The sequence below is a fragment of the Candoia aspera genome, chromosome 2, assembly GCF_035149785.1.
Source record: "Candoia aspera isolate rCanAsp1 chromosome 2, rCanAsp1.hap2, whole genome shotgun sequence".
NCBI lineage: Eukaryota > Metazoa > Chordata > Lepidosauria > Squamata > Boidae > Candoia > Candoia aspera.
The window spans coordinates 5,014,547-5,300,799 of NC_086154.1; the positions used below are offsets into that span (position 1 = coordinate 5,014,547).

A 286,253-nucleotide genomic window follows, 5' to 3' on the forward strand; every position below is an offset into this window, starting at 1 on the left:
GGCCTTTTCTGATATAGAAGCCGATTGCCCTTGCCTTTTCCTGGCCTTTTTTTTTTAACTTCCTGGTCTTGCCTACCTTGATTTCCTTGTGGTCTCCCATCCAGGGCTAGCAGGACTGCGCAGCACTTCAGGTTCTAAAGCATGCAGGGGCACTTACACAGCTGCCTCATTCCCCAGGATCACATGCCCACTCTCTGTGGCTGTAGCGCTGTAGATCCTGGGATAAAGACACCTGGCTTAAGGCGCTGCAGAGAGGTGCTACCAGTTACACACACATGCCCTGAGGGAATAAAGTTGGGAAAGGTGGCTGCAGCCAGGCAGAAATATGTCTCAACCCACTTCCCTGAATCATTCATTCGCTAACCCACAATGAATCCATTGTCCGGGAAGGACCAGAGGGGAGGGGAGGAGGAGATGGGGGCTGGAACAGCGTGGGGGGCCATCCAGGAAAGAGGCTCCTTGGCGATGGTGAGCTGGGGAGGAGGAGAGACAAGGGGAAGGGAACCCTGGGGGAGAAGTGAAGACCCCCCCACCAGGAATTCCTCTCTCCAGGGAGAAGCTGTTAGTGTGGAGGGGAGTTGCCAGCCTTTCCCTCTTTGGCTGCTTCCCCTCCTGCCTGTCAGGGCTGCAGTTGGGGGGAAGAGATTGACTTCCTCCCTTTTCCCTCTTTGCAGCAGGAGGCGTCCTGTGGAGGGCAGAAACATAAAACAACGCTCATGGGAGGGGGCAAGAAAGGCAAGCAACTCCCGGCCTAATTTGAAGACCGTCCGGAGTGCGAAAAGAGGATTTCGGAGAGGCTCTTTGGATGCTGCTTCCCCGCTCACCCGCCCTGCCCTTGAGGCTATCGCCCCAAAATGCCATGCCCTTAAAAGTAGCCTAAAAGAACCCCAAAAGCCGCTACCTGCAACTCCAAAATGATCTCCAAACTAGCCTAACTGGGCCGGAAAAGGCAACCCGACAACTGGCAAGGCTGGAAACCCCCAGCCGTCTTTCATGCCTGAGGCGGGCCTGGAGCCTTAACCACCAGGTCAGACTGGCTCTTTTCCCTTGGTGGAAGTGTGCTTGCAGGCTGGCTTAGGCAGGGTGGCAAAGATCACCTTATTTTTATTTTTACCTTTATTTATATTATTTTTTATTGTATTTTATTCTGTGTCTTTTGTGGTTATTGTTTTTAATCGATTGTTGTGAACCGCCCAGAGTCCCCCGACAGGAGGAGATGGGTGGGGACAAATTAGATAGATAAATACACAAATAAATTGTGATGATTGCCCTAATCTAAATAAAACTCTCAGACTCAAAATCACAATTCAGGTTCTGGGTTTATTTAGAAAAGAGTGCAAACAGGTAAAAGGCTGAGAATGAGAAAAGCGTGCCTAAACTCAAACTAAATAGCGTCTTTGCGAACATCAGCCCACCCCCTCCCTCACGTACAGTCCACCCCACATTCCACAGGTGCTCCTAAAGAGCAGCACCCTCCCAGCCAGACACGTATCAGCACCTTGGAAAGCCAACCGTTATGATGTAGCAACACCGGAACAGTGAACATGACATAAATAAAGTTCAAGGCTTCGAACTGTTACCTTTCCAATTCACAGGAGTCCTGGGGATCAAGGGCCATTCGTCATGGAACTGCCTTACTTAGGAGTAGCAGCAGTTCTACACAGCACACCTGACCTAACCAGATACACGAAGATCCAGCCTGCCTGTGCATGGAGAGCCAGCAACGGCTCAGGCACAGGCTCAGCATTAGCCATGGGCTACTGTTTAGCTGCTTCCATGCCTCGGTGTGTACTTGCTGTGCCAGCTATTATACTTTACCCTTCCCAGGTCTGACAGGGGTCTGTAAGAGAACAATAAAACAATACAATAAAAATGATCTTCTTAATAACTAATATGCTCCAAGAGTAGATGGTAGAAAGTTCTTAATTTCCAGCGAGCGTCTTCAGGGGGCTAAGCACCCCCAGGGTTGCTTACCCCCCTTCACACCCCACGCGGGATGGCAGCGCCAGGTCCTCACCCCCTTCCAGAAGGCCCAGAGAGTGGAGGCCTGCCTCAGCCCTGGTGAAAGTGTGTTCCACAGGGCAGGGGCCATGGCAGAGAAGGCCCTCTTCCCGGGACCCGCTAGATGACATTCTTTCGGAGACGGGACCCGCAACGTGCCTTCTCTGCCTAACCAGGTGGACGGAGGGGGTGAGACGGTCCCTCAGGTCACCTGGACCCAAGCCGTGTAGGGCTTCAAAGGTGATAACCAACACCTTGAACTGGACCCAGGAGCAGACTGGCACCCAGTGCAGCGCTCGCAGCAAAGGTGTTACATGCGTCATCCTTCGGGCACCCAAAATTGCTCACACGGCCACGTTTTGAACTAATTGTAGCTTCTGGATACTCTTCAAGGGTAGACCCGTGTAGAGCGCATTGCAAGTCTATATGGCAGATGACCAGGACATGAGTGACTGACCAGAGGGCTTCCCGATCCAGGAAGGGGCGTAACTAGCACACAACATGAAGTTGGGCAAAGGCCCTCCTGGCCACACTGCCACCTCCTCCTCGAGCAGGACTTCTGAGTCCAGGAGGACCCCCAGGTTACGCACCGGGTCCCTCTGGGGCAGTGTGACCCCATCCAGACCCAAAGAGGGTAAACTCCCGGATGCAGGCGAGCCCCCAACCCACAGCCACTCCGTCTTACCAGGGTTCAGCCGAACCCTGTTGTTCCCCCATCCAGGCCCCCACAGCCTCTGGGCACCGGGAGAGGGTGGTCACGGCATCACTTACCTCACCCAGGATGTGTAGCTGAGTATCATCTGCATACTGACGATACCTCACCCGGTGATGACGGACGATCTCACCAGCGGTTTCACGTGGATGTTAAAAAGGAGCGGGGAGAGGACCAGACCCTGCGGCACCCCACAAAGGGTCACATCCCTCATTCTCTGCACAGCGTCCAAACTTCCCATTCAAGAAAGCGGAATCAGACGCAAGAGTCCAAGGAAGGGAAAGGTAACAGTTCGAAGCCTTGAACTTTATTTATGTCATGTTCACTGTTCCGGTGTTGCTACATCATAACGGTTGGCTTTCCAAGGTGCTGATACGTGTCTGGCTGGGAGGGTGCTGCTCTTTAGGAGCACCTGTGGAATGTGGGGTGGACTGTACGTGAGGGAGGGGGTGGGCTGATGTTCGCAAAGACGCTATTTAGTTTGAGTTTAGGCACGCTTTTCTCATTCTCAGCCTTTTACCTGTTTGCACTCTTTTCTAAATAAACCCAGAACCTGAATTGTGATTTTGAGTCTGAGAGTTTTATTTAGATTAGGGCAATCATCACAATTTATTTGTGTATTTATCTATCTAATTTGTCCCCACCCATCTCCTCCTGTCGGGGGACTCTGGGCGGTTCACAACAATCGATTAAAAACAATAACCACAAAAGACACAGAATAAAATACAATAAAAAATAATATAAATAAAGGTAAAAATAAAAATAAGGTGATCTTTGCCACCCTGCCTAAGCCAGCCTGCAAGCACACTTCCACCAAGGGAAAAGAGCCAGTCTGACCTGGTGGTTAAGGCTCCAGGCCCGCCTCAGGCATGAAAGACGGCTGGGGGTTTCCAGCCTTGCCAGTTGTCGGGTTGCCTTTTCCGGCCCAGTTAGGCTAGTTTGGAGATCATTTTGGAGTTGCAGGTAGCGGCTTTTGGGGTTCTTTTAGGCTACTTTTAAGGGCATGGCATTTTGGGGCGATAGCCTCAAGGGCAGGGCGGGTGAGCGGGGAAGCAGCATCCAAAGAGCCTCTCCGAAATCCTCTTTTCGCACTCCGGACGGTCTTCAAATTAGGCCGGGAGTTGCTTGCCTTTCTTGCCCCCTCCCATGAGCGTTGTTTTATGTTTCTGCCCTCCACAGGACGCCTCCTGCTGCAAAGAGGGAAAAGGGAGGAAGTCAATCTCTTCCCCCCAACTGCAGCCCTGACAGGCAGGAGGGGAAGCAGCCAAAGAGGGAAAGGCTGGCAACTCCCCTCCACACTAACAGCTTCTCCCTGGAGAGAGGAATTCCTGGTGGGGGGGTCTTCACTTCTCCCCCAGGGTTCCCTTCCCCTTGTCTCTCCTCCTCCCCAGCTCACCATCGCCAAGGAGCCTCTTTCCTGGATGGCCCCCCACGCTGTTCCAGCCCCCATCTCCTCCTCCCCTCCCCTCTGGTCCTTCCCGGACAATGGATTCATTGTGGGTTAGCGAATGAATGATTCAGGGAAGTGGGTTGAGACATATTTCTGCCTGGCTGCAGCCACCTTTCCCAACTTTATTCCCTCAGGGCATGTGTGTGTAACTGGTAGCACCTCTCTGCAGCGCCTTAAGCCAGGTGTCTTTATCCCAGGATCTACAGCGCTACAGCCACAGAGAGTGGGCATGTGTGCCTGGGGAATGAGGCAGCTGTGTAAGTGCCCCTGCATGCTTTAGAACCTGAAGTGCTGCGCAGTCCTGCTAGTCCTGGATGGGAGACCACAAGGAAATCAAGGTAGGCAAGACCAGGAAGTTAAAAAAAAAAGGCCAGGAAAAGGCAAGGGCAATCGGCTTCTATATCAGAAAAGGCCCATCAAGCCACAAAGAGCTGGGGAATGAGGCAGCTGTGTAAGTGCCCCTGCATGCTTTAGAACCTGAAGTGCTGCGCAGTCCTGCTAGTCCTGGATGGGAGACCACAAGGAAATCAAGGTAGGCAAGACCAGGAAGTTAAAAAAAAAGGCCAGGAAAAGGCAAGGGCAATCGGCGTCTATATCAGAAAAGGCCCATCAAGCCACAAAGAGCTGAGCTCAGCTACAGCTTGAAGAAGCGAGGCCGAACTGGTGCTCTTACCCCCCACCCCCACCCCGCTCCGCTTCAGTGGCACAGCCCAATTAGCCGTTGCAATAAAAGCGGCACGGAAACCGGGCCCCTCAAGGGTCCCACGTTTATTAGGGCTAGAAGCGACTACGTGGGAATCCCCCGAGCCTTCAGGAAGGGCTGGCGCTTGCAGCGAAGATCAGCGATTCGATCCACAAAGAGCTCAAGGTTTCGTTTCGTTTCGTTTCCTGGCCTGGAGTTATTTCCGCCTTTGGCGCTGGGTGTAACTTCGAGCTACCAGCGGCAGAAGTCAGAGGAAAAGGGCGGAAGGGTCTGGCAGGTGAGAAAGGGAAGATTGTTTTTGAAAAAACCCAGTGTTTACATCGTCTTAAAGAACGCCCGAGCGCAGACAACGCTTTCTGATTCCGGCAATCGAGGGCCTCCCGAGTGCGTTAGCGACCCCTCCCATCATCTCCAGGCCGCGGGGGAGATGCGGATTGTAGCCCCCGCAGGGAGCTGGGTTGGGGTCAGATCCTCACCCCGTGAAGGGGGCAGGCGGGTCTCCTCCTTTGGGCGACCAGGGGCACCGAGCTGACCCGCTCCTCGACAAATAAGGGCCGTTCGCACGACGCCTCGCCCTCCTCGGCGCGCTCCGGGCCGGGCAGACTTTGGCCAGGAAGCCACTTTCGCTTCGGTTGCTTCCCTTTCCTTGCTCTCTGCAGGCCTCCGAGGGAACTTCGGCGCGGGGACCCCGCGGATGCCGGCCCCGCCACTTTCGCTTTCCAGCGCCCACCCTCCGGGCGCCCGTGACCGCCTTTCCTTCGGCCGCAGCCTCGCCCCGCTCCTCGCCCGCCGCCGCTCCGGCGCTCCCCTGCCGCGTCTGGATCCGGATGGGGTTCCCGGCGGTGCGTCTGGGGCTCCTGTCCGCGGCGGCCGTCCTGTTGCTGCGGGGAGGGCGCGCAGGTGAGTGGCCGGCGGGGGCGGGGCGGGCCCGTTTTCCCGGGGCGGCGAACTCCGGAGGCTTCGCCCGGCTGGGGAGCCCGGCTCGAGCCCGTCCTATCGATCTGAAATAAATACACGTTGTTGAGCCTGCTTTAGGCTTTGTGCATGTTGCGTGTATTCATCTGTAGCACTGAGGGGATCCTAGAGGGCATCTAGTCCATCCTCCTGCCGGACCACCACTGCAGGACGTCTTTCCTGATATACCTCCATAGCCTCCCAAGATTTTAGGGTATTGGGGCTCTTTATATGAAGGGGGCTGGTTCCAAATCAAAAGGGGAGGGGTAAAAGTGTGCCTTTGGACACCCCTCTCCCAAATCTCCTATTCCCCCCCCCCCCCGTTTCAGGCTCCTCCTCCCATTCATTGCGTATTTTCTACGCGTTGGTGCTGAGCTCCAGCCAGGAGGAGCCCCAGTACATTGTGGTGGGGTATGTGGACGACCAGCTCGTGGCACGTTTTGACCCCCGCACGAGAAGAATGTTGCCCCAGGTCACCTGGCTCCATAAAGTAGGGGGAGAAGACCCCCATTTCTGGGACTTGACATCTCAGAGAGTGAGGACCACGGAGCGGAGGTTCAAAAGCGACCTCGCCATCTTGCACAGCTCCTACAACGTGAGCACAGGTAAGGCCTGGGGAGGGGAACCCTGGATTTTGGCCTCCCCAGGTAACAGTTCCTGTCCAGGCAGAAGCTGGGCCAGATAGGAAACCCTGGGGAAGGAAATGGGGTCTTGGGAGAGCAAAGGTGGATCTCTGGGTTGGGGTGTCCTATATCAATCTGCCCTCAAACCAAAAACAGCCCCCAAATTCAGCCCTATCCACCTGGTGACCCCTGAAGCCACCAGCCAGATGCAGCGGCTGCCAGAAGATGTTTTAAGAACCACGTGACTCCTGGTTACGAGGCAGCTGCCAGCTGTGCTGCTCACCTCTAGGGTTAGGGTTAGTTAGATCGAGGTTGAAACCCCTCTCCAGGGTGAGAGAAATTGATATGGATCTTAACTCCATTTTGGAGCTTCCTGCTATCTCTGAAGTAACCACCAGTTCTCAGCCAAACCTACCTCGCAGGGCTGTTGAGAGGAAAGTGTGGAAGAGAACAGCCGCTGCTCCTGGAACAAAACTCATTCTCAACAGCCTGCCTTGACTCCGAGATTGGATTATGAGCCATTTTAAATATCAGCTGTGCCAGAGGCATGATCGGTGGTGAAACTGTGGAACTCCCTGCCTCAGGAGGTCAGATTAGCCTCCGTTCCAATGGTTTTCCACCAACTAATTAACATCGTCCTGTTTAGAAGTTTCCTCTTTCTTCCACAGGCAGTGTAAATTTTATGATAGGATACCTTTTTTATGATCTGATACATTTTTGTTGCCTTTGCATAGTATCTATGAGCTTTTGGGTAATTTTTATTCATAATTGTACTTTTTTATTAATTGTCATATTTGCATATATAATATTTGTATCGGTGCAACTTCTGGGCACTTTTCAGAGGCAGCCCCCAGATAGAGCTCACTGCAATGGTCAGAGGAGAAGTGTGATATAAATCAAGAAATAAATAATAATCTTGCAGAAGTAGATTTCAGCTAAACATCTGGAAAACCTTCCTAACAGTGGAAGCTAGGAAGAGACCCTCCCAGGTGATGGTGAATATGCTTCAACCAGAAGCGTTCAGGCAGAACTGCAACTCCCATCCGTCGTCAGGGTCTGCCAGATGCCTCATACCCAAAGCAATCAAGATTCTCACAGTCTTCTTTAACAAGATTTATTGAGATGAGTGGAATTAGAAGAATCTCAGCAACTGAACTATTTCCCATTAGAACCAATTTATCCACTAATATATTTCCTGAAAATGACAGAAGCAACATCGTGCTCTTGGGACACATGCTGCACACCTTTCATATGCGTGTGTGATGTCACAATGAACATACAAAAGGGCTTTCATCAACACAAAAGATGCTTTCATCATCATCCTTTGCCCAATCCCGCCAACTCTCTGAGAACTCCTCTGAGGCAGAGCTTGTCTTCATCCCCTTGCCAGTTCACACGGCTTTCCTGTGAACTGGCAAGGGGATGGGTCTTTTCACTGACAACAGAGGAGGGTGCAGCTGCCTGTTTCCAAAACCATCTCTTGAATACTTCTCAATCTGTAAATGTTCAAGTACCGAAATGGGAGAAGAAACCAAAAAGGAGATCGAAGATAGGTACATGGAGCTGATCCTCCTGTGAGCGTTACACATCTGGCCTGTGCCCATTTTCTCTGCAGGGTTTCACACCTGGCAGCGCATGATTGGCTGCAAGCTCAGCCAAGATGGCCTCAAGAGGGGGTATTACCAGTACGCCTATGACGGGGAGGACTTTATCAGCTTGGATCGGGAGACCCTCACCTGGACCGCAGCCAATGTCCGCGCACAGGTGACCAAGAGGGCATGGGAAGCCGAGCCTTACATCACCCAGAGCCGGAATCGCTTCTTGGAGGAGGAATGTATTGAGCTGCTTCAGAAAACCATGGAGTTTGGAAAGGATTCTCTGTGGAGGAAAGGTGAGGGTGGAAGGAGGGAGCCGAGGGTGGGCGATGCCACAGGATAATGCTGGATCTGTGGCGCAATGTCCCCATGCTACACACGGGCAACTTTAAATTTGCCAATGTTGTGTTTTGTACAGACCCCCCGGTGGTGAAAGTAACCCGCAGGATCCACTCCAACGGCCTGGAGACCCTCGTCTGCCGAGCCCATGGCTTCTATCCGAAAGAGATGGACATCACCTGGAGGAAGGACGGGGAGGTCTGGGAGCAGGACACCTTCCGGGGAGGTGTTCTTCCAAACTCAGACGGGACCTACCATGCCTGGCTGAGCATTGAGGTCAACCCGAAGGAGAGGGAGCGCTATCGGTGCTACGTGGACCACGCTGGGCTGCCAGAGCCTCTGATTGTGGCCTGGGAGGAGCCTGGTGAGAGAAGGAGGGGCCACCAGCTGAATAGGAGCAAAGCTGTCCCTGGAGCCTCTCTTGTCTGGGTTCAGACAACATACTGAACGTGGTGTTGGAGTTTCCTCATTTACTGGGTTCACCCGGATGATAAATTGACCAAAATTGGATTCGCTCAACACGCCAGGCCAGGGGAGACCCTAACTAGGTTCAGAAGAACCCTTGACCTGGTCCAGTGTGTTTGGCAACCCAGCCCTTTGTGCAAATCCAAGCTGGTGGGTTACTCAAGGCCTTTTGAAAGAGGAGAGAGTTTAAAGCATGGCGTGTAAACTTTGGCTCCTGTGGGATGCCACAAGAAAGAACATGTATGTGCGGGGAGGGGAATGCGGGGGGGGGTGGTGGTGTTATGGCATGGAAAGGCAGCTCTATTTTTATTGAGTGTCAAAATCCGAGAGTTGGATGTGTCCCTTGAGGTCATCCGGTCCACCCCTGCTCAGTGCAGGCATCCAAGTTAGGCCATCCCAGAAAGAAGGCTGTTCAGCTCCTACTTGAACAAATCTATCATCTCTCTGGGCCAGACACTCTGCCCCTACTATTGAGAATTTTCTACAGATTTGTCCCTTGGTGAGCTCCATCTTCGCTGCCCTCTCTCCGAGGCCGGGAAACCAAAGGGCAGAGAAATCCAGGGCCTCCTCCAATCATTTTGCCCTTTCTCCCACACAGCCTTTGTGTCCAGCGTGGGGATCGTGGCCGGAGTCGTGGCCGTGGTGGCCGCAATCCTCGTCGCTGCTGGAGCGAGTGTCTACGTCAGTGAGTAGCTCTTGGGTGGGCACAGGGCGTGGCAGTTGCAAAACGTGCGGGAACTGCCGCCAGCCTCCCTTCCCCCAAACCTGGTATTTCCCAGAAGCTCCCTGATCAGAGTCACTCTGAACCTGGCCCCCAGATCTCCTGGAGGTCCTTGAGAGCTGGTTCACATGATCCCCTAAGCCATAACATTGAGGCTGGTTTGCCCTTGAGCATGTCGGGTGAACGTGTTGTTTTGGTTTGCAAACTGGGAGCTCCTCTGCCTAACTGGTAGCAGCACCAAGCAGATCTTGGCAGACTTCAAGAAACAAAGCAGAGCTGTGCTTGATTAGTGCCGGGATGGGAGACCACCAGGAAATGCAAGGGCTATAGGCTGAATTGGGAAGTCCATGAACTGGTCAGCATTGATCCTGCTTAGCTTCTTCAAGCCCACCAAGGTCAGCTCCACAATGAACACGCTGATGCCATGCATTTTGCAGCCTCCCTTTTTCTGGGATGGCTTTCCGACTTCCCAGTCTAGTCCAGAGCTTTCTGCTGCCATCGGAGGAAGGGCCGAGGCTCTGAACTTCCCACCTACCAAAGGCTGAGGGGGAAATGAGTGATCCTAAGTGGGAATGTTGTCTCTGACTTCTTGATTCTGCCCTGCAGGAAAACGTGGCAGAGATGCATACAGAACGGCATCAAGTGAGTGACTCTGGAATGTAATTTTGGTACAGGGCGCCCTTCAGGTGGAAGGGGGAGCGATGCAGATGAGCCCAAATGAAGGTGTTGCAGATTTACGGCTTTGCTGCAATGGGAAATGTGGGTTCCTGCTGCAGAGAAGGAAGTTCACAATAAAGCACAACAAAAAAAATATTGAGCTAAACATATACAGGGTATAGCAAGGGTTGGAACCCATCGGCCAACCACAACATGTTTTATTAATTTTTTTGCAGCCCTGATCAAGAGGCAAAGCTCTAGAGATAGAAAAGCGACATAAATGAAACAAATTGCCGACTGTGCATAACAGTCCAGCTGAAACCTTCCAGGAGGTCTTGTTCTGGGCAGAGGGTGGGAAGGAGCGCAGGGGCAGGGTGGCTCTGCAGGAGAGAGCGCCAACGGGAGCAAAACAACAGCCGTGGTGGGTCATTTTGCGGGAGAACCCACACGTCCGAGGCATTTGCGTAGGCAGGGACAGTGGCCATCATTTCTGCCTTTCTGCCGTGTCTTCGAAAACTGGCTACTGAAGCCAGGCTGCATTTGAGTGCATATTTTAAAAAACCGATTTCCATCAAGTCCTCGCAGAACACATGTTGAAAAACCCTGCTCTAGATGATTGTTGAGGTGAGGTGAAAGATGGTGAAAGGAAACTGTCTTGATTTTTTTAAAAAGTGTGCGTGTGGGAGATGCCTGGGACTTTGCATGTCTTGTTTCTTCTCAAATATATTGTCTGGCTGAGGGGACCCTCCACTTTGTCCTGAATATTGATTTTTCTCTTGTCTCTCTGTTACAGCCAGCAGCCCGGATTTTGAAAGTCCTCCAGGTACTTTCCAAGTAGGCAATGCAGGGCTGTAGCTTTACATATCTTTCATGAGAGGGAAAAAAGAAATTCCCAGCCCTGCAGCAAAATGTTTTAGTATTCCCCCGCCCCATCCACAGCGAGATCGCCTTACTTGGACCCTTTGTCAGCCTGACTACAGAGTGTTGTGCTGCTCTTCAGGACTGGCCCTGGGGAAAACGAGGAGGTGGGTTCCGTGGCTGAAGCCAGGTTGGAACCCGGGTCTCCCCTCTCCTAGTCCAGCACCTTTAGCACTGCCCCACCCGGCCCTCAGTGGTGACGCCTGCAGCAGCTCTCGGTTCAGCCTCGCTCTGCTGTTTTTTTCCACCATGCCCCGCCTTTGGCCTCTTCTGAATCTGGGCGGACCCTCCTTCTTCTTGACCTGTGAAGGGCAAATTTTGCTTTGCAGCTGAATACTTTTACTGAACTCCAGGGAGAGAATTAGCCTCTCGGGTCAGCTGAGCGGCCTGGGAGACTTAGCCTCAGCTTATCTCGCTGCGGGGAGGCATTTGTTCTGCAGACCGCCTTGCGTTGTGGAGGTGCTTGTGTGTCTCCCTGGAGAGCTGGTGGAGTTGCGGCTCAGGCGTCCCTGCCAGCTGTCTCTGCCCACCCAGGAAGCTCTGATGGGGAAGGCTCCCTCCGAGGCCTCTCTCTACAAGGAGAGGGTTCCACCCGAGTTCCCGTCAGCACCAACCCTGGCATTAGAAAAGCTGCCCAACCCTGGCCATTTCTGACAACCTTCGGGGAGTGATCGGAGGGCAGGTCCCCCCCTGTTGTGAGGCTCTGCGCTTGTGAGGGAGCGCGGTGTTCCACAGCAGGATGGAGGTGAAGGTTATTCTTATTTGGAGGGGGGGGTTGTATTATGCTATTGTTATTGCTATTTATTGTTTTAATCTTTTTCTGTTTTCACTGATCCGAAGTGTATGCTGCTTAGAATTACCTGTAGTTAAAGCAGCCTATAGGCCTAGGAGGGAGGGAGGGAGGGAGGGAGGGAGGGAGGGAGGGAGAGGATAGACAGACAATAAACTCTGGCAGTTTATTCGTCCACTTGCTACCACCACCGTTTGGTGATTCAACTTCATCCTCCTTTTCTCTCTCTGCTCCCTGTAACACGAGGTCCACTTGGCAGGTAAAAGCCGAGCAAAGGAGATCTCCGACGAGGACTCGCTCCGGAAGTACCAGGGGTGAAGCTCGAAGTTACTGGGGGAGCCCTAGCCCTCAGGAAGAGCCCCAGTGTCATGTTCACCGTTTCGATGTGCCTGGTACATCGTAACGCCTCGCATGCCATTTCCTGGGAGGGTTATTCTCGGGAGCGGGTGGCTGATTCCACTCTAACGAGGTGTTATCTCTTGGCTGCCACATTGGAATGTGTTTGGGTTAAGTCCTGGATTCAAGGTTGCTTTCCCAGGCTGAGGCTAACAGTTTCCAGCACCTGGGAAGGGGCGGTTGCTATGGCCGGGCGAGGGAGGGGATTTAGTTTGTATTTTCTCGCTCTTTTGCTCATTCTCAGCTTTCTCTGTATTTGCCATAATTCCCTCAATAAATCAGATTTCATTTAAGCAACTTCTTGTGAGTCTGAGTACTTGGGGTGGGCAACCATTACATAAAGCTGAGAATCATTAAACTTCAATTACCGCTGGCCCCTGTCCAGGGAAAAAAGGATCCTTTTATTACTGTGAGGGAAAGTGCTGGCGATGACCGATCCAGACGCGCTAGTCATGGAAAGCGATGAGTCGAGTGAGGGAGAGCCCGATAGAGCCCCGGTGGGAGAGCTGTCGGCGATCCAGGAGGAAGCGAGTTCGGGGTCGGAGGGCGACACTACCAGCATGAAACCTGTGCCGGAGACCACGGTCACGACCCCGGGGGAGCTGGTCACCTGGGACAAAAGTCGTGGGGACCTCTCGGAGGTGAAGGGCTCATCCTGGAGGCAGAGATACCCGCTGTCCCCAACGGTGGTCCAGGTGGCGCCGGGGGGAGACTCCCCCACCCCAGATTGAATCCGGGTTTTGGAGTCGAAGATGGACTCCCTGGAACTCATCCTGCAGAAGATGAGCATGGACTTGAGTTCACTGAGAGAAGAGCGGGAAGGGTCAAGCCCGCGGCATTCGACCCCTTCTTCCCAGCTACAGTCCCCGGAGCAGAGACGAGCTCGCCCGAGAGAGAGGGACCGGGCTCCCCGGGTGGAACTCGCGCCGCTGCCCGCCCCTGAGCGGAGGCAGCAGGGAGCTGTCACAGCCGCCGAGCCGCCCGGGAGGGGCACGGACCGTCGGGCGGAGGACTGAGAGATTTCCCTGTCAAGTTTGATGGGGACCCGACAAAGCTCTCGTTTTTCCTGACGAATGCTAAGGCTTACATGGAAGAATGGGGGTCACTTTTTCGCTCGGAAAAAGCCAGAATCATTACCATTGCCACGAAGCTCAGGGGGAGGGCAGCGGACTGGTATGTACAGATGTGCCAGTCAGAAGCCCCTGAACTGGAGAAATTCGACGAATTCCTCTGGGCCCTTCAGCACCATTTCGAAGATCCCCTAGCAAAGGAGCGGGCAAAGCGTGCCTTGAAGGAGCTCAAGCAGGGATCGAGAACCGTGGCTGATTACGAGCTGGAGTTTAAAGCGCTAGTGGGGAAGGTGGAGGACTGGTCGCAAGCGACCATAATAGAGTTGTTCAAAGATGGCTTAAGCACCGAAGTGCTGCGCTGGTCGCTGGGACGGGATGACCCTGACAGCCCGTACGGGTGGATCCAGCTCGCGGGAAAGGCTGAGCATGCCCAAGAGGTATTCGCGCAGAGACGGGCGGCGAGGTCGGGGCGAGACAGGAAACCCACCCGCCCTTCGGGCACCTCAGGGAGGCCTGGACAACATTCGTGGGAAGAGGAGAAGGAGCACTGCTACGCGAAGGGGCAGTGTCTGCGCTGCGGAAAAGAAGGGCACCAGGCGGCGTGCCCGAGGGGAAAGGGCGAGGATCAGCAGGGAAAGTCGACTGCGAAATCCCCCTCTCTACCGAGGAAGATGAAAGCTGCAGTGGCTGACAGCGAGATGGAAAGCGTGCCGTTCTACGGGGACGAGGGCGAACCTGAATTGTTGCCGCCGGCGGGAAACGCCAGCCACCTGCTCTAAAGGGCGCTGCAGGGCAGGTGGTAGAGGAGGGGCGCGAGCCTGTGCCGGTGAGTGGCAACTATCGCATTCTCACTGCAAAAGTAAGGTTGGGATCCCGCATGAAGACGATAGAAGTGTGGGCGATGATTGATTCTGGGTGCTCCCGGTGCTTAATGCATCCAGATGTGGTGGCTGCCTTGGAGCTGCCCACCTTCCCGTTGCAACGGCCCATGGTGTTCACCCAATTGGACGGATCCGTGGCAGGGGGCAAACCGGCCACACATTTCACTGGTTCGGTGGCATTGCAAATGGGGAGCCACCGGGAAGGGTTGTCATTTGTAGTGGCTCCGGTGGGGGGTCCGTTGGTGGTGTTGGGTGTTCCCTGGTTGGTCCAGCAAAATCCTCAGATAAATTGGGTCTATCGGACCGTCACCTTTAAGGATGGGTTCTATCAAGCACCGGAGGGGGATGAAATTAGCTACTCCAACTTTTTTACATTATGCTTTTAAGGCTTGTATAATGCTTGGGAAAAGTTGTTCATAAACCTAATGTCTGGCCTGTCTTTACCTCACTGGCATCAACATTCACTGGAATGGAAAGAAATCAGGAACTGTGAATTGCAAATCAGCCTCTACTATGTTTGAGTTGATGGAAAACTTCTATTATTTTATAAACAAATTAAACAAATAATTTTAATTAATTGTTTTGCAAAACATGCTGATGTGTTCAGTTCAAGGCTGAATGGATGCATTTTGCACACGTTTTGTGTATTAGTGTGTTGAGGAAAGGCTATGTTTGCCTTACACCCGCACTTGACAACGCGTGTTCTGGTTTGCACCTCTCCCTGGGTTGTGCACAAGGCCTGGCCGGAAGGCGACTGGGCTGCCTCGGATGGGAACACGGCCCCGCCCACGCAATTATCGTGACGACCACCGGGAAGCAGTGTGCCATACGCATCCTCTGGGATTTGGGGGGGGGGGAGATTCCATGGTGCGCAAACGTTTCTTCCTTGGGGAGAAATGTCGGGGTTCATCGCCTTCCTCCCGCTTCGGCATTCTCAGGGCTAAGAACTAGGGTTTACAGTCCCGGGTCCCTTAGCCGCCCGCCGCTGGACGTCCGGGTTCTGCAGCCCAGATCCGGTGGCCCCCGGCTCTGCTGCCCGGCTGGGCGTCCCCTTCCTTTCCGGCCTCGCCCCTCCTCTTCCCGGGCCCTCGAGCTCTCCTGCCTTCAAGGACACTCGACATGCGCGCACCCCTCGCCCCCTTCCCGCACGCAAAGCGCGGGGAACTCACCGGCAGCCCCGAAGCTCCTCTCCCAGGGAAGGGGCGGGGCCGAAAGGGTTCTCGTCCTCCTTAGTGGTCTCTCTAGGCATCGAGACTCGCCTTCTTTAACCCTTGGCAGGAGAGACGCCCCCCCCCCCCCCCCCCAGCCGGCTTCCCTCCGGCGCGCCTCCGGTTCTTTCTTCCCCTCGGTCCGGCCGACGCCTCCTCCCCTTCCCCCCGGCCTTGCCCTCCCTCCTCCTGTTCCAGGCGGGAGGAAAAACGGGAACAGCCTTGCAGGCTGTGGAGGATGGGAGCAGTGGTCCGCCCCATCCGCAGGAGGGCGCCGGGTCGGGGAAGGCCGCGTCCCCGCCTTTGCCAGGCTGTATCCGGGGGGCAGAGACGGGAAAGGAAGCCCCTCCTGGGTTTCCGGCCGGCTCGGGGTTAAAGGCAGCGGCGGGGGGGCTGCCCGATCCCCTCCGTGGGAAAGGCGGCCCGGATTTTCCCACGCCCGGGCTGCCCGCGATCGGAAGGGCCGGGCAGGCCCAGGGGGACCAGGCTCCCTCTCGGGCGCGGAGACGATGCCGCTGCTCCGGGCCGGGCCTGCCCCTGGAGGGGTGGAAAAGGCTGCGGAGGAGCCGGGTCAGGTGAGAGGGGGCTGCGAGGCGAGCCGCGGCTCTGCGGCCGAGAGACGGAAAGGCCCCGCGTTGCCCCCGCCTCGGATTCTTGAGCGGGTTCTCTGAAACGGGTCTCCTTGGGGTACTTTCTGCAGGGGTTCCTTTGTTGTAAGCTCTGAGTAAACGTTGAGTAGGCACCTGAGGCCCGTGCGGGTGTCCGAGGGCAGCGCCAAGCAGGGAGGGGGGGCTGCCGTCTGGCCCCCCATTTTTTTCTCGCCGCTTGATTGGTGAATTGCGACTTACCTTTTCTACCGTATATGTCATTTCTAGCGGGGTGGTGGTGGTGGTGGTTATTTAGACGACAGAAAAACCTTAGCTTCTCGGTTTAGGCGATCAGCCGTGTTTGCACCTCGTCTTAACTCTACTTTCTTCCGCCAGTGAACCCGCCCCTCTCGTCCTCTCCCCCGCTCGCTCTGCTCCTTCTTCCTAAATTACAAAGCTTAAATTTTGTCAAACTTCTTTCTAGGAATCTCTCCCCACAGCTCTGCTGGGCTTCCTTCTCTCCACCAGTTTTTAAGATGTTGTAGTAGTTTTATTTTTTTGGCACCCATAACAAGGCCTAATACAAAATAATGCACAATCAGCACATCAAGAAGTTGATATCATAGCCGGCTACAGTACCAGTTTAAGATCACAACTGTGCTCTAGAGCTTCAGGCAGCTGAATGATTCCTGAGCATTTAAAGCAATTATTAAACCCAATATCTGAATAACAAGACATTTTTGCAGAAAGAATTAATATATTAACCAGCTACACAAAGGCTGTTAGAAAATAAATGTTTTAGCATCCTTTAATATTCTGATCAGTCAAACTCTGGGCATAATTCTGAGAAGTTAGTTCCTGAGGAGAGGCACTAGAGGAAAAAGGTCTGAGATGATGAACGTGCAATCCTGACCTTACTTTCTCATCACTTGTTATTTGATCTTTTAAAATAAAGATATCCAAGATTGAAATTCAGGCTTCTACATGTGTTCCAAAGACTAAATTCCTTCCCCTTCTCAAATCTTTGCATATTCAGACATAGGTGTAGAGTTTTTAATAGCAGGCCCTTTAAAAGTAGGAAACCTGGTGGACAGTTGCTTTAGGATTTAATACAGTTTATCCAATTGCTTGTTTTGATTTTCTTTATAAGTACAGATGGGTAGAGGATGGTCTCCCCCCGCCCCCCGAGTGTGGTCCAGAGATCTATGGTTATTAACTGCCAGAATTCTCAGCAGTAGCCAAAGTGTTGGTTTAGGAATTCTGGGAATGGAAGTCCATCCAGCTGGAGGCATCCATGTTTGGGAAGGTTTGTGCAGGGCAGTCCTTCACTCATCCTAGTTGCCAAAAAACAACGCGGCAAGTAGCCCATTTCAGAAGACTCTAACCCTTTAATAGGGCCGGGTTAGCCCCAGGTGGTGATATGCAGGGGCAGTTGCTAGCCTTGATTTCCCCACTCCTGTCCCCTTCCCTACTGCTTCACTAACCCCCTGGCACTAAGCCTGAGTTCATACATTATGCTGAGCTACAGCAGACCAGGGTTAAAACAAACCACAGTTAGGTGTGACATGGACCCAACATTGCAATTTGTAAACCCTAGTTTACAGTTCCCCATGTTATCAGAAGCCGGCCAACTGCTGCTGATTTAGCACACAGGCATGAAGCAAATTGTGGCTTAGCCAATGTGTGTACCCAAATCCATGTTCCTGAAGTGTATTATGGCCCTTAAGAATGGTCAGAGGAGTTGTGGGATCGTTTCCAGCATCCATCTCCTCTGCTGTGTGATGTGGGTGAAAGCATGCAAGGGAAGGAGGAAGAAAAGGAGATACAAAAGAGCAAGGCTGCTTTGCCAAGATGGTGAGTCGCATCAGTGTGAGGGGGCCCAGATCCTCAGAGGTCATCAAGGCCACCTCCTCGATCAGTGCAGGACCTGCTTAAGCAAACCTGGATCCAGCGACTCCATGATCCTATCCCAGATGATTGAAACATCCAGGCATTGTCCTAGTGTATCCTAGTTACTTTTGTGAAGGCTGATAGGCAGTCACTTTTGGTTCTTGTTTTGGGGGGGGGAAACATCTTAGTGGCCCAGTCAAGACTGGCGCCAATGTAGACGGGCAGGGGAAAGGTTAGCCAGCACACCCTTTTTCTGTTCCCTGTTTCTCCCCCTTGTAGACCTAAAAGTGGGGAGATTGGAGGTCAGAAGAGGGAGTAAAGATAGGATACTTTGAGTGCATGTGGGAGAAGCCTAACCACTAAGCTCCAGTCACCTTGGGTTTCCCAGTTGACCTGACAGGCTGGGGCTGCCTTTGACCCAGTCCAGCTTGCTGGGCAAACGCAGCCCTGGAAGGGTTTGATCAACTGCTGGACTCTTGATTTCGGCTTGCGCCCACCTCTTTGATGAGAAAGGAGGTCTCCCTGTTTTCAGGCTCTGGCGATCTTTGAAGAAGTGGCTGTGCGTTTCACGGAAGAAGAATGGGGGTTGCTGAATGCAGACGAAAGAGATTTGCACAGGGAAGTCTTGGAGGAGATTTGGAAGACACTGGCTTCTCTGGGTAAGGACCCTTTCCTCCTTTACTTGGTCAAAGGGATCACTAATCTGGAGATTACCTTTCAAGAAAACATCCGTCGTGTATTTCACCTTTACATTCCTTGTAGAAAAATAGGATATAAATTAGGGTTGACTGCTGGCAGGATCAAAAGAGTTAAGATGGCAGCCGCAACCATGCAACGGATGAGAAAAGGGGCAGGGCTTCAATCGCCTGGCTGCGGCTGCCATCGTGACCTTTTGACCCCCTGCAAATGCCCCAATATAAAGAATGAAAAAGAAAAATTATGCATGCCAGTCAAGATTCTACAGTCACCAGTTGTTGTTTTTAATAGAACTAGATTTCCATGTGACAGTACAGTTCAGTAGACATTTACCAGATTATCTAGTTAAGCAGATTAAACAGTTTGATAGATCTTTCTTATTTGAGATGTAGCCAATTATCTCCAATAAAAACACTCATCAGATTTTCTCTCAATCCCCATGTGCCTTAGCATTAGTTTGTTCAGTTCTACCTTCATTTGCAGCCTTGTCTGGTCTGTTGCAATTTTAGCCAGGCCTAACCAGTCCATACTCCAGGAAATAAAGCCAGACTGCTCACTGGAGGGAATGATATTAAAGGCAAAACTGAAGTACTTTGGCCACATAATGAGATAACAGGACATCCTGGAGAAGATGCTGATGCTAGGGAGAGTGGAGGGCAAAAGGAAGAGGGGCCAACCAAGGGCAAGGTGGATGGATGATATTCTAGAGGTGACGGACTCGTCCCTGGGGGAGCTGGGGGTGTTGACAACCGACAGGAAGCTCTGGCGTGGGCTGGTCCATGAAGGCACGAAGAGTCAGAAGCGACTGAATGAGTAAACAACAACAAAAATAATCATAAAGTAAAGGTAAAGTTTTCCCCTGTGCAGTCATGTCCGACTCTAGGGGGCGGTGCTCATCTCTGTTTCTTAGCCGAAGAGCCAGCGCTGTCCAAAGACGCTTCCGTGGTCATGTGGCCGGCATGACAGGCACGGAACGCTGCTCCTGTCATATAATCGTACATAATTATATATAATATATATAATCATATACTCAGCTAATTTTTCTTACTGATTGGTTGATTGATTAGGTGCCATCAAGTTGTGTTGGCGACCAATCAGACTTTTTCTAGGTTGATCTATCCTCAACCTAGTTTTTGTGCTTAGCAATTTATATGCTTTATGGGTCTGAGGCTGTAAATTTACAGTATTTGATTTGTATCTTGACACACTGAGCAGGGGGTTAGACAACATGACCTCTGTGTTACTTCCAACGCTCTGTTTGTAGTGCTCCCCTTAGGTTTGTTTTGTTTTCCATTCACTGTGCATCTTGCGTTTTTAACCCTGTTTTGAGCCGATTGATTCTCTGCACAAGTTGGTTTGCTTACTTCCTCAGAATAATTTGGATTTTTTTCTGTGCCGAGGTTTATTTATTTATTTATTTATTTACTATCCCGCCTTTATTATTTTTATAAGTAACTCAAGGCGGCGAACATACCTAATGTTCACCTCCTTCCTCCAGGGCTGGTCCCAGTCGGTGTTGATAGGGGAGGAGAGATCGGCCCCACGGCCCCTTCCTTGTGGGGTGCCGCAGGGATCGGTACTCTCCCCTCTCCTTTTTAACATCTACATGAAACCGCTGGGCGAGATCATCCCTCACCATGGGATGAGGTATCACCAGTATGCTGATGATACTCAACTGTGTATCTCCATCCAGGTGAAGTAAGTGATGCGGTGACTGCCCTCTCCAGGTGCCTGGGGGCTGTGGGGGCCTGGATGGGGAACCCTGGTAAGACGGAGTGGCTGTGGGTTAACAGGAATTTACAATCTTTGGTTCTAGATGGGTTTGCACTGCCCCAGACACACCTGGTGCGTAGCTTGGGCGTTCTCTTGGACTCATGACTACTGCTCGAAGAGCAGGTGGCAGTCATGGCCAGAAGGGCCTTTGCGCAACTTTGTGTTGTGCGCCAGTTACACCCATTCCTGGAGCAAGAAGCCCTTAGAATGGTCACTCACGCCCTGGTCATCTCCCATATAGACTACTGTAATGCGCTCTACATGGGGCTACCCTTGAAGAGTATCTGGAAGCTACAGCTGGTCCAAATGCAGCTGCGTGGGTGATCTTGGGTACTCCAAGATCAGCACATATTACTCTGTTGCTGCACAAGCTGCACTGGGTACCAGTCTGCTTCCAGGTCCAATTCAAGGTGTTGGTTATCACCTTTAAAGCCCTACATGGCATGGGTCCAGGTTACCTAAGGGACCGTCTCATTCCTGTCACATCAACCCATCCCACCCAGTCATGCAGAGAGTGCATGCTACAGACCCCGTTTGCAAGAGAATTCCATCTGGTGGGGTCCAGGAGGTGGGCCTTCTCTGCAGTAGCTCCCGCCCTTTGGAACATCCTTCCCCCGGAAGTGAGGTTTGTTGGCAGAGTGCTGGAAAGCATTTGGCCCAGGAGAGATCAGAAAAGTCACGCACCAGGCATTTCTATGAAAGTAAATTTATTTACAGAAAGCACAAAAACATATTTACAGGCTTTGTGCATTCAAACACGCTGAGAGGAGAGAGATCTCTCAGAGAGCTGCTTACTGGCTGCAAGGCTAAAAGGAAACTAAGTAACAAGCAAGCTGCCCTCCCTCAGGCAATGCAACTACCTTCACCTAAAAAGAGGACAATTAAATTCAACCTCTTTACCCGGCCAGAATGATTAGTTACCATAGTAACCTTAATCTCTGTAGCAGAAAACAATATACCAACAAGGTTGGCCTCCTCTCTTCTGGACTTCAGGAAACGGCTGAAGACCTGGTTTTGTCACCATGCCTGGAGTGGGGAGAGGAAGAGCCACTCTTGGGGCTGGTTGGTTCCCTATCCTGCCGGGACCGGTTCCAGTCCCCTTTGGGTGGAATTAGATCTGCCATCACTTGGATTTTATTATATTTTATATGTATATTTATTGATATTATTCTGATTTTATCATATTTTATACTTTTTATTGTGAACCACCCAGGGTCCCCCAAGTGGGGGAGATGGGCAGTAATAAAAATATGACAAATAAATGAATAAATAAATAAAATACCTAATACTCCTTCCTCCTCCTGTTTTCCCCACAACAACAACCCTGTGAGGTGAGTTGGGCTGCAAGAGAGCGACCGGCCCATGGTCACCCAGCCGGCTTTCATGCCTAAGGTGGGATTAGAACTCACAGCCTCCTGGTTTCTAGCCCGTTGCCTTAACTGCTAGACCAAACTGGCTCTCCAACAATCAAATTCCCCTCCTTGAAGCAATTGTCCTAGTTATGGGATCGGCATCAGCATGCTTTGGTGTCCTGCGTGCCAATTCACGGGGGCCTTTTAATGTATGTGCATCCAAATGTGAGCTGATTGTAGTCACAGTCTAAACTTTAGAATTTGGGTTGAAGAAGTATTAAGTGTAGGAGGATTTTCCCAGGGGTACATTTCAACCAGAGAGCAGATCACAATCACACTGAAGCTCAAACTGCTTTAGTAGCAGATGTTGGTACCGGAGGAAGAACAAAGAAGCCTAAGTAGGGGTGGGGTTACAAGTCTTCTTTATGGACTTAATGCAAATCATTTTTAATTGATTGGTAACAGCAGAAAGCACTTGATTGGATGTAGACATCACCATAGTACTTAATAGGTGATTGATTTCATGTGCGTGATAAGGTTGACTTTGTTGATTGGGTTAATGCAGATTCTTATTAAAATGTGTGATGGGGATGCAGTAATATATCCCTTATACAATGGAACTCTTGTGTAAGTGATATTTATTTATCTAATTTATTTTCTATCCCGCCTTCATTATTTTTGTAAATAACTCAAGGCATAGCGTATAAGGCTGAAGGATTCATCTGAAGTTGTTAGTTTTACCGCAGCTGTTACCTGAAAGCTTCGATTTCCCAGATATAATAGTCACTTCCTTGCAGCTAGGCTAGCATTCTTTGCAAATAACAGTTTGGCATATCTTATTAGCTCTTGTTGCATTCTTTGTGCCTAAGAGTTATCTGCCTTTAACTGCTTTTAACTAAGCCAGCATCCCTGTTTGGGCTGGAAAATAGGTGTGGATTAAGAGCTTGATGCTGGACCCTTATTTTTTATTATATAAGCAAGTTCTTCCCATTCTCTTTCTGGGTGGAGGCAGGGATGTTTGTCCCCTTCAGCTAGAAATACATGGCACTTTTATATATGTATAGCGCTTTTTATATACATAGCAATAGGTTTCCTTTGATTTTCTTTCGAAGAGATATTTTTGGCTGTGAGTTTGGATGATATATCCCTTTTAGAAGAAAATCTTCCGGCTGAAGGTTTCAAGGAAGAAGAAGAAGAGGATTTTACAGGCAATTCGTCAGCTGGTTGGTGGGATCCTTGTGTAGGTGAATCAGGTGAGTTGGGGATGTGAGAAATTTTTGGGGAGGCCGGGAAAGGAATAGAAGAGAGAGTAGACATAAAGAATCAGGAGATGGAGCGAGTCAGTTCATAGCTTATCTCATAAACAGCAACTCAGTTTAGGTGGTGTGAAATCTGGGAAGAAACATTTCCAATCATTTGGAGAGATTCAGCCTTAGTTAACTCAGCATAAACCAGGCTGGGAGATCCTTCTTGTATTTGTCCCAAGACCGGTTTAAAGAGATCTTACTGAAATCTGTGACATTCTTGCCCAGCTGTAAGACCAATTGAAGCTCCATTCTTTGGTACATGCGGTGACCTGCAGAGGCGCACACGCCTGCCAAGTTTTATCTATCCGTGGCTTATCGGAATGCAGTTAGCAGCAACGCGCGGAACTTTTTAACATTCAGCATTTATTTATCTTTGTCCCCTGCTTGTCCTCTCTGCAATTCACACAGAATCTCTTTCTCCCTTGGCATCTTTCTCTCTTTGTTCTTCCAGGTGATGAGAAAGAGAACACTACAAATGAAGAGCAGAGCAGAGAAACTGTGCCGGGTCAGACAGGGAGAAAGGAACCCGCTTCACCCGAAAGCGTGAGCTTTGATGAATTCCGGCTGCTACAAGGAGGCTATGTGGGAAAGAGAGAAGACAAAGGCCAGGCAGGAAAGATTGGGAAGTTAACCTCTTCTTGTGGAAAACTATTGACCGAGGTCTCCAGCACTACAACGGCTAGCAAAGTCCTGGAATTAGAGAGGCCGTGCAAGTGCTCGGAATGTGGGAAGTGTTTCAAAGAGAAGATGCACCTGGTTGTACATCAGCGAATCCACACGGGAGAGAAGCCATTTCAGTGCTTAGAGTGCAGAAAGAGCTTCAGTCGGAGCCACCATCTGATTGGACACCAGAGGACCCACTCGGGGGAGAAGCCGTTTCAGTGTGCAGAGTGCGGAAAGAGCTTCATTGATAACAGTAACCTCACCAAACATAAAAGAATCCACACAGTAGAGAAGCCATTTAAATGTGCAGAGTGCGGAAAGAGCTTCAACCACAGTAGCACCCTTTCCTCCCACCGGAGGATTCACACAGGGGAGAAGCCATACACGTGCGCCGATTGTGGGAAAAGCTTCAGCCAGTGGACAAACCTTAACACGCATCAGCGGCTTCATACAGAGGAGAAACCCTATAAATGCTCCGAATGTGGAAAGAGCTTCTGTCAGAGTAGTAGTCTATCTTACCACCAGAGAACCCACGCAGGGGAAAAACCGTATAAGTGCTCTCAGTGCGAAAAGACCTTCACATGTGCCAGCACCCTTGCGTTACACCAGAGGATCCATACCGGGGAGAAGCCATTTGCCTGCTTGGAGTGTGGGAAGAGCTTCACCCAACGGATCCACCTGACTCGACACCAAAGGATCCACACCGGAGAAAAACCGTACACGTGCCCAGACTGCGGGAAAAACTTCCGGCAGTGGACGAGCCTTACTACACATCAGAAAGGGCATACGCTGGAGAAGCCATATATATGTTTGGAGTGCGGCAAGAGCTTCTCTCAGAACAGTGGTCTGTCGTATCATCAGAAATCTCATGTGGGTGACAAACCCTATAAATGCTCCGAGTGTGAAAAAAGCTTTGCTTATAGCAGTACTCTGACTTTACACCAGAGGATCCATACTGGGGAGAAGCCATTTGCTTGCTCAGAGTGTGGGAAGAGCTTCACCCAACGGATCCACCTCACTCGACATCAAAGGATCCACACAGGGGAGAAACCGTACATCTGCTCGGAGTGCGGGAAGAACTTCAGACAATGGACGCACCTTATTGCTCACCAGCGAGTTCATGCAGGAGAAAAATCGGACAAATCAGAGGGTCAACTTCTGGCCTACCAGATGCTGCTGAGTTACAACTCACAACATCCCTCCCCATTGCCTGCGATAGCTGGAGCTGTTGGCAGTTGTAATGCAGCCACAACTGCTGGGCCAGCTGTTCCCCATCCCTGAGAGCAGCAGCTGGATTTTTCATTCAAGAATTGGCACTCCGATTCCACATTCAGTTAGGTTCTGGAGCTTGGGAAATGTTCATTCAAAGCAATATTTCTCTGCCATTTTTCTAATGCTTTGGATTTTGAAAATGATAAGGAATCCATAGGATATCACACACCAGTTTGTAATGTGGCAGTTCCATTTTGCATGAACTAAAGTCTGGGTCATCTCCAAGGCTGGTCCAGCGAATAGTGTCTGTTCACAAATGTGTTTTATTTCTTCTAAAAAATGGCATGTTGCTTTCGAAACCAACTTTTTCCATGATGGCTTACAGTACATCAGAATCATCTCTAAGATATTTTGGAAGTGAACACATTAATAAAAAAGGCAGTCTCTGAAAAACGAAAGGAATATTGATTAAAAAGCAAGGCTGCGTATACATTTTAAAATGAACATGTTACTGTATTGAAAGACTAGAGGGAATAAGAAGATCTTTGCTGTTAGAACGATAAGGGAATAGGCATCTGGTACTGATCCTTGGAGAAAGCTTTTCCTAGTTTGGGGGGAAAGTGCACCTGAAAATCTGATTGATGAGTTCATTCACCATGAACCCATTCACCATATCTAAGTTTTGGGTGGCCTCCAGATTAGATCTCTGCAGCAGAACTTCAGGGTAGGGTCACAGCAGATTGGAAGAAGCATTCTGAGAGATACAGTGGTCCTGAGCCATGAAGGACTTCACAAATTAATCCCCCACCTTCAGATTGGGACTGTTTAACTGGCAGTCTGCAAAGATTGTGTGAAAGTGGCATGATCCTAAATTCACTTCTAGTTAACTTCCTGTAATTTGTATGAACGGAATTTTCCAGACAAATTTCAAGGGCAGCCTTATGGGTATCACATTTCAGTAGTCTAGAGGTGCAGTTACTAGGGCATGGAGTACCAAAGGAAAGCTATACAGTTGCCTATAATATACAGGTAGTCCTCGCTTAACAACCATTTGGACTTACAACAGTACTGGAAAACTGACTTATGACCAGTCCTCACACTTATGACCATTGCAGTGCCCCCGCGGTCACATGATCAGAATTTGGGCGCTTGGCAACAGGTTTGCATTTATGACTTGCAGTGTCACGTGGTCACAATCCCATTTTCAACCCTCCCAGCTGGCTTCTGGCAAGCAAAATCAATGGGGAACCTTGTGATTCACTTAACAACTGCTGCAAAAAAGGTTGTAAAATTGGGTTGGACTCACTTAATGACTGCTTTGCTTAACTGAGATTCTGGTCTCAATTATGGTCATTAAGTGAGGACTACCTGTAGGGCAATCTTGAATGGACAGCAGGGACATTTTATTATTTATGGTACTTACAGCATAAATTCCATCTATAATAATACAAAATAATGCTGCTCCTTGGATTACTGGATTTCACAGCAAAGTGAATTCCAACTTGGGATATGCAAATGTTCTGACTTCAAACTCCTTTGAATTCAGAATGTTCTGCTCTGACTTCGTTATGTCCTGTTTTGAGCAAAAACAGCTTATTCCGAGATTGAAAGAGACCATTTTGGAAGTATGTATTTTGCACGTGAAACAGGGCTGTTGTGACCTTGAAGCACCTTGCTTAAAATAGAGAGTAGTCCCTTTTTTACCCATGAAAGAATGATTTCATTCTTGAAATACTTCAGATTCAAGCTGGCTCAAATTTGAAACCTTTTGCATGCCCGTAGTTCCTTCCAATGCAGAGATGTCAATATGAAAAATCTAGATTGTTTCCAACCAACCTTTAAAAAAAGAATAGGATGGTCATAGTTGGTATGTGCTTAGCTTGTGTTTTACTTGTGTTTTTGTTTCATTTCTCTATTTTTGATTGTGTAGCTTTATTTTGTTTTGGACTTCTACTGTGTTTTGTCTTCGTTGTCCTGCTTGGGTGGAAGACAAGATAGCAAGGAAACAAATCTTGCATTGCAGAGAAAGGAAAGCTTACCAGTCTAGGTGTTATTTTTCACTGTCTTGGACTGTTTTCACCAGTCACCAGTGTGTGGCAGTGAGCTTTTAATTCTTCATTCATGTGTTTGCATCAGCCTGTGCTTCCTTTTACCATGATTTGGTGAAGTAGTGACAGTCTCACACCACTGTTAAACCGAACGATGTGTGACATTACAAGGGTGAGCAGCCTGCCAACTCACGTCTAAATCTCTTGCAAGCGGCTTCATTGGATGATCTGATGTTTGGAGGGAAGATGTATATGATTTTATTCGCTTTTATCCTTTCCCCACTTTAATATTTTTTAAGCTTAACTCTCTGACATTCGAGCCTGTGAAGCCACCAGATCATTTTGGTTGCCATCTCATTTTTTTTTCCCGCAATCTGGCAACCAGAACTATTCACAGTATTCCAGATGTGGAAGTATCATACATTCATAGAAAGGCATAACAGTGTTGGCAGATTTATTTTCAGTCCCTTTCCAAGGGATCCCTAGAATGAACTTGCCTTTTTCTCAGCTGCTGCACATGAACTCAACCTCTTCATTGACTCTACTACGACCCCCCAGATGTTTCCCCTGCTTAGTTACAGCAGCTCAGACCCCATCAGTGTCTATGTCAAGTGTGCGGATTTTTCTTCCAAAGCAAACTTCCCACTGGGTTGATCCTTCATCCAGTTGAAGGAGATCCTTCTGAAGCTCCCCACAATCATGTTTAGTTTTCAGTGCCCTGAATAATTTGATATCAGTAATATATTTACAAACACTGAGGCAGAAATTGAGATTGGCAGTCTGACCTACTGAATGAACTGCAACCATGTTCACAACTTCCATGGATAGGTGGGAAGTGAGAGCCTCCAGCCCGTGGGTGGTCCTCATGCTCATCTTTGTAGCTGATGGTTTTAATAGATTGTCTCCTCCTTTGGGATTATTTTAAATGAAAAAAGGAAATTTTATAAATACAATAAACAGTGTTTTATTGCAACATGTTTTATGGTATGTGCCAGTGTTGGAATAAAAAAAAGATATTTTTCTGCCTGAGAGGGAATCTACCACCAGCAGAAGATACTTTCTGGAACCTGAAATCTTGAGGGTTCCAACCAGTAGGTAATACGATGATATTTGGGCTTCATTTTTTTTAAATTTAGTGTACCATCACCTAACTATGGCTTTGCTGATGTAAGCAGCTCTTCAAATACATGTGTGCACGCTCACACTCACTTTTCTCTTTCAGTTCTGGAGACTGAAATTTTTCTAAGGCAAGGAACAAATTTAGAACTCAATCCATTTGTACTTTCTGAGTGGTGATAAGAATCAGCCGCTACTCTTTGGATTCTAATACCATATGCTTGTTGGAATTTATCCTGATAACACCGTCAATTAATTAATTAATTAATTAATTAATTAATTAAATCTTGAGAGTGACTTTGAGCTGGTTTGGATTTCCTTGTTTCTCCCCTACCGCCTGTTTTTTGCGACCTCCTGCCCAATGACACGGCCTAGAGAATATGAGAGTTTGCTGATAGTTTAGCGCTGTTTTGCCCCATCCCAGTCAAGGTTTGGTCCTTCTATGGATATTGGTTATAATAAATAAGTTGGTTTTCACTGTGCCACATACTCTCTTTTCTTTTTTTGCTTGCAAAACATTTCCAAAGGGAGTGTCAACCCTTCAGACTAGGAATCCAATGTTGTGTAGATCAGTACTACTATTGTTGTAAGGATCTAGTAACAGAATCTGGCAAGTCTGAATGCGCTTCCCCCCTCTCTCTCTGTGAGAACTAGGGAAGGCCTTGTCTGAGATGCTTACTCACATTGCATTCTTGCTCTGGACTCAGGCCTCTTTTATCTGACGGTTGTCTTGATAGTAGCTTTTCCTTCTGTCCCTCAAGACTATTCCCTCTCTCCTTTATGGGAACAAAGGTACTTTTCAGGAAAGTCCTTTTGGTCCCTTCAGCTTCTTTACTGGCCTTGAAAAGGTACCCCATCAGAGTTGAGATAAAAGTCTGTTTAGTCAGTGAGACGCCATATTGAGCCTGACTGGTGAAACTTCTAAATGTTGATATCCCAGTTACTTGAGGATGAGGGAAAAGGTGTCAGCCCTCTGAGACAGGTCAGGGATCAGCAGTCACAAGGATTACAGGAATGCTTTCTTGTTGCAGGGTATACGAACAGAATCTTGAAAGCCTGCCAGAATTTCCCTTTGCCCCCCGTACTAAAGAGAATAATGGCTTGTCGTCGTAGTATTAATTTTAGTGTAAACCGCCCAGAGTCCCTCTTTTGGGGGAGATGGGTGGTAGCAAAATTTGAAAAATAAATAAATGAGAAGCGAGGCAGGATAATCTTGATTTTCTTTCCCACGCCCTTCCCAGGGCTGAGTTGTCTTATTTTTCTGTAATGGTTCCTGCATATTTTTATCAAGATTATCTCCATTTTCCTCTGCAAAAGGATCCTTTCCTGAAACTGTGCCCCATAAAATTTTCTGGCACAGTCAAAGGCGCTTATCACTGCAACATGCAGAATCGGAGTTTCATTAATCCAGTTTAATGCTAGGAAAAAGATTTGGGTACAGAAATGGGAAACTAACTAAGCAATGCTCCGGCTTTGCTTTGTTATTAGTGAATAAGATTTGGGAAGTGTAAGCTGGGCACACCAACCACAGTTAACCCATGCACCAGCTTGTAAGCAGCTTGATTGTTGAGAGTGATTCCATCTTTCACCTGGTTAGTAAATTAATCCATTATTCTAGTTTTGCAATACACTGAACCATAAATTAACCAATATATGAAGTAATCGAGAAATCAAGCTGTGCCTATTATGCAAATGAAGCTCCTAGATGCTTAACTGGCCCAGTGAGGTATGCGAAGGGTGGGCTTTATTATGCCTAGTACCACAATAAAGGTTTTAAAACCTGCCAGTTCCTTTTTTATCCCATATAGTCTCTTTCCTCTTTCTCTGATTTTTGAGTGAGACCCAAACGTCAAAATGTTAAGAGATTAAAAGTGGACTTTACTTGTTGTCTTTTTAATAACTAGGGAAAAAATCCGTTGGGTTTCTTCTTTTCTTCAAAGAGAGAGATTCCTTCTGTGCTGTGATCCTAAGCTATGAAAAGTACGTAGGATTGTATCAGCGCAGTGAATCTGGATTGGAAATGAACTGGCAGTGAAAATAGTGTAGAACTGTTATAATATGATAACGGAGCCTAATTCCAATTAGTACATTAGCTGATATTTTGTAGTCACAGAATACTGGAAGATAGTCTACATGGGCAGCCCTGGGTATGGACCACTGTAGTAGCCTAGATGTGAAGTTATTAGGATATCAAGTAATGGATAATGGCTATTTCTGCCCAGGTAGCACTATAGCTCATGCAACAGCCTAAGATGGTTACTAATAGCATTTCCTACTACAGAGGGGGAGGCTTGTGGCTCTAATACGACAACTTTTAGAAGCTGTATGACCCCTTCCAAAACTTTTTGATTGCCGTTCACCCAAGGAAAATATTCCTTACGGGATATCTATTTTGCCCGGTTTGAACTTCTGTATTTTGGCCATCCTCCAGCACTGATCAAGAACTTCCTGTCAGACTTTTCACCAAGCACAGTGGTAAAACCATGTTACTCTGGTAGCCAAAAATGAAGGTGAGCCTGGAAGCATCTTTTCCAACTAGCCAATTTTATTTAAAGGCTTCAGCTTTTGTGTGCCGCAGCTCCCTTCGTCAGATGCATGGAGTGGCTGCATTGATGGAGGTTTTGGATTGGGATGAGGTGGAGGGAGGGAGGGAGGGAGGGAAGGCAAATCTATCTCAGTTGTAACCTGCAACTGCACAACCACCTGCCTTGCCCACTCCCCCCATCTCATCCTAATTTAAAGCCTACATCAAACTGTGCACGCAACAACTTTTCTCAATAAAGGAAACCCACAAACTGCTGTGAAAATGGTGCAAAGAAAACAAGTTGAAACAGCTGGAGAGGGTGCATCAAAGACTTGTGTGCCCCCCAAGCAGGGGGGCAATGGACCCAGGCAGGCCTGCTCTGTGGTAGCCCTTGGACCCTGCTGCCCCAGAAATGTACCTTGCCCCCCACTTCTGGCATTTCCCCAGGCTTGTCGACCCTAGCAAGGAACAAATCCTTTTTAAATATTTGGTCGGTCGGTCTGTCTGTCTGTCTATCAAATTTCTCTGCTGCCCATCTCATATACAATGACTCTTTTAAAATATTTTTTATATTACTTTGTTTTTTATATTTTTTATATTACTGTTTTTTATATTTTATATATTTTATTTAATATCTTTTATGTTTTTTATATTTTTATGTTATGTATATATATGTTTTATATATGAATGTATGTTTTATATATGTTTTATATATGTTTTTTATGCTTTTATGTTACTTTTATGTTGAGGGTATTTGGGGAGGGAGGGGGAGGCATTTTTGATACATTATCAGAAGGATGGTTTTCCTGTGCATTTTCCACAGTCACCATGATCAGGCAGTACCGAAATAATGTAACCAACTTCTTAAACAAATGATCTTTTCCTCCAGAAACCTAAGGCGGCATTCGCTGTGTTGGAAAATTCCCGTGGAATAGTTTTCCCCCAGCAGGCTCCCAGTCCTTCCCTATATCCAGATCTGAGCAAGCTCATGGGCCATCATTTCAGCTGGCAAAACTTGATGTTTATTTATTGAATTCAGTGGGAGTTGGGCAGTATACAAGTTTAAATAACAACAACATATGAACAAAACTCAGAAATAGTTAACTGGCAAAAACAAGACAAAAGGAGGGGGAGGGGGAGAGAGAGCACACTATGAACCATAGGAAAGAATTTACATCATATCTATCTGGGCATCAGAAGGCACAGAAATTCCCAGAGCCACTGCAGGTCATCTGTCCATTATTCTGTACCACAATGAAAACAGTTTAGTGGACTTTCAGAAAAACCAGATTTCAACTATTTGAAGGAGCTTCCAACCTCCAGTTGGTATGGTAAAGGACACCAATGGACATACAGTAACCAATTCAAAGGAAAATGGAAGAAGTATACCAATACCCTGTACAGCAGAGATGGCAACATCCAAGATACCTTAGAAGACATTCCCTATTTACAAGAACATCTAATACTAGAAGATGACGTTAAATCAACCAGTCATCACCAAGTCGGAAGGCTACAGGAACTGAAGGAATACCCACTGAAATTTGGCAAGCAGCAGCAGAAGAATCAGTCAAGGTTCTAACCAAGCTGTGCCAGCAAATCTGGAGAAGGACACAGTGGCCAACCAATTGGAAGAGGTCAATCTACATTCCAATACTCAAAAAAGGAGACTTAACAGAGTGTGCAAATTATTATATAATATTCTTAATTTCACATGATAGCAAAATAATGCTTAGGATCATCCAACACAGATTAGAGCCCTACATGAAAAAAAAGATGTCAAAGGTTCAATCTGGCTTTAGAAAAGGCCAAGGAACATGAGATATTATTACTGATGCATGCTGGATAACTAAGGAAGCCAGTAATGTGTGCTTCATCAATTATAGAAAGGTCTTTGATTGTGTTGGTCACATCAAGCTGTGGAAAGTACTCAGAAAAATGGGAATCTCAGAAGATCTCATTGTCCTCATAAACTGATATACAGGTCAGGAAGCCACAGTACAGACAGAACATGGCTCCAGGTTGGCAAAGGAGTGCAACAAGGCTGCATCCTTTCCCCGTATTTATTTGACCTATATGCTGAATATTGTGAGGTGCGTGGTCCTTGTAATCTTAAAATCAGTAGCTCTCAATACAAGCCATGCAGGAAATATGAAAGTTCTTTATTAAGATTGGTACCAAACGCTTGCAAAGCCACGAATGATTTTTCCTGCTCAAAGTTTCCCTAAAAAGCAATTCAGTCTCCTGCAGTTTCACCCTCTCCCCTTTGCTGTGATTTAATGTCTAGTAAAATTCCCTTTCGTTTTCAAACGCTCACTCCCCTCTCACTTCATTCCAGAAAGTGCCAGCCACCCAGCCTTGAGGTGAAATCTCGTCTAAACTTTTCTCTAATGGCCCTTATGGAATGCAAGCCTCCTCCCCCCTCCTTTGTTCTACAGTGCTTTACACTGAAAGCTTCTAATCTACACACGTGTCTAAACTCTACTTACCCCTTTTATCTAACCCATGTCCAGGTGGGGCATCCAGGCGCAATTGACTATTGCTTCTGAGTTATTAAGGAAAGATGGATTGGAAGATGAGTGTGGTTTTAAAATTGGAGGAAGGAACATCAATCACCTGTGCTATGCTGATGACACTACCCCGATAGCTGAAAAAGCAAAGGATCTGCAAGCACTGGTTTGTTGTTTATTCGTTCAGTCACTTCCGACTCTTCGTGACTTCATGGACCAGCCCACGCCAGAGCTGCCTGTCGGTCGTCAACACCCCCAGCTCCCCCAGGGACGAGTCCGTCACCTCTAGAATATCATCCATCCACCTTGCCCTTGGTCGGCCCCTCTTCCTTTTGCCCTCCACTCTCCCTAGCATCAGCATCTTCTCCAGGCTGTCCTGTCTTCTCATTATGTGGCCAAAGTATTTCAGTTTTGCCTTTAATATCATTCCCTCAAGTGAGCAGTCTGGCTTTATTTTCTGGAGGATGGACTGGTTGGATCTTCTTGCAGTCCAAGGCACTCTCAGAATTTTCCTCCAACACCACAGTTCAAAAGCATCGATCTTCCTTCGCTCAGCCTTCCTTATGGTCCAGCTCTCGCAGCCATATGTTACTACAGGGAACACCATTGCTTTAACTATGCGGGCCTTTGTTGTCAGTGTGATGTCTCTGCTCTTAACTATTTTATCAAGATTTGTCATTGCTCTTCTCCCAAGGATTAAGCGTCTTCTGATTGCCTGACTGCAGTCAGCATCTGCAGTAATCTTCGCACCTAGAAATACAAAGTCTTTAGCTGCTTCTACATTTTCTCCCTCTATTTGCCAGTTATCAATCAAGCTGGTTGCCATAATCTTGGTTTTTTTGAGGTTTAGCTGCAAGCCAGCTTTTGCACTTTCTTCTTTCACCTTCATCATAAGGCTCCTCAGTTCCTCTTCGCTTTCAGCCATCAAAGTGGTATCATTTGCATATCTGAGATTGTTAATGTTTCTTCCAGTGATTTTAACTCCAGCCTTGGCTTCCTCAAGCCCAGCACATCGCATGATGTGTTCTGCGTACAAGTTGAATAGGTAGGGTGAGAGTATACAGCCCCGCCGTACTCCTTTCCCAATCTTAAACCAGTCCGTTGTTCCGTGGTCTGTTCTTACTGTTGCTACTTTTTGGTATGGGGATATAAGTTGATTTTTTCCAGTCTGATGGCCATTCTTGTGTTTTCCAAATTTGCTGGCATATAGCATGCATTACCTTGACAGCATCATCTTGCAAGATTTTGAACAGTTCAGCTGGGATGCCGTCATCTCCTGCTGCCTTGTTATTAGTGATGCTTCTTAAGGCCCATTCAACCTCACTCTTCAGGATGTCTCACTCTAGCTCACTGACCACACCGTCAAAGCTATCCCCGTTATTGTTATCCTTCCTATACAGGTCTTCTGTATATTCTAGCCACCTCTTCTTGATCTCTTCTTCTTCTGTTAGGTCCTTGCCATCTTTGTTTTTGATCATACCCATTTTGGCCTGGAATTTACCTCCGATGTTTCTAATTTTCTGGAAGAGGTCTCTCGTCCTTCCTATTCTATTGTCTTCTTCCACTTCCGCGCATTGCTTGTTTAAAAATAATTCCTTCTCTCTTCTGGCTAACCTCTGGAATTTTGCATTTAATTGGGCATATCTCCCCCTATCACTGTTGCCTTTTGCTTTCCTTCTTTCTAGTGTCTCAGCAGACAGCCACTTTGCCTTTTTGGTTTTCTCTTTCTTTGGGATGTATTTTGTTGCCGCCTCCTGAACAATGTCCATAGTTCTTCCAGGACCCTATCTACTAAGTCCAGTCCCTTAAATCTATTCTTCACCTCCACTGCATATTCCTTAGGAATATTAGTGAGCTCATATCTAGCTGATCTGTGGGTCTTCCCTAATCTCTTTAGTCTGATCCTAAATTGTGCAAGAAGAAGTTCGTGATCGGAACTACAGTCAGCTCCAGGTCTTGTTTTTACCGACTGTATAGATGTCCGCCACCTTTGGCTGCAAAGGATGTAGTCAATCTGATTTTGGTGTTGTCCATCTGGTGAAGTCCATGTATAAAGCCGTCTCTTAGGTTGTTGGAAGAGAGTGTTTGTTATGCAGAGTGAATTGTCTTGGCAAAATTCTATCAGCCTATGTCCTGCTTCATTTTGTTCTCCCAGGCCATACTTACCTGTAATTCCATGTGTCATTTGACTGCCCACCTTAGCATTCCAGTCTCCTGTGATGAAAATAACATCTCTTTTAGGCGTGTTGCCCAGTAGGTGCTGCAGATCCTCATAGAACTGCTCTACTTCAGCTTCTTCAGCATTTGTGGTTGGGGCGTATATTTGGATCACTGTGATGTTAGATGGCTTGCCCTGAATTCGAATTGAGATCATTCTGTCGTTTTTTGGATTGTATCCAAGCACTGCTTTTGCCACTTTACTATTAATTATGAAGGCTACCCCATTTCTTCTGTGGTCCTCTTGTCCACAGTAGTAGATCTGGTGGTCATTTGATGTGAAGTGGCCCATTCCAGTCCATTTCAGTTCACTGACACCCAGAATGTCTATCTTTAATCTTGACATCTCACCAATAACCACATCCAATTTGCCCTGGCTCATAGATCTTACATTCCAGGTTCCAATGGTGTGTTGATCCTTAGAACATCGGATTCGCCGTTCACCACCAGCACCGTCGGCAGCTAGCCATCCTTTCGGCTTTGAGCTAGCTGCATCATCACATCTGGGGCTAGTTACTCATCCGCTGTTCCTCCCCAGTAGCATTTTGACCATCTTCCGACCTGGGGGTCTCATCTTCCGATGGTATACCGACATATCTCTGGTTGTACTGATCCATTTAGTTTTCATGGCAAGAATACTGGGGTGGGTTGCCATTGCCTTCCCCAGGCATTTAGTCTGACTTCTCTGTCATGACCTTCCCGTCTTGGGTGGCCCTTCATGGTTTAGCTCATGGCATCATTGAGGTTCTCAAGCTCCAGCACCACAGCAAGGTAACAATCCTTTGCTAAAGGCAGGCACTAGTACTAAAAGTTAAAGAGCACAGTGAAAAAATGGGACTAAAATTAAATATAAACCAAACTAATGACACAAGATACAGTAACCAGCCTTAGAATTGACAATGAAGATGTCAAAGTGGTGGACAGCTTCTACCTTTTAGGATCAACTATCAACAGTAAAGGAACAGTCAAGAAATACATTGCAGACTAGCACTTGGTAGAGCAGCCATGGAGGCCTTGGAAAAGATCTTCAAATGCTGTGATGTGTCTATCCCTACAGAGATCAGAATCGGGCAAGCCATGGAGTTCCTGGTGACGCCCTGTGGAAGTGAAAGTTGAACTCTGAAGAAGCAGGATAGGAAGAGTATTGACACTTTTGAACTTTGGTGTTGGAGAAGATGTTGAACTTTTGGTGTTGAGAATACTATGGGCAGCCAAGAAAACAAACCAATGGATCATCAAACAAATCAATGGAGAGTTCTCACTTATGGCATAAATGACCAGGCTTAAATGAGCCTACTTCGTATACATCATGTAAAGACCCAACTCTCTGGAAAAGCCTCTAATACTGGGAAGGGTGGAAGGAAAGAGAAGAAGATGACTGGTAGCAAGGGGGATGGACTCAGTTTCACCGACAATGGGTGCATCATTGGAAAACCTGAAAGACCATGTTACGGATAGATGGTTGTGGAAAATATCTATGTGGTCACTAGTAGTCAAAAACAACTTGATGGCACATAATCATCTGATCAATGAACATAATAGTGGGGACCATTCTTGTCTCTAGAGGTAAATTTTTGAAAGAGGGGAGCCGCCACTGAGAATACCCACCCCCATCAAACCCCTTGATAGGAGGAAGTTTTCAGCAGGAACTCTCTACTCCTCAGGTCCAGCAGACAAAATTGACTTGGGATAGGCAGTTCCTAAGGCACCCAGGTCCTGGCCCATACACAGCTTTCTAGATAATAATCAGCACCTTGAATACTGAACTCAATCCCTATTTTCTATTTCCTTTCCAGGTCCTTCTAATTTGTTTCTCAAAGGCATATCTTGATTTTCTCTCTCTGAAAAGTTTTAGCCAAGTTTGGTTAGTGAATAATTCCAGATGGTGGAGCCACAGCTAGACACTTTGGTCAACATGTTTTCTCTGGTCCTGCATGCAGTCACAGAATTCAACCTGTCCATAGGGCTGGTGTTCTTTGCTTTATAATTATCAAAATTACAGTCATTTTCTCTTCTTTAAAACAACCCTGGGGATCTTCCCAAAGATTGCCTTTGAGTGGAGCATAAGGAAGATCAGGTGATGTTTTCCATCCAAGGCTGAAAGGAGTGACTCAGAAGTGCCTCCTGTCTACTGAGACTATCAACCAAAGTCTACATTAGGGGATGGGGGGTGGGGGAGGCTGTGAGATTTCTCTATTCATATACTCTTTAGGAAAGCTATCAGACCCAAACTTTTAAGGGGACTTGGAAAGCTCCTCATCATGTTCCTAATCATTTGTGAAGAGTAGGAAATAGTTCGAAGTCTGGACTGATCACAAAAATCTGGAAGCCTTCAAAACCCCAAGAAAACTAAACCCCAAGCAAGTGAGATGGGGACAAATTTTCAGAAGGTTTAATTTCACTTTGAAATACTTGACGGGGGGAAAAAGTTTTTTAGCTGACACTTTATCTCAGTTGCCCCAGCACAACGGTCAGACAGAAGAGGTGGTGGATTCCATTATTTCCCCCTCACAATTTGGGATGGCAGTGGTCACCCGAAGCCAGAAAACTTGCAGCTTCAAAGGTAGAGAAAAGCTTACTAGATGACTTACAATTGGCATTGCAGAAAGATGAGTGGTTGCAAGAGAATAAAACTTTTTTAAATGAAAGGCAAGGACTGTGGTGGAAGGGTAGGAGGTTGTTCCAGAAACTTTGAGAAAGAAAATCCTAGAAAGATGTCATGACATGAAGTCAGCTGGACACTTTGCTTTCATAAAAACCCTACACCTGATATGAAGGCAGTTTTGGTGGCCAACTTTATGAAAGGACATAGACGACTACATAGCTAGTTGCCCAATGTGTGCAATAGCAAAATGCATTGGGGGCAAGCCTAAAGGACTGCTACAGAATGTGGGTAACCCTACCAGACCATGGAAGCAAATTGCTATGGACTTTATAGGTGAATTACCAGAGAGCAAGAAAAAGACTGTTATATGGGTGATGACAGATTTGTTTTCAAAGCAGACCCATTTTATCCCATGTACTAGTTTACCTACAGCTGGGCAGCTGCCTAAGATGTTTATACAAATTTATCACCTACACAGAGCTCCTGAAAGGGGCATCAGTGATCGAGGGGTCCAATTCACCTCTAAATTTTGGAAAGAGTTCCTAAAGCTGATTGGGGTGGAGCAAGGCTTAAGCTCCATCAATCATCCAGAGATGGACAGAGCGTTGGAATGATGGAACCAGGTACTAGAGCAATACCTGAGGTGCTATGTAAGCTCTCAGCAGGACAATTGGGCGGACTTACTTCCATTTGCAGAAGTGGCTTATAACAATGCAGTGCATCAAAGCACAGGTTTCACCCCATTTCAGGTAGCAAACAATCAAGACTTTGTGGCCATTCTTGAATTACCAAAAGAGCAGATGAAAGTTTTGACTTTGGATGAGTGGATAAAATAGATGACAAACGGCCAATTATCAAAAAGGCATTGGAAGAAGGAAAGCAGATTACAAGAAATACGCTGATCACAAAAGGTCACTGGAATGGCCAATGAAAGTGGGAGGAAAGTTTATTTGTCTACAAAGTATTTAAAGTCCACCCAGCAGTTGAAAAAGGTAGGAACTAAGTACTGTATGTCAGTCTGTTCCCAATTTCTAAAATTATCAATTATGTAACTGTACAGTTAGAATTACCAAAAAAACTTGAGGAAAATCCACCCTGTTTTCCACTGTAGCCTCTTAAAGCCTGTTCGAGATTCAGAGCGCTGGCATCTGGAGGTGCCTCTGCCAACCCACACGTTGATCAAAGGGGAGCAGCATTTTGAAGTTCAAGCCATACCGGATGCTCGGCGACACTGAGGGAGGTTGTAGTACCTGATACAATGGAAACATTTCCCAAAAACACACAGCGAGTGGGTGGACAGGCATGTATGTGTGCCTCAGGTGGTGAAGCAATTCCACACAGAACATCCAGAAAAGCCAAGATGAGGGGGATTCATTTTTTTTTTTTTGGCTTCATGTGTTTTTTTTTTCTCACTGTTCACTGTCCTTGTGTGCATATATATGTTTCTCATGAGGTTAGGGGAGGTTTCTCTTCAGGAGGGCCATATGTCAGGATGCAGCAATCCAGAAGCAATAGTTAATGGCATATGAATGCCTCACCTGAGCATGGGTTTATAATAAGAGAAAAGTAGAGTTTAGACACGTGTATAGATTAGAAACTTGTAGCTCCAGGCACAGAAGGACAGAGGAGGGGGGAGGAGGCATGCATACCATCACAGCCATTACAGAGATGTATGAAAGTGCATCTCAAGGTCAAGTGCCTGGCACCTTTTGGAGCAAGGGAAAAGCGGGTTGAGAAGCTGAAATCAAAAGAAAATTCTACAAGACAGTAAATTACAGGAAAAGGGAGGGGGAAGTAGGAGATCAACTGGAATTCTTTTAGGAGAAGTTTTAGGTGTGAAAAACTGTTCATAGCTTTGAAAGAGCTTGGAATCATATTCTAATAACTCTTCATATATCTTATATGGTGTATATTGAGAGTTCCTGCTGTTAGGCAGACCAGGACCAAGACCCTCACAAAATTATTCATGTCTCTTTGAAGAGGATATCACCAGAAGAAGGAGGGATGTGTGACTGAAGGTACAGCCGGAGCAACCAGGATCCTGAAGGAAGATTTGCAGAGCAGATTGGCTGGACAAGGACTGGATGAGGGAGAGAAAGAGCGACATTGGAAAAGGCAGCCCAGGCGTAACCAGGGGAAGAAACATGCCTGAGATGGAGACTTTCCAAAAAGGGAGCAACAAATGGGTTATTTCTTTTTCCCATTCCCACTCCAACTCTCTCTTTCAGAAAAGGATAGGAGCGAGAAAGTGAAATTCAGCAAAGGTGTTTGAGAAGGCGTTAACATAGCAAGCCTCCATGATGAAGCTTTGGGACTGTTTGGGGAAGGGAGGGAAGAAGTCAAGCAGTGAAAGAACTGCGAGAATGTGTCCTGTTTGGGTTGAGTCTTGACACAGGAAGGTGTAATTTATCTTTTATTTATCACAATTGGTGGAAGAGATTCAACCAACGAGCCCCAGAATTCGCACCTTAGCAGCAGACATGACTGGTAGCACAGCAAACTGACTTGTAACAGCGCCCTTACAACAATTCACTTGCAAGACTGGCAAGATTCACATTGGTCATGGGCAGGGCTTGGCAAGCTTATTCTGGTTACAGGGCAATCATGACAAGAATGGCATTAGATACAGATACTGCTTGACAATCACACACCGGGTACTAGGCAAATGTGGCAAGGATTGCATGGGTTACTGATGGGCCTTGACCACAACCCTGGATCAAAGGCAAGCATAACAAGGTTTACATTGATTACAGATGCAATTGACAATCTCACCCCTGGATACTAGGCAAGCATGACAAGATTTACATTGACTGCAGATGAGGTTTGACCACAACCCGGTTTGCAATGGCGATAGGTCAGACTTAATACTCCACACTAGGCACCAGACAAGATGTGGCAAGACTCACAGTGGTTACTGACAGGCAATTCAATTAAATATCTATATGGCAAACCCTGTTGGTGCCCCACCAGACTTACAACCCTCTTCCCACAGGGTACCCAGCAGGCTTTAGGACCAGCACGGAACCCAGGAGCAGAGCTTCAGAGCAGGCCATTAGCGGAAGTGGAGGCTGGAGCAGCAAGTTGGTCAGCTGCAGCGGCAGCAGTGACACAGGAGCAGCAGTGGCAGTGGTGGCAGAGGGCAGGATGCTGGTGAGCCCAGTAGTTGGTACAGAAGGATATTCCGCAGCAGCAGTGGCAGCAGGAAGGCAATCGACAGCAGAAGCAGAGGCGGCAACGTCATCAGTAGCAGCAACAACAGTGGCAGGAGCAGCAGCAGCGGCAGGAGGCAGTCCAACGGCTGGAGCGGAGGTGAGGATGGGATCGGCTGCAGGTTCTGGCACGGAGTTGAGGTCAGGCAAGATTGCGGGGACCATGGAGATCAGAAGGTGAGGTTCCATTGTTGGTTAGGGCACTGGGTTTAGAGGTGAAGTCAGGCTCCCTGTAGGACCGTTGTCGCCAACAACCCATACTGCTGGCTCTCCCCTTTTTCTCAGATATTTTTCATGCCATTTTTTTGCAGAGCCCAATCAGTCTGCTTTTTCCTGGGCATGCTTTTCTGCTGTTCATTCTCAGGTGCTCATAGGCAATGGTGAGTCCCGCCCTGAGCTGTTGCCAATGGGCAATTCATCTTCTTTTTCAGATTTCGTGCCCTGACTTTCCACCACTCTCTCCGGGTTCTTCCTCCTCCTCCCCCTCTGAATCAACCTCAAATCTCACAGAACACTAAATAAATATATCTTGGTTTGTTAAGCTAAGACCCCTGTATACCAGAACCACTAGCATGAAATATCTATTTCCCAGCCCAGTAACAATAAAAAATCACTTCAGTTCAGGAGAAGAAGATGGTATGCATATCTGAGTTCATTCCAGTCCCCTTCCCACCCTCGATCTTCCACCCAGAGGTTTTTCCTTGTATTTAAATCACATTGAAGTAGCTGCATCCTACATTCATTATTTCTGGTCCTAATTTCTGTTTAAGACTATCATACATAGGACAGTAAACCATCTTTTCCACCAGACTCCTCTTCCTGTACCATCCTTGTTCATGGTGACCCTAAAAGGCAGAAGCTGTCCACCCCGTTGATACCTACATTGCCAATTCTAAGGCTGGTTGCTGTACCTGTGTCATTAGTTTGCTCTTCTTTATACTTACTTTTAGTGTCCCCCCCCTTTTTTTGTGTGCTCCTTGATTTTCATTATTAGAGCTTAAAGCCATGCTCTTCTTCCAATGCAGTTTCCCTTAATATATATTCAGCATCTAGTTTGAATCAATAAGAGAAGAGTATACAGTCCTGTTGAACTCCTTTGTGTCATTCTCTAGATTTGCTGGCATAACATGCTCAGAACCTTCTCTGATCCTTCTTCTGTTGCTTGCCTTATTTCTCTGAATATTCCCTCAGTTCCTGTAGCCTTCCGACTTGGTAATGTCTGGACTGGTGATCTAACCTCATCTTCTAGTACTACAGGTAGAGGTTCTTATGAATACGGAGTATCTTCTAAGGTATCTGGGATGTTAACATTTCTACTGGGCAGTGTTTTGATATACTCCTTCCCTCTTTGTTTGATCACCTTTGAATCAGTTACGATCTGTCCATTGGAGTCCTTTAGCATACCGGTTTGAGGTTGGAACCTCCTTCTGAATACCGAGCTCTTTTGAAAGACTTGCTTGGTTTTTCCTGAAGCCATTTGTGGGCAGCTAGGACCACTGAATGGAGCAGAGCTTAACACAGTGGAGAAGCTGCACAGAGAAAAAAGAATATTATCTTAAAAAGCTTTAATGAGCTTGTCAGAGAAATACAGGTTATTGATCTTACACCCTCAGCCCTCCCAAGCATAAAGAAGTACACGCTTAGACAGAGTAGGTTCAAAAGTGAAGTAACAGCAGTCTTACTGACTTTTATTCTTGGTTCTGTTACATCCATTTCTGGTGGGAAAATGATGTTCCTTGTTTCTTCTGTTCTTTAACTATGCTTAGTGATCTCTTAGCCCTATAGCTGCTAAGAGCTGCACGGAAGAAAGGGCCAGGCACATGGCTTTAGGCCCAAGATGGAGAGACAAGCAAAACATGCTTCTTCTCGGATGGTGAAGGAGGAAGAGAGAGGAAGTGAGAGTGGCGACAAACAGCTTCCTCAGAAGCACGAAGAGTTGGATCCTGGGATGATCTTAATTTACATGCTAATGCACATGCTAATGAGGCATGCTGGATTTGCCAACATTTCCATCCTCCGTGTCATGACAGATGTTGTCGTAATGCTGCTGCTTGTCTCTTCTAACAGCTCTCTGACACTCTTGGTTGAGTTCCCTTCTGAGAAAATATGCCTTGAGAAGGAATTAATGTCACAAAGCTCAGTGACTGAGTTCAGATCTGTGTGGATTATGGAGGGAACAAACGGAACAGTGAAGGAACTGCAAGAAGCTCTGTAAACAAAGGTATCTTTGATGGTTAAGTGGCCAGGGTCACTGCGCACAGGATCCTGAAGAAAGAATGAATGAGAGATGCCTGAGTGATTAAGAAAACAGGTTTTACTACTCAATTTAATATACTCATACCAGGAAGATCCTTTCCTGATCTGCCACGATGGACACTGGCGGGAGAGGTCGTGGGCCATGGTCTAGGTCCATGTTTACAGGCTTTTTCACAGGCATCAGAGCAGTCGGTCAAGGAACTGTCTTACCATTCAACAAAGTATTCATGTCTCTTTGAAGAGGGGATCACCAGAGGAAGGAGGGAAGTGTGGCGGAAGGCACAGCAGGAGCAACCAGGATCCCGAAGGAAGATCTGCAGAGCAGATTGGCTGGACAAGGACTGGACGAGGGAGAGAAAGAGCGACATTGGAAAAGGCAGCCCAGGCGTAACCAGGGGAAGAAGCATGCCTGAGACGGAGACTTTCCAAAAAGGGAGCAACAAATGGGTTATTTCTTTTTCCCATTCCCACTCCAACTCTCTCTTTCAGAAAAGGATAGGAGCGAGAAAGTGAAATTCAGCAAAGGTGTCTGAGAAGGCGTTAACATAGCAAGCCTCCATGATGAAGCTTTGGGACTGTTTGGGGAAGGGAGGGAAGAAGTCAAGCAGTGGAAGAACTGCAAGAATTCTGTAGATAAATATATCTTGGTTTGTGAAGAGAAGACCCCTGTATACCAGAACCACTGGCATGAAATGTATATATCCAAGCCCCGAAACAATAAAAAGTCCCTTCAGTTCCAGAGAAGAAGATGGTGTGCGTATCTGAGTTCATTCCAGTCCCCCTCCCACCCTCCATCTTCCACCCAGAGGTTTTTCCTTGTATTTAAATCACATTAAAGTAGCTGCATCCTACGCTCATTATTTCTGGTCCTAATTTCTGTTTGAGACTATCATACATCGGACAGTGAACCATCTTTTCCACCAGCCTCCTCTTCCTGGAATAAATAAACAAATAAATAAGTAAATAAAATTGTGAGGGAGACAGAAAGAAAGACTACAAAATCCACTCACATTTCCATGCTATAAAAGGCCCTCATGACATATTACATTGATATCCCCAGTGAAACAACCAACAGGTGGTCAGGAGTCTGGCTTTTAAGATTCTGTTCTTATCTTCTATAACAGTATTCCTGAAACTGCAGTCCTAGGACCCCTGGGAGTCCCCCAAGACCCTCTCGGGGTCCTTGAAAGCAAAATTATTTGCCAGCCTATGTTGAAAAATAATACAATATCAAAATCCCATCAAACAATTGGAAGAAGCGATAGCAGCAGTGAATACATTAATTTTAATTTTTCATATGGTAAATATTGATAAATATAACCTGTAAAAACACAAGCTCTTTTGGGGTCCTCCATCATTTTTAAAAGTGAAAAGGGGTCCTGAGAGAAAAAAGTTTAAGAAACACAGCTCTAGAATAGTAAAGTAGAGTTCCAGTGGTTCCTGGGGTGTCTGTTTCCTGACCTGGCCTACCTCGGAGGGCTGACCGCAGCCCTTTCCCAAAACATTCAGTGGCTCTCTGCTCCCACCCCTTGATTCCTCCTCCTGTTGCATGCAGATTGGCCATCTCTTCCTTGCATCTCCAAGCATTCCACAGGACGTGGGCTGAATGACTTCAAACATGCTGATTTATTGGATTCATTCATTCATTCATTCCTTCATTGTTCATTTACAATGTTTATAACTGCCTCACTCCCAAGGCTTGAGACATCACACAAAACCCAAACATGCAAGGAATGAAGAAGTAAAATACATAAATCAACAATAACAAAGACCCAAATTTTATTCTATTTTTCATTCTGGAACAACCAGATTTTAACTGTCATGAGTACTGATGGTGAGCAGGAGGGGGCCCCTATCCAGGGGGGAAAACGCATGCGTAGTCCTGAGGAGTTAAGCAGAGAGACACAGATCAGACCCGCCTTAACTTTTGGGGTTTATCTGTCTGGGTTTTTCCCACACTTCTTCAGTTTGTTAGGATTTTCTGTCTAATGTAGCAGTAATAAACACTAGAGACCTACTCCTTGTTTCAGCGTGGTTCCTGGCTGTTAGGACACTAACTCTTCTACCAAAGACTGTCCAAGTGGGGCCATTGTTGCCTTGAGGGAACAACTTTTGGAAAGAGGGGAGCAGCCACTGAGAACACTCATGACCCCTCCCATCGAACCCCTGACGGAGGGAGCTTCAGCAGGGACTGGCCCATCTAGACCTTTAGAAATTGCAACTAGCACCTTGAATACTCAGATCAGCCCCTATTTTATCTATCTATCTATCAATCAATCAATCAACTTTGTCACCGCCCATCTCCTCTGACCAGAGGGTATTTCCTATTTCCTTTCCAAGCCCCTCCAAGGCATTCCTCAAAGGCACATCTTCATTTTCCCTCTTTGAAAAGTTTTAGCCAAGTGTGGATAGTGAAGCATCCCAGATGGAGAAGCCGCAGCTGGACACTTTGGTCAACATGTTTTCTCTGGCCCTGCATGCAGCCCCCGAGCAAATTCAGCCGGTCCTCAGGGCTGATGCTCTTCGCCTTACAATTAACAAAATCACGGGTCTGACAGTATGCCTCCTCTTAAAAGCAACCCCAGGGACCTTCCCAAAGATTGTCTCTGAGCTGAGCATCAGCAAGAGCAGGCAATCTTTTCCATGCACGGCTGCACAGACCAGCTCATAAATGCCTCCTGTCTGCTGAGAGCTTTGACCAAGCTCCAGGTTAGGGGAGGAAGACGCAAGGATCTTCCACTGCTATCCTCTCTGGGCAAGGCATCGAAGTCCCAGACTTTCAAGAGGACTTGGAAAGCTCCTCATCATGTTCCTCATCAGTTCTGAAGAGCAGAGAATTGGTCTCGTCATCTTGTCAAACATGCTGCTGTTTTTTTCCCTGCTTGTGCTGCTTCCAGAGGCAGCCTGTGGAACGTGGAAGGCCAAATGCTCCTTGCGGCTGGAGGGGAATGGGATTGAGCGGGTGCATCATTTCAGGCCAGGAGACTATATCCTTGGTGGAGCTGTTTCTGCAGATATGGTCATCCGCCCCTTTTACCGTTTCAACGTGCCTCCCCCTAGCGAAGAATTCATCTGGTGAGTCCGCAGGAGGTGATGGAGTGGCTGCTAGTTCACTTGCTACTCATTTCACAAACAGCACTTATCCACCTTCTCCTGGGGACTCCCTCCACGAACGGCTGCATCTTAAATCTCTGTCGTATCTGGGGAAGGCTCTGATGATCCATCAGTATTTAGAGATTTCCCTGTGGGTGAACGACAGCAGCACTATTGTTCTTCCTTAACTCTAAATTGGAATGCCATGCCCATAGGCCACCCTTAAGTCTTCTCGCCTCTTTCATGGCCTGTATTTGAGATCTGTTGGCACCATTTCTCAATGTTCTTCTTTCCTGGAGGTGACAAATCTTTTGACGTGAGGTCCACGGAGTTCATGCTTTCTCCAGCTCCTCCGCTTGCACCACAGCCTCATCTGCCGTCATCAGGAGATAACTTGCCTGCTGCTAAAAGTGCTCAATAATCTCCGGGTCACCCTCATCCATGTATTTCCCCCTGATCCAACCTTACAAAGAGACACTCAGCTCATTGTGGTCATGATGGTAGTTTAAGAGACAAACTCTCTTCTCTTTTTAGCTTTCAACCAAGCATCTAGGTAGTGCTTGGAGACATTCAGGCAGGGAAGGGCTAAAACAAGAGAAGGGCTGAAGGCAGAGGGAACTGCAAGACAAGATAGGAGGGAGGAACTAATGGGTTTAGAGGGAGGGGAAGAACACAGAGCATTGTATTCCCTAGAAAAGAAGCCGGAGCCCATTCTGACAAGCTGAAGGGAAGATGCTGGTCTGATCCCATTTCTTTTGGCAGGGGAGAAAGCGAAGATATCTGGCATCTCCTCTCCTTCTTGTCTGCCATCCAGGAGATCAACCAGAATCCTAGTCTCTTACCCAATATCACTCTGGGCTACAACCTCCATAACGTGTTTGACAGTGAGGAAATGACTTCTGAAGCCTTGCTCGACCTGCTTTCGTTTGGACAAGCCAATATTCCAAATTATATGTGTGGAGGAGAGAACCTGCTGGCAGTTCTTGATGGGACCGATTCAGACATTTCCATCCAGATCTCCACCCTCCTGGGCATCTACAAAATCCCACAGGTAAAGCTGGAAGAGGGGTAAACCTTCCCTTTCTCCCTTGGAACCACACCTGAAAATTCAGTGTGTAGCAAACCGTGTCATGATGTGCAGTTAGAAAGTAACAAGGATCTGTGGAATAATATCCTGGACTAAAGAAATTGGTCCACTTTTAGCCTTTGAGGAACCTGTTACATGCATAACGAAAAGACTCAGCAGGTTGATCCCATGTGGTCAAGCTGCAGTTTGCTCTTCAAAATGAGCTGATCTATAATGCTCTAGTATTTTGTCCATCTTTTGGCATATTTTGGTTTGCTGGTTCTGATTGTTATGCTTTTAGAAAGCAATAGGAAAAAGTATTCTTTAAAAATGAAAAGTGTGGGAATGCTGGAAGGGTTAGGGGTAGGGATAGGGAATGGTACTGCTATAAGCCAGCTGTAGCGATATCTTCCTTTCTTCTCTCATCTCTTGAATTGGTTTCTTCCCATTCCTGTGCTGTGTAGCAGTGCTTACGTGGAAAACGAAGGACATAATGGGCATGTGGATCCTACAGATGACTTGCCGTCTTAGATATGAACTGGCAGCATTTTATGTCTCCTGGGAGTTAGACAGAATTATTTTGGTCTCACTAGATATTTGGCATCCAGAAATGGAACAGAGATTTCCAGTACATTCAGTACCCTCTCAGTAATGATTTACATTCTTATTTGTGGGACCCTACACTATGTTCCCTGAGTGTATTTAGAATCACCAGCTCTTAAAGGACATAACCAAACCCTTCTTTTCCTTCCAGATATCTTACGCTTTTGCTTCTCAAGTTTTGAGCAATAAAGCTCGGTTCCCGCTTTTCTACCGGATGATGCCCGAAGAAGGAGCACAGTATTTGGGAATGGTCAGACTCCTCCTTTATTTCCGCTGGACGTCCATCGGCCTCATCGCTCCAGACACAGACAAAGGAGAGCAGTTCATGAGAACCTTGATGCTGCTCCTGGCAACAAACGGCATTTGCGTTCTTTTCTCACTAACTATCTCAGGGGTGAATCGGCATGAACCAAATATCCCTCCGGATTCCTTCCTCAAATGGGAACAAATCAATGTGTTTCTTTCGTCTGTGGAGACACGTTCTGACTTCTTTAGAATGGCTCTTATAGAAGGAGTATTCAAGAATGAAATAAAACCTAAAGAAGGGAAAATCTGGGTCATTTCGGCAATGAGGGACATCACCTTTGACCTGATGCGTGGTCTTCTGTCTTTCCAGCACACTTATGGCTTTTTTTCCTTCTACATCCAGACAAAAAAGGGGACAAAATATGATATGGTTCTCCTCTACTCTTCTATCACACAGTTTGCCTTTCAAGCATTTCAGTGCTCCTACTCCAAGCATGCCTTGTCCGTGAGTGCCTGGATAAGATGCAGAGAGAGAGAGAACCTGAGGACTTTGCCCCAGGAGCAGATGGAACAAACCCTTTCTCTCGACAGTTACCGCATCTACAACACCATCTGGGCGGTGGCCCGTGCCCTAAACGCTGCCTATTCCTCCGGACCCAAGAGGGGGAGGGGGAGGAGGAGGAAACGTGGGGAGACGTTGGGAACTCAGATGCTGCAGCCTTGGCAGGTATTTCCTTTTCCCTCTCTGGTTTCTCTGTCTCACATAGCCATCACCAAACAGCTGTAGAGAGCGAGAAGGTGACAGGAGAAACCAGGGTATCAGAGAGGAATCAGAGGGTGTTCCCTCCTGGGACAGTTGTCACTGGCCTTCTCGGAGCCTTCTGGCTACCTTGCAAACTGGCTTGTTGGCACCTTCTGGCCTTCAGTGTGACCCGGCCCTCCATCTGCCAAGCTCTACCTGTCTCCTATGATGGTGTGGTTCTGCAAAATAAAGGAGGCTTTTGGATGCTGTATGGGCTCATCTGAATACAGTTTTCCCAATGCAAAAGCCATGTTGTCTTGAACATTCCCTACCTACCCATCAGTGTGTTTTCTGGCCTAGAGAATTTGATGCCAGCGGAAGTAACTGAAATTTGTGTCATGTTGGGGTGTATTTTTAAAAGTGCAAAGGAGTTCTCTGAAAAAGACATGCAATTCCCAATTTTCCCCCTTTTTATTGAAATTGCTACTAAAGGTCAGCAAAAGCAATGTCCTTTCTTCAGCCTGAAGCCTTGCAAGGCCGATTTATAGCCCCAAATTGCCCTGCCTTTCTCCCTGAACTGATTCTTCCTCCCCTTCGGATTAGACACTCTTTCAGAAGTAAAACTGAGATAATTTTTCTCTGAGCTCCAACAAACACGTAGAAGTGTCCAGATTAGGGGTCAAACTTAACAGATTATTGTAAAGTGAAGGCGGGAGGAGGGATAATTCTTTGAACTGCTGTAAAGAAAGGCGAAGGCTGCTTCTTCAGCTAACTTTTTTCTTTTTCCTTTCCCTTTTTAACTGTATCCTTTTCTGGACTTTTTCTTTTCTCGTTTTCTTTCTTTATAAATTTCTCTCTTTGCATTTTAGCTATGTAAAAATGTTAAATAACAATTAATAGTTCATACTATCTTATGCCTCTATGCCTGGCTGAGGGCAGGAAAAGGTGGTGGTGGCAGCGCGTTCAGCTGAGGGCAGTGGCCCTGGTGGGGTGAGGGGGTTATCCATAGAGCCCTCTCGGAGTCTGGGGCTCAAAGCTGGAAATGAGCAGAGCTGAAGTGAAGAAGGTTTATCCCGCCCAGCCCCCTTCAGTGCACCTTCCCAAATTTGCCATTCCAGCTGCATCCTTTTCTGCAAAACTCCCGATTCTACAACCGGTCCATGGCCGGTGTATATCTGAACAAGAATGGAGACCTGGCAGCTGACTTTGACATCGTCTACTGGGTGAAGTTTCCCAATAAATCTGTCAATCGAGTGACCTTTGGGAGTGTGGAAAAGCAGGGATCCCTGGAGCCCAAGTTTACCATCAACGAGGATGCCATCGTGTGGCCAAAATGGCTCAACCAGGTGGGACATCCCTTACACACACACACACATACACACAGACACACACAGAAACTTCCCATCATTGCCTGCCGAGTCCTGATCTTTGTGGGTAGAGACACATCCCAGCACTACCCCAGACTGGCGCTTGCCCTCAGATACTTACAGCTTAACATTCAGCCAAGAGAAAAGAGCTGATAATGGAGGGAGGGTTGCATGAGGAAGCCATCTGCAATTACTCCAGTTGAGGAGGGTCGGTCTTGAATACAGGTTTTCACTCAAGCCAAGGTTAGTCCCCTTTCCTTACATACATGACCCCTAAGACATGTTAATTAATATCCCTTTTTGTCCATTTAGTCCATGCCACCTTCCAGGTGTGTTCAAAGCTGTCACCCCGGACGGGTCAAGCTGATTCAGGAAGGAGAGCCACTCTGCTGCTACAAGTGTGTTTCTTGTGCGTACGGGACCATCTCCACTCAGGAAGGTGTGTACTCTAGAGGGCAAGTCAGTCAGTCCTGTAACCCACCAGCCTCTGTGCATTCTCATTTCTGTGCCCAAGTGATGGTCACGTGAATGCGTGGCCCAAGGTGGCCCTGAATATGACATCCTGGGAGCATGGAGATGGAGTGTGGAGATGAAGACACTGTGGGAAGACTTGTGCAAAGTTAAGAAGGGAAAAATCATTTGTTTCCCTTTCCAAAATACCTGGCATTTGTCATTGATTGTTAGGTTGGTTGGTTATGTGCCATCTAGTCATTTTCACTTCCTAGCGACCACACAGAAAGAATTTCTCCATGACAATCTGTCTTACAGGTCTTCCAACAGTGCACTCATCGCCACACTAATGGAGTGCATGGACCTTGCTGCTGGTTGTCTGCTTCTTCTCTTTCCTTCCTCCTTTGCCAGCAGTAGAGCCTTCTCCAGAGAGCTGGGTTTTCACAGAAGGTTTCCAGAGAAGGATAATTTGAAGGTAGTCATTTGTGTCTCAAGCGAGAACTCTCCGTTTTTGTTCAAAGATCCATTTGTTAGTTTTCCGGCTATCCACAATATTCTCAGGAGTCTTCTCCAACAGCAACATTCAAAAGAGTCAATATTCTTCCTATCCTGCTTCTTTAAAGCCCAACTTTCACTTCCACAGAGTGTCACAGGGAATACCGTGGCTTGCGCAATTCTGATCTTGGTAGGCATAGACACAGCAGAGCATTTGAATATCTTTTCCAAGGCCTTCATGGCTGCTCTACCAAGGGCTAATTTGCAATGTATTTCTCGACTGTTTGTTCCTTGTTGATGGTGACCCTAAAAGGCAGAAGCTGTCCACCCCGTTGATACCTACATTGCCAATTCTAAGGCTGGTTGCTGTACCTGTTGTCATTAGTTTGCTCTTCTTTATACTTAGTTTTAGTCCCCCCCCCTTTTTTTTTTTGGTGCTCCTTGATTTTTATTATTAGAGCTTAAAGCCATGCTCATCTTCTTCCAATGCAGTTTCCCTCAATATATATTCAGCATCTAGTTTCAATCAATAAGAGAAGAGTATACAGTCTTGTTGAACTCCTTTGTGTCATTCTCTAGAATTGCTGGCATAATGTGCTCAGAACCTTCTCTGATCCTTCTTCTGTTGCTTGCCATATTTCTCTGGATATTCCTTCAGTTCCTGTAGCCTTCCGCCTTGGTAATGTCTGGACTGGTGATCTAACCTCATCTTCTAGTACTACAGGTAGAGGTTCTTATGAATACAGAGTATCTTCTAAGGTATCTGGGATGTTAACATTTCTACTGGGCAGTGTTTTGATATACTCCTTCCCTCTTTGTTTGATCACCTTTGAATCAGTTACGATCTGTCCGTTGGAGTCCTTTAGCATACCGGATTGAGGTTGGAACCTCCTTCTGAATACCGAGCTCTTTTGAAAGACTTGCTTGGTTTTTCCTGAAGCCATTTGTGGGCAGCTAGGTCCACTGAATGGAGCAGAGCTCAACACAGTGGAGAAGCTGCACAGAGAAAAAAGAATATTATCTTTAAAAGCTTTAATGAGCTTGTCAGAGAAATACAGGTTATTGATCTTACACGCTCAGCCCTCCCAAGCATAAAGAAGTACACGCTGAGACAGAGTAGGTTCAAAAGTGAAGTAACAGGAGTCTTACTGACTTTTATTCTTGGTTCTGTTACATCCATTTCTGGTGGGGAAATGATGCTCCTTGTTTCTTCTGTTCTTTAACTATGCTTAGTGATCTCTTAGCCCTATAGCTGCTAAGAGCTGCATGGAAGAAAGGGCTAGGCCCATGGCTTTAGGCCCAAGATGGAGAGAAAGGCAAAACATGCTTTTCTCGGATGGTGAAGGAGGAAGAGAGAGGAAGTGGGAGTTGCAACACACAGCTTCCTCAGAAGCACGAAGAGTTGCATCGTGGGACGATCTCAATTAACATGCTAATGCACATGCTAATGAGGCATGCTGGATTTGCCAACATTTCCATCCTCCGTGTCATGACAGATGTTGTCGTAATGCTGCTTCTTGTCTCTTCTAACAGCTCTCTGACACTCTTGGCTGAGTTTCCTTCTGAGAAGTCGGTCTTTCCTGGCTTGGGCTTCTCTTCTCCCCTTGGCAATTTCCACCGTTTGTTATTCTGGCATCCAGTTTGCTTTCTTCTCTTTCTTCACTTTGGCAGTCCCTGTTCACATTCATCCTTTATGACATCTTTAAGTCCATTTGATTTCCATATGCCCTATCCGATGACATCCATGTATAGAGAAGTTGTGTTGGTTGTTTGAAGACAGCATTAGCTATGAAAAATGCACTGGAGGGAGGAAATCAATTTGCCGGTTTCCTGCTTCATTTCTGTTTCCTAAGCCATACACTCCAACTACATTTTCCACTTTCATGTTTCCAACTTTGGCATTCCAGTCTCCAATTAAAAGCATCTTCCTTGCATTTTCTGTTGATTTCAATTTGATCATGAAACTCATCAACCTCCTCTTTTTCTGTATCGGTGATTGGAGCATAAACCCGAATGATCGTGATGTAATAAAGAATTGTCCACAAAATCTAATTAATATTATTTCGTCCTTGATTGCTTTGCAGCCACATACTCTTCTTGCTACACTCTTCCGAACTATAAAAGAAACATCCTTTCTTCATTTTTCCTGTCCTGAGTAATAAACAGTGCGATCTTCTGACTGAAAGTGTCCAATCCCAGTCCATCTCAATTCACTGATGCCTAAAGTGTCAATATGTAGTTGTTTCATTTCAGCTTTCACTGTGTTGAGCTTTCCCACCTTCTTACATTCTATTGAAAGATCCTCAGCTCTTCCTCAGTAGTGTGTGAGTGCCGTCCGACCCGAGGGGCCCACCATCTGGCACTATATCACCAATCATTTTTCATTTTCTATCCATGTGCTTTTCTTGGTAAAAATACAGACTGGTTTACCATTGCCTTCTCCCACACAGTATGAATTGACGCCTTTGCCATTGTCACTAAAGTCATCATCTGCCTTGGGCATCTTTCTATATTGCTGCTGCTCAAGAGAGGTGCCTGCTTGCTTTAGCAGCAGCTGGGATGACTTTCACGCTTTGAGCGACCCGGTTGGGAATATATACTCTGGGCATACACTCCCAATGTTCTTCACTCATCCCTCCAGGAACACCCTACCCACCATGCCACAATGAGAAAGCACAGGAGGACCGGGGGGTGGGGGGCGGCTGGCATTTGTACTCACCTGTATCACTCATAGAGATGTACATGTATTTCAGTGGAAATATATTCTAATGAATGAAAAATGAATGAATGAATGTAAAATGGTGGAATACTTTGCAGATGCAGAGCAGTGCATCAGATGTCCAAGTGATCACCATCCAAACAAAGATCAAGATCTATGTATCCCTAAGACTGCAGTATTCCTCTCTTATGGAGAAAAGTTGGGCATTATCATGGTTTCCTTTGCCTTGTTTTTATCCTTACTCACTGGCTTTGTCTTAGGAATCTTTATTAAATATTTCGACACCCCAATAGTCAAAGCCAATAACCGGGACCTTTCCTACATCATCCTCGTTGCCCTCCTGCTTTCCTTCTTCTCCACCTTTCTCTTCATTGGACGGCCAAGGAGAGTCACTTGCCTCCTCCAACAAACAGCCTTCAGCGTCATCTTCTCAGTGGCTGTCTCTTCCGTCTTGGCCAAAACCATCACAGTGGTGCTAGCCTTCCTGGCCACAAAGCCGGGGAACAGGATGAGCAGATGGCTTGTGAAGAGTTTGGCCAGCTCCATTATCCTTTCCTCTTCTGCTGTGCAAGGAATCATCTGCTCCATCTGGTTCAGTGTCTCTTCCTCTTTTCCTGACTCTGACATGCACTCCCTACCTAGAGAGATCATCCTCCAATGCAGCGCAGGCTCTGTTGCCATGTTTTATGTTGCCCTCGGCTACATGGGCTTCCTGTCTGTCGTCTGCTTCACAGTGGCTTTCCTGGCCAGGAACCTGCCTGGGGCATTCAACGAAGCCAAGCTGATCACCTTCAGCATGCTGGTCTTCTGCAGTGTTTGGGTGTCCTTCCTGCCTACCTATCTGAGCACCAAGGGCAAGTCCATGGTGGCCGTGCAGGTCTTCTCCATCTTGGCCTCCAGCACTGGTCTCCTGGCATTTATCTTCATCCCCAAGTGCTACATTATCATCTTAAGACCTGATCTGAATACAAAGGAGCACCTAACAGGAAAAAAATAAAGATGGCATCTGAATCTGAAATATTTCAGGAGTGGTTTATTTTCTCTGAAAAAGTGGTTCTCCTTGGGATGTGACCTCTGAGAGGCGCTTTTCTTTCCATCGTAGACTGATAGAAAGGCAATGGACCTTAGAGGTGATCTAGTCCAGCCCCTGTTCACTGCATGTTCCACTACATGATGCCTGATTGATGGCCATCGCTTTTGGAGCATGGCTTTCCTCATGGCGCTCAGCTCATCACTTAGAGCTCTGATGGCAGAAGCCTTTTGATGAGCACTTTGCTGAGCGGCCTTCACATGCAATCTCTATTGCTGCCTCTCCTTTTGGGGGGGCAGGCGGGGGGGAATGCTTTTGTATTAGAGATGGTGTGTTTCTGCTTCCATGTTCCCCTCCCGGTTTGGTAATCCACAATGGAAGAGCTGTTTAGGGTGGGCACTAGGCGGTTGTGGGATTGTGTGCGTCCCTTGGATATATTTTCAGAATTCATATTAAGGATGCCCAACCATATCTTTCTATCCTTCTATCTTTCTATCTTTCTATCATTTATCTATCATCAATCTGTCATGTATCATCCCTCTCTCTCTCTCTATTTATGATTTATCTCTATCTACATAGATACATTATTTATTTATATATTTGTATTGTTTATTTAAATTTATTGGTTGCCCTACTCCACTGAACTCCGACTAGCATACAAAACAAGAAAAAACATAAAAATGCCTAAGAATTTGGAATTCAACAGATAACCCAGACTAGAATTTTCTAATAAAAAACAAAACCCACAAAACAAAATGGGCCATTAAATAACACACATCAACTGCAGGCCTGGGACCAAGGCCAGGTCGTCAGAGCTTTCAGCACCATAGGAGGGCAGGCGCCGTCCTTCTCTCTGGGGGGATGCTGTTCCAGAGAGTGGGGCCACAACAGAGAAGGCAGGCTTCCTAGGCCCCACAAGATGGCAATGTTTGATGCAGGAGACCTGGAGTGCACCCCTCTGCTTGAGCAGACTAGGTGGGAGGCAGAAACAGTTGGAGACAAGCGGACCCTCAGGTATCCACAATATAAAAAAATTAATGAAAACCAAGATGGTGACCAGATGCCAGATGCCGCTCTAAGGCGGGAGATCCCTGAAGTTTTTTGGACTCTCTACCCCAATGCTGCTTGTGAGTGGTTGTGCTTGAGGGGGAGAGTAGAAGAACTGGGGAAAGAGTGGTGGAAGCCCCCTGGACAGAGCGGCGTGAACAGCACTGAAGGGCAGGAAGGAGCAGGGAACGGCAGCCCAAGCCTTGAGCCCTGGCCACATTTCAGCTGCCTGTGGCAGTGGCAGCCCCAACAGCAGCAGCCCAGCAGCCCCAACAGCAGCAGCCCAACAGCCCCACAGAACTTTTTGGGCCAGAGCTTCCCCTGGCCTCCACTGAGGACACACGGTGAGGAATCACGGGGGGAGGCAAGACCTGAATGCCATAGCAGCAAGCCCCAGCTCACCAGATGGGCCCTGTGTGGCAGGAGGCAAACCCTGGTGAATTCTGGGGGTGAAGATCAGCCCCAGTACTGGAGCAAGTACTGGATGAACCCCAGTATAGTAGACTGGCCCAACATGAGGACATGAGCTGACCCAACCCTCAGCAAGGCAGGTGGGCCCCACGCATCGCGAGAGTGAGCCCCGGCGAATTCCAGGGTGGAAGATCAACCCCAATACCGCAAAGAGTCTCTGGGGAATCCCGGCGCAATAGACAGGCCTTGCATAGCAGGGAAGTGAGTTTCGGAGGTGATGGCAGATTGACGGACCAGTGTGGGAGACGAGGGGAGTCCGTCTGGTCAAGTGTCCCCTGGGGGCGCTGCTTAGGAATCTTCAGACAGCTAGTTTTATGCAGGGACTTTTTCAGATCTCTAGCCCTCCATATCAGCATCATTGCCGTGCGGAGATGGGATGGTTGGAGGCCTTTGACTCCTAGACTGGAGAGATATTTTTGGAAGAGCAGGACACTGCAAGAGGTGAGAGGTGAACTATGGCTTTGCTTGGCTATCCCCTCCCAATCCTTCTAATTCTTTCAATAGCTAGATCCAGACAGGGCAAGGATTAACAGGGTCCCTCCAATGTGAATGTTGGATTCTCCCCCCCCCCCCCCCCCCGTGTGAGAGATGAGGGGGAGGCCAAGTGTGAATGTGGTGTGTTAGAGCACTCATCCCCTGAGTGAGAGACAGGGGTGGGGGTTAGCGGATGTGATGCCCCCTGTTGTCCAGTGATTGAGGCGCGGGGGGCATAGTGAGTCTGTGGGTGGTGGTTAGGCCTACCAGTGCCGAGAGATAGAGCTGGTGCACTGGGGGCCCACCATCCCCTTAAGGTTGTGGGTAAGTTTGCATGGGTGTGTGAAAGGATAGAGGGATTCCTATTTCAAACCAGGAACTTTAGAGGTCCAGGCCTGGAGGCAACTGGACTGGAAGATCCTGGGGGAGGTAGGGCGGGACATTTCATTGAGGTGGTGATGGGCAGGGGATGCTCTGATGGAAGCCAGAGGGTGAGTCATCATAGAGGAAGATGCCCCAGATGTTTGCTACCTGTAGCATGTTCCGACCCTCCGTGCTTAAACCTAGGCCCTGGACAGCAGTCCTGTGGGGGCCCTGGCCTCTGGCTGCTGCTCCTTAATGCCAGGCCAGTTAACAACAAGGGCCCCCTCTTATGCCATCTGATTATGGAGGAGGGGGCAGACCTGGCGGGGCCCTGAAGGAGAAGTAGCTTTGTCAGAGACGTGCCCAGTCAGGTTTCGGGTGTGGCACCAGCCGAGATGCCAGGGCAGGGGAGGAGGGGTTGCAGTTGTCATCAGAGAGTCTCTGGTGGCCTTCAGGGGCCCTGCTCCACAAGTAACTGGTTGTGAGACCCTGTTCTTCAAGTTGGGTGCCCAAGAGCAGTTGGGAGCTTTGCTGCTGTACCAGCCTCCCTGCTGCGTGGCAACCTCCCTGCCTGAGCTGCTGGAGACCATCTCAGGGTTGGCAGTGGAGTTCCCCAGGCTTATGGTTCTGGGGGAATCTGCCGCCCCTGGGGTGGGTCTCGGAGGCAGCCCGGGAGTTCATGGCCACCATGGCGGCCATGGGCTTGACTCAGATTATTCAGGACACAACTCGAAGCAGCAGACATAGTTTTCTTGTCAGAACAGTGGCAATGTGATCTGAGGGGAGAGTTACATCTTTCCCCTTTGTCATGGTCAGACCACACCCTGGTGGCCCTGAGTTTCTCTCATGCCACCCCCCTCCACAGGGAGACGGGGCCAATTCGATCGGCCCGCCCCCGGTGACTAATGGACCCAGTGCGGTTTCAGAGAGAGCTGGGGGTTATTCCCGAGGACTTGCTGCACGGTCCAGTGGAGACCCTGGCTGCCACATGGAATAGGGAGGCGGCCAGGGCCTTGGACAGGATTGCACCCGTGAGGCCTCTCTTATCCCACTGAACCTGACACTCCCTGTGGTTCACGGAGGAGCTGAGGGTTCTGAAGAGGATTAAGAGACGCCTGGAGTGCCGCTGGAGGAAGACGAAGATCGAACCCGCCCGGACACAGGCTAGAGCCGCTATTAAGGCCTACCTTGTGGCGGTAAGAGCAGCGAAACATCAGTATTTCTCTGCTCTTATTGCATCTGCAAAATGCCGCCCAGAAGCCCTGTTTAGGATGCCCCGATCCCTGTTGGGGAAAGAGGACCCAGAAAATCATCTACAGGGCCGTGCTGAGGAGTTTTCGGAGCATCTTCAGAATAAAATGGCTCGGATTCGCTATAAGTTGGACTCCATGCATGAGACCGGGTCTGTGGAGATGCCTGGGGAATGTACTTACTCAGTTATCTGGGAACAGTTTGATCCTGTTGGACCTGAGGAAGTGGACAAGATTCTCTGGACTGTAAATCCCACCACCTGTCATTTAGATCCATGTCCCTCCTGGCTGGTGAAGGCAGCTTGGGAGGTGACGTGTGGTTGGGTCCAGGCGATGGTAAATACATCCTTACAGGAGGGGGTGTTTCCGGTGCCCTTTAAGGAGGCACTGGTGTGCCCCCTCCTTAAGAAACCATCTCTGGACCCTACTATACTGGACAATTTTCATCCAGTCTTCCACCTCCCCTTTATGGGGATGGTGGTTGAGAAGGTGGTGGCTTTGCAGCTCCAGAGGATCCTGGAGGAAACGGATTATCTAGACCCTTTTCAGTCAGGATTCAGGCCCGGTTATGGGACGGAAACGGCATTGGTCGCACTTACGGATGATCTCTGGTGGGAGCGGGATGGAGGCAGTGCATCCATCCTAGGTCTCTTGATCTCTCAGTGGCTTTCAATACCATTGACCATGGTATCCTCCTGGGTTGGCTCAGGGAGCTGGGGGTGGGTGGCGTAGTCTTACGCTGGTTCACCTCCTTTCTCCAGGGCCGGTCCCAGTCAGTGTTAGTAGGGGAGGAGAAGTCAGGCCCACGGCCCCTCCTCTGTGGGGTGCTGAAGGGTTCAGTACTCTCTCCCCTCCTATTTAACATCTACATGAAACTGCCAGGTGAGATCATCCGCTCCCATGGGGTGAGGTATCATCAGTATGCTGATGATACTCAGCTATACATTTCCATCCCAGGGGAAGGAAGTGATGCTGTGGCTGCCCTTTCCAGCCTCCAGACACCAGGACAGGACATTCACAGCATCACTGGTAAACAGTTTGTTTGGTAAACAAACAAACAAATAAATAAATAATCCAGGTCCTCTGCCATGCAGGGATTTACAGGTAATAACCAGCACCTTGAATTGCACTCAGATTGCATTCACAGCATCACTTAGTTCACCAGGGACAGAGATATACAACCGGGTATCATCAGCATACTGCGTTATTTGACATAGGTACAGATATGTCAAAAACCAGCAAGAACACGATCTCATGCATCAGCTACGGTCCTAGGGACTGACCAGCTATACAAACAATGTGAAAATTCTATTGATTTCCATTGCATTTCACCTCCAGAAATAAAGGCTAGGTCCACCACACGTCTTTTCTCGTTAAGTATTATTGCCCTCTTAATGCATGGGATGTGTCAGGGCAGCCACGCTCTAAATAAAACACAGACTCACTTAGAGGGTCTAAGGATTTCTGGCTTTATTAGAACGGAGTGCATGCAAAGAAAAAGACGGGGATCCTTATGTGTTGACAGGGTGTCCTGTTTATCCTTTGTTGGCGGGCGTTGTGCTTCTCCACCCTCGAGCCAGGACCGGATGGGTGCTTGGGACTGTGATGCGTCAGCTGATGGGCGATTCCGGCAATCTCCTTTGTCTCCCTGCCTTCATCTGGACCAGGTGCGTGCCCTGGGGAAATGGCATGGCGTTCCCCCAATCCTCCGATGGGTGTTGAGTCCGGTCCGAAGGGCACTCCCATTGTGTTGGAGATTCCTCTATGGATATGGGTGCTTGAGGGATAAGTGAGTGCATCCCCTGGGGAAATGGGAAGGCGTTCCCCCTATCTCTTGATGGGTGCCAAGTCTGGTCTAGGGGCTTTTCTATTATGTTTGTGATTCCCTTCTGGATATGGGTGCTTGGGGGATATGTGAGTGATTAAGGGATTATGCTTATCCCTTCCTCTTACCTATTGTGCATGTTCCCCGTTGTGATGCACAAATGCCTTGCAACGGGGAACATGACAGGATGCTTTATAAAAGAGAAAAAGGTAAGGATCCTTAATAAATCAATGAAGTATTAAAATATCTTTAATTAGATTCTAACAGCCTGAAAAGGAATATAGAAAAAAAAGGAAGAGTTGTACCAAGCAGGTACCAGTCCTAAGATACTTTGTTTGTTTGTTTGTTTGTTTGTTTGTTTGTTTGAATGATTGATTGATTGATTATGTGCCATCCAGTTGATGTCGACTTAGTAACAATGTACTGAGACAATAGATTTTCTGCAGGATGATGTGCCCCTAACTTTCAGATCTCCCCAGTATGCACCTATCACTGGGTTAGAAACCAGGAGTCTGTGAGTTCTAGTCCTGCCTTGGGCACGAAAGCCAGCTGGGTGACCTTGGGCCAGTCACTCTCTTGCAGCCCAACCTGCCTCACAGGGTTGCTGTTGTGGGGAAAATAGGAGGAAGGAGTATTAGGTACGTTGGCCGCCTTGAGTTTTTAATAAAAATAATAAAGGTGAGATAAAAATTAATTACTTAATTACTTAATAAAATAACATGCCACAGTGGAAAAGGCAGCCCAGGTGAAACCAAGGGAAGAAGCGTGACCAAAATGCTGGCTAGGAGGAAGAAAGCAGAAATAAAGAAAATATGCCTTGGGAAGGAATGAACGTCACAAAGCTCAGTGACTGAGTTCAGATCTGTGTGGATTATGGAGGGAACAACAGAAAGAGTGAAGGAACTGCAAGAAGCTCTGTAAACAAAGGTATATCCGATGGTTAAGCGGCCAGGGTCACTGCGCACAGGATCCTGAAGAAAGAATGAACGAGAGATGCCTGAGTGACTAAAAAACAGGTTACACTACTCAATTTAATATACTCATACCAGGAAGATCCTTTCCTGATCTGCTACGATGGACACTGGTGGGAGAGGTCGTGGGCCATGGCCTAGGTCCATGTTTACAGGCTTTTTCACAGGCATCAGAGCAGTCGATCAAGGAACTGTCTTACCATTCAACAAAGTATTTGTGTCTCTTTGAAGAGGGGATCACCGGAGGAAGGAGGGAAGTGTTAAAATATGCTTATTTCTGCCTTTATTTCAAGGCACAGCAGGAGCAACCAGGATCCCGAAGGAAGATCTGCAGAGCAGATTGGCTGGACAAGGACTGGACGAGGGAGAGAAAGAGCGACATTGGAAAAGGCAGCCCAGGCGTAACCAGGGGAAGAAGCATGCCTGAGACGGAGACTTTCCAAAAAGGGAGCAACAAATGGGTTATTTCTTCTTCCCATTCCCACTCCAACTCTCTCTTTCAGGAAAGGATAGGAGCGAGAAAGTGAAATTCAGCAAAGGTGTCTGAGAAGGCGTTAACATAGCAAGCCTCCATGATGAAGCTTTGGGACTGTTTGGGGAAGGGAGGGAAGAAGTCAAGCAGTGGAAGAACTGCAAGACTTCTGTAGATAAAAACATCTAGACAGTTCTAGAATAGTAAAGTAGAGTTCCAGTGGTTCCTGGGGCGTCTGTTTCCTGACCTGGCCTACCTCGGAGGGCTGACCGCAGCCCTTTCCCAAAACATTCAGTGGCTCTTTGCTCCCACCCCTTGATTCCTCCTCCTGTTGCATGCAGATTGGCCATCTCTTCCTTGCATCTCCAAGCATTCCACAGGACATGGGCTGAAGGACTTCAAACATGCTGATTTATTGGATTCATTCATTCCTTCCTTCCTTCATTCATGCCATTGTTCATTTACAATGTTTATAACTGCCTCACTCCCAAGGCTTGAGACATCACACAAAACCCAAACATGTTGCAAGGAATGAAGAAGTAAAATGCATAAATCAATGAACAATAACAAAGATGCTGGAACCTGGAGTCCTCTCCCATATGGATTACTGTAATGTGCTCTACATGGGGCTACCCTTGAAGGATATCCAGAAGCTACAGCTGGTCCAGAATGCGGCTGTGCGGACAACCTTGGGTGTCCCAAGATTTGCACACATAACACCTTTGTTGCGTGAGCTGCACGGGGTCCCAGTTTGCTTCCAGGTCCAATTCAAGGTGTTGGCCATCACTTTTAAAGCCCTACATGGCATGGGACCAGGATATCTGAGGAACCGTCTCATCCCTATGACATGGACCCACCCCATCCGGTCTTGCAGGGAGGGCATGTTATGGACCGCATCTATCAAAGAATTCCATCTAGCGGGGTCTCGGAAGTGGGCCTTCTCTGCTGTAGCCCCCACCCTTTGGAACATCCTTCCCCCAAGGTGAGACAGGCCCCCTCCGCTCCTGGACTTTCGCAACAGATTAAAGACCTGGTTTTGTCTGCAGGCTTGGAATGGGAGGGGGACCTGGGGATGGCTAGTGCCGTAAAGTGATTCTGAGGGGCCTATTATACTCAAGGACTGATTCAGATCTTTTCGCCATGTAGATTTATAAATAAACAAACAAACAAACAAACAAATAAAATCAACAATAACAAAAAGGCAAATTTTATTCTATTTTTCATTCTGGAACAACCAGATTTTAGCTCTTCTGCCAAAGACTGTATGCGTGGGGGCCATTGTTGCCTTGAGAGATACACTTTTGGAAAGAGGGGAGCAGCCACTGAGAACACTCATCACCCCTCCCATCGAACCCCTGACGGAGGGAGCTTCAGCAGGGACTGGGCCATCTGGACCTTTAGAAATTGCAACCAGCACCTTGAATACTCAGGTCAGTCCCTAATTCCTATTCTCTTTCCAAGCCCCTCCAAGGCATTCCTCAAAGGCACATCTTCATTTTCCCTCTTTGAAAAGTTTTAGCCAAGTGTGGATAGTGAAGCATCCCAGATGGAGAAGCCGCAGCTGGACACTTTGGTCAACATGTTTTCTCTGGCCCTGCATGCAGCCCCCGAGCAAATTCAGCCGGTCCTCAGGGCTGATGCTCTTCGCCTTACAATTAACAAAATCACAGGGGTCTGACAGTATGTCTCCTCTTAAAAGCAACCCCAGGGACCTTCCCAAAGATTGTCTCTGAGCTGAGCCTCAGCAAGAGCAGGCAATCTTTTCCATGCACGGCTGCACAGACCAGCTCATAAATGCCTCCTGTCTGCTGAGAGCTTTGACCAAGCTCCAGGTTAGGGGAGGAAGACGCAAGGATCTTCCACTGCTATCCTCTCTGGGCAAGGCATCGAAGACCCAGACTTTCAAGAGGACTTGGAAAGCTCCTCATCATGTTCCTCATCAGTTCTGAAGAGCAGAGAATTGGTCTCGTCATCTCATCAAAAATGCTGCTGTGTTTTTCCCTGCTTCTGCTGCTTCCAGAGGCAGCCTGTGGAACGTGGAAGGCCAAATGCTCCTTGCGGCTGGAGGGGAATGGGATTGAGCGGGTGCATCATTTCAGGCCAGGAGACTATATCCTTGGTGGAGCTGTTTCTGCAGATATGGTCATCCGCCCCTTTTACCGTTTCAACGTGCCTCCCCCTAGCGAAGAATTCATCTGGTGAGTCCGCAGGAGGTGATGGAGTGGCTGCTAGTTCACTTGCTACTCATTTCACAAACAGCACTTATCCACCTTCTCCTGGGGACTCCCTCCACGAACGGCTGCATCTTAAATCTCTGTCGTATCTGGGGAAGGCTCTGATGATCCATCGGTATTTAGAGATTTCCCTGTGGGTGAACGACAGCAGCACTATTGTTCTTCCTTAACTCTAAATTGGAATGCCACGCCCATAAGCCACCCTTAAGGCATCTCGCCTCTTTCATGGCCTGTATTTGAGATCTGTTGGCACCATTTCTCAATGTTCTTCTTTCCTGGAGGTGACAAATCTTTTGACGTGAGGTCCATGGAGTCCATGCTTTCTCCAGCTCCTCCGCTTGCACCACAGCCTCATCTGCCGTCATCAGGAGATAACTTGCCTGCTGCTAAAACTGCTCAATAATCTCCGGGTCACCCTCAGCCATGTATTTCCCCCTGATCCAACCTTACAAAGAGACACTCAGCTCATTGTGGCCATGATGGTAGTTTAAGAGACAAACTCTCTTCTCTTTTTAGCTTTCAACCAAGCATCTAGGTAGTGCTTGGAGACATTCAGGCAGGAAAGGGCTAAAACAAGAGAAGGGCTGAAGGCAGAGGGAACTGCAAGACAAGATAGGAGGGAGGAACTAATGGGTTTAGAGGGAGGGGAAGAACGCAGAGCATTGTATTCCCTAGAAAAGAAGCCGGAGCCCATTCTGACAAGCTGAAGGGAAGATGATGGTCTGATCCCATTTCTTTTGGCAGGGGAGAAAGCGAAGATATCTGGCATCTCCTCTCCTTCTTGTTTGCCATCCAGGAGATCAACCAGAATCCCAGTCTCTTACCCAATATCACTCTGGGCTACAACCTCCATAACGTGTTTGACAGTGAGGAAATGACTTCTGAAGCCTTGCTCGACCTGCTTTCGTTTGGACAAGCCAATATTCCAAATTATATGTGTGGAGGAGAGAACCTGCTGGCAGTTCTTGATGGGACCGATTCAGACATTTCCATCCAGATCTCCACCCTCCTGGGCATCTACAAAATCCCACAGGTAAAGCTGGAAAAGGGGTAAACCTTCCCTTTCTCCCTTGGAACCACACCTGGAAACTCAGTGTGTAGCAAACCGTGTCATGATGTGCAGTTAGAAAGTAATAAGGATCTGTGGTATAATATCCTGGACTAAAGAAATTGGTCCACTTTTAGCCTTTGAGTAACCTGTTATATGCATAACGAAAAGACTCAGCAAGTTGATCCCATGTGGTCAAGCTTCAGGTTGTTCTTCAGAAATGAACTGCCCTATCGTGTTATTGTGACGGTCCCAGTACCAGGATCTTAACTTTAGAAATTCCCCAGACAGTCCATTGGGAAGCTTAAAGAATTCTTCATTAAAATTTGATGAACACAGGACAGCTGCACAGCTGTGAATAAGGTTTTGGCGCCAAAGCATTCAAAGTGATTCATTCCCTCTGATCTCATTCCTCCATCCTGTCTTACAAACAAGCTCTTTCTCACTCCTGAATCCCCCCTCCCTGCTCGTTATTTCATTAGAGTGATTTAGAGTGTCTTATCAGCAGCGGCTCGTCCTTGGCTGTAACGGCTCGTGAAGGAATGTGCCGAAGCATTCTATCTGTTTGCGAAGCTGCAAGGCTGACACGTGAAAGCTGAATGTGTTTGCAGTGCTTTATGGCAGGCTAGCAAAGAGAGCCTGACAGTTACAGTATTTTGTCCATGTTTTGACATATGTGGGTTTGCTTGTTCCATTTTGCTTTTTATGCTTTTAGAAAATAATAAGAAAAAATATTCTTTAAAAATGAAAAGTGTGGGAATGCTGGAAGGGTTAGGGGTAAAGATAGGGAATGGTACTGCTATAAGCCAGCTGTAGCTATATCTTCCTTTCTTCTCTCATCTCTTTAATTGGTTTCTTCCCATTCCTGTGCTGTGTAACATTGCTTTGTTGTTTATTCGTTTAGTCACTTCCAACTCTTCGTGACTTCATGGACCAGCCCACGCCAGAGCTGCCTGTCGGTCGTCAACACCCCCAGCTCCCCCAGGGACGAGTCCGTCACCTCTAGAATATCATCCATCCATCTTGCCCTTGGTCGGCCCCTCTTCCTTTTGCCCTCCACTCTCCCCAGCATCAGCATCTTCTCCAGGGTGTCCTGTCTTCTCATGATGTGGCCAAAGTATTTCAGTTTTGCCTTTAATATCATTCCCTCAAGTGAGCAGTCTGGCTTTATTTCCTGGAGGATGGACTGGTTGGATCTTCTTGCAGTCCAAGGCACTCTCAGAATTTTCCTCCAACACCACAGTTCAAAAGCATCTATCTTCCTTCGCTCAGCCTTCCTTATGGTCCAGCTCTCGCAGCCATATGTTACTACGGGGAACACCATTGCTTTAACTATGCGGACCTTTGTTGTCAGTGTGATGTCTCTGCTCTTAACTATTTTATCGAGATTTGTCATTGGTCTTCTCCCAAGGATTAAGCGTCTTCTGATTTCCTGACTGCAGTCAGCATCTGCAGTAATCTTTGCACCTAGGAATACAGAGTCTTTCACTGCTTCTACATTTTCTCCCTCTATTTGCCAGGTATCAATCAAGGTGGTTGCCATAATCTTGGTTTTTTTGAGGTTTAGCTGCAAGCCAGCTTTTGCACTTTCTTCTTTCACCTCCATCATAAGGCTCCTCAGTTCCTCTTCGCTTTCAGCCATCAAAGTGGTATCATCTGCATATCTGAGATTGTTAATGTTTCTTCCAGAGATTTTAACTCCAGCCTTGGATTCCTCAAGCCCAGCATGTCGCATGATGTGTTCTGCGTACAAGTTGAATAGGTAGGGTGAGAGGATACAGCCCTGCCGTACTCCTTTCCCAATCTTAAACCAGTCCGTTGTTCCGTGGTCTGTTCTTACTGTTGCTACTTGGTCGGTATACAGATTCCTCAGGAGGCATACAAAGATGACTTGGTATCCCCATACCACTAAGAACTTGCCACAATTTGTTATGGTCCACACAGTCAAAGGCTTTAGAATAGTCAATAAAACAGAAATAGATGTTTTTCTGAAACTCCCTGGCTTTTTCCATTATCCAGCGGATATTGGCAATTTGGTCCCTAGTTCCTCTGCCTTTTCTAAACCCGGCTTGTACATCTGGAAATTCTCGCTCCATGAACTGCTGAAGTCTACCTTGCAGGATCTTGAGCATTACCTTACTGGCATGTGAAATGAGTGCCACTGTTCGATAGTTTGAACATTCTTTAGTGTTCCCCTTTTTTGGTATGGGGATATAAGTTGATTTTTTCCAATCTGATGGCCATTCTTGTGTTTTCCAAATTTGCTGGCATATAGCATGCATTACCTTGACAGCATCATCTTGCAAGATTTTGAACAGTTCAGCTGGGATGCCGTCGTCTCCTGCTGCCTTGTTATTAGCAATGCTTCTTAAGGCCCACTCAACCTCACTCTTCAGGATGTCTGGCTCTAGCTCACCGACCACACCATCAAAGCTACCCACGTTATTGTTATCCTTCCTATACAGGTCTTCTGTATATTCTTGCCACCTCTTCTTGATCTCTTCTTCTTCTGTTAGGTCCTTGCCATCTTTGTTTTTGATCATACCCATTTTGGCCTGGAATTTACCTCCGATGTTTCTAATTTTCTGGAAGAGGTCTCTTGTCCTTCCTATTCTATTGTCTTCTTCCACTTCCGCACATTGCTTGTTTAAAAATAATTCCTTATCTCTTCTGGCTAACCTCTGGAATTTTGCATTTAATTGGGCATATCTCCCCCTATCACTGTTGCCTTTTGCTTTCCTTCTTTCTTGGGCTACTTCTAGTGTCTCAGCAGACAACCACTTTGCCTTCTTGGTTTTCTCTTTCTTTGGGATGTATTTTGTTGCCGCCTCCTGAACAATGCTGCCAACTTCTGTCCATAGTTCTTCCGGGACCCTATCTACTAAGTCCAGTCCCTTAAATCTATTCTTCACCTCCACTGCATATTCCTTAGGAATATTAGTGAGCTCATATCTAGCTGATCCGTGGGTCTTCCCTAAGCTCTTTAGTCTGATCCTCAATTCTGCAAGAAGAAGTTTGTGATCTGAACTACAGTCAGCTCCAGGTCTTGTTTTTCCTGACTGTACAGATGTCCACCACCTTTGGCTGCAAAGGATGTAGTCAGTCTGATTTCGGTGTTGTCCATCTGGTGAAGTCCATGTATAAAGCCGTCTCTTAGGTTGTTGGAAGAGAGTGTTTTTTATGCAGAGTGAATTGTCTTGGCAAAATTCTATCAGCCTGTGTCCTGCTTCGTTTTGTTCTCCCAGGCCATACTTACCTGTAATTCCAGGTGTCATTTGACTGCCCACCTTAGCATTCCAGTCTCCTGTGATGAAAATAACATCTCTTTTAGGTGTGTTGTCCAGTAGGTGCTGCAGATCCCCATAGAACCGCTCTACTTCAGCTTCGTCAGCATTTGTGGTTGGGGCGTATATTTGGATCACTGTGATGTTAGATGGCTTGCCCTGAATTCGAATTGAGATCATTCTGTCGTTTTTTGGATTGTATCCAAGCACTGCTTTAGCCACTTGACTATTAATTATGAAGGCTACTCCATTTCTTCTGTGGTCCTCTTGTCCACAGTAGTAGATCTGGTGGTCATTTGATGTGAAGTGGCCCATTCCAGTCCATTTCAGTTCACTGACGCCCAAAATGTCTATCTTTAATCTTGACATCTCACCAATAACCCACATCCAATTTGCCCTGGCTCATAGATCTTACATTCCAGGTTCCAATGGTGTGTTGATCCTTAGAACATCGGATTCGCTGTTCACCACCAGCACCGTCGGCTGCTAGCCGTCCTTTCAGCTTTGAGCTAGCTGCGTCATCATGTCTGGGGCTAGTTGAACTCATCCTCTGTTCCTCCCCAGTAGCATTTTGACCATCTTCCGACCTGGGGGTCTCATCTTCCGATGGTATACCGACATATCTCTGGTTGTACTGATCCATTTAGTTTTCACGGCAAGAATACTGGGGTGGGTTGCCCTTACCTTCCCCAGGGATCGCATTTAGTCTGACCTCTCTTTCATGACCTTCCCGTCTTGGGTGGCCCTTCACAGTTTAGCTCATGGCATCATTGAGGTGCTCAAGCTCCAGCACCACGACAAGGTAACGGTCCTTTGCTGAAGGTAACTTTGCTTACCTTGAAAATAAACCCTTCCTTTCCTTCCAGATATCTTACGCTTTTGTTTCTCAAGTTTTGAGCAATAAAGCTCGGTTCCCGTTTTTCTACCGGATGATGCCGGAAGAAGGAGCACAGTATTTGGGAATGGTCAGACTCCTCCTTTATTTCCGCTGGACGTCCATCGGCCTCATCGCTCCAGACACAGACAAAGGGGAGCAGTTCATGAGAACCTTGATGCCGCTCCTGGCAACAAACGGCATTTGCGTTCTTTTCTCACTAACTATCTCAGGGGTGAATCGGTATGAATCAAATATCCCTCCGGATTCCTTCCTCAAATGGGAACAAATCAATGTATTTATTTCCTCAGTGGAGACAACTTCTGACTTCTTTAGAATGGCTCTTGTAGAAGGAGTATTCAAGGATGAAATAAAACCTAAAGAAGGGAAAATCTGGGTCATTTCAGCAATGAGGGACATCACCTTTGACCTGATGCGTGGTCTTCTGTCTTTCCAGCACACTTATGGCTTTTTTTCAATCTACATCCAGACAAAAAAGGGGACAAAATATGATGGTATGGTTCTCCTCTACTCTTCTATCATGCAGTTTGCCTTTCAAGCATTTCAGTGTTCCTACTCCAAGCATGCCTTGTCCGTGAGTGCCTGGATAAGATGCAGAGAGAGAGAGAACCTGAGGACTTTGCCCCAGGAGCAGGTGGAACGAACCCTTTCTCTCGACAGTTACCGCATCTACAACACCATCTGGGCGGTGGCCCGTGCCCTAAATGCTGCCTATTCCTCCGGACCCAAGAGGGGGAGGGGGAGGAGGAGGAAACGTGGGGAGACGTTGGGAACTCAGATGTTGCAGCCTTGGCAGGTATTTCCTTTTCCCTCTCTGATTTCTCTGTCTCACATAGCCATCACCAAACAGCTGTAGAGAGCGGGAAGGTGACATGAGAAACCAGGGTATCAGAGAGGAATCAGAGGGTGTTCCCTCCTGGGACAGTTGTCACTGGCCTTCTCGGAGCCTTCTGGCTGCCTTGCAAACTGGCTTGTTGGCACCTTCTGGCCTTCAGTGTGACCCGGCCCTCCATCTGCCAAGCTCTACCTGTCTCCTATGATGGTGTGGTTCTGCAAAATAAAGGAGGCTTTTGGATGCTGTATGGGCTCATCTGAATACAGTTTTCCCAATGCAAAAGCCATGTTGTCTTGAACATTCCCTACCTACCCATCAGTGTGTTTTCTGGCCTAGAGAATTTGATGCCAGCGGAAGTAACTGAAATTTGTGTCATGTTGGGGTGTATTTTTAAAAGTGCAAAGGAGTTCTCTGAAAAAGACATGCAATTCCCAATTTTCCCCCTTTTTATTGAAATTGCTACTAAAGGTCAGCAAAAGCAATGTCCTTTCTTCAGCCTGAAGCCTTGCAAGGCCGATTTATAGCCCCAAATTGCCCTGCATTTCTCCCTGAACTGATTCTTCCTCCCCTTCGGATTAGACACTCTTTCAGAAGTAAAACTGAGATAATTTTTCTCTCAGCTCCAACAAACACGTAGAAGTGTCCAGATTAGGGGTCAAACTTAACAGATTATTGTAAAGTGAAGGCGGGAGGAGGGATAATTCTTTGAACTGCTGTAAAGAAAGGCGAAGGCTGCTTCTTCAGCTAACTTTTTTCTTTTTCCTTTCCCTTTTTAACTGTATCCTTTTCTGGAATTTTTCTTTTCTCGTTTTCTTTCTTTATATATTCCTCTCTGTGTTTTAGCTATGTAAAAAGGTTAAATAACAATTAATAGTTCATACTATCTTATGCCTCTATGCCTGGCTGAGGGCAGGAAAAGAAGGTGGTGGCAGCACGTTCAGCTGAGGGCAGCGGCCCTGGTGGGGTGAGGGGGTTATCCATAGAGCCCTCTCGGAGTCTGGGGCTCAAAGCTGGAAATGAGCAGAGCTGAAGTGAAGAAGGTTTATCCCGCCCAGCCCCCTTCAGTGCACCTTCCCAAATTTGCCATTCCAGCTCCATCCTTTTCTGCAAAACTCCCGATTCTACAACCGTTCCATGGCTGGTGTATATCTGAACAAGAATGGAGACCTGGCAGCTGACTTTGACATCGTCTACTGGGTGAAGTTTCCCAATAAATCTGTCAATCGAATGACCTTTGGGAGTGTGGAAAAACAGGGATCCCTGGAGCCCAAGTTTACCATCAACGAGGATGCCATCGTGTGGCCAAAATGGCTCAACCAGGTGGGACATCCCTTACACACACACACACATACACACACACACACACTTCCCATCATTGCCTGCCGAGTCCTGATCTTTGTGGGTAGAGACACATCCCAGCACTACCCCAGACTGGCGCTTGCCCTCAGATACTTACAGCTGAACATTCAGCCAAGAGAAAAGAGCTGATAATGGAGGGAGGGTTGCATGAGGAAGCCATCTGCAATTACTCCAGTTGAGGAGGGTCGGTCTTGAATACAGGTTTTCACTCAAGCCAAGGTTAGTCCCCTTTCCTTACATACATGACCCCTAAGACATGTTAATTAATATCCCTTTTTGTCCATTTAGTCCATGCCACCTTCCAGGTGTGTTCAAAGCTGTCACCCCGGACGGGTCAAGCTGATTCAGGAAGGAGAGCCACTCTGCTGCTACAAGCGTGTTTCTTGTGCGTACGGGACCATCTCCACTCAGGAAGGTGTGTACTCCAGAGGGCAAGTCAGTCAGTCCTGTAACCCACCAGCCTCTGTGCATTCTCATTTCTGTGCCCAAGTGATGTTCACGTGAATGCGTGGCCCAAGGTGGCCCTGAATATGACATCATGGGAGCATGGAGATAGAGTGTGGAGATGAAGACACTGTGGGAAGACTTGTGCAAAGTTAAGAAGGGAAAAATCATTTGTTTCCCTTTCCAAAATACCTGGCATTTGTCATTGATTGTTTGGTTGGTTGGTTATGTGCCATCTAGTCATTTTCACTTCCTAGCGACCACACAGAAAGAATTTCTCCATGACAATCTGTCCCTAGCCACGTCTTTCAGGTCTTCCAACAGTGCACTCATCGCCACACTAATGGAGTGCATGGACCTTGCTGCTGGTTGTCCGCTTCTTCTCTTTCCTTCCTCCTTTCCCAGCAGTAGAGCCTTCTCCAGAGAGCTGGGTTTTCACAGAAGGTTTCCAGAGAAGGATAATTTGAAGGTAGTCATTTGTGTCTCGAGCGAGAACTCTCAGTTTTTGTTCAAAGATCCATTTGTTAGTTTTCCGGCTATCCACAATATTCTCAGGAGTCTTCTCCAACAGCAACATTCAAAAGAGTCAATATTCTTCCTATCCTGCTTCTTTAAAGCCCAACTTTCACTTCCACAGAGTGTCACAGGGAATACCGTGGCTTGCGCAATTCTGATCTTGGTAGGCATAGACACAGCAGAGCATTTGAATATCTTTTCCAAGGCCTTCATGGCTGCTCTACCAAGGGCTAATTTGCAATGTATTTCTCGACTGTTTGTTCCTTGTTGATGGTGACCCTAAAAGGCAGAAGCTGTCCACCCCGTTGATACCTACATTGCCAATTCTAAGGCTGGTTGCTGTACCTGTTGTCATTAGTTTGCTCTTCTTTATACTTAGTTTTAGTCCCCCCCCTTTTTTTTTTGGTGCTCCTTGATTTTTATTATTAGAGCTTAAAGCCATGCTCATCTTCTTCCAATGCAGTTTCCCTTAATATATATTCAGCATCTAGTTTCAATCAATAAGAGAAGAGTCTTGTTGAACTCCTTTGTGTCATTCTCTAGAATTGCTGGCATAATGTGCTCAGAACCTTCTCTGATCCTTCTTCTGTTGCTTGCCATATTTCTCTGGATATTCCTTCAGTTCCTGTAGCCTTCTGCCTTGGTAATGTCTGGACTGGTGATCTAACCTCATCTTCTAGGACTACAGGTAGAGGTTCTTATGAATACAGAGTATCTTCTAAGGTATCTGGGATGTTAACATTTCTACTGGGCAGTGTTTTGATATACTCCTTCCCTCTTTGTTTGATCACCTTTGAATCAGTTACGATCTGTCCGTTGGAGTCCTTTAGCATACCGGATTGAGGTTGGAACCTCCTTCTGAGTACCAAGCTCTTTTGAAAGACTTGCTTGGTTTTTCCTGAAGCCATTTGTGGGCAGCTAGGACCACTGAATGGAGCAGAGCTCAACACAGTGGAGAAGCTGCACAGAGAAAAAAGAATATTATCTTTAAAAGCTTTAATGAGTTTGTCAGAGAAATACAGGTTATTGATCTTACACGCTCAGCCCTCCCAAGCATAAAGAAGTACACGCTGAGACAGAGTAGGTTCAAAAGTGAAGTAACAGGTGTCTTACTGACTTTTATTCTTGGTTCTGTTACATCCATTTCTGGTGGGGAAATGATGCTCCTTGTTTCTTCTGTTCTTTAACTATGCTTAGTGATCTCTTAGCCCTATAGCTGCTAAGAGCTGCATGGAAGAAAGGGCTAGGCCCATGGCTTTAGGCCCAAGATGGAGAGAAAGGCAAAACATGCTTTTCTCGGGTGGTGAAGGAGGAAGAGAGAGGAAGTGGGAGTTGCAACACACAGCTTCCTCAGAAGCACGAAGAGTTGCATCCTGGGACGATCTCAATTTACATGCTAATGCACATGCTAATGAGGCATGCTGGATTTGCCAACATTTCCATCCTCCGTGTCATGACAGATGTTGTTGTAATGCTGCTTCTTGTCTCTTCTAACAGCTCTCTGACACTCTTGGTTGAGTTTCCTTCTGAGATTTTGGTCTTTCCTGGCTTGGGCTTCTCTTCTCCCCTTGGCAATTTCCACCATTTGTTATTCTGGCATCCAGTTTGCTTTATTCTCTTTCTTCACTTTGGCAGTCCCTGTTCACATTCATCCTTTATGAGGTCTTTAAGTCCATTTGATTTCCATATGCTCTATCTGATGACGTCCATGTATAGAGAAGTTGTGTTGGTTGTTTGAAGACAGCATTAGCTATGAGAAATGCACTGGAGGGAGGAAATCAATTCGTCGGTTTCCTGCTTCATTTCTGTTTCCTAAGCCATACACTCCAACTACATTTTCCACTTTCATGTTTCCAACTTTGGCATTCCAGTCTCCAATTAAAAGCATCTTCCTTGCATTTTCTGTTGATTTCAATTTGATCATGAAACTCATCAACCTCCTCTTTTTCTGTATCGGTGATTGGAGCATAAACCCGAATGATCGTGATGTAATAAAGAATTGTCCACAAAATCTAATTAATATTATTTCGTCCTTGATTGCTTTGCAGCCACATACTGTTCTTGCTACACTCTTCCGAACTATAAAAGAAACATCCTTTCTTCATTTTCCATGTCCTGAGTAATAAACAGTGCGATCTTCTGACTGAAAGTGTCCAATCCCAGTCCATCTCAATTCACTGATGCCTAAAGTGTCAATATGTAGTTGTTTCATTTCAGCTTTCACTGTGTTGAGCTTTCCCACCTTCTTACATTCTATTGAAAGATCCTCAGCTCTTCCTCAGTAGTGTGTGAGTGCCGTCCGACCCGAGGGGCCCGCCATCTGGCACTATATCACCAATCATTTTTCATTTTCTATCCATGTGCTTTTCTTGGTAAAAATACAGAGTGGTTTACCATTGCCTTCTCCCACACAGTATGAATTGACGCCTTTGCCATTGTCACTAAAGTCATCATCTGCCTTGGGCATCTTTCTCTATTGCTGCTGCCCAAGAGAGGTGCCTGCTGGCTTTAGCAGCAGCTGGGATGACTTTCACGCTTTGAGCGACCCGGTTGGGAATATATACTCTGGGCATACACTCCCAATGTTCTTCACTCATCCCTCCAGGAACACCCTACCCACCATGCCACAATGAGAAAGCACAGGAGGACCGGGGGGTGGGGGGCGGCTGGCATTTGTACTCACCTGTATCACTCATATAGATGTACATGTATTCCAGTGGAAATATATTCTAATGAATGAAGAATGAATGATTGAATGTAAAATGGTGGAATACTTTGCAGATGCAGAGCAGTGCATCAGATGTCCAAGTGATCACCATCCAAACAAAGATCAAGATCTATGTATCCCTAAGACTGCAGTATTCCTCTCTTATGGAGAAAAGTTGGGCATTATCATGGTTTCCTTTGCCTTGTTTTTATCCTTACTCACTGGCTTTGTCTTAGGAATCTTTATTAAATATTTCGACACCCCAATAGTCAAAGCCAATAACCGGGACCTTTCCTACATCATCCTCGTTGCCCTCCTGCTTTCCTTCTTCTCCACCTTTCTCTTCATTGGACGGCCAAGGAGAGTCACTTGCCTCCTCCAACAAACAGCCTTCAGCGTCATCTTCTCAGTGGCTGTCTCTTCCGTCTTGGCCAAAACCATCACAGTGGTGCTAGCCTTCCTGGCCACAAAGCCGGGGAACAGGATGAGCAGATGGCTTGGGAAGAGTTTGGCCAGCTCCATTATCCTTTCCTCTTCTGCTGTGCAGGGAATCATCTGCTCCATCTGGCTCAGTGTCTCTCCCTCTTTTCCTGACTCTGACATGCACTCCCTACCTAGAGAGATCATCCTCCAATGCAGCGCAGGCTCTGTTGCCATGTTTTATGTTGCCCTCGGCTACATGGGCTTCCTGTCTGTCGTCTGCTTCACAGTGGCTTTCCTGGCCAGGAACCTGCCTGGGGCCTTCAACGAAGCCAAGCTGATCACCTTCAGCATGCTGGTCTTCTGCAGCGTTTGGGTGTCCTTCCTGCCTACCTATCTGAGCACCAAGGGCAAGTCCATGGTGGCCGTGCAGGTCTTCTCCATCTTGGCCTCCAGCGCTGGTCTCCTGGCATTTATCTTCATCCCCAAGTGCTACATTATCATCTTAAGACCTGATCTGAATACAAAGGAGCACCTAACAGGAAAAAAATAAAGATGGCATCTGAATCTGAAATATTTCAGGAGTGGTTTATTTTCTCTGAAAAAGTGGTTCTCCTTGGGATGTGACCTCTGAGAGGCGCTTTTCTTTCCATCGTAGACTGATAGAAAGGCAATGGACCTTAGAGGTGATCTAGTCCAGCCCCTGTTCACTGCATGTTCCACTACATGATGCCTGATTGATGGCCATCGCTTTTGGAGCATGGCTTTCCTCATGGCGCTCAGCTCATCGCTTAGAGCTCTGATGGCAGAAGCCTTTTGATGAGCACTTTGCTGAGCGGCCCTCACATGCAATCTCTATTGCTGCCTCTCCTTTTGGGGGGGCAGGCGGGGGGGAATGCTTTTGTATTAGAGATGGTGTGTTTCTGCTTCCATGTTCCCCTCCCGGTTTGGTAATCCACAATGGAAGAGCTGTTTAGGGTGGGCACTAGGCGGTTGTGGGATTGTGTGCGTCCCTTGGATATATTTTCAGAATTCATATTAAGGATCCCCAACCATATCTTTCTATCCTTCTATCTTTCCATCTTTCTATCTTTCTATCATTTATCTATCATCAATCTGTCATGTATCATATCTCTCTCTCTCTCTATTTATGATTTATCTCTATCTACATAGATACATTATTTATTTATATATTTGTATTGTTTATTTAAATTTATTGGTTGCCCTACTCCACTGAACTCTGACTAGCATACAAAACAAGAAAAAACATAAAAATGCCTAAGAATTTGGAATTCAACAGATAACCCAGACTAGAATTTTCTAATAAAAAACAAAACCCACAAAACAAAAAGGGCCATTAAATAACACACATCAACTGCAGGCCTGGGACCAAGGCCAGGTCGTCAGAGCTTTCAGCACCATAGGAGGGCAGGCGCCGTCCTTCTCTCTGGGGGGATGCTGTTCCAGAGAGTGGGGCCACAACAGAGAAGGCAGGCTTCCTAGGCCCCACAAGATGGCAATGTTTGATGGAGGAGACCTGGAGTGCACCCCTCTGCTTGAGCAGACTAGGTGGGAGGCAGAAACAGTTGGAGACAAGCGGACCCTCAGGTATCCACAATATAAAAAAATTAATGAAAACCAAGATGGTGACCAGATGCCAGATGCCGCTCTAAGGCGGGAGATCCCTGAAGTTTTTTGGACTCTCTACCCCAATGCTGCTTGTGAGTGGTTGTGCTTGAGGGGGAGAGTAGAAGAACTGGGGAAAGAGTGGTGGAAGCCCCCTGGACAGAGCGGCGTGAACGGCACTGAAGGGCAGGAAGGAGCAGGGTACGGCAGCCCAAGCCTTGAGCCCTGGCCGCATCTCAGCTGCCTGTGGCAGTGGCAGCCCCAACAGCAGCAGCCCAGCAGCCCCAACAGCAGCAGCCCAACAGCCCCACAGAACTTTTTGGGCCAGAGCTTCCCCTGGCCTCCACTGAGGACACATGGTGAGGAATCACGGGGGGAGGCAGGACCTGAATGCCATAGCAGCGAGCCCCAGCTCACCAGATGGGCCCTGTGTGGCAGGAGGCAAACCCTGGTGAATTCTGGGGGTGAAGATCAGCCCCAGTACTGGAGCAAGTACTGGATGAACCCCAGTATAGTAGACTGGCCCAACATGAGGACATGAGCTGACCCAACCCTCAGCAAGACAGGTGGGCCCCACGCATCGCGAGAGTGAGCCCCGGCGAATTCCAGGGTGGAAGATCAACCCCAATACCGCAACGAGTCTCTGGGGAATCCCGGCACAATAGACAGGCCTTGCATAGCAGGGAAGTGAGTTTCGGAGGTGATGGCAGATTGCCGGACCAGTGTGGGAGACGAGGGGAGTCCGTCTGGTCAAGTGTCCCCTGGGGGCGCTGCTTAGGAATCTTCAGACAGCTAGCTTTATGCAGGGACTTTTTCAGATCTCTAGCCCTCCATATCAGCATCATTGCCATGGGGAGATGGGATGGTTGGAGGCCTTTGACTCCTAGACTGGAGAGATATTTTTGGAAGAGCAGGACACTGCAAGACGTGAGACGTGAACTACGGCTTGGCTTGGCTATCCCCTCCCAATCCTTCTAATTCGTTCAATAGCTAGATCCAGACAGGGCAAGGATTAACAGGGTCCCTCCAATGTGAATGTTGGATTCTCCCCCCCCCCCCCGTGTGAGAGATGAGGGGGAGGCCAAGTGTGAATGTGGTGTGTTAGAGCACTCACCCCCTGAGTGAGAGACAGGGGTGGGGGTTAGCGGATGTGATGCCCCCTGTTGTCCAGTGATTGAGGCGCGGGGGGCATAGTGAGTCTGTGGGTGGTGGTTAGGCCTACCAGTGCCGAGAGATAGAGCTGGTGCACTGGGGGCCCACCATCCCCTTAAGGTTGTGGGTAAGTTTGCATGGGTGTGTGAAAGGATAGAGGGATTCCTATTTCAAACCAGGAACTTTAGAGGTCCAGGCCTGGAGGCAACTGGACTGGAAGATCCTGGGGGAGGTAGGGCGGGACATTTCATTGAGGTGGTGATGGGCAGGGGATGCTCTGATGGAAGCCAGAGGGTGAGTCATCATAGAGGAAGATGCCCCAGATGTTTGCTACCTGTAGCATGTTCCGACCCTCCGTGCTTAAACCTAGGCCCTGGACAGCAGTCCTGTGGGGGCCCTGGCCTCTGGCTGCTGCTCCTTAATGCCAGGCCAGTTAACAACAAGGGCCCCCTCTTATGCCATCTGATTATGGAGGAGGGGGCAGACCTGGCGGGGCCCTGAAGGAGAAGTAGCTTTGTCAGAGACGTGCCCAGTCAGGTTTCGGGTGTGGCACCAGCCGAGATGCCAGGGCAGGGGAGGAGGGGTTGCAGTTGTCATCAGAGAGTCTCTGGTGGCCTTCAGGGGCCCTGCTCCACAAGTAACTGGTTGTGAGACCCTGTTCTTCAAGTTGGGTGCCCAAGAGCAGTTGGGAGCTTTGCTGCTGTACCAGCCTCCCTGCTGCGTGGCAACCTCCCTGCCTGAGCTGCTGGAGACCATCTCAGGGTTGGCAGTGGAGTTCCCCAGGCTTATGGTTCTGGGGGAATCTGCCGCCCCTGGGGTGGGTCTCGGAGGCAGCCCGGGAGTTCATGGCCACCATGGCGGCCATGGGCTTGACTCAGATTATTCAGGACACAACTCGAAGCAGCAGACATAGTTTTCTTGTCAGAACAGTGGCAATGTGATCTGAGGGGAGAGTTACATCTTTCCCCTTTGTCATGGTCAGACCACACCCTGGTGGCCCTGAGTTTCTCTCATGCCACCCCCCTCCACAGGGAGACGGGGCCAATTCGATCGGCCCGCCCCCGGCGACTAATGGACCCAGTGCGGTTTCAGAGAGAGCTGGGGGTTATTCCCGAGGACTTGCTGCACGGTCCAGTGGAGACCCTGGCTGCCACATGGAATAGGGAGGCGGCCAGGGCCTTGGACAGGATTGCACCCGTGAGGCCTCTCTTATCCCACTGAACCTGACACTCCCTGTGGTTCACGGAGGAGCTGAGGGTTCTGAAGAGGATTAAGAGACGCCTGGAGTGCCGCTGGAGGAAGACGAAGATCGAACCCGACCGGACACAGGCTAGAGCCGCTATTAAGGCCTACCTTGTGGCGGTAAGAGCAGCGAAACATCAGTATTTCTCTGCTCTTATTGCATCTGCAGAATGCCGCCCAGAAGCCCTGTTTAGGATGCCCCGATCCCTGTTGGGGAAAGAGGACCCAGAAAATCATCTACAGGGCCGTGCTGAGGAGTTTTCGGAGCATCTTCAGGATAAAATGGCTCGGATTCACTATAAGTTGGACTCCATGCATGAGACCGGGTCTGTGGAGATGCCTGGGGAATGTACTTACTCAGTTATCTGGGAACAGTTTGATCCTGTTGGACCTGAGGAAGTGGACAAGATTCTCCGGACTGTAAATCCCACCACCTGTCATTTAGATCCATGTCCCTCCTGGCTGGTGAAGGCAGCTTGGGAGGTGACGTGTGGTTGGGTCCAGGCAATGGTAAATACATCCTTACAGGAGGGGGTGTTTCCGGTGCCCTTTAAGGAGGCACTGGTGTGCCCCCTCCTTAAGAAACCATCTCTGGACCCTACTATATTGGACAATTTTCATCCAGTCTTCCACCTCCCCTTTATGGGGATGGTGGTTGAGAAGGTGGTGGCATTGCAGCTCCAGAGGATCCTGGAGGAAACGAATTATCTAGACCCTTTTCAGTCAGGATTCAGGCCCGGTTATGGGACAGAAACGGCATTGGTCGCACTTATGGATGATCTCTGGTGGGAACGGGATGGAGGCAGTGCATCCATCCTAGGTCTCTTGATCTCTCAGTGGCTTTCGATACCATTGACCATGGTATCCTCCTGGGTTGGCTCAGGGAGCTGGGGGTGGGTGGCCTAGTCTTACGCTGGTTCACCTCCTTTCTCCAGGGCCGGTCCCAGTCAGTGTTAGTAGGGGAGGAGAAGTCAGGCCCACGGCCCCTCCTCTGTGGGGTGCTGAAGGGTTCAGTACTCTCTCCCCTCCTATTTAACATCTACATGAAACTGCCAGGTGAGATCATCCGCTCCCATGGGGTGAGGTATCATCAGTATGCTGATGATACTCAGCTATACATTTCCATCCCAGGGGAAGGAAGTGATGCTGTGGCTGCCCTTTCCAGCCTCCAGACACCAGGACAGGACATTCACAGCATCACTGGTAAACAGTTAGTTTGGTAAACAAACAAACAAATAAATAAATAATCCAGGTCCTCTGCCATGCAGGGATTTACAGGTAATAACCAGCACCTTGAATTGCACTCAGATTGCATTCACAGCATCACTTAGTTCACCAGGGACAGAGATATACAACCGGGTATCATCAGCATACTGCGTTATTTGACATAGGTACAGATATGTTAAAAACCAGCAAGAACACAATCTCATGCATCAGCTACGGTCCTAGGGACTGACCAGCTATACAAACAATGTGAAAATTCTATTGATTTCCATTGCATTTCACCTTCAGAAATAAAGGCTAGGTCCACCACACGTCTTTTCTCGTTAAGTATTATTGCCCTCTTAATGCATGGGATGTGTCAGGGCAGCCACGCTCTAAATAAAACACAGACTCACTTAGAGGGTCTAAGGATTTCTGGCTTTATTAGAACGGAGGGCATGCAAAAAAAAAGACGGGGATCCTTATGTGTTGACAGGGTGTCCTGTTTATCCTTTGTTGGCGGGTGTTGTGCTTCTCCACCCTCGAGCCAGGACCGGATGGGTGCTTGGGACTGTGATGCGTCAGCTGATGGGCGATTCCGGCAATCTCCTTTGTCTCCCTGCCTTCGTCCGGACCAGGTGCGTGCCCTGGGGAAATGGGATGGCGTTCCCCTGATTCTCCGATGGGTGTTGAGTCCGGTCCGAAGGGCACTCCCATTGTGTTGGAGATTCCTCTATGGATATGGGTGCTTGAGGGATAAGTGAGTGCATCCCCTGGGGAAATGGGAAGGCGTTCCCCCTATCTCTTGATGGGTGCCAAGTCTGGTCTAGGGGCTTTTCTATTATGTTTGTGATTCCCTTCTGGATATGGGTGCTTGGGGGATATGTGAGTGATTAAGGGATTATGCTTATCCCTTCCTCTTACCTAATGTGCATGTTCCCCGTTGTGATGCACAAATGCCTTGCAACGGGGAACATGACAGGATGCTTTATAAAAGAGAAAAAGGTAAGGATCCTTAATAAATCAATGAAGTATTAAAATATCTTTAATTAGATTCTAACAGCCTGAAAAGGAATATAGAAAAAAAAGGAAGAGTTGTACCAAGCAGGTACCAGTCCTAAGATACTTTGGTTGTTTGTTTGTTTGTTTGAATGATTGATTGATTGATTGATTATGTGCCATCCAGTTGATGTCGACTTAGTAACAATGTACTGAGACAATAGATTTTCTGCAGGATGATGTGCCCCTAACTTTCAGATCTCCCCAATATGCACCTATCACTGGGCTAGAAACCAGGAGTCTGTGAGTTCTAGTCCTGCCTTGGGCATGGAAGCCGGCTGGGTGACCTTGGGCCAGTCACTCTCTTGCAGCCCAACCCGCCTCACAGGGTTGCTGTTGTGGGGAAAATAGGAGGAGGAAGGAGTATTAGGTACGTTGGCCGCCTTGAGTTTTTTATAAAAATAATAAAGGTGAGATAAAAATTAATTAATTACTTAACTACTTAATAAAATAACATGCCACAGTGGAAAAGGCAGCCCAGGTGAAACCAAGGGAAGAAGCGTGACCAAAATGCTGGCTAGGAGGAAGAAAGCAGAAATAAAGAAAATATGCCTTGGGAAGGAATGAACGTCACAAAGCTCAGTGACTGAGTTCAGATCTGTGTGGATTATGGAGGGAACAACAGAAAGAGTGAAGGAACTGCAAGAAGCTCTGTAAACAAAGGTATATCCGATGGTTAAGCGGCCAGGGTCACTGCGCACAGGATCCTGAAGAAAGAATGAACGAGAGATGCCTGAGTGATTAAGAAAACAGGTTTTACTACTCAACTTAATATACTCATACCAGGAAGATCCTTTCCTGATCTGCCACAATGGACACTGGCGGGAGAGGTCGTGGGCCATGGCCTAGGTCCATGTTTACAGGCTTTTTCACAGGCATCAGAGCAGTCGATCAAGGAACTGTCTTACCATTCAACAAAGTATTCGTGTCTCTTTGAAGAGGGGATCACCGGAGGAAGGAGGGAAGTGTTAAAATATGATTATTTCTGCCTTTATTTCAAGGCACAGCAGGAGCAACCAGGATCCCAAAGGAAGATCTGCAGAGCAGATTGGCTGGACAAGGACTGGACAAGGGAGAGAAAGAGCGACATTGGAAAAGGCAGCCCAGGCGCAACCAGGGGAAGAAGCATGCCTGAGACGGAGACTTTCCAAAAAGGGAGCAACAAATGGGTTGTTTCTTCTTCCCATTCCCACTCCAACTCTCTCTTTCAGGAAAGGATAGGAGCGAGAAAGTGAAATTCAGCAAAGGTGTCTGAGAAGGCATTAACATAGCAAGCCTCCATGATGAAGCTTTGGGACTGTTTGGGGAAGGGAGGGAAGAAGTCAAGCAGTGGAAGAACTGCAAGACTTCTGTAGATAAAAACATCTAGACAGCTCTAGAATAGTAAAGTAGAGTTCCAGTGGTTCCTGGGGCGTCTGTTTCCTGACCTGGCCTACCTCGGAGGGCTGCCCGCAGCCCTTTCCCAAAACATTCCATGGCTCTCTGCTCCCACCCCTTGATTCCTCCTCCTGTTGCATGCAGATTGGCCATCTCTTCCTTGCATCTCCAAGCATTCCACAGGACATGGGCTGAAGGACTTCAAACATGCTGATTTATTGGATTCATTCATTCATTCATTCATTCATTCATTCATTCCTTCATTCCTTCATTCATGCCATTGTTCATTTACAATGTTTATAACTGCCTCACTCCCAAGGCTTGAGACATCACACAAAACTCAAACATGTTGCAAGGAATGAAGAAGTAAAATGCATAAATCAATCAACAATAACAAAGATGCTGGAACCTGGAGTCCTCTCCCATATGGATTACTGTAATGCGCTCTACATGGGGCTACCCTTGAAGGATATCCAGAAGCTACAGCTGGTCCAGAATGCGGCCGCGCGGACAATCTTGGGTGTCCCAAGATTTGCACACATAACACCTTTGTTGCGTGAGCTGCACGGGGTCCCAGTTTGCTTCCGGGTCCAATTCAAGGTGTTGGCCATCACTTTTAAAGCCCTACATGGCATGGGACCAGGATATCTGGGGGACCGTCTCATCCCTATTACATTGACCCACCCCATCCGGTCTTGCAGGGAGGGCATGTTATGGACCCCATCTATCAAAGAATTCCATCTAACGGGGTCTCGGAAGCAGGCCTTCTCTGCTGTAGCTCTCGCCCTTTGGAACATCCTTCCCCCAGAGGTGAGACAGGCCCCCTCCGCTCCTGGACTTTCGCAAAAGATTAAAGACCTGGTTTTGTCTGCAGGCTTGGAATGGGAGGGGGACCTGGGGATGGCTAGTGCCATAAAGTGATTCTGAGGGGCCTCTTATACTCAAGGACTGATTTAGATCTTTTCGCCATGTAGATTTATAAATAAATAAACAAATAACAAACAAATAAAATCAACAATAACAAAAAGGCAAATTTTATTCTATTTTTCATTCTGGAACAACCAGATTTTAGCTCTTCTGCCAAAGACTGTATGCGTGGGGGCCATTGTTGCCTTGAGAGATACACTTTTGGAAAGAGGGGAGCAGCCACAGAACACTCATCACCCCTCCCATCGAACCCCTGACGGAGGGAGCTTCAGCAGGGACTGGGCCATCTAGACCTTTAGAAATTGCAACCAGCACCTTGAATACTCAGGTCAGTCCCTAATTCCTATTCTCTTTCCAAGCCCCTCCAAGGCATTCCTCAAAGGAACATCTTCATTTTCCCTCTTTGAAAAGTTTTAGCCAAGTGTGGATAGTGAAGCATCCCAGATGGAGAAGCCGCAGCTGGACACTTTGGTCAACATGTTTTCTCTGGCCCTGCATGCAGCCCCCGAGCAAATTCAGCCGGTCCTCAGGGCTGATGCTCTTCGCCTTACAATTAACAAAATCACAGGGGTCTGACAGTATGCCTCCTCTTAAAAGCAACCCCAGGGACCTTCCCAAAGATTGTCTCTGAGCTGAGCATCAGCAAGAGCAGGCAATCTGTTCCATGCACGGCTGCACAGACCAGCTCATAAATGCCTCCTGTCTACTGAGAGCTTTGACCAAGCTCCAGGTTAGGGGAGGAAGACGCAAGGATCTTCCACTGCTATCCTCTCTGGGCAAGGCATCGAAGTCCCAGACTTTCAAGAGGACTTGGAAAGCTCCTCATCATGTTCCTCATCAGTTCTGAAGAGCAGAGAATTGGTCTCGTCATCTCATCAAAAATGCTGCTGTGTTTTTCCCTGCTTCTGCTGCTTCCAGAGGCAGCCTGTGGAACGTGGAAGGCCAAATGCTCCTTGCGGCTGGAGGGGAATGGGATTGAGCGGCTGCATCATTTCAGGCCAGGAGACTATATCCTTGGTGGAGCTGTTTCTGCAGATATGGTCATCCGCCCCTTTTACCATTTCAGCGTGCCTCCCTCTAGCGAAGAATTCATCTGGTGAGTCCGCAGGAGGTGATGGAGTGGCTGCCAGTTCACTTGCTACTCATTTCACAAACAGCACTTATCCACCTTCTCCTGGGGACTCCCTCCACGAACGGCTGCATCTTAAATCTCTGTCATATCTGGGGAAGGCTCTGATGATCCATCGGTATTTAGAGGTTTCCCTGTGGGTGAACGACAGCAGCACTATTGTCCTTCCTTAACTCTAAATTGGAATGCCATGCCCATAAGCCACCCTTAAGGCATCTCGCCTCTTTCATGGCCTGTATTTGAGATCTGTTGGCACCATTTCTCAATGTTCTTCTTTCCTGGAGGTGACAAATCTTTTGACGTGAGGTCCATGGAGTCCATGCTTTCTCCAGCTCCTCCGCTTGCACCACAGCCTCATCTGCCGTCATCAGGAGATAACTTGCCTGCTGCTAAAAGTGCTCAATAATCTCCGGGTCACCCTCATCCATGTATTTCCCCCTGATCCAACCTTACAAAGAGACACTCAGCTCATTGTGGTCATGATGGTAGTTTAAGAGACAAACTCTCTTCTCTTTTTAGCTTTCAACCAAGCATCTAGGTAGTGCTTGGAGACATTCAGGCAGGGAAGGGCTAAAACAAGAGAAGGGCTGAAGGCAGAGGGAACTGCAAGACAAGACAGGAGGGAGGAACTAATGGGTTTAGAGGGAGGGGAAGAACGCAGAGCATTGTATTCCCTAGAAAAGAAGCCGGAGCCCATTCTGACAAGCTGAAGGGAAGATGCTGGTCTGATCCCATTTCTTTTGGCAGGGGAGAAAGCGAAGATATCTGGCATCTCCTCTCCTTCTTGTCTGCCATCCAGGAGATCAACCAGAATCCCAGTCTCTTACCCAATATCACTCTGGGCTACAACCTCCATAACGTGTTTGACAGTGAGGAAATGACTTCTGAAGCCTTGCTCGACCTGCTTTCGTTTGGACAAGCCAATATTCCAAATTATATGTGTGGAGGAGAGAACCTGCTGGCAGTTCTTGATGGGACCGATTCAGACATTTCCATCCAGATCTCCACCCTCCTGGGCATATACAAAATCCCACAGGTAAAGCTGGAAGAGGGGTAAACCTTCCCTTTCTCCCTTGGAACCACACCTGAAAATTCAGTGTGTAGCAAACCGTGTCATGATGTGCAGTTAGAAAGTAACAAGGATCTGTGGAATAATATCCTGGACTAAAGAAATTGGTCCACTTTTAGCCTTTGAGGAACCTGTTACATGCATAACGAAAAGACTCAGCAGGTTGATCCCATGTGGTCAAGCTGCAGTTTGCTCTTCAAAATGAGCTGATCTATAATGCTCTAGTATTTTGTCCATCTTTTGGCATATTTTGGTTTGCTGGTTCTGATTGTTATGCTTTTAGAAAGCAATAGGAAAAAGTATTCTTTAAAAATGAAAAGTGTGGGAATGCTGGAAGGGTTAGGGGTAGGGATAGGGAATGGTACTGCTATAAGCCAGCTGTAGCGATATCTTCCTTTCTTCTCTCATCTCTTGAATTGGTTTCTTCCCATTCCTGTGCTGTGTAGCAGTGCTTACGTGGAAAACGAAGGACATAATGGGCATGTGGATCCTACAGATGACTTGCCGTCTTAGATATGAACTGGCAGCATTTTATGTCTCCTGGGAGTTAGACAGAATTATTTTGGTCTCACTAGATATTTGGCATCCAGAAATGGAACAGAGATTTCCAGTACATTCAGTACCCTCTCAGTAATGATTTACATTCTTATTTGTGGGACCCTACACTATGTTCCCTGAGTGTATTTAGAATCACCAGCTCTTAAAGGACATAACCAAACCCTTCTTTTCCTTCCAGATATCTTACGCTTTTGCTTCTCAAGTTTTGAGCAATAAAGCTCGGTTCCCGCTTTTCTACCGGATGATGCCCGAAGAAGGAGCACAGTATTTGGGAATGGTCAGACTCCTCCTTTATTTCCGCTGGACGTCCATCGGCCTCATCGCTCCAGACACAGACAAAGGGGAGCAGTTCATGAGAACCTTGATGCCGCTCCTGGCAACAAATGGCATTTGCGTTCTTTTCTCACTAACTATCTCAGGGGTGAATCGGCATGAACCAAATATCCCTCCGGATTCCTTCCTCAAATGGGAACAAATCAATGTGTTTCTTTCATCTGTGGAGACACGTTCTGACTTCTTTAGAATGGCTCTTATAGAAGGAGTATTCAAGAATGAAATAAAACCTAAAGAAGGGAAAATCTGGGTCATTTCGGCAATGAGGGACATCACCTTTGACCTGATGCGTGGTCTCCTGTCTTTCCAGCACACTTATGGCTTTTTTTCCTTCTACATCCAGACAAAAAAGGCGACAAAATATGATGATATGGTTCTCCTCTACTCTTCTATCATGCAGTTTGCCTTTCAAGCATTTCAGTGTTCCTACTCCAAGCATGCCTTGTCCGTGAGTGCCTGGATAAGATGCAGAGAGAGAGAGAACCTGAGGACTTTGCCCCAGGAGCAGATGGAACAAACCCTTTCTCTCGACAGTTACCGCATCTACAACACCATCTGGGCGGTGGCCCGTGCCCTAAACGCTGCCTATTCCTCCGGACCCAAGAGGGGGAGGGGGAGGAGGGGGAAACATGGGGAGACGTTGGGAATTCAGATGTTGCAGCCTTGGCAGGTATTTCCTTTTCCCTCTCTGATTTCTCTGTCTCACATAGCCATCACCAAACAGCTGTAGAGAGCGAGAAGGTGACAGGAGAAACCAGGGTATCAGAGAGGAATCAGAGGGTGTTCCCTCCTGGGACAGTTGTCACTGGCCTTCTCGGAGCCTTCTGGCTGCCTTGCAAACTGGCTTGTTGGCACCTTCTGGCCTTCAGTGTGACCCGGCCCTCCATCTGCCAAGCTCTACCTGTCTCCTATGATGGTGTGGTTCTGCAAAATAAAGGAGGCTTTTGGATGCTGTATGGGCTCATCTGAATACAGTTTTCCCAATGCAAAAGCCATGTTGTCTTGAACATTCCCTACCTACCCATCAGTGTGTTTTCTGGCCTAGAGAATTTGATGCCAGCGGAAGTAACTGAAATTTGTGTCATGTTGGGGTGTATTTTTAAAAGTGCAAAGGAGTTCTCTGAAAAAGACATGCAATTCCCAATTTTCCCCCTTTTTATTGAAATTGCTACTAAAGGTCAGCAAAAGCAATGTCCTTTCTTCAGCCTGAAGCCTTGCAAGGACGATTTATAGCCCCAAATTGCCCTGCCTTTCTCCCTGAACTGATTCTTCCTCCCCTTCGGATTAGACACTCTTTCAGAAGTAAAACTGAGATAATTTTTCTCTGAGCTCCAACAAACACGTAGAAGTGTCCAGATTAGGGGTCAAACTTAACAGATTATTGTAAAGTGAAGGTGGGAGGAGGGATAATTCTTTGAACTGCTGTAAAGAAAGGCGAAGGCTGCTTCTTCAGCTAACTTTTTTCTTTTTCCTTTCCCTTTTTAACTGTATCCTTTTCTGGACTTTTTCTTTTCTCGTTTTCTTTCTTTATAAATTTCTCTCTTTGCATTTTAGCTATGTAAAAATGTTAAATAACAATTAATAGTTCATACTATCTTATGCCTCTATGCCTGGCTGAGGGCAGGAAAAGGTGGTGGTGGCAGCGCGTTCAGCTGAGGGCAGTGGCCCTGGTGGGGTGAGGGGGTTATCCATAGAGCCCTCTCGGAGTCTGGGGCTCAAAGCTGGAAATGAGCAGAGCTGAAGTGAAGAAGGTTTATCCCGCCCAGCCCCCTTCAGTGCACCTTCCCAAATTTGCCATTCCAGCTGCATCCTTTTCTGCAAAACTCCCGATTCTACAACCGTTCCATGGCCGGTGTATATCTGAACAAGAATGGAGACCTGGCAGCTGACTTTGACATTGTCTACTGGGTGAAGTTTCCCAATAAATCTGTCAATCGAGTGACCTTTGGGAGTGTGGAAAAGCAGGGATCCCTGGAGCCCAAGTTTACCATCAACGAGGATGCCATCGTGTGGCCAAAATGGCTCAACCAGGTGGGACATCCCTTACACACACACACACATACACACAGACACACACAGAAACTTCCCATCATTGCCTGCCGAGTCCTGATCTTTGTGGGTAGAGACACATCCCAGCACTACCCCAGACTGGCGCTTGCCCTCAGATACTTACAGCTTAACATTCAGCCAAGAGAAAAGAGCTGATAATGGAGGGAGGGTTGCATGAGGAAGCCATCTGCAATTACTCCAGTTGAGGAGGGTCGGTCTTGAATACAGGTTTTCACTCAAGCCAAGGTTAGTCCCCTTTCCTTACATACATGACCCCTAAGACATGTTAATTAATATCCCTTTTTGTCCATTTAGTCCATGCCACCTTCCAGGTGTGTTCAAAGCTGTCACCCCGGACGGGTCAAGCTGATTCAGGAAGGAGAGCCACTCTGCTGCTACAAGTGTGTTTCTTGTGTGTACGGGACCATCTCCACTCAGGAAGGTGTGTACTCCAGAGGGCAAGTCAGTCAGTCCTGTAACCCACCAGCCTCTGTGCATTCTCATTTCTGTGCCCAAGTGATGGTCACGTGAATGCGTGGCCCAAGGTGGCCCTGAATATGACATCCTGGGAGCATGGAGATGGAGTGTGGAGATGAAGACACTGTGGGAAGACTTGTGCAAAGTTAAGAAGGGAAAAATCATTTGTTTCCCTTTCCAAAATACCTGGCATTTGTCATTGATTGTTAGGTTGGTTGGTTATGTGCCATCTAGTCATTTTCACTTCCTAGCGACCACACAGAAAGAATTTCTCCATGACAATCTGTCCTTAGCCACGTCTTACAGGTCTTCCAACAGTGCACTCATCGCCACACTAATGGAGTGCATGGACCTTGCTGCTGGTTGTCTGCTTCTTCTCTTTCCTTCCTCCTTTGCCAGCAGTAGAGCCTTCTCCAGAGAGCTGGGTTTTCACAGAAGGTTTCCAGAGAAGGATAATTTGAAGGTAGTCATTTGTGTCTCGAGCGAGAACTCTCAGTTTTTGTTCAAAGATCCATTTGTTAGTTTTCCGGCTATCCACAATATTCTCAGGAGTCTTCTCCAACAGCAACATTCAAAAGAGTCAATATTCTTCCTATCCTGCTTTTTTAAAGCCCAACTTTCACTTCCACAGAGTGTCACAGGGAATACCGTGGCTTGCGCAATTCTGATCTTGGTAGGCATAGACACAGCAGAGCATCTGAATATCTTTTCCAAGGCCTTCATGGCTGCTCTACCAAGGGCTAATTTGCAATGTATTTCTCAACTGTTTGTTCCTTGTTGATGGTGACCCTAAAAGGCAGAAGCTGTCCACCCCGTTGATACCTACATTGCCAATTCTAAGGCTGGTTGCTGTACCTGTTGTCATTAGTTTGCTCTTCTTTATACTTAGTTTTAGTCCCCCCCCTTTTTTTTTTGGTGCTCCTTGATTTTTATTATTAGAGCTTAAAGCCATGCTCATCTTCTTCCAATGCAGTTTCCCTCAATATATATTCAGCATCTAGTTTCAATCAATAAGAGAAGAGTATACAGTCTTGTTGAACTCCTTTGTGTCATTCTCTAGAATTGCTGGCATAACGTGCTCAGAACCTTCTCTGATCCTTCTTCTGTTGCTTGCCATATTTCTCTGGATATTCCTTCAGTTCCTGTAGCCTTCCACCTTGGTAATGTCTGGACTGGTGATCTAACCTCATCTTCTAGTACTACAGGTAGAGGTTCTTATGAATACAGAGTATCTTCTAAGGTATCTGGGATGTTAACATTTCTACTGGGCAGTGTTTTGATATACTCCTTCCCTCTTTGTTTGATCACCTTTGAATCAGTTACGATCTGTCCGTTGGAGTCCTTTAGCATACCGGATTGAGGTTGGAACCTCCTTCTGAGTACCGAGCTCTTTTGAAAGACTTGCTTGGTTTTTCCTGAAGCCATTTGTGGGCAGCTAGGACCACTGAATGGAGCAGAGCTCAACACAGTGGAGAAGCTGCACAGAGAAAAAAGAATATTATCTTTAAAAGCTTTAATGAGCTTGTCAGAGAAATACAGGTTATTGATCTTACACGCTCAGCCCTCCCAAGCATAAAGAAGTACACGCTTAGACAGAGTAGGCTCAAAAGTGAAGTAACAGGAGTCTTACTGACTTTTATTCTTGGTTCTGTTACATCCATTTCTGGTGGGGAAATGATGCTCCTTGTTTCTTCTGTTCTTTAACTATGCTTAGTGATCTCTTAGCCCTATAGCTGCTAAGAGCTGCATGGAAGAAAGGGCTAGGCCCATGGCTTTAGGCCCAAGATGGAGTGAAAGGCAAAACATGCTTTTCTCGGATGGTGAAGGAGGAAGAGAGAGGAAGTGGGAGTTGCAACACACAACTTCCTCAGAAGCACGAAGAGTTGCATCCTGGGACGATCTCAATTTACATGCTAATACACATGCTAATGAGGCATGCTGGATTTGCCAACATTTCCATCCTCCGTGTCATGACAGATGTTGTCGTAATGCTGCTTCTTGTCTCTTCTAACAGCTCTCTGACACTCTTGGTTGAGTTTCCTTCTGAGATGTTGGTCTTTCTTGGCTTGGGCTTCTCTTCTCCCCTTGGCAATTTCCACCATTTGTTATTCTGGCATCCAGTTTGCTTTCTTCTCTTTCTTCACTTTGGCAGTCCCTGTTCACATTCATCCTTTATGAGGTCTTTAAGTCCATTTGATTTCCATATGCTCTATCTGATGACGTCCATGTATAGAGAAGTTGTGTTGGTTGTTTGGAGACAGCATTAGCTATGAGAAATGCACTGGAGGGAGGAAATCAATTTGCCGGTTTCCTGCTTCATTTCTGTTTCCTAAGCCATACACTCCAACTACATTTTCCACTTTCATGTTTCCAACTTTGGCATTCCAGTCTCCAATTAAAAGCATCTTCCTTGCATTTTCTGTTGATTTCAATTTGATCATGAAACTCATCAACCTCCTCTTTTTCTGTATCGGTGATTGGAGCATAAACCCGAATGATCGTGATGTAATAAAGAATTGTCCACAAAATCTAATTAATATTATTTCGTCCTTGATTGCTTTGCAGCCACATACTCTTCTTGCTACACTCTTCCGAACTATAAAAGAAACATCCTTTCTTCATTTTTCCTGTCCTGAGTAATAAACAGTGCGATCTTCTGACTGAAAGTGTCCAATCCCAGTCCATCTCAATTCACTGATGCCTAAAGTGTCAATATGTAGTTGTTTCATTTCAGCTTTCACTGTGTTGAGCTTTCCCACCTTTTTCATTCTATTGAAAGATCCTCAGCTCTTCCTCAGTAGTGTGTGAGTGCCGTCCGACCCGAGGGGCCCGCCATCTGGCACTATATCACCAATCATTTTTCATTTTCTATCCATGTGCTTTTCTTGGTAAAAATACAGAGTGGTTTACCATTGCCTTCTCCCACACAGTATGAATTGACGCCTTTGCCATTGTCACTAAAGTCATCATCTGCCTTGGGCATCTTTCTCTATTGCTGCTGCCCAAGAGAGGTGCCTGCTGGCTTTAGCAGCAGCTGGGATGACTTTCACGCTTTGAGCGACCCGGTTGGGAATATATACTCTGGGCATACACTCCCAATGTTCTTCACTCATCCCTCCAGGAACACCCTACCCACCATGCCACAATGAGAAAGCACAGGAGGACCGGGGGTTGGGGGGCGGCTGGCATTTGTACTCACCTGTATCACTCATATAGATGTACATGTATTCCAGTGGAAATATATTCTAATGAATGAAGAATGAATGATTGAATGTAAAATGGTGGAATACTTTGCAGATGCAGAGCAGTGCATCAGATGTCCAAGTAATCACCATCCAAACAAAGATCAAGATCTATGTATCCCTAAGACTGCAGTATTCCTCTCTTATGGAGAAAAGTTGGGCATTATCATGGTTTCCTTTGCCTTGTCTTTATTCTTACTCACTGGCTTTGTCTTAGGAATCTTTATTAAATATTTCGACACCCCAATAGTCAAAGCCAATAACCGGGACCTTTCCTACATCATCCTCGTTGCCCTCCTGCTTTCCTTCTTCTCCACCTTTCTCTTCATTGGACGGCCAAGGAGAGTCACTTGCCTCCTCCAACAAACAGCCTTCAGCATCATCTTCTCAGTGGCTGTCTCTTCCGTCTTGGCCAAAACCATCACAGTGGTGCTAGCCTTCCTGGCCACAAAGCCGGGGAACAGGATGAGCAGATGGCTTGGGAAGAGTTTGGCCAGCTCCATTATCCTTTCCTCTTCTGCTGTGCAGGGAATCATCTGCTCCATCTGGCTCAGTGTCTCTCCCTCTTTTCCTGACTCTGACATGCACTCCCTACCTAGAGAGATCATCCTCCAATGCAGCGCAGGCTCTGTTGCCATGTTTTATGTTGCCCTCGGCTACATGGGCTTCCTGTCTGTCATCTGCTTCACAGTGGCTTTCCTGGCCAGGAACCTGCCTGGGGCCTTCAACAAAGCCAAGTTGATCACCTTCAGCATGCTGGTCTTCTGCAGCGTTTGGATGTCCTTCCTGCCTACCTATCTGAGCACCAAGGGCAAGTCCATGGTGGCCGTGCAGGTCTTCTCCATCTTGGCCTCCAGCGCTGGTCTCCTGGCATTTATCTTCATCCCCAAGTGCTACATTATCATCTTAAGACCTGATCTGAATACAAAGGAGCACCTAACAAGAAAAAAATAAAGATGGCATCTGAATCTGAAATATTTCAGGACTGGTTTATTTTCTCTGAAAAAGTGGTTCTCCTTGGGATGTGGCCTCTGAGAGGCGCTTTTCTTTCCATCGTAGACTGATAGAAAGGCAATGGACCTTAGAGGTGATCTAGTCCAGCCCCTGTTCACTGCATGATCCACTACAGGATGCCTGATTGATGGCCATCGCTTTTGGAGCATGGCTTTCCTCATGGCGCTCAGCTCATCGCTTAGAGCTCTGATGGCAGAAGCCTTTTGATGGGCGCTTTGCTGAGCGGCCTTCACATGCAATCTCTATTGCTGCCTCTCCTTTCAGGGGGGCAGGCGGGGGGGAATGCTTTTGTATTAGAGATGGTGTGTTTCTGCTTCCATGTTCCCCTCCCGATTTGGTAATCCACAATGGAAGAGCTGTGTCGGGTGGGCACTATGCGGTTGTGGGATTGTGTGCGTCCCTTGGATATATTTTCAGAATTCATATTAAGGATGCCCAACCATATCTTTCTGTCTTTCTATCTTTCTATCTTTCTATCATTTATCTATCATCAATCTGTCATGTATCATCTCTCTCTCTCTGTCTATTTATGATTTATCTCTATCTACATAGATACATTATTTATTTATATATTTGTATTGTTTATTTAAATGTATTGGTTGCCCTACTCCACTGAACTCTGGCTAGCATACAAAACAAGACAAAACATAAAAATGGCTAAGAATATGGAATTCAACAGATAACCCAGACTAGAATTTTCTAATAAACAACAAAATCCACAAAACAAAATGGGCCATTAAATAATACACATCAGCTGCAGGCCTGGGACCAAAGCCAGGTTGTCAGAGCTTTCAGCACCATAGGAAGGCAGGCGCCGTCTTCTCTCTGGGGGGATGCTGTTCCAGAGAGTGGGGCCACAACAGAGAAGGCAGGCTTCCTAGGCCCCACAAGATGGCAACATTTGACGGAGGAGACCTGGAGTGCACCCCTCTGCTGTAGCGTATGAGGTGGGGGGCAGAAACGGTTGGAGACAAGCGGACCCTCAGGTATCCACAATATAAAAACATTAATGAAAACCAAGATGGTGACCAGATGCCAGATGCCACTCTAAGGCGGGAGATCCCTGAGGTTTTTTGGACACTCTACCCCAATGATGCTTGTGAGTGGTTGTGCTTGAGGGGGAGAGTAGAAGAACTGGGGGAAGACTGGGGGAAGCCCCCTGGACAGAGCGGCGTGAATGGCACTGAAGGGCAGGAAGGAGCAGGGTACGGCAGCCCAAGCCTTGAGCCCTGGCCGCATCTCAGCTGCCTGTGGCAGTGGCAGCCCCAACAGCAGCAGCCCAGCAGCCCCAACAGCAGCAGCCCAACAGCCCCACAGAACTTTTTGGGCCAGAGCTTCCCCTGGCCTCCAGTGAGGACACATGGTGAGGACACGCAGGGGGAGGCGAGACCTGAGTGCCATAGCAGCGAACCCCAGCTCGCCAGATGGGCCCTGCACAGCACAGTGTGGCAGGAGGCAAACCCTGTGAATTCTGGGGGTGAAGATCAGCCCCAGTACTGGAGCAAGTACTGGATGAACCCCAGTATAGTAGACTGGCCCCAACATGAGGACATGAGCCAACCCAACCCTTGGCAAAGCAGGCAGGCATCGCGAGAGCGAGCCCCGGCGAATTCCAGGGTGGAAGATCAACCCCAATACCGCAACGAGTCTCTGGGGAATCCCGGCACAATAGACAGGCCTTGCATAGCAGGGAAGTGAGTTTCGGAGGTGATGGCAGATTGACGGACCAGTGTGGGAGACGAGGGGAGTCCGTCTGGTCAAGTGTCCCCTGGGGGCGCTGCTTAGGAATCTTCAGACAGCTAGCTTTATGCAGGGACTTTTTCAGATCTCTAGCCCTCCATATCAGCATCATTGCCGTGCGGAGATGGGATGGTTGGAGGCCTTTGACTCCTAGACTGGAGAGATATTTTTGGAAGAGCAGGACACTGCAAGACGTGAGACGTGAACTACGGCTTGGCTTGGCTATCCCCTCCCAATCCTTCTAATTCGTTCAATAGCTAGATCCAGACAGGGCAAGGATTAACAGGGTCCCTCCAATGTGAATGTTGGATTCTCCCCCCCCCCCCGTGTGAGAGATGAGGGGGAGGCCAAGTGTGAATGTGGTGTGTTAGAGCACTCACCCCCTGAGTGAGAGACAGGGGTGGGGGTTAGCGGATGTGATGCCCCCTGTTGTCCAGTGATTGAGGCGCGGGGGGCATAGTGAGTCTGTGGGTGGTGGTTAGGCCTACCAGTGCCGAGAGATAGAGCTGGTGCACTGGGGGCCCACCATCCCCTTAAGGTTGTGGGTAAGTTTGCATGGGTGTGTGAAAGGATAGAGGGATTCCTATTTCAAACCAGGAACTTTAGAGGTCCAGGACTGGAGGCAACTGGACTGGAAGATCCTGGGGGAGGTAGGGCGGGACATTTCATTGAGGTGGTGATGGGCAGGGGATGCTCTGATGGAAGCCAGAGGGTGAGTCATCATAGAGGAAGATGCCCCAGATGTTTGCTACCTGTAGCATGTTCCGACCCTCCGTGCTTAAACCTAGGCCCTGGACAGCAGTCCTGTGGGGGCCCTGGCCTCTGGCTGCTGCTCCTTAATGCCAGGCCAGTTAACAACAAGGGCCCCCTCTTATGCCATCTGATTATGGAGGAGGGGGCAGACCTGGCTGGGCCCTGAAGGAGAAGTAGCTTTGTCAGAGACGTGCCCAGTCAGGTTTCGGGTGTGGCACCAGCCGAGATGCCAGGGCAGGGGAGGAGGGGTTGCAGTTGTCATCAGAGGCTCTCTGGTGGCCTTCAGGGGCCCTGCTCCACAAGTAACTGGTTGTGAGACCCTGTTCTTCAAGTTGGGTGCCCAAGAGCAGTTGGGAGCTTTGCTGCTGTACCAGCCTCCCTGCTGCGTGGCAACCTCCCTGCCTGAGCTGCTGGAGACCATCTCAGGGTTGGCAGTGGAGTTCCCCAGGCTTATGGTTCTGGGGGAATCTGCCGCCCCTGGGGTGGGTCTCGGAGGCAGCCCGGGAGTTCATGGCCACCATGGCAGCCATGGGCTTGACTCAGATTATTCAGGACACAACTCGAAGCAGTGGCCTCACAGCAGACATAGTTTTCTTGTCGGAACAGTGGCAATGTGATCTGAGGGGAGAGTTACATCTTTCCCCTTTGTCATGGTCAGACCACGCCCTGGTGGCCCTGAGTTTCTCTCATGCCACCCCCCTCCACAGGGAGACGGGGCCTATTCGATCGGCCTGCCCCCGGCAACTAATGGACCCAGTGCGGTTTCAGAGAGAGCTGGGGGTTATTCCCGAGGACTTGCTGCACGGTCCAGTGGAGACCCTGGCCGCCACATGGAATAGGGAGGCGGCAAGGGCCTTGGACAGGATTGCACCCATGAGGCCTCTCTTATCCAACTGAACCCAACACTCCCCGTGGTTCATGGAGGAGCTGAGGGTTCTGAAGAGGATTAAGAGACGCCTGGAGTGCCACTGGAGGAAGACGAGGATCGAACCCGCCCGGACACAGGCTAGAGCCGCTATTAAGGCCTACCTTGTGGTGGTAAGAGCAGCGAAACATCAGTATTTCTACGCTCTTATTGCATCCGCAGAATGCCACCCAGAAGCCCTGTTTAGGATCCCCCAATCCCTGTTGGGGAAAGAGGACCCAGAAAATCATCTACAGGGCTGTGCTGAGGAGTTTTCGGAGCATCTTCAGAATAAAATGGCTCGGATTCGCTATAAGTTGGACTCCATGCATGAGACCGGGTCTGTGGAGATGCCTGGGGAATGTACTTACTCAGTTATCTGGGAACAGTTTGATCCTGTTGGACCTGAGGAAGTGGACAAGATTCTCCGGACTGTAAATCCCACCACCTGTCATTTAGATCCATGTCCCTCCTGGCTGGTGAAGGCAGCTTGGGAGGTGACGTGTGGTTGGGTCCAGGCAATGGTAAATACATCCTTACAGGAGGGGGTGTTTCCGGTGCCCTTTAAGGAGGCACTGGTGTGCCCCCTCCTTAAGAAACCATCTCTGGACCCTACTATACTGGACAATTTTCATCCAGTCTTCCACCTCCCCTTTATGGGGATGGTGGTTGAGAAGGTGGTGGCATTGCAGCTCCAGAGGATCCTGGAGGAAACGAATTATCTAGACCCTTTTCAGTCAGGATTCAGGCCCGGTTATGGGACAGAAACGGCATTGGTCGCACTTACGGATGATCTCTGGTGGGAGCGGGATGGAGGCAGTGCATCCATCCTAGGTCTCTTGATCTCTCAGTGGCTTTCGATACCATTGACCATGGTATCCTCCTGGGTTGGCTCAGGGAGCTGGGGGTGGGTGGCGTAGTCTTACGCTGGTTCACCTCCTTTCTCCAGGGCCGGTCCCAGTCAGTGTTAGTAGGGGAGGAGAAGCCAGGCCCACGGCCCCTCCTCTGTGGGGTGCTGAAGGGTTCAGTACTCTCTCCCCTCCTATTTAACATCTACATGAAACTGCCAGGTGAGATCATCCGCTCCCATGGGGTGAGGTATCATCAGTATGCTGATGATACTCGGCTATACATTTCCATCCCAGGGGAAGGAAGTGATGCTGTGGCTGCCCTTTCCAGCCTCCAGACACCAGGACAGGACATTCACAGCATCACTGGTAAACAGTTAGTTTGGTAAACAAACAAACAAATAAATAAATAATCCAGGTCCTCTGCCATGCAGGGATTTACAGGTAATAACCAGCACCTTGAATTGCACTCAGATTGCATTCACAGCATCACTTAGTTCACCAGGGACAGAGATATACAACCGGGTATCATCAGCATACTGCGTTATTTGACATAGGTACAGATATGTTAAAAACCAGCAAGAACACAATCTCATGCATCAGCTACGGTCCTAGGGACTGACCAGCTATACAAACAATGTGAAAATTCTATTGATTTCCACTGCATTTCACCTCCAGAAATAAAGGCTAGGTCCACCACACGTCTTTTCTCGTTAAGTATTATTGCCCTCTTAATGCATGGGATGTGTCAGGGCAGCCACGCTCTAAATAAAACACAGGTCTAAGGATTTCTGGCTTTATTAGAATGGAGGGCATGCAAAGAAAAAGACGGGGATCCTTATGTGTTGACAGGGTGTCCTGTTTATCCTTTGTTGGCGGGCGTTGTGCTTCTCCACCCTCGAGCCAGGACCGGATGGGTGCTTGGGACTGTGATGCGTCAGCTGATGGGCGATTCCGGCAATCTCCTTTGTCTCCCTGCCTTCGTCCGGACCAGGTGCGTGCCCTGGGGAAATGGGATGGCGTTCCCCCGATCCTCCGATGGGTGTTGAGTCCGGTCCGAAGGGCACTCCCATTGTGTTGGAGATTCCTCTATGGATATGGGTGCTTGAGGGATAAGTGAGTGCATCCCCTGAGGAAATGGGAAGGCGTTCCCCCTATCTCTTGATGGGTGCCAAGTCTGGTCTAGGGGCTTTTCTATTATGTTTGTGATTCCCTTCTGGATATGGGTGCTTGGGGGATATGTGAGTGATTAAGGGATTATGCTTATCCCTTCCTCTTACCTAATGTGCATGTTCCCCGTTGTGATGCACAAATGCCTTGCAACGGGGAACATGACAGGATGCTTTATAAAAGAGAAAAAGGTAAGGATCATCAATAAATCAATGAAGTATTAAAATATCTTTAATTAGATTCTAACAGCCTGAAAAGGAATATAGAAAAAAAAGGAAGAGTTGTACCAAGCAGGTACCAGTCCTAAGATACTTTGTTTGTTTGTTTGTTTGTTTGAATGATTGATTGATTGATTGATTATGTGCCATCCAGTTGATGTCGACTTAGTAACAATGTACTGAGACAATAGATTTTCTGCAGGATGATGTGCCCCTAACTTTCAGATCTCCCCAATATGCACCTATCACTGGGCTAGAAACCAGGAGTCTGTGAGTTCTAGTCCTGCCTTGGGCATGGAAGCCGGCTGGGTGACCTTGGGCCAGTCACTCTCTTGCAGCCCAACCCGCCTCACAGGGTTGCTGTTGTGGGGAAAATAGGAGGAGGAAGGAGTATTAGGTACGTTGGCCGCCTTGAGTTTTTTATAAAAATAATAAAGGTGAGATAAAAATTAATTAATTACTTAACTACTTAATAAAATAACATGCCACAGTGGAAAAGGCGGCCCAGGTGAAACCAAGGGAAGAAGCGTGACCAAAATGCTGGCTAGGAGGAAGAAAGCAGAAATAAAGAAAATATGCCTTGGGAAGGAATGAACGTCACAAAGCTCAGTGACTGAGTTCAGATCTGTGTGGATTATGGAGGGAACAACAGAAAGAGTGAAGGAACTGCAAGAAGCTCTGTAAACAAAGGTATATCCGATGGTTAAGCGGCCAGGGTCACTGCACACAGGATCCTGAAGAAAGAATGAACGAGAGATGCCTGAGTGATTAAGAAAACAGGTTTTACTACTCAACTTAATATACTCATACCAGGAAGATCCTTTCCTGATCTGCCACAATGGACACTGGCGGGAGAGGTCGTGGGCCATGGCCTAGGTCCATGTTTACAGGCTTTTTCACAGGCATCAGAGCAGTCGATCAAGGAACTGTCTTACCATTCAACAAAGTATTCGTGTCTCTTTGAAGAGGGGATCACCGGAGGAAGGAGGGAAGTGTTAAAATATGATTATTTCTGCCTTTATTTCAAGGCACAGCAGGAGCAACCAGGATCCCAAAGGAAGATCTGCAGAGCAGATTGGCTGGACAAGGACTGGACGAGGGAGAGAAAGAGCGACATTGGAAAAGGCAGCCCAGGCGCAACCAGGGGAAGAGGCATGCCTGAGACGGAGACTTTCCAAAAAGGGAGCAACAAATGGGTTGTTTCTTCTTCCCATTCCCACTCCAACTCTCTCTTTCAGGAAAGGATAGGAGCGAGAAAGTGAAATTCAGCAAAGGTGTCTGAGAAGGCGTTAACATAGCAAGCCTCCATGATGAAGCTTTGGGACTGTTTGGGGAAGGGAGGGAAGAAGTCAAGCAGTGGAAGAACTGCAAGACTTCTGTAGATAAAAACATCTAGACAGCTCTAGAATAGTAAAGTAGAGTTCCAGTACCAGTACCTACCCATCAGTGTGTTTTCTGGCCTAGAGAATTTGATGCCAGCGGAAGTAACTGAAATTTGTGTCATGTTGGGGTGTATTTTTAAAAGTGCAAAGGAGTTCTCTGAAAAAGACATGCAATTCCCAATTTTCCCCCTTTTTATTGAAATTGCTACTAAAGGTCAGCAAAAGCAATGTCCTTTCTTCAGCCTGAAGCCTTGCAAGGCCGAATTATAGCCCCAAATTGCCCTGCCTTTCTCCCTGAACTGATTCTTCCTCCCCTTCGGATTAGACACTCTTTCAGAAGTAAAACTGAGATAATTTTTCTCTGAGCTCCAACAAACACGTAGAAGTGTCCAGATTACGGGTCAAACTTAACAGATTATTGTAAAGTGAAGGCGGGAGGAGGGATAATTCTTTGAACTGCTGTAAAGAAAGGCGAAGGCTGCTTCTTCAGCTAACTTTTTTCTTTTTCCTTTCCCTTTTTAACTGTATCCTTTTCTGGACTTTTTCTTTTCTCGTTTTCTTTCTTTATATATTTCTCTCTTTGCATTTTAGCTATGTAAAAATGTTAAATAACAATTAATAGTTCATACTATCTTATGCCTCTATGCCTGGCTGAGGGCAGGAAAAGGTGGTGGTGGCAGCGCGTTCAGCTGAGGGCAGTGGCCCTGGTGGGGTGAGGGGGTTATCCATAGAGCCCTCTCGGAGTCTGGGGCTCAAAGCTGGAAATGAGCAGAGCTGAAGTGAAGAAGGTTTATCCCGCCCAGCCCCCTTCAGTGCACCTTCCCAAATTTGCCATTCCAGCTGCATCCTTTTCTGCAAAACTCCCAATTCTACAACCGTTCCATGGCCGGTGTATATCTGAACAAGAATGGAGACCTGGCAGCTGACTTTGACATCGTCTACTGGGTGAAGTTTCCCAATAAATCTGTCAATCGAGTGACCTTTGGGAGTGTGGAAAAGCAGGGATCCCTGGAGCCCAAGTTTACCATCAACGAGGATGCCATCGTGTGGCCAAAATGGCTCAACCAGGTGGGACATCCCTTACACACACACACACATACACACAGACACACACAGAAACTTCCCATCATTGCCTGCCGAGTCCTGATCTTTGTGGGTAGAGACACATCCCAGCACTACCCCAGACTGGCGCTTGCCCTCAGATACTTACAGCTTAACATTCAGCCAAGAGAAAAGAGCTGATAATGGAGGGAGGGTTGCATGAGGAAGCCATCTGCAATTACTCCAGTTGAGGAGGGTCGGTCTTGAATACAGGTTTTCACTCAAGCCAAGGTTAGTCCCCTTTCCTTACATACATGACCCCTAAGACATGTTAATTAATATCCCTTTTTGTCCATTTAGTCCATGCCACCTTCCAGGTGTGTTCAAAGCTGTCACCCCGGACGGGTCAAGCTGATTCAGGAAGGAGAGCCACTCTGCTGCTACAAGTGTGTTTCTTGTGCATACGGGACCATCTCCACTCAGGAAGGTGTGTACTCCAGAGGGCAAGTCAGTCAGTCCTGTAACCCACCAGCCTCTGTGCATTCTCATTTCTGTGCCCAAGTGATGGTCACGTGAATGCGTGGCCCAAGGTGGCCCTGAGTATGACATCCTGGGAGCATGGAGATGGAGTGTGGAGATGAAGACACTGTGGGAAGACTTGTGCAAAGTTAAGAAGGGAAAAATCATTTGTTTCCCTTTCCAAAATACCTGGCATTTGTCATTGATTGTTTGGTTGGTTGGTTATGTGCGATCTAGTCATTTTCACTTCCTAGCGACCACACAGAAAGAATTTCTCCATGACAATCTGTCCCTAGCCACGTCTTTCAGGTCTTCCAACAGTGCACTCATCGCCACACTAACGGAGTGCATGGACCTTGTGGCTGGTCGTCCGCTTCTTCTCTTTCCTTCCTCCTTTGCCAGCAGTAGAGCCTTCTCCAGAGAGCTGGGTTTTCACAGAAGGTTTCCGGAGAAGGATAATTTGAAGGTAGTCATTTGTGTCTCGAGCGAGAACTCTCAGTTTTTGTTCAAAGATCCATTTGTTAGTTTTCCGGCTATCCACAATATTCTCAGGAGTCTTCTCCAACAGCAACATTCAAAAGAGTCAATATTCTTCCTATCCTGCTTCTTTAAAGCCCAACTTTCACTTCCACAGAGTGTCACAGGGAATACCGTGGCTTGCGCAATTCTGATCTTGGTAGGCATAGACACAGCAGAGCATTTGAATATCTTTTCCAAGGCCTTCATGGCTGCTCTACCAAGGGCTAATTTGCAATGTATTTCTCGACTGTTTGTTCCTTGTTGATGGTGACCCTAAAAGGCAGAAGCTGTCCACCCCGTTGATACCTACATTGCCAATTCTAAGGCTGGTTGCTGTACCTGTTGTCATTAGTTTGCTCTTCTTTATACTTAGTTTTAGTCTCCCCCCCCTTTTTTTTTTGGTGCTCCTTGATTTTTATTATTAGAGCTTAAAGCCATGCTCATCTTCTTCCAATGCAGTTTCCCTTAATATATTCAGCATCTAGTTTCAATCAATAAGAGAAGAGTATACAGTCTTGTTGAACTCCTTTGTGTCATTCTCTAGAATTGCTGGCATAACATGCTCAGAACCTTCTCTGATCCTTCTTCTGTTGCTTGCCATATTTCTCTGGATATTCCTTCAGTTCCTGTAGCCTTCCGCCTTGGTAATGTCTGGACTGGTGATCTAACCTCATCTTCTAGTACTACAGGTAGAGGTTCTTATGAATACAGAGTATCTTCTAAGGTATCTGGGATGTTAACATTTCTACTGGGCAGTGTTTTGATATACTCCTTCCCTCTTTTTTGATCACCTTTGAATCAGTTACGATCTGGCCATTGGAGTCCTTTAGCATACCGGATTGAGGTTGGAACCTCCTTCTGAGTACCGAGCTCTTTTGAAAGACTTGCTTGGTTTTTCCTGAAGCCATTTGTGGGCAGCTAGGACCACTGAATGGAGCAGAGCTCAACACAGTGGAGAAGCTGCACAGAGAAAAAAGGATATTATCTTTAAAAGCTTTAATGAGCTTGTCAGAGAAATACAGGTTATTGATCTTACACGCTCAGCCCTCCCAAGCATAAAGAAGTACACGCTTAGACAGAGTAGGTTCAAAACTGAAGTAACAGGAGTCTTACTGACTATTATTCTTGGTTCTGTTACATCCATTTCTGGTGGGGAAATGATGCTCCTTGTTTCTTCTGTTCTTTAACTATGCTTAGTGATCTCTTAGCCCTATAGCTGCTAAGAGCTGCATGGAAGAAAGGGCTAGGCCCATGGCTTTAGGCCCAAGATGGAGAGAAAGGCAAAACATGCTTTTCTCGGATGGTGAAGGAGGAAGAGAGAGGAAGTGGGAGTTGCAACACACAGCTTCCTCAGAAGCACGAAGAGTTGCATCCTGGGACAATCTCAATTTACATGCTAATGCACATGCTAATGAGGCATGCTGGATTTGCCAACATTTCCATCCTCCGTGTCATGACAGATGTTGTCGTAATGCTGCTTCTTGTCTCTTCTAACAGCTCTCTGACACTCTTGGTTGAGTTTCCTTCTGAGATTTAGGTCTTTCCTGGCTTGGGCTTCTCTTCTCCTCTTGGCAATTTCCACCGTTTCTTATTCTGGCATCCAGTTTGCTTTCTTCTCTTTCTTCACTTTGGCAGTCCCTGTTCACATTCATCCTTTATGACGTCTTTAAGTCCATTTGATTTCCATATGCCCTATCCGATGACGTCCATGTATAGAGAAGTTGTGTTGGTTGTTTGAAGACAGCATTAGCTATGAGAAATGCACTGGAGGGAGGAAATCAATTTGCCGGTTTCCTGCTTCATTTCTGTTTCCTAAGCCATACACTCCAACTACATTTTCCACTTTCATGTTTCCAACTTTGGCATTCCAGTCTCCAATTAAAAGCATCTTCCTTGCATTTTCTGTTGATTTCAATTTGATCATGAAACTCATCAACCTCCTCTTTTTCTGTATCGGTGATTGGAGCATAAACCCGAATGATCGTGATGTAATAAAGAATTGTCCACAAAATCTAATTAATATTATTTCGTCCTTGATTGCTTTGCAGCCACATACTCTTCTTGCTACACTCTTCCGAACTATAAAAGAAACATCCTTTCTTCATTTTTCCTGTCCTGAGTAATAAACAGTGCGATCTTCTGACTGAAAGTGTCCAATCCCAGTCCATCTCAATTCACTGATGCCTAAAGTGTCAATATGTAGTTGTTTCATTTCAGCTTTCACTGTGTTGAGCTTTCCCACCTTCTTACATTCTATTGAAAGATCCTCAGCTCTTCCTCAGTAGTGTGTGAGTGCCGTCCGACCCGAGGGGCCCACCATCTGGCACTATATCACCAATCATTTTTCATTTTCTATCCATGTGCTTTTCTTGGTAAAAATACAGAGTGGTTTACCATTGCCTTCTCCCACACAGTATGAATTGACGCCTTTGCCATTGTCACTAAAGTCATCATCTGCCTTGGGCATCTTTCTATATTGCTGCTGCCCAAGAGAGGTGCCTGCTTGCTTTAGCAGCAGCTGGGATGACTTTCACGCTTTGAGCGACCCGGTTGGGAATATATACTCTGGGCATACACTCCCAATGTTCTTCACTCATCCCTCCAGGAACACCCTACCCACCATGCCACAATGAGAAAGCACAGGAGGACCGGGGGGTGGGGGGCGGCTGACATTTATACTCACCTGTCTCACTCATAGAGATGTACATGTATTCCAGTGGAAATATATTCTAATGAATGACGAATGAATGAATGAATGTAAAATGGTGGAATACTTTGCAGATGCAGAGCAGTGCATCAGATGTCCAAGTGATCACCATCCAAACAAAGATCAAGATCTATGTATCCCTAAGACTGCAGTATTCCTCTCTTATGGAGAAAAGTTGGGCATTATCATGGTTTCCTTTGCCTTGTTTTTATCCTTACTCACTGGCTTTGTCTTAGGAATCTTTATTAAATATTTCGACACCCCAATAGTCAAAGCCAATAACCGGGACCTTTCCTACATCATCCTCGTTGCCCTCCTGCTTTCCTTCTTCTCCACCTTTCTCTTCATTGAACGGCCAAGGAGAGTCACTTGCCTCCTCCAACAAACAGCCTTCAGCATCATCTTCTCAGTGGCTGTCTCTTCCGTCTTGGCCAAAACCATCACAGTGGTGCTAGCCTTCCTGGCCGCAAAGCCGGGGAACAGGATGAGCAGATGGCTTGGGAAGAGTTTGGCCAGCTCCATTATCCTTTCCTCTTCTGCTGTGCAGGGAATCATCTGCTCCATCTGGCTCAGTGTCTCTGTCATGTTCATCGTTCCAATGGTTTGAATACATCGTAACGTTTCACATGTCACTCTCCTGTTCCGTGTCTGTCATTTGCGGGGAGGGGAATTTCAGCCGTGCCAGGCTGTAATCTCCTTGCTGTTCTGCAGGAATGTATGTTTGGGTTATGACATGTCTTCAAGGTTACTTTCCCAGGCCGATGTGTGACGGTTGCCAACACCTGGGAGGGGGTGGTTGCTATGGTGGGGCGAGGGGCGGGATTGGGTTTGAAGCGAGGGTATTTAGTTTGTATTTGGCGCGCTTTTGCTCATTCTCAGCTTTCTCTGTATTTGCATACTATTCCTTTAATAAATCAGTTATCTTTAAGCCCGAGCTTGTGAGACTGAGTATTTGGGTTTAGGCAATCGTTACAGTCTCTCCCTCTTTTCCTGACTCTGACATGCACTCCCTACCTAGAGAGATCATCCTCCAATGCAGTGCAGGCTCTGTTGCCATGTTTTATGTTGCCCTCGGCTACATGGGCTTCCTGTCTGTCGTCTGCTTCACAGTGGCTTTCCTGGCCAGGAACCTGCCTGGGGCATTCAACGAAGCCAAGCTGATCACCTTCAGCATGCTGGTCTTCTGCAGCGTTTGGGTGTCCTTCCTGCCTACCTATCTGAGCACCAAGGGCAAGTCCATGGTGGCCGTGCAGGTCTTCTCCATCTTGGCCTCCAGCGCCGGTCTCCTGGCGTTTATCTTCATCCCCAAGTGCTACATTATCATCTTAAGACCTGATCTGAATACAAAGGAGCACCTAAAAAGAAAAAAATAAAGATGGCATCTGAATCTGAAATATTTCAGGAGTGGTTTATTTTCTCTGAAAAAGTGGTTCTCCTTGGGATGTGACCTCTGAGAGGCGCTTTTCTTTCCATCGTAAACTGATAGAAAGGCAATGGACCTTAGAGGTGATCTAGTCCAGCCCCTGTTCACTGCATGATCCACTACAGGATGCCTGATTGATGGCCATCGCTTTTGGAGCATGGCTTTCCTCATGGCGCTCAGCTCATCGCTTAGAGCTCTGATGGCAGAAGCCTTTTGATGGGCGCTTTGCTGAGCGGCCTTCACATGCAATCTCTATTGCTGCCTCTCCTTTTGGGGTGGGGGGTGGGGGGGTGGGGGGGAAGGCTTTTGTATTAAAGATGGTGTGTTTCTACTTCCATGTTCCCCTCCCAGTTTGGTAATCCACAATGGAAGAGCTGTTTAGGGTGGGCACTATGCGGTTGTGGGATTGTGTGCATCCCTTGGATATATTTTCAGAATTCATATTAAGGATGCCCAACCATATCTTTCTATTCTTCTATCCTTCTATCTTTCTATCATTTATCTATCATCAATCTGTCATGTATCATATCTCTCTCTCTCTCTATTTATGATTTATCTCTATCTACATAGATACATTATTTATTTATATATTTGTATTGTTTATTTAAATTTATTGGTTGCCCTACTCCACTGAACTCCGACTAGCATACAAAACAAGAAAAAACATAAAAATGCCTAAGAATATGGAATTCAACACATAACCCAGACTAGAATTTTCTAATAAACAACAAAATCCACAAAACAAAATGGACCATTAAATAACACACCTCAACTGCAGGCCTGTTCCAGAGGGTGGGGCCACAACAAAGAAGGCAGGCTTCCTAGGCCCCACAAGATGGCAATGTTTGATGGAGGAGACCTGGAGTGCACCCCTCTGCTTGAGCGTACTAGGTGGGGGGCAGAAACGGTTGGAGACAAGCAGACCCTCAGGTATCCACAATATAAAAAAATTAATGAAAACCAAGATGGTGACCAGATGCCAGATGCCGCTTTAAGGCGGGAGATCCCTGAAGTTTTTTGGACTCTCTACCCCAATGCTGCTTGTGAGTGGTTGTGCTTGAGGGGGAGAGTAGAAGAACTGGGGGAAGAGTGGTGGAAGCCCCCTGGACAGAGCGGTGTGAACGGCACTGAAGGGCAGGAAGGAGCACGGAACAGCAGCCCAAGCCTTGAGCCCCGGCCGCATCTCAGCTGCCTGTGGCGGTGGCAGCCCCAACAGCAGCAGCCCAACAGCCCCACAGAACTTTTTGGGCCGGAGCTTCCCCTGGCCTCCAGTGAGGACACACGGTGAGGACACGCGGGGGGAGGCAAGACCTGAATGCCATAACAGCGAGCCCCAGCTCACCAGATGGGCCCTGTGCAGCGCGGTGTGGCAGGAGGCAAACCCTGGTGAATTCTGGGGGTGAAGATCAGCCCCAGTACTGGAGCAAGTACTGGATGAACCCCAGTATAGTAGACTGGCCCAACATGAGGACATGAGCTGACCCAACCCTCAGCAAGGCAGGTGGGCCCCACGCATTGCGAGAGTGAGCCCCGGCGAATTCCAGGGTGGAAGATCAACCCCAATACCGCAACAAGTCTCTGGGGAATCCCGGTGCAATAGACAGGCCTTGCATAGCAGGGAAGTGAGTTTCGGAGGTGATGGCAGATTGACGGACCAGTGTGGGAGACGAGGGGAGTCCATCTGGTCAAGTGTCCCCTGGGGGCGCTGCTTAGGAATCTTCAGACAGCTAGTTTTATGGAGGGACTTTTTCAGATCTCTAGCCCTCCATATCAGCATCATTGCCGTGCGGAGATGGGATGGTTGGAGGCCTTTGACTCCTAGACTGGAGAGATATTTTTGGAAGAGCCGGACACTGCAAGACGTGAGACGTGAACTACGGCTTGGCTTGGCTATCCCCTCCCAATCCTTCATTACTTGAAGGGAATAAGGGAAAGAAGTCCCATTGAATGGGGTGTGCATGTGATCCCTTCATAACCTCCTGTCTTCCTTCCCTCTGCTGTGCAAAACGAGCTCCTTCAAGACGCCCAGTCACTGTCACTTGTGAACAGTTGATCAACACAAGCAGGAGGAGTTTGAGGACATGATCAAAGAAGAGAGATGAAGGAGAATGCTTGACTGTAAATAGGACTCATATAACCAAAGAGCTAGTTAGAACTTGGGGGACCCAATCTGCCGATAATATTCAGCTATGCTTTTCTATATCCTGAGAAGCCTTTGGCAAAGTACCCCTTGATATGCTGGTTAGCAAATTAATAAAGTATTATCTGGATGTCTGCCCTGTTGCCTACTCATTGGTTCCTCATCCCCACAACTTTCACAGTAAGTTAAAAAAAAAAAAAAGAGTTTGCTGGATACCCAGTTGATCCATTGATTCTAGTCAGGAAAGCCCTTTGAAAGCTCAAGGGTAGATTGAATGGGGATCCACGAATATTTGAAAATGAAGAATGAAATGAAGAAAGTTGAAGTCTCCAACATGTTGCAAAAGAAATCAAGGGATAAAAAGAAGGAGGCTGTAATTCAAGGAAATGCAAGACGGTGCCTCTCTTTCTCTCTCTCAATGACTGAGGTCATCCTTTGTGCCAGATTCCTAATTTTAATACAAATAGATCTGAATTTAATTTCTAGATTTCTATTCAAGCCAACTCTGAACCAGTATGAAAAACAAAGAAATCTCACTTTGGGGTTTTGGAATTTGGAGGATAGGAGTGATTCTTATTCCAGGCTCAATTGTTACTCACAAGAAAAAAGAGAAAGAAACACAAGAAGGTAGTGAATCTCTCCATGACTGAATGAGTCTTCTGAGCATTATTTTTTTATGATATTATCTGAAACCTTACGCATCCTGTATTACAGGACCAGGTTGTAGCTCTTCCTCTTGTTTTTCCTTCAATACCTCATGGTGGTTGAATCCAGAACAGTTTCTTCCCTTCTTCCCACAAACACAGAAGCCTTGAAGTGAGGAGTGCCTTGGTTGGTTCTGAAGAGTGAGGAAATGTCAAGAGAAGAGTAAGAATCCAATCCAGAGCATTTTATTCCCTAGAAAAGAAGCAAGGAGTCTATTATGGCAGAGAGGCTGAATGGAAGACAATAGTTTAACCTCCCTCCCTCCTTTTTTTTTTTTTTTGCAGGGGAGAAACACTGGATATCTGGCATCTCCTCTCCTTCTCGTTTACCATCCAGGAGATCAGTCAGAATCCCAGTCTCTTACCCAATATCACTCTGGACTACAACCTCCATGACATCTGTTCCAGTGAAGAAATGACTTCTGAAGCCTTGCTAGACCTGCTTTCTTTTGGACAAGCCAATATTCCAAATTATATGTGTGGAGGAGAGAAGAACCTGCTGGCAGTTCTTGATGGGACCAACTCAGACATTACCATCCAGATCTCCCCCCTCCTGGGCATCTACAAAGTCCCACAGGTAAATATAGAGAAGGAGAACCACATCTTCTCCCTTGGAACTGCACCTGAAAACTCAACATATGCCAGTGGAAAGGAAGAAGAACTTGGTGGTGCAATATCCTGGATTGAAGAAATGTCTTCTCTTTTGACCCTTGAACCGGCCTTTGAAACACACAAGAAATGATGGGCTGATGTGACTCCATGTGGTCCATTTCTTATTCAACAAATGAACTCCTTTATAATGTTACAGGATTTTGTCAGTGTTGTTACATGTTTCTAATTTTGGTGTTTTTCTTCTAATTTTTTGTCTCCTTATAGGAAATGATAAGATATATTTTAAAATGGAAGTGAGGGAGCGCTGGAAGAATTAGGGTTAGGGGATGGGGGTGATATACATGAGATATAACTGCTGTGTATTTCCTTTTCTTTTCTCATATCTTTAATTGGCTTAGCTTGCTATTGCCTCCTCTTTGGTATACCGCGTAATGTTACTTATTGTAAATGGGAATAGCAAGATGGTTTTGTAGGTATAGAAATCTTCCAGATGAAAGGACAGCATTTGTGTCTCCTGGGAAGTAGACATATTCACACTGTCATATCTACATAATTGGGATCTAGAAATCTAACCAAAATTTTCGGTTTGTGAAAGTATGTGCAGCTGGAAGAAACCTAGTATTTATACACATTTGATGCCTTCCCACTAAATTTATACTGTCATCTGTAGGAACTTATGTTCTCAGAGTGTATTTAGAGGTTCAGGTTGAAGCATCAGCTCTCAAAGGACATAACCAAACCCTTCTTTTCCTTCCAGATATCTTCCGCTTTTGTTTCTCAAGTTTTGAGCAATAAAGCTCAGTTCCTGTTTTTCTACCGGATGATGCCGGAAGAAGGAGCACAGTATTTGGGAATGGTCAAAGTCCTCCTTTATTTCAGGTGGACGTCCATTGCCTCATCACTCCAGACACAGACAAAGGGGAGCAGTTCATGAGAACCTTGATGGCGCTCCTGGCAAAAAACAGCATTTGTGTTCTCTTCTCACTAGTTGTCGCAGGGCTGAATAGGCATACACTGTCTGTCCCTCCAGATTCCTTCCTCAAATGGAAACAAAACAATGTGTTTCTTTCCTCTGTGGAGACACGTTCTGACTTCTTTAGAATGGCTCTTGTAGAAGGAGTATTCAAGGATGAAATAAAACCTAAACAAGGGAAAATCTGGGTCGTTACAGCAATGAGGGACATCACCTTTGCCTTGATGCTTGGTTCTCTGTCTTTCCAGCACACCTATGGCTTTTTTTCCTTCTACATCCAGACCAAAAAGAGGACAACATATGATGATATGGCTCTCCTCCACTCTTCTATCACATGGTTTGCCTATCAAGCATTTCAGTGTTCCTACTCCAAGCATGCCTTGTCCGTGAGTGCCTGGATAAGATGCAGAGAGAGAGAGAACCTGAGGACTTTGTCCCAGGAGCAGGTGGAAAGGACCGTTTCTCTCGACAGTTACCGCATCTACAACACCATCTGGGCGGTGGTGGGCGAAGGGAAGAAAACTGAGTTGAGAGGGATGAGGAAGGTTGTGATGGCATCATACCAAAAACAAAACAGAAAGAGAATTCGGCTTCAAAGGCTGGGAGGTTTTTGAAGAATACTTGGACTTTTCAAGGCAGGCTGTAAAATTGGAATTTGACAAAAAGAAAGTTCTGTGAATCATACCGAGATATGTAAATCCCTTGGTTTACTTTGAAGTGGGATAATTGTTTAAATGTGTTTATCAGGATGGTCACCGACAGGCAGCTCTGGCGTGGGCTGGTCCATGAAGTCACGAAGAGTCGGAAGCGACTGAACGAATAAACAACAACAATCAGGATGGTCTTTTAAAGGTTAAGATAAACATTTTTGCTGTTTGGATAACACATTTTTGGTAAAGGGGTCTTAATAAAGTTACTTTTTAAAATATATAATAGTAATAAGATGTTATTTTCTTCTAGTTTAAATGGTTTGGTTTACCTTGATAATTGTTTGAATATGTTTATCAGGATGATTTTTTAAGGGCTGAGATGGATGTTTTCATTTTTTGGATATTATTTGTATAAATAAACAATAGTAGTAAGATGTAGTTAGGTTATTTTTTGTTAGCTTAGCTGGCAGATAGGAGTAAATTATAGTGAAGAAGGATAAAGTTTGTTAGTTTAATAGGTGAAAAATTATGTTTGAAGGGGTTTCGCATGTTCTTTAACTGAGGGAAAATTGGTTTTAGAAGGGAATGCTATTTTGAGAATTGAAATGTTTTCTAAGAATAACGTTTACTATGATTTAAATCAGAGTTAGAGATCAATATTGATTTATGTATATCTTTGCTGTAGAAAGTCAGAAGTAGTAGTTTGGTTTGTATTTCCAGACGTTTTAGATTTTTTTTTCTTTTTCTTTGTAGCTTCTTTCGCTTCATCCTTTTTAGTTTTTATCGGTATGTTGAAAAAAATTAATAAACTTCTTTAAAAAAAAAACAGATCCTGCCCAGATTTGTAATGGTTAAAGCAGCTTCTCTCTCTTTTTTTTTTTTTACACTGGAAACCCCTTGAAATAATAAACCCAGGTCTCAGGGAATTTCTGCATTAAAATTATGGTATCTACCGTAGCAGGGTTATTGTTTTTTTCCCAGTCAGCCTCCCTTGCTGAACTCCTATCAACCTCCCCTGGAATGGCTGGGTTCAAGTCTTGGCCTGCACTGGGAAGATCCAGACTGTTGTCTACCCTCAGTGGTGGAAGCTCCCCAGTCCGTTTCTATCAACTCACCTCACTGCCTGGAACTGTTTGGAGTCAAGCGGTGTTAAAAAACCTACTTCAGAGGGATTGCTGTTGCGGGGAACAAGAGGAGGAAGAAGTGCTAGGTATGCCACCTTGGTCTTGAATGGAAGTCAGGGCGAGAGACAAGAAATTGGATATATGGGCAAGGGATATGGAGGGACACGGGGATGAGTCATCTGACTCAGAATCCGTGTATCAATGTATGTGTAGAAAGCAAGGGGGCATGTGTGGAGCAGGGAGGCATGTGTGATTGACCGATGAATGACCTGAACTTTGCCAGGCTAGAAGGCAGAATAGATGTTAATTGGGAAATAAGTTAGAATAGATAAGGATGTTTATTAGAAAAATAGATTAGGGTGCCTGCCAGATAAGAGGGATGCCGTTTGCCAGTTGGACAGGAAGCCCCCAGGAAATCACGGGGGTTAGGAGTTTACGTTAAGCAGGTGTATGCCTTAATCAAATAAGCGCTATCCATAATCAGGGGTTAAGAGTTCATGCTAAGCAAATGGAGGATGCATGGCACGAGGTAACCACTTTAAACTTGTATAAAAGAAGCTGCTTGTCTCATGTTCGGGGCTTCTTCTCTCTTCTGTTGCGGAGAGGAAGTCCTCCTTTATATAGACATCTAAATAAATGAGTTTGATTCTCCGACTCTGCGTAGCGATTGGCTTATTGCGCCGGGCAAATGGACAAATGGCGATTTGGGGCCAACAAGGGTGTAACTCTTAACAAACAGCTAAAGCCCTGTTCCCTCTTTTCCCTTTGCTTACTCCCTTCACCGAACTCCCCAACTTCTGTTTCTCTGTTCCCGAAGTAGTTTTCCCCTTAATGGAAGAGCAAATAATTGTCATGCGACTGACATGTGCATTTTGGGGTTATGTGGGAGCAGATGATGATGACGACGATGACGCAAGTCGCCCAACTCCATAAAGACTGCGCAGGGTACAACATCAAAAATTGTAAGACCAGGAAAAAACAAGGAAACAAAGATGTACCTCTGCAGAAGGACATTTGTACTGACAGGAAAAGATCCTGTACAGAGCTCACTGTTCACCCTAGCTCAAGGCCTTCAAAGACTTTTCAAACATCATCACGATAGAAGCCACACAGCACAGCATAGATGTATATCTGTCCTCAACCTTTTAAAGCAGCTGCATCCCTTCCCGCAACAGCAGCACGATTCTGAAGTATTTATTTGTTTGTTTGTTTGTTTGTTTGTTTAGAGTTACAGGCAGCGGTGCACCCCTGGCCACTCCAAAGCCCCTTTTGGCCTTTGAAACCGAAACACTACGTAACACTACAGAGGAGGCACAGCTTGGAACTTGCACTGACGATACTGCAACGAGAGAAAAGGGGAAGAGGATGGAAGTTGCTGCTCTTGGGTGACGTGAGGACAGCTGGGCAACTGGTTTGAAAGGGAGCCTCAATACATTCCAGGAGGAAAGGGGTAGTTAGTGACTAGCTTCACCTGGTCGAGGAGCAACAGTATGTTGAGCTTGTTTGAACTTTGTTTAGTTTGTTTAGCATGCCAGGTCAATCATCCCATTTTGGTTAGTTTACACACCAGCTCATTGGACTAGCTCACAAAGGGTCTTAGTTAGTAAGCCAGTTATGGTCAGACCTAGATTTACTGGACCTTGATGCAACAGATTTCCCATGGAATGGTCCAACAGTGCAAATTACAGAAATCAATGCACGAGTCAGAACGGGCCTCACGACGTCTTGATGCAAATGGCTTAAAGCTGCATGTGGCTCTGCTGGTGCTTTGCTGCATCTCTCCCATTCCACAGAAAGGCCTCTCCCTCCATCAGCCACCAAAATCAGGCGCCAGAAACTCCCAGCCCAACTATCTCTTTGAATTCGGCTGAGGCATCAAAAAAGAAAAAAGCTGGTGAGTGAAAATGCAACCCGCCTGTTAAACAGTGAAGTTAAACTTCAGAGAAATGTGGAGTGGACCTGTTGCACTTTTCAAGTCCCATTTTTAAATGCTTCTCTTATATGCCTGAGAATGACTGATCTTGAATAACTATGTCAGTATAGGGGTAAACATACTGTATATATGAACATATATATCTTCTGTTCCAGACCTTAACAGGCCAAATATTAATTTCATATATTCATCCATTTACTGCATTAAATATTAATCTGTACCAGATTTTTTTTCTTTGATTTGCTTTGGCTTCCTTCACCCCCACCTCTATTTTGCCCCCCTCTGTTGATTTTCCTGGTTCTCTCCAATTTTGAGGACAGTTCTTAGCACACCAGCCTCCCCTCAGCCCCGCAAATGCCTCTCATCACACCCTCAAGTTAGAGATTCACTTGAGAGACCCTGATGGAATAGAAAAACCTTGTTTTATTTCATCCAATGATGGGAGAAAGGAAAAAAAAAAATCTGTTCTGGCTCTCCTGTGGTGGTTTGCACCCCAGTCTTCTGTTGCCACAATTACTGAAAAGGTAAGTAGCAAGTCTTCTAGAAGACAGGGTAAGGCAGGCGCATGCATGTGGAGTTTTTTTTCAAAAAAAATGGTCGGGGAATCACACTTGGTTGATTCTTCCTTGGTTTTCTTCCTCGGTCTCTAGATTAACAACTTGTGGTTTGGGCTGGGGATTCTTCTTGCTTAATGGATTTTTTTGGCATCTTCTGCTATAGAAGAAAAGCATAAAAATGGTCAGAAGCTGAGATTCAGCCAAGATCCTTCCCAGCGGTTGCCTGTGCCAGTAAGAACTCTGTGGCTCTAGAGTAGGATTTTGAATGCCTGTGTGGGTGGAATTGAGCTTTGTATTATATTGGTTCCCCACCATCAGAGGAGGTGAGGTGGCCTTTACAAGGGAGAGAGATTTTTCTGTGGTGGCAGCACCCCATGTATGGAATTCCCTCCCCAGAGAGGCACGACAGATGCACACGTGGGCATCTTTCTGGCATCAGCTGAAGACCTTTTCTGTGTCGCCAACCTCTTTAATTGGCTTTTAACTTGTATTATTTTAGATTCTGAATGACAGCCATGCTGCTGCCTAATTTATATAGTGTTTTCATTTTGCATTTGATCTGATGTGATTGCGTATGTCTTTGTGGTTGCTAAGAGTTGACACTAACCTGATGGCACAGAATCAATCAATCAATTAACCATGAGAAAAATTGGAAAAAAACACTGCCAAGAGAGGACAAGGTCAAACTGAACCTAGAAAATCTGCCTTGAACACATAACTGGGCTCCGGGTTTCCAGAAAAGAGGCAGAAGAAGCTGGCCATTTGGGAAGCAGAAGCATCTGATTGGTCCCGTGAGAAACCAAAAGCTGGATTAAAGTGAGCTTTGCTTGGATCCAGCATAACTATTCTTCTTACCCGGAACAGGACGATGGGCACTTGTGGTCTCGAGAGAAGCTGCTCTCTCTTGCTCTGACAATCACTGATTTGATTTGGGGGTGCATCAACATAGCATTTTTGTAGGAAAACCACACTATCCTATGAGGCCATCTTAGCACTGTTCAGTCCTGACTTGTTCCCATGAGAAAGGCTCTGATTTCTGTACTGCAGAGTCCCAAGTGGGCTTCTGCCAGATTTTGCCCACACACAGGTTGCAAAGTGGGGTTCTACATTGTTATAACAAAATTCATATTTTTAAAAAAATAATGATCTTTCGAAGAGATTGTTTTTAACTTTGCAGAAACACAGTGAAATAGAATTATGTGTAAGTTCTTGCTCAAATAAAACAGCCCTGTAATGGTCTTAGAATAGAATTTTTCTGAGGAGGAGGAGAAAGAAAAGCCTGAAATTGGGAATTTTGGAAAGAATCGATTGCTGTCTGTACTCCACCTGTGCTGCAGGGAGCGATGTACTCTGAGATGGCTAAATCATCTGAAAACACAAACAAAAGAGGAAGAATGGTCAGAGGTGCTTCACTTAATTTGGTCAATAGGCACCAGGGTTGCTAGTCCTCATGCTACATTAGATTGTTTTCAAGAACTGTTGTCAAAACCCTTATCCCTCTGGCAACACATTTTAGTTTTGGGTAAACTTGGAAGAGGGAGATGGATTTTGAAAAATAATTAAGTGCGCTGATCAGGCTTGCCCTCACTGGATCCCTTTCTCACCAGTTTCATAATAATCGTAGACTTTCACCAATGCAGGCTTCAGACCCTGGACAGGAGTTTCCAGCTCCACCGCAAAGGAGTAACTCTGGATCAGATTGCTGACCTGGAGACCAAAAGAGATGGTGGGATCATTCAAGAGGTGGCCAGGCTCTCCACGTCTAAAGTGGTACAACCACAGGGAATTAGTGGGGACCTCACACTTGCAGGGGTATTTCCTGTCTTCTTGCAACGAGGAAGGGTCCTCCCACCACAGCTCTTGTCCACCTGCCCCACTCACCTGGTCCAAGTACAGGAGGACATGGGTGGTTTTGATTTCAGTCCGCTGGACATGAAGGAATCTTTCCAGCTGGTAAAAAAGGAGAAAAGTGGAAGTCATAATTCAAACTCTTTGGCTTGGAACAAAGGAAGGAAGGAGAGGCCTCATGGAGGTCTAACAAACCATGCCTGTGGAAGGGAGGGGGCTTTCTCTCTCTCAAAATGGAGAAATTGAGGTCGTCCCTGGAGATGAATTGCAGGACAACTCAGAACCAATGAAGTAGAACTTGGTGTTAGGTTAGGCAGGTCAATCGCCCCCACCTCAAATACATTTTCCCAGGGAAAATAAACTCTCAGCTCAATCAAGAAACACTTAAGAGACCAAAGGAATGTTAATTCAGAAGCTAAAAGAATAAAGCACTGGGAAGAACCCTTAAAAGAAAGCAATGTCCAAACTTTCTTACCCCCCTTTCACTCAAGAAAGCTTCGGTATTCACCTCAATTACCTCATCATTCTGACCTCATTAACTTGCATGTGCTGTAATCCAATCAATTAAATGCTATACTGATTAAATGTATATTGTAATTTGCATAATTCTACACAAGAGCGGTTGCATCCCTTCTCCTTTTGACATTTCATTTTGCCTCCGGTACCGTCACAGACCAATTTGTGCTTCGGTGGAGTTGTGTGCTGGTCTCTGGTTCTACATGGACGGAAAATTCTCCTTCACCAGCAGAAGGAAATCCTTTTTCGCATAGCCCTTTGTTCAGTGGAGCAACTTGCTGCCTGCCATTGCAGTAATGGCAACCAATTTGGAGAGTCCTGAGAAGGGACTGGGCACTGGAGAGCTTAGATTATGAAGTGCTCCTGATGTTCATGGCTGCAGACTCCCTCCCGAATCAGGCAACGGGCCTTCAGTGGGAAGGGGCCAGTGAAGGGAGGGCCTTGTCAGCATGCCAGATGCATCCAGTTGGCTGCTGTGGGACCCAACAGGCTGGAGCAGATGGACCCAGGGTCTAATTCAGTCTCAACTCTCCTGCTCTTCATAAGAGCAGCAGCCGTAGAGTTGCACAGTAACAACCAGCTCTCACATGGCCTCCAGAATCAATGAACAGAGCAGAAGGCCTTTAAGATGAGACAGCAGGGAAGCCCTCTGCACTTAGCAGCTAAATCCTGAGATGCCATTAACTTACTAGACTGACCTTCCCCACCTAGACTGCAACTCCCAACCTTCCCACCCAACACAGCCAACAGATATAGGGCACATATAACACCACTGCTGCGTGAGCTTCTGGGTCCAATTCAAAGTGTTGGTTATCACCTTTAAAGCCCTACATGGCATGGGGCCAGGTTACCTGAGGGACCGCCTCTTCCCCATTACATCAACCCGTCCCACCCGATCGTGCAGAGAGGGCATGCTGCGGACCCCGTCTGCAAGAGAATTCCATCTGGCGGAGTCCAGGAGGCGGGCCTTCTCTGCAGTAGCTCCCGCCCTGTGGAACATGCTGCCCCCGGAGGTGAGATTGGCCCCATCGCTCCTGGCCTTTCAGAGGAGTCTGAAGACCTGGCTCTGACGCTCGCTTGGGGTGGAGAGGGGAATAGATCTACATGGGGATGGTTGCTAAAGACCACTCCTCCCACACTTGGACTGTTTTGGATCCTTTTGCCACTTGGACTTTTTATCTTTACTTTTATTTATATTATTTATTATTGTATTTTATATTGTGATTGTTGTTTTTAACTGGTTGTTGTAAACTGCCCAGAGTCCCCTGACGGGAGGAGATGGGCAGGGACAAATTAGAGAGAGAGAGAGAGAGAGAGAGAATGGTGAGGGTTGTTTTCAGGACTGTCCCATTACCAGGGATGTTAAAAAAGTTAACCATCATGTCATCAAAATCAACCCTCCTCTTACATGCAGAATGTCTGTAGACAAGCCTGCTCAATACTTTCGGAGGATGAGAGTTTGGGTGAGTCAGAGATTCTCAAATGTTGAACTGGTGCAATCCCGCCCTCCCCACTTACCAATGGGTATGTGAACTCACATCACACCTTCCTGTTGGCTGAGCTTTTGTTTGGCTACCCTCCTCCCCCAACCCCAAAACTTTTCCATTCTGAAAATCCAGAAATTTAAAATAATGAACTTCACGAAGATCCACACTTTTAATGACTTTGGAGTGTCTTTGGACTAAAGATACATTACTGTGTGCTGTGCTGGTTGACACCAGCTAGGGCTTCCCGCTCTGCCTGTGCAAGCTGGATCAGCTTTAAAAAGAAAAGTTGCTTGTGGTCCAGTCTGAGCACCTGGGTTAGTGAATCCCGCATACTGATTTGATGCTTCAAGATACAGTGATGGCCACTAGTTTTATTGGATGTTAAAGGGCAGTTGAAGGGCAGTTCTTAACCTCTTAATGCCCACTTTTTGTTGCCAAGAAAAAAGATTCTTTGGAGGGGAGAAAAAGGTCATTACCAACTTTATGGTTGATTTTACTGGGATGTATCCGGACAGCATCTTAATCTCGATAATTGCCATGTTGGAGACCAGGCGTTGGCCAGTATAACTGGGAAACCAAGAAAAGAAAGAAGTCATGTCACATTTTTTTGAGGCAAGAAGCATACAGCTTAAGGGCACAAAGCTGCAGGCAGGTTCATAAAGGCTTGGGCGTGCTCTCAAGGCCTCCATCTGATGTTGCCACTGAATAGAACTTCTGGAATGCAGAAGAGTGGCCTTTCAGAAGGTGGAGGAGCTGAGTTGCAGCTCTGGAACCCTCAGACATTGCCCATCCCTGGAGGAGACGAAGTGGCTGATCAGCAAAGAGTGGTCCCCCTTTCCCCCATGCAGGCACCCACGTGCTCAGCATTGACCCATTACCTGACGTTGATAGCAATGTCAAAGGTCTTGTGGGCTTTAGGTCCGGTGCAAGTTTCAGGAACCGTCTGCACAAGCAACTTAAATGGTGCCTCCTCCTCATGTGGTTGGATGTTGTACCTCAAGCTGGTCTGAAAAGGAAGCAGCACACTCATGCCTACCTCCAAACAGCTGTTGTGAGTGAGATGCATGGATAGGATTTGGACTCAGAAGGGCCCGTAAAGTGGGAGAACCCATCACTTCACAGAGGCCAGGGGAACTGAGTCCAGGTACTGCTCAACCTACAACAAGCACAATCAGGATTTGTCTGAAGCTAAACCTTCTGAATTGGGTTCCCCAGAGACAGATGTTCTTCACCCACAAGGGCATCAGGTGATACAGCTTGCAACCACAAGTGTGGTGCTCACAAGGTGAAAACAGAGGTACAGCAATAGACTTTGAGATTTCCAACCAAAGGGTTGTGTCTTCAAGCTCCATTCTCCAGCTACGATTGTGGGGAAGCTGAAGGCTATCGAAATACACTCCTGTCTCCCTCCAGTCCAAGATCCCCTGTATTTAATTCCCTTACCTTATTCACATGTGTTCTTATATATCTTTTCAACCTGTTCTCACAATCTTTACTGGTAATGGAAAGCAAATTCATTCTTCAGCAGCTGGTTTGGGACTCTCACCTGCGTGAAGATGCAACCGGTCACCTCAGCCTTGTAGTCCCCTGGCACTTGGGGCAGATCCTGGCACTGGAGCAGCAGAGAGTTGGTGCTGTCTACGTGGAATTCCATCAGGGTGGCACCTCCAGAACTCAAGGCCACTCTGGCGTCAACTCCATCCTTGGAATAAGTGGCTATCCTGTACTGGCAGAGGGCCTGGAGAGCCACCACCGTGTCCTGCAAGAGAAAGCAAAGCTAGGGCATCTCCCTTGGATGACACACCTCGGCTGGGAATCCTGGGAGCTGAGGCTCAGAACATCTGGAGGGCATATCAGAAACACATCAGGTCCACCAAGTTCACCTCCAATTGGTGCAGGGAGCAATACTGCTCCTTCCCACATCCACTGAGAACTTGTGAGGAGAGAACGTACCTGGGTAGAAGAGAATCCTCCACTGGGATTCTGTTGCTTAATCAACCATCTGACAGTCAAAGCTGCTGTCATTAATTCTTCCTGGGATGGGGATGGTTTTTTCTTCAGGCAAGCAAGGAGCGCGTAGGAAGTCATCTCTACCTCAGCAGAGGGAGCCTGAGGGTAGTAGTATGGAAGATCCAATGTCTTCTTTTGCTTCCCAGGCCTCTCCCAGTGGATGGAACCATCCTCTTCAGAAAGGGAAGGAAAAGTTAGCATTGGGTTGCCAGATCCAGGCAGCACCAGAAGCCTCTGACATTGGCCAAGTGTCTTGGGCTTCTCAAAGACATTTTGTTCTACTTCTTTTTTGTGTTATCCACAGCACTTAACATAAGTACCATGTCTGAAGCTTAGCACACCATTCATTGCCTGTCCCTCCAAATTTTCTACTATCCCCACCAGGTAGATCAGACCAGGAAATCAGCTCTGCAGGAAGGCTAAAACTACTTTATCGAGACTTGCTCTGATAACAGAATCTTGCAAGTCTGATTGTGCTGGATCTCCTCCAGCACAATCACTTTTATCCAGTGAATCGGGGAAGTGTCTGCCTGAACGTTATCTTGTTGCTCTGGACTTAAAGAATGTTTCAGCCCTGTTTGCCTGGGTAATAGTTCTTGCGTATTTTCGTCAAGGTCATCCCCCACACTACCCACCCTTTCCCCCAAATCTGCTTCCTCTTAATGGAGGATCAGAGGATCTTGCTATAAGTGAAAATCAGACTAAAAATGGCTATAGATAAATAACATAAAAAAATAAATATGCAGCATGCAGGGGGGCGTAGAAGATTCCATGTGTTCATTCATTCATAATGCAAATCAGGGGTGTCCACAGGGGAAGGGTCAAAAAGTCAAGATGCATGCATAAAAAAGAGTGGGGCTTCCATCTCATGATTGTGGCCACCACCTTGACATTTTTGACCCCTTCCCTGCAGACACCCCTACTTTGCATTATCAGAGCATGAAACTTTTTCTTGGTTTTAGATAACACATTGAATCATAAACGAGCCAACGAGGCAAGTTTGCCTGACATGCTAAGTTGCAAGCACGCATGGACATGCATGCGTGTGCACAAAAACACACACACTCAAATAATGTCTCCTTCAAGATGGAGTCCATTCCTGGAGAGCTCAGGTTTATTCTGTTTTCTTGACAACAGTACCAGAAAGAGTTTATTTCATCAGGGATATTTCTTGAGTTCCAAACTAGCCTACAATCCTGGGATTTCCTTGTGTCCCATCCAAGGACTAACTCAGCCCAATGCTATTTCACTTATGAGCCCAGATCTGCTGAGGCAAATCATCTGCCATTGAAGAAACAGTAACAAAACTGTCCCACACGTGTACCAAGAGGACGCACATACATCAGTGCTCCAAATTTCAATTAGACCCCATCCAAAGGCCCCATATTGGAGACGATGCCCCATCTATCGTTCCTAAGAGTAGAAAGTAAGAAGACTAGGTTGTAGATTTATTTATATCTGTGTTTTAAAAGTTTTAACTTTTTTAACTTTTTTAATTGTTGCATTATATTTTTTAAATATTGTTTATTTGATGGTTTTATCGTACGCCACCCAGAGCCGCCTATTGTTTATTTACATTTAGGTATCATATTTATATAGCCGCCCATCTCACATAAAGTGACTCTGAGCAGTGTTACAACACATGTGTGAGATGGGCAGCTATATAAAATTCAGAAATAGCAGAGCATCAGAAGAAGCCAAACTCCACAAAAAGCCAATAGAGGCTGAAAATAAATATGAATAGATACTGATGAAGTTCCATCACCATCAAGCTTCACTCAGGATGCCCCAAGCATCACACACCCACCTTGCATCAAACACACACTTCTCACCTTCCTTCACGGCTACTTTTTGAAGGAAGTCCAACATTTCTTGCCTCTTCTCCTCTTTCCCCGCCAGAGCAAAGGCGTACGCCATCAGAGCCCGGGTGTAAACAGGGACCTCTTTCTCCTGGGCTGCCGTCTCCAGGCAGAACAAAGCATTTCGTACCAAAGTGTGCTACCGAGGGCGATAAATGTAAGGTAGGCAATAGTAGCCATTTGCCAAACCCTGATGGGTCCACAAAGGCTGGTTCTGTTTGGATAGCCCAAGCACATCCCCCTGGATCTGGGCCTTTCCCACCCCTGCCCGTAATTCCGTGGGGATTGAGTTAATTGCAGTGGTGTCCATGGGGGAAGGTCAGAAAAGTAAAGATGGTGGCCACAACCATGCTATTGAAGCCCTGCTCCTTCTTAACATGCACCTTGACTTTTTGACCCCCTTATAACACCTCCGATGAATAGATTGATTGCTCCAATTAACTTTTGATTAGTTGGTTGATTGCTCGGAGTGTTTTGGACATTCAGCTGCTCTGCTCCTTCACTTTGAAGGGGAAAAGTCACCCTCCTGAAAGCAACATAAGTCTCCCAGTTGGCCCATTTCAAAAAGGAAAGTTGTAACCCACCATTCAGAAGGGAGTTTGGTCAACCAGCATATTCACATCATTTTCTTGGCAACAAGATAGTAGTGGTTTGCCCTGAACTAACTGAGAAGATGTTTACTTACCGTGACAGGCAGATGGGTTTCCAGCAGAGCTATGGTGATGTAGGATGAAAGAGTAATCTGGTCATCAACCCCACCCTGGAGGAAAGGAGACAGAGGGATATCAGCTCCTCTGCCATCATTCTAGACCTCTTTCCAAGATCAAAATCCCATTGCATTCACACAAAAGCATGGTGTGTTTCTTCCAGCCTACGCATAATGTGGACGTTTCCATCCACTTCAGGGCATGCACGTCAACATTTCCAACCTCAACCCTCTTTCAGTCCTTTACTGCTACTTATCCTATGTCTTTCTCTCCCTTTGCTGAAGCTGCTGGAAGCAACTTCATTAGCCATCTCCATGGTCTGTGCTAGGTAGACCAGACCAAGAAGCCAACTCCACAGGAAATCTAGAACTACACTTTATTGGGATTGGCTATAACAGAAGCTTGCAGGTCTGACTGTGCTGAACCCCCACCCCCCAGTTTCAGCTTGATTCTGGCTCCTCTACAAGTCTTACATTCAGATGCACACACCACGCCTACACCCTGCTTGCTCTGTGGCCCTGAAGCGTGCTGGTAAAGGGGCTAGCAAGAATTGGAAAAACCATTCTTTTTATGCTTTCCTTACCATGAAAGTTAATTTTCGAAGGATCAGAGGAATACAACCTGATATCAGATCTGTCCATTACCAAAACAAGAGACAGATGGAAACCAGGCCTTCCACCCCAAAAAGAGGGACATCCAGCTCATTGCACAACTCTGGCACATTAACTTGAACGTTGATTTCACTTACGTAGGACTTGGGTTTGATACCCTGCAAACTTTAGAATTCTTCCATAATGGCTTCTTAGCTTTTCTACAATAAAACTACTTATTAAAAGTTCCTGGGTTATCGTTTGTCCATTTAATTGTTTCTGGTCTGGGAGAAGCCTTACACTGACCTTATTTCCATTAAAACTATACTCAGAACCATCACCCAACAAATATTCCCCCTCTGTACCTGTAGAGCATTGTTCAGGAGAGACCCTGTGCTTCGGAAGCAACCATTTTCTAACTGCATGATTGCCAGTGAAGTCTGAGCATCCGTGATATGTCTTTGTTCCACATGGATCATGGACCGTGCCTGAGCGAAAGACTTCAGCACAAAAGCTGTCAACCTACAAAATAGCCCAGAGCATAGGAGAGCTTCATTTTTCCCTTCACAGGCCTTGTATCACATCTTCTGGTGTGAAGCCTTAATTAGGGCCTCCATGGTCCTGAAAGAACTGTGTCCTTCATGCAGAATAATGAAAGCTATTCCCTGAAGTCCACCTTGGAAGTTCTGACCACTTACTGAACAAACTGAATTTCAGATACAGATCTTTTTTTATGAGCCTCAATTATGCCCCCCCTTGCCTTGGATTAATATAAGGGGAGGATCAATGATCCTCCAATCCTTTCGGGAGTTCCTTGGAAGTACCCTGATTGTAAAAACTGACAGCACCATAAAACAGCTAAGGTTAAAAAATGCATACCCCAATTTTCAACAGAAAATCCTTCTCAGTCACACAGAAGGGTGACATGGTGTCAGCCTTCCCATGTAGACCAGACAGGAAACATGACCAGATGAGCTAATTCTACTTTATTGTAAGGCTACATTAACAGAATCTTGCAAGTCTGAAAGTACCAATTGCCCACCATTTACAGCCTGAGAAGCTTCTGAGCCTCTTTCTCCACCCATTATGCAGCTGTGGGCTATGCCCTCTCTTATTGGACCGTTCCTTAATCAGCATCTCTTCCTCCTGTCTCCCAAAGCCTTTCTCACGTACCATTACACGTGGCCTCAGCCCATCTTGCAGAGTTGTCCCCTACAAATGTTAACTGGGTCTTTGAACAGTAAAACAGTGCCCACCCCAGCATTGCTGACTAGCAGAATCCCATCTCTGCTGTGTGTACCATGCTCAGAGATCAGGCTTATGGACTGCAAGTTTCCCCAGATTTCCTGAACCTACATCTTATATTGTCATAGGTTTTCTCTGTATACCACAAACATGGGATCCTTGGCAGGGAGGGATAGGACACCAGCCCCCAAATAGGGCTGCCAGCATATTTCACATTCACATTGTCATTGCCCCCCTATTCAGAATGTTTCTTCACCTATAAAAAGATTTTAAAATTTCCATGAATCGCGCTCAGCTCCTGATGACTTCACTTTTGTGTCCCATGTAACCATCTTGGCAACAATACAGGTAGTCCTTGCTTAGCAACCACTTGTTCAGTGACCTTTTGAAGTTACTATAGTGCTGAACGAGGAGACTTACAACTGGTCCTTGAAGTTGCGGCCATTGCAGCATCCACACAGTCACGTGATTGCCATTTGTGACTTTCACTGCAGGCTTCTGATAAGCAAAGTCAATGGAGATGCCAGCAGGAAGTCATAAGTCACGGTCACCTGATGTCGCGCTTAATGGCCGTGTGTGCTTTGCTTAACGACCGCAACCAGAACTGCTGTGGTAAGTCAGCCTGGTCATGTGATTTTTTGCTTCACGGCCATGTTGTTTAGTGATGGAGTTACTGGTCCCAATTATGATCATTAACTGAGGATCACCTGTATGGAAGCTATTTTGCCATTGCCTTGTTCCACAAAGGTTTTCCAACTTCCTACTTTAATCTACAGCCTTCTGATTTCCTGGTGGCCTCCCATTCCAAGTGCTACCAAAGTCCAACACTCTTAGATTTTTTTTTTTAGTAAGGAAGGGAGGGAGGGGAACAGCCAACTTCAGCATTATTTTTTCATAGAACAAAGAAATCTCACCAGGTATTCCCTGGCTTTAGGCTACTTTCTCCAAAGGTGCTGTAGGAACCATCGGAATGCTTGTAGTTCAGTTGCCTCTGATAGCCTGAAGCAGAAGATGAACATCAGTGATGGGCAGAGTGGCATGTGCAAAACCCCTTCCAAATCCAATTCAATCAGTCTGCTCAACTTTCTAAGTTAGTTTGGAAAGTCAGTTTGATTCAGAAATTGGATCAAACCAATTAGGGTTGATTGATGGCCAGAGACCCCCAAACTACAGCTTGAGCTTTAGTTGTTGTGCTTGGCTACACCTTCTCTTCCCAACAAACAGCACCTTCCTATGAGATTGCATAAGTTTTAGAACACCCAGGGGGATGCATTCCTTTCCAATGAGATCCAGTTTCCTTATACTTCTAATTTCTTCCCTGGCATCTCTCAGTTACTCCAGGATGACCCAAAGGAAAGGTATTTGGTTGCCCCTTTTTGCAGAGTAACCTTGCCCTCTTCCTCCCAACAGTTGAAGGGTTCCAAGTGTCTCAGCCAATCAAATCTGTCCTAATTTACAACCTCCTCAATCAATACCAATGACCAATCTGCAGATCAAGCCTTTGAAAGCTCTCAACTTCAGCAGGAAAACAGTGAGAGGGAAATTCTTGCGGGACTGTCCCGGGATGCTTCTCACCAGCCACTAAGTATCCGATGGCCTTGGATTTGATCTCCTCGGTCAGTTGTCCAGTCTTATTGAGATAGTTCAGGATGTAGATATTGGGGGCAAAGAGGGCCATGTTCTGTTCTCCACAGCCGTAGGGCATCTTGAGAAGCTGATGGAGGTTCTTTATTGCTCCCCCTAGAATGTCTCCTGAGATGGGGAAAGAGGTGGACAGAAGATAGGGGTGATTAGAAGAAGTTTGGAATGGGTGTGTTGCAGGTTGGGAAGCTCAAATCCAGAACCAGGAGAGACAGGATGATTCTGGGAAAAAAATGACACTGTAAAGCTATAGAAGACATTTAGGCAGACACTTCTGTGTCTCTCTGGCCATTTCCAGGGCAGATACAGTTTAAACGAGGCTGCTGACATTACTTGTGGAGGCTTGTGAAATCTGGCAAACGACATCTAAGCTTGACCCTGTGAGAGCTTGCCCATCTCTAAATTGCCAAAACTGAGAGAATGGCTTTTGACGGAATCATTGGAAGATGATTGGAAGTATTGGAAGATACTTCAGAGGTCATCAAATCCAACCCCCAACCCCTGCCCTGCTTGGTGCAGGATCTACTAAAGCATTTTGGAGAGATGACTATCCGGCTTCTATATTGAAGACTTCCACTTCATGAGGCAGCTCTTCCACTGGTTGACACCTCTTACCATCAGGAAATACCTCTTAATATCTAACCTGAGCCTACTTCCCTACCATTTCAACCAATTCACTCCAGCCTTGCCCTCTAAGATAACTGGGAACAAGCCCACTATTTGCTATATATACAAGTTTTCCATCCTCAGGTCCCTTGGGGTCTTCTGCACCTGCGACTGGTTTGTTCTGTATTTCATAGGTTTGACAAATGCTGTTAGATTTCCCATGCCACTATAAATTTAACAACCGTTTAAAGTCTGGCAGGATGCTTGGGTTGTGCTTCAAAGGATTCCTAAAGTTTTCCTTTGGAAATAGGAGGATGAGGAGGCAAAGAGAGAGAGAAAGAAAGAGAGTAAGAATTAGTTCTTACATGGTGAGAGGGAGGCACCCTGATATTTATTTATTTATTTATTTATTTACCTACCTACCTACCAAACTTTATCACTGCCCATCTCCCTCCCAAGAAGGGACTCTGGGCGGTTTACATTAAAATAGAATTAAAACCAGAACAGTTATAAATACAATAAATGCAATAAGAGTAACAATGTGATGGAATCTAGATGAGCAAGAGTTCTTTATCAGACTGTGAGTGTAGCAGGTCTATCAGAAGTCACTCTAGGGCACTAGCCATCCCCAAGTATGGCTGTTCCCCCTCCCATTCCAAGCCTGCTGGCAAAACCAGGTCTTTAGTCTTTTCTGAAAGTCCAGGAGCGAAGGGGGCCCATCTCACCTCTGGGGGAAGGATGTTCCAAAGGGCAGGAGCTACTGCAGAGAAGGCACGCTTCTGAGACCCCGCTAGATGGAATTTTTTTACAGATGGGGTCCGTAACATGCCCCCCCTGCATGACCGGGTGGGGTCGGTTGATGTTATGGGGATGAGACGGTCCCTCAGATATCCTGGTCCCATGCCATGTAGGGCTTTAAAGGTGATAACCAACACCTTGAAGTGGACCCAGAAGCAGACTGGGACCCAGTGCAGCTCACACAACAAAGGTGTTATATGTGCAAACCTTGGAACACCCAAGATTGCCCGCACGGCCGCATTCTGAATCAGCTGAAGCTTCCGGATACTCTTCAAGGGTAGCCCCATGTAAAGCACATTACAGTAGTCTATCTGGGAGATGGCCAGGGCATAAGTGACTGTTCGAAGGGCCTCTCAGTCCAGGAAAGGGTGTAACTGGTGCACAACACAAAGTTGTTCAAAGGCCCTCCTGGCCACAACTGCCACCTGCTCCTCGAGCAGGAATTGTGAGGACCCCCAAGTTATGCACCGGGTCTGTCTGGGGCAGTGCCACCCCATCCATCACTAAAGATGACAATTTCCCAGAAGCCGAGGTGCCATTAATCCACAGCCATCTTACCAGGGTTCAGTTGAAGAACCCCATCCAGACCCCCACAGCCCCCAGGCACCTGGAGAGGGTGGTCACAGCATTGCTTACTTCACCCGGGATGGAGATATATAATTGAGTATCATCCACATATTGATGATACCTCATCCCGTGGTGACAGATGATCTCACCCAGATGTTAAATAGGAGAGGAGAGAGAACCGAACCCTGCAGCACCCCACAAAGAAGGGGCCATGGGCTGGATCTCTCGCTCCCTGTCAACACCAATTGGGACTGGCCCTGGAGGAAGGAGGTGAACCAGCACAAGACTACACTGCCCACCCCCAACTCCCAGAGCTGACCCAAAAGGATACCATGGTCGATGGTATCGAAAGCCGCTGAGAGGTCAAGAGATCAAGGATGGATGCAATACCTTCATCCCGCTCCCGCCAGAGATCATCCATAAGTGCGACCAAGGCTGTTTCTGTCCCATATCTGGGCCTGAAACCTGAAAGGGGTCTAGATAATCAGTTTCATCCAGGATCCTCTGAAGCTGCAATGCCACCACTTTCTCAACTACTTTCCCCAAAAAGGGGAGGTGGGAGACAGGACAAAAATTGTCCAGCACAGTAGGGTCCAGCGATGGTTTCTTGAGGAGGGGGCACACCAGCACCTCCTTAAAGGCTGCCAGAAATACCCCCTCTCTCAAGGATGCATTTATCATCGCCTGGACCCAACCACATGTCCCTTCCTGAGCTGCCTTCACCAGCCAGGAGGGGCATGGATCTAACTGGCAAGTGGTGTCATTTACAGCCCAGAGGATCCTGTCCACTTCCTTGGGCCCAACAGAATCAAACTGTTCCCAGATAACTGGGTAAGAATGTTCCCCGGGCATCTCCACAGACCCTGCCTCGTGCTCAGAGTCCAACTTGGAACAGATCTGAGTGCTTTTATCCTGCAGATGTCCAGAAAACTCCTCAGCTCGGCCCTGTAGATGGATCTCCAACTCCCCTTTCCCTAAAAGGGACCAGGTAATCTTAAACAGGACCGCTAGGTGGCATTCCGCAGATGCAATAAGGGCGGAGAAATACTGCCGTTTCGCTGCTCTTACCACCACAAGGCAGGCCTTAATAACGGCTCTAGCCTGTGTTCGGTCAGGTTCAGTCTTTGCCTTCCTTACAGGGGCACTCTAGGCATCTCTTCATCCTCTTCAGAACCCTCAACTCCTCTGTAAACCACAGGGAGTGTCGGGTTCAATGGGGTGAAACCGCATAGGCGCGATCCTATCCAAGGCCCTGGCCACCTCCTTATTCCAGGCTGCCAGAACCTCTGCTGGACCATGCAGCAGATCCTCAGGTATAACCCCCAGCTCCCTCTGAAACCCTACCGGGTCCATTAGTCGCCGAGGGATCTGACTGTTACCAAAATGAGAGACAGGTGGAAAGCAAGTCTCCTGCTCAAAAGAGAGTGTCATTCAGCCCACAGCATGGTCTGGTGGGAGAAGGAGAAGCAAAAACTGAGCACTGAGTTCACTATATATGCATCTTGCTTTTGTTGGAATTCTTTCATAAGAGCTTCTTAACTTTTCTGCAGTCAACATGCCTTATCAAAATAGATTCTTGACTCTTGTGCACCAGTTAATTTGTTTTCAGTTCAGCCTGCTGGGAAGAAGCTTAAGAGAAAGATGGGGGGGGGAGGAGGGGGGAGACAAGAAAGAATGGCCCTGAGACCCTCAAGCCAAGGAATATCCAGTTCAGCAATCTATCAGACAGTGGCCAAAGAAACTCAGACTCTGATAACCTCTGACATTTCAATCTGCAAAGGTTCTGTCATGTTTCCCATTTCAATGTTCTGTTAACATTGTAACATTTCACATGTCAAGTTATTTTCCGTGTTCATTCGCTCATTCAGGGTTTTTCCATTCCTCCGCCCTCCGTTGTTTTGGAGCTTTGGAATGTGTGTTTGGGTTTGCAATCCTGTTCAAGGTTACTTTCCCAGGCGTGTGTAACGGTTCCTAGCACCTGGGAGGGGGTGCGTACTGACGGGTGCTTGGGGCGGGACTAGCTTGCAGGCAAAGCTTTTAAGTTTGTATTTGGTGCGCTTTTGCTCATTCTCAGCTTTCTCTGTATTTGCATACTATTCCTTTAATAAATCAGTTATCTTTAAGCCCGAGCTTGTGAGACTGAGTATTTGGGATTAGGCAACCATTACATAAAGCTGAGAATCATTTAATTACTTTCCGCTAGCCCCATCCAAAGTTGGGTAGAGAGGAGCGCTAGCGATGATCGAACCTCCGCTTCGCGAGAGTGAGGGGAGCGAAGAAGAGCCGGACTCGACGAAGACTCTGCTAGCTCCAACTTCGAGAGCGCAAAGAGCCGCACGTCGGGAGAGGCGGGATGTCCAATTGGATGATCTATTGTCGGCAGTGCAGGGTGCCACGGGGGGTGTACTCCAGCCCCAGCCCGAAGTGGGAGCAGCACAGGGGGGGGGATCTCCACAGCCGTCCTGGGAATCCGAAATCCCCTTATCCCCGAGGGTGGTGGTAACCAACAGACCCCTAGAAGAGCCGGTCACTCCTGCCCGCATGAAAGCAATAGAGGACAAAATGGATATGATAGTGACCTTCATCAAAGATGCCACTAAGAGTTCGGGGTCCCTACAGGAAGACTGGGAAGAGGAACACTCTCAGCTGTTACCCCCCCCCCCCCCGACGGAGTTCCCTGTCATTCAGGGGAAGAAGCAAGCTTCGAACTCCCCGGACCATGGGGGGAAGAGAGCCAAGGGCGTCCCGAGATCTCCAACAACAATGCACGTTGTTGTTCGTGGAGCCACCACAGCCGGTGGAGCCGGTAAGAACCTTCCCACCTTTTGGGGTAAAGTTTGATGGGGACCCTACTACCCTTTCCTTCTTCATTACCAATGCTAGACATTATATGGAAGATTGGGGCCGAAATTTCCGCTCTGAACAAGGCAAGATTAATTTCATTGCCAATAAGCTGAAGGGGAGGGCAGCTGACTGGTACATAACACTGTGCCAAGCTGAAGCCACCGAATTAGAGGACTTTGATGAGTTTTTGTGGGCGCTGAAGCAGCACTTTGAAGACCCCTTAGCCCAGGAGAGAGCAAAAAACGCCCTGAGGAAACTCTACCAAGGGACCCTCTCTGTCGCAAACTACGCTTTAGAATTTAAAGCCCTAGCAGGGAAGGTGGAAGACTGGTCCCAGTCGACTTTGGTGGAGATGTTCAAACAAGGGCTGGAGACAGAAATCTTCCGTTGGGCTTTGGGCAGGGACGATCCCAAAACATTATATGGCTGGATACAGTTGGCAGGCAGTGCAGAAAGTGCCCTACAAATGTATGCCCAGAGTAAGGAGATGAGACAGACCCGAGCCGCGAAGGGGGCTCATGCCGCTGGATTTTCGAGTCGCCCTAAGCCAAAAACTTGGGAAGAAGAGAGGGAACGACGATTGGTGAGAGGGCAGTGTTTAAGATGCGGAAAAGAGGGGCATCGCGCTACTTCGTGCCTGAGGCGCCGACCAGAAGAGCGGCCCGGGAAAGCACCAGGAAAATCGCCCTCCCTGCCACGCAAGCTGAAAGCTGCCTGTGCTGAGCTCGACCCTCCGGACCTCCCATTCGGGGATGAGGACGAGGAATTACAATTCGACAAGCCGGCGGGAAACGCCTTCCACCTGTCCTGAAGGGCGCCCTTGGACAGGTGGAGGAAACCGGGCGCGACCACGATTCGGTGAGTGGGAACTTCCCTACAATGACTGTCAAAGTGAAATTGGGCTCTAGGACTAAAACTGTCGAAGTCTGGGCCATGCTGGACTCGGGTTGTTCTCGTTCGCTGATGCATCCTGACGTCGTAGCTGCCCTAGAACTGCCCACGTTCCCTCTGCCACGGCCCATGATCTTCACGCAATTGGATGGGACCATGGCAGGGGGGGAGGCAGTCACACACTCTACTGGACTGGTGGCTTTACAGATGGGCACCCATTGGGAAAAATTGCCATTTGTCGTAGCTCCAGTAGGGGGCCCTTTGGTGATTTTGGGAATGCCTTGGTTTGTGCAACAAAACCCTTTTATCAACTGGTTACATAGAACAGTAACGTTTGCTGATGGATTTTATAAAGTACCTGAAAAGGACTTGTTAGAAGACATGGAGGGAGGTCGGGTGGCTAGCACTACAGTACAAACTCTTTCACCACTAGAAGGCTTGCCCAGTCAATATCAGGATCTAGCTGATGTGTTTGGGGAAAAGGAAGCAGATCGCTTGCCACCTCACCGAAAAACAGACTGTGCCATTGAGTTCTTACCTAATGTAAAGTTACCTCACCCAAAGATCTACCCCATGTCTCCCAAAGAGCTGGCTACGCTAAGGGAGTTCATTGACAAAAACCTGGCTAGGGGTTTCATTGAGCCTGCTAACTCCCCGGTAGGGGCTCCTGTCCTCTTTAGACCAAAAAAGGATGGCTCATTGAGGCTTTGTACCGATTTTTGCGGGCTCAATGCGGTCTCAATATTAAATAAATATTCTTTGCCCCTGATCAAAGATATGTTATCACATCTGGCCAGAGGCAAAATCTTCTCAAAACTGGATTTAAGAGAAGCCTATTTTCGCATTCGCATAAGGGAAGGGGACGAGTGGAAAACGGCGTTTAACTGTCCTCTCGGGGCTTTTCAATATAAAGTCTTACCCTTTGGTTTGTCGGGGGCACCTGGGGTTTTTATGCAACTTATCAATGAGGTCTTGCATGACCACCTGTTTAAGGGAGTACTGGTGTATTTGGATGATGTATTGATTTATACTGAAACCATGTCAGAACATATTCACTTGGTGCGTCAGGTGCTTGCTAAATTGAAAAAAGCAGAGTTGTATGCTAAACTGTCTAAATGTGCCTTCCATCAATCACAAATTGATTATCTAGGATATAGAATTTCCGCTAATGGCATTGAAATGGACCCTGCTAAAGTGGAAGCTATTGTAGCATGGGAGCCTCCACGTACCAGGAGACAATTACAAAGTTTCCTTGGATTCGCCAATTTCTATTGGGCATTTGCCCAAAATTTTGCTGAAATCGCCCTCCCCCTTACTGAACTGTTGAAAACTAAAGCGCAGGGGGATACGCGGCGTTCAAAAAACCCAGGAGCGCTCCTTAAATGGACTCCGACCTGTCAACAGGCATTCGAAGTGCTCAAACAAATCTTCACTACCGAACCAATTTTACAGCATCCAGACCCTGCCAAATCATTCGTTGTACAAGTGGATGCTTCTGATTTCTCCGTCGGAGCACTACTCCTTCAATCGGACCACTCTGGCACCTTAAAACCCTGTGCTTACCTCTCGCGCAAATTCACCGAAACAGAGAGACGGTGGCATGTTTGGGAAAAGGAGGCTTTTGCTGTAAAAACTGCTTTAGAGACTTGGCGGCACTTATTGGAAGGGACTTCAAACCCTTTTGAAGTCTGGACTGACCATAAGAACCTAGAGGCACTAAGCACCAGTCGTAAACTCAGCCCCAAACAGCTTCGCTGGGCTGAGTTTTTCAGCCATTTTGACTTCACCCTTAAATTCATACCAGGCAAGAAAAACTTTTTAGCTGATGCGCTCTCCCGCCGACCCCAAGATGCTGGCCCAGGGCCAACGGTCCAAGGTACGGTCTGGACCGAAAAGCAATTGAGTTTGGCAGCGGTGATGCGCAGTCAGGCGCGAGCGCATCAAACGCATACTCCAACCGCCCCGCCTCCTAGCCGCTCGCCGCGCTTGCCAATTCCATCGGATTTGCAACAACAGTTGCTCCTCCACCTTAAAAATGATACTTGGTTACAAACAAATCAAAACATTGTAACTTTCACTGACGGTTTTGCCTGGCGCAACGATCGTCTCTATGTGCCTGACGCTTTGCGAAAGACAATCCTCCAGCGCTGCCACGATGACAAGCTGGCTGGGCATTTCGGGTATTTAAAAACACTCCACCTCGTTCGGCGGCAATTCTGGTGGCCAACGTTGCTTAAAGACCTTAAAGCCTATGTCGCAGCATGCCCTGTTTGTGCAGCTACAAAGCGCAAAACAGGCAAGCCTCAAGGTCTCCTTCAACCCGTTGCCATCCCATCCGTCCCCTGGCAGGACATCTCCATGGACTTTATCGTTGATCTACCCCCCAGTCAACAAAAAACCGTCATTTGGGTGGTCAAAGTTTTCTCAAAACAAGCCCATTTCATTCCATGCGCTTCTATCCCCACCGCGCAACAGCTGGCACGCCTCTTCCTCGTTCACATGTACCACCTTCACGGTATCCCCGCCCATTTGGTGAGTGACAGAGGCACACAATTTACATCACAATTTTGGCGGGCATTTTTAAAACTACTTGGCACCAAGCAAGCCCTCTCCACCGCGTGGCATCCGGAGACGGACGGCTCTACAGAGGCAGTTAATTCTACTCTTGAGCAATATCTGCGAGCTTTTGTCAATTACCAACAGGACAACTGGGTCGACCTACTCCCTTTTGCAGAAGTCGCTTATAACAATGGCGTACATCAGAGCACTGGCCAAGTTCCCTTTAAGACTGTATTCGGTCAGGACTTCGTTACAATCCCTGAACTCCCGCATCCACAACCCCTACCAGCCTCACTCACTGACTGGGCTGACTCTCTCAAAGACTCATGGCTAAACATTCAGCAAGCTCTGCTCCATGCCCGAACCACTTACAAACGCCATGCTGATGCAAAACGCTCCCCTGAACCTGCTTTTGCTGTAGGGGATAAAGTCTATTTATCAACCAAATTCATCAAGTCACCACAACCTTCCAAGAAACTTGGCCCTAAGTTTGTGGGTCCTTTTCCTATTGTGGCACAAATTAACCCTGTTACTTTTAAACTCGATTTGCCCCACAACCTCAAACGTTTACATCCTGTTTTCCATTGCAGTTTGCTCAAGCCCTACCTGCCGTCGGACCGCTGGCATCCCCAACCGGTTCCACCACCTCCTCTCATGATTGATAACCAGCAACACTTTGAGGTATCAGAGGTCCTGGACTCTCGTCGCCAGCGTTCCACTTTGCAGTACCTCATTCGTTGGAAACATTTCCCTCATCCTGAATGGGTGGCTGCCCCCGATGTGCACTCGCCTCGTCTAGTTGCACGCTTTCACTCTGCCTACCCCGACAAACCCGCTCCATAGCATTGTTTGGGGGGGGCGATATGTCATGTTTCCCATTTCAATGTTCTGTTAACATTGTAACATTTCACATGTCAAGTTATTTTCCGTGTTCATTCGCTCATTCAGGGTTTTTCCATTCCTCCGCCCTCCGTTGTTTTGGAGCTTTGGAATGTGTGTTTGGGTTTGCAATCCTGTTCAAGGTTACTTTCCCAGGCGTGTGTAACGGTTCCTAGCACCTGGGAGGGGGTGCGTACTGACGGGTGCTTGGGGCGGGACTAGCTTGCAGGCAAAGCTTTTAAGTTTGTATTTGGTGCGCTTTTGCTCATTCTCAGCTTTCTCTGTATTTGCATACTATTCCTTTAATAAATCAGTTATCTTTAAGCCCGAGCTTGTGAGACTGAGTATTTGGGATTAGGCAACCATTACAGGTTCGCTCTGTAAAACACCAGGTGAAACTACAGTGGAGAAAGTTCAGCCTTGACATCAGAAGGAACTTCCTCACTGCCATACGAAGCGGTGAGTTCCTTCCCTGAGGGAGATCTTCAAAGAGAGGCTGTCGGAAATGCTGTAGGGTGACCTGCACTGAGCAGGGAGTTGCACTAAAGGACCTCTACAATCCCTTCTAATTCTACGATTTAATAGGGCAGCTGATACTTGGGAGAAGAGACAGAAGAGGTATGAAAAAAGAAATTCTGGAACACAAAAATAGGTAGATTACAGAAAAAAGAAGAGATGGGGGGTGTCGAAGAGCCGGGAGGAAGGCTCTTATACTCACCAAGCACACAAAAGGTTGCCCTGGCAGAGCCTTCCACAACTTTTTCTGGCACCTTCAAAGAAAGAGGTACCGACTCTGGGTCTCCTGCAAGAAAACAGAGCATGGATGGTGCTGGCTGTGCTCCAGGGCTTCTATCCCAGCTGGAGTGTCCAGAACAAAGAGGGACAAGGTATGGAAGGCCCGCTGTGCAATGGCATCACTGCCCAAGCCCCTCCTTCACTTGCCTGCACTGTGATGCCATTATGGGGCAGAGCTTGTGTCATGACATCATTGCCCATCCTCAGAGGGCACAGAAGCACAGCTGGTTCACAGCTTGCCAGCGAAAAGCAGGCCAGTCAGCCCTGTTGACACGTTTTCCGCGGGTAATTGCCAATTACTGGCTGGGAGCAGATCAGCTGCAATCTGCTTTCCGCTGGCAATATTCTCCTTGCAAACAATCTTGTTTTCTGCTGGCAAGGAATAATTAAAGTGTCTTTTTTTTTTTTGCCACCCTCTGCTTGACTTTTTTTTAAAAAACAGGGAATCAGATTATATTCTTTGTCTTCACTGGGTATAATGTAGACCCCTATACATTCTAGCGGGTCTCTTTCAGCATTTGAGAAGTGAGATGGGGAGAGTTCTAGAATCTCCAGGGTCTGAAAAACCACCTCAAAACCTTTAAACTCCCTAAATTAAACGTGGATTTTCCACTGCTTGTGCCCGATTGCAATCTCAAGCATTTCCTCATGCTGTCAAACACACCAAATCTTGGTTTTGTTCCACAAATGCTTCCCATCCAACAGATTCCCTTTTAGATTCTAGCTAGAATGAAATTCAGGAACATAACTATAACTATAACTAAACAACAGCTATAACTATGACTTAAACTGGTTCAAGAATTTAATCTCTGGGAATGTTAGATTCCTAACCAGGATTTCTTAGCGTTCTAGGAAACAGGAGCTAAGGGTCCTTGCATGGGAGACCACCAGAAATCCCAGAGCTGCACACTAAATTGGAACTGTTTAAAAAATCCAGAAGAAAGGCAGTGGCAAACCACTTCTTTACTCTTCCCAAGTCCTGAGTATGTTTATGAAATAAACCAAAAATCCATGATCTTTTTTTAAAGCGGGGGTATACAAGTTCCAGCCACTTGAGGATCACACTAGTCTTTGCAGATCAAGGGTTACACTCCAAAAATGGGAGAGGGGGAAGTTCTATTTTGGAAAGGAAATTCAAGAGATTAAAAAGGCAAAATGGATGCCTTAATTATTTGTAAAGTTTACAGCTCTCTTAAAGAAACTTTAAAAATCCTCCAAATTACAAGAACAGTGGCTAAGTTTTGGGTCCGTCCTGTACTTTACTTCTTTGCTCTAAAGCAAACCATCCTCATCCACTGAGTGCTGTGACAGGGGAAGGACCACGATGAAGAAGCAGCCATACCATGTGTACAGAGAAGTGAGTTGAAGACCACCTCCTTCTCGATCCCTTCAGGCTTCACCAGGAGAGACAGGAAAGAAGAAGAAAAGGGGGAGAGTTAGGGGTGAGCATTGGAAACTCTACAGAAAAGGCTGCAGAAATATTGTGGATGCAAAGAACAACAAAGGAAGGAATTAAGACTGGAGAAAACAACATGGTGAAGAGAAACTAGAGTCTAGGACAATCTTTTGATCATCCATGGTAGTTCGCTAATGAGTGTGATTCCTCTGTATCAGTGGCATGGGATAACCTTCTAAACACCCATTTCTTGAGCTCCTGTTGTAGAGAATGGAGTTCAGGCCCTGAAACAATTAAAGGAAAATCTGACTTGACCATCAAACGTCTCCTGTCAGTCCAGAAAAAATTGCAGAAATATTTGAAGTTTATAAAAATCAAATTCTGAGGTACCAGTCAGGAGCTGGAAGAGTCCCTTCTCAGGTGGGTTTTTAAAAAGAGGAGGGACCAGCTCCATGTTGCTTTTGGTCTTTCTTCTTTGTTCCCATCTCCTTCCATGGGCTGAGAGCTAAGCAAGAAAGGAGCCACAAACAATGAAAGCTGGGAAAGCTGGCTAGATGTGCTATAGATTTGATTTTATTCTATAGATTGTTTCTTTACTGCTGGGACTTTCACTGTCCGTGTGTGTGTGTATAAACATGTGTACGTTTATTCTGGGAATGTCTGACTGATTTCAACCTCCTCAGAGATAACGGTTTAATTATGATTCCTCTCTCTTTCATTCCTTTCAACTCCATCCTAGTTCTCAGACCTTGAAAGACTTGAATTCCTACTGAAACAGTGACCCTTCTTCAGGGAAAAGAGAATCAGCCTTTAGCACTGGGCCCCCAGTTGGTCAGCTACTAAAGGAAAGAAGGAGCAAAGTCCTGAGTAAACCAGAGCAGAGAAGGATTTCTCCAGAGTAAATGGGCTGGTGGCAGCATTTCTGGATCAGCTCTCCCCAGAAGTCATGGGAGGGTGCAGCAGGGATGTGGTGGAGAGTTTAAAGACCAAGAGCCCAGGAGGCTCAGTTGACAACATCCCGTGCATACATGCAGATGTGTGTCTGTTAAACCTATACAAGGCAACACTTCCTCCAGCTGGGCAGCTGAGGCAAGGACAACACAAAGATCTGTTACAATATGATGTACTGTCGAAGTCGGTTAATGTTCATTTGGGGTCGAGAAGAAACAGAAAATGATGCCTCTAGGAAAGTGCAAATCACTGAATGAAAAGATGGTTTGGTGACCCACGTTAATTTTCAGGAATGCACCAGCTAAAAATTGACCTTACTGGATTTGAAGACAAGAATATGGTTTTTGTACATTTCTTGCATGGTCTTCACCATTCCCAGTCCACAATTAAAGCATCCCACATACCTCAACTAAAAGTGTTTTGATCACAACATCTTTCTGTCCTTTGCTGGGGACCTCCACCACTTCGTTCCCACAGAGCTGATCTGAGCTCAGGGCCTCGGCACTTGCCGTGAAATTCACTTCACCTAGGACAGAAAAGTCACCCGATCACAAATTTTGCCATAATTGCAGTGATTTTTCCACCTTAAGTAACTACCCACTCCATAAACTCATAGGAGTTTACCGAAGAATCTGATAGGGTTATGTCTAGCCTTTTGAATATTGTCTCCTTGTAGATCTCTTCCTTTGGGGGTCCTCCTAAAAGATGTATTCACACAACTCTCTTACACAACTCTTACCCCTTTCTTCACCCAGCCAGCTGATAATTCAGGCAGAACTGGCAACTGGCAACACAACCATGGGTCAAGAGAAATGACCATGGATCATTTCAGGGAACTATCTAGCTTCCATCCCATCCACTTCTGCCAGTCCTACTGGTATTCCATGAGCTATTGGGCCATCAGAGGACTTTCCCTATTGGTCAGGCAGCAGCCATGGGTGTGGCTTGGGCACCCTAGCCAATCAGTGTTTGAGAGATGTTCTGGACTACCAGACCTTGGCAGTGATTTTGTTATAGAACACCTTGCATTTTTCAGCTGTTCTTCATTTCTTTGGAGGATTAAGTGAGCAGGGCAGAGTTGCTGGGTTGTTGAATTCACATAACATCCTTGAAACTTATCTGACTTTGTTAAGCGTGTTGCATGAATTTTGTCATTATCTCAAACAAGTACGTAGTCTATCCAAGAATGCCTAGTCAATCCTGATTTTATTTCACATAAGACATTAAAAACAACAACTAGAAACTGGATTGTGGTAAGCTACCACAAATCTTAACGATTCTGTGGTATACAAGTTTAAACTACAGTCATGATCATCATCACCACCACCATCCACATCATCCTCTTTCTCAGCTTTACAACAAGAAATAAGACTAAGAAGACATTAGTCACCTCTTAAAACTTCTCTTGATCCATGAATTTGGAAGATCATCTTCTATGAAAATGAAAATGGCTCTTCTTCTCTTGAATCTCCCTGACCCCAACTGGCTATTTAGGGTTACTGCTTACCTAGAAATTTGGGGGTCACCATCCAGGACACTGTTTTCCTTCCATTTGCACAGATACAGTAAGATTCTTCCTCCTTCTCTACAGGGGTCGCCTCAAAGTCAGCAGAAGGAGCCAGAGATATTGTGACCTGTCCGTGAAGACAAAGATGTCAATGAGAAAGCAATGTGGTACCCCTCAAGTGGTACCCCTCCAGGGAAGGATTCATAAAAGGAGGAGGAGGAAGAAGGTGGGGTGTTCAGTAGACAATGAGAATTAAGACTGACACACATGGAGAGTTTCTGATACAGAAAGCCTTGGTGAGTTTTGATAGGGGTTTTTTTATGAAAGGGAGAATCTTCACCTGGGTCTTCTGAAGGACAGTGGAGTCTGAAGCATCTGGATCAGCAGATGATCCACTCCAACTAATGATAGGTCTGGCCTTGGGAAGAAGCATCATCCAACCTCCCCTCTTTGGCCCAAATTTCCCTGAATTTCTGTTGCTGCACTTGGACAAAGACTACACTGTTCATGGAAAGTAACAGTAGGAAGAGGGATGAGAAGGGGGCAGAGCCAGTTCTGCTCCCCCTTCCCACATTCATGGTTAGATGGTAGAATATGCCAACAGCCACATGGAGCAGGAAAGAAACTCTGTACAATGCAAAAGAAATTAAACATACACAATGGGGAAAGTAAGATTAGGAAAATGCAGGTATGGAGGCTTACAGGAATGTGAAGCTTTCAGATACATGAGTTACAAGAAGTTTTCTGTTTTGCAAATTGGACAGGGCAGTTTTTTTAGGCAGTTTGAGAGCTTGAATGCAAGCAATGGACAGCTAGGAAATGGAGAAACAGAGAGAGTTGTGCAGAGGAAGAGGGTCAGGCAATTTCAGGCATTGGAAGGGAAGGTCCTGCAGCAACCGTTAAGTGCTCCTTACCCGGATGCAGTGCGTCAGGTAGGAGAAGACGGTGGCTTTGAGTGGGAAGGCTTCCCCTCGCACCACGGAGTATGGCATGGTGAGTTCAGTGAAGAACGGCTGGAAGGCCTTCAGAGAAATGGGCTGGGCCAGGCCAAAGCCTGTGTCTGCCGACAGACAGAAAGCTCCAGCTTTCCATTCAGTGATGGTGTCTGGGATGGTGACAGGAACAGCCATCTCTCTGGATTCTTCAGATACATCATGCTTGCTACTGGATTGATGGCGGTGGGTGTCCCCATTTTTGCCTGAATCCCTGAAGAAAAGAAGAGATCAGCAAGTGAGGAGAAGGGTTTCCAGATCCTTGGAATTCTGGAATCCCTTCTAAGCAAACCAATGCAGGGAATACTCAATTACAGGTAGTCCCCTGACTCAGGGCCACAACTGGGGGGGGGGGGGCAACCAGGGCATGTGCCCCAGGCGCCGTGCTGGGGGGGGGAGCCAAAATGAGTGCTGGGGGGGCACCAAAATGGGAGTGGAATCCATGTTTGCTCCGGGTGACACAGACCCTAGTTGCGGCCCTGCCCTGACTCCCTGGAATATAAAAAGGGAGGGAAGGGAAAATACAAGGGACTTGCAAGATTCTGTTATATAGCCTATTTCAATTTCAATTTAATTTAAATTAAATTATTAAATTTGTTATAGCTGAAGGAACCAGTTTGAGTCTCTTTCTAATGCTTTCCTGCCTCCCTGGGTTCAACATCTGCACCTGAGGTTGTCTTAATGGCTTCAGGTTGACTTTTCCAAGGTGGCCACAACACACCCAAGAAAGGGTGTGGCTTGCATCACAATATCATGATGCTGGAAAGATCCTGAAGGCTGGGGTGATACAGCTTAAAACATATGGGCTGCAGCAGATACCGGGAATATCTTCTGAGAAGTTTTATCAATGAACGGCCTGCTCTTTTGCTGCTTGACACCACCACTTACGTTATTACTACCTCAGCCCATAGCCACGTTTCGAAAAAGTTCTTTCTGACAGTCTCAGACACGGTAACAGGAAGGATGTCAGGTGAGGGAGAAAGTAAACTGTATGCCACCGGTCCTGGGGCACCTGCCATTCCTGGAGGTAACGAATCTAGAGGGAGAGAGTATGAAAGAATTTACATTTATTCCACCTTAGTAATAAAGACTGATGGCCCTTGATAGACCTGGTCTCCAGGAACTCATCTCATCTCCTTGAAAGACATACAAAGAAGGGTCCATCACCACATCTCTTCTGGAAATGAGTTCTACAGATTAATGCTGAGCTGTATGAAGAACTCCTTCTTTTATGCACTTCTTCATATAGCACATAATTACGCTGGAGACTGCGCGGCGGGGTGAGCTCCCGTTGCTAGTCCCAGCTCCTGCCAACCTAGCAGTTCGAAAACATGCAAATGTGAGTCGATTAATAGGTACCGCTTTGGCGGGCAGGTAACGGCGTTCCGTTTAGTCATGCTGGCCACATGACCACGGAGGAAGTGTCTTCGGACAAACGCCGGCTCTTCGGCTTTGAAACGGAGATGAGCACCGCCTCCTAGAGTCGGACACGACTGGACTTAATGTCAAGGGAAACCTTTACCTTTACCTTACGCTGGAGAATTTATTCTCACAAGACTTGGTGGTGGCTACAAGTCTGAGTGGCTTTAAAGTAGCTAAATTCACAGAAAAAAGGCTAACAAGGGTTATCAGTTCTGAAGATGAGTAATATGATGCACTGTTGGAGAGAGAGGTTAAAATATATTGTACTTACAACTGCTGTGAAGAATATTGGAAGCCACTTCCTTATATACTTCTTTTCTTTCTCTTCTATTTTTCTTTAACTTTTTTTCTTTTCTTGCACTTTCTGCTTTTTCTTTGATTTCCTCCTTTTCCCCTTTTCTTTCTTACTTTCTGACTTTATATTCGTTTGTATGAGTTTTTAATCTTGTTTAAAAGCTTGAATAAAAATTATTAAAATAAAAGAAACTGTTGGAATTCTAGTGCACTTTCACCATCATCACCATCCATGAATCACGAGATGAATCATCGATGACGATAATGATGAAGATGAAGATGATGAAGATGATGAAGATGATGATGATGATGATGATGATGGAATTGGAAGGAATCTTGTGATGATGACTGTTGGAAGGGACCATAGAAGTCTTCCAGTCCAACCCCTACTCAGAGTAGGGTCCAATATTATTATTATTCAAGCTGGCATATTTCTTATGCTCAGACTCAATATTGATAACACCAACAACAGTATCCCAATGTCTTTTTGAAAGGCTGTGAAAACAAATTTTCTGTCGGGCCTTTAAGAGTTAATTGTCATGTCTGTTGAGAACTGGGGTTGGTATTGATGGTTAGTTATACTCTTTTTATCAGTTTGGGATAGTGGTGATAAATAGTAACAACAACAACAGTTTGCTTGTCTTCTGGAAGCAACAAACATATTACTTGTTCCCCCAATTTTACCCTCTCAGCCACAGTCCAATCCAGAGTCATAAGCAAAGTGCGGAGAGGTTTCCAAGCAAAAATTTCAATTTGGGGAAAAGCAGAAATGAAGAGTTCCCTGATCTGGATCCTCCTAAACCCCTGATGGCTTCCTTCGGAGGCTAAAAACCTAAATTCTCTTTTTGTTGCAAGCCCCAAGGAATACCTGCACGAAGGAAAACCTTGACATTTGGCAGATCTTTTCCATGCAAGCAACCGTGATTGCTGTACATATTGGTTGGGGGTGTTCAGGGAGTGGAGGAACAAAGGGTTAATAGCAAGAGGGCAGAGTTTAAGGAAGATCTGGCAGGCCATGTTTGCACCCTGGAATCTGAGTGTCAGTCAATGAAGAGGTGATTCCTACATTCCAGGGCTGGAATTGGGGCAACAGTTGGATGTGTTTTTCAGGGGACATTATGCAGTAGGATAGCAAAAGCTACAAGAAGGACCCTTCAAAGCAGGGGCCTCTTCAGGGAAGGGGCGTGACAAAAAAGTCAAGAGGGCAGCTGCAACTGTACAGTTGAAGCCCTGCCTTTTTCTACCATCTTGAATTTTTTGACACACAACCCCCCCACCTTTGCATGTTGCTTCAAAGTACCCATTCCAAGTGGTCTTCCCAGAGCTATATATAGTTCGTCTGTAGGACCAACTGGATAAATGCAACAGCCTCAAGCACTTGCAATTTTCTTCTAGACAAAATGCTGGTGAAAGCTAATGTAAAGGGAGAAAATGCTGGTAGGAAGGCAATTACTGCTCTTTAGTCAACACACACACGCATGCACGCACACACGCACGCACACAAACACACACACAGAGTTTCCCTTTATAGCAAAGTCATGGGAGTGTTTATTTTATATTTCCAGAGCACTCATCTTACTATTTCAGCCCTTGATGGATCAAATACTTACCATAATGATAGTATCCGTAGGGCTGGATTTCTGGACAAATATTAGGCTTGCGTATTTTAGAGTTAGTAAAAACTTTTAACCCCAAGTCCTGTCAAATGAACGAAGAAGTCACAGTGAATATTTCAGAAAGTATGAATAGACCCAAATGAGCTCTTTTGAAGCTCCAAGGTGAGTGCTACAGGTAAAGTTCAAATTTTCTTAGAGCTGAACTCAAGTCTTGTGACTTTTCCAGCAACAGCATGGAAATAATTTACCACTGTCTTTTCCAGGATGTCTTTTCAACTAGCCTACAGCCCTGGGATCTCCTGGTGGTCTCTCATCCAAGCAGGTGTGACCTGGCTTAACTTTTTGATATCAGCCAAACTCAACAAGATGCTGCTACCTAACTGGGCAAAGGTAATGACTCAAATTAAACTCAACTCCTGGTGATTTTTTGGATATATCCATGTAGTGCTTTTGGAAACAATATGGAAGGAGTTTGCCATTACCTTCTTCAGGGAGGATTTCCCAGCCTAAGTTATAGTCCTGGATCTCCTGAACATCACCCATCCCAGTACTAAGCAGGCCCAACCTTTCTTTGCTTTTTGAGATCAGCCAAAGTGTTTAGTTCCTATCATCTGCTAGCCTGTCGCAACTCAGATCAAGAAACTGGGCTAGGGTGAAAATTGAAAATTTAGATTTTCTAAATCTCAGGAAAGCAGGGACTAAAGTGAACTTGAAACGAGAGTGGCCCATCTGTGCCCAGCAAAATAAGGGAATTTCACCTGCAAAAAGCAGCATGGAAGCTCACCTTGAGAATTCTGGAAACGTCATCTTCCTCATAAGAAAAAGGAACAGCACGGTAACGGATACCATCCACCTCAATTTTATTCATCCTGATGCATGGCCTCCTGTCTCTTTCGCCCCACAAGTATCCTCCATAGAAATAGTCTTGGGGCGTTGTCCCAGGGAGCAAGTTATAGATCTGAAAACAGAGACATTGCAATTCAGAAAAGCTGCCCATCCGATGTGGGTCCCTGATCCTGCTCACCCAACAATAGAAGAGGTAGGTCTTGCCATTTTTGTGCTTGTTAGGAAGGGATACATAATCCTTTCCTCCAATATTTCCCAATACTTGTGACTTTGTTTTTGTTTTTTTTTAATAGATTTTTGGGAGATCTAAAGAATGAACACAATAGTCACATGAAGGTATGGGTAGCAACTAAGCTGGAGAAAACTGTTAAGAATGCCTTGGACCACAAGAAGAACAAATAATTCAATATTAGGTGAAGGAAACCCGCTCACTGGAAGCAGTAGAGCTTATTAATTTAATACGATTTAAATATTTTAAAGGCATAATGTCAAGAGTTACTAGAGCAGCAGCAGCCTTGGGGGAGTCAAAAAAGTTAAGATGGAGGTCATCACCATGCAATCAAAGGCCCACCGCTTTGTACGGACATGCAACCTTGATGTCCAAAAGGCCCAGGGCTTCGATGGTGGGGTCACAACTACCATTTTAATGTTTCTGGTCCTCCCCTGCAGGCACCACTGCATTGGAAGACCCCAAGGCTTGCAGAAATCAAAAGTCCTTGAAGAAAGGCCAACAAGGTGGCTAGATAATTTCATGGATGATGCAGGCCAGAGCTTACTCAGAGAAACAGTTATTGGCAGATACGCCTGGTTAAAATGGGTGCCTTCAGGCCCCAGAAGTGTCTAAACAACTGAAGAACAAAAGATCATAATGTGAAGGGATGCCAGTTCTCCCTTTTCCACATTCCTTTCCCCTAAAATTAATTTGTAGACAATGTTCTGTTGTTCTCTCTGAATTGATGTCAGCCCTTCACATTGGGCCAAGTCAGGAAACAGACACCACAAGGGTTTCAGGAATGCTACTTTATTGTTGAAGGGCAGTGTTTCTCAACCTTGGCAACTTTAAGATGCGTGGACTTCAATTCCCAGAATTCCCCAGCCAGCTGGGGTATTCTGGGAGTTGAAGTCCACGCATCTTAAAGTTGCCAGGGTTGAGAAACACTGTTGTAGGGTATAATAACAGAACCTTGAAAACCTGTCAGAGTTTCTCTCTGGCCCATCTTATGCCCAACAGAGTCAAGGTGGAGTGATTTGGAGTTTCTTTCTCATACTTTCCACTTCCCCAGGACCAAGCTGCCATTCTCCTCCCTTAAACAGTTCATCCATTCCTTCCCCAAGGTCATCTCTACATTCCTGCTTGTACCTGCCCTAGCAGTTTAGGCTACTGGACTTCTCTTGGGATGAAACCAGCAGCAGGCAGGGCATATCTGGACCCCAATTCAAACACAGCTGGGACTCACCGTCTCAGGGGAGAGCTCAGCTTCAGGTTTCAAGAGAAAGACACTCTTGTCAATGGCATGGATGGCGCAGAGAGAACCAGAGGAGGCTGCAAGATGGAGTTGGGTTTTCTGGCCAGGGAGGCCTTCTTGATCTGAGAACCACAGTCTCACCTGTAAACATAAACCAGGTCTTTGAAAAAGTCACTTCCTGTGCTGAATGGAATGAATGGAAGGAGGAATGAATGGAATGAGGTCATCCTTCTTGAAGGCTGTGGAAGGACAGGCGGTCTGGGCAGATTAGAAGCCCCTGTGCTCCTCCCTTCTTGGCCCTCCCCCATCATCATGACGACCCAGCTACCAATCAATCAGCACCTGCCAATCAAACAGCAGCATTGGGCAGGAGGCAAGAAGGAGGAAGAGAAGATGGCTGACTGGGAGCAATGCCACCACAGACCACATGAGGAAGGGGCTGGATAAGCCGAGCGAAAGCCCAGGAATTAGATAAAGAGAAAAACTCAAGGATCGCAGCCCTGATGAGAAGAGGCAACGGGAAAGGAGGAAGAGCTGAGAAAACTGGGGAGAGCGAGGCGTTTTTTTCCTTCCCTCAGAGCTGCATGAGGAAACAGTTCTTCAGGCTGTTTCCCTTTCCCTCAGAGGGAGCCAAGATTGGGAAGGAGCCCAGAAGCCCAGCCAGGAACAACCAAGCAGAAAAAGCGAAGAAAAGGTCAAGACTTTGACAGAACAGAAATAGAAAACAGCAATTAAAAACGATAAAGGACAGATTGAATTCTGAGGAAAAGGAGTATAGCCCTATAGAGAGTGACAAGAGAGAGATACGGGGAATAAGACAACAGGAATATAGAAGTCACCCATAAGCAAATATGGTGGAGATATAGAATGGAAAGATATGAAGATATAGTGAAATTGGACTTTGAAGAATATAGTGTAGATAAAGAGCTAATGGAAAATAGTTAAAATAGAAAATACTTTTATTAAGATTAATTTCTGCACTAGTTGAAGGCATTCATACTTTACAATTCCTTTTTTGTTGTTGTTGTTAGCTTTCATTTTGAAAAATAAAAGTCTTCCCCCAGCCACTGAGGAGAGAGACAAAAACCCAATCAATTGTCCAAGTTTCCAGTGCTTTGTGTCTACTGAGTCTAGGTCGATCTGGTTATTGGTGGAAGGAAGGAAGGAAGGAAGGAAGGAAGGAAGGAAGGAAGGAAGGAAGGAAGGAAGGAAGGAAGGAAGGAAGGAAGGAAGGAAGGAAGGAAGGAAGGGCAAGAAAGGCATATTGTAACCTTGAGTTTTCCTCTGTGACTGACCCTAAGCCACGATTTGACTGGGTCAACTGATAAAATTGTAGGTGACCCTGAAAACCTCCACAAACCTGGTGTCCCTTTTCCCTTCAGAAGTCTGTATCATCAAGTCATACCTTTCTGTAGCCTAATCTGTAGCCTAGTAAGATGGAGTGGCTGTGGGTTAATGGCCGCTCAGCTCCTAGGAATTTGCCATCTCTAGTTCTGGATGGGGTTGCACTGCCTCACCCAGATTCAGTGCAGATCTTGGGGGTCCTCTTGGACTCACGACTCCTGCTCGAAGAGCAGGTGGCAGTCGTGGCCAGAAGGGCCTTTGCACAACTTCGTGTTGTGCGCCAGTTACGCCCCTTCCTGGAGCGAGAGGCCCTTTGAACAATCACTCATGCCCTGGTCATCTCCCAGATAGACTACTGTAATGCGCTCTACATGGGGCTACCCTTGAAGAGTATCTGGAAGCTGCAGTTGGTTCAAAATGCGGCCACGCGAACAGTGATGAGTGCTCCGAGATCAGCACACGTAACACCTCTACTGCACAAGCTGCATTGGTTGCCAGTATGCTTCCGGGTCCAATTCAAAGTGTCGGTTGTCACCTTTAAAGCCCTACATGGCATGGGTCCAGGCGACCTAAGGGACTGTTTTATCCCCATTACATCAGCCCATCCCACCCGATCGTGCAGACAGGGCATGTTGCGGACCCCGTCTGCAAGAGAACTCCATCTGGCGGGGTCCAGGAAGAGGGCCTTCTCTGCAACAGCTCCCACCCTTTGGAACATCCTTCCCCCAGAAGTGAGGTTAGCCCCCTCCCTCCTGGACTGCAGAAAACAGCTGAAGACCTGGTTTTGCTGCCTTGCCTGGAATAGGGAGGGGAAGAGCCATTCTTGGGACGGGCTGATTCCCTAGTTCTGCGGGAACCAGTTTTATGCCCTCATGGTTTGAATTAGATCCACCATGACTTGGATTTTACTGCATTTTATTCTGATTGATTAATGGCCGTATTTATGATTTTATGGAATTGTTTTTATTGTGAACTGCCCAGGGTCCCCCATGTGTGGGAGATGGGCGGCGATAAAAATTTGATAAATACATAAATAAATAAATAATCGGGGGATTCGGCTACAGAAGGATATGGCTCGATGACACTCACAGACTTCTGAAGGGAAAAGGAACACCCAACTGTCACCACCACTGCAGAGGAAACAGGATGGAGGGAGTTATTATTAGGGATGTGCAGAGTTCGAAAATGATGGGGGAGAAATGCTTCTGAGCCCACATGAGTGCAGCTGCTATTTGTTGAGGCAGACCTTTTTTTTTCCCTGCAAAAATGTGTGGCTGCTTTAAGGAGTGACCTCACAGATTCACAGACATTTAGAAGGGAGCATAAGAATCATCTAATTCATTTTCTGCAACCTGCAGTTCAACCATCTTGAGAGGTAGCTGTCCGGCCCTATCTTAAAAACCTCCAGAGATGGAGAAGCCAACACCTCCAAAGGTAGATTGCTCCACTGTTTTTCCTTATATTCAGATAAGATCAACTCATTAAACTTGATGCAGGCAAGGACACCTGAAAAAAGAAGGGCTGCTTTAAGGAATGGTAAAGAGGTGAGGTGTTCACACATGGTAGAAAGCACTGGAAACATGCATCACCCTTGTGATTACTGCCCTAACCCTGCACTGTGGCCTCAGTTGAATCAGGATTGATTGACTCCGGCTCAGGATCGACATGTCCAATCTACAGATGTGCAGACGAGTATTTTATGTACCAATAAATTGTATTCTGGATGGTCACAAAGGGTTTTTAATGGCAAGTGGCTATCTGGTCCCTGTTTGGTTTTCAGTTTTGAGTTTCAACTTTCCCTAGAATAATCAATTCAACGATATTTATTATTCAAATTTCTATTACCGCCCATCTCCCCCCAAAGAGATGGAAACTCTGTGTCGTTTGCAAATTTCTTCTTTCATGCTTCTCTTCTGTATGACTTGCCCACTGTACGCATTTTCCCCACAAATTCCTAGTAAACTGCCATTAAACTGAAATTACTCTTCTGTTCATACATCCTAGGACAAGTTCTTAAACTGTGTCCATTTAATACAGTTGCCAATTTCTGTCTACACATTTCATAAACATGCATTACTTCTCTGATCTATCACACAATAGGGTATTAGTATGGATTTTTGTTCAGATTAGTTTAGATGGATCTCAGAAATAGCATAGATTGTGAACAGTCTTTTCTGTGGGTTCAGTCCAGGTCAGAAGGGGAACCCATCTGGCATTAACCACCTGACCAATACGCTATTTCTAAAACCTGGTTAAAAGCAGACATTTTATTTCTCCACTTGTTTATTCGTTCAGTGGCTTCCGACTCTTCGTGACTTCATGGACCAGCCCACGCCAAAGCTTCCTGTCGGTCGTCAACACCCCCAGCTCCCCCAGGGACGAGTCCGTCACCTCCAGAATGTCACCCATCCATCTTGCACTTACCTTGTTGGAGAAGCACTTTTCTACGGGGAAGTCTCTTGAGTGAGCAACAAGTTCTCCACTGGGCAAAATGGTGTAGAGGAGCAAGCGAGTCAGGGGAGCAGTATCAGCATCCACCGAGAGATTCAAAAGGAAGGCCCCTTTGGCTTCTGAGGTGTGACATTCCCAGGTGGAGGGAGAAAGAGACAGAGAGACAGATTGAAAAGGGGGAGAGTTAGAAGGAATTAGCTCCAGCTGTAATACATCGGGCTCCACCAGGGTGACCGCAACAGGCCGAGAAAAGTGAGACAGAAGTGGATCATTGAAGAATCAGGAGCTGAAGGCCTTCAGCTGCCTTCCTCCTCCTCCTCCTCCTCCTCCTCCTCCTCTTCTTCATGTGGGCTCACCTTCTCCCCCAAGGTATTAGGTTTGTGGTAGCAATGGTCAAGTCAGTGACCCTCCTGTTCCAGGGATCCATGAACTGGAGCTCCAGTACTGGTGGCAGCATCTCCCACTGCACAGGAGGGCAACGGACATAGAACAGGCCCTGCGGCACGTGCCATGGAGCCCTTCAACCCTTTGCCATCCTAGAAACCCAGGATGCTGCCTCAGACCCTTGAGCCAATGCTGTTAGGGTCTCCAGAGTTCCTGCTCTCTGATCAGGGCAGGCTCTGGGTTGAACTCAGAGCCTTCTGTGTGCCGGGAGGTTGGGAACTCCACCCCTGCCCTCTCCTTCATCCTTCTGCCTTGCGTAAATCCGTTATCCTTGAAAGGAAAGGCTGCAGCTAGGAGAGGCTGAGCCCCCGAGCCTCTCTGTGGGTCTCCAAGGAGGGCCTGTCCCAGAGGAAACGGGTTGCAAGGAGACACCCCTGTGCTGCACAGCCAAAACTCAGGAGGAAGGAAGTGGCTGCAGAGATTTGGGAGAAATGGCCTGTTCTTTATCCCCCTGTCCCCACTGCTTGAGGCCATCCCTTCCCTCTGCCCAATGGCAGGGCTGGCTGGGTGTGCCTGCCTTCCCTTCCCTGCCGGTGTGAAATGGGAAACAGCAAACTCAGTTGCAAGTGGGAAAAAGAAGAGAGACTTTGCAGATGGGCCGGGGGCATCCAGCACGCAGCAAGGGAGAATTGGAGTCCCCGCAGATTGACACACCCCATCCCCAGCCCTTGGGGAGCTCTAGGAAGCTTTTTGCCAAGCATGGGAGAGAATGCAAGCGGAGGGAAGCATTTACCTTTTCCCTGCTCTGCTGGCTGCGTGTGTGTCCCTGCTCGTATGATGTCCCCCTTAGCCATCATCTGGAAATAAGAGAGAAATTCTTGCAATGCAGGTCAAAAAGAGGCAGGGGATTGATGGCATGGCTGCAGCCACCGTCTTGACTCTTTTGACCGCCTCCTGTGGACACCCCTGATCAAGATACTTTTGACACCCCCTGAAATTGGTCAGCAAGTTTTCCAATCATTTAGCAGCAAGAAACACATTGACAGTAGCATGAGCCAAAGAAGTCCTTGAACTTAATTTTAAAAAGCAATAACCCCTCTGAAATTCACTCTAAAATTACAAGGGAAGAAACTGAAGATTTGGGGTCTAAGCCCATAATGACATCCTACTCACTAGGGCTCATAGCCTCCTAAAATTGGTATGAGTGTAACCTCCAGCTTCCAAAAGGTTTCCCAGTTGAGGTTTATGCCACAACTGGGAACCGCCCAGAGTCCCCTTTTGGGAGAGATGGGCGGTGATAGAAATTTGAAGAATAAATAAAAGAATAAAATAAATGCCATTGATGAAGTCTAAGATCTGTTACTGTTCTAGCTAAGACTGAATCTTCATCAATCTATATTGACATTACCCCTAAAGTACATCCTTTCTCCAGGAAAAAAAGAAAATCATTCTTTTCCAACTTACCAAATAATAAAAGATAATTTCCTTCTCCTTCACAGCATCTCGATCCAGGATAAAATGCACTCGAACCTGCTCCGTGTGGCCACAGCTTAATGTCTTTTGCAGAGGCTCAATGTGGAGGTAACTTTGACTTGGTGAGTAAAATCGGTACACTGAGTGCGAGGCACTTTGGTGACTGGAAGTGACCCAGTTCAGATCACACCAGGTGGTTTTTTTATAAACTCCCTGGTTATAGAAAGGAAAAGAAACCACCCTGCTTAAAGAGCAAAAGCTTTATTTTCACCAACTATAGTTACTGAAAGAAGGGAAGAGCTAGACCGGTGTTTTTCAAACCTGGCAACTTTAAGATGTGTACACTTCAAGTCCCAGAATTCCCCAGTTGCCAAGTTTGGAAAAAACTGAGCTAGACCATCCTGCTCAGAATGGGAGGGTTGGAAGGGACCTTGGAGATCATCCAGGCCAACCCCTGCCCATGGCAGGAATGCACTATCGCAGCATAGTCTCCAAATCTGTAGGATTCTGTCTGAGATGCCAGGAGGGAGGCTAATGAGGGCAACTACTGGTAAATCAGTACTCACTCTTTTGGGCCAGTAGCCGAGTACAAGTTCCTACCAGGCAATCAGAGGAATAAATTATGCATTCAGGCAGGTTTGTAGCATGCCTCAGTCCCCTTCAAAATTCTAATGCAGGATTGCCGCATTTGAGTTCCTTTGCCTCATCTTGCCAGTACACCACCATTATGGGTGGGACAGAAGCTGGGAGGCAGGTAAGCTGTGGCTCTGCTCCAGTAAAGACACTGACCACACCATTGTGCAAGGAAAGAAAATGTTTAGGTAATGCAACCCTTGGAGGACTCAATCTTGTACACACAACTTTTCTACACCTACAGGTGGTCCTCAGCTAATGACCACTCATTCAGCGACCATTTGAACTTATGACGGCACTGAACAAATGGTACTTACAACCAGTCCTCAAAGTTCTGGTGATTGCAGTGCCCCCACAGTCATGTGATTGCGATTTGGGCACATGACAACCAGCTTGCATATCTGACCGTTGCAGCATCCCATGGCCATGTGATCATGATTTGCAACCTTCCCTGCCAGCTTTCCACAAGCAAAGTCAATGGGGAAGCCAGCAGGAAGTCAGAAGTCGCAAGTTGTAGTCATGTGAGGTCCTTACTTAACAACATGCAGTGATTGACTTAATGATGGTAACCAGGAACTGCCGGAACTGCCCTCACTAAGTGGCATGGTCACGTGATGTTGTGCTTTATGACTGCATTGCTTAGCGATGGAAATTCCAGTCCCAATTACCAACATTAAGCAAAGGCTACCTGTATAAAGCAAATGAAAGAAGCTGTACAAGATCGGAAATCATGGGGAGAGCTGGCTTATGGAATTGCCAAGGGTTGGATATGACTGAATGGATAATTCGATTCGATTCAACCTGTATCAACCTATAGGCCAACTTATGTAGCAAGTGTTATTAAAAAGACTTCCTTGGCATGTCTCCATAATAAGCCTGCTATATTCCCAAGCTTTCAATACTTTCACTTCTTCCTTCTTCAGTGAAGATCCTTTCTCTAGTGATGCAGGCTCTAATAACTAGACAGACTAGACAACTCAGACAGTGGTGTTGCAGGGATGTCTACAGCAAAGTGTGAGAAGGCAGACCTCCCCCCTCCTCCTTCATCGTGACATTGCTGCCTAGTAGGGCCAAGAAGACACTTTTCTTTGCTCCCTTCCCACAAGAGAAGGAGTGGTGGTGTTTCTTTAGCCTGCAGCAGAGCCCCAGGGTATACAAGAGTGACGCTTTTCTCTGTTATGTGCATTTGAAACACACATCCAGCAAAATGATCATTATGTGTTAAAGAGCAGAACTGAAACACATGCTATGAATGTGAGTGTCCGAGAAAAAAAGGAAGAAAAGGAAGCCCTCGGTGCTGTGAGAAAGTTGGAAAATGGCAAGGCTGCAGGTGTAGATGGTATAGCAGGAGAAATGTTCCAGGATGAATGTGGTTTGTTTCTGGTGTGGCTGTGCAATTTATTGAATGGATGTGTGAAGATGGCATCTGTGCCAAACAACTGGAAGAACACTGCTATTGTTCCCTGTTACAAAGGGAAGGATAACATGAGTGAATGCAAAAACCACAGGGTTCAAAATTCTTTTGTGAGCTGTCTCCAGGATGGTGCTTTAGCAGAATTTGGATTGAAAAGGGCACAAGAGGGGACTGATTTCACTCCAGAACACTCACCTGCAAATTGATGGATGCCTCTGTGAAATTAGATGTATCTATGGAAAACTGTATTTGTCCTTCCTCATTGGTTGTATAGCTGGCTTTATAGTTCACTGAAGGTCCTGTAACCTCAATGGTCTCACTGGCAATTGGCACATCAGTACCATCCACCAGTTTCATCTACATGTGGAAAAAAATCAACCAACATCCAATTGTTTTAGATCTGAACTTGCATCAGGGGTATACCTGGAGGGTCAAAAGTCAAGATGGTGGCTGTGACCACACCATCAAAGCCTTGCCTGTTTTTTATGTGTGTGCACATGTGACACTCATAAAAAAGGGCAGAGACTTTGATGGCATGGTCACAGCCACCATCTTGACTTTTTTGACTCCATGGATATCCCTTGCTCAAGGGCCATAACAGCTTTGCGAGTCTTCTTAAGGATCCCACTCTCGAGTTGAGCAGGGCCAGGACTCATGGGGGGATGTTAACATGTTTTCATGGGTGGAATAGTTGCCTTAAGCAAGTTAACCCCCCCAATCTCCCCCCAAATTTTAAAGGCCACTAAAGGAATGTGGCAGGTTCTGTGTGACCTTCAGACTATCCTTTTTGCATCCCTGCCATATTGACTGGAGAATTTAGGGGCCCTTCTGTGAACGTTGGGTGGGGAGGACAGATAGTTGCTGGGGTGGGTGAGAAATGTCATCTCCTTGGCTTCAGGCAAAGAGCAACTGGTTAAAAATCAGTGTTCAGCTCTTCCCCACCAGTAATCTCTCTTGCTGCCTTACCTGCAGGAAAAGGGGGATTCCAGGTTTGTAATGACGTTCTGCTTTTTCAAACCTCAGCTTGCTGACTGTCGAAGTGATGCTGATGGTGCTCACCCCTGTCATTTCCACACCTGTCAAAGAGAAGGCACATCAATTGCCATGCACTTGAAGCCCCACCCGTTCTTCACCCATGTCAGTCAACCTGGGCCCAGCACCCTTTTTTAATGTGGGAACTCAACTGCCGTGTTAGAGGCTTCGCTGTTCTGTGCAATCGAGATTCTGAGCTAGCCAAGTTGGATCTGAGAAACTGCTGGCTCAGCACTGGACTTTTGGTTCAGTGTACTGACACTCTGGACATGCTCTACAACACTTTTCTACCTCTGTTGTAATTCCTGGCCAATAAAACCTATCCCACAATCTCCTTAGCATTCTATTTCTACCCATATGTCCTGCCCATGTGCTTGGTGTGCCCTAAACTCCTGTAGCACCACAACTTGCATCAACCATTCTCCTGTGCTGGGATCACCCCTGTACCTATATAAAATAGCTTCCTTTTCCACAAAAATAGGCCTTTCCATCCACCTATTGTCATCTCTGGTTATAGCTTGCCTACATTTTCTCAATGTAGGGTCTTCCCTCTGTATGAGCCCTATGTCCCCTTCCCGTCTTTGCCTCTAATCTCTTCCCCTAGCCTTATCTGCTTGTCTCAGCTCTTTACTTTTCCAGGAAGGCTTGCTATCCGCAAACAGGCCAGGACGCAAAGGAAGAATTTCATGAGGTTCTTGTGTCTCTTTCTCCTTCTTCTCTGCCTGCTTAGCCTGTGCTCTTGTGAGAACTCTGGTAGTTTCTCCTTCTGCTGGCCCCATGACCTCTTTTCCAGAAACCATCCTTCCACCAAGGTGGCCCAGACCTGAATTAAGGCTTCAGTGTCTGGAAACCAGAGACTTACTGCCTCATATGGGAGTCAGTCCTGAGAGAGGGTAGACAGAGAGGCTGTGCCTCCTTCGTGGCCGGCCAGCAATGAAGTCCCCAGGAACGTGCATTGCTTTCTGGGAGGTGGACACTGAGGCTCAACCCCAGTACTGCCTTGGACTTATTTCTTTGCCAAATCAAATTTCTTTTAGCCTCACCAGGTGGACTTCTGGGAAACAGGTATTTTGTGACTGGCTTGTCATGGAAGCTATTGTGTGTGGAGCAGGGGGACACTCATAGCATGCTATCAAATGCTGAATGCGCTTACGAGCTAGAAAGTTTTGTCTGACTCATAGCAGTTTGGTTGCAGTTACATCTGACTTTGTGTGTTCTGAGAACCTGGGCAATTTGTTCAGGCAATGGGTCAACAGATTATGAGAACCCAGAAAATGGATTCATTCACCAAGCAGGTTAAACATGCTATACGAACCCAGTCACTCTCCTGTTAATTCCTTATGTGATTTGAACAAGGCAGGAGCAAAGGAACATGCTCTGTCTTTTATGCTTGATATGATCATACTAGAATCCATTCTCATGTTCAATTCAATTCTCAGTTCAATTCAGCTGATCCATTCTCATGATCGGTTAACCCAATGTGATTCATTTCTGCCTTTCCCAAGCCTCTCTGAAGACAGTGCAGCTCTCTGAAGACAGGGCAGCCTTCAGAAAGAGGAGTACCTATCCCCACTCCCTGTCATAGATCAAAAGATCCTGATCTATTGGCTCCCCTTGTTCAGACATCATGGAGGTTCTAAACCTCCACCAGAGCAGCAGCTCTCAAACATTTTGGTCCTCAGGATACCTTTACATTCTTAAAAATTATTGAGGACCCCAAAGAGTTTTGGTTTATGTGGGTTCCAATCTATTGATATTTACTGGATTAAAAGTCAAAACCGAGAAATGTCAGTGTATTTATTTATTTGAATTTCCAGACCACCTGAAAGGATCTCAGGGATCCCAGGGCCCCCAGATCACACTCTGAGAACTGCTGCACTGGAGCATCTCTGGCAGGTGACTGTGCATACTCTGTCTGAAGCCCCTCAGTGAAGGAAACCTCACTGTTTCATGTGGCAGCCTGTTCCATCAGCTCACCCAGTCAGGAAGTTCCTCCTGGCATCGAGCCCAACACCCCCTTCCCCTGCTGCTTCCTGAAAGATACCTGTGCCTTCTTCAGTGATCTTGCCTTCTGCCTTAATGTTCATGTGGAAACCCTTTTGCTTCAGATGAAACACCTTGGTTTTTACCACCTGGGAGAAACATCCGTGCCCATCTGCCTGCGTGGGAAAATAAAGAATACTAGCCGAGAAGCCAGTGGTTTTATGAACCATGTCCCCTTACTTGTGGCCTTCCTCAACCAGCTGCATTCATTGGAGTTCAAAGCCCATATACCACAGCCAGCCTGAGCAATGCAGCTAAAGGGCACTGAATCAGCAAAGGAGGCTTTACTGATTACTGGAGAGGATATTCAGACCCAGCTGGATCTCGGGAAACCACTTGCCTGCTTCAGCTCAATATTGCTTTGCTTCAGAGAATCCCAGAGTTGGAAGTGAACCGTGAGGCCATCTAGTCCAACCCCCTGCTCAGGAATTCCACTCAATTTATCCCCCACCAATAGCTCAGTGGCCCTCATTGGAATGTATCTCCATTTCTCCCATCAACCTTAGCGGCAGAAAAAGATCAGCATTCTCTTTCCCATTGCTAACAGGAGCAGAGAAGCAGGATCTTGAGAAGCAGGGTGAAACAGGACACCAGGGGTGTTATATTTTGGGGGGATGAGTGGGTGTGTGTGAGAGAGAAGGGGAGTGTCGTGCTCCCAGGACATCTGATCTGACTCGCATGCATGAATGGAATCCACACGGGTAGAGACTTGCGAGTCGGTAGAAGTGGGAGGGGGGACAAGCCAGGAGGGTGAAAGCATCTTGTTTGGACTATCTCTGGCATCCAAGGTCAACTGGCAGAGCCATTGCAGACTTCTGCACAGGACGGAACGGACTGGCACGAAAAGGGGGGCTGCATACTGAAGAAGGGGGAGGGGGTTGAGTTCATTGGACTGTTTAACTTAGGGAAAGCACGGGAACTTCTATTTGCAATTTTTTCTCTGCACCGCACACTACAATCAGTTGAAGAGATTTCTGCTTAACACGTATGGATCAGATTTAATGAGAAACTGAGTGGGTGGTCATTACATGGAAAGAGAGCAGGGAGAAAGTATGTGAGAACCCAAGAGTTTTGCAGGGGCCATTATAATCACCTTCCCAAAGTTGTAGATGTCGTAAGAGGAGAGCCGTGTTAGTTTAGAGTGGCAAAAAAATCGGGAGTCTGGTAAGTCCTTTTCTGACTAACACATTTTATTAAAAGACATAAGCTTTTGTGAGCTGCAAAAGCTTATGCCTTTTAACAAAACAGGTTAGTTGGAAAAGGTGCTACCAGACTCCTGATTTTCTTCCCAAACTTGGTCTATCTTGAATTAGCTACACACACACACACACACACACACACACACACACACCCCTACAACATTGGTTTAGAATCTAAAGAGGCAACAAGAGAAGGCTATTAATGCAAGCACAAAATAGGGGTATGGGAATACGGGGGGGTGGAGTTTTCAAAACATGGCAGGCAAGGAGCAGATGGACATTTCTGCCTGGTCTCTCAAGCGAGGCATCAGCCCATCTGTTGCCAAATCTGTAAGAAAGTCAAACTTCTCACAGAGTCACTGCCTTAAAATTCTCACTGATAAAAGAGGACTGGAGTGGGCATGGTTCAAAGGTTCTGGCATCTAATCCCTTTTTCCTGGCCTTGAAGCTGATTCATGAGACTGTGTGAATTTTGCTTCCTTGATTTGGGGCCTGACAGTAGCCTTAGTTCCTCCAGAGCAAAGGTGACCAACATCTTTGGCTGCTGAACTAACCTTCCCATCTTCCCTCCCCATTGTCCATGCTGGCTCAGACTAGCAGGAATCGGAGCTCAGGGGTTTCTGATGAACCACACATTCCTCATCCCACCTAGGACACCTTCCTTGGCCTGGAACGTACCTCTCCACTGTACTCTTCACACACACTCAACTCTTCCTTGGGACACTGGGAATAATGCTGGACATAAAGACGGCAGACGTTCATTTTCACCAGGCCAGGGACAGGTTTCCCATAGGTGTACCTGCATCCAGAACCAACTGATTAAAGAGTGGTACAAACAGATGATGAAAGCCAGAAAGACTGTCATAGAGTCACCCTAAAATGTGGGAAAGAAGAATTCAAAGGAACCAAGGAGCTGGTGTTTCCCACGTTGGACTGTTGGTTGTCTCTCCTGATGGCCGTAAAGTCTACAAAAGACTGAAGACGTTCCCAACTGGACTTAAGGACTCAACTGGGACCTGCATTTATGCTCTCATCAGTTTGTTTGGGCCCCTACCCTCACTTTATAATTTGGGTTTCCTGGAACTGAAGGGGGCACGATTGGGAATGCAGTGAGCTTATTTGGCCAACAGAATAACATTTTTTGGTCCGCCAAGCTGTTGTGGGGGGCTTGGGTTAAGAAGCAAAATAGTTGCAATACAGTTTTGCAGAGAAATGAAGGCCATTACTTTACAGCAGTTCCAGCAAAACACTTTTAAAAAGCAGAAGGAACACATCTTTGCTGCTGAATGTGGGCACTGCTCAGTGGGACCAGAAAGGACCTTCTAGATTTTCCTTAAGGCCTCATCCAGGAGAGTTGGATGGGAATTGATGGACGATTCTTGATGGTGCTTTCTAAAGACCCCAAGTCAGGGCGTCTTTTCGGGGGTGGTCAAAAAAGCCAAGATTGTGTTCATGACTGCGCAATCAAAGCCCCACCCCTTTCCAAATGCATGCCACGAGGTACCAACAATGGTCCCACCTTACAGTCTAGAATGGGAACAGTTCATCCAAGCATCTAAGAATCCTGATTAAGAGTATTGATTAAAAGGAAGGTTAACTTTGCAACAAAAGAATCCCAATGAGCAGCCTCTTCGTACTTTCCAGTGAGAAACCTATATAGGCAATCTACGGTGATAGAACTCTTACCTGTTTCCTTGTGTTTTTATGATCCAGAGGAGAAGAGGCCCGTCATTTTTGTGAAAACAAGATGGTCTGCATCTGTTCAATCTTTGGATCATTGCTATTCATTTTATCAATATGAGCAACAGCTGTCACATCCTCTTGCCAGTGATGTTGTGAAGCCATTCCCCAAACATGGGTCACTATTTTTTTCATCGTCAGGACTGGTTATGGACACTGCTGGCAATGCTCCCCCTCTCTGAGTCAGTCTTGGGCTGGCTGACTTGTGAATGGCATCTCATTGGTCTTAAATTCTCTGAGGCTGACAATGTGTCTCATCCCTATATTGTGCCTAAATAAACTACTGGAAAGGAGGCTGGAACACCGCACACATCACTGATGTGAAACAGCAGAGTGCTAGAGTTCGGAAGAGCGGGGAGGAGTCCACTGAGTTGGATACATCATCCCCATCCATCAAACTGTTTCCTGCATGGTGCAGAACAGAGGAGGGATTACCTGGTGTCCATCTCATCTCTATTCTGGTACCAGGATCTACAAAAGGTTTAAAGCTGGAATAACTAAAGGCCACTCCCTTTGGGACTCTCTGTACTAATTATGCCCAGTACTGCTTTAAGCAGCTCTGGAAAGTTCTGTGTTTTAATATATAGATGCAGATATGTAGATAATGTTAATTCTTCCCTGTTGTTCATGTTTCTCCCTGTTTTTACTTGGGTTTTATCCAGGTTTTGCCTATCGACTGTTTTTTATGTTTGCTGATTTCTAATAAATGAACACCAAGCTACATATTTTCATTAGCTGTATAGAATGTCAAGTTTACTTGCTCTGATCTGGATATAGGGAGTGACTAGGAACGTGCTGGGGGCAAACTTAATTGGAAATTACCCACATAATTTTCCAGCACGTGGGGGGGAAGGTTTCTAAAAGGTTATCATATGGTTATGGCCACCATCTTGACTTTTTGACACCGTCCCCCCCACCCCCCACCCCAAAGGAAGGTGCCTGTGATGAGACAGAAATCCATGGAGAAATTAAGTCCTCCATTCTCCTTTTTCCCCCAAAACAAAGAAGAGAAACCCAGCTAGATCTCACCTCCCACAAACGGTCACTTCAAATTCCGTGGCTAGAATTGAGATTTGCTTTGGTGCCGTCATCAAAACTTCAAATTTGGGTAAAACTAGAAAGACAGAAGTATCAACTCTAAAGGAGAACAACTTCATATGCTCTTCAAACCATGCCATTCTTTGCTAAGCCCTGCTCTGCTATTCTATCATATCAAATCCTAGCTGAAAACTCTGCATGTCTCTAAAAGCCAAGCCAGCGTCTGAATTAAGGGTACATCCTAAATAGCAAGTTGTTGAGGCTTCTCTGCCCTGGCTGGTTCTCTCCCTAAACAAAATGGAGATACACATGCTAAGGCACTGTTTCTCCATTTCAGCAACTTTAAGATGTAGGTGTTGGAGATCCTGGCAAATCCAGCATGACTCATTAGCATATGGAAGGTTGCTCTAGGATGCAACTCTTGTGCTTCTGAGGAAACTGTTTGTTGCCACTCCCACTTCCCCTCTCTCTCTTCCTCCTCCTCCTCCCACCGGGAGCTAAGCACAAGGCTGTGTGCTGCTCCATCTTTCTGGGCACCATGCAGTGTGCCTGGAATTTCCCTTTCTACATGCAGCTCTTGGCAGCTATAGGGCTGAGAATTTAGGGTGAATTAAATTTAGAAAGAACAGAAGATACAAGGAACTTCATTTTCCACTGAAGATGGATGTAACAACAAAGAATGAAGTCAGTAAGACTCTTTTTACTTATCTTTAAACCTACTATGTCTAAGCGTGTGATTCTTTATGCTTGGGAGTGCTGAGTGTGTAAGATCAATAACCTGCATTTCTCTGATGTGCTCATTAAAGCTAATTTAAAATAATATTCCTTTTCTGTGTGCAGCTTCTCTGCTGCGTTAAGCTCTGCTCCATTTCAGTGGTTCTAGCAGGCCACTGAATTGGCTTCAGTATGGACTTTAACTCACAGAATTCCCCACTCCACACATCTTAAAAGTGCTGGCTAGGGAATTCTGGAAGCTGCAGTCCACACATCTTAAAGTTGCTAAGATTGAGAAACATTGTGCTAAGGCAACACTTGGAAATCCAGCAGGCCTTGTTTAACACAATAAAAAACTGAAGTAGAAGTCCCACTCGGGGCCCCAAGTCCATTCCAAGAATGTGATGGAAGATCCTTAGATATCACCTCTATTTCATTTATGAAACTATTCATGGATTGACAAGAACACAGTCACTGCAAGCATGCATAACACCTAATTCTACTCGGGGTTCAAGTAGGCTTGGACAGTCTCACCATATTCGTCCACATCAAACTTGCGCTCAATGATATTCTCAGAGGATTCTTCTACCACCAATTTGTAGGTGCCTAAGGCGGGCTCAGAAGACAGAGGGAAAGACAGCTGGGTGATGCCCTTCTCAAGGTCAAAATTGTTCCACTGGAACAGACGGTTCCTCTTGGGGTCCTGTCGGTCACAAAGAAATTCGGAATGTGAGAGCTTTTGGTGTTGATAGCTAGCACACTTAATGCCCCATCCCAGTCTTCTGGTCAATCTTCCCAAACTTTTCAGATTCTTGGAATTAAAATTCCCAGAATCTTAAACCAGGTCACACAGAGGTCGTTCTCTCTATTGGCTGAACTAATAGATTTTCAAATTCTGTTTGGCTGCTTCCAAGCTGCTTTGTCTGGAGTTGGCTGTGTGCCAATTGGAAATATGGTGCCTCACTCAGAATGTACTGATGAAATCAGAAGAAGGGGGCTTGGTAGGAATGGTGAACAGATCACAGAAAGACTTGTTGCAGAGATAAAGGGAAAAGTCCTAGCTGGGCTTCACGGATTGCTAAGCCTTCACACAAATTGATGGCCTTGAATTTACAATTGGTTTAGATCAACTTCCCAGTCTGGTGTCCTCCAAAGACATGGGCTGAAAATGTGGGGAATCCTCACACAAGATCTTGTAAGGTCAGCTGGTTGGGAAAGATGAAGCCTTTTTAAGGCCTTGGGAACAGGACCAGCTGCAAGGCAATTGGCATGTATATCGGTGTTTCTCAACCTTGGCAACTTGAAGATGTGTGGACTTCAACTCCCAGAATTCCCTAGCCATCTGGGGAATTCTGGGAGTTGAAGTTCACATATCTTCAAGTTGCCAAGGTTGAGAAACATGAAGCTCCATAGATGAAGGCCAGGACTGCCTCTCTTGTTCCAGAGTGCAAGACATGGGATAGTGGATTTAAGTTACAGGAAGGCAGATTCTGACTGAATGTGAGAAGCATCCTATTGGTAAGAGCAGCTTAACAGGGGAGCCTATGACCCAAAGGAGTGGGGGTGGGGCCTCCCTTTCATTGGATGCACTGGAATCCCCCAATCATGGAATCCTAGTGTATGAGGGGACCGTGGAGATCATCCAGTCCACCCCCACTGCTCAATGCAAATTCAAATTATAGCATTCCAGACTGATGGCTCTCTGGCCTCTGCTTGAGCATGCCCAGTGAAGGGCAGCCTACACAGAGATGCCCCTCAAATCTGGAGGTTTTGTCAGATCGATGAAACAGACATAATGACATCACAGCAAGACTTCTGTGCCATACGTATGTGTGTGCAGTGTCAGCACGCATGTGCAAAGGAGGCAGAATTAGCACTGCAGTGTTGCTGTCCTCATCTGCTGTTCCACCCCCAAACTACGGTTATAGTCAGAAAGCCTTTGTCCAACCTTCTTATCAGGATCTGCTTCCCTGTAACATCAGTCCACAATTCCATGTTCTACTGTCTAGAGTTCCAATCCTGCCTCTTACATCACATTATGGAATACGGACCACAAAAGGCTGTTAACCCCCAGTAAATTCAGAAGAGCTGTTTTCACACAACGCACATCAATTTGCACCATCCAGCATTCCGCAACCCATGGTGCTGGTCCTTAGCCTAGGTCCTGGACACAGACGGCCCTCTGTCAGACTTGGCAGCTCCTTATGGACACCCAGGTTCTCCTTTTTTCTCCCTCTTCCAGCACCAAATCTGCGTCCCCCACAGTGGTATTCTTCACCACGTGACACTATAATGCCTATTGGGCTGTCCTATGGGCTGAGGATGATGGGAGTTGTGTTCTCACATATCTGGAGGACTCTGCAATTCAGGAACATGTGGCAAAGAGCTGAGTTCTGAACAAGGGACAGATTTCACAACACTGGGAGAAGGAGGAAGCATTTGAAAAAAAACTCTTTTTTCTGTTTGCAAATCTCCTTGGATTCAAACTGCACTGCCTTCATTGTGGCAGAATGGATTGACTGATTTTTTAAAAAAAATATGCAAACCTTTCATATCCACAAATCCCTAGCAGGAAGGCAGAGAGCATCTCTTCCCTCTGATAACCCCCTTGGCGCTTTCCTCAGTTTTCAAGCCCATTTGCAATCAGTCTTACTAGAGAACTCTGCCCGGTCAATTTCATTATCTCTTTGTTTCACAATACAGACAGAAAACAGGACTGCCCCAGTTGTAAAATGAAACATTAGGTATCTGAGGCTGATGGGGAAAAAAATCAGCTTAAAAGCAGTTGGGGAGGGGGCAACCACAGGTTTGCAGTCTTTAAAAGTATAGGTGAGTAGGGCAACCATCACACTGATGAGTGAGAAGCCATTCTTGAGAAGCTAAGGAGTAGCAGAACTGGTTAATACTTGGATGGGAGACCACCAGGAAATCCCACAGCTGTCAACTGGACTAAAAAGTCAAAAACCCATTTGGAGGGTAGGAATGGCAAACCACTTTTGCAGATGTTTCCTGGGTTGGAAGTGGTTAGTATCTTGATGGGACACTACTAGGATATCTCAGGGCTGTAAATTAGACATTCCAGGAAACCATGGCAAACCATCTCCATATTGCTGCCAAGAAAACTACCTGGACATGACCAGAGTTGGACCTGGTTAGTTTTTGGATGGAAAATCACCAGGAAATCACCGAGCTTAAAGTGGACCAGGAAATGTTTAAAAAATTCTGGAAGAAGACCATGGCAACCTACTTCTGCACTATTGCCAAGAACATTACCTAGGCAATGAGTCCATGTAATTGACAGATTTTACTTCAGATCTACTCCACGTTGGGGAACGCTATATTAAACTATTGAGCAGAATAGGGCCTACTAAAAGAGACTAGAATTTCCTTGTTCTTCTCTTTTCCACCCAGCTGGAACCCAAAGCAATGAACTGGGGCTGCCCTAGAGTTCACGGAAGCTAATCCAAATTTGAATTCTTTCTTTTGAAACCCCTTCAGTCAATCATTAACTGATGTCGAGGGTGGATTTGGAAATCCTCTTTCATACCTACAACGGAACAGTGAGGTACTCCCCCCAAAAGTAGAACTTTGTGCCAGTATCTCTTAGTAAAGAATTGAAACTGTGGTTAATATTTAAAACTTTTTTCTCCCCCCTCCCCCCCCAGTAGATCATATCAAAAACCTATTTGCTCTAGATAACTGAAGGGAACAACAGCTGACAATCTGAGCAAACTGCATTACATTACAGCTATTCATCCTGGAGAAGAAAATCAAATTCCGAAGCATCCCTAAAAAAATCTACTCATACTATAAACTATAAATTAAACTTTAATTCAAATTATAAAAATATAAATTCAATGTCTTAAAAACAAACAAAAAAACCCTCTTAGAACTGACCTGAGTTCACAACCCTTCCAGGTAAAAGTCCATCCCTGGTTATCTACTGTCCTCCCCATTGACATTGCTAAATGACTGGGTATTTTTAAATCTTCAGTCATTGAATGTTTGCCCTTCGGTCCCATTCACTGCTCTGAAGGTTCTAGAATGATAGCATGATGGGGAAAAAATCAAGGCCAGCCAAGACATTTAGATGTCCTGGAGCGAACAACGAAATGCCACCCACTATCCTTATTAACTTAAAGGCATAGCCCACTGATACAGTTCTAATGATGGGCCTGATGCAAAACTCCCAACTTGCCCATTAAGCCTACCAAATTGGTGCCTGAAATTATTGCTTTGGCATTATAACTAAGCCCCCAGAAAGTATTGTAGAGCACTTTGAAGGATTGGGATTCCAGGACAAGGACAACAGAATCATAGTCAGAGAATACCTACTACCAATAAAGTTACTGGTAGGACGTTTTCTGAAACATTGAACTGAGACTAGCCTTCTTGTAACAGAAGACAATGACTCCTTAACAGCCTTGTTCTGAAGTTCATTCTTTTGGATTTTTGAAATGGGCCGTCCTATCTCATTCAATTATTAGAGAGGCACAGGAGACAGGACTAATAAATTTGGAGTATTGTCCCTCAGAGAACATGATTGCTGACATCCTGACAAAGCCACTTGCAAAGGGTGTCTGTCAAGGCCTTCAAAGTGAATTAAATCTTGTGTAGGCATGATTCATGCAGGATTTGAGAAGGGGTGTTGGAAGTTCTGGCAAATCCAGAATGCCTCATTTGCATGTGAATTAACATGAAAATGAGGCATGCTGGATTTGCCAGAACTTCCAACAATTCTGAAGTTCATTCTTTCAGATATTTGAAATGGGCCATCCTATCTCATTCAATCACCTTTTGACAAAGCTAAATATACCATTCCCTTAATCTTTCCTTATCATCTTGAGTTTCCAGCCTCCTTCTGCCATTCTTTCCACCCCAACAGCTGGTCTGAATCTTTCTAAAAATCTAGAACTCAGAACCAGAGACAACACTCAAGAGGATGTCCAAACCATGGGGAACGATTACTCCCTATGATTTGGAAAGATTACTTTTCCTGATTAAGCCTGTGTTTGCATTCTTAAGCCATCTTGCATTGCTAACTCATATTCAGTGATTTTATTGTTATCAACTGTGCTTTCAAGAGCCTTTGCATTTTATTTCTGTTTTCCTAAGTGAAAAGTTTTGCATATGTCTGTATTAAATATCATTCTATCTATCTATGCCTCCTCCACCACAATCAAACAGATTCTCAGTATTGTATTCTCAAATACAATATAAACCCAATTCAAAATGCAAAAATAGCCTACTTCTCTCAGCTATCGGAAGCATTTGAAATTTTGTTTCTGTCTTCTACCTATCCCATCTACAAATTTGCTAAGTATTCTTTTTACCTTTTCATCCAAGTAGTTAATACAAAGGTTGTAGAGTATGAGTCCAGAGTTAAACTTTGTGGCACCCTATTCAGTATTTCTCATTATTCAGGAAACATTGATGAAAACTCAGAGTTTGGTTTTCAAGTCAGTTGTGGATCCAACCAATAGAATGTTTTCCAGCCCATATTTTATTAGCTTGTAAATCAGAACGCCATATGGTACTTTGTCAAATGTGTTGCTGAAATCAAGATATATTATATCTATTGCATTACAGCTATCAACTGAAAAAGTTACCTCATTAAAGATAAACATAGTCTGGTGAGACTTGTTGACAAATGCATGATGACTTCTGGTAAATTATTGAATTGCTTTTAAGGTGCATAAAAATCAATTTTTTAATGATCTACTCTAGAATCTTCCCAGACATGTATGTATACATATGTATTATTTTGGCTTACATACTACTCTATTTCCAGAGATTCCATTGTCAATTTTGATATCAGACTGACTGATCTGTCATTCCCTGGGTCCTCCTTTTTCCTCTTCCTGAAGAAATAGACATTTGCCCTCTTCCAATTTCTGGCAATTTACTCATTTTCCAGAATCTCTTAAAAAAAGTAGAGTACACAGGGCAGAGTCCAACTAGCTCTGGATATATCAACTTGTTCCAACTAGTAGGTGTACTGACTATAATTCTATCATGCCCAAACGGGATCCTTTTCCTTCAACATGATCCAAAACACTTGCTGGATCGCCTTCTTAAATAAATTAAAAGAAAAAAAATCTGAAAAGTTGTGGGTGGTGACAATTTGGCTTGAATTATACTGAAAATTGTGGAATTTTAATACCAGCAAATACGGTTTGGGGTAGCAGCCATCTTGTTATTATGATAAGAGAAGAACATCAAGTACTTACCTGGATGTAAATTAAAGGAATCTGATGGAGATAAAAGCAAAAAAAAAAAGGAAATCAAAGATTACAAGACTAGAGTGAATTATGATCTTATACACATGCATACACAGAGAGGAAGTATGGATATATGATTAACAACTGCCCTGTTTAGTGACCGTTCGAAGTTATAACGGTGCTGAAGAAGTAACTTTATGATCAGACCTCGGGCTTACAACTGTTGCAGTGTCCCCGCAGTCATATGATCGCCATTCAGGCACTTCACAACTGGTGGGCATTTACAATCATCACAACGTCCCATGGTTACATGATCACCATTCGCGTGCTTCACCGCCAGCTTCTGACAAGCAGAGTCAATGGAGAAACCGGCAGTAAAATTGCAAGTCGCAGTCACATGATGCCATGCTTAACTACCACGTCACTTAGCGATGGAGTTGCCTGTCCCAATTGTGGTTGTTAAGCGAGGCCTACCTGTATGCCTATCTGATTTGGGCTGCAGATTTCACCTGACCACTAGATGGCCTCAAACTGGTCTTTCAGATTTTTCCAGCCCAAAGCTGGGAACCTTAATGAACTAGACCCACATGGAGTGAGGGGTGTCTGTGTAAGTGCACATGAGTATCTGCCATGCAGGGACCGGGGGGAGGCACTCGTGTTGCATGTCTAATGATATCATGCATTTGACATGAATCACTCAAGGCCTCTGTGGCACAACAGTTGAAGTGTTGGCCTGGCAGTGAGAAGACCCGGGTTCTTGTCCCCCCTTAGCCACAGAAGCTCCCTGGTGGAGTTTGGGCCAGTCCCCCACTCTCAGCCCAGAGCCCGACTGTGGAGCAGTGGGGAAGGGGCGGGGCTAGGAGCAGGAAGCCCAGATCCTGGTCCTCCCTCAGACATGGAAAGTTCTGGAGGACTTTGGGTCAGTCTCTGTCTCTCAGCCCAACCAACCTCACAGGATTGTTGTTGGGGGGAAAGTGGGAGGAGGGAGCCACCCTGAGCTCCTGGACAAAAGGCAGGGTACAAAGCTAACAAATAATTAGTGGAAGAGGAAACACACTTAATTACAACCTGAAGGACCCAGTTTGGTGTCACTTGTGTGGCAACTTTCTGATGGACGTTACGTCCATTGTGGCTTTCACAGACTGGGAAGACCATTGTGCTTATGTGTATGTACTGTATGTGTAAGATGAGCATGCCAGAGCATTACAGTGCTGCAGATAAGGGTGTGCACGTGGGCATAAATGCCATCTTGGCTTTTCTGACCACCCCTCCTGCAGGAATGACTATGAACTTAGGAAGGATATATTTTCTTATTCTGTCAAGGTGAAGCCTCAGCGAAGGCTGTAGCCTTCCAGGGAAGGGGAGGGAGCAGCCGTTGTGCTGACTCAAAGCATACCTTCTTTTTCACAAGGCCAAAGTCCTCATTCAGAGTGACAACGCGAAACCGAACTGTGAAAGGAAGAGGGAAAACATTGGCTTTGTGGCCAGGTAGATATGTGTCTGTTGCGCAGCTCAGGCATTATAGGCAAAATAGCCCCAGATTCCACCCAGACATTCTATCACCGATTTGGAATGAATGGAGAGGTCATCTAGTCTGACCCTCTGATGGGCGCAGGATCAAGCAGAAATGGAATCTGCAGGAGAACAGGTGCCAAGCAAAGGGATTGTTTATTTATTGATTCATTTATTGCCGAACATCTATCCTCTGCTCCTTTGTAAAACTTGGGGTGGCAAACAAGCCGTTAAAGCATTCAGATTTTGAAAACCTGCACGGATCCCTCTAAAACCAAATGCCCAGTGAAATAAAAGGATCTTCAACACGCACCCACATCCCCTAAAGACTATTTATTTATTTTATTCAATTTGTATAGTCGCCCATCTCAAACTGGTGACTCCAGTTAATTGTTAGAGGGGAAAAATGGGAGGAGGGAGCCTCTGTCAGGGGGAGATGGGTGGTGGCAAAATTTGATTGATAGATAAATAGATAAATAAATAGATAAATAAATAAAATGCTTGGAGGCAATCTGGGCATCTGGGGGCAAACTGTTCCTGCATGAGGGGTCTCCATAGAGAAGGCCTCTTTTCATGCTGTTATTCCCCTCCCTTGCCAGGGGAAGGATCTGATACCTCCTAGGTTGAACAGGTTGGACAATGTCCAACCCCATGCGGCTGGCAAGACTGGGGGAGCAAGAACTCCCCAGATTTCAGTAAGGTCTCTTGAATGCCAGCCTAGGGTAAATACAGAATCTTAGAAACTGTAATAGAATTTTCCCAGCCTTACTTAGAGTGAGTTGTTTTTTTATGCTCTGAAATGCTTTGTCCCAGACCTGGGCTGAATTGTCATTGATGAGATAAGCTCCCAGTTGGCTTGGCCTCCATCTCTTGGTCCTTTATGACTGCATTCTCCGCCCTGCCTTTCCCAGCCTCTCCACCATCTCCCGCAGTCAGATTGTGTTCAGAGAGGCAGTCCCACAGGACACTGGGAGCCAAGGCATGTAGGGTTTTATGGGGCAAACCCAGCATTTTAAATTGTCCTCCAAAATCTTTTGGCAACCAGGGTGGACTTCTGGAGGAGGTATGGTGAACTGAAGACTTCTCCACACAGGGCTGCAACTGAGGGGGGGAGCAAGCGGGGCATGTGCCCCGGACGCCGCACTGGGGGGGCACCAAAATGGGTGTGGAATCCATGTTTGCCCCAGGTGACACAGACCCTAGTTGCGGGACTGTCTCCACAAAAGCAGGGCCGATGACCACAGCAAAGTCCAAGGAACTAATGAGTAGACTGGTTCCCTGGAACCTCTCCAGAAAAGAAATGGATGGGAGATCATCCACATGTGCTCTGGGTGGCTGCCTCTCGCAGGACAGCAGTTTTCTGCAGGTTTGAGCCCTGGAGACGAAGGGATCAGCCGTCTTTCTCACAACCACAACGGAGCCTTTTAAAGGACTCTAAGTTCGCACGCCTCACTTTTAATCACTTTCGGAAATTGCCTATTAACCATCTTAAAGCAACCATCGCGGCCTCTGCAAACCAGGCGCCATTCGCATTGCTGAGGGGGCTCTCTTTCACCAATAAGCAGGCAGCTGCCTTCTGAAGCGAACGGAGCTTCTGGATAACTGCCAAGGGCCACCCTGAGGACAGTACACTACAGTGGTCCAAAGTCATGTGGTTTTGCAAAGGCCTCCCACTCCAGGAGGTGTCACTCCTGCTGCAGGGGAGCGAAGGTTTCCCAGGCTTTTGTCACTCAACCAGAAGCCCTGGCTTGATGGTTGTATCTCAGGAGCCACAAGGCATCTGTATCAAGGGCATCTGCGGGTTGCCTGGGACCAAAGTCTGCCAAGTGGTGGGGAAGATGTACTAATCCAAGCTCCATCTCTTTTTTGCACAAGTACTGACCAGGCCCAATGCAAGGCTACTTAGCTTCCAGACCCAGATCAGGTTGACCAAATGTAGTCACCTGTTTAGACTCTTTTTTTTTTTGTGGTACCTTTGAGTCAGTGTTGACTCCTGGAGACTGCCTGGACTAGTGTCTGAAGTTTTCAGAAGGGGTTTGCCATTGCCTGCTTCCTAGGGCTGAGAGAGAGGGACTGCTCCAAGGTCCCCCAGCTGGCTTTGTGCCTAAGGTGGGACTAGAACTCACGGTCTCCTGGTTTCTAGCCCAGTGCCTTAACCATGACCCCAAACTGGCTCTACTGAATTTAAAATACTGCAGCAGAACAACTTGCCCTGGGAAGGGAAAGCTCATCTGTAAATGAACCAGTGAGTGGATTTATCAAAAGGATAAGAAATTTCCTATAGTTTGGAAGAGTGACACCATCTTGGCAAGGGACTACAATGTCCCCACTGGAAGGAACCTCACTTACCCTTCTGTTTTGCCTTGTAGATGGGCTTGTCTGTCTGAATAAAAATTAGGTCTTTCCGGTTCCTGACAGAGACTGTTTCTTTCTGTATCATGCTGAACTGTTGCCATTTCATTGTCACCATGACAGCAACCTTGGGAAGGTCTCTAGGACTGATTGACCATGAGGAATGGCTTGAAGAACTGTTCAACCTGGGAAGCTGGAGAAGAAACAAAGGTAGCAGCGTGAGGATTTTTCACAGTTCCTAGTGCAAGGATCCATAACCTCTTGCTCCACTTCCTGGAGTCTTGCAATCAGGGATGTCAAAAAAGTCAATATGGAGGCCACAATTATACCATAAAAGCCCCGCCACATTTTTATATGAATTGCAACACATGTAAAGCAGGGGGGGTTATTGTAGGGTTGCAGCTGTCACTTTGACTTTTTTGGCCCCCTCCCTTGCAGATATCTGTGCTAGAGGAGAAGGCTTCTCCACCAAACAGGAGGACACCAAGATTTCAGAACACAACTTGCAGTTTTTCAGAAAATGGGGTGTCTGCTTCCTGTTGGAATTATCAGGGGTCAACTCAGCATTGTCTCACAAGCATAAGGGGGTCTCTCTAGCAAACGCATCTCTATTGTGCTTGTGGGATGTCACATGGGTCACCTGATTTCCACTTCCTCCTTCTTCTTGGGCTTGGGGATTAACAATCTCCATCACCTTCTGGCACACATGCAAGCAGGAGGTGCTGCAGAAATGCAGCTCTCGTCCTCTTTCATCTCGCTTGCATGCAGACATTTCTATTCCACATAGAAATGTGTCTACAAAGAACCAGTAATGAATAAGTGCTTTCTACTATGAAGCTACTTGTACCCAGATCTACTGAATAAAAGTAAGCTACCTCTATTTTTCTTCATCCAACTACAGCGTGAAGACTGAATTTATTTCTGAACATAATTAAGCTTAATGTGCAAGCTCTCTTTTTGGTTCACACTTCTACTCTGCAAGATTGCTGTTAGCTGCTTAGAGTTCTTTTATTAACCTTTAAAAACTCCATCACTTCCAAGGTTATCTCGGGGTTGGGCCAAGACTATGGTTCCCCCAGGACATCAGATGTACCCCACCTAATTTTTTAATTGTATAACTCAAGAGTTTCCTAAAGAATGGGAATCCAGATCAAAGTTTCTCAGAGAGACAGCTGCATCTAGCCTCCATTTCGACATATACAGTGAAGGGGAGCCCACCAACTCTCCAAATCAGAAAATCAGAGATCAGAGAGTTGGAAGAGACCTTGAGGTCTTCTAGTCAGTCCCCCTGCCCAAGGCAAGAATCCTTAGTCCGTTCCAGACATATGCCTGTCCAGCCATTGTTTGAAAACCTGCAGTGAGGGAATCCCCACAACAGTTCTACTGTTCCATAGCTCCCACAGTCCGGACATTGCTCCCTTTTTTGAGTTTGGATCTCCCTCTGTAAAGCTGCCATCCAGGGAAGTAGTTAGTATTAGAAACCCAACAAGCAAGTAAGGAGATCCTACCTGGAAGGAAACACATCGGAAGACATCCTTCTCAGCCACTACATCTTCAATCAAGCATGTGTCCTGCCCCTCATATTCCATAGTGATGCTCAAGATCACTGTCTCGTTCAAATGGTTCATGTGGACACAAACATTCTCAGTGGTCTCCGTGTGGATCACAGAGGGCACCAGGACCAAGTATTGCCTGGGAGGTGGGAAAGTCAAAGGACTTATGAAGTGAGTGGCATGGATGCCCTGTGACTGGGGCAGGTTTCACTACAGGAAGTTACCACCCATGTATCTATAATAATCACCTTGATGAATTGATCAGTGGAGACAAAATGCTTATTCCCATAAGCTTACCAGCTTCTATCAGCTCAAGTTGATTTGTAAATATGGCAGTTCATCAGGAAGGAAGGCAGGCAGGCAGGCAGGCAGGCAGGCAGGCAGGCAGGCAGGCAGGCAGGCAGGCAGGCTGGCTGGCTGGCTGGCTGGCTGGCTGGCTGGCTGCCCCTTAATGGCTACATGCATTAACATTTCTTTTCCCTTGAGAGGTGCAGAGTTCAGCAGGGATGGTGCAGTCTTGCAGACTGCAAGAAGAATCACTGCTCCTTCTCTTGACACCATTGCCTCAAATAGTCAAATAGGTTTGGTGGGCTCCTATGCCCCCAAACCTGCCAAACCTGTTTAAATCAAGAAATGATAGAACAAAAGATATGAATATGTGTGCCACTTGGCTCGTAATGTCTCTTTCACAGTGACTTTCCTTTGACTCTAAAAGACATTCTTGTTCTCTTATCTAAATGGAATAAATGGAACCTCTTTGTCAAAGTGGGCATCCACTTCGCCTAATCTGAAACAACTAGCACAGGGTAATCTGTCTCCAGTTAAATGCCTAGTGGCCTGATTGAAATACTGTATGGGCTCTCCCATGAGAACATAACATGAGGAATAAAGGAATTGGGCAGGAGAGTGAAATCACATGAGACAATAGTCTTGAAATCAACTTTTGGAAGCTCTTTGTCCTGGAGCAGAAGCTGGAATCCCTGCTTCTTGGACAGAAATGCAGTTGGACTGGGTCTTTGATGAAATTTTTGCCATGCAATTGTAAGTTGATTTTTGCAAGAAAACTTCAGGATTGTGTAACTATGCTCTTTGTATGCTGGCAGAATTTTGAAACGGAAATCAGTGGAGCCAAAATGCTTATTCCCATAAGCTTACCAGCTTCTATCAGCTCAAGGAATTAGCAGATAAAATATCCTGGGCACAAACTTATAGTTAAGTTTTGGCTTCTAGGAAATGAAAGCACTTCCGAAAGTATACTTTTTGCTAAGGAGAATAAACTAGTCAGTTGATTAACCTAACTAGGCAAATGACTTCATAGGATCCTAAATTCCATAACCAAGTATGGTGGCCTTAATTGGCTGGTCAGCTTGTTAATTTCTTTAACTAGGTCAGTGAGACCTTGTGATTTTATTCACACAACCTGCTAAGCTTAGTTAGGTTTAACCTTGGTTAGGTGTCTTTGTGACTTAGCCTATTGTCAAACCCATCCTGGTTGACTGATGGTCCAACATACTGAGCAAATCCAGAAAATAGCTTGGTTGAGTATAGTAACCAGATAAACATGTTGTATGAACCCAACCACCTTGTTAATTCTTCTATGATCTCAGTGGGGAGATGTGCACATGATGAGTGAGGCATGGGAGCACATAGTTCCCTCCAGAATGAGGCCTCATTTTATTACACTAATTTAGGGGAGGGAGTCTCCATTTTTCAGGAACGTCCACTGAACTAGAGAGGAAGCTACTTGCAAACCTGCAAAGAGGAAAGAGGAAGGAGAAAGTTGCAGGAGAAGACTTGGGTTGAGGAAGAAGGAAGACGAAGACAAGAAGGTTCCAACAAGCATCTTACGGTTCAATGTTAGAAGCCAAGGAAGTCCTAGGAAGGAGAGTCACCAGCAGCAGCAGAGAGAGGCTGGGTGCCCCCCAGATCCATCCCTTCCCCATGGTGTTTGGAGGGCAGGTGGTGTGCAAAGTAAAGGCGGCTGCCTCATTCTCCCTGTTGTTGTGGCTACTTATACTGTCTCTCTGCAAACAGAGAAGATAAGCGATGGGTTGGAGTGAGGTTGCAACAGCCAATTCTATTTGCTTTAAGTGTGGGTTGCCTCAAGGGTTTTGGAGTCCGAGGCACAGGGATGGGGGGGGGGGGCGCTGTATTTGGACCTGACCTAACCCAGTGATGCAGCTGCTTGAAAAGCAAATGCTATCATGGAGTGTGTTAAGAGGAGTCTGGATCATGGGGAACCTTCTTGTCTTCGTCTTCCTTTGGGGGGAGATGGGGGGTAACAAAACTTGAGAAAGAAAGAAAGAAAGAAAGAAAGAAAGAAAGAAAGAAAGAAAGAAAGAAAGAAAGAAAGAAAGAAAGAAAGAAAGAAAATCTATTCTACTCTGCCCTGGTCAGTTCCCACTTGGCTCCTGTGCCCAGTTCTGAGCACCATAGTTGAAAAAGGACATTGAAAAATTGGAGCAAGTCCAAGAGGACTACCAAGTTCCTGAAGGATCTGGAAACCAAGCCCTTATTTACTTACTTATTTGTCAAATGCATATGGCCACCCATCTCACACAAAGTGCCTCTGGGAGGCATGTAATAAAGCCTACAATCAAAACAGTCTACAAAACCAATTAAAAGCAATAAACATGGATAAAACAAGTCACTAAGAGGGAAGATAGGAAGAACAGTGAAAGGATCTGGGTACGTTTAGCCTACGAGAGGGAAGACTAGAAGAAAGTGAGAAGAAATACGGTAGGAAGTATTTGAAGGTGGTCACACAGAGAAGGGAGTGATTCTCTGTCACCCCAGAAGGAAGGACCAGAACCAATGTCAGGACGATTTTTGTATTTTCACTTGGCCTGCGCTTATATCTAAGCATAGCACAAGACCTATTTTTCTCCGCAACAATCCTGTGAAGGCGGTTGGGCTGAAAGAGAAGGACTGGCCCCAAATCCCCTCAGGAACTGCTGTGCCTGAAGGTGAAAAAAACCTTGGTCTTCCCACGCCTAGTCCAACACCTTCACCACCACCCCACCCTGGCTCACAAAGGGGCTGAAACTCTAAGGAAGTACATAGACATGGATTAGCTACTAGGAGGGATTTTAATAATGATGAGAGCTCTCAATCAGTGGAAAAGGTGGTGACGTCCTGCAGGGCAGGTCCTTCACTGGAGGTCTGAAATGGTCCTTCACTGGGGATCCTAGATGGTAGGACTAGAAGGTCTCTGGGGCTGGTCCCAATCCTATGATTCTATGAGGAGGTATGGGTTGGGGCTAGGCTGCAACAGCAGATTTTGTGTGAATGATTCGTTGCTTTGGAATCTAGGGCAGGGCCAGACCCCACTTAGGTTCCTCAGAGCGTTCCCCCAAATAGCCACCCAACCTTTGTTGGAGAACCTGCAGTGATGGAGCCCCCGGGCTGTTCCACTGCTTCACAGGTCTCATTCCTCCTTATTTCAAGCTTGGATTTCTCTTTGAGAAGCTTCCTCCTGTTGGTTCATGTCCAACCTTCAGGAGCTATGAAGAATAAATCCACACCCTCTTCCCTCAGGCAACCCTTCAAAGATTGGGAGACCGCCATCATGTTTCCCCTCAAGCCTTCTCTTCTTCAAGTTAAACATGCTTTTCACAGGATTCAGCCTCCAAGCTCCTCACCATCTTTGTCGCTCTCCTCTGAACTCTTTCCAGTTCCTCACCACCCCTTTTGTCTTGGGGCAACTGGAACCGGACACAGCATCCCAGGTGCAGTCTGACCAGTGCAGAGAGCGGTATGGTCACTTCCCATGATCTTGACACTGTCCACTTCTATTGATGCAGCCTAAAACTGCACTGGTTCTTTTGGCTGCTGCAGCACCCTGATGTCTCACACTTCATCTGTGGTCAACCAGGACACCCCATTTCTTCTCACAAGTACTGCTGCTCAGCCAGGTACTATACCACCTATCTCATACCCGGGCATCTGGTTTTTCCTGCCTGCATGCAGAACCTTTTATTTCTCACCATTGAACAATTTGTTGGATAGGACCCAATGTTCAAGCCTATCAAGATCCTTTTGAACCATGAGCCCATCTTCTGAGAAATAGCCAGAATACTGTAGTGCCGCTTTAAAATGGCCACTCAGCTGTGTCAGGCTTGAACAGCTTCAAGGACTTTCTTCAGAAAAATCATCACAGTGTTTCTAAACTTCCTGCTCTGCAGCCGGCAAGCCACAGCGGTGACGCTCAGGGTTAGGGGAGCTGTTTTCCTTTTTTTCTTCTTAAAGGTATCCTTCTGAATCAGAGAGAACATCAGTTGCTCGATTCTTTTGGTCCTCTCCCCACAACATGCTTAACTGGGTCAACAGATGGACATTTTGGTGTTTTGGCAATACCCAAAGGGAGCTCAAAGCTGGCTCAGGATGATCCACACAACCAGCTTGCCCCAGGGGAAGTATGGGCCATTGGCCATTCCCTGAGAGCAGATATGCAGAGCATGGTCCAGCCCCTGGCCCCACCTGCACCCCATCCACCTTCTTCTGCTATGCTTTGAAAACAGTTTCTGACTTGTGCTGGATCAAGGGGTCTGCCTGGGTCGCCTGCTGTGCTTCATTTCACGGTAGGCAAAGACCCCTGCACCATTTGGCAATGGTGCACCGTGGCAGGAATGCTCCCTCCCCTCTGCTCACGATGTTTCTTTCTGCAAGTTCACTGATGGAGCAATGAAAGGATGGACTTCTCTGGTTTTTTAAGCTTGATGAAATTAGTAAGAGTTCTGCCTTTTTCCCTTTCTGGCCCAAGCCACAGAAAAATAGTAAAACACTTTCTTCTTTTTTTCCCAGTCCAGGAGGAATAAAGTAGCAGGGGAATTCACGGATCAGGAGCCTTCTGGAGAGCAAGTCGCCATTGCTGTGGCCAGAAAGGAAGAAAGGACTTAAATCTGGAAAGTGATTTCTTGAGCTGGCTTCTTTTCCAGCCAGTTTAAGTGTGGGAGACAAGCAGCTTGAGGCCCCAGTGTGGAAAAGCCCTCTGTCGTGCCCTGGGTTAGGCTAATTCCACACAGTCATGGGAATGCTGAACTGAAGTCTGTTGTCCTTTTTTCTCTCTCTAGTCCTCCAAGAAAAATTGCTGGAGAGAAAAAGAAACGGGAGCCTGTCCACAGGGCCGCAACTAGGGGGGTCAACCGGGTCATGTGCCCTGGGCGCCACACTGGTGGGGTGCCAAAATCGGCGTAGAATCCATGTTTGCCCTGGGTGACACAGACCCTAGTTGCGGCCCTGCCTGTCCATCACAGAAATCACTGCCAAGGCCTGGCAGCACAAAATACACCTCCAAGCACTGATTGGCCAGAACTGCCAAGCCAAGGCAGCCAATGGGGAAGAGGCTGAGATGTCAGGTACCTCCTTACTGGAAAGGCTGTCAAAACTCCAGGCATTTCCTGGACGAAAGGGGCAATGTCCCAGTAACTCCAAAATTAAGCTATTGGATGCGGCTAGGGTGATTGCATGCTGCCAGAGCCAGCTGGTTAATGGTTGGCGGGTGACCCAGTAGGGCTGTGCATGCTTCAAAATGGATTTGGGAGAAGCACTTTGCACCTTCAGAGTTGTCTTCCCTTTCAAACAGCACAAATTTTATTCAGGTTCGCACAGAAGTCTGAAAAAAGTCAGGGTCCGTTCGTGAAGAGCAGAGAGGGATGGTACCAGCACTTGCGTGTCGGCCAAAGCACTTTGGTCCCCCCCCCCCCGAGCTTGCACGCTCAGGCCTGTTATATACAACCCTAACTTCCCTGGAAATGAAGGGATTGATTAAAAGAAGGTTGAACTGGAGGTTTTGGGAGCAGACACCTCCCTCAAAAAGGTTTGGGGACTTTTCATAACCAACATAATAGAAGCTGGGCTAGGGTTTACATCGCGGGTCAGGAAAGGCTCCACTTTCGTTTCCAAGGGACACAAGGATGGTTCACAAGCAAACTCAGAGAAGCCCTCAGAGGCAACATACAGGGCATGCATGGGTATATCAAAAAAAGTCAAGAGAGTAGTGCAACCTTGAGATCAAAGCCCCACCCCTTTTCAATGTGCAATGCTCCTTAAAAAGGGGTAGGGCTTCAACTGCGCAGTCACAATCGCACCTTGATTTTTTGGGCCCCCTCTGTGAACACTCAAATTATATTGGGAAATGGCGGTAGAAATATATCTGAGAAGGTGCCACCCTCTTTGTATGCATTTTCAAGCCTTTCTTCTGGATTTCTTAAAAGTACCTGCAGATTCCTGGGGGCAGCATGTTTATTTTTATTTATTCATGTATTTCTTTTATAAAACATTAAATTCTATCTCCTTCCTCTTTTTCTTTTACTTTCTTTGCGTTAGCTCCACCGATTTTCCTCACTTCAGTCCAACCCTTGGTGTCTACTACTGGGGGGGGGAGGGGGGACAAGGGACAAATGTGCACTTGCAATGTCCTAACACCAGTTCTGTGACTTGGGGACATGTGTCTGACAAGAGGATGTAAGTATGAAAGGTCATCTTTGGGCTGATGTGTTGCAACTCCTGCGTGAGAGACTGTGGGCAGGCTGGGAAAGGAATGGAAGAGGACACAGACATGAAGAATCAAGAGGGGAGGCAAAGTCAGTGGGGGAGATCATCTCATCAAGGGCAGCTCTGCAAAGGTTGTAAGAAATCTGGGAAGAAGCATTTCCAGTCATCTGAAGACACTCTGACTTAATGAACACACTAGAAGTGAGAGCTGAAGTTACCCAGGACTAGCACTAATGATCCCTTCCTGAAATCTGTGTAATTTGCTGCCTTGATCTTTCCCGGCTGTGTGAGGTTTGACGGCCTATGAATCAAGCTCCTTTTTTCTTAAATTATAGCCATTTTTTGACTACTGTACAGCACACAGCAAACAACGGCAGAACACTCAGCGTGAAAAAGCTGCCCAGCATTTGTAAGTTATGGACACATTTGAGATGCATCAGTTGAACAGAAAACTACTTTTTTATTTTTAGGTAAGAAAGGATCTATTTGCTCCCGGCCTCAGGAAAAAAAATTGAAAAGGCAAAGTTTTCAGCGCTGCAGCATGCCACTTGGACTGCTGCCAGGACTGGTGGAAACACATGCTTGAGTCTCTTTTGGGAAAGAATGAACAAGGTACACAGTTGTGGGAAGAAAAGCAAGGGGGCCGCATTGATCCTGAAAGTCATGTTCCTCTTTAGCTTCCAGGAAGCTGGCTTTGTTGTTCTTTCTGAGCACATGCTATTTCAGAAAGCACTGGCTGAGTCGTTATGCTGTATAGATTTCCTTGATATCATCTGTCATGGAGGAAAAGTTATAAAAAAGAGCTGGAGGTTAAGATCAACGGGTAAAGACCAAAGAGTTTAGGGTGCATGAGGTAGAACACCCAAATGACATATCCCCCTTCCCATCTTGCACACACACACACACCCAAATGGACAGATCGTTATCCTGAAAGAAGCCAGAGAAGTAAATAGATGCTTGCCTTCTTTCAGACCTCAAATTCAACAGTTCAAAGAGGTGCTGAGATAAAGTGGGAAAGTACTCTGAAGCTGCCCCACTGTCCCCCAAGTCTGGTGACTAATTTCAATTATAAAAATGGAAATCACAGTTGGACATCAGCAAAAATGTCCTTAAGGGAAGAGCTATTTGGGAGATGATGGGCTCGCTTTCCCTGGAAGTGTTTAAACTGAGGCTGGCTGGCCACCTATCAAGGATGCTGTAGTAGAAAGGGCTTGGTCTACAGGATCTCTAGGTCCCCTTCCAACCCTTCCATTCTCTGCTTCTTTGATTCTAGACCTGATACTCAGGAGAAGCTGTTCTCCTGTGGGGCTCCAGGGCTATGCAATGCATTCCTCAAAGAGGTGTGCTGGCCCCACAGCCCTGAGATTTCAGAAAATGGCAAAAAAAAATCAACTTTTTTCCAAAATTTTAACCAAGAACTGATTCTAACAATATTGACTTTCAGTTTGATTTTAACTGTATTGATCGTACTGGCAGGCTTTATGTTTCATGTTTTATCTTCTTGTTGTAAGCTGCCTTGCGTGCTTATATAAGGAGAAAGTTGAGGTATGTGTTTGATAATAAATAAAATAAAATAAATGAGGGCTTGGACTAGGAGCAGGGAGACCCAGCTTCAAATCCACCTTCAGCCACGGAAACTCCCTGGGGGACTTTGGGGAAGACACTCTCGCTCAGCCCAACTTACCTGTACTGCAGGGGGCGCTGTACTCGGCCATAGCAAATTCATCTGAAACCCAAAAGAGGAAAGATTGTCAAGGCTGAAGTGTCTGTCCTAGACTTTGATCTCCATCATTATGCTCCATGGGTACAAAGTACAACTTTATATGTACAGAAATGGCTGCATTCACGGGATACAGCTAACCCAGTCTGTTGCTAAACCTGGGTCAATGATCCACCCAGCAATGCAGCAACAGACCAACAGCAGAACCCAAATGGAGGTTTCTGGGTTGCAACCATTATCATGACTTTTTTGACCACCTCCAGGTGCTTCTCTCCAGAGAACCTGCGGAGATGCAAATAAAAAACTCCAAGGGATAGACGGACTGCCTAGAGAAGCTCTGTGCATCCCTAGGCTCCCACTTCCATGCCCCCAGTCAGGAGCGCAGGGACATGAGGCAACCCTTGTAGATTTGGACTTAATCATGATCTGGAAATGCCTGAGCTTCTGGGTTATGAAATGCACAAGGTTGTTTATAAACAACTGAGTAAATTACAGCATGCAAACGCAGCCTGTGTGGGTTTCCAACCCCCCCCCCCAATTTTGCATGCAGTTTCAAATGTTGTGAAAGAGGTAATTTATCTGTTGCATTAAAAATCCTGAAATCTCTCCAAGAATGTGATGGATTTTCTCCACAGAGCAGTGCTTTAAGGGCCAAAGCACATGCCCACTCTCTGCAAGGCTGGAAGATACTCATTTGCCCTTTTTGAACCCTTAATCTCCCAGTGCAAAAGAAGAAACGACGTTGAGCATGTTGAAAAGCAATCAGTTAAGCAAGCTGATGGGAGCTGCCCCCGCTGGATCCCTTCTCACCAGTTTCATAGTAATCGTAGACGTTCACCAAGGCAGGCTTCAGGCCCCGGATGGGTGTCTCCTGCTCCACTGTGAAGGAGTAAGTCTGCGTTGTGTTGCTTACCTGCAGAGAAGTTGACTATGAGGTTATTTGTGGGGAGGTGCAAGCAGACACAGAGAGCTCGTGCAGACATCACAGTTGCAGGGATCTTGGAAGTACCCGGTTATATCTTGGCCATGTCCACCACAGGAGTGAGAAATTGAGCATACCACAGGTAGTCCTTGCTTAATGATCACAACTGAAACCAGAATTTCACTTGCTAAGCAAAGCTGTCATTAAACGAATCCTACTCTATTTTACAACCTTTTCTGCAGCAGTCATTAAGTGAATCACCATGGTCATTAAGCAAATCATGTGGTTGTTAAGCAAATCACGTGGTTCCCCATTGATTTTGCTTGCCAGAAGCCAGCCAGGAAGATCGAAAATGGCGGTCATGTGACCATGAGATGCTGCGACAGTCATAAATGCGAACTGGTTGCCAAGGGCCCAAATCATGATCACGTGACCACAGAGATGCTGCAATGGTCGTAAGTGTGAGCACCAGTTGTAAGTCATTTTTTTCAGCACCGTCGTAAGTCTGAACCATCACTAAACAAATGTCATTAACTGAGGACTATCTGTACAGGACATTGTTCGTGGAAGTCTCTGAAGAAAGGGACTGGCTCCAGCAATCTCCTGGGGAAGTCCCCCAGGGAGACATCCAAGCTTTTTCAGCATTCTTAGGCTGAAAGGGGAAGGCCTAAAATATACTGGCTAGGGAAGGATGGGAATTGTGGTCCAACCCATTTGGGTCCTTCAACCTCCCTTTTTCCTTGTGTCCTATAGCTGTGGGATCTCTTTTTCTCCCTTTTCTTGTTTCTCTGGAACAGACTGAAGGCACAGAACCCTGAAGCTGGAAGAGGTCTTTGAGGCAACCCAGTCCACCCTCTGCTCACTGCGGGAACCCCAATGAAAGCCATCTGAGCATCCTTACTGCCTATTAATACCTGGAGAATCCCAGTGGAAATATTTTGATATTGTGGTGGAGCTAAGCAACATCACGACAGATGAGAGAGATGCCATTTATTCATGTAGAAGAATACACTGGTTGGACTGCAATGCCTGTCCCGCAGTGCGTGTCTTTGTGTGGGGATGGGGAGCTGCCTTTAACCAGAAGTAGAGAATGTGGCAGCCACTCGAAAAAACTCATCCCAAAATAAGCTCATAACAACTTGCTTCCAATAAAAATAAGGACAAGCAAAAGGGAAGGTCTCCGATCCTGCATTTTATGCCCTTGATTCTTCAGCAGGATGATCTTGTCCCCCATTTGGGCTCTGCTCCTGATCCTCACTTACCTCCTCCAAGTATAGCAGGACATGATTGATGGTCACTTCAGTCCTCTTGATCTGATTTTGCTTTTCTAGCTTCAGGGGTGCGAACATTTGAAAGACAAAAAGAGCTTTAGTAGCATTCATAATAGTACTGTTGAACTAGATGAATCAGAGTTGGAAGTGATCTTGAGCCATAGAATCAGAGTTGGAAGTGATCTTGTAGGTCATCAAGTTTAATCCCCTGCTCAGTAAAGAATCTACTACAGCATCTCTGACAGATGATCACCCAGTACTTGAAGACCTCCAGTGAGGAAGACTTCAGCACTTTATGTAGCAGCGCGGCTGTCTGCTCATACAATCAGGAATTCCCCCTGATTCTAGCCTGAATCTGCTTCCTGGTAGTAGTAACCTACTCATTCTGGTCTTTTTCTCTGGGTCAATTGAGAATAAATCTATTCCCACTTCTGTGTGACAACCCTACAGATAGTTGAAGACTGCTATCATATCACCCCTCAGCCATCTCTTCTGTCAGCTAAACATGCTCAGATCGTTTAACTGCTCCTCATAGGCTGAACTTTGAAAAGCTAAACTAGGTTGGGCTTGGTTCGTAGATGGATGGGAGACCACCTGGAGATTCCGAGATCCCAAAATCCAGAAATTCTGCAGTGATCAATTGGTTTTTGTATTGTTGTCAAGAGAACAACACAGACGCCTCCAGGTTGTCACCAGGAGTTAAGCTTGATCCGGATGTACAGACATGCAATCACTATCCCAGCCACTGTTTCAGACCTCAAGGAATGGAACAGAGTGGGCATTAAGGCAAGGCAAAATGGGGTGTTGAGTTGCCTTTAACTCACATTCTCTACCTGTTGGGACTTCAGCTCCCAGAATTCTCAGCCAGTGGAACCAAGAGACATGTTCACTGAAGGATTCTGGGAGCTGTATTTCCAATACAGCTGCACCCAACCGGCAAAAGCTGGACTATTGGATGCTACAGGCAGGCACAACATTTCATATTACAAGAGTGGCGGCTGCTATCTTCAGGGGCAAGGCTGCTCTAGCCGTCTTAATCCCCATCTCCTGTTGTCATGAAATATGGCACTGAAGGTTTGGGGGAAAAGGGGACCTGGAAAAAAAAATACCTTTTTTACACTGGATTTCACTGGGATGTATCCAGACAGCATCTTAATCTCGATAATTGCCATGTTGGAGACGGAGCGTCGGCCAGTGTAACTGAGAAATCAAGAAAGGAAAGAAGTCATGTCCCTTTTTTTTTTTTAAGGCAAGAAGCATACAGCTTAAGGGCACAAAGCTGCAGGCAGGCTCATAAAGGCTTGGGCATGCTCTCAGGGTCTCCATCCAATGTTGCCACTGAATGGAAATTCTGGAATGCGGAAGAGTGGCCTTTCAGAAGGTGGAGCTGAGTTGCAGCCTTGAACCCTCAGATATTGCCCATCCCTGGAGAAGTACCAGTACCTACTCAGGGAAGAGAGGCTCCCCACTCCTACACTGGCTCAGCATTGATCCAAGGAAGTGATTACCTGACATTCATAGCAATGCCAAAAGTAATGTGGGCTTTGTGTCCAGCGCATGTCTCAGGAACTGTCCACACATCCAGCTTAAATGGTGCATCTTCTTGCTGAGAAGGCACATTGTATTTCAAGGTGGTCTGGAACAGAAACGTTATCATTTGGGGCTGTTCAAATCTCCCATGACCAAAGAATTGGAGAAGTGGTTTAACACAAGTGCGGACGTGTAAGCAGGCTAGAAAATTCTGGATTCAAATGCCCACACTGAGTCAGAGGATTTTAAAGATTAATATACAACTGAGACCAGAGGCTTTTCTTTGGGGATTGATGGACAAGCAGTTGGAAGAAAGTCATGGAACTTTGGACTTCCAGTGGGGGAATGGTACCTTGAGCCATGTCTTTGCAATCTCCACAGTAGACTGGTCAGCACAGATAGTCTTTCAGGCTCAGGCAGGTTTCCTTAGAGCCCAGAAGCGTTCTCCGGATGAAGGAGAACCCTGGGAGGTGGGGTTGTCATCTCTTCTTGAGCCAAGCTGAAGCCGAAAACAGACTCTAAAGCTGCCCACCCCGTTTCTAAAACACCATTTTTTTCTGTTTATTTGTTATTAAAGAGAGGCTTTTTGCAACAAAGAAATGTGGAACATCTTGAGGATTTTCATTATTTTTGGAATTTATTAATTGGGCAATTTGCTTTTTTAATATTTAAATTGTAACGTTGGGACTTAAAGAATTTTGCCTGCTCATTGCTATTTTTTTAACATTTTGAGGACTATAAAAGATTTACCTACTTTGTCGGAGCTGTGGAGCGAATTCTGATCTATCTGCTTTCACTTCCTTGTGAAAACAGCTTCTGTTTACCCTTTCTTTCATGTTTTTTGAAGAGTTCCTGAAAATTAACTGAAGGGCTTTCCCAGCCTCCTGCCTTATGCGTTCTTGAGGCACTAGAAGGCACCATAACGTTCTGTCAAGGGACATGGAAGAAATCAAAGCAATCTTTAAAGAATTCTACCTTAAGGTTACCCACGCCCTGGACCATCTCTCAGAACCTGTTGAACCCAAAGTTTACCAACAGTCTGAAGAAGATGGCAAGGGTGACAACTACTCTGAGAATAATGCTTCTTCCTTAAAGAAGAAAATGAGGATTAATGTCTTGGAGACAAAAAGTAAGGGGAAAAAATTGAATAGTAGAATGCTAACCCCAGTCTTGAAGAAGGAACATTTCTGGGTGTAAAGGGAGAGATGGAAATGGCTGCATTCCTAGAACATCATGGCCAAAAAACAGAATTAAGCTTCAAGGGCTGGAAGATTTCTGAATATTATTTGGACTTCACAAGGCAGGCTGTTAAATTTGAGATTTGTAAGGAGAAAGCCCTGTCTGTAATACTGAGACATCTAAATGCCGTAGTCTATTTGGAGGAGGGATAATAGTTTAATTGTGTTTATCAGGATGGTCTCTTGAAGATTTAGACAGATGTTTTTGTTTTGGGGATGATGACTCTATTTTTGGTAAAAGGATATTAATAAGGTTATAGTTTGAATACCTAATAGTTGCAAGATGCAATGTTTAAGTACATAAATGCTTTGGTTAATTGTATAAATGTGTTTATCAGGATGTTTTTAAGGGTTTTGATGGATGCTTTTATTTCCTTTTGAATAATATTAATCAAATTCAAACAGGCCTTATTTTTTTCTTGTTATTTTAGCAGGTAGAGAGGAATAAAATTGTAGCGAAGGATATTTGACTAGTTGTTTATTAGGTGAAAAAGGATGCTGTAAAAGGTTTTTTAATATATTTTTAAAGACAGTTTGTTTTAGAGGAGAATATTACATTAAGAATTGAAACATTATAGAGACACATTTATTTTAGCTTAAATTAAAGCGAGAGATAGATATTGAGTTAGGCATATCTTTGCTGTAGAAAGTCGGAAGTCACTACGTGGTCCCTTTGTATTTTTGCACTTTGGTTTTCTGTTTCCTTGTAGTATTTTTTCTTTCATTCTTTGTAGTTTTAACATGTATGTTGAAAAAAAAATAAAGCTTTAAAACCAAGAAAAGGAAAAAAGTCATGGATTTTTCTTTTTGTACATGATGACTGCAGCAAGATTACTGTATGCACAAAGATGGGAAGATTGGGCACTACCCACAATGGAGGAATGGTTGGTGAAGATGAAGGAACTTGCAGAGATGGCCAGATTGACTTCTTTGATCAGAGAAAAGACAGTATCTACGTCTATTGCTGACTGGGAACCCCTTATGGACTTTTGAGTAAAACAGAAAAAAAATGAATGTATGATTTATGGTTAGACAGGGTAGATTACAGAAAGAAAAGAGTTATGTTGTAACCATAGAATAAGAGGTAAATTTATGATTGTACTTATAACTGTTGTAAAGAAGACCAGAAGCTACTTCTTTGTATCTTTTTTTCTTTCTTTTCTATTTTTCTTTTACTTTTTTTCCTTTCTGGCACTTTTGGCTTTCTCTTTTATTTATTTCTTTTTCTTGTCTTTTTCTTACTTTATATTAGTTTGCATTAGTTTTTATCTTCCTTCTTAAACATATTTAACAAAAACTATATATAAAACTCTTGCAAGATGATGCTGTCAAGGCAATGCATGCTATATGCCAGAAAATTTGGAAAACACAGGAATGGCCATCAGACTGGAAAAAATCAACTTATATCCCCATACCAAAAAAGGGAAACACTAAAGAAGGTTCAAACTATCGAACAGTGGCACTCACTTCACATGCCAGGAAGGTAATGCTCAAGATCCTGCAAGGTAGACTTCAGCAATTCATGGAGCGAGAATTGCCAGATGTACAAGCTGGGTTTAGAAAAGGCAGAGGAACTAGGGACCAAATTGCCAATATCCGATGGAAAATGGAAAAGGCCAGGGAGTTTCAGAAAAACATCTATTTCTGTTTTATTGACTATTCTAAAGCCTTTGACTGTGTGGACCATAACAAATTGTGGCAAGTTCTTAGCAGTATGGGGATACCAACTCATCTTGTCTGTCTCCTGAGGAATCTGTATAACGACCAAGTAGCAACAGTAAGAACAGACCACGGAACAACGGACTGGTTTAAGATTGGGAAAGGAGTACGGCAGGGCTGTATCCTCTCACCCTACCTATTCAACTTGTACGCAGAACACATCATGCAACATGCTGGGCTTGAGGAATCCAAGGCTGGAGTTAAAATTGCTGGAAGAAACATTAACAATCTCAGATATGCAGATGATACCACTTTGATGGCTGAAAGTGAAGAGGAACTGAGGAGCCTTATGATGAAGGTGAAAGAAGAAAGTGCAAACGCTGGCTTGCAGCTACACCTCAAAGAAACCAAGATTATGGCAACCAGCTTGATTGATAACTGGCAAATAGAGGGAGAAAATGTAGAAGCAGTGAAAGACTTTGTATTCCTAGGTGCAAAGATTACTGCAGATGCTGACTGCAGTCAGGAAATCAGAAGACGCTTAATCCTTGGGAGAAGAGCAATGACAAATCTCGAGAAAATAGTTAAGAGCAGAGACATCACACTAACAACAAAGGCCCGCATAGTTAAAGCAATGGTCTTCCCCGTAGTAACATATGGCTGCGAGAGCTGGACCATAAGGAAGGCTGAGAGAAGGAAGATTGATGCTTTGGAACTGTGGTGTTGGAGGAAAATTCTGAGAGTGCCTTGGACTGCAAGAAGATCCAGCCAGTCCATCCTCCAGGAAATAAAGCCAGACTGCTCACTTGAGGGAATGATATTAAAGGCAAAACTGAAATACTTTGGCCACATAATGAGAAGACAGGACACCCTGGAGAAGATGCTGATGCTAGGGAGAGTGGAGGGCAAAAGGAAGAGGGCTGACCAGCCATGGACTCCACAGAGATGCTGGATCAGGGCTATGACACCACTCAGCCCAAGCCCAGCACAGCCAAGATGCTCCTGAATGCAAAATTGTAAACCACCTTACGATTTATATTACAATTTATATTGTAAACCGCCCAGAGTCCCTCCGGTCGGAGGAGATGGGCGGTGACAAATTTGATAAATAAATAAATAAAATAAAATAAAATCTTTGAATATGACCCTCCAGCCACTCCTGGCCCTGAACTGGCTCTTTTTGAGGAGCCATAAGACCGAATCCTTGACCCAGGGAATGAAAATGGACATTTCCAAAATACTGCAGAACACAAACAGAGGGACAGTTTTGAGGTATCAGGTAAGTATTAGCATCCTCCCATTAAACCAAGACAGTGAGAAAGAAGATCAATGGTAACGGGGGCAACCTTGTTTTAATGGACTCACCAATACATGAGAATCAAGACAGATATCTCAAGTTTCATTGCAACAAACTAACTACTCCGAATCTAATTCTTCTATCATGGGAGATCTGTTGGTTGTAAGTTGCTGTAAGGGGCTCGTCAAGCTAGTATCTTCACCTGCAAAGGCATCAGGTAGTAGTACACTGGGGTACAACTGCAAGAAGTGTGCCCTGTGAGGATTAACAGGGGGCTGATGGAATTCTGTTCGATCAAAAGGCTGTTATTTGATACTGAAAAAGGAAATCTCCTGGGAGGGGTGCTTTATTCATTTCTTCAGTCCAGGTGCCAGCCAACTCCAGAAGACCCTGGGTGGCTCTTGCTTGGCCAGTATAATCATTCCCTCCTTGTCAGATGATGGCTTCTCCAAAACACCAGACTCTGGCCACTTTTCTTCCCCAGTGCCTTCTCTCCTCCCTCCCTTCTCAGGTCTCCTTCTGTGCTTCATAACTGACATAACTCCTTCTGAACTTACATTATCTCCTTCTGAACTACGTAACTTCCATAACATGTGGAATTCATTCCCTCTGGACAGGGTGATGGTCATTAACTTGGACAGCTTCTAAAGCAGGATTGGATACAGTCATGGAAGACAGGTCTCTCAAGACGCAATGTTATTTCTGAGTTCAGAGCAGCAGGCCTCTGAGTGCCAAGTCGTGGGGGAATAATGGTTTCTATCTTCTGCTTGTGAGCAGCCCAGAGGCAACTGGCTGGCCACCATGAGAAGCAAAATGCTGGGCTTAAATGGCCTGAACCAGTATGGCTGTTTTTATGTTCTCAAAGATGTTCTCCATCCCTTACTTGGTCACTTTCTTCATGCCTTTTCTTCTCAACCTGCACTCCCATGACTCCACTGGGACCTCAAAACAGACCAGCACCAGGCATTAAAACTGGTCTCTTCTCTCACCAGGGCACTCACCTGCATAAAGATGCAACCGGTCACCTCAGCCTTGTAGTCCCCTGGCACTTGGGGCAGATCCTGGCACTGGAGCAGCAGAGAGTTGGTGCTGTCTACGTGGAATTCCGTCAGGGTGGCACCTCCAGAACTCAAGGCCACTCTGGCGTCAACTCCATCCTTGGAATAAGTGGCTATCCTGTACTGGCAGAGGGCCTGGAGAGCCACCACCGTGTCCTGCAAGAGAAAGCAAAGCTAGGGCATCTCCCTTGGATGACACACCTCGGCTGGGAATCCTGGGAGCTGAGGCTCAGAACATCTGGATGGCATATCAGAAACACATCAGGTCCACCAAGTTCACCTCCAATTGGTGCAGGGAGCAATACTGCTCCTTCCCACATCCACTGAGAACTTGTGAGGAGAGAACGTACCTGGGTAGAAGAGAATCCTCCACTGGGATTCTGTTGCTTAATCAACCATCTGACAATCAAAGCTGCTGTCGTTAATTCTTCCTGGGATGGGGATGGTTTTTTGTTCAGGCAAGCAAGGAGCACGTAGGAAGTCATCTCTACCTCAGCAGAGGGAGCACGGGAGAAGAGGACTCGAAAAATGGACCTCTCCTCTAGCTTCTCAGGCCTCTCCCAGTGGATGGAGCCATCCTCTTCAAAGAGAGAAGGAAGAGTTAACTTTGGGTTACACAGTCCAAGCACCACCAGAGATCTTTTCATATATGAAGTTTCAATTGGCATCCATGCAAAAACATTTGGCCTTCCTGGTGTCAAGCCCCATGCAGCTGGCCAATAAGAGAGGCAACCTAGACATATTTCAGGAAGAGTTCTTTAATGATTGTCTGGAGTCAACACAGAATCTTGGAAACTGCAAGGAATTTCCCAACATCATTTATTTTGCATTAATTTAGGGGAGGTCTCTTTGAATGATTTGAAATGCTTCTCCTCAGGTTTCTCACTACTTGGGCTAAGCTGTCATTTCTGAGATAAGCTCCCAACTCCCCTGCCCTCTTTCTCTCTTGATCCTTTGTGTCTGCATTCTCTGCCATTCCTCTGCCAGCCTCCCTGCAATCTCTCAGACCTCATGTGTCAAAGGTATCACTTCCCATTTCTTTTGTGTTAGCAACATTAGCAAAAATAGGTGGGAAAAGTTCAGCAGGCATAGTTTCTGCACCAGCTCTGTCTCATGCCCACAACTGAGTGAAACTGGATCACCCATAATTTAGTACTGAATATTCTATGTTATTTTCTATGCTAGAACTGATAGGATCCACGGACGGGGCCGCTAGATTAAGAAGAAGGCCTTGTTTGCAGTGGTAAAGTGCGTTATGTTCATAAGGTCTAAAGAAAAGTAAATGACAATTTATGTAATAAAAATTGCATATTGTTTATGTAATATGCCCCCAACCCAGGGAACTTCAAACCTTTGGGGTTAGTGAACATTTTTGGACTTCTGAATCAAAACATAGATGGAGCAGAGAATTGGGGGGTATCAAGAAAGAATTCTAGCAGTGTTACTGATACCCATAGGCACCATCTGATGACCCCAGTTCTACCCCCTGAGAGATGAAGTAGAACTGGGTCCCTGGGACCTATGTTAAGAGGCAAGAACAGCATGCTGTGGTTGTATAAATGGGGTATCAGAAGAAGCCAGAGCCCACAGCAATCTAAAAGAGAGATCAAGAGGGCTGATAAAGCTCCATCACTCATCAGGCTGTAGAGATATTCTGTCTATAACTCTAGACAACGTTTGTATTAAACGTTGTTGTGCTCTATATTAATGCATATTTGTTTAGCAATATTAGAATTCTCTTCAGGATGCATTCCTGAAGGGTCATATCACTTTCCTTACAAAGTCTGCATGCCTTTATAATATCCCTTTGACTTCTAAATGGTGTTGTTATTCTGAAGATCAATGATCCCAAGCCAACAGCTCACCCCATTGATAAAGGGTAGTCAGATGCTGAGTGTTAATATGATGCTAATGTGAGCAGGCCGATTCATTCCATAATGGCCACAAGGCACATCATCTCTGGGTTAAGGGACATCTGCACACTTATTTCCTTCCAGTGGTCATAAATTAATTTTTCATGGCATCAATGTATCCTCCCATCCTTAAATAATCCTGTATGGAGAACTCTTGGGGTTCTTGGCAGCTCTTCTTGGCTGGGGACCCAATGAGCACTGTATTCTTTGCATGCCAATAAACTTCATTGTGTATCTCCAATTTCTCTGGTTCCGTAAAGGTGGGTATAAATTTTCCACAACCAAGAACACTGTGAGGATTGTGGGTTCAGATATGCCAATAGTAAGAAACCTCTCTGGAACCGGTCTCACTTAAGTATTTCTTTTATTGAAAGATACAGTTCCATCTCCATCTCCATCTAAAGACTCAAGTGAATGAGATTTCCCAGTTCCCTCCTTTTACTAGCCCCAGTTTCCCGCCTTCATTTGAAATTGCATATTTACAACTGCTACTGGTTTTACAACATGATTCCCAGCAACATTCTTCACTGGCCGTCTGTTGGTAAGGAGTTAGCCACAACACTCTAGCGTCGGCTTGCTGGGTCACCCTGTGATGTCTCCGTTGCTCACACAGCAATCAAACCTCCCCCTCCCTCCTTTACAACCCATGACAGAGGAGAAGGACCAGAAGGGGTTTTATGGCTTCTGAGGCCAAACCTCTGACAAACACATTTCTCACCTTCCTTCACAGCTACTTTTAAAAGGAAGTCCAACATTTCTCGCCTCTTCTCCTCTTTCCCTGCCAGAGCAAAGGCATATGCCATCAAAGCCCGGGTATAAATGTGGATCTCTTTCTCCTGGGCCGCCGTCTCCAGGCAGAACAAAGCACTTTGCACCAAGAAGAGCTGCAGAGGACAGGAAGCTTAATGGAAATCAACATAGCAGTTTCCAAAACCTTGATGGCTCTACAAGGGTTAGCTTGGGTGGAATGACATAATCATACCCATTGCATGATGCTGTGCCTAGACCAAAGATGGCCCTTCACTCCCTTCCCCACCCCTCAGTTGGTTTGTCATCTAAGTTGGACAGGAGGAAGGTTCCTGAAAAGGTGATTGTGGAGAAACTTCAAAGATTGTTTAGATCAGTTCAGTGGCACTATTTTAGATGTTAGAATACCAGATAGATGTGTACAAGGTTCTCAGCAAAACTCTGGGGTCAAGATTGGCTATATTATTCATTCAAGCTGTTAACTTAAACGGCCTTCACAACAATACACCAACAGCAGGTTGATGGTCCAGTCCAAGCAAGCCAGTTCTTATCTTCTTCCTCCAAGGAAGAGACAGGACCCAAAAGCTCAGACTGAGTGAAGAGCACAGAAACTTCAATAACTGTTGGGCTGCTCATCTCCATACTCTTGCTGCCTGAACCACTACCAGCTACTTGCTCATCATACATGCTGCTGTGGTTTGGGAACAAGGCTCATCCAGTTCCTCGCTAGGTGAGGTCCAAGATAAGAGCTCTGGTGTGCCAGCCAGGCATGAGGAGGAAAAGCAGGGCAAATCAGGACTGATAACATAAGGATTCAGGAGACGGTTTTCTAAACACCACCTGCAAACTCCTCCATTACCTGGGAAAAGGAGCTCCTCTTTCCCAGTTCTCATGAAAGCCATTAGAAAGAAAGTCAAAAAGTCTGCACCCTGATGTACTGAAAGACAACGTGGTCCTAAAAGTCGTTCAGCTACAAGATGTTCTTGTAACCCTTTCCCTCTTCTTTCAATAAATCTTGCTAAAGAAGACTGAAAATCCTGCCTGGAAGAATTACTTTGGTGGAGCCAGCTGCCAAGAGTCAGAGAGCTGGCCTTTAGGAGCCAAATCAGAAGAAGCAGGTTCAGACAGAGTTGATTGAAGAAGAGGAGGTGTAAAAAAGAGGCAACTGGACTTATTCAGGAACAAGTTATACAATTACCATTTGGGGTTCACCAGACTACGGCATGGCTTTGCACGTGCTGTGAATCTAGTCAGATGTGGTCTATTTAACTGGCCTAAGTTACTGTGAACTCCGTGACCAAGTGGGGACTTGAACATGGTTCTCTTCAGTCCTAGTCTACCACAATCACTATTGCACTTTGCACACTTACCGTGAGAGGCAGTGGCACTTCCAGCAAAGCAATGGTGATGTAAGCCGAAAGAGTGATCTGGTCATCAGCTCCCCACTGCAGGAAGGGAAAAAGGAGATATTAGCTCCATCTATTATACTAAGGCCCCCCCCACCATCTTCTCCTCCATCATCCCTCTACTCTTTCCAAATCTAAATTCCATCTCCCTCACAAGAAATCATGGAGACTTGGGAACTGGGCAATACAGAAATGGCTGTATCAATCAGTCTATAGATTTTCTGACATCCCTGGCTAGGTTTGATTGGGAGCTTCCATTTTTGTTACCTAAGGTGTCACAAGTAGTCCTTGCTTACCAGCTGCCTTGTTTAATGACTGTTCAAAGTTACGATAGTATATAAAAAAAAAAGCTTTGCGACCAATCCTCGCATTTACCACCATCACAGCAGCCCGTGGTCATGTGATCACCATTCAGGCACTTCCCAGCCAGCTTCTGACAAGCAGAGTTAATGGAGAATGCAGAAGTAAAATCGCAAGTCATGGTCACGTGTTTTTCTTAATTAGCGTGGTGACTTGCTTAACAACCAAATGGGAAGTGACATCATCAGTCTGTCACAGTCATGTGATTTTCCACTTTGTGACCATTGCCAGCCCCAATTGTGGTCACTAAGTGAAGACTATCTGTATTAATTCTCATTTCATCCCTCTTTCTATTCTGTACTGGTTTTAGGAGGAACTGGGGCATGGGGTGCCTTCAGAGGGCTGAAAAAGTCAAGATGGCAGCTGTGAGCACATGATTGAAGCCTTGCTTGTTTTTTTACCTGCATTGCAGATTAAAAAAGGGGTGGAGCTTCCATTGTGCAGCTTCAGCTGCCATGTTGATTTTTTGCCCCTCCTGTGGACACCTCTGAATTGGGGGCACAGCCTTTGTAGGATCACTGTTACCATACCTTAACACTATCCCAATTCTTGGCACCACATCCCATTAGGTTATGAAATTCACTGCTATTAAATATGGTGATAACCCCCACCAAGTGACACGGTCTTTATGAAAAGGAGTAGAAAAATTCATGGAGGATCAATCAATCCATAACTTCTAATCCTAATAGACCCTTTTTCCTGAATCAGAACAGAGATATGCTGGGAAGAGATGGCAGAAGAAGGCTAGACTTGGGCATTCTTGCTCATCCTTTAAAAAAAATTATTTCCTGTGTAAAAAAGAAAGTACAAGGAAAGAAAACACACACACAGAGATCATATATTACCTACAGAAGATATCATTCTGTCAATCTTTTACGTAAAATGTTGTCCTGACTGCAGAATATTCATGAGTCTCTCCATTTTGTCAACATTGTACCAGTTCAAAACAGAAAGAGAGCGCCTATCTATTCTCCCAGATTGTAAATCCAGAGTAATTCCCATTCATTCTCCATATGGCTAAACCAGCTCAATCCACGTGTGTCTTCAATCCACATTCCTTCAGCACCCATGCCTTCTTGAGCTCATCGCTTTGGGCATGATCATCCCCTTGTCTCAGATGTTCCATTCCCACTGCATTCGTTACTCCCAATATACCCAAAGACATATCACAGTGTTCTGCCACCCGCCTCTGGTACCTTGAAGGCATTGTTCAAAAAAGACCCCGTGCTCTGAAAGCATCCATTCTCCCTCTGCCTGGCAGCCAGCGACTTCTGAGCATCAGTGATGTGTTTGCCATCCACGAAGATGAAGGGTCTCGCCTGGGCCAGAGTCTTCAGCACGAAAGCTGTCAGCCTATAAGACAGCCCAGAGCTCATCTTTCTTTTTCTAGTTCCCAACCTCCTATAATCTTGGCCCATCTTGGGATCAGACCATCCATTGGAGGAGGGTGTCAAAAAAAGTCAAGATGGCAGCTACAACTGTGCAATTAAAGCCCCCTTTTTTACGTGCAGTGCGGTGGTTGTGCAGTTATAGGCACTGTCTTGACTTTTTTGATCACTCCTCAGTATGCTTCTGCTTGGTATGGTTACCATGTTTCTTTTCAATACTGCACCTGTGCAGGACCCTTGGTAGGGAGGAATGAACCATTTCCCTACTGTATAAATTGCATCCTCACCTTCTTTAGAACTTTTCTCTTTTTATTAAAAAGGTAAAAATTCCCTCAAGGTGAGCTTCACTCTTGGTGACCACATGGAAATGCCCATGTAATGTTCTTGGCAGTAATACGGAACTGTCTTCCCAGTGCCTTCTTCTGGGGTGGTGTGTCATGTTCCTCCTTTTATTGGAATAGGCAATCATTACATGGTGTTTCAACTTCCAAGTTTAGCCTAAAGCCATGGGATTTCCTAGCGGTCTCCCATCCAAGCACTAAATCGATCCAACCCTGCTTAGCTTTTTGGGAGGGATGGACAGCCAAGGCCAGCTAGGTGGTGCTCCCTGCTGCCTTTCTCTCTAAGAGGTCCACCACAGCCTCCCTGTTCACCACCATTCAGCTGCTCAGAATCCATTTGCTTCCTCAATTCCCTCTTACCCTCTTTCCCCACCAGCAAGCTGGTTCCAGTGGCTGGAAATGCATTCCTTATAGTTTCCTACTAATTCTCAGAGGTTTGGCCCAGAAGCCATAAAAAACCCCTTCTGGTCCTTCTCCTCTGTCATGGGCTGTAAAGGAGGGAGGGGAAGGATTGATTGCTGTGTGATAACCAGAGACATCACTGATGCCAGAGTGCTGTGGCTAACATCGTATCAGAAAACGGACAGTGAAGAATGCTGCTGTGAATCATGTTGCAAAGCCAATAGCAGTTGTAAATAATTCAGTTTCAAATGAAGGTGGGAAACTGGGGCAAGTAAAAGGAGGGAACTGGGGAATCTTATTCACTTGAGTCTTTAGACTGAGATGAAACTGTATCTTACAATAAAGAAATACTTTACTGAGATCTGATTGGTTCCAGAGAGATTTCCTACTATTGGGATATCAGAACCCACGATCCCCACAAAAAGACTCAGGTCTACCATGGCAACTTTACGCACCGATCGATTGACCGATGAGGAAAGTTCCACCAGAGCGGCTGCTGCACTGGAGGGCTCACCCTCTCTCCAGGACTTATGAATTGTAAGTTTGCATGTGCTGTGCTAAGTGGAACTGTAACTTTACACAAGAAATAAAAAAAAAACAAATTGGAAATACAGTGATGAATATCTAAAAATTAGACCGGAGATATTCTTGCTCTTAGCCCTTTGGTGATGTCAGCCCTTCACGGTAGACCAGACTTGGAAACCAAAGTAAAGGTAAAGGTAAAGGTTTCCCTTGACGTAAAGTCCAGTCGTGTCCGACTCTAGGGGGTGGTGCTCATCTCCGTTTCAAAGCCAAAGAGCTGACGTTTGTCCATAGACACTTCCGGGTCATGTGGCCGGCATGACGACACGGAACGCTGTTACCTTCCCGCCGAAGCGGTACCTATTGATCTACTCACATTTGCATGTTTTCGAACTGCTATGTGAGCAGGAGCTGGGACTAGCCACGGGAGCTCACCCCGCCGCGTGGATTCGAACCGTCGACCTTCCGATCGGCAAGCTCAGCAGCGCAACGGTTTAACCCGCAGCGCCATACTAAAATTACTTTTATTACAGGGTTACGGTAACAGAGTCTTGCAAGTCTGAATGTGCCTCTCCTCTCCCTGCATTTATCTACAAGAGAACTAGGGAGGGTCAAGTCTGAGACGTTTTCTCAAATTACATTTCTGCTTTGGACTCAGATTTCTTTTATACGACTTCTGTCTTGGTTGCGGCTCTTCCTCCCGTCTCCCAAGGTGATTCTCACATTCCATTACATCCTCACAGAGATTTCTACCAGCATATCTATGCTAAGAGTTGTTGCCATGATATGGCCCAGGGTACATAAAATAATTCAAGCAGTAAATAAACTTTTAATTTTTGATTAAAATTATAAAAATCAGAATCATAGAATCATGGAATCATGGAATCATAGAATGGAATTTGGAGGCCTTCATTTAATTTGTAAAAGGCTTTAATTATTATCTTGTTCGCTGAAAAAGATAAACTCTGTGAGAGTTCAGTGGTGTTGAAGTAGTGTTTGTTTAATTAGCTGGCTCCTGAATTTCCTGAATGTTGATTTAGTAAGCCATCACTGTGGAAAGTTTGAGAAATACTACATTAGGAGCAAAGAAATCTTACCAGGTGTTCCCTTCCTGTGAGTTTTCTCCAAAGGTGCTGTAGGAACCATCAGAATGTTTGTACTTCAGTTGCCTCTGATAGCCTGAACAGAAGATGACCATCAGTGATGGGTTAACGGGCATGTGCACAACTGTTTCCAAATCTAATTGAATGATTCCATTCAAATTCTGATTCATTTTGGAAAGTCAGAAATTGGATTAAACTGGGTTTGAATCCCCAAATCAAAACTGGAATATTATTTGGTGTGCTTGACACCCCTACCCCACTTCCCAGAGGTTCCCTTCATGATCCGATGGGGACACAGGCCTTTGGCAACCAGGTGTGGCTGTTTAATGTTTCTAATTTTTACATGTGCCATTTATTTGTTTGTTTGTTTACAATTACACTTATAACCCTCCTTTCCCTTTGCATAAACACTGAAGGTAGCTTACAATAATTAAACTGTAATTCTTTCTAATTCTTCTCTGCTATTGCAGGATAACTGAATTGTCCAAAAGAACAGGTCACTGAGCAATATCCCTAATGCCTCTTGTTCCCAACATCTGGAAAGGTTCCAAGTGTCTCAGCCAATCAAATCTGTCCTAATTTACAACCTCCTCAATCAATACCAATGACCAATCTGCAGATCAAGCCTTTGAAAGCTCTCAACTTCAGCAGGAAAACAGTGAGAGGGAAATTCTTGTGGGACTGTCCCGGGATGCTTCTCACCAGCCACTAAGTATCCGATGGCCTTGGATTTGATCTCCTCGGTCAGTTGTCCAGTCTTATTGAGATAATTCAGGACGTAGATATTGGGGGCAAAGAGAGCCATGTTCTGTTCTCCACAGCCATAGGGCATCTTGAGAAGCTGATGGAGGTTCTTTATCGCTCCCCCTAGAATGTCTCCTGAGATGGATAAAGAGGAGGACGGAAGATAGAGATAATCTTGCCAATTTTGATCCCCCCTCAAAAGATGCCACTGCCTGAGTATCCAGACAAACCTACCTAGCTTACTCCCAGCCTTAGTCCAATATCTTAACCATCAACCACACTTACTGTCTAACACGCTGGTATCTCAGGAACATACAGGGTTGGAACAGCTTCCAGACTGACCCAGGGACCTTATGTGGGAGTGCCCAGGGACAGAATAAAATCCCAAAATGAGTAGCATAGTTTCTCACTTACCCAGCACGCAAAAGGAGGCCCTGGCTGAACCTTCCACTACATTATCCGGTAAATTCAGGGGGAATGATTTGTTCTCAAATTTTCCTATAAGACAAACAGAACTGAGTTCATGGTGTATCTGCCACTGCTGTTCTAGCTGGCCTCCTGGTGCATGCTCTGCTTAGAAGGCTGAACTAAAGGGCTTGGCACGGTAAGGATTTTAGCAGGAATCAGATTGTTCAAGAAACCACTTCCAATATTTATACCCTTCCCTCTACCTTCCTCTCACCTAGGCTGAGTTTTCATGAATGCCTGGGAATATCTCATCCTGACAGCATGAGCTGTTTCAACTATGGAACAACTGTCTTGGGAGGTGATGATCGTTCTTTGAAGGAGATATTAAAATGAAGTAAAGACATTTCAAATGAGTTAAGGCCAGCAAGTCCATGTTTAATCTCTCTACTTAATACAGCAAGCTTGTTGCTGTATTAAGTAGAGAGAATTGCAAATGTCAGTAGTCCTTTTCAAGTTGCGCCATCAACTTTCTTTTTTCGTTCTCATGTCTAAACATGGCACCTTAGGCTAACCCGCTCATTCTTCACTAAATGTTCCACTAAATCAGGGTTTGTCAAACTGTGCTCCATGGAACTCTGGAGTTCCATATGAACTTGATGGGATTCTGGGAGAGATTAAGGACAAAAATAAAAATCATTGAAACACAGTCAATTTTCCTCTTGATCCGAAATTCTGGAAATCTTTTTCTTAAACTAACAGGTTCCATGGTTCGAAAAAGTTTGAAAACCGTTGCACCAATTCATATTACTACAATAAATAGAATCAGTGGGGACAAGATTTCGTAGTGATGGTGGCAGCAGTTGGACCAGCAAGGAACTTCGGTATGGAACGTATTTCCCATTATTTCTTGTAGAATAAGCCCCAAACAACCATCTGGTCCCTGACAGTAAAGAAATAATAATAATAATAATAATAATAATAATAATAATAATAATAATAATAATACAGCAGCAGCAGCAGCAGCAGCAAAAGGGCCCCAAAGTTGTCCATTTCAAAGCACAGCCTTTGACTTGCTCAGCACAGCCCTCGAGCCGACATAAGTTCCTCAATCAATTCAAATTGATTGCATAAAAATGCATGCCCTGTCGGGACCAATGGGATCTCTTCAGCAGCCTCCACTGCCACTTCCTCTTTCCTCAGAGTGATGTAAGCAGCATTACATCACTCTGATGCCCCTGCCCCTTTGGGGGCGTGTACTTGTAGTTGCAACGCAGCTCGAAAAGGAGTAGAACGTCTGCCACAAGGCAGCAGTGTTGTTTCCATCACTCTCCCCACCGCCTTGCCCCTTGTGCAGATGCCGCTGAATGGGCATAAAGCCCAGACTTTTCAAAATAAAGAAGTTACTGCTTTGTCGCTTGATTGCTCCTTTTCTTTCTATTGCATTCTTGATGTTCTCTGAGCATTGTTTTCATGCAGTCTCCACTCTCCCTCACACTGATGTTGTTACCTAGTCTGGTAATGAAACACCCACAGAAAGACGATCAAGCTCAGAGAACACCAAGGAGCCAACAGTCCAACCCTGAGCGACATATATTCTCCACTCTTTAAAAAATTAAATAAATCTTAATTAAAATCATTTAGATGAACTGTAGGTAAGAACCTCCTGGATAGATGGCTCCTGTGAGTACCATCCTGGGGATCCCCGTCCTCAAGTGAGTTTCCTTCTTCTACTCAATGCTATAGAAGGGCAACGTACCATGTGCACAGAGAAGAGAGTTGAAGACCACTTCTTTCTCAATCCCTTCGGGCTTCACCAGAAGAGGAAGGGAAGAAAAAAGAGAGAGATGAAGATGGGTGTTAGAATCTTTAAGAAAATCACTGTAGAAATAACATCTGTGCCAAGAAGATAAACAACCGGAGGACACACAGTTGAAACAAGTAACAAAAGAGGTGAACTATCAAGGAGAGGATTTACACAACAAGAGCCAAGAAAATAGAATTCAAAGCACTGAAGAGGTCAACACAGAATTACTTTGTTTTGTTTCCTAACAAGATTATTTCTGTTTTCAGTGGCACTGAACAGCCCCATAAAGATCCATCTGCTTCGTCCCCTAGGGGGAATAAAATTTTATCCAGGTGGCTAGGAGAGGAACGCTAGGTTTGGCCCCTTGTACCCATGAAGAAGCTTCTCGTTTGCAAGAGTGATATCAGGAGTACTTTAGAGCATGAAGAAAGGATAGTGCTATTCTTCTGGTATGTTTGCATCCCCTCATTCCTTTTTTTAAAAATGTATTTATCCCAGAAGAAGAGAATATCTGTAGCTCAGGGTTGAACTGTGGTGCTCTCTGAGCTTGGTGGCTTGCTTGCAGACATTTCATTACCCGACTAGGTAACATCTTCAGTGCTGGTGAGGGTGGGGTTTGCTCCCTGCCTTTATATAGTATAAAAGTACTGTACTGTACTATTGTAAAAGCTCCTGTATAAAAACAGGGAGCAAACCCCACCCTCACCAGCACTGATGATGCTACCTAGTCGGGTAATGTCTACAAGCAAGCAACCAAGCTCAGAGAGCACCAAGAACTCCACAAATGTATTTATATTTATTAAGAATTTTACAGAAGATAAAGGACAAATCTAAAGAAAAAGAAAGCAGGAAGCAAAGAAAAAAGTGTAAGAAAACAAAAAGAAAAGGAAGAAAGTAAAGTTATAAAATACGACTTCCAACTTTCTCTACAACAGTTAATTACCATGTTATATTCTTCCCTCCTAGGTATTACACAAATCCCTTCAACCCCTCACTAGTCCACATTTTTTTTAGTCCTCAAAGTCATAAATCATAATGTCATTTTTTTCTTCTTTGAGCAAAAAGTCCATATAAGTTTTTTTTTCCTCTCATCAAACAGGTCAGCTTTGCCATCCCAGCAAATTCTGACATTTTTACAATCCATTCCTCCACTGTGGGAATTTCATTATTTTTCCATCTTTGTGCATTCGGTAATCTTGCCGCAGTTACCATATATCAAATCAGTCTGCCATGCACTATGTTCTTCTTGCACTGCCCTCAATCTGAAGCAGAATTCCTTGTCTCTTAATTCCAAAAGAGCCACGTTATCAAGGGCCTTTCCCATCTCTTTGTTAGTTATTTCTGCTTTATTTTCCAAAATCTTTTTTTTCTTTCTTTCTTTCTTTCTTTCTTTCTTCCTTTCTTTCTTTCTTTCTTTCTTCCTTTCTTAAATTTGTCCCCACCCATCTCCCATCAGGGGACTCTGGGCGGCTTGCAGTAAAATGATCAATTAAAACAGCAAACATACAAAATAAATACAATATATAACTATATCGTTACTCCAATAAATAAATATCAAAATAAGAGTAAAAATAAGAATATGAATAAAATCCAAGTGGCAAAAGAATCCGATACAGTTCATAAGTGGGAGGAGCAGTCTAAAATACCAGCCATCCCCATGTGGAGCTACTCCCCTCTCCGCCCCAAGCGAGGCGGCAGAGCCAGGTCTTCAGGCTCCTCCAGAAGGCCAGGAGCGACGGGGCCAACCTCCCCTCCAGGGGCAGCCTGTTCCATAGGCCGGGTGCCACTGCAGAGAAGGCCCGCCTCCTGGACCCCGCTGGATGGAATTCTCTCGCAGACGGGGTCCGCAGCATGCCCTCTCTGCATGACCGGGTGGGAGGGGTTGACCTCACGGGGAAGAGGCAGTCCCTCAGGTAACCTTAACTTTAACCTTTAACCTTTAACTTCTCCAATTATTTTTTCTAGAGTCCTCTAGTTTTTATCCATCTGTTTTTCCGTGACTGTAAATCTCTCCTCCATTCTCTCTCCTAAGTTAGTCAGCTCCCTTTTAACTGATGCAATAACACTCTTTTTTCCTAATTCCTCAAACATGTTATGCAAAGTCTCTTGTCTAATCCCTTTTTCTGTCATCTGCTGGCCTTCTGTAAACAATCCCCTCTTGTAGTCATTTCTGTAGCTTTCGCTGCCTTTCTTGTAGCAGCCATTTTTTTTTCCATTGTAAAATTTGTAATCCAAAGGAGAAGATAGTGAAAAAGAAGAAAAAGGGGAAAGAGTCACTGACAAGATCCCTTTAGATCTTCCCAGCCTTCTCCCAAGGAGCAGCCCCCTGGAGCTCAGATGGGAGATTTCACAGCTTCCTTCTTGTCCAGGGAAGCTCCACTTATCTGGGGAAGCTGCTAGTAATTGCCTCAGTATCGTCTGTGCCATTTATCAGAGATGTGTTAATCTGCCATTGCTCTACCTGGAAGTCTGCATCCCCTTATTTCTAACCCAGGTTTAAAGCATCCCACATACCTCAACTAATAGTGATCTGATCACGACGTCCTTGCTTCCTATGGTGGGCACCTCCACTATTTCATTCCCACAGAGCTGATCTGAGCTCAAGGCCTCTGCACTTGCTGTGAGGTTCATCTCTCCTAGGACAAAAATGGTCACCTTGTTACCATATGCTATCCTTATATTTAGAGCACTGATTTCTGAGACCTGACCTGATTTTCCTCTCCACAAATTGCTTTGGAGATTAGATAAGAGTGTGATGGGTTCCAACTGAGTAGTTTGACGGTATGCCTCTTTTTAGAGCTTATTCATTCCCTTGTAGGGTTCTCCTGGATTCTTGGATCTAGAATGGGGGACGACCTATAGCCGCAGGGTTAAATGCAGGCCCCAGCTCCCTTTTTGCAGCCCTTGGAATGCCATTTCTGACAGAAGCTTCTAGAAACTATAGAAACCCCTGTAACAGGCAGATCAATTAAAAAACAAAGAATTTCTCCCAACTGGTACTACATGCCCAGTACAACTCCACCGTTTTGCTGTCCTCACCCCCCACCAATCAAGAAGATACACTAGACTAATTCAAAGGCACAAGGGGAGTAGGATAATGGAAACTCTCTGCTGGACAAGGATACTTGTGGTATTTTTTTTCATCCCTGCCGAACAGTTAGGAGGTCTATCCTAGAGGGAAATGATCATTAAAAATCTGCTCCTTGATTTACTTTATACATGAAGGGAAAATATTCAAATAATCATACAGGAGCTTTCTTGTTGGTTCACATCAGCCTTTTCTATCTTTAATCCAAGAGATTAAAAAATCATCTTCTAAGTAAGTGAAAATGGCTCTTCTTCCTCTGGGGTCTCCCTGACCCCAAAGAGTTATTTAGGGTTATCATTTACCTATAAATTTAGGGGTTACCATCCATGACACTGTTTTCCTTCCATTTGCACAGATACAGTAGGAATTCTCCTCCTTCTCCACAGGGGATGCCCCAAAGTCAGCAGAAGGAGCCAGAGATATTGTGACCTGTCCATGGAGAAAAATATGTCAATGGGAAAGCTCTACAGTGCCGCTCCAGTGCAGATAAAACTTCATAATCATGATTCCCTGCAAGGCAAGGTTAGCCCCATCCCTGTTAGCCTTTCAGAAGACCCTGAAAATGTGGTTTTTCCAGCAACCTTGGGGATCCCATGGGGAGCCTACATGATGGTTATACTTTGTTTAGATGGATGTTCTTCTCCCACAATCTTGCTTTCATTTATTTTTTAAGTTTTTAACAGCTGTGAGGTTGTTTTAATTGTTGGTTGTACGCCACCCAGAGTCACATTCAGTCAGATGGGAGGCCATATAAATTTGCTAAATAAATAAATAAATGTTCATAAAAGGGAGGAAGAGGAAGATAAGGTAGTGTGATGGTGGTGGTGGTGGAGGCTGGGTGTCTCGAAGATGATAAGTGAAGGCTACTGTGTGGGTAGAACTTCAGATAAAGTAAGGCTTGCTTTGGTGAGCGTTGATTTTTTTATGAGAAAAGGATAACGCATGTTCCAAACTCTTTTATTCTCCTGGAAACTAGGCAATACCCTTTGAAAACAAAACCTTGGCTAAGTACTATTATATTTTGGTGTCAAAAATACATTTTCAAAAACAAGGAATAACTTTTGGAATAAATTACAAATACACCTTTCAGCTCCCTTTTACCTCAGCAGTTTACTTTTAAGTAAATACAGAACAGTCTTTTCAAAAGTCAGATTCAGTGTATTGCCATCAAATATGCTACATGGTAGATTTCAAAAGATTCCTATCTCTCAAAGATGTAATGCTATTGACCTTGAAACTGTGGATCATATTTTATAGCACTGTCAATTTTAGAAGAGTTTTTGGCAGGATATTATCTGGCCTGTTTTTAAAATGAAGGCCAGGAAGAGATATTTCTGAATACATTAAAATTTTACTCACAGGTAAAACTCCTAAAATTACAGTGGCAACAGCCAACTTTTTAACTATGGGTATAAAAATAAAGCCTTTAGAAACACATCAATAGGTCTGATTTTTAAATGTTTAACACAGTATTTATCATTTTATTTTGTTAAACTGTTTTATCTAATGCCAAATTTTAGATTATATCTGTACTTCGCTATTTGGGTCTTTTGGCTATAAATAAAACTATATAAAAGGATAAGGCTGCAGTTCTCCAGCTGGATCTTCTGAGGGCAGTGACGTTTGAAACATCAGGATCTGCTGAGCCATTCTGAACAATGATAGCACTGGCCTGGGAAAGCACATCATTCAACCTGAACACTTTGGCCCAAATTTCCCTGAATTCGTGTTGCTTTACTTGGACAAAAACTAGATCGTTCAAGGAAAGTGGCAGCAGGGAGAGGGCTGAGAAGGGGACAGGACTGAGGTGGAAATTAGGGTCAAGGAAACAACAAAGAACTAAAGCCCTTTCATCAGGCAATTGTCTATTGTAAGTAAGCTATCTGTTGCAAGTGTGGAATGTGGGGAAGAGCCAGACGGGCAGATAAGCGACAGGAATGTACGTGTATTCTGTAGCAGCTAAATGAGCAAAGATAAGGGACGGGCAGGAAGCTCACCAGCTCCTCCAGGCTTTTCTCACCCGGCTTACTTTTAAAGTTGTATCATATATCTCTAAGTTGACACTTAGTCTAGGCTGTATATTCATTAAGGAGGGGGTATAAAAGAAGTAGGACCCCGAACCTTCAGAATTTTGAAGGTTCGGGGTCCCACTGAGGGGTTCAGAATTTGAAGCTTGAGCTTGTCTGAACCTGTGCGCATATTAAACTCTTTTCCTGGATGAAGACCCGAGCGTCCTAGTCTTCATTTCTACAACAGGACAAAGAGGCACAATATTGTTTCCCACCCCCACCCCCCCAAATATGAGGAGTTTATTTATTTATGTAAATGTATTGGCCGCCCAACTTCCATGCAGTCTGGATGCATGATGGAACATGCGAATAATTGAGTAAGGAGAAAAGAAACTTAACTCTGGGCATTGGAGAAGATGAAAAGCAAGTCTGGGCCTTGGAAAAAATGGGATCTGAGAAAGGCTGACACCAAGCCTACTGGGGATAGGAGAACTTCAGATCCTGGCGAGTGCTGTAAGGATAGTGGCTGAATTAAAAGCCAGTCATACATCCATATTGTAGGCATGGATGTATGAGGAAGGAAGCAGCCAAGCTGGTCCAAGTACTTTGTTGCAAAAAATGAAGAATCCACCGCTGGGCCCCAACTCTTGAAATCATAGTACGCATAGAACACAGGTATTCTAGCACTTGAGGTAGGAATCCCACAAGCTTCTCTTTGCTATCCTTGGTAAAAGGAGAAATTAAAGAACTAAACAAAGGGATCAACCTCCTTCTGGCTAACAGTAGAGCCACAATCTTCTGTGCACAGCCCTTACTCTCTCCTTAAGTCCTGGTTCACTTCCCCTTGCCCTCTCATTACTTTCATGGCTATTTTATTCAACAGACAAGCATCCATTAGCGCAGTGTTTTTCAGACTTGGCAACTTTAAGTTGAGTAGACTTCAGCTGCTGGCTGGGGAATTCTGGGAGTTGAAGTCCAACCATCTTAAAGTTGCCAAGGTTGAAAAACACTGCGCTAGAGGAAAAAAGAAGTGTAAGCCAGTTCTGAGGAGGTGAGAGAAATGCAGAGACAATGTCTTAAAGAAATGTAAAAGCTTAAGATGTGTAGGATCCAGTGGGTAGTGGGTGTTTTGTTGCAAATTGGAAGGGGCAAGTTATATCTCAGGCAGTTCTGAGAGCTCAGATGCAAACCATGGACAGCTGAGAAATGGAGAAGCAGAAGGAGAGACTTGTACAGAGAAAGAGGACCAGGCAATTTCAAGAATCCAAAAGGAAGCTACTGCAGCAGCTATTAGGTGCTCCTTACCCGGATGCAGTGCGTCAGGTAGGAGAAGACGGTGGCTTTGAGTGGGAAGGCTTCCCCTTGCACCACGGAGTATGGCAAGGTGAGTTCAACGAAGAACGGCTGGAAGGCCTTCAGAGAAGTGGGCTGGGCCAGGCCAAAGCCTGTGTCTGCCGACAGACAGAAAGCTCCAGCTTTCCATTCGGTGATGGTGTCTGGGACAGTCACAGGAACAGCCACCTCTTTGGGTTCTTTGGATACATCGCTGGACTGATGGAGCTGGGAATGCCCATTTTCTTCAGAACTGCTGAAGGACACAAGAGAACAGAAAGTGAGAAGGGATTCTAGAAACCCGTGTGGGGAGCAAGCTACTACTGTGCTTCTCTTAGGATCCCACTTCAAGATCAAAGAAAGAGTGGAGTACAGCTTTCAATAGATGTCAGCTTAAGCAGGGATCCCAAGGACATAGCGACTACCCTTGATGGACACTAGGAGCATCTACCTACTGGTGCTAAACTGAATACACAGACCCATGGATACAACGTCTCCTTATTAGAGGCTTTGAAGGGTAAAGGAAACTTCTGGAGATTCCAGGTGTTAACTACTGTGACAGCAAGGGAAATGCCAAGGTTATACCAGTTAACAATCTAACTAGCTGATACTGTAGACTAGTGATGCCTTGACTTAGCTCTGATCTTCAGTCCTCCTGCCTTATGAATTTGGACTGCTAGATTCTCAGAACACCGCCACTCCAACTCCAATTGTCTGGATATCTGCCTGGTTGTTTGACCTTGACTCTGAAAATAGATTTCTTCTTATGCCCTTTAGACCTTAAATTGCTTTAGGTCTTAGGCAGTGGTTTTCAAACTGTTTCAGGTCACAGAACTTGTTAGTAAGTGTATATATAAAAAAATTAATTCCCTTCTCACCCCTAAGGGTGGTATGTGTCTTCCCCAATCTCGGGTCCTCCACCAGAGGCCTGGGAGTTTGAGGGTTCTGCGCAGGATCTTAGCTGTTCCTAGCACTGCACTCTTCTGGACAGAGAGCTCTGATGTTGTTCCTGGGATCTGTTGGAGCCAATCTCCCAGCTTGGGGGTCACAGCCCCAAGTGCCCCTACCACCACTGGAACCACTTTGGCCTTCACTTTCCACATCCTCTCTAGTTTTTCCTTCAGGCCTTGGTACTTCTCCAGCTTCTCATACTCCTTCCTGATGTTGCTGTCACTTGGCACCACTACATCTATCACCACCACTGTCTTCTGGTCCTTGTCTATTACCACGATGTCTGGTTGATTGGCCAGTACCCGCCTGTCTGTCTGGATCTGGAGGTTCCACAGGATCTTAGCCCTGTAATTCTCCACAACCTTCTGTGGAATCTCCCATCTGGACTTGGGAGGGTCTAGCCCATACATTGTGCAGATGTTCCTGTACACAATGCCAGCTACTTGGTTGTGCCATTCATACACACACACACACAAACATATATACATACTGGGAGAGTGGCTCCAACAGATCCCAGGAACAACATCAGAGCTCTCTATCCAGAAGAGTGCAACGCTAGGAACACCTAAGATACTGCACAGAACCCTCAAACTCCCAGACCCAGGTGAGAAGGGATATATATATATATATATATATATATATATATATACACATTCATTCATTCATTCATTCATTCATTCACAGGAGACTGGAATGCTAAGGTGGGCAGTCAAATGACACCTGGAATTACAGGAAAACAAAACGAAGCAGGACATAGGCTGATAGAATTTTGCCAAGACAACTCACTCTGCATAACAAACACTCTATTCCAACAACCTAAGAGACAGCTTTATACATGGACTTCACCAGATGGACAACACCGAAATCAGATTGACTACTCCTTTGCAGCCAAAGGTGACGGACATTTATACAGTTGGTAAAAACAAGACCTGGAGCTGACTGTAGTTCAGGTCACGAACTACTTCTTGCACAATTTAGGATCAGACTCAAGAGATTAGGGAAGACCCACAGATCAGCTAGATATGAGCTCACTAATATTCCTAAGGAATATGCAGTGGAGGTGAAGAATCGATTTAAGGGACTAGACTTAGTAGATAGGGTCCCGGAAGAACTCTGGACAGAAGTTCGCAGCATTGTTCAGGAGGCGGCAACAAAATACATCCCAAAGAAAGAGAAAACCGAGAAGGCAAAATGGCTGTCTGCTGAGACACTAGAAGTAGCCCAAGAAAGAAGGAAAGCAAAAGGCAACAGTGATAGGGGGAGATATGCCCAATTAAATGCAAAATTCCAGTGGTTAGCCAGAAGAGATGAGGAATTATTTTTAAACAAGCAATGCACGGAAGTGGAAGAAGACAATAGAATAGGAAGGACAAGAGACCTCTTCCAGAAAATTAGAAACATCGGAGGTAAATTCCAGGCAAAAATGGGTATGATCAAAAACAAAGATGGCAAGGACCTAAGAGAAGAAGAAGAGATCAAGAAAAGGTGGCAAGAATATACAGAAGACCTGTATAGGAAGGATAACAATATCGGGGATAGCTTTGACGGTGTGGTCAGTGAGCTAGAGCCAGACATCCTGAAGAGTGAGGTTGAGTGGGCCTTAAGAAGCATTGCTAACAACAAGGCAGCAGGAGACGACAGCATCCCAGCTGAACTGTTCAGAATCTTGCGAGATGATGCTGTCAAGGTAATGCATGCTATATGCCAGCAAATTTGGAAAACACAAGAAGGGCCATCAGCTTGGAAAAATCAACTTATATCCCCATACCAAAAAAGGGGAACACTAAAGAATGCTCAAACTATCAAACAGTGGCACTCATTTCACATGCCAGTAAGGTAATGCTCAAGATCCTGCAAGGTAGACTTCAGCAGTTCATGGAGCGAGAATTGCCAGATGTACAAGCTGGGTTTAGAAAAGGCAGAGGAACTAGGGACCAAATTGCCAATATCCGCTGGATAATGGAAAAAGCCAGGGAGTTTCAGAAAAACATCTCTTTCTGTTTTATTGACTATTCTAAAGCCTTTGACTGTGTGGACCATCACAAATTGTGGCAAGTTCTTAGTGGTATGGGGATACCAAGTCATCTTGTCTGCCTCCTGAGGAATCTGTATAACGACCAAGTAGCAACAGTAAGAACAGACCACGGAACAACGGGCTGGTTTAAGATTGGGAAAGGAGTACGGCAGGGCTGTATCCTCTCACCCTACCTATTCAACAGATATGCAGATGATACCACTTCGATGGCTGAAAGCGAAGAGGAACTGAGGAGCCTTATGATGAAGGTGAAAGAAGAAAGTGCAAAAGCTGGCTTGCAGCTAAACCTCAAAAAAACCAAGATTATGGCAACCAGCTAGATTGATAACTGGCAAATAGAGGGAGAAAATGTAGAAGCAGTGACAGACTTTGTATTCCTAGGTGCGAAGATTACTGCAGATGCTGACTGCAGTCAGGAAATCAGAAGACGCTTAATCCTTGGGAGAAGAGCAATGACAAATCTCGATAAAATAGTTAACAGACTAAAAACAGAGACAGAATCTCAACAATGAACTCTATCAAAAAGACAGAGGATAATAGTTAAAATTGACTACATTTTGGGGGGGAAAAAACAGAATAAAAGGTTGCTCAGTCCTAGAGCAGTTGTGCAAAACACCTTGATGAAGCATATGTCTGCACAGAAATATAGATTTAGAATGCTGTGACATGAACTGTCTTGAGAGTTTTAAATAATTTTTTAAAAATCAGTATTAAAATCAAGGAGAATTGCAGACAGACTCCTCCCATGCAAATTTTAAACAGCTGTCTTCTCCTGGTGCCTTCCAGAAATATTGGATTACAACTGCCATGGTGCTCAGCCAACCCAGCCCAAACTTGCCATTTGGGCTGGGGATGATGGGAGGAGCTGTAGTCCAAGTTACCCGGAAGGCCCCCTAGGTGGGAGAAGTTGGTCTCCAAGGGATCTCTTAGTCTATGCCATCAACTTACTTTATGATAATCAAGCTCCAGATCCATGTTTCAGGAAAGAAGCGCCGGGGTGCCTTTTTGTGGACAACCACAGCCTGGGGAATGGGAGAAACCCCAATGGCACCAAGACCAAGACCAACCCCAGGGACAGCCACAGGATTAATTCCCCGGGAAGCAAATGGCAGATTTGCACCAGACTGGAACGCTCTGGTTGGTAGGGAAATTCCACCAACTCCAGATGGTGCAGAAATTCTGGCGGCTACCCCTGGAGCCATCCCTGGAACCATCCCTGGAACCATCCCTGGAACAGAGAGAGAAAGCAATTTGATGATTTGTACTTCAAAAGATACCAGTCCCCTCCAGGCTCCAGTTTTGGCAACCATCTATGTAAGTTCACAGTGGACTACTGGAGGCCTCTAGGTTGCACGATGGGGGAAAGATGTCTTGACTTCACAACTGGAGACCCCAACCTTTCCACGTTGTGCAAATCACTACTTTTGAGGCTGAGAATCCAAACTTTGCCTGTTAGATCCTCCACAAACTCCACCCCCTTCGTGATTGCTATCAACCCCTTGATTCCTCCCCTCACCCTCACCTAGCTGCATAATGATCACTGATGCAGGAGTATCCTCTTGGGGGAAGGATCAAAAAATGTCAAGATGGTGACTGATTGTGCAATCAAAGCCATGCCCCTTTATGTTGACACACACAGAAAAGAGGCCGTGCTTCACACATATATTTCTGGCTGCCATCTTGACTTTTTTCTAACCTTTTCCCCAATACCTTTTTACTGATGGTAGTTTCTTAACCCTAACCCTGAGAATTAGTTTCTGCTTAGCTGCAGGACTTTTTAATCTATCGATGCTCCAATGGGAGGAGAGTCTATTGATTTATATTTTTTAATGATTTTGATTTCTGCCACTGCCTACTGGTACATGATTCTGTACAAGTCAGGATCTGGGTTCTCAACCACCCAGGAAACCCTCAATTGCTTAAGAGAGTCTAGAACAAGGAGCCTTGGGCATCGAGGGAGAGCAAGTGACATTGCCCACATGGTGACATCATCTGTACACAATGACATGGTACAGATCATATCACAGATTCTAGGGCAAAAGGAGCACTCCCTCTCAGCCCCTGGATTGGGATCAAATCCCAGCTATAGGGGCTCCATCTCTGCGGATGATTTGGACTAGGGATACGAAAGAATTCCAGCACTCAACCCTGGAAGCAGCTGGGTTGCAAGAGACCCTTTTCTCATCTCTTTCCCACCCATTCCAGTTCTTACCGGGATAGAGGTTGGGTCCTCTGGAGCAGGTGACATGCTTGTGTAGCTTGGTGTTTGTAAAAATTTTCAAGCCAAAGTCCTGCCAGATGAACCAAAGAGCCACTGAGGAACCATTCTTTCTGCTCAGGAGAACTAACTATCAATGTTTATTCTCAATGCACTCTAATGTGCTCAACCATGAGGAGTATATTATTGTCCAACTCTCTCCAGTCTTTTTTTTTTTCATAATGCTACATCCTCTGCATGAATTGCTGCCCACTTGGGTGGTACTTAACAAGACAAGCAAGCAACAGGTGGAAACTGGCATCTGCAATGGCCTTCTCTATCCAAATAAGGAAAGCCAATCCTTTGACAGATGATTAGCAGAGAAGTGGTGGGAGAGAAGGCTTAGCTGGTGGCAGCACCTGGCTGATCCCATATCAACTTGGAAGTTAAATGGGGTCAGGTTAATTCTTGGATGGGAGAAATCCCAGGGCAGAAGGTTAGATAGTGGCATCAAAAAACTCCAAGAGAAGGCAATGACAAACTATTAAGAAAATAAGGAAGGTCTATTTCCATGGATCTGACCAGGAAGACATCAGGAGCCTAGTTTGGCCCAAAATCTACCTTTTCCATCTGGGTGAGAGACTCTTCCTTTCTATCCATGGACATGCCTCCCCATGTATGCATTTCTCCTTGCCTAATGAGAGCATCTCCCCTGTGAGGAACCACAGCTTTGATGCTTACCCTGAATATTTTGTAAGAATCACCATCCTGAGAAAAGAAAGGCTCTGGGTAGTAGCCAAAGATGCCGGGCCTGAATGTTCCTTCTTCTGTGCAGGGATGAAAATTTGCTTCATCCAAAATGAGGTCATCAGAGAAGAAGAGGTCCTTCTTGAGCAGGAAATTGTAAATCTGAAACCAGAGAGGCTGCAGTTGAGGAGGGATGTTCAGTCCAGAGGAACTTCCTGACTGCCAAGCTATCAGCCTGTGAGACAGGCTGCCATATGAAGTGATGAGCTCTCTTTCACTGGAGCATTCAAACAGAGGCCACGTGGTCATCTGGCAGAGATGCTCCAGGGGATTCTGCATTGAGCTACCTCTGAGGCAGATTGGGTTGAGAAAGGAGGAGTGATCCAGGGAAGCTTCTGTGTTTGATGGAGGACCAGGATCTGGGTTTCCTACTCCAAGCCCCTCCCCTTCCCCACTACTCCAAACTGGCTCTGGGACTGAGAGGTGGGGGGGACTGGGACTGGCCCAAAGTTCCCCAGGAGTTCCACTCCTAATCCACCACCTTCACCACTACAACACACTGCCTCATATCATGGCAAAATCTCTAGAGTGTGATATTCAGGTGCTGTAGTTGGGCTACCCTTGGCATACATGATTTTTCCTACTTTTTTTCCCCTCTAAAATTGATTTATGGACAGTGTTCTTTGCTCCTCCCTGGTTGCTGCCTACAGTCCTCCTCTAGGCCCTTAAATCTGGTTGCAACTGCTAACATCTGGTGTAAATTATAAATAAATGGTTCCAAGTGATCACATTTGAAATATGTCTCTACGGACATGTAAATCTTGGGGTAAAACCAGCAGCCACAAGGGCATATCTGGACCCCAATTCAAACAAAGCTGGGACTCACCATCTCAGGGGAGAGCTCAGCTTCAGGTTTCAAGAGAAAGATGCTCTGGTCAATGGCATGGATGGCGCAGAGAGAACCGGAGGAGGCTGCAAGACGGAGTTGGGTTTTCTGGCCAGGGAGGCCTTCTTGATCTGAGAACCACAGTCTCACCTGTAAACATAAACCAGGTCTTTGAAAAAGTCACTTCCTGTGCTGAATGGAATGAATGGAAGGAGGAATGAATGGAATGAGGTCATCCTTCTTGAAGGCATGTTGTAACCTTGAGTTGTCCTCTGTGACTAATCTCAAGCCACAATTTGACTGGATCAACCAAACTATTGGCTAAGCATGAAAACACTTGATTTTAGCTGATGCTTTGAATTTTCTTTCCATTGCAACTTACAGTGGTTATGACCCACTGAGATATTGGCATTCAAGGGGACAGGTCTGTCCAGGGCATAATTGATTGGCACACAAGCTTGGGCAAGCGGATAACAGAAGTGTAACTCAAGAGCTATTTCTCAAAGGATCAGGAGCAAGGAAAGCTTTGCAGGCATTAGCTCCAACAAAGTTGAGTACAACTAGCTTAGAAAAAATCTGTTCTAGAACATTCAGATTCTCCCTTTCTTTAAGGGCACAGCACAAAACATACAACTTTACCTTGTTGGAGAAGCACTTTTCTACGGGGAAGTCTCTCGAGTCAGCAACGAGCTCTTCACTGGGCAAAATGGTGTAGAGGAGCAAGCGAGTCAGGGGAGTGGTATCGGCATCCACCGAGAGATTCAAAAGGAAGGCCCCTTTGGCTTCTGAGGCGTGACATTCCCAGGTGGAGGGAGAAAGAGACAGAGAGACAGACTGAAAAGGGGGAGAGTTAGAAGGAATTAGCTCCAGTTGTAATACATCGGGCTCCACCAGGGTGACCGCAACAGGCCGAGAAAAGTGAGACAGAAGTGGATCATTGAAGAATCAGGAGCTGAAGGCCTTCAGCTGCCTTCCTCCTCCTCCTCCTCCTCCTCCTCCTCCTCCTCCTCCTCCTCCTCCTCCTCCTCTTCTTCTTCATGTGGGCTCACCTTCTCCCCCAAGGTATTAGGTTTGTGGTAGCAATGGTCAAGTCAGTGACCCTCCTGTTCCAGGGATCCATGAACTGGAGCTCCAGTACTGGTGGCAACATCTCCCACTGCACAGGAGGGCAACGGACATAGAACAGGCCCTGCGGCACGTGCCATGGAGCCCTTCAACCCTTTGCCATCCTAGAAACCCAGGATGCTGCCTCAGACCCTTGAGCCAATGCTGTTAGGGTCTCCAGAGTTCCTGCTCTCTGATCAGGGCAGGCTCTGGGTTGAACTCAGAGCCTTCTGTGTGCCGGGTGGTTGGGAACTCCACCCCTGCCCTCTCCTTCATCCTTCTGCCTTGCGTAAATCCGTTATCCTTAAAAGGAAAGGCTGCAGCTAGGAGAGGCTGAGCCCCCGAGCCTCTCTGTGGGTCTCCAAGAAGGGCCTGTCCCAGAGGAAACGGGTTGCAAGGAGACACCCCTGTGCTGCACAGCCAAAACTCAGGAGGAAGGAAGTGGCTGCAGAGATTTGGGAGAAATGGCCTGTTCTTTATCCCCCTGTCCCCACTGCTTGAGGCCATCCCTTCCCTCTGCCCAATGGCAGGGCTGGCTGGGTGTGCCTGCCTTCCCTTCCCTGCCGGTGTGAAATGGGAAACAGCAAACTCAGTTGCAAGTGGGAAAAAGAAGAGAGACTTTGCAGATGGGCCGGGGGCATCCAGCACTCAGCAAGGGAGAATTGGAGTCCCCGCAGATTGACACACCCCATCCCCAGCCCTCGGGGAACTCTAGGAAGCTTTTTGCCAAGCATGGGAGAGAATGCAAGCGGAGGGAAGCATTTACCTTTTCCCTGCTCCGCTGGCTGCGTGTGTGTCCCTGCTCGTATGATGTCCCCCTTAGCCATCACCTGCATGGAAAGAACAAATCCCTGCTAGATAGGCTAGGGCTTGGTTAAATAAATTGATTGATTGATTGATTTGCAGCTCTAAAAACTGGCTTACATACTGGACATATAGAATCACAGAATTGTAGAGCTGGAAAGGATTGTCTAGTTTCACCTTCTGGAAAGTGTGTAAGATTAAAACCATAGAACAGTAATTCACCTGTGATCAAAATAACCACCTGCAGCACATCAAGGAACAATTAAAACTCCTTGAAACAACATCCCCACTCCCACTGCTGCAAGAGGGAACAGCTTCATAATGGACGTACCTCACAGCATGCTGGAACAGCCAGTTCTGGTGGCTTTCCTTCCTAAATACCAGCAAGGCCAGGGCCCCTCCACCTCCCAGAGAATATTGTTCCAAAGAAGAACAGCATTGGACCAATGCTGGTCCTTGACCCCCTTATGGCATTCCCAAGAGAACAACCTGGAGGAAACCCATTTTTCCTCATCTTACTGGATGGACAAAAACAGTTGGGAGTAGGTGATCCTGGAGACCCGTGAAGGGCTTTAAAGGTGACAATGAACATCTTAAACTGCATCTGATAACATGGGCAAACAGAGCTACACCCATAATTACTCAAGCTGTCGCATTTTTCTGGACCAGCAGTGTCTTCCAAGTTATCTGCAAGGACAGCCCCACAGTGAGTGTATTGCAGTACTCCCAATGAGATCTGCTACTGTTCGCTTCTATGTCATGATCACCGGTGCGATGTTGGTGACATCGCAACGGCTCGCATGGCAAAGCAAGGAAGCTTGCTAATGACTGGAAAGGGATAGGCGATAAGGCAGGACAAAGACAGTAATGGGTCTGGGAGATCTGCAAGCCCTCATCGCCCGGTAATGGGCCATCAACGCCTTTATCGAAGAGAGAATCAGGGCGAGGATCGGAAGGGCGCGTCCGGACGCTTTCGAGGAATTCTGAAGCCTAATCGCCTGGTAACGAACCGTTACGTAGCGGAACGGAAGACGGAGCAATGTCCGAGGCAACTGGGGCTGGGCAACCCCTCACCTAGCAAGCATGGATGACGGGTCACCCCGTGGAACTCGTGGGGCACACCCGGGGAGTGTGGGGGTGGAGCACTGTTTGGCGCGAGGCTATTTAACTCAACTATTGGCGCACTTCCCTCACTCTCAGCTTTTTACTGGTGTGCATTCTACTCTGAATAAAAGTCAGAACCTAACTTCGCTTTAGCGTCTGAGCTTTTTATTTAGTTTTAGGCGCGCCTCACATTCTAATGCTGAAGGAACAAGCAGCATTCAGTCTGGGCTTTGAAAATCAACATAGTTCAGCGGGTGAAAATAGACCTCGCTTAATGACTGCCCTGTTTAGCAACCGTTTGAAGTTACAACGGCACTGAAAAAGTAACTTTACGACCAGTCCTCACATTTACAACCATTGCAACATCCTGCAGTCACGGGATCACCATTTGTGTCCTTCACAGCCAGCTTCCGATAAGCAGAGTCAATGGAGAAGCCGGCAGTAAAATCACAAGTGCGGTCATGTGATATCACACTTAACAACCCATGATGACTCACTTAACAACTGAATGGGAAGCGACATGAGCCTGTTGTGCTCATATGATGTTTTGCTTAGTGACCACATTGTTTAGCAATGGAGTTGCTGGTCCCAGTTGTGGTTGCTAAGCGAGGACTACCTATAATGAGTATTCTGAAATCAAAATTCCATGAATATTTGCTGGTTCACCTGATCTGAGATAGCCAGCAGGAATGGCAGTGCATTAAAAGGTCATCTAAGAAATGGCAGAAATGTCCAGGTTGAAAGGGGCAGGATGCCCACTGGTGGTCTCACCTCAGCCTTCCCGAAATTACCCCCCTTCAGATGTGAGGACTTCAGCTCCCAGAAGTCCCCAGCCAGCCACAGTCATTGCTAAGAGCTCTGGGATTTGAAGCCTGCACATTCAGAGGCTGTTCAGGGTGTGCCTGGGTGTCCATTGGAGGTGGTGTAAGGGCTGTATGGAATAAAGGAGCAAGCCAGCTTCCATGATGTTACTATGCTTGTAGTAACATCTATAGTTACTGCACTTTAGTTAGCATGTGCAAGATGCTGAACTTGGCTAAAGTAACTATTCTGAAGTATGAAACTAGGGCAGCCCCAAAGGAATTGAGGAGCTGAAATGTCACACTTAGTAGTGTAAGGGGCTTGTCAACACAAGTATCCCTTTTCCAGGAAAAGGTCTCAGTCTTAGAAAAGCACTGGCTTTACCAACACTGTCTGTTGTTATTCGTCTAGTCGCTTCCGACTCTTCGTACCTTCATGGACCAGCCCACGCCAGAGCTTCCTGTCGGTCGTCAACACCCCCAGCTCCCCCAGGGACGCGTCCGTCACCTCCAGAATATCATCCATCCATCTTGCCCTTGGTCGGCCCCTCTTCTTTTTGCCCTCCACTCTCCCTAGCATCAGCATCTTCTCCAGGGTGTCCTGTCTAATCATTATGTGGCCAAAGTATTTCAGTTTTGCCTTTAATATCATTCCCTCCAGTGAGCAGTCTGGCTTGATTTCCTGGAGGATGGACTGGTTTGATCTTCTTGCAGTCCAAGGCACTCTCAGGATTTTCCTCCAACACCACAGTTCAAAAGCATTGATCTTCCTTCTCTCAGCCTTCCTTATGGTCCAGCTCTCGCAGCCATATCTTACTACGGGGAACACCATTGCTTTAACTATGCGGGCCTTTGTTGTCAGTGTGATGTCTCTGCTCTTAACTATTTTATCGAGATTTGTCATTGCTCTTCTCCCAAGGATTAAGCGTCTTCTGATTTCCTGACTGCAGTCAGCATCTGCAGTAATCTTCGCACCTAGGAATACAAAGTCTTTCACTGCTTCTACATTTTCTCCCTCTATTTGCCAGTTATCAATCAAGCTGGTTGCCATAATCTTGGTTTTTTTGAGGTTTAGCTGCAAGCCAGCTTTTGCACTTTCTTCTTTCACCTTCATCATAAGGCTCCTCAGTTCCTCTTCGCTTTCAGCCATCAAAGTGGTATCATTGCATATCTGAGACTGTTGATGTTTCTTCCAGCGATTTTAACCCCAGCCTTGAATCCACTGTACCTAGCAACACTGTAGATACCTGAAAATTTCCATTATCATCCACTGTATGCTGCCATGGCATTACAGATACTTCACTATGCTTGCGCAAGATAAACTCTAAGCAGGGAGCTTCCAAATTAGCTAGAAGATGACCACGTGTGGAATAATTCATTGTACCACCTGTAACTCTTTCAAGGAAGATAAAAGCTTGCTTGTGTGTATGATCAGGGTCTTGCCCAAGCACCATTGTCAAACCTGTTCTTTGTGTGCTCAATCAGACTCTGCAGACTCTTAGTAAAGGAACTGAGACTCCACAAATTGTGTTCCGATTGAGCAGAGGGACGGACCTGAACCTCATCACATCAGTGACTGAGAAGGGAGAAGAGCGCTCAGGAATTGTTCTCCAACAGCAGCAAAGGGGGTTAAATGACCTTTCGTGCATCAACATGTCACTGAGCAAATGATGCGAATCACATATTTGTGCAATGATGTCACCAGGTGCACACGATGTCATTTTATTTTATTTATTTAGAAAATTTACCTGGCTGCCCATCTTAAATACATAACCCTGGGTGGCTCATGAGAAATCACAAAAAATACATGAAAAGAACCTCACAAAGCACAACTATAATAGATTGGCTGAGGCACCATAACAACCTGCCAACACAGCTGCACCTATATTGGGCCCAACAAACATCCTTGGCCCAATGCCTGGGGAAGAGCCAGATCTTCACAGCCTTCCAGAAGGCCAAGAGGATCTGAGCCTCCCGGATCTCAGACAGGAGGCTGTTTCACAGGGCAAGTGCTGCAACAGAGAAGTCAAGTCCCCTAGGGGTCCCCCCAGATGACATTGTTTGATAGAGAGGACCGGGAACATGCCGGCTTGTTGGATCTTGTGGGATGGGTGGAAACCCTTGGAGAGAGATCGTTTTACAAATAGCCTGGCTCTGTGCCATACAGGGCTTTAAAGGTGATCACCAGCAGCTTGAATTGCAGGTTGGCACCACTGCACCTTCAGCCAAATGCCTATGGCTCTGAGAATGCCAAGAAGGGGGCTCAGGTGGTGAGTGTGTGCTCAGGGCTGTAGGGGGATCCTCATCCAGCAAGCGAGGATGCGCTGCCCCAGAAGGTACAGATTCCGAGCAAAAGAACTGAGGTTGTTTACTGCCCCACTATCCAAGGCAGATTTATTTTTTACATTTTTGAAAAATAGTTAGCCTTTCCTGGGGAGCTCTAACCTTGTACTGAATGTCCCTTTCTGTTTCCACCCAGGGTCTGAGTCCATATAACATATATAACCTGATTACCAAATGCACCAGTTTTCTGGGTTCAAATAATACCTCAATTATCCATACCTTAGCATGTTAGGACACACACGCATGGCAATTAATCAAGCTTAGTATTTTCTGTGAATACTGCTTTTGGATCTCTGGGCCTTTCCCCATTGCTGAGTAGGAATGCAATCCCCCACCCCACCCCACCCGCCTTCCCGGTCCCATCCTTGAGTTTGCAGAAAACTAACCTGGCATGAAACTGCTCTCCCCAGTAGGGATCCCCCTCCTGTGGCCTCTGTTGCCTCGGTTTCAGCTTCCTACAGTCCCCTTCCAAAGTCATGGGAAGCCTAATAGATTTTATAACCTCAGGTACAAATACAATACTTTGAAGGCGACCTTGGACAGTGGCAGAAGAACAGGGGGAAACACTACTCGGACACAGTTGATTTGGGATGACCACAAGACAGCAGAAAACGCAGAAGAGCAACTGCGGATCTCGTTGCTGACCTTTGATGTAGTGGTTAAAAATACCAGCCCAGAAACCGGGAGACCATGAGTTCTAGTCCTGCCTTAGGCACAAAGCCAATTGGCAAACTATGGGCCAGTCCTCTCTCTCACCTCCAGGAAGAAGACAAGGACAAACCCCTTCGGAAAATGTTAGGAGAAAACTGTAGGGAATTGTCCAAGCAGCCGTCAAGAGCCAAAATGGATTTACACCACAAAAAAAAAAGAAAGCACAATCATGGAGATTTGCTTGCCCAGATATACTCACCGTGACAAGGGTAGCACTAAGGATAACCTAAGCTAGGCTCACTCAAGGACCAAGGTGAGCAGAGGCCACGCTGGGGGCAGGGTGCAAAAGGGAGAGCTCTGGGTATGTTTATGTTGTGGTTCGCTGCATGTTGGAGAAAGGCTGTTCAACAGAGCAAGGTAAACATGGTACATGAATGCAACCTCCATGTGAAGACTTACCACGTAATAGAAGACAATCTCATCCTCCTTCGCGTCACCTCGGTTAAGGATGTAACGCACCCGTACCGGCTCACGGTGGCCGCAGCTTAACGTTTCCGACGCAGGCTCAATATGTAGATAACTTTTGCTTGGAGAGTAAAACAGGTACGCGCTGTGATGCGCCATACTGTGATAGGGTGTAACCCAATGAATGCCACAAAAAGAATTATCTTTAGATGTAGCCTGGGGTTGCGGCGGGGGGGGAGGAGGAAAAACACAGATTTTCAGAAATTAGCGGGGAGGCTAGCTGAGAACATTTCCTCCGCAAGAGTGACCAAACAAGTCAAGAGGGGGGCTGTGACTGGGCGCTTGAAGCCCTGCTCTTGGCTTTGTTGACCCCTTTGCAGACCTCAACTGACGTTTGACCGCTGGTCTATCGAACTGTGATTCTCCTCCAGAGCCACTGCAACTCCCCACCCCCCATGGAATGGAGTATTCCTTGCACTACTGCCATGTGGAGATGAAAACAGGCTGTGAAGACTCAACTGTGCAAGAGACCTAGCCCATGGCAAAAGGCTCTGCGGGGGTGGGGGGGTGCCTTGGAAAACCATCCCCCATGGATCATATATGGGCCATAATGCTCGCCTCTTCTTCTCCCTCGCACAGATCTACAGCCAGGCTCACTGCACACCCACCTCCTTTTGCCCATTGTCACTCTTCCTGCCCCCGTTTTCCCAGCTCCCTATCACACTCCTTGCACACTTCACCAAAACTACAGAAGTTCCCCCCAACCAGCTCTGCACTTACCTCCCCCTCCCACCAACCTACTTAAACAGCGAAGGACCCAAAATCCAGCTTTTGGGGAGGGGGACAGATCACTTGGGCCTGATCTAGATCTGACCAGGGTCAGCTCTGTTCCATACTTGGACAGGAGACCATGAAGAAATCTCCAAGCCTGTGTGTTCGACTGGGAAGTTGAAAACACATCTGGGAACAAAGATGCAGGGAACCTTTCCTGCTATGGAAATAACATGGCCGTGTCCATGTAGGGGCTGAGGAGTGATCTCAAAGGTGATTTTTCGAAGGATAACATGCATGTTGTTTTCTGAGTTGAACAATGGAATGAGTAAGATGGAAAATCACCTTCAGAGAGAAGAGAGAGAATGAGAAAAGAGAGAGGAGAAAGGTGGGGGGCAAGTATTTGCCACTTCTGATGAGCTACTTCTTTTCATTTTTAGAGAATGAGTATTTCATTAAATACAGCTCTCAGAAATCCAGAAGACTAACCTGAAGATTCAAAACACCATCTCTGAAATCAGTGGTGTCTATGGAAAATTGAGCTCGCCCCTGGCCATCCGTCACTTGACTCATCATCTGCTGATTCCTTGATGTTTCCAAAACCTGCACTGTTTCATTGCTGATTGGCAATTCGGTGCTGTCTACCAGCTTCACCTGCACGTCGAAAACCCAACATTTATCCAAGTCTTTGCTGCTGAGTATTTCGGTATTTATGAACTCAATCTGTATCCTGTCTTTCCTTCAGGAACACGAGCCAACATACCTATTGCCCCTCCTAATTTTTCCCACAACTACAACTCTGTGAAAAAGGGGGGACTACTGTAGAACTCAGGAGTAAGGTTTTGTGCTGTGACTGAGAAAGAGAGTATTTCTAAGCACAAGCAGCCACTGAGAGAGGCCATTAGAGGTTGGTTTGATAAATAGACTCTTAGTTATCGGGCAAACATTCCAGGAAAAAGGGCTTCGGGAGCTTCAGAGCAGAGCATCCTCACGAGATCATAAAAGTCAATACAGTATCTGCCACTACGCAAAGCCCTGCCCCTTTTTTAGGGGCGTTGGGACTTCGATTGCGCAGTGGCAGCTGCCATCTTGACTTCTTTGACCCTACCACCACCACTCCCATGGACACCCCGGCTTAATGATCCTGCTAGTGAATGTTCCTATCTTAGACGCCCCCTCCCTCCCTCCCTCCCTTCATGCTTTCATACTGCTTTTGATCATTCTGGCTCAGAGCAGCTGGCCAGCAGCCGCTGAGTGAAGAAATGGCATTTCAGCCGACTGGAGGGTTGGCTGGGCCGAGACGGCTGAGCCTTCCATCTCAGCTATTGCAAGGTGTAGCAGGAGTCGTTTCAAATCAAGCTTCCCAGAGGAATCATGGCTACCCTCTCACCTTCACAACGTAGGGAATCCCGGGTTTGTAGTAATGGTCTGCATTTTCAAAGGTAATCTTGCTCATTGTAGGTGTGACCTCAATGGATTCTGTGCCGCTCAACTCCACGCCTGTTGAAGAGAAGTCCCATCTAGGAGAGGCTGCCCCATCCCTTCCTCCCCAATTTCCGAATCTGTCTTTGAGAGAGAAGGGTTGTTTCTGGGGTGCCAATAAGCCTGGCTGTCTTGACGGACATCCACACTGCGTCTATGGATTTCTGCTTTGGACAAGGGGTTGGACTAGAAGATCCCCAGGATCCCCCCCATATGTAGATTTCTCTGACCTAACTCCCTTCCTTGGTTTGAACTTGGCATTTGGTAGCCCTTCACAGGATAGCAAATTTGGCTGGTGGGTCTCAGACTGAGTTTTACACAACTGCTTTGTCCAGCTGATTTTCCCCCCCACAAACCTCATCACTTTGCCTTCTGTGAAATGGGAGTTGGAGCAGAAAATAGTTGAACTCAGATGCCACCATTGCTTTAGACTTAACACCTGCGTTTTTTTTGTTGTCTCCAAGCCTGCCTTGTTCAGAATGGGAGTTGGGGTCTGGTTGTGGGCCACCCTGGCAGCCAGTTGGTGGCAGTGCACATAGCATGCTCCAAATTCCCCAAATGGGCCCCCAGCCAATCACCTTCAGAGGCCCTCCCGACTGGTAGCTCCTGAGGTGGCCCCATCCCACTAGCTAAGAAGCAGTATGATACCTCCCTACTGTGATCTTTTCTTCTCCTTGCACTTTTGTTCCATGCAGATTACCTGTGCCTTCCTCTGTGATCTTGCCTTCTACAACTATGTCCATCAGATAGCCGAGCCACATCAGGTGGAACCCCTCAGTGTCCACCTTCTTGGAGAAACAGCCGTTCCCATCTGCCTGCATGCCACAACCAAGAAACAACAGCACGTGATCCTTCGCAAATAGCACCACATTCCTTGTTTTTCCAGGAAGGCAGCTTCTTCAAGCTGATGCCTTCCAAATGGGTTGGAAACCAACTCCCTTGTTCATGGCCAACAGAGCCAATCCAAGCAGACGGAATCCATTCAGGAAAGCTCAGGTGATTCAGCTGGACTTCCCTTCTGAACACATGTCTAGACATACCACCCAGAGTCCCTCTGGTGGGAGGAGATGGGCAGTGACAAATTTGACAAATAAATAAATACCCCTTCGCACTTGCCTACTTAATTAAAATATTATCTTGACACCGGTTTGTTCCTCCTCACGATGAGGATGAGAGAATGATACATGTACTGAATATAGAGTAAAATTGGTTGCAAAGAATATAGTCAAAGAGAACAAGGAATGGTTAAGATTAAAAGAAATAGAGAAGATGCAGAGCAATTTTAATGGAAATAAACACTGTTTTAGAAGTGGGGGAAGAGGGTTAAATAAGGTGATATCCCCTTTTTTCTAATTCTTTCAATACAGTTTCAATAATGTGAGCATTGTTTTCAAACTGAGGTCTCAGTTATCTGGATGATCACCCTCCCTATTGTTTGCTGGGCTGAATCAAGGGCAATATAACCCCCATTTAAAAATTAGTAAAAAATAGGTTTAAAAATAGGTCTGATTGGTAGCTACAAAGATATTCCAGCTGTGGAGACTCCACATCCCTTACCTCACCGTCAAATTCTTTACACAGACTTTTACTCCTAATACACCGCAAATCAAATTCAGACTGTTGCCGGCAGAGGCTCATCTTCACCAGGCCAGGCACAGGTTTCCCATAGGTGTACCTGGAGTCAGAACCAACCAACGTGTCATGAGTATGGATGGCGAGCAGGAGGGGGCCCCTATCCAGGGGGGAAAACGCACGCGCAGTTTAGAGGCTTTGAACTGTCCTTCAAAGAAACTCAGAGCAGACCCGCCTTGAGTTTTGGGTTTATCTGTGTGGGTTTCCCACGCTCCTTCAGTTTGGCAGGATTCTTACTATCTGAGCCTTCAATAAACACTACAGACCTTCTCATTGGCTCAGCGTGGTACTTCGCTCTAAGTTAGGACACAACGTTGAGAAAAAACACAGGTAAGGATATTACATTGTTTTTAATTCAAACTCAAGATAAGTTATTATTTAAATAATAAATTAATATTAAATTAAATATATTATTTATATTATTTTATCCACCGTCTCAGACCAGATGGAACTCCGGGCAGTTTGCAGATTCTCTTACAGAGCAAATCTTCCAGCCAGGATATTTTTTGCTTATTTGTACTGTCTTTGTTTACACAACCCTGGAAGATGTCCTTGTTCACCCAGCCTTTCATAACATAATAACAACCGGATTTGGACTAGATTGCCTTAAAGTGAACTCCGCTTGTTATCGTTATACTTCCTATCTCACCAGATTCATCTATATTTATTTATTAAGATTTATAAACAGCCTCACTCCAGAGCCTCTAGGCAATTTGCCTATGGATTATTTTATCTCATTATTTCTTATGAAAGATACTTTTATTGTTCTTTCTGCGCACTGTTCTGGTTTCCTTCAGAAGGAAGGAAATTATCATCATCATCATCATCATCATCACTATCGTGCCTTTCTACCTATGCTCTGCAAGGTGGCAATGTAAGGCCAACCTTGGCTGATCTCTGAGCCTGAGCAGGAGTTGGCCTGTTGAGTATTTGGACAGGAGACCACCAGGAGATCCCAGGCCAGGAAGCTGAATATGACATTCCCAGATGAAAGCAATATCAAACCACTTCCTTCTCTCCATCAAGAAAACTACGTGGGCATGAAGTCACCAAGAAGTGAGCAAAAACCAAACATGAGCAGGCTTTCTGTCCTTCCTTCCTTCAGCAATCAAGCCAGGAAAATCCTGTGCTCCCTGCTCACGACATGAAAAGGAGAGTAGATAAGCATAACTTACCTGCCACACACGCTGACTTCTACCTCCTTAGCTAGAACCGTGATGACCTTGGGGGCCTTCACCAAAACCTCAAATTTGGGCAACACTAGAAAGAGGGAAGGGAAGGGGAGGGGAAGGGAAGGGAAGGGAAGGGAAGGGAAGGGAAGGGAAGGGAAGGGAAGGGAAGGGAAGGGAAGGGAAGGGAAGGGAATCACGGGGTGAACCTTGTGGAAGAACAAACGTTTCAGTTCTTTCTTGTGACCTCCCTTGAGGGTTATGGTGGTAGGAGAAATTGGATGGGCAAGGCCTCCCTTGCTACCTTGAGGTGCCGAAGGAAAAGTAAGGTGTAAAGCTAAGTAAGACTAATTAAAGTCTACATTGAAAAATAATAAAAGTGATGCTGGAAAGAATTTAACTGCTGCATTTGGACAACCTGCTAAAATTTTTGGCTTTAGTCTTGGGTAATTTGCCCTTGTTGTTTTTGGTGGCTTCCACCTTGTAAAAGTTCAGTCAGTTGGATTAGTTTCAGGGGTGTTCAGGGGGGTGGTTAAAAAGGTGACTATGGCAACCAGGAATATGTGAGCAAGAATCCACCCCCTTTTTATGTGCATCATAGACACCCTAAAAGTGGGTGAGGCTTTGATCACACTGTCCCAGCCACCATCTTGGCTTTTCTGCCCCTCCTGCCACAGCCACTCCAGATTAATTTGCGGTCTGTATTTGATTAGTTGGTAGTTTGCATTCTCTAAACCCAGAAAATGGGTTAACTAAACTCAGTAACCAGATTGATGTTAAGTTTGTTGGAGAAACTGAGTCTCAGAATTAGGCTGGATAAACAGCATTGTGAGGTCTCTGGCTTGCTAAATCCTCATTACTAAATAAATCTTCCTTCCTTCCTTCCTTCCTTTATACCACTTCCATCCTGCTTTTTCCATCATTAAAAACAATCCCAAATATAAATGTTCTAGCAGTAATGGTTTTTAAAAACCTACCAGCTCAACCTGGAGAGGCATTTAAAACTTCAGTTTTCAGTGTGCAAACTAAACTGTTGCGGCTTCAGAGGGACCGAACAAACCCCAATCCAACAATGCAGAATAATTTGGAATGTCCAAAAGCTAATTCTATTTATGTGTATGTTTTTATTTATTCTATTTGTAGATGGCCAAATCCAGAAAGACTCACAGCAGTCTGCAGGAATCCAGTAAAGACATGCAACCAATCAAAACATCCATGGTAAATATCATGAAAATCAAAGTGGCTGGATGCAATGCTTTTAATTTTAATTGCTAGACAGAGGCGTGGTATTTCTGGGGGCAGGGGGTCAACAATGATTCTTTTTATTAGAATCCCCAGTTGGAAGGAGATTTCCAATGGATGCTTAGAGAAAATTACTGTTTATCTTGAAGGGCAGAAGATCCCAATTTCAGAGCTTGGTAATAGCTGAGTGGTCATTTTAGATGCAGTATTGCTTATCAGCTCCAGATGCAGAACTCTGAATAACCATCAGGTGGCAGAAAGAGTAAGCAGAGCTGCCAAGCTTACACTGCAAAAAAAATCATGACCACCAGATGGCAGCAGTTCTTCTCTGCCATCTCAGGTTAACCAGATTTTTGCAGATCAGATCTGGTAGCCTTAATTGGTGCGCATCCACAGCAAAGGGCCTGTCTTGCTCTTACCATACTCGTCCACATCGAAGCTGTATTCAGCAACTTTCTTTGAGTCTTTCTCTACCACTACTTGGTAGGTGCCCAAGAGGGGATCAGAAGACAGAGGATAGGAAAGCTGGATTATGCCCATCGGAACCTCCACATCTCTCCACTGGAACACCCGGTTGTTTCTGGGGTCCTGGAAAGAACAAGATAACAAGCCCCAAAGTCTGCTCATAATGCAGAAGTGTTCTAGAATCAGTGGTTCATGACCGAGAATATGTAGTCCTATCCCATTCTCCAAGTGCTCTTAGCAGTGTATGGTGTATGACAGCTTTCCAGATGCCCTCCAGATGTGTTGGGATTAAGCTCCCAGAATCTGTACCCAGCAGGGCCAGTTGCTGCACTGACTGGAAATGCAGAGAGTTGTACTCCCTAATTTTCTGGAGGGCCCTGGTTGGAGATGGTAGGTTTAGTTATTAGCAAAAAGGCTCTACCATTAGGCAAATGATGAAGCTCAGATGGCACAAACTGGGGGAGGCTGGTACATGGTTCCTTGAGTAGTTTTAACAATGTTAGAACAACAAATTTAGGAAGCAAAGGAGTGAAACAAGACAAGTCTTTTGATTAGGGTTACCAGATCTAGACTGGATTGCTCCAGAGAACCACTAGGTGGCAGGAAAGTGTTCATTGACTGGGTATTTCTCCATTCTGCTGCCATCTAGTGGGCACTTGGAGTAACTGCAGCCCAGAATTTTTTTTTCTTCCTAGAATTTTCCCACAGGTGCAGGGTCTGCTTTTTTCAGATAAACTGAATGTTGATCCATTGGTTGAGACAGGAATTTACCAACCAGCTTGTCACTCAGACCTGACTTCATGGGCTGAGAGAGAGTGACTGGCCCAAAGTCACCCAGCCAGCTTTCATGCCTAAGGTGCAACTAGAACTCACAGTCTCCCGGTTTCCAGCCTGGTCCCGTTGCACTAGACCAAACTGGCTCTCATAATTGCAGCCCAGATGCGGTAGCATTAATCCTGCTTTCCATGAACTACTTTGTGCAGGAAGCTGATTCATGTGTTTAGTTGATTTACTTTATTGACGCTACTGTTTCTGTGATCAAATGCAAAGGGAGGGCTCTCATTCAGCCCAATTCCTGGTCAGGAAGACAGGAACAGGCCCAGCCAAGGCTAAAGTACCCCTCACTTCTTAGTAGCACTAATTTCTGCTACTGCTTGTGATGATATGAAACAGCCCCACTCTTACAGAAGTGGTATGGGATTCAACATTAGCTACTTAGAAATTAAAGTCTCAAAGGATTGCCTTGTATCCTGGGCAACAATTTGGAAATGGTTTGCCGTTCTGACTTCCCAAGAGTCTGTAGCCCTGATTTCCTGGTGGCCTCCCATCCAGAGACTAACGAGGTCCAATCAGCCATGGTGCTGGCACCTGCTGTGGCCTTTCAGCACATACCTGGATGTAAACAACTGGAAACTGTGGAGACAAAAAAAAACCAAAAAAAAAACACAGGAAAATCAGAGACAGCAAGGAATGAAAGAGGATAGAGAAAAAGAGAGTAGAAGATAAAGGACATGGGAGATTCTTTTACACTGCATTATCATTCCTATATTTATTTATTTGTATCCTGCCTTTCCTCAAGGGACTAAAGGCTGTGCATACTCTTGGAATTTTCCCCCATAACAACCACCCTCATGTGTGTGGGTGTGTGAGTGTCCATACAATTCCTCTGGGGAGGGAAATGACCCTGGGGAGGACGTGAATTGAATATTTTCACACACAGATGCGAAACGCCCCACGATGTTTGACTGCCCTGGTATCCCACAGAATTTACCTTCTCCTTCATGGGATGGAAACTTTCATCCATAGAGACGATGCGAAACCGAACTGCAAAAGGTAGAGAGAGTATACATGGGAACAGGAGCCACTGAATGTAGAAACATTAAAACACAGAAGTGATACTGGAGATCATCTAGTCCAACCCCCTGCCCAGTGCGGGAATGCACAACTGCAGCATTCCCAATAGGTGGCCATCCAGCTTCTGTCTAAACACCTCCGTCAAAGGAGAGTCCACCACCTACCAAGTCAGTGGAAGCCATTCTTAAACTCCATTAGGACATTTTTTCTGATGCCCAACCCAAATCTACTTTTTTGACATTTTAGCCCATTGTTTCATGTCTTCTGGAAAGATCCCCAAAACCGGGCCCCTAACGGCCCTTCTGATACATGAAGGCCACCATCAGATCTCCCCACATTCTTCTCTTCTCCAAGCTGGACAGCGTACCCAATGCCGCCCAACGTTTCTCATAGATCTTTTCTTCCTCATCACCTTCTCTGGACACCCTCTGGTTTGTCAGTTTTCCTTGCTAAAGTGTAGGGTCCCGAATTGGACACAATATTCTAGTTAGGCCTGGCCATTGCTGACCAGAGAAGAACAGTGATCATCCTTACCCTGAAGAAGTTGGATTACTCGCATCACAGCTCTATTCCACTTCGTAGACGGTGTTGAAAAATGGTTACGGGTCATTTCCAGTTTACCTAGTTTGCACACCCCCAGGTCAAAGCAAGTACACACATCCACCACTCCGATCAGCTAGCAACAATATAGTTTGATGTTTATTAAACATCAGCAACTGTCATGAGTAAGGATGGCGAGCAGGGGGCTCCCATCCAGACTGTCAAGCGCATGCGTAGCACTGAGGAACTGTTCAGCCATTCAAAGAGACACAGATCGGGACTGCCTTAACCCTTGGGGGTTATATGGCTGAGTTTTCCCCACGCTTCTTCAGTTTGTTAGGATTCCTGTTAAGCACTAGCAATAAATATTAGAGACAAGTTCATTGTCTCAGTGTGTTTCCTGGTTGTTAGGACAGCAACACTCAGAAACAGTTAACTGGCCAAATTGGAAGATGCCACAGACAAAGCCACATGAACGTGTAAGAATGAACATTATCTCCATATCTCTTGCTATGCGTCAAAAGGCACAGCACTTTCCAGAGCCACTCAAAGCAATATGAGTTGTTGTTGTTGTTGTCCCAGGACAGCATATAATCTTATTAGATACCATTCTTTTCCGAGCAATACCCCAATATTATGGATAACTGAGTGGGGTGTATATGCTTGCTCTGAACTGGACACAGGGATTGACTTGGAGGGTGTGGGGTGGGTGCAAACTAAACTGGAAATTACCCACAATCATTTTCCAACATTTTCTGCTACCTTTTGTGGTAATAAGTAGGCTTCAATGAGTAAAGTTTTTCTGCACTCCATGCATTGATATATACTTATTTTTCCGCACCAGCATTGCGGAAATCAGCAAAGCACCCAGCTTTCAGTTTCTCATGCAGAGGTGGCAGGCCGATCAGTGAATGAATACCTGGATTTATCCAGGAGAGACAAAGTTTCTAAAGGGTTAGAAAAGCAGGAATTTCAGGAGCGAGTTTCCCACTGGAGCTGCCCCTTACCTTGTTGTTCTGGTCTGTAGATTAGTTTGTCCGTCTGGACAAAGAGCAGATTTTCTGGCTTCTTAATCTGCACATTCTTCCGGCTCCAGAAACCCTGGGTCACCCCTCTTGCCATCACAGTGAGAATGGCTTCTGATGGGGGTAAAACGTTCCACCTGGGAATCTGCAGGATGAAAAGGGACAAAATCGAATGGTTTGAGAGGTTGAAATGCCCAAACCCAATTGGATAAGGGCAATCAAGGGATCTGGATTCACCACAGGTTTTTCTGCCTTGCTGATAGCAAGGCTAGAATCTGTGACCTTGGACTCGCAAAGCTGAAGTCCTTTCACTGCCCTGCCGGAGCTGCTTCACCTGTTTGTCTCTTTACACATTCGGACATTGTAAAGGGCAACAAGTAGCATTTCCAGCACATTCAGGAGAATTGATAAAAATTTTCATACGCCCCCAGTTCCTGTAGCATGTAGCTTAGCCCAACTTTATTTTTTAGTACAGGGCTTAGGAAATTTCCTATGAAAGCTTGCACCAGTTAAGCAATCGTGCTTTAAAAAAATATCCAAGCTGTGCCTCTTCCAAGCTGGGGAAGAAAAAAAAATAATTTTTCTTTATTCGTGGATAATAATTTTGTGACACTGTGCGATTAAGAGGGTCCTGGAGTTAACTATCTGACAGTGTAGGTTAGGATTGGAAACACAGCTTGCGAGAGAAGAGAGAGTCTTACCTGGAGACGAAGACATCGAAATACATCTTTCTCAGTCACCATTTCTTGGTGCAGGCTCCAGATCTGGATCCCGTATTCCAGAGAAATGGTCAAGGTCATTATTTCCGTCAGATGGTTCATCTGGACACAGAACTTCTCAAAAGTGTCCATCTGGATCGTACTGGGCGCCAGCACTACATATTGCCTTGAAAAGAGGGGCAAGGACTCTGATCGGGGACATGTGGAGCAAGTGGGGCGGGTTTCCTGAGATTTGGGCCTGTGTTGGTGGAGATAGATAACTATCATCTCTAAAACAATCATCACGGAGTTATGGGAGTAAATATTGCCCTTCTGGGTTATCACACCATTTGTTCTTTGCCCAAATCATGCAAAACCACTGTCAATGTATGTTAAGCCCCACACAGTTGACAGGGTCACCTGCGGAGGGGGTCAAAAAAGTCAATGCGGTGGGTGCAACCACATGACGAAAGCCCCACCACTTTTTAATGTGCATTTTGCATGTCAAAAAGGAGCAGGGCTTTGATCATCCATCTTGGCATCCTTCACACACACAGGCACCATTTGCAGCTGGGCAAGATAAGGAAGTAAGAAGTACCCCAATTTCAGGAAAGGCTCTTTAATGCTAGTCTGGGGTAAATTCAGAAGCTTCGACCTGCAAGATTCGCCAACCCTCATTTATAGTGAGTGAATTTAAGGCCAAATCTCTTTGAATGCTTGGAAATGCTTGTCGGGTCTCTCGCCACCTGGCTTATGAGCCAGCTAACTCACCCTCTCTCTTGGATTCTTTGTGACGTCTCAGATTTCTTTCCCAGCCTCCCCACCATCTCTTGCAACAGGGTAGTGTGAACTCTTCCTGACAGTGCTTTGCTTCATCTACACCAGAGGATGATGGAACTATCCAGATCATCAGAGGAAGCCAGTGATCAATTGCACACTTGGCCAATTTAGTTTCCATCTGCTCTATGACTTGAAATCAGAGCTAGGAGGAATGGGGCAAGGCTGGCTCATGTGCCTCCTTGTGTGATCCAGATGTATCTGAAGCACAAGAAAAACTAGCTTCTACGTTGCTGGGTCGTAGGCGTGGCAAGAGAATGCCAAAGCCGATGTAGAGTTTTCTCCCATGTTGAGGGACCCAATATCCCATCAAGAGATGTGGCAATTTGAAAGAATGCTTTGTGTTCACACTGTCGATTATGCTGGCCACAAATAGGTTCTTTTCATGCCCCAGAACCTGCCAACCTGTTGAACTAGAAGAGATGTTGTGTCAAATAATGTCTCCCTCAAAATCATTTTCCTTTGACTCTGAAAATGAATTTTCTTCCTCTTGTCACAGTGGGTACCTTTTCTAGACTGGCATAGCTGGCACTTTGGACTTTGTTTCCTGTGTAATGTTTAATGAATAAGTGGAAAGGGGCTGTGATGCAGTGGTCATGAAAGGGTGGGAGAGTTCTCACACAATCGGTGAAAAGGAAGGTCTGAGTGTTGCAAAAACAAACGACAGATGATGGAAACAGGCCAGCCTGACCCAAAGGGGGCAGGCCAGGCAGTCTGTTACATAGAGCAGGAAGAAAAACAAAATGCAAGACAGTTTGAACTAGGTAGGGTTAGTTCTTGAATCTAAACAGTTGCTGAAATTGTTAATTGCAACCATACAGAGAAGCTCACGAGACAATCCAAGAACTTCAGAGAATATTTATTGAAGAAAATTAGGAAACTACAATCAAATGAATTTCAAATGGACAGGTTATAGAATTCAATCTCATGAGATGATACTCAGCAAGATCAAAATGTAAACATTCTCTCCCCTAAAAGATGCACAAACTAAATATTAGCCAGCATACATGTTGCAGAAGCGATCCTTCCGTTTTCAAGGGAAGACTGTGGGCTTGTCCAGCATAATTCCCATACAGTTTGCTCCAACGCCCCATTGCATTCTATGGGGACTCTTCCCAGTTAAAGAAGTCAGCGATCTGCCAAACTCAAGTGCTATCACACCACCTCATGTTGCTGCCTCCAGTGTTCAAAACCAGAAGCAACACCAATCTTCAGATACATATTTTTTTTAAAAGCCCCCCTCTCCCCCCAGTTTCTCTAGAGCATCACTCCCCCCTTAAGTTTCCATTTGCAAATCACAGACTGAGGGGTGCTTGGTTTAAAAATAAAACAGAGTGGAGTTTTAAAAGCCTAAATTTTTCACGAGTGAAAGAAGACAGAAAAGGAAGAAGCCTGCAGAGGGTAGCTTACAGTTTGGTGATAGGAACAGCTTCGGTGTTCCCAGGAAGGAGAGACAGAAGGAGGAGGAGGAAGACGACCTTTTTTCCAGGTTGCCAACTTTTCCCCATAATAGTGAAGAGAGCAGCTGGCTGTGAAGCCAAGCTGAAAAGGCTGAAATGTTCCCTCATCGGCTCTGGTTGCTATTTATACTGCCTCTCTGCAAATGGTCCGCAAGGCAGAAGAGGAGCTGGGATTATGTTGACCCACAGTTTTTATTTATTAGACTTTGTAAGCACTTGGATGGCCTTTGATTAAAGGACAGGTAATGAATTTTAGGAATATGAATCAATGATTTGAGAGAACAGAAACAGGACGCTCAGAGGAACAACAGAGAGGCGTTACAAAGCTCTTGAAATGGGTTCAACGTGGCCCAGAAGCAGATTTTGCTCTATTTGGGGAGTTTATAATTGATTTCTTACTCTGCCTCAGGCGCTGCAACAAACACAGAGGCTCAGTGCACCAACCATATGCAGCATTGTGCCCACAGCTTGGTCACGGGATTGAAGCATTGGAGGGGATCTGTGAATCCATCCAATCCATCCCTCCTCCACCAGCCCCCCAGCTCAGGGCACGAACCCAAATTAAAGCATCCCTGTCAGATGGCCACCACCTTTCTGCTCTGACTCACTGGTTCCATTCTTAAACTGCTCATATTCTTAGAAAGCATTTTCTAAACTGCAGTTGAAATCTGCATTCCCAAAACTTAAAACAGCTAGTCCACATCCTGCACTGTGGAATGAGAGACCAGGTTTTGACCTTCTTCTGTGTGACTCCTTTTAGATATTTAAAGAGTGCTATCATTTTTCTCCCTTGTTGCCTTAAACTTGAACATCCCCAGCTTCTTCAGTCTCTTAGTTAGACCCCAGTTGTCCTTATGAAGAGCCCGTTTGGCACAATGGTTAAGGCATCAAGCTAGAAACAGGGAGATCATGAGTTCTAGTCCTGCTTTAGGCACAAAGCCAGCTAGGTGACCTTGGGCAAGTCATTCTCCCTCAGCCCTAGGAAGGAAGCAAGGACAAACCACTTCTGAAATCTTGCATGAAAAACTACAGGAGTCAACACTGACTTGAAGGCACCTCCCCCCGAAAAATCATCCGTGTAGGGACGATGTCTGGGTGGGAGGATCAGAAGTCAAGATTTGTTTATTTATTTATTTAATTTTTATCCTGCCTTTATTATTTTTATAAGTAACTCAAGGCAACAAACATACCTAATACTCTTTCTTCCTCCTAAGGCACCTCCCACAACAGCAACCCTGTGAGGTGAGTTGGGCTGAGAGAGAGGGCCTGGCCCAAGGTCACCCAGCTGGCTTTGTGCCTAAGGCGGGACTAGAACTCTCCTACTATGCCTGATTGGCCCTTGGGCTGAGAGAGAGGGCCTGGCCCAAGGTCACCCAGCCGGCTTTCATGGCTAAGGTGGGACTAGAACTCAGTCTCCTGGTTTCTATCTGTACATGCAAGACTGAAGCCCAGAGTGTTTGACCACAATGTTTTTTTAACCACTCATTCTGACAGCTCTGCTTTTTCCTCTTCTCTGAACCTGTTCCTGTTTTTCTGAGTCATAAATCTGTTCCTTGGAGCCCAACAAAAATAGAGGCTGGACCAAAAGCTGAGACTGGTTCAAAGATACCTAAGCAAAATAGAAGGAAATCCAAGGAGGTATCTAAATGAGGCCACAGCCAGTTCCAGTGATAATTCAGAACTATTGGGGATGGAAAGTGGGGGGGCAGGCCAGAATTGGCCCTACAGGCAGAAACTCAGCTTCATTTCCCAAATAAAAAAGGGCCAGCTTATCAGGGAGCCAGGTAAGGGCCCTTTGAAGAAATCATAGAATCAGAGTTGGGACCTTAAAGGTTTTCTAGCCCAACCCCTGCCTAAGGCAAGGATCCTCAGACCATCCCAGATAAATGGCTCTCCAATCTCAGCTTGAAAACCTCCATTGATGGTGCCCCTGGAGCCAGGCTATTCCACTGCTTAAGAGTTCTCACAGTAGGAAATTCCTTATTTTGAGTTTGGATCTCTCTCTGCAAAGCCTTCCTCCACTGGTTCCTTCCCTACCCCGGGGTGTTCTGGAAAATGAATCCAAACCCCCTTCCCCACAACAGCCCTTCAAGGACTGGAAGACTACTGTCATGTCTCCTCTCAGCCTCCTCTTCTTTAGGCTAAACAGGCCCAACTCTTTCAACTGTTCTTCAGGTTGTCAATTAAATAACTGCATTTCCTGAGAACCAGCCAGAATCAACAAGAGGAAGGAATGCTTTGGAAGAACCTGGAGGGTCAACCTCATGGCTATTGACAGTCTGGGGGTGGAGGATTAAAACTGATCTGCAGTTGCAGTAAATCAGGTGGCTAACCAGTCAACACAACCAGGAAAGCCTGCCAGTTTTTAGGAAGAAGGCACAAAATCCATCCAGGGTTTTGGCCCCATGGCCGGGGAAGATGTACAATACAGGCTGTGGTGAAGGGCAGGGAGGTTTTGGAGTTTAATTGCTGAGGTCACTTCATCAGCCTTCCCCTGGATCTGTCAGATTAAACAGAATAACTGCCTCCCACCAACAGCAAAAGAACAAGCAGTTTCCAGGTAAATGAACCATGTTGCTCAAAAGCACAAATATTTAAATCAACTGGACTTCCGGCCAAAAGTTGGACAGGTGTTGGCATCCCTCCAGATCACCATTTAAATTATACTTTCATTGCTCTTACTGGAGCTATAAAGAGACTGTTCTGTGTTTTGATTATAAAGGGGCTATGATTACCTGTCATGATAGCAGCCCAGAAAATTCTGCCCCCATCTTCTTTGATTAAGAGTTCAAGCAACTTCCAAGATGTAACCAGTATTATTCTGGAGATGAGAGTCCGCTGGAGTTATTTAAATTTATTGGCTGCCAATAAATTTAAATAAATCATCATCATCATCATCATCATCAAAAAGTCATTAAGGACACTGTCAATGCTATAAATACCAGATGTGGTACAGTGAAGAATGGAATATCTCACTTAGGGGAAAAGAAATTATCAGCAGATGTGTCTTGTATTGAAGACTAAAATTTGATTAGAAAACCAATCACAGCAAACAACATTGGCTGGTCAAAAATAAAAATAAATAAACCAGGAAATTTGAAGAATTTAAGTTGGGAGAATGCAACCTTTTGTTTTCATCCACCTTTACCTGTCTGGGCAGAAGACAGCGCAAAGATATATCTAAATATCCATATCCAGATGCTGTGAATAGTACATTTTTTTATTCATTTGCATTCTCCTTGAAAGCTATCACTAACATGAGGGCTACCCTGTAATGCCTCCTGTTGTTGTTGTTTATTCGTTTAGTCGCTTCCGACTCTTCGTGACTTCATGGACCAGCCCATGCCAGAGCTTCCTGTTGGTCGTCGACACCCCCAGCTCCCCCAGGGACAAGTCTGTCACCTCTAGAATACCATCCATCCACCTTGCCCTTGGTCGGCCCCTCTTCCTTTTGCCCTCCACTCTCCCTATAGGCATCAGCATCTTCTTCAGGGTGTCCTGTCTTCTCATTATGTGGCCAAAGTATTTCAGTTTTGCCTTTAATATCATTCCCTCAAGTGAGCAGTCTGGCTTTATTTCCTGGAGGATGGACTGGTTTGATCTTCTTGCAGTCCAAGGCACTCTCAGAATTTTCCTCCGACACCACAGTTCAAAAGCATCGATCTTCCTTCGCTCAGCCTTCCTGATGGTCCAGCTCTCGCAGCCATATGTTACTACGGGGAACACCATTGCTTTGACTATGCGGACCTTTGTTGTCAGTGTGATGTCTCTGCTCTTAACTATTTTATCGAGATTGGACATTGCTCTTCTCCCAAGGATTAAGCGTCTTCTGATTTCCTGACTGCAGTCAGCATCTGCAGTAATCTTTGCACCTAGAAATACGAAGTCTTTCACTGCCTCTACGTTTTTTCCCTCTATTTGCCAGTTATCAATCAAGCTGGTTGCCATAGTCTTGGTTTTTTTGAGGTTTAGCTGCAACCCAGCTTTTGCACTTCTTCTATCACCTTCATCATAAGGCTCCTCAGTTCCTCTTCACTTTCAGCCATCAAAGTGGTATCATCTGCATATCTGAGATTGTTAATGTTTCTTCCAGAGATTTTAACTCCAGCCTTGGATTCCTCAAGCCCAGCATGTCGCATGATGTGTTCTGTGTACAAGTTGAATAGGTCGGGTGAGAGTATACAGCCCTGCCGTACTCCTTTCCCAATCTTAAACCAGTCCGTTGTTCCGTGGTCTGTTCTTACTGTTGCTACTTGGTCGTTATACAGATTCTTCAGGAGGCAGACAAGATGACTTGGTGTCCCCATACCACTAAGAGCCACAATTTGTTATGGTCCACACAGTCAAAGGCTTTAGAATAGTCAATAAAACAGAAATAGATGTTTTTCTGAAACTCCCTGGCTTTTTCCATTATCCATCGGATATTGGCAATTTGGTCTCTAGTTCCTCTGCCTTTTCTAAAGCCAGCTTGTACATCTGGCAATTCTCGCTCCATGAACTGCTGAAGTCTACCTTGCAGGATCTTGAGCATTACCTTACTGGCATGTGAAATGAGTGCCACTGTGCGATAGTTTGAACATTCTTTCGTGTTTCCCTTTTTTGGTATGTGGATATAAGTTGATTTTTCCAATCTGATGGCCATTCTTGTGTTTTCCAAATTTGCTGGCATATAGCATGCATTACCTTGACAGCATCATCTTGTAAGATTTTGAACAGTTCAGCTGGGATGCCATCATCTCCTGCTGCCTTCTTATTAGCAATGCTTCTTAAGGCCCACTCAACCTCACTCTTCAGGATGTCTGGCTCTAGCTCACTGACCACACCGTCAAAGCTATCCCCGATATTGTTATCCTTCCTATACAGGTCTTCTGTATATTCTTGCCACCTTTTCTTGATCTCTTCTTCTTCTGTTAGGTCCTTGCCATCTTTGTTTTTGATCATACCCATTTTGGCCTGGAATTTACCTCCAATGTTTCTAATTTTCTGGAAGAGGTCTCTTGTCCTTCCTATTCTATTGTCTTCTTCCACTTCCGCGCATTGCTTGTTTAAAAATAATTCCTTATCTCTTCTGGCTAACCTCTGGAATTTTGCATTTAATTGGGCATATCTCCCCCTATCACTGTTGCCTTTTGCTTTCCTTCTTTCTTGGGCTACTTCTAGTGTCTCAGCAGACAGCCATTTTGCCTTCTTGGTTTTCTTTCTTTGGGATGTATTTTGTTGCCGCCTCCTGAACAATGCTGCCAACTTCTGTCCAGAGTTCTTCCGGGACCCTATCTACTAAGTCCAGTCCCTTAAATCTATTCTTCACCTCCACTGCATATTCCTTAGGAATATTAGTGAGCTCATATCTAGCTGATCTGTGGGTCTTCCCTAATCTCTTTAGTCTGATCCTAAATTGTGCAATAAGAAGTTCGTGATCTCAACTACAGTCAGCTCCAGGTCTTGTTTTTACCGACTGTACAGATGTCCGCCACCTTTGGCTGCAAAGGATGTAGTCAATCTGATTTCGGTGTTGTCCATCTGGTGAAGTCCATGTGTAAAGCCGTCTCTTAGGTTGTTGGAAGAGAGTGTTTGTTATGCAGAGTGAATTGTCTTGGCAAAATTCTATCAACCTATGTCCTGCTTCGTTTTGTTCTCCCAGGCCATACTTACCTGTAATTCCAGGTGTCATTTGACTGCCCATCTTAGCATTCCAGTCTCCTGTGATGAAAATAACATCTCTTTTAGGTGTGTTGTCCAGTAGGTGCTGCAGATCCTCATAGAACTGCTCTACTTCAGCTTCTTCAGCATTTGTGGTTGGGGCGTATATTTGGATCACTGTGATGTTAGATGGCTTGCCCTGAATTCGAATTGAGACCTTCTGTCATTTTTTGGGTTATATCCAAGCACTGCTTTAGCCACTTGACTATTAATTATGAAGGCTACTCCATTTCTTCTGTGGTCCTCTTGTCCACAGTAGTAGATCTGGTGGTCATTTGATGTGAAGTGGCCCATTCCAGTCCATTTCAGTTCACTGACGCCCAAAATGTCTATCTTTAATCTTGACATCTCACCAATAACCACATCCAATTTGCCCTGGCTCATAGATCTTACATTCCAGGTTCCAATGGTGTGTTGATCCTTAGAACATCGGATTTGCCGTTCACCACCAGCACCGTCGGCTGCTAGCCGTCCTTTCGGCTTTGAGCTAGCTGCGTCATCACGTCTGGGGCTAGTTGAACTCATCCTCTGTTCCTCCCCAGTAGCATTTTGACCATCTTCCGACCTGGGGGTCTCATCTTCCGATGGTATACCGACATATCTCTGGTTGTACTGATCCATTTAGTTTTCACGGCAAGAATACTGGGGTGGGTTGCCATTACCTTCCCCAGGGATCGCATTTAGTCTGACCTCTCTGTCATGACCTTCCCGTCTTGGGTGGCCCTTCACGGTTTAGGTCATGGCATCATTGAGGTGCTCAAGCTCCAGCACCACGACAAGGTAACGATCCTTTGCTGAAGTGCCTCCTAGTGGTCAGTAATAAAATAACCACTCCATATTTATTTATATATACGCATGGTGTAGATTGTATGCATGAGTATGCGTGTACAATAGAAGGCAGCAGAATCCATTCCACTTGCACACCTACCTTTAGCATTCTTCCAAACTTCAGGCATGGATTCAGCCTTCACACCCACATTAAACAAGTTGCACAGCCACCCCGAAAGCATTTTCTCTGCCCCTTTTGATATTTAATGGTTCCTTACTCTATTTTCTTCCCAACTGCCTTTTTCTATGCATGTATACACATACACATACACATGTCCTCATTTAGCAACCACAACTGGGACTGGCAACTTGGTCATTAAGCAAAGGGGTCACTAAGTGAAACTGTGACTATGCTTATGATCTTTCTTTCAGCTTTCCTTTGTTTTCCAGACCTGCAAAGGTCATAAATCTGAGTATTGGTAGGTCATATACTTTTTCATCACCGCCGTAACTGCAAATAGTTGTTAAACAAGGATTGCTTGTACATACACATATATACAGCATGATAGAATACCTTTTTCTGACTTTTTTTTGTGCCCAACCTTCTGTTATGTGCATTTTTCCTTATCTTTTTCTCCTGAGTAAAAAGAAAAAAAGGAGTAGCCCAGAGGAGAAATCACCTAGCGCCACCCAGATTAAAGGTCAAAGAAGGGCTGGGGGAGAGAGAAGAGGATGTTACAAATGTGGTAAATCTGGACATTTAGCCAAGGACCATAAGGCACAATCTCTAGAAGGTTCTATCTCAGCTGCTTCGCAAGAACTCAAGGAAGGCTTCCTATTAAGTGGGGGTGGGTAGGGAGTAGGCAAGCCCTTCATCCAGTATCTCTGTCTGTCTCTTGGCTGGGGCTCTTGGAGTGATCCCAGCCCCTTCCTGCATCTTACACTCCTCCTCTGATTCTTTAATTCCCAATATCTGAGAACCAGTTTGGTCTAGTGGTTAAGGTACCAGGCTAGAATCCAGGAGACTGTGATTTCTAGTTCCACCTTAGGCATGAAAGCCAGCTGGGTGACCTTGGGCCAGTCACTCTCTCAGCCCAGTGTACCTCACAGGGTTGTTGTGGGGGAAATAGGAGGAGGAAAGAGTATTAGGTATGTTTGCCACCTTGAGTTATTTACAAAACAGTAATAAAGGTGGGATAAAAAATCTAAAAAAAAACAATTGGTCCCAGAAAGGAGATGAAAGGGGAGTTTTGGTGCAATCCCTACCAAAAGCATCTTTTTGATTCCTTTCACTTGTACTTGGGCTTTCACTATGGGCCCTTTTGGGGTTTACCCATAGACTCATTTCTGGATCTTCAACTCCTTCCCCAATTCCAGAATTTAAAATAAAAGTATAATTGCCTTTTGCCTTGTCTGGAAGTGCTGCTAGTTTCCTTAATGGGGAGAAGTTTTTCTTCCTCTGTACAAACACTCAGATCAGTGATCATCCAATGAATCTGATCAGGAGATTTTTAAACGACCGAAGTCCTTTTTCACACAGTGCATAATTAACCCATGGAATCCATTGTTACAGGACTTAGTGCTGCCCATTAACACCATTTGAGTTAGTTGGGCAGCCAATTAATGATGATGATAAGAATTATTGTTGTTGTTGTTGTTGTTGTTATTATTATTATTATTATTATTATTATTTTAAAGGGGATTGGAGAAATTCATGACAGTCAGGTCTCTGAAAAGCTATTGGTCTTGGGACTCTATGTTTCCTCTGGGTTGGATACCTGTTGCAGGCAACATAGATCTCTATTTCCTGCTTACAAGGCTCAGCATCTGGTCAGCCACTACGGGAAAGAAAAAGTTGCACTAAGTCACGCCTTGGCTTGATCTAACAGGCCTGTTCCTGTGTTCTTACACAAGAATGTCAAGTATTCCATTGTTCTGAGTTAGCAAAACAGGACTACAGAGACTATGATCCACTACTCACTTAAGGATCCAGAAATTGAAACCCCCACCTGCCAACTGACCTTGGGCAACTGCTCCTGTTCCAACCGAGAGGAAGTGAAGGTGGGAACTGAAAGGGTCTTTGGGAGAAAGCCAAATCAAAAATCATTATTACTTCTAAATTTCAATTATTGCTGGTTCTCCTGACTTATCATCATCTTACCAGTGAGAAGCAAAGAAGGAAAAGAAGGCCAGCCAAGTGTCGTCCACTTTCCATCTACTCTCTTCAAGAAAACACATGGACTTTCTCCTTGATGGTTTCCAAACTCTGGGAAATTAAGCAGGAACTCTCTATGCCTTTCAACCATATCAAGTTACCTTAGGGATCACTTATCATTTTATCAGTTACTCTGAGCAGCTTACAAGTAAAAAAAAACATAAAAAAAGAAATCATAAAAATGATTATTTTCTGAAGTTTCCCTTTAGGTATCTGAACACAGCTATCTTGTCTCCTCTAAGTCTTTTTCCCTTCAGATTGAATATTCTAAGCTCCCTTCCACTGAATCTCTGGTATGAAGATGTCTTGGCAACCTGATAGGACATTGCTCCCACCACCACACCCATCCCTTTAGAAGGACTTCACATCATTGAAGCTGGGAGGTATGGCATAGAAAGTTACTGCCACTGTCTGTTTTCTGAGTTTCCAGGTTCATGTCCTTTTCCCCTTTGAAGCAATTCATTCATTCATTCATTCATTCATTCATTCATTCATTCATTCATTCATTCATTCTGTATGGCTGCCCATCTCAACAAGTGACTCTGGTAGGTGAACAAACTTAATGTAATTAAAATAATTCCAATCACAAATACAAATACAAAAATGAAAATGAAAATACACAGCAACCAAGGAAGATACTCCAAAATACACAGCAACCAAGGAAGATACTCCAAACACAGCCAGGTGACAGGACCCTTCACACCCTTGGGGCTCCAGGCTCAGGTGCAGATCCAGGTCTTCAGGAGCTCAGGCGCAGAACCAGATCTTCTGGGCCATCCAGATCTCTGGAGGGAGAAGGTTCCACAGGGCGGGTGCTACAGCAAAGATTTATTACAGCCTGTGGTGAAACTGGGTTTATTTGTTGAAAAACATTTCTTCTAAGTTGGTTTTGGAGATGAAATAGTTTATCATTTAGGAGGGATGCAGTGAGATTTTAAAGTTAGATTTCATATCCTGAAGTTATCTCTTATCAGTTTGTTTCCTGGTAGCCTCTTATCATTTTTTCAGAGGACAAGTTGGTTATAAACAATCGTCATTTTATTTAATGATAACGTTTTAGGAAGAGATAGTACTGTATAGACGTGTTTCTGTTTAATGGTAGTAAATATGGTTGTTTGCAGAGTGATAATTTACTCTGTCACAAGGGCTGCCTGAGTTTCTTTATCCTTTCCTTTTCTATGTTGATCATCTTTCTCTTTCCTCATTTGTCTACCTGTTCCTGCTGTCTCCCTCTTCATCTCTCTCCCCCTACACCAATGTTTCTCAAACTTGGCAACTTTAAGACACGTGGACTTCAACTCCCAGAATTCCCCAGCCAGCATTCCACATGCCTTAAAGTTGCCAAGTTTGAGAAACACTGCTCTACGTTCTCTTTGTTCTCTTAGTTCTCTGGCCCTTGTAAGGAAGGGTACATTTAAGCCTTTACTTATTTTGTAGAATGCAAGTAATCTACTATTTCATCACAGATGCAACTGAAATGTCACAAAATTGCAAAGGGCAATATGGCTCTGTAAAATCACATACCATTCTAGGAATAACTAGATAAGAAATTAAAAGTCAAACTGCTAAAAACTGGCAGGAATATTTATTGTAATTTCTTTGCTTGTTGTGAGCTGCCCAGAGTCCTTGAGAGTCGTGAGGCATACAAGTTTAATAAATTATTATTATTATTATTTACTATTAATGTATGAATGTATTAACACATAATGTACTAATTATTTATTATTATTATGTAGAAGATGTTATCAGCACTTCAGGAAAATGGCTGACGATAAGTTTTTTTTAAATGACTAAAAAGTGAATTAAGAGCCTTCCTGGAAATATTTATATACTGTAGCTTCTTTGACAATAATACAGAAGTGGCTTACCATTGCCTTCTTCTGGAATATTTTTCTAACTTGTAATTTCCTGGTGGTCTCCCATCCAAGTTCTAATCAGCTGTGACCTATCATTGATTTTTTTTCCCATGATCAGCCAAGGCCAAATGATCCTTGTCATCCCCCTATTTCCTCCAGCAAGACACTCCCTGATAATACAATTTTCCTTTGTTTTTATCCCAGGTAGGTGAGTATCCATCCAAACAATGCATTGGTTTGCAGACATCTTGGAGAGCAGAGTGGGAGAAAAAAGCTGATGAGGCCCGTTTGGCCTCAGAGGCATCATTAGTAATAAAGATAATGCTGGAGACTGGCGCTTCACTTTCAGCAAGCCAGTTTACCCTGTTTTAATTAAAATGTTAATGAAAAATTGAGGTGGGATAAGGAGACTGAAAGGCACAGAGGGGGATCTCTATAGAGAAGTTGGGGACCACAGCCTGATAGAATCTGGTTAAATTTTAACCCAGTTAAATTTTATTACTGATCCTGACAGCACACACTGCCTGTGTCAAAGGTCACCCCTAAAGAATAAAAACTCACCAAAACACAGTTTCATCCAGCAACCTTTTCCCCATGAGATTATTCCACAAATTCTCATTAGGCACCCCAAGTAGACATGGCCTGGGCCTATAACCAATTAATGATCTTCAAATGCCAACTGCTCTAGGGAGCATCATTTACAAAATGCTTATTTTCTAGAACGCTAATGACCACCCCTCTAACCTTCACTTTCTCGAGATTTTCTCATCTAGCCCTTTCTCTTGGCTGATGGGCATATTTCCAATGAATTAAAATGTGTATTTGCAATATAAAAGATCTGGTAGGCCAAGAAAATTGGACAGCATGGAAGAAAATGCTTGAGAGCACATTTGTAGTCCCTGGAAACACACTGGGGATTCCATCTTTAAATAAAAACTTTATGCTTACTATCACTGCATCTCCAATTACATATTATAAATCAGGCTACAACTCTCCCTAACCTAAACACCAGTTGCTGGGGAATCACAATACAAGGGGATGATTCTCCCTCCTGTCTTGCTTGTGAGCTTCCCAAATAAATTTTGTTGGCCCCTACATGACACAGAATAGTTTTGTCCTGATCCTCTGGGCTGTTCTAATGCTTCTCTCCATTTTCTGTCTTCTTAACAGACCTCACTTTCTTCTGGGGGTAAGCATCTATAAGACTTCCTTGGTGATGGTCTTTTTGGGATTATTTCATTTGATCAAAACTTTAACCACCATCACTGCTTGCATTACAGTACCTTTCTCTGTGGCTTGACTCTTTTCTTAATTTAGACAGAGAAAAACCAGGTTGAAGGCCCCACTCGGTTTGAAATTAATTTGGGCTTCATTCTCTCTCTCTCTCCCACTTCCTCTGCAGATGACTCCATCTCCCATTCTCTACTCTATTTCTGCATGTTTATGTCTGAACCAACTCAATATACTGAGTTCGGCTTTCTGGCTAACCAGTGCATCTATCATTAAGACAGCAACACAAGAGAAATACAGAAAATGTCTTCGTTAAAGCAAGGCTTGAAAAGAGTCTTTTCTTGCACACACATAATCACACTTCTATCTCATACAACCTTTGCACATAACATCGCACGATGAAATTAGCATGAACAGAGAGGAAACCTGTGGGTAGAAAGAAAAAGCAATGTATTTTGACAGCAGAGTATCAACATTTACAAAAAAAGGTCTGTCAGCTGATTCTGCCAGTGTTCTAGCCAGTGTTCTGCCAGTGAACTAGCTTACCATTATTAATAGATGGGGGGGAGTACCCATCCTTTCAACCACTACCCCTCCTCCAAGAGCCCAATCAAGCCAACTCAGCTATGATACAAAAGAAGGATAACACTGTTGGAAAGTACATGATGCTCTGCTGATAACATTATTATCAAGTCTGTCTTCCTTTTTGTAAAGGGGGAGAACAAAAAGTGGCACTTTATCTCCACTCCCCGAATAAGCATAAGTCTCTAATTCAAAGAATCACAGAATGTAAATGTTGGAAGGGACCTTGGAGATCATACTGTATAGTCTAATGTCCTTTGGTATTCTCAGCCTTTTTCCCACTAAAAACAAGCAAGAGACCTTCCAGCTGAGCTATGAAGCAAAGTGATACCTCAGCTCTTCCCCTTTGTTTTATATGGAAAGCCTGTTTCTTCAATGCTTTTGGTCAAAAAGCAGTTTAAATAACAATTGACATTCCCAGTGTATTTAAAAAGTTTCCCTTGTGTAAAGTTATTGCTGCCTCTTAAAAACATTTCAGAATTTAGGATTTTAGGATAATTGTGATTGGGCAGTAATGTATCAAAATAAAATCAATAGTTTGCAATATTTCAAACTTACCTCTTACTTCAAGAAATTGGCTGTTTTTCTGAGTTCCTAAACATCTAACAAATGAACCTGCCACTGTATGTACTGTAGCTCAAATCCATCATTTTTACAGACATGTTACCAAATAAACAAACAAAGCAATCATTCATTAGAAAAAAAAGAAATGAAAAAACCCCAATTGCTCCCTCTCCAACAAAGTAGTAAAAATGCCAAAATACCTGCCTGAATAATTTCATTTCCTGCTTCCAGAAGGGACAGAAAGGGAACTATCCTGACTGACCTTGGCAGAGAATTCAAATGCCTCTTTTCACATTTCCATCAAATATGGCTCTAATTTTGGCCAGCTAAAGATACCAGCCTATCCTGGAGTTCTTGAACCCCAGGTAGGTTTCTGTAGGGAAAAGAGGTATTTCCAATAGCTGAGGGGTTCACAAGCCATTACCAGCAGTAGAAATAGACCAGAAGGAGAATTTTCTGATACTGTACAGACATTGCATGTGCTCTAGAATCAGCTCCTTGAAGAACTCTCTAGCCAAGTTGAGGAATCAGTAGAAGAGAGCATCTGTAGCTCAGGGCTGAACTGTAGAGTCCTTGGTGTTCCCTGAGCTTGGTTGTTTTCTTGCAGCTGTTTCATTACCTGCCTAGGTAACATCTTCAGTGCTAGAAGGGAGTGGGGTTTGCTTTGTTTAGATACAGCAGCTTACCCTGTCAGTGTTGGTGGGGGAGGGGTGTTGTAGTTGGTAGTTCCTTGATTAGGCTGTCGTTTATTGATTATCTGGGTTGGCAGTTCCTTGATTAGGGTATTGTTCGCTGCTTGATTGTTAGTCTGGTTTTAATCCTGGTGTTAATCCCTGTTTATCTGGGTGTTGATTGCTGGCAAGGAGATGTTCTGGTCTTTTTGTTTCCTTTTTAGCTTTTTGTTGTAGCTTTTGAATGGTATGTAAATGTGGTTTATCTCTATATGCCTGTTGATGGCTGACTTGTCAGAATATCAAGCTTCCAGGAATTCAGTTTGGTCTAGTGGTTAAGGCACCAGGCTAGAAACCAGGAGACTGAGAGTTCTAGTCCTGCCTTAGGCATGAAAGCCAGATGGGTGACCTTGGGCCAGTCACTCTCTCTCAGCCCAATTCACCTCACAGGGTTGTTGATGTGGGGAAAAGAGGAGGAAGGAGTATTTGGTATGTTCATCACCTTGAGTTATTTATAAAAATAATAAAGGCGGGATAAAAAATAAATAAACAAAATTCCCTCATGTTTTTGGATTTAGCTTGGTCTAGGATGCTCAGTTTCCCAGTTGAAACTCTGGTTGAGTCTGTCCATGTGTTGTGAGATTAAGGAGTTCTCATCATTAGTTGGTGTTCATGGATGTGCTCTGCTAGTCTTCTGCCTGTCTGTCCAACATAGTGGCTCTAACAGTCCTTACACTGTATGTTGTAGATGAGTCCTGTTTTCTCTTCTTGTGCTACTGGGTCTTTTGCTTTACTTAAATAAAATAAATATTCACTCCCCTCTGTGAGCTGTCCAAGCTTTTTTTTAAGTACTTTCACTATGTTGTATGTTGGGGTTCCTGAAAACGATACAATTGGACGGAGAGGTATGTTGGCTTGTGTATTTTGCGGTGTTGACTAAAGTGTGGGAGGATGGGTTCACTGCTTTACATCCACCTCTGTTCTTCTTTTGTGATTTCACCTTTCTTGGTTAGGTCATTAAGGGTTCTCGTGATCAGATTGTCTGTTTCTGTACTGAGTTGGTGTTTACTGAGATGTAGGTTTCTTTGTCCTTCAGTAATTCTTTGGCTTTTTGTGATCTGTCCATGATAACTGTGGTACCGCCTTTGTCTGCTGGGAGGATGATGATGGTTTGGCCTTTCTTTAGGTTTTTGAGGGCTGCTCTGTCTCTGCTTTGAGTTGGTTCTGATTCTGTGCTCTTGTGGTTTGTGGTATTATTGTCTACCTTATGTTTGCAAAAAAACCAACCAAGTTGCAAGAAAACAACCAAGCTCAGAGAACGCCAAGGACTCCAAAGTTGAGGTATATTTAGACAATTTTTTTTTAATCGTATGGCGTTTAGACAATGAAGCCCATGAATAAGTAAATAAATAAAGGTAAATAAAGGTAAAGCAAAGTACACAACTCTTCAGACCAAGTTATCAAGTTCTCTCCAGCCCCACTGTAAAGGAGTACTCAGCAACCTTTCCAAAAGGAAGGAAGGAAGCACAAACTCAGGGGCAGAGCTGCTCCTTTGCACAAGTATGCCTTAGGTAAATTCTAGGACTCTTCAGGCGGGGCTAAGACTAAGAAAGACAATCTCTGGAGGAATGGCAGTCTTGGGAGAAATAATTTACTGAACAAGAACAACCCAAAATATGTCTCTTCTGTTATTCCTAATTTGCAGACAAATCAAAAAATTTTCAGATAAATCAAATCATTGCAGGGTAAAGTTCCCAAGTTATCTCTACTAGAGGTATTCAGAGGCTGAACTGTCATCCTTTGGAGATGCTCTATTAATGGATTTTTGCACTAGACAGGTGGTTGGGTTAGATGATCTCCAAGATCCATTCTGATCTTTATATTCTATTATTCTACCTTAATATAAAGAATATCAATATAAAATAATAGAATATAAAGCTGGCAAAGCCCAGCTGGGTGACCTTTAGCCAGTCACTCTCTCTCAGCCCTAGGAAGGAGGCAATGACAAACCACCTTTGAAAAAAACTTTGCCAAGAAAACTGCAGGGACTTCTCCAGGCAGTCTCCAAGAATCGGACATGATTGAATGGATTAAAAAAAAAAGATTCAGCTGTTATTTCTTTTTTCTTACTGTATCGCCTGGCTTTAATTTATTTGGCTTTTTTTTCTAATAACAGTCAGAGAAAAGGCTAGGATTACTGGTAGGAGAGTGTTGAAAGTGAAAGCATCTCAGAAGTTTGGGAGGAGTTGTTTTATTTTTGCTTTCCTGCTAGAGAAAAGAAACTCTTTGCCCTTTTGTTTCTCAGGAGAATTTTGATGTCTCTTTCTTCAGCTGTTGGACACAAGCTGAGTGCATCTTATCTGGATGATTTACACTCCAGGTCTGACTGTGGAGAGGGGAAGTAGCAAAGTTAATCAGGCCCATCAGCTATTTTCTGTTGCTTTCTACTTTTTTCTTTCTTCTGTCAATGCTGATAGCAGTTCAGGCTAGTTTGTGAAAAAACCAACGTGATTAGGAGACTTGATTGTATCTAGAACATCTTGCATCCTCTCAGCATGGCAGAATTTCTGTCAACTTGTTGTGATGACCAGTTTACTGTGGCTCAGTATATTGTAGGACCCAGGCCATATGGGTTACACTTCAAGATAACATGCAAATCCATAAAATGGGTTAAATCAGTAGCAGGCTAAGCATGTTGCATGAACAGAGCCAAGGAGTTGAAATAATACAAGAAACTGAAATTTCTCTGGGGGGGGAGAAAAAAAGAATTTAACAGCTTTCCCAAAGCATCCCAATCCAAAAATTGTCTTCAAGATGGTTCCACTTTCTTTTTTTAAATAATTTTTATTGATTTTTTTTTAAAAAAAACAATAATAAAAGGCAATACAAACTAATCTCAGAAAGGAAAAGAAAAATAAAGAGAGAGTAGAAAGTGCAAGAGAAAAGGGGAAAGGGAGAAAGATGAAAAAATAAGAAAATGAGACAAGAAATATTTAAAGAAGTGACTTCCAATCTTCATCACAAGTACAAACAAACAGTAATTCTTCACTCTCTATAAGGTTATATGCAAGTATCCCTTCTTCCCATAACCCAGCCCTTATTTATACACAAATCCATAAATCATTAACATTTCAGTCCTGGTGTCAGCAAAAATTCTGTAAGAGTTCCTAGAATTTTATAGAAAGATGTCTTAACCTTGGTCAAACAAACCAACTTTGTACTTCTTCCTTTTGCTTCTAGCAATCTTGATATTTAATTCATTCAGTTGTTGTAGGATTGGATCTCTCTTCACTTTTTATTTTTATTTTTCCCATCTCAAAAGCTTCTTTGAGGCTTTAGCAAAGCTCTTTTGTAAATTCAGTAAGTAGTCATTATCCAGGTCATTCCCTTGGCTTGTCATTTGCATTTCCACTTTGTCATCTGTTTTATAATCCCCATTTTTTTTATTTTCCAGTATTTCAACAATTTCTTTATATTCTAATATTTCTGCATCAGATGAGGTTTGTTTTAGCTTATTCTGTAGATCTTCCAAGTTATTCTCTTTCACATCTGTCATTTCTTCTTTAACATCTTTTGGATTTAATCTATCCATAGAATTAGATACCACTGCTGTCATTGTAACTGCTAATTTCTGTCCCCATTCTTCATATAACTCCTGGCATGTTTTAAATGTCATTCTATTTTCTTTCATGCTGACCCAAGACAAAAGGCAAGCCTGTCTCTCTCTTTCTTTTTCTTTTTTCTTTTCTTTTTCTTTTTCCTTTTATGCCTGGAATCTTTTGTCCCCTCTAGTGTCCAATTTCTGAAATCATAAAGTCTCAAATTTCTGGTATGACTTAAAGGTAGACAATTTAGTTCTCATGGAGGTGGTGTTTATTTATATAATTATTTCCAAAATCTTACTGCAAAAGGCCCAATGTGACGTTGCCTGAATTTGAAATAATTTTTAAATTAAATTGTGATCTCTCAGGGAACCCCTAGTGACCTCTTGTGGAACCTTGGGGTTCCATGGAACCCTGGTTGAGAAACCCTGGGCTAGAGGGAACTGCTATTTTGTTGTTTATTCGTTCAGTTGCTTCCGACTCTTCGTGACTTCATGGACCACCCCACGCCAGAGCTTCCTGTTCGTTGTCAACACCCCCGGCTCCCCCAGGGACGAGTCCGTCACCTTTAGAATATCATCTATCCATCTTGCCCTTGGTCGGCCCCTCTTCCTTTTGCCTTCCACTCTCCCTAGCATCATCATCTTCTCCAGGGTGTTCTGTCTTCTCATTATGTGGCCAAAGTATTTCAGTTTTGCCTTTAATATCATTCCCTCAAGTGAGCAGTCTGGCTTTATTTCCTGGAGTATGGACTGGTTTGATCTTCTTGCAGTCCAAGGCACTCTCAGAATTTTCCTCCATAGTTCCAAGGCATCTATCTTCCTTCTCTCAGCCTTCCTTATGGTCCAGCTCTTGCAGCCATATGTTACTACGGGGAACACCATTGCTTTAACTATGCAGACCTTTCTTGTCAGTGTGATGTCTCTGCTCTTAACTATTTTATTGAGATTTCTCTTCTCCCAAGGATTAAACGTCTTCTGATTTCCTGACTGCAGTCAGCATCTGCAGTAATCCTTGCACCTAGAAATACAAAGTTTTTCACTGCCTGTACGTTTTCTCCCTCTATTTGCCAGTTATCAATCAAGCTGGTTGCCATAATCTTGGTTTTTTTGAGGTTTAGCTGCAACCCAGCTTTTGCACTTCCTTCTTTCACCTTCATCATAAGACTCCTCAGTTCCTCTTCACTTTCAGCCATCAAAGTGGTATCATCTGCATATCTGAGATTGTTAACGTTTCTTCCAGCGATTTTAACTCCAGCCTTGGATTCCTCAAACCCAGCACGTCACATGATGTGTTCTGCGTACAAGTTGAATAGGTAGGGTGAGAGTATACAACCCTGCCATATTCCCTTCCCAATCTTAAACCAGTCCATTGTTCCATGGTCTGTTCTTATTGTTGCTGCTTGGTTGTTATGCAGATTCCTCAGGAGGCAGACAAGATGACTTGGTATCCCCATACCACTAAGAACTTGCGGTCCACGCAGTCAAAGGCTTTAGAATAGTCAATAAAACAGAAATAGATGTTTTTCTGAAACTCCCTGGCTTTTTCCATTATCCAGCGGATATTGGCAATTTGGTCTCTAGTTCCTCTGCCTTTTCTAAACCCAGCTTGTACATCTGGCAATTCTCGCTCCATGAATTGCTGAAGTCTACCTTGCAGGATCTTGAGCATTACCTTACCGGCATGTGAAATGAGTGCCACCGTTCAATAGTTTGAACATTCTTTGGTGTTTCCCTTTTTTGGTATGAGGATATATGTTGATTTTTTCCAGTCTGATGGCCATTCTTGTGTTTTCCAAATTTGCTGGCATATAGCATGCATCACCCTGACAGCATCATCTTGCAAGATTTTGAACAGTTCAGCTGGGATACCGTCGTCTGCTGCTGCCTTGTTCTTAGCAATGCTTCTTAAGGCCCATTCAACCTCACTCTTCAGGATGTCTGGCTCTAGCTCACTGACCACACCGTCAAAGCTATCCCCGATATTGTTATCCTTCCTATACAGGTCTTCTGTATATTCTTGCCACCTTTTCTTGATCTCTTCTTCTTCTGTTAGGTCCTTGCCATCTTTGTTTTTGATCATACCCATTTTGGCCTGGAATTTACCTCCAATGTTTCTAATTTTCTGGAAGAGGTCTCTTGTCCTTCCTATTCTATTGTCTTCTTCCACTTCCACGTATTGCTTCTTTAAAAATAATTCCTTATCTCTTCTGGCTAGCCTCTGGAATTTTGCATTTAATTGGGCATATCTCCCCCTATCACTGTTGCCTTTTGCTTTCCTTCTTTCTTGGGCTACTCAGCAGACAGCCATTTTGCCTTCTCGGTTTTCTCTTTCTTTGGGATGTATTTTGTTGCCGCCTCCTGAACAATGCAGCGAACTTCTGTCCATAGTTCTTCCGGGACCCTATCTACTAAGTCCAGTCCCTTAAATCTATTCTTCACCTCCACTGCATATTCCTTAGGAATATTAGTGAGCTCATATCTAACTGATCTGTGAGTCTTCCCTAATCTCTTTAGTCTGATACTAAATTGTGCAATAAAAAGTTTGTGATCTGAACTACAGTCAGCTCCAGGTCTTGTTTTTATCGACTGTATAGATGTCCGCCACCTTTGGCTGCAAAGGATGTAGTCAATCTGATTTCGGTGTTGTCCATCCGGTGAAGTCCATGTATAAAGCCGTCTCTTAGGTTGTTGGAAGAGTGTTTGTTATGCAGAGTGAGTTGTCTTGGCAAAATTCTATTAGTCTATGTCCTGCTTCGTTTTGTTCTCCCAGGCCATGCTTACCTGTAATTCCAGGTATCATTTGACTGCCCACCTTAGTATTCCAGTCTCCTGTGATGAAAATAACGTCTCTTTTAGGCGTGTTGTCCAGTAGGTGCTGCACATCCTCACAGAAATGATCTACTTCAGCTTCTTCATCAACTGTGATTGGAGCGTATATTTGGATCACAGTGATGTTAGATGGCTTGCCCTGAATTCGAATTGAGATCATTCTATCATTTTTTTGGATTGTATCCTAGCACTGCTTTAGCCACTTGACTATTAATTATGAAGGCTACTCCATTTCTTCTGTGGTCCTCTTGTCCACAGTAGTAGATCTGGTGGTCATTTGATGTGAAGTGGCCCATTCCAGTCCATTTCAGTTCACTGACGCCCAAAATGTCTATCTTTAATCTTGACATCTCACCAATAACCACATCCAATTTGCCCTGGCTCATAGATCTTACATTCCAGGTTCCAATGGTGTGTTCATCCTTAGAACATCGGATTCGCCGTTCACCACCAGCACCGTCGGCCGCTAGCCGTCCTTTCGGCTTTGAGCTAGCTGCGACATCACATCTGGCGCTATTTGAAATCATCCTCTGTTCCTCCCCAATAGCATTTTGACCATCTTCCGACCTGGGGGTCTCATCTTCCGATGGTATACCGACATATCTCTGGTTGTACTGATCCATTTAGTTTTCACAGCAAGAATACTGGGGTGGGTTGCCATTACCTTCCCCAGGGATCGCATTTAGTCTGACCTCTGTCATGAGCTTCCCATCTTGGGTGGCCCTTCATGGTTTAGCTCATGGCATCATTGAGGTGCTCAAGCTCCAGCACCACAACAAGGTAACGATCCCTGCTGAAGGGGAACTGCTATGCAGGACAACATTGACCATCATTGTCTAAAAGACGTAGCCTCTAATTCTTCTGTCCCATTTGGAAGATGAATATAACTCTCTTCTTTTCCTCACAGGCTCTGCCTACCATGAATGGAGCCTCCTTAATTCCATCCCATTACTGTATCCCCTTCAAAGATGAATAAAACTCCCTTGTAATTATCTTTTTAAAAGCATATCTTTTCTTTCCTTTCCTTAGTCTGGAGTACAATCTGGACAAAGCAATTTTACAGTTCTGCCTAAAGGTGAAGACTCCATTTTGCTCCCTTCAGGGACTAATGTCTGAAAGCAGCTCTTTGCCTCTTCTCCTCATAGCAGTGCCTTAAACAGGCACCTTCCTTAAACCTGCCCCCTTCAGAGACCCATATAACCCCCTTTTTCTCTCCTTGCAGGCTCTGGCTCTCCCTCCCTCAGACATCTCCTTATAGCCTTACAGTAGCGGTGTCCCAAATAAGCACTTTCCTTGGTCCTTTCCCCTTCAGAGGCTCCAGCTCGCCTTCCCTCCTTCCGACAGACAGACACCTTCTCGCCCTCACAGGCTGTGGCTCTGCCTGCCTCAGACCCTCCCTCCTTCCCCCCCTCCCTCTGATAGACTCTCTGTTCCTGACAGTTCAACGGCTCTCCCGCCAAAATTCCACGCGGGGTTTCCTCCCCTCCCTCCTATTCCGGCAGGGGCAGTGACGTCACACCTCACATTCCTCTGAATTACATTTGATCCGTAGGAAACAAGCATCTGCACAAGCCTTATATCAGCCTCGAGAATGAAGCTTTTCTCCGCTTATCTGTAACAGTTGGAGTAAGATTTGGACAGAACAGTTGCCCGCGAAGCCTCCTTAACTCCGTTCCCTTCGGAGACTCCCGTGGCTCCTTTCTTCTTCTCCTCGTAGCCTTACAGTAGCAGTGCCCTCAACAAGCACCCTCCCTGATCCGCTCCCCTCCAGAGACCCACCCAGTAACAGCCCCCTTTTTCTCCCGCTGACTGGCTCCGGCTCGCCTTCCCTCCTTCCGACAGACGCCTTCTCGCCCTGACACGTCAACGGCTCTCCCGCCAACATCCCACGCGGGGCTTCCTCCCCTCCCTCCTGTTCCGGCAGGGGCGGTGGCGCCACACCCCCGTTCCGGTCCCGCGAAGCCAAAGCCGGAGCTTTCGTCCTTCGGCCCCGATTGGCGACGCTGGTTTCGCCGCTCTTTGGAATGCGGGGGGGGGGCGATCTGGGGCTCCCCTCCCCAACGGCTGGGGGGCGTGGCCATTCCCGAGCACCCCTCCGGCCGCCCCTTCTGCGCCGCTTCGTTCGTCTCCACGCGTCCTCGGGGGACCCCCGCACACCCCCCACCCCACCGTGCATTTCCTCGCGAGGAGCGGCGGCTCCGGAGGCATCTCGGAAGCCCCGTCGGGGGGGGGGGGCTGAAGGGTCTCTCCCGGGGGTGCGGGGGATGGAGCCTGTGGGTAAGTGCGATGTTGGCAGGATTTGTGGAATAAGCCACATTCGGGTGTTTCACACGAGGGGGCAGCCGATGACCGGGGGACTCGTTCCAATACTGTACCCTTTTCTGGCTCCGATTCGGAGGTCGGCAGAGACCTATTTTGCAAAGCCCGCTGGATAACCTTCCCCTACCTCACAGGGTCGTTATGTGGATGACATGAATAAAAGATAAAAGATGGCCCCTGCCCGCAGGCTTACAATCGAACTGTCATGACACATGAGGAAAAAGACATCAGGTGGGAAGAGGGATAAAGGACTCTCAGGCACCAGACACCAGTCTGTAAAGGTAAGCAGAAGTTGAGTACAGCTTAAGGAAAAGAGGAGGCTGATGGTCTTCCAAAACGAATAAACAAACCAGAAAATGCCCTAGTTGTTAGTCTTTCAGTTGCTGTGGCCTTGAAACTCAGACACCAAGTTTTGTGTGCAGCTGATAAGAACTTGGTCCCTGAATTTGAGAGAGACATTAACTTTGCAAAGTGGCGTTTTCACCCACACAAAAATACGAATCACCTAGTAATTCAGGCAAAGCAAAAAGCATTTATTAAGGGGGGTCAATTCTTTTTATAGTGTACAGAAATAAATGGTACAAGCATTCAGCATATGTGATATGTCAGAAAGCAATAATCAAACAATAAAAGATATTGATTACATGTGAAAATAGAATATAAAACATTGATTACAGGTAACAGTCCACAAGCAGCAAATTTATGGGTTGTCACTCCCTTTCCCAGCTGGGTTTGTATCTTACTTAAAATTTGCAAGTGCATTCAAGGACTTTCAGAATACGCTTTCTATTGTTTAGTTGCTGAAAAGGCTACTTTTGCACGTAAAAGAAAGGATTTGGGTAAAAGGAAAACATGGTTTCCAGAACTTCAAAAGGAGGCATAGATGCTGTGCTAAAATGCTAATATCACCTGTATTAAAAAGCTAATAATGAGGCCTAAAATTCCAGGTAACAATGCCACTCTCGGCTTTTTTTTTTTTTTTTTTTGGCCTTTTCTCCCTTTTTGCAGTTATTCAAATGGCCACTTACTGCTTCTTTAGAAATTAATTTTGTCTGTTTCCATATATAACAAGAGTCCTTCCCTACCGCTTGTAGGGAAGGGCTTTTCCCTCCATTTCATACCTCTGCCTCCATAAATGTGCCAAAACTGTATTGCAGAAGCCCTCTCAAGTGCCCTTGCAACAAACCTACCAGGTGGGCTGGTTTTATTTTTATTTATGTACTTCTTTAATTTACAAGGCCGCCCATCTGCCCATGACGACTCTGGGCATCTAACAATAGTCAGAACAACAACAACGACATAAAATGCATAACGGGCGGCTATATCTTTCATGCGGGACGCTCTGAGGCTGAGAGAGCGCGGCTCCCCGAAAGGGACCTGATGGATTTCTGGCAGAGAGATTCGGGTTGGGACCTTCCCGTTCTCCCAGATGGGGAATCCCCCTCCACTTGCTCTCTGCACGCCTGAGATGACCTGCCGGGCCCCTGACTGCTGCCCACCCAGGGGCAAAGTGGATGTTGGCTGCCTAATTTTCAACCTCGCTTTGGATCGGGAGAAACTGAGGCTGCTAATCCACGCACACCTGTCCCAAGAGAACTCTGCCCAGCAACAAAAGACGACACTGAAACATAATTTTCTTATTGGTAAATAATCTTGATATTCGCATCGCGGCGGATTTAGCCTCTGCGCGTCTGCACCGCTTGTCAGTCCCGAGCCTGGGAGCGCGAAGAAAGGATTCGGGCGGCGGAGCGCGATGGGTGGGCTTCAGTGGCGCCTCCTGCTGGTGGGGGCAGCTGCCTTCCTTCTCCTGGGCGTGACTCCTGGTGAGTACCTGCGAGGCTAAATCCATCCCCCAAACTTGCCGGGCAAGGAATCAGTAGCGCGTTATACCGTGGGCAAACAGGCATTTGCCTAGGGCCCCCGAAAAGAGGGGCCCCAAAATTTATTTATTTATTTTATTTATCTAATTTGTCCCCGCCCATCTCCTCCCATCGGGGGACTCTGGGCGGTTCACAATCGATTAGTTTACAGAAAGCTGGTTCCGCCATTCTGCGCCGCGTTCCCGCGGGTCGAATCTCCGGAGAGTCTGTCGCTGGCGAGGGGGGGAGCGAAGGGGGTCGTCCACGCCCTTGGAATCCCCGCCAATCCACACCCGCCCCGCGCCTGCCCCTCCGGGCTCCGGCCGCAATCCGACCCTCTGGGAGGCCGAGCGGGAAGAGCCAGCTCAGCCCCGCCGGCGGGCGCTTCCTCCCCGCTCCCCAAGATGCTCGGCACGGGGCAAGGGCAGCCCCGCCACCGCCGAAGGGCTCCGGTCCGGCCAGGGCCGCAGCTAGGGTCTGTGTCACCCGGAGCAAACGTGGATTCCACACCCATTCTGGTGCCCCCCCCCCAGCGCTCATTTTGGCGCCCCCCCCAGCGCGGCGCCCGGGGCACGTGGCCCGCTTGCCCCCCGCCCCAGTTGCGGCCCTGAGTCCGGCAAACCCCCTGAAGAAACGTCCCGGCTCGATTGTCCGGGGGGCTGCCGAGAGAACCGCCCGGAACAAGCAGCCCTCGAGGAGACGGACCGGACCCGCTTCCCGATCTCCGACCCTCCGCCCCCCACACCCGCCCGGCTTCCGAGCCGCCCGCGACCGAAGAGGTTCCGAGAGTCGACGGAATCGCCGCTCGGCTAAGCCGGTCGCCAGAGTTCCCGGGGAGAACCGGCGCCCCTCTTTCCGGAGCAAGCCTCTCCCCGCCTTCCGCCGCGCCGCGCTCCCGAGAAAGCCCAGAGGGCCCGCGGGATCCAGGCTGCGTTCCGGAGGGGCAAAGCCGCTGGGTGAGAGCCTTGGTGAAGCTTGGGGCACGAATCCCGCTCCGGCCAAGGGCGAGCGAGGAGGCTGCCCGCCGGCCCTCCGCAAGTTTGGTGGCGTAGATGGTCGGTGGGCGCCAGGGCGGCTCTTCACGCGGGACTTGCGTGCACCCGTCGGTTCCCCTCCCAGGCTCTCTCCCGCAGCGGCGAACTCAGTTCGGGCGGCCGCGGGGATGGCAGCACGCGAGGGAACTAGGGCAGCCGGGCGGGGCGCGGGGAGCCGGCGGTCTTGGCCTCCCTCGCCGCCGCCGCCGCCGCCTCCACCTCCTCCTCCTCCCGCCGCCACTTCCTTTGGGGCGCTAGCAGGGGGGCTGGCGATGAAACACGAGGACGCCCGAGCAGAAGCGGCCTGGACGCCTCCGGAGGCTTGGGGCGGCGTCCGCGACCGCAGGCGGGAGCCAGAGCTGCTGCACGCAGGGCCAGGCGGCTTCAAGGCACCGGGAGCCCGCCTGAGAAGAGGACCCGCTCCGAAGGATCACATCGCCGCAATTTTTGTCGCGTCAACACTTTGGGGGCCCCACGCAGGCATAATGCCCCACTGCAAGGAATCCCGTTCTGAGGATGCTGTAGTCTCAAGGCTCCCGTGCAAAGCAGAGCAAGTTATACACAAACGCATATGCAAAAGTCCGCTCCACCCTACAGTATAGAATATTGACTTTCACAAACCATTGATTGGCCATTTTAGTCTTCTTTCTTCAGGCATTTATCTTTTTCTACCTCAAGCAGCAGCTTTGGTTCTCTTCAACAGATGGTTTTTTATCTTATCCAGGACCCGTTTCTTTCTTAATCTCTTCAGCTATAATTTATGGATTTATCCCAACTCCAAGTTGCACAATCTAGGAACAAAGTTATCTGTTGCCTGTTCGTTTTAATCATTTCCTCCTAGTCTTCTGAGGGGCAGCATCAGGAATGTGCTGGTGTTCAGCTTTGGCAGCAGGCACCGTGGGGCTTTTGGCAGGCATGGGGAGCCAAATTTAGAAGGTTCTTTGATGTTGCAGATTAGGTGATGCAAGAAGTGTCTAAAAAGGTAAGAACTCCCTTGAGTCATGCTTGACTCTGAATTCTGGGGGGTTCATGGAGTGCTCATGTGGTTTTCTTGGCAGAATTATAGAAAGAGTTTGCTTTTGCCTTCTTCCACACATATTTTTTCAACCACCCAGTCTAGTCTACAGCCTTGGGATTTCCTGGCAGTCTCCTCTCTCAGGTTTGACATCTCCTTTGTTCTCCTTTGCAGGAAGATTGGTCTAAGGGGTCTCCTTCTTTTGGTAGGTCCACCAGGGCCTTTGAATTACTTGAGGGGAGGTGAACGTTAATTTGAGCCACTCCAGTTTCATCCAGCTTTCTCACTGGTCAATGCTTCCTCTATATTTCTTCATGCTGGTATCAATGGTCCAATAAGCAGAAGTCTGTGGTTGGTTGGTTGGTTGGTTGGTTATGTGCCATCTAGTCATTTTCACCTCCTAGCGACCACACAGAAAGAATTTCCCCATGACAATCTGTCCCTAGCCACGTCTTTCAGGTCTTCCAAGAGTGCACTCATCACCATTATAACTGAGTCCATCCACTTTGCTGCTGGTCGTCCGCTTCTTCTCTTTCCTTCCATCTTTCTCAACATTACTTCCTTTTCCAGAGAGCTAGGTCTTTGCATAATGTGTCCAAGGTAGGATAATTTGGGCCCGGTCATTTGTGCCCCGAATGAGAACTCTGGGCTAATTTGTTTGATGAGCCATCGGTTTATTTTCTTGGCTGTCCATGGTATTCTCAGGAGTCTTCTCCAACACCAAAGTTCAAAGGCATCAATACTCTTCCTATCCTGCTTCTTTAAAGTCCAACTTTCGCTTCCACAGAGTGTCACAGGGAATACTGTGGCTTGCACAAGTCTGATCTTTGTAGGGATAGACACATCACGGCATGTGACTCTTTTCCAAGGCCTTCATGGCTGCTCTACCAAATACCAGTCTGCAGCGTATTTCTTGACTGCTTGTTCCTCTACTGTTGATGGTTGATGCTGAAAGGCAGAAGCTCTCCACCACTTTGATATCTTCATTGCCAGTTCTAAGGCTGGTTTTTCTACCTGTAGTCATTAGTTTGGTCTTCTTTATATTTAATTTTAGTCCCATTTTTAATTCTAGGGGTTACAGATCATTTGCATGTTCTGCTATCAGGGTAGTGTCAGCAGCATAGCACAGGTGACTGATGTTTCTAATAGAGAATATCTGTAGCTCAGGGTTGAACTGTGGAGTCCTTGATGCTCTCTGAGTTTGGTTGTTCACCTGCAGACAGTTCATTACCCAAGAAGGTGACATTATCAGTGCTTGTGAGAGTGGGGTTTGCTCCCTGTTTATATGCAGTAGATTGCCCTGCCAGTGTGGTGGGGAGGTGTGTTCTCCTTGGTAGTTCCTTGATTAGGGTATTGTTTTCTGCTTATTGTTTTTGTAGTGTTAATCTCTGCGTATCTGGGTGTTGATAGCTGGAGAGGATGTGTTCTGGTCTTTTTGCTTACTCCTTAGCTTTTTTATTGTCTCTTGAATGATGTATAAATGTGGTTTAGGCATCTCTGTGTCTATTGATGGCTGAGTTGTCTGAATGCCAAGCTTCCCTAGCGTTTTTGGATTTGGCTTGGTCTTGGATGCTGACAGTTTCCTGGTTGAAAGTATGGTTGAGTCTGTCCATGTGTTGTGAGATTGAGGAGACCTCATGGTATCTTCTGACTGCTAGTTGGTGTTCATGGATGCGCTGTGCTAGTCTTCTGCCTGTCTCTCCTACGTAGTAACTGCTACAGTCCTCACACTGTATGTTGGAGATAACTCCTGTTTTTTCTTCAACTATTGGGCTATTGGGTCTTTTGTCTTAAGATGTTTTGGAGGGCTTTTGTTGGTTTGTGTGCTACAGTGATGCCATGCGGTCCTCACAGTCTGTTGGTGGTTTCTGAGATGTTTCTGATGTATGGCAGTGTTATCCTTTTCATAGCTTCTGTTGGTTGTGCTGTAGTGGGTCGAGTGGTCAGGCACTTTTTGATAAAGTTCAGCGGGTATCCATTTGGTTGGAAGATGCTGTATAGGCAGTCTGTGTCCTTTTTCTGGTGTTCTGGGTTGCTGCAGTGCATTAGTGCTCGTCTGAATAATGTTCTTACACTGTAATGTTCACTGTAATGTTCATTACATGGGTAATGAAACATCTGCAAGCAAACAACAAAACTAAGAGAGCACCAAAGACCCCACAGTATTGATGTTTTTTCCTCCTATTTAAAAACCATGCTCATTTTCTTCCAGTCTAGCTTCCCTTAATATAAATTCAGCATATAGTTGAATAAATAAAAGGAGAGTATGGAATGTACTGTAGATTGACCACTTCCAATTGGTTGGCCACTGTGTCATTCTCCAGAGTTGTTGGCATAGCTTGTTTACAACCTTGACTTCTTCTTCTTCTGTTGCTTACCATATTTCAGTGGGTATTGCATCAGTTCCTATAACCTTCCGACTTGGTATAATGACTGGGGTGCCCATCTAACTTCAACTTCTAGTACTAGAGGTTCCTGTAAGTAAGGGATATCTTCTAGGGTATCTTGGATGTTGACATCTCTTATTATACAGTGTTTCAGTATACTCCTTCCATCTTCCTTTGAATTGGTTACTGTCTGTCCATTGGCATCCTATAGCATACCAATTTGAGGTTGGAACCTCCTTCTGAGTTCAGAGATCTTTAGAAAGGCTTTCCTTGTTTTATCATGTCTGTTTCCATCTTCAGTGTCTTTACAGATGTTGTTGTAATACTACTACTCTTTGTTAAGTTCCTTTCTCAGATTTTTGTCTTTGCTGGTTTTGGTTTTCTCTGTAGCTTTATCTCACTCCACAGCTGAAAGAGGCTCCTTGCAAATTTGCTTGTAGCAGTTCTGTCACTCTCTTCCAGGCACCCTGCCAAATTCAGGCAAATCTGTTCCTCTTTCCCTTGGCCATGTGCCAATCCCAGACAAAACCTGCGAGTTTCATCTTTGGGATGAAATTTGCCAGCCTCTTATCTACATTGGCTGAATATGCCATCTGACCTACGTCCTTTGCACCCCCAAGCTGCCTGTTCCCCTTATCCATTGAGGGAGAGGCTGGGTCGGATGTGACAAAAGCCATATTTCACTCATGGGATTGTGGACTGTGAGCCTGATCTTGCTGGCTGGCATGCAGGCTGTATTCACAACAGTGTTACCTGCAGGTTTGATCATCATCATCATTTTCTAACCCTCATCCAAGTCATTTATAAATATATTGAAGAGCGCTGGGTGTACAGCAGAGCCCTGCAGTTTACCACCTGATACTTCTCTTGTGTTTGATGCTGAGCCATTAAGGGATTCAATTGTTCCACTAGCCCTGTAGCCATCTAACAGTAGCATTCCGCACCCCACAATTTGTCATCTCCTGAGATATTTTGCCAGATGCTTTGCTGAAGTCAAGTTACATGCATTTTGGTAGTCTGCTACACTAATCACTCTATCAAAAAAGGAGATCACATAGTTTGGGCACGATTTGTTGGCATTTCTTTGTTTTTGCCCGGACCAAGCCACTAGGTTACCATGGTAATTGAGTACTTTCTTAAGTATCGGCAGGGTGAAGAGGTCGAACTTAATTGTCCTCAGTTTGGGTGTTAATAGCTGCATTGCCTGGGGGAGGGCAGCTTGCCTGGGCTTGTTTAGTTTCGCTTTTGCAGCCTCTCAACCCAGTCCTCTCTGAGCGTGTGTGAATGCACAGCTTGTAAAATATGTTTTTGTGCTTTCTGTAAATAAATTTATTTTTATAGAAATGCCTGGTGTGTGATTTTTCTGATCTCTCGGGCCAAACGCTTTCCAGAACTCTGACATGATTTATGCCTGACGAACCCAGGATAGCTCCTGGAAAGCAATGTATTCCAGTCTAAATGGTCACAAACCAGCTGATTAGTCAAATGATACAAATACAATTTTAGCATCTACCACCAAGGTCATCTAGTCCAATGCTCTGTTCCATGCAGGATTTCTGATAGATGGCTATCCAGGCTCCATTGACTTCTAGCGAAGGGGAACATACCACTTCCTGAGGGAACCTATTCTACTAGTTGACTCTCATATTCTGGCACTTCTTCTTACCGTCTAACTTGAATCTCAAATCCTTTAACTGTTCCTCACAGAACTTGGTCTTTAGTCCCCTCTCCAACTTAGCGGCTCTTCTCTGAATTCATTCCATTTTGTCACTTTGGGGGGAAGATTTAATTTGTCTTGACCTTTCCTGTACATGTTCCTTTTTCTCTTCAGTGTTTTAGAGAGCTCTGCCTATATCCACATCAGCCTGCTTAGATTCCCCCTGTGTTTCCTTCTTGTGGGGATCGTTTGCAATTGTGCCTTGTTGGAAAGAAAACTCATGCGTAGCACAGCTCCCTCTCCCTTCTCAACTGTTTCTACAGTGAGGTTCATCATCAAGAAGGTTCGTCATCAACACAGACCCCCAAATAGTCTATCTGTAAGCTTCTGCAGAGCCCACTCAGTCACCCAAAGGACACGTGAGCAACACGCCCAAGGTGAAAGACCCCCTCCCACCTCCAAATACAAGCTGTATCTACTTTACAAGAACAAAACGACTCAAATTACAAATAGATTGTTGGTTACAAGGTAGGTATCAAACAGTCCATAGCTGGATACAGGTGAAGCCATGGTAAGATAAGCACGTGTATTAGAAAAATACTCACTAGGCAGTTTCTTACTTCTGCTGTGCTATGTGCCAAGCAATTCCAAGTGGACACGTTTCTCTATTTTCCTACAGCCTTCAGTATCTCATTTCATAGAATTTTCTATCTTTCCTAGAAACTTTCTCCAGAATTTGGAAGCCCCTGGATCTGACCTGTCTTCCCTTGGAGTTTATCACAATCTGCTTTCCTGAAGTCTACTATGCAGGTTTGACTCTTCACAGTTCCTCCTCCTCTGGCTATCACAAATTCAAGGATATTATCCTAGCTTTGCACCTTCCTTTCTTCCACCATTTTCTTCCTTCCTGCTTGTGAGGATGAGGTCTAGAATAGCAGACTCCTTTGTTCTGTGCTGCATCTTCTGACAAATTCCTAGCTCAGAGGCTTTAATTCTACATGTTTTATCTGTTGTGGCAGGTTCTGGTGGATGAATCTCACAGCCAGGAGCGGAACAAGACAAACCATACTTGTGTGGCTTCCTCCCTGCTCTCTTCACTCCAAGGCAATCAGTCTGAGTTTGCCTTCAGGAGTCCCATGAACTGTGACTCTCATTCTGATTGTTTCCGGCCCCTTCTGCCTTCCTCCACTTATTATTTTTAAAAACCAAAATCTTCATATATTAAACATCTGGTTTGCCTCTCACTATTCATACGTGTGAATTGAGAACAGACATTTGGTTTTTGATGTTCTGAGAAGCTGAAGGAGAAAACCTGACGTGAGTAGTGCCTTGGCCTAATAACATGGCTTCAGCTTGCTAAAAAGCACTGATCTGGGACAAAAAAGCCCAACTACAGGAACAGCCTTTCCCGCTGAAGGGACAACTGCAGTCTCCTTGGGGCACAGCCCTGGCAGTATGGAACAGAGAAGCTTTGCTCAGAGAGGGAGAGAGAACACCTGCCCTAACTTTGCCCCTGGATTTCCCTTCCCAAGCACCTTTTAATTTTGTATTAAATGGGTTCAGAACTCCACCAGGCTGCTTCTGTTCCCTTCCTCTTCCCACTACCCCGGGCTTCTCTCTTCTGTGTTTATGGACACCCAACCTACCCCTTCATGCCCCTTCGACTTTCTAGCTGGGAGTTGCTATATCCCAATAGGATGGGGGTCCCTTCAGCTGAAGCACCTTAACACTGTTCATTCTCTGTGTCCTTTCCAAGGGTCCTCGCAGACTCTGAAGTATTTCTACAGTGGGGTAGCTCAGCCCAACCAAAGCCTGTCCCAGTTTTTCATGGTGGGCTACCTGAACGATCAGCTTTTTGTTCAGTATGATGAAAACACCGGGAAGCAGCAAACATTCTCCTGGTTGCGGGATTCAGAGAAGAACCCCAGGTCGAAGATGTTCTTATTTCCTATCCTTTCTATGGAGAATGAGTTCAGAGACCATCTGAAGCAAATGAGGAATCATGACATTCTGAGAAAAGGTGAGTGATGGGGGATGGGGTGGATCCATCTCCCCAATATTCCCCTCCAAAGGTTACTTCCTCAACTTGCATGTTACAGCCTCTCCAGGTTTTTGAACAAAATATTTATTGTTACTCAATTTTTAAAACATTAATGTATGTCTGTTTGTTCATTCATTCATTTGCAAGGTTTATAAGGCTGCCCAACTCAAACAGTGTGACTCTGGGCAGTATACAGCATAAAAAACAAACAAAAAACCAACCTCCCCACCACCACTCTATGACATTAAATGTATGCAATGTATAAATACAAAATATAAAATGGCGACCAAGCAACATAACAACCAAAAGGGGGGGGTCTCACTTAACTGGCCCCTAATGACTGGGGGAACAGCCAGGTCTGAACCACTTTCTTAAAAGGAAGCAGAGTTGAGGCCTGTCACATATTGGGGGGAGATTGTTCCAGAGAATGGGCAAAAACAGAAAAGGCACACTTTCTGGGCACCATAAGATGACAAGATTCAAAAGAAGGACCCCGGAGTGTGTGGAAGCATGGGGGGTAGGAGATGTTATTGGGAGAAAGCAATCCCTCAATTAACCCAGTCCTGTGCCATGTAGAGCTTTAAAAGTGATAGCCAGCAGCTTGAATTGCACCTGGAAGCCTACCGGAGGCCACTGCAGCTTGTAGAGTGGTAGCGTTACATGGGCATAAAGAGCTGCCCCCTTAACTGCCCATGCTGCTGCAGTCTGGACCAGATGGTCTTCAAGCGCAGCCCAATGTAGAGTGCATTGCAATAGTCCAATTGGGAGGTGACCAGGGCATGAGTGACTATGAGCAGGGTCTGCAGGCTTAGCTGGTCCAGAAGTATACCAGGTGGCTGCATCCATACCTCCAGGGACCCCGTCTACTTCATCAGGATCAACGTGCTTGAACTCCTCATGAGTAACATCGCAAGACTGTGCCTTAGTCACCTCCAAAGAACTTGCCCAGCTGGAGTCCAATTCAGAGTGGATCTGAGTTATTTTATGCATCAGATCTCGAGAACAGTCCTCGCAGATGCTCCACTGGTCCTTCCTGACCCAGAAACGACCAGGTTGCCCTAAACAGGGCCGCTGGCCAACACTCAGAGAACACAATATCGGCAAGCTTTTTTCACTACCCTTATTGCCACAAGGTAGGCTTTCTCACCTGTGTCTGGTCAGATTTGCTCCTAATTTTCTGCCAGCAGTGTTCTAGGTGTCTCTTTTGTCACTTCATCCCCCTCAGGCCCTCTGAAAACCAGTGAGCATATCAGGGTCTGCACCCAGAGAGAGTCTGCACAGGTTCAATCCAATCTAAGGCCACTGCCACCACCTCATTCCAAGCAGCAACCGAGGTCTCAGTCGAACTATGTATCAAAACCTCAGGAAAAACCCCAACATTATGTAAGGTGAAAACATAAATGGACTGTGAAAAGCTCCAAACAGATGTCTCCAAACTTGGTGACTGGGCCACTCAAATGGCACAAGCAGTTCAGTATCGGCAGGTGTAAAATGATATACTTTTGAGCTAGGAATCCATGCTTCACTTGTAAAACAATGGGGAGTGGACTGTCAGTGGCCAATCAAAGAAATCTTGGGATCATGATAGATATTTCATTTAAATCATCTACACAGTACAATCACTCATTCAACAACCATTCAATGTTATGACAGTGCTGGCTGAGGGGGCTTTGTGACCAGTTCTCAGAGTTCTAGCCATCACAGCATGCCACAGTCACGTGATCACGATTTCTAATGTCCCCTGCCAGCTTCCCACAAGCAAAGTCAATGGGGAAGTTGGCAGGAAGTTGCAAGTCATTCCTGCTCCTACTCCTTTTTCACCCACCCGCGTTCCATAGCGCCTGTCCATGGCACCCCCCTGTAGCATCCACACACCTGCCCATGCTCCGTAGTGCCTGCCATGGCACCCCCCACCCACCCACCTGCTGCTCTCACCTGCTGGCCTGCTTATCTGGAACTCCCACCTCTTTGGTGACAACTAGGAATGCCGTCACTAAGCAATGCAGTCACGTGACGTCAGACTTTACAACCACATTGCTTAGTGACAGAAATTCCAGTCCCAATTGCCTTTTTAACCTGAGGTCTCCCCCTAAACTAATGACAACAGGTAGAACAACCAGCCTTAGAATTGGCAATGAAGATATCAAAGTGGTGGACAGTGACCGCCTTTTAGGATCAACCATCAACAGTAAAGGAACAGGCAGTCAAAAATACACCACAGACTAGCACTTGTAGAGCAGCCATGAAGGTCTCGGAAAAGCTTTTCAGATGCCGTGATGTATCTGTACCTACGAAGATCAGAATAGTGCAAGCCATGCTATTCTCTGTGACACTCCGTGGAAGCGAAAGTTGGACTTTGAAGAAGCAGGATAGGAAGAGCATTGATGCTTTGAGCACTGATGTTGGAGAAGACTCCTGAGAATAGCCAAGAAAAAAAATGTTGGATTATCGAACAAATCAACCCAAAGTTCTCACTTGAGGCACAAATCACCAGGCTGAAATTATCATACTTCAGACGTATTATGACCTAGCTTCTGGAGATAGCTCTGATGCTGGGAATGGTTGAAGGAAAGAGAAGAGGATGACCAGCAGCAAGGTAGATGGACTCAGTTATAGCAGCAGGGAGTGCACTGTTGAAAGACCTGGAAGGTCCAGGATAGGGGCAGATCGTCATGGAGAAAAATCTTTGTGGTCACTACGAATCAACACTGACTTGATGGCACAAAATCAATCAATACAGATCTGTCAGAGGATCACCCCAGAAGCAATAGTTAATAGCCTCTGGAAATTCTCCTCTGACATGGGTTGTAAAAGTGGGAGTGGGGAGGACTGATTGTTGCTTAGCAGCGGAGAGAACGCGAGCAGAAACAGAAGGAATGTTGTGGCGAATCCTTATCTGAACTCCATCTCAAGGAACAAAGCCTGGGAACGCAGCCATAAAACCAGGAAACGTTGCAAGCATTCAATTCCAAAGGGGAGGCAAGAAACTCCAACGAACTTAATGAAGGGGGGCAAGGGAATTTGATTCACTCGTGACTTTGCAGGATAATGGACTGTATCTCAATAAAATAACTTTCCTATATCCAAAGAGGCTTGTAGCAAGGCTTATTACTAGTGCGATACCTGAACCCACGTTCCTTGCATGCTATTATACTTCTAGTCACAACATCTCAAGATGATCAAGGGGCTTGAACACTCTCTCTATGGAGATAGCATGCAACCGTTTGGGCGGTTGCATTTGTGCAAAAGGCCTTAGCCACAGCCAACAGCTACTCCATCTTGTATGGCAGTTGCACCCATTTCTGGACTAGGTGGCCCTCCAGATAGTCATTCGCATTGTAGTCACCTTGCATATGGACTATTACGATGCAGCCTACATAGGCTAGCCCTTGAAGACCACTCAGAAGCTGCAGCTGATCCATAATGCAGCAGCATGAGTAGTGATAGATCATTGGTTAGCTTCTAGGTGCAATTCAAGATGCCAGTTACCACCTATAAAGCCCTTCACGGCCTAGGGTCTGGCTATCTAAAGGGCTGTTTATCTTCATTATTCTGCCCATCTTGTATAATTAGACAGAGTAGGCATGTTCTGGAGCCCATTGATCAAACTGGCATTTGAGAGGACCCAGGAAGTGGGCCTTCTGTGTTGCAGAACCTGTCCTTCATCACCTCATCCTGCCAGCAATCCATATGGCCCCTATTCTGCCCTTATTTAAACAGGCCCTGAAACCTGCCTTCCTGACCCCCACCCATGGGCTACTGTGGTTGATAGGCCTTTTGTGGGAATGTTTTGTGCTGGAGAGGGTATTGGTTTACTTTCGCTGGATGTTCATACTTCCTTCTCTGTTGGCTATCATTTTAATTATTGACTCCTGGTGACTGCCTAGACAAGTCCCTGCAGTTTTCTTGGCAACATTTTTGGGAGTGGCTTCTCCCTAGGACTGAGAGAGAGCAACCGGCCCAAGGTCACCCAGCTTTCTTCATATCTAAAGCTGGACTAGAACTCATGGCCTCCCCGTTTCTAGCCTGGTGCCTTTAATCACTGCACCAAACAGCTTGTATGTCACCCAGAGTCACGATTGAGTCCAGCAGCCTTGCAAATTTAATTAATGAAACATGTGCATTGTTTGCATCATCTAATTGATTCCTTGTATTAGATTTGAAGAGTGGCTATCAGGGTTATATATTGTCCCTTCTAATATCTGATAAGAAGAATCAGAACCCCCATCCTTTGCAACCTCTGTGTAATTGCAAAGACCGGGGGGGGGGTGTCTCATCAGAGCATCCCAAGGCAGATGGGGGGAACAGAGTTGCGAGTTTGAGGTGAGGGAGATAAAGGCTTTTTCCTTGCTGAGACCTTCCTCTGTTGGGGAAAGCTGTCTCTGAAATAGTCTTCAGCTTTCCGATGAAGGACTTTTGACTCTGCTGATGAAAAGGCAATGATGATGTCTGCTTTTTTCTGTGTTTTCCTTCTGAATGAGATCTTTGGTGGGAGGGGGAAAGTTGGTGGGAAATATGGGAGGTGATATCTGCTGCAGGGAGGGGGCAATTCTGTCTGGATACCTACAAAATATGATCCAGGAAGGGTGAGGGCTTATCCAGAAGAACCCAAAATAATATCTGTTTCATTTTTCAGCCATGTTCATCTATTGCAGTATTTCCCTTCCTCAGTCCTAAAGTAGAAAACCCTCTTCTGAGGACTTCTTGTCTCCCTTTCAGAGCTTCTCACATGGCAGTGGACGTACAGCTGTGAGTTCAAGAACCAGAGCCAACAGTTTTGGCAGTTTGGGATTGGCCACAATGGGCATAGCTTATTCAGCTTCTACATGGACACCTTTGGCTGGGTGGCAACTGATCTCCAGTCCCACGCGCCTGAGATGAGACTGAATCTTGATAAATGGTGGTTCATCTCTACAAAACACAAGTGCTTTGACTTGCTACATTTCTACCTGTGGTTCAAGAAGGTGCATCAGCTTGAGGAACATCCCAGGGGTCAAAGTATGGACTTTTCTCCTTTATCTGAACATTTTTTGTACCCAAATAATATATATGTTTGGAGGAGCATGTTGAAATGCAGCCTGCCACCTATCCCCTTGCCCCACAGAGCAAATGAAGCAGGACAGTCCTGCCCCTTCCTCCTCCTCCAGGGACAGATCCAGTCTGAAAATGCAAGAGAAAACTCCTTGATACAGCCATGATTTGCTGGAGGAAAATCAGCTTTATGTGGGAGCTCCATGTGGAAATCATCCCATCCCACCCCCCCTTGCCAAAACCCACTGTCCTTGAAGAGTCCCTCTCTTACATTGCCTAACTTGTTCTGCTTCCCATGATATAACTGTTTTTTCTAAAGCTAATCAGTGGAGAATTACAAAATGTCAGCGACCTCATTTTGATTCTGGTTTTCCTCCCCTTGAAATTCTGACTGCATTGGCTAGAAAAAGGCCTGTTCTCCTCCTACTTGGAGGAGAACAAAGCCAAAAATGTGTCTGTGTGTCGGATAGAGTTCCTCTTTCCAATGAAGGAACCAAAAGATGGTAAATGTAGGAAGGCAAAGAGCAAGTCCAAGGGAAGGGAACAGCCAAAATTGGTCAGAGGTCAATGGAATCTGAGTTAGTCTTACTTTAGGACCCTCAGTTTGAGGGATCTTAACCAATGGAGGGGAGGAGACTTTTCCTTTTTAAGTGGGACTGAACCCACTGGGAAAGTCTTAGGAAAAATTAGGAGATCTCATGGTTGAGCATTTTCTAGCTCTTTTGAGCATTTTCTAAACTGTTGAGGTTGCTGCAGTGTAAGGAATGTTTAATCTCTAAGGTAGCCAAGTGGTATTTTTTCCTGCCTTTGATGTTTCTCACCCTAACCTCTGAAGACCCTCAGTGTTAATTTTGATGCTGCCATTTCTACAGAGCCTCCAGTGGTGAAGTTGACCAGTAAGACAGAGGCCGATGGTATGGAAACCCTCACCTGTCATCTGAGTGGCTTTTACCCCAATGAGATCAAGGCCAACTGGATTAAGTATGGAAGGCCACAGAAAAGCTACCATGAGAATACAACCAACAATCAGAATGGGACCTTCTATCTCTGGCTCAGCATTAAAATCAGCCCTAAAGAAAGGCACCGCTACCAATGTCACGTGGAACATAATAGCCTGACGGAGCCTCTCGATGTGGTCCTAAACAGTGAGAGACAATATCTAGCTTCTTTCCCCCACTCCCTCCTTCTAGATTAGATTAGATTAGATTCTTTCTCAGGCTGGAGGATTATAGAAGATGAATTTCATGCAGGTTGGTTTTCCGTTTTATGTGGTTTTTTCCACATAATCTGGAGTATTTTTAATAAGAATTTTATTAAGTTTCAAGCAAAGATAAAAGCTACAGAAAAACAAAAAACTACAAAGAAAATTTTTTTAAAAAGTGTGAAAACACAGAAAATTTTTGAAAGTTACAAAAAGAGGTACCTTCCGACTTTTAACAGCAAGGATATACAAAAAATTCCATAATCAATCCCTTGTTGTTTATTTGTTTAGTCGCTTCTGACTCTTCGTGACTTCATGAACCAGCCCACGCCAGAGCTTCCTGTCAGTCGTCAACACCACCAGCTCCCCCAGGGACGAGTCCGTCACCTCTAGAATACCATCCATCCATCTTGCCCTTGGTCGGCCCCTCTTCCTTTTGCCCTCCACTCTCCCTAGCATCAGCATCTTCTCCAGGGTGTCCTGTCTTCTCATTATGTGGCCAAAGTATTTCAGTTTTGCCTTGAATATCATTCCCTCAAGTGAGCAGTCTGGCTTTATTTCCTGGAGGATGGACTGGTTTGATCTTCCTGCAGTCCAAGGCACTCTCAGAATTTTCCTCCAACACCACAGTTCAAAAGCATCAATCTTCCTTCTCTCAGCGTTCCTTATGGTCCAGCTCTCACAGCCATATGTTACTACGGGGAACACCATTGCTTTAACTATGCGGACCTTTGTTGTCAGCGTGATGTCTCTGCTCTTAATTATTTTATTGAGATTTGTCATTGCTCTTCTCCCAAGGATTAAGCGTCTTCTGATTTCCTGACTGCAGTCAGCATCTGCAGTAATCTTCGCACCTAGACATACAAAGTCTGTCACTGCTTCTACATTTTCTCCCTCTATTTGCCAGTTATCAATCAAGCTGGTTGCCATGTTGCTGTTTATTCGTTTAGTCGCTTCCGACTCTTTGTGACTTCATGGACCAGCCCACGCCAGAGCTTCCTGTCGGTCGTCAACACCCCCAGCTCCCCCAGGGACGAGTCCGTCACCTCAAGAATATCATCCATCCATCTTGCCCTTGGTTGGCCCCTCTTCCTTTTGCCTTCCGCTCTCCCTAGCATCAGCATCGTCTCCAGGGTGTCCTGTCTTCTCATTATGTGGCCAAAGTATTTCAGTTTTGCCTTTAATGTCTCTGCTCTTCACTATTTTATCGAGATTTGTCATTCCTCTTATCCCAAGGATTAAGCGTCTTCTGATTTCCTGACTGCAGTCAGCATCTGCAGTAATCTTTGCACCTAGGAATACAAAGTCTTTCACTGCTTCTACATTTTCTCCCTCTATTTGCCAGTTATCAATCAAGCTGGTTGCCATAATCTTGGTTTTTTTGAGGTTTAGCTACAAACCAGCTTTTGCACTTTCTTCTTTCACCTTCATCATAAGGCTCCTCAGTTCCTCTTCACTTTCAGCCATCAAAGTGGTATCATCTGCATATCTGAGATTGTTAATGTTTCTTCCAGAGATTTTAACTCCAGCCTTGGATTCCTCAAGCCCAGCACGTCGCATGATGTGTTCTGCGTACAGGTTGAATAGGTAGGGTGAGAGGATACAGCCCTGCCGTACTCCTTTCCCAATCTTAAACCAGTCTGTTGTTCCTTGGTCTGTTCTTACTGTTGCTACTTGGTCGTTATACAGATTCTTCAGGAGGCATACAAGATGACTTAGTATCTCCATACCGCTAAGAACTTGCCACAATTTGTTATGGTCTACATAGTCAAAGGCTTTAGAATAGTCAATAAAACAGAAATAGATATTTTTCTGAAACTCCTTGGCTTTTTCCATTATGCAGCGGATATTGGCAATTTGGTCTCTAGTTCCTCTGCCTTTTCTAAACCCAGCTTGTACATCTGGCAATTCTCGCTCCATGAACTGCTGAAGTCTACCTTGCAGGATCTTGAGCATTACCTTACTGGCATGTGAAATGAGTGCCACTGTTCGATAGTTTGAACATTCTTTAGTGTTTCCCTTTTTTGGTATGGGGATATAAGTTGATTTTTTCCAATCTGATGGCCATTCCTGTGTTTTCCAAATTTTCTGGCATATAGCATGCGTTACCTTGACAGCATCATCTTGCAAGATTTTGAACAGTTCAGCTGGGATGCCATCATCTCCTGCTGCCTTGTTATTAGCAATGCTTCTCAAGGCCCATTCAATCTCACTCTTCATGATATTTCGCTCTAGCTCACTGACCACACCACCAAAGCTATCCCCGATATTGTTATCCTTCCTATACTGGTCTTCTGTATATTCTTGCCACCTTTTCTTGATCTCTTCTTCTTCTCTTAGGTCCTTGCCATCTTTGTTTTTGATCATACTCATTTTGGCCTGGAATTTACCTCCAATGTTTCTAATTTTCTGGAAGAGGTCTCTTGTCCTTCCTATTCTATTGTCTTCTTCCACTTCCGCGCATTGCTTGTTTAAAAATAATTTCTTATCTCTTCTGGCTAACCTCTGGAATTTTGCATTTAATTGGGCATATCTCCCCCTATCACTGTTGCCCTTTGCTTTCCTTCTTTCTTGGGCTACTTCTAGTGTCTCAGCAGACAGCCATTTTGCCTTCTTGGTTTTCTCTTTCTTTGGGATGTATTATGTTGCCGCCTCCTGAACAATGTTGCGAACTTCTGTCCATAGTTCTTCCGGGACCCTATCTACTAAGTCCAGTCCCTTAAATCTATTCTTCACCTCCACTGCATATTCCTTAGGGATATTAGTGAGCTCATATCTAGCTGATCTGTGGGTCTTCCCTAATCTCTTTAGTCTGATCCTAAATTGTGCAAGAAGAAGTTCATGATCGGAACTACAGTCAGCTCCAGGTCTTGTTTTTACCGACTGTATAGATGACCGCCACCTTTGGCTGCAAAGGATGTAGTCAATCTGATTTTGGTGTTGTCCATCTGGTGAAGTCCATGTATAAAGCCATCTCTTAGGTTGTTGGAAGAGAGTGTTTGTTATGCAGAGTGAGTTGTCTTGGCAAAATTCTATCAGCCTATGTCCTGCTTCGTTTTGTTCTCCCAGGCCATGCTTACCTGTAATTCCAGGTGTCATTTGACTGCCCACCTTAGCATTCCAATCTCCCATGATGAAAATAACATCTCTTTTAGGTGAGTTGTCCAGTAGGTGCTGCAGATCCTCATAGAACTGCTCTACTTCAGCTTCTTCAGCATTTGTGGTTGGGGCGTATATTTGGATCACTGTGACGTTAGATGGCTTGCCCTGAATTCGAATTGAGATCATTCTGTTGTTTTTTGGATTGTGTCCAAGCACTGCTTTAGCCACTTTACGATTAATTATGAAGGCTACTCCATTTCTTCTGTGGTCCTCTTGTCCACAGTAGTAGATCTGGTGGTCATTTGATGTGAAGTGGCCCATTCCAGTCCATTTCGGTTCACTGACGCCCAAAATGTCTATCTTGAATCTTGACATCTCACCAATAACCACATCCAATTTGCCCTGGCTCATAGATCTTACATTCCAGGTTCCAATGGCGTGTTGATCCTTAGAACATCGGATTCGCCATTCACTACCAGCACCATCAGCCACTAGCCGTCCTTTCGGCTTTGAGCTAGCTGCGTCATCACGTCTGGGGCTAGGTGAACTCATCCTCTGTTCCTCCCCAGTAGCATTTTGACCATCTTCCAACCTGGGGGTCTCATCTTCCGATGGTATACCGACATATCTCTGGTTGTACTGATCCATTTAGTTTTCACGGCAAGAATACTGGGGTGGCTTGCCATTACCTTCCCCAGGGATCACATTTAGTCTGACCTCTCTGTCATGACCTTCCCGTCTTGGGTGGCCCTTTACGGTTTAGCACATGACATCACTGAGGTGCTCAAGCTCCAGCACCATGACAAGATAACGATCCTTTGCTGAAGAATCAATCCCTTACTCTATATTAAACCAAAATCACATTATTTCTATATATCATTCCATTGGCACATTGTAAAAACCACTAAATACAGTTACTCCCTCCCCTTATATTAAAAGAAAAAAAGAAAAATTTATATAAACCTCCTAAACAACTCCCCCCCATAGATAACAGTTATTTAATTATTTCCTTCCTACTACTATTCTATACATTTCTGCCTACTATAATAAAAATCAAGCTAAAAATATATACATTTATTTATTTATTTGTCATATTTCTCTACTGTCCATCTCGTATTACAATGACTCTGAGCAGTTTACAGACAATTAAAAATAAAAAACAAGATATCATTAAACAATGCAGTATAAATATAAATATATACAGTATAAATGTAAGTATAAGTATAATATAAAAATGCAAAATATAAAATATATTTTTTATTTTATAAAATATTAATGTTTTATATATTTATATTTTATAAAATATTAATATAAATTTCCTGCCATTATACTTGATAATACAACAATTTTAATAATCTTAATCATATTAAACCTAAAACCATTCAAATGGACATTTTTAATTGTAACTCAATAATCTTAATCCAAATTTTAAAGATAAATGAAATCAGCCAAACCCTAAAAGCAATCCAGATAAATATTCTTAAACCCTTATCCCACTTCAAAATAAACCAGAGCATTTTACAGATCCCCACAGTGCACACAGAGCTTTTTTCTTTAAAAAAACGAACAGCCCAACTGCCCCCCTCAAAAACTCCGACTTCTCTTCAGGAGACCTCCCATACATAATGAACCCTTCTTTTCCATAGTACTCTACCAGAAGATCAATTTCACTTGTGGCTTGCAACTTGCTCTCTCCCTTAAGTTTCTCCAACTCGACTATCCGATCTTCATCCAGCATTTCAATAGAAATCCCAATCTCACTCTTAGAAAAAACATTTCTATCGCTGTTAAATTCCTCAGTTCCATCCACGATATCCCCAATCAGATGACAATGTCCTAAATGTCTTGCATAAAAACTTGGTAGGAGTCAGAAAGAATCTGTTTAAAATCTTGGTGGAAGTCAGAGAAAATCTGTTTAAAATCCTCCATGCCTCACGCAGTATATTATGGTGCCCCCTAGGAGCTTAACCAGCGAAAGTCGAAGATGTGAAAGAATTCCAGAATGTGTTTACACAAGCAAAAGTGAGATATGCAGACAGTTCTCAAGGGAAAGTAGAAGCAGAAAGCTGAAGGTTCAAATCAGTAGATTCAACATGTAGGGAAATACTATTTTTTTCAAATTTAGTACAAAAATAATAACAGGGAGAAAATTACTCTCAATCCTCCTTAATATTTAGAGGGAAAACAAAGTCCAAAACTTAGAAAGAATTTTTAAAAAATAATACCAAAAATAATGATAAGCACCAAGAGAACCAGCTTCTCCTTACTGTAGAAAGCCTCTCTTAGGATACGGGTACTTAAAAGAAATATAAATTGAGTGATTTGGAAATAGGGTGGCCGATCTTAGTGTCCCTTTAAGGCTACAGCGCAGCTTGAAAATGGTGATGTCCCCAACTCCCAGGTAAGTTCTTACCAGTCGAATGTGAAACACTGTTCGTGATCTTCTGGCTACAAGCAGCCATTCAGAGGGCAGATGGGGTGATTCCTGGTGTTTTCCTTTTTCCCAGAAAGCACTCCTGGGCTTCAAGAAAACCTGCCTGAGCATGAAAAAACTGCTGCATTGTCAGCTCTGCCCACTGAGCCTGCGGGCACAGCTGTTCAGTCCACCATGTCCCCACCAGAAGTCCAATTTGGAGTTATTTTAAATCTGCATTATACCTCGCCACTGTCAGTCGAGCATTGATGAAATCAGGAGTGTCCACAAGATATGGTAAAAAAAAGTCAGTATGGCAGCTGTGACAATGCAACTTTAATGCCACTTGTTTTTTAATGTGCAGCACACACAAAAACTAGGTGGAGCTTCGATCACACCGTCACAGCTGCCATCTTGACTTTTAGCCTGCAGACATTCTTGGATGAGTGACACAATACGTAGGTTTCAATATGCTCTTTTAAGGTGCATCCATGCAGCCTGCTTACTGTGGCACATGGACGCCCACTTTTTGCTTTGACGTGGCCTCACAGCGAGGCCTCCATCTCATGGGCAGCCCTTTGCCAAGTCAGGGCGGAGTTAGTCCAAGGGCTTCTGGCATTAAAGTTGTGTTTTCACTGGGAAAATAGAAGAAAATCTCCTGTCCAGACAATTACTGGCAAACGAAGAGGAGACATGAGATGACATGGTCAGGGTGGGGACCTGCTTGGCCTGCTGTGGGAGGCTGCTCCCTTCTGCCTGGTCCCCTGTCAATTCCCTTCTCCAATGCTGGTTTGGTTGCAAGCGCCTCCAGCATCTGCAGCTACTTTCTTTCTTGTTTTGTCTTGTTTTAAAGGATTAAAACAAAGGGTCGATTTAGTGAATGCAGAGTCCTGAAACTGAGCAGCCCATCCCTGCCTTTGGACAGGTAATGGAAAGGACTCTGCTCTTGTGCTGGTGCAAGTTGCACAGCAGAGAATTCCCACTGGGTGTTCTGGTTGGTGAGAGGCCACCTGCCTGTTGGAGCTGAGGAACTCTCACCAGTTCCCCTCACTGGGGACTGTCTTTTAGGCCCCAGGCAGGTTCCCGCCGCCAACGTTTCATATCAGAGGGGTGATCCCCCCCATTGAAAGGCACACACATAGCAAGATCTAATGGCTTCTTGTGTTCTCAAGGTGGACAAGAAACAATATATTGCAGTTTTAGAACTACTGTCCATCCCTTTACAGGAGCTATAGGTAAAACGTCTCTTAATCCCAGCTTAGGGTAGCAAAAGCAAAACAGCTAAAACGTGTTGAAATTTTACTGAATCTGTGACCCCGTGATATCCTCTTCTACTGTAAAGGTAAAGGTAAAGGTTTCCCTTGACATTAAGTCCAGCCGTGTCCGACTCTAGGGGGCGGTGCTCATCTCCGTTTCAAAGCCGAAGAGCCGGCGTTTGTCCGTAGACACTTCCGTGGTCATGTGGCCGGCATGACTACACGGAACGCCGTTACCTGCCCGCCAAAGCGGTACCTATTAATCTGCTCACATTTGCATGTTTTCGAACTGCTAGGTTGGCAGGAGCTGTCTTCTACTGTAGGAGAGGACAAAATGTTACTGTCAAGCAAGCAATTGGTCATGTATTACTTCACCTTTTTCTGCATACCGTATTAGGACATACCGTGGCTGAATTAGGAAAGGAACAGCCTTGTCCTTTATCCTGCATAGTTATTTCCACCTTGTTTATTTCTCTGGGAATTTGTACAAAACAGCAGATTGAACAAAAAGAGCTTGTTTCTAATTCTCGTCTAGCTTAAGCTCCACATCGCTTATACCTTTCCCTGCCAGTACTTTATTTTGTGCAACTTATCTGCTATTGTGATGACTTGTAGTTTGTTCTTTTGTGCACCCTAAATGTCACTTTGATTCTTTCTGCTAATGTTTACTGATTCTGGGGTCTCACATAGCTCATAACCAAGGAAAAAAAGACTCTTACAGATTCTGAGTAGGCAGGTTTATTGCAAGGGGGAAAAGGGGGTTAGGGTACAGAATCTTGGAAATTGGGCATGTACACCTTGGCCCTCATTTATCAGTGACTGTACAGTATATTAAGGCAGGGCCTTCTTTCTCGTGAAGCCTTGGTTTTCCTTTGGGAAAATGCTGATCATTTAGTTGATACGATAAAAACATCCATCTACTCTATTTTGGAAACATCCCTTTTTATTCCCAGGCTCCCCCATCCCTGCCTACTGGCACAAAACTAGTAAAGGTGGACAGTCCATCCTTCTCCTGTCCTCTTCCTCAGCCAGATCCAGTGAGAAGCTCATTGGTCCAACCTGGATTGGCTGAGCTGATCTTGCTCAGGGTGGGTGGGGGTGTCTTGGAAGGTTTTGGAATCAGGAGCTCTGATTCAGGGAACACCAGGTTGAGCATTTTTAAATTTTGGAGCATTTGCCGCACTTGTGGGTAGAATTCAGTAGCCGAGTAGGATATTTTCTTGCTCTTGAAATTTTTTATCCACCTTTATTATTATTTATTATTATTATTATTATTTATTAAATTTGTATTCTGCCTGACTTCCATTGACTCTGGGCAGTTCACAAAGTAAAAACAGAAAAATAACAATACAACAATACAGCAATAAAGACAAATGAACAAAAGATGGCAAAAAGTGAGTAACATCACCCACACTACTCAGAAGGGGGCTTCAATTACCCTCGCCAAAAGCCTGGGCAAAGAGCCAGGTCTTCAAGGCCCTCTGAAACACCAGTAGGGTGGGAGCCATCCAGATCTCAGGGGGAACCATATTCTAGAGGACAGGTACTGCAACAGAGAAGGCATCCTTCCAGCATCCTGACAGATGGCGTTGTTTAACTAAAGTGTGTGCCAACCCTGCTGGATCAAATTGGCCAGACAGACACTATGGTAGACAGGTGGTCCCTCAGGTAACCAGGCCCTATGCCATGTAACAACCAGCACTTTGTATCACATCCAGAAGCAAACTGGCAACCAGTGCAGCTTGTGAAGCAGGAACATTACATGGGCATACTGAGGCATAACCATCACTGCTGCAGGACTGCATTCTGGACTAGTTGTAGCTTCCTGGTGGTCTTCAAGGGCAGTCCCACATAGATCACATTGCGGTAGTTAAGGTGCAAAGTGATCGTGGCATGACTGACTGTCGAAAGAGCCTCCGGATATAAGAAAGGGTGCAACTGGCCCACCAGATGAAGCTATGCAAAGGCCTTCCTGGCCACAGCTGCTACCTGCTCATTGAGCAGGAGCTGTGAGTCCAGGAAGACCTCCAGATTACATAGCACTCTTCATGGGGAAGTGCTACCCCATCCAGGTTTAAAGGTTGAACAACCCCAGATCTGGATGGCCCAAACATCCACAGCTACTTGGTCTTGGTAGGACTGAGACAGAGATGGTTCCTCCCCATCCAGACCTGCACAGCCTCACTTGGCCAGCTCAGGGTCAAAAGATGTCATTTCAATTTTGTAATATTCATAATATTTGTAAAACAGTTTCCAGTGTCTAGAAAGCTTCAGTGTTAATTTTGATGCTGCCCTTTCTGCAGAGCCCCCAGTGGTGACAGTGAGCAGCGAAATAGAGCCTGATGGTATGGAAATCCTCACCTGTGATCTGGAGGGCTTTTACCCCAAGGAGATTAATGCTTTCTGGAAGAAGGATGGGAGGATCTGGCACCATGACACCATCAACGGAAGCGTTGCCCCCAGCCTGTATGGGACATACCACCAGTGGCTCAGCATCAGGATCGATCCCCTGGAGAGGGACCTCTACCTATGCCACGTGGAGCATGAGGGCCTTCTGGAGCCACTGGATGTGGCTGTTAATGGTGAGAGATTTTAGAAGGGCTTCGTTTTTTCTCAGGGCAGAGAATGATGGGAAAGACATTTCATTCCAGCTATTCCCAGATGTAAGCTTACCTTAGCCTTCTGATCCGTTCTGCATTAGATGTTCGGAGGTGGACTTGCTCTCCCAAAACTCTTTCTTCCAAACTAAAATCTAACTGGCTTCAAGATTGAATTGAAACCCAAAAGGGGAAAGACGAAAGACTGATTAGAAAGCTAGGGGAAGCAGAGATAAAAAGTCTTGCTGCCCCTGCCCCGCCATCGTAGGCCCACATCAATATAAACATTAATGTTTAGAGTTCTGTAGCGATTTACAAGTATTCCTCAAGATGATATAATGGGTCTAGTTTTATATATTAAATTATTTATTTAATCAGTGAACTAACGAGTGTTGAATGTTATGACAACGGTAAAATATATTCAAAAATATAAAGTCATATTAAATAAATAATAAAGCAATCCTAATACCTACTTAGGTATTACTATGTCTTCCTTCCAGCACCCTAGAGGATGTCACAATGCCTCACTAGAGTCATCACTCTCCTGTAAGGAACTGATATGAGGCAGAGGGAGAGGGAGAGGAGAGGTAGAAGCAGGGTTGGAAGCTTTACAGAGGGAGATT

The 286,253-nt window shown here is 45.9% G+C and overlaps 7 protein-coding genes across 8 annotated transcripts; 5 read left to right on the forward strand and 2 right to left on the reverse strand.

Moving 5' to 3' along the window:
• The first annotated feature begins 5,041 nt into the window (after window positions 1-5,041).
• Window positions 5,042-12,575, forward strand: LOC134491985 (major histocompatibility complex class I-related gene protein-like). 2 transcript variants are annotated; one of them, XM_063296096.1, is made up of 9 exons: window positions 5,042-5,143; window positions 5,526-5,766; window positions 6,150-6,425; window positions 8,059-8,334; window positions 8,457-8,741; window positions 9,441-9,527; window positions 10,170-10,205; window positions 11,014-11,043; window positions 12,188-12,575. In XM_063296096.1, the coding sequence occupies exons 2-9, from the start codon at window positions 5,694-5,696 to the stop codon at window positions 12,244-12,246; spliced, it is 1,122 nt and encodes a 373-aa protein (XP_063152166.1). In that variant the 5' UTR covers window positions 5,042-5,143; window positions 5,526-5,693; the 3' UTR covers window positions 12,247-12,575. The 2 variants fall into 2 exon arrangements, with proteins under 2 accessions (XP_063152166.1, XP_063152167.1); XM_063296097.1 differs by having other exon boundaries at window positions 5,043-5,143; window positions 12,175-12,575.
• A 3,241-nt stretch (window positions 12,576-15,816) lies between these two features.
• On the forward strand, window positions 15,817-26,011 carry LOC134491953 (zinc finger protein 883-like). The gene is made up of 4 exons (XM_063296045.1): window positions 15,817-16,058; window positions 18,493-18,619; window positions 22,894-23,034; window positions 23,540-26,011. Exons 1-4 carry the CDS (start codon window positions 15,993-15,995, stop codon window positions 25,030-25,032), a joined length of 1,827 nt encoding a protein of 608 aa, XP_063152115.1. The 5' UTR covers window positions 15,817-15,992; the 3' UTR covers window positions 25,033-26,011.
• A 39,048-nt stretch (window positions 26,012-65,059) lies between these two features.
• On the forward strand, window positions 65,060-72,288 carry LOC134488850 (vomeronasal type-2 receptor 26-like). The gene is made up of 4 exons (XM_063291183.1): window positions 65,060-65,396; window positions 69,562-70,386; window positions 71,518-71,745; window positions 72,073-72,288. The coding sequence occupies exons 1-4, from the start codon at window positions 65,238-65,240 to the stop codon at window positions 72,286-72,288; spliced, it is 1,428 nt and encodes a 475-aa protein (XP_063147253.1). The 5' UTR covers window positions 65,060-65,237.
• Window positions 72,289-75,529: 3,241 nt separating this feature from the next.
• Window positions 75,530-76,425, forward strand: LOC134492003 (vomeronasal type-2 receptor 26-like). The gene has a single exon (XM_063296126.1). The coding sequence runs from the start codon at window positions 75,639-75,641 to the stop codon at window positions 76,422-76,424; it is 786 nt and encodes a 261-aa protein (XP_063152196.1). The 5' UTR covers window positions 75,530-75,638; the 3' UTR covers window position 76,425.
• Window positions 76,426-102,186: 25,761 nt separating this feature from the next.
• On the forward strand, window positions 102,187-107,769 carry LOC134488851 (vomeronasal type-2 receptor 26-like). Its single transcript, XM_063291184.1, has 4 exons — window positions 102,187-102,411; window positions 102,745-102,871; window positions 106,204-106,635; window positions 107,678-107,769. Exons 1-4 carry the CDS (start codon window positions 102,226-102,228, stop codon window positions 107,767-107,769), a joined length of 837 nt encoding a protein of 278 aa, XP_063147254.1. The 5' UTR covers window positions 102,187-102,225.
• An 8,322-nt stretch (window positions 107,770-116,091) lies between these two features.
• LOC134491905 (alpha-2-macroglobulin-like) lies at window positions 116,092-177,685 on the reverse strand. The gene is made up of 36 exons (XM_063295965.1): window positions 177,529-177,685; window positions 175,636-175,819; window positions 174,125-174,320; window positions 171,660-171,712; window positions 170,273-170,293; window positions 164,577-164,745; window positions 163,320-163,404; window positions 161,229-161,349; window positions 159,353-159,467; window positions 157,243-157,352; window positions 156,472-156,633; window positions 154,221-154,442; window positions 153,550-153,613; window positions 152,346-152,491; window positions 148,569-148,718; window positions 147,050-147,223; window positions 146,260-146,347; window positions 143,822-143,969; window positions 142,856-143,147; window positions 141,942-142,068; window positions 140,839-140,960; window positions 139,430-139,481; window positions 138,011-138,094; window positions 128,083-128,259; window positions 127,422-127,506; window positions 125,628-125,784; window positions 124,651-124,725; window positions 123,939-124,104; window positions 122,050-122,279; window positions 121,643-121,855; window positions 120,975-121,102; window positions 120,573-120,663; window positions 118,127-118,195; window positions 117,850-117,952; window positions 117,572-117,613; window positions 116,092-116,402 (listed from the first exon to the last, which is right to left on the reverse strand). Exons 1-36 carry the CDS (start codon window positions 177,621-177,623, stop codon window positions 116,377-116,379), a joined length of 4,542 nt encoding a protein of 1,513 aa, XP_063152035.1. The 5' UTR covers window positions 177,624-177,685; the 3' UTR covers window positions 116,092-116,376.
• Window positions 177,686-182,615: 4,930 nt separating this feature from the next.
• LOC134491904 (alpha-2-macroglobulin-like) lies at window positions 182,616-237,792 on the reverse strand. The gene is made up of 36 exons (XM_063295962.1): window positions 237,650-237,792; window positions 235,406-235,589; window positions 234,687-234,849; window positions 233,057-233,109; window positions 232,678-232,698; window positions 231,240-231,408; window positions 229,585-229,669; window positions 228,335-228,452; window positions 227,478-227,592; window positions 226,686-226,795; window positions 225,785-225,949; window positions 224,519-224,740; window positions 219,124-219,187; window positions 217,893-218,038; window positions 217,254-217,403; window positions 216,362-216,529; window positions 215,636-215,714; window positions 214,372-214,651; window positions 210,411-210,693; window positions 207,399-207,525; window positions 206,523-206,644; window positions 203,961-204,012; window positions 202,211-202,294; window positions 201,755-201,931; window positions 201,047-201,128; window positions 198,493-198,649; window positions 196,901-196,975; window positions 195,502-195,667; window positions 193,221-193,450; window positions 192,814-193,026; window positions 187,597-187,724; window positions 187,198-187,288; window positions 186,080-186,148; window positions 184,706-184,808; window positions 183,860-183,901; window positions 182,616-182,948 (listed from the first exon to the last, which is right to left on the reverse strand). Exons 1-36 carry the CDS (start codon window positions 237,745-237,747, stop codon window positions 182,920-182,922), a joined length of 4,620 nt encoding a protein of 1,539 aa, XP_063152032.1. The 5' UTR covers window positions 237,748-237,792; the 3' UTR covers window positions 182,616-182,919.
• Window positions 237,793-286,253: the final 48,461 nt, after the last annotated feature.

What these genes read in the sequence shown, in the direction of transcription:
- LOC134491985 (XM_063296096.1), top strand. Translation starts at nt 5,694, where the DNA reads ATGGGGTTCCCGGCGGTGCGTCTGGGGCTCCTGTCCGCGGCGGCCGTC. An exon ending in GCTGCGGGGAGGGCGCGCAG is followed by an intron (nt 5,767 to 6,149) that starts GTGAGTGGCCGG and finishes CCCCCGTTTCAG; the next exon opens with GCTCCTCCTCCCATTCATTG. An exon ending in CTCCTACAACGTGAGCACAG is followed by an intron (nt 6,426 to 8,058) that starts GTAAGGCCTGGG and finishes TTTTCTCTGCAG; the next exon opens with GGTTTCACACCTGGCAGCGC.
- LOC134491953 (XM_063296045.1), top strand. Translation starts at nt 15,993, where the DNA reads ATGCCGCTGCTCCGGGCCGGGCCTGCCCCTGGAGGGGTGGAAAAGGCT. An exon ending in GAAGACACTGGCTTCTCTGG is followed by an intron (nt 18,620 to 22,893) that starts GTAAGGACCCTT and finishes TTTCTTTCGAAG; the next exon opens with AGATATTTTTGGCTGTGAGT. An exon ending in TCCTTGTGTAGGTGAATCAG is followed by an intron (nt 23,035 to 23,539) that starts GTGAGTTGGGGA and finishes TTGTTCTTCCAG; the next exon opens with GTGATGAGAAAGAGAACACT.
- LOC134488850 (XM_063291183.1), top strand. Translation starts at nt 65,238, where the DNA reads ATGACTTCTGAAGCCTTGCTCGACCTGCTTTCGTTTGGACAAGCCAAT. An exon ending in GCATCTACAAAATCCCACAG is followed by an intron (nt 65,397 to 69,561) that starts GTAAAGCTGGAA and finishes CTTTCCTTCCAG; the next exon opens with ATATCTTACGCTTTTGTTTC. An exon ending in GGCCAAAATGGCTCAACCAG is followed by an intron (nt 71,746 to 72,072) that starts GTGGGACATCCC and finishes TTGTCCATTTAG; the next exon opens with TCCATGCCACCTTCCAGGTG.
- LOC134492003 (XM_063296126.1), top strand. Translation starts at nt 75,639, where the DNA reads ATGGTTTCCTTTGCCTTGTTTTTATCCTTACTCACTGGCTTTGTCTTA.
- LOC134488851 (XM_063291184.1), top strand. Translation starts at nt 102,226, where the DNA reads ATGGCCGGTGTATATCTGAACAAGAATGGAGACCTGGCAGCTGACTTT. An exon ending in GACCATCTCCACTCAGGAAG is followed by an intron (nt 102,872 to 106,203) that starts GTGTGTACTCCA and finishes AATACTTTGCAG; the next exon opens with ATGCAGAGCAGTGCATCAGA. An exon ending in GAGCAGATGGCTTGGGAAGA is followed by an intron (nt 106,636 to 107,677) that starts GTTTGGCCAGCT and finishes GATCCACTACAG; the next exon opens with GATGCCTGATTGATGGCCAT.
- LOC134491905 (XM_063295965.1), bottom strand. Translation starts at nt 177,623, where the DNA reads ATGGGGAAGGGATGGATCTGGGGGGCACCCAGCCTCTCTCTGCTGCTG. An exon ending in CTAAAGCCAGGGAATACCTG is followed by an intron (nt 125,785 to 127,421) that starts GTGAGATTTCTT and finishes GCTATTTTGTAG; the next exon opens with GTTGACAGCTTTTGTGCTGA. An exon ending in CCGGTTGCATCTTCACGCAG is followed by an intron (nt 121,103 to 121,642) that starts GTGAGAGTCCCA and finishes CTTCCTTTTCAG; the next exon opens with ACCAGCTTGAGGTACAACAT.
- LOC134491904 (XM_063295962.1), bottom strand. Translation starts at nt 237,747, where the DNA reads ATGGGGAAAAGTTGGCAACCTGGAAAAAAGGTCGTCTTCCTCCTCCTC. An exon ending in CTGAGCTCTCCCCTGAGATG is followed by an intron (nt 216,530 to 217,253) that starts GTGAGTCCCAGC and finishes CTCTGGTTTCAG; the next exon opens with ATTTACAATTTCCTGCTCAA. An exon ending in AAGTGCCACTGCCTCTCACG is followed by an intron (nt 195,668 to 196,900) that starts GTAAGTGTGCAA and finishes TGTCCTCTGCAG; the next exon opens with CTCTTCTTGGTGCAAAGTGC.